Source organism: Equus asinus, chromosome 2, assembly GCF_041296235.1.
Source record: "Equus asinus isolate D_3611 breed Donkey chromosome 2, EquAss-T2T_v2, whole genome shotgun sequence".
Taxonomy (NCBI): domain Eukaryota; kingdom Metazoa; phylum Chordata; class Mammalia; order Perissodactyla; family Equidae; genus Equus; species Equus asinus.
Window position 1 is genome coordinate 193,363,930 of NC_091791.1, and position 287,108 is coordinate 193,651,037.

At 49.1% G+C, this 287,108-nt stretch overlaps 3 protein-coding genes and 1 non-coding gene across 9 annotated transcripts; 3 read left to right on the forward strand and 1 right to left on the reverse strand.

Moving 5' to 3' along the window:
• Positions 1-2,154: 2,154 nt before the first annotated feature.
• Positions 2,155-99,173, forward strand: GNG2 (G protein subunit gamma 2). 3 transcript variants are annotated; one of them, XM_014854236.3, is made up of 5 exons: positions 2,155-2,381; positions 18,075-18,115; positions 39,952-40,050; positions 75,574-75,689; positions 96,303-99,173. In XM_014854236.3, the coding sequence occupies exons 4-5, from the start codon at positions 75,603-75,605 to the stop codon at positions 96,429-96,431; spliced, it is 216 nt and encodes a 71-aa protein (XP_014709722.1). In that variant the 5' UTR covers positions 2,155-2,381; positions 18,075-18,115; positions 39,952-40,050; positions 75,574-75,602; the 3' UTR covers positions 96,432-99,173. The 3 variants fall into 3 exon arrangements, with proteins under 3 accessions (XP_014709722.1, XP_014709723.1, XP_014709721.1); XM_014854235.3 differs by lacking the exon at positions 39,952-40,050 and having other exon boundaries at positions 2,158-2,381; XM_014854237.3 differs by lacking the exons at positions 18,075-18,115; positions 39,952-40,050.
• Positions 99,174-123,042: 23,869 nt separating this feature from the next.
• RTRAF (RNA transcription, translation and transport factor) lies at positions 123,043-138,095 on the forward strand. Its single transcript, XM_044765640.2, has 8 exons — positions 123,043-123,260; positions 124,009-124,133; positions 126,464-126,563; positions 132,312-132,398; positions 133,260-133,348; positions 135,251-135,319; positions 137,639-137,687; positions 137,807-138,095. The coding sequence occupies exons 1-8, from the start codon at positions 123,200-123,202 to the stop codon at positions 137,959-137,961; spliced, it is 735 nt and encodes a 244-aa protein (XP_044621575.1). The 5' UTR covers positions 123,043-123,199; the 3' UTR covers positions 137,962-138,095.
• Positions 138,096-138,344: 249 nt separating this feature from the next.
• NID2 (nidogen 2) lies at positions 138,345-187,465 on the reverse strand. 4 transcript variants are annotated; one of them, XM_044765636.2, is made up of 21 exons: positions 187,161-187,465; positions 186,410-186,715; positions 178,596-178,828; positions 169,660-170,378; positions 164,022-164,171; positions 163,373-163,618; positions 162,126-162,326; positions 160,688-160,918; positions 156,714-156,857; positions 155,909-156,037; positions 154,406-154,546; positions 149,320-149,439; positions 148,674-148,904; positions 146,018-146,239; positions 145,315-145,484; positions 143,542-143,671; positions 142,976-143,147; positions 142,053-142,210; positions 140,326-140,449; positions 139,131-139,243; positions 138,345-138,866 (listed from the first exon to the last, which is right to left on the reverse strand). In XM_044765636.2, exons 1-21 carry the CDS (start codon positions 187,377-187,379, stop codon positions 138,856-138,858), a joined length of 4,170 nt encoding a protein of 1,389 aa, XP_044621571.2. In that variant the 5' UTR covers positions 187,380-187,465; the 3' UTR covers positions 138,345-138,855. The 4 variants fall into 4 exon arrangements, with proteins under 4 accessions (XP_044621571.2, XP_044621573.2, XP_070360464.1 ...); XM_044765638.2 differs by lacking the exon at positions 154,406-154,546; XM_070504363.1 differs by lacking the exon at positions 148,674-148,904.
• A 32,295-nt stretch (positions 187,466-219,760) lies between these two features.
• LOC123283585 (U6 spliceosomal RNA) lies at positions 219,761-219,868 on the forward strand. Its single transcript, XR_006524267.1, has one exon. It is a non-coding gene; the product is annotated as a U6 spliceosomal RNA (small nuclear RNA).
• The last annotated feature ends 67,240 nt before the right edge of the window (positions 219,869-287,108 follow it).

Genomic DNA, 287,108 nt, shown 5'->3' on the forward strand with positions numbered 1-287,108 from the left:
AAAAGAAGCTATTAGGACCAGAAAGCAACGAGGTTAATGACAGAAGAGAAAGATCTTAAAATCCAGTTTTCGGCTTTGAGGAGAGGTTGTCAGCACCTCCCAGCAATGGCCAGGTGAACCTACCGAGAGCTTTGTCAAGGCCAGAGATGGAAGAACCCATCAGAAGGCAGCAGGACAAATTCCTAGAGATTTTGTTCTCTGAAAGAGATTTTCCCACATAGACGTAAAGATAAATACCAACTGCTCTCTGATGGTTTAGAGAGAGTGTGAGGAGGGGGAGCGAGAAGGGATTTAAAAAAAAAATTATTCGATTCCAGAGTTAACGCCAGAATCCACTAGTCTAAAATTAACCACAGGTTTGTTTCCATAATCTTTCCAACCACTAACAATGGTGCTTCTCATTTTTCTTAGACTTGGTGTCATATATGTTTAAGTTTTTATTTAAAAGCTTCTGGTAACCTTTGGCACCCAGATTGCTGATTTGCAGATAACTCATGTCTGATTTTCCCTGAGTGGTAGGAGGCTGTGGGAAGCCACGTCCAATCCTCTGCCACTACTACAATTCTGTTAACTGGGAGCTCAAAAGTAGTTCCTCACTTTTCATCTTAAAACAATCCATTCTGTAATTTTCCGATGTTCCTTTTTGATAAAAGATTTCCAGGAAGAAATAAGCAAACTCTGTTCATGGAACATCAAATCAGAACAGAGGGTATCCTGGTGCCGTCTCAGAGCATTTCATGGAAACTAAATTCTGTCTGTTCCAGGCTGATGTGCTGTGGTCCCCAAGCGGGGTCAGGAAGGCACCTGCTCCCTTCCGGGACCATCCAGTTAGCCTGCGCCAGCCCTACATGCCCAGTTTCCTGCTATAGCTCACTTGCTGGGGGAGTTAGAGGTGGAGTTCGAGAGTCGATGGGGGAAGATTAGCTTTCCAGGCACGGAGTCCTGAGGGAAGGTTTCCTAGCAGCGTTGCCTGGACACCGGAAGAAGGACTCCCACCCCCAGCCCCGGTTCAGCCTGCAGCTGCCCCAAAGCAGCTTGTGCTGGCCGGGGGAGCATGACTCACTGGCTGAATAAATCGTCACCGGGAGCAGCTGGGTTTAGTCGTGGATGTGCTAACTGAGGAGAGTTGGGACCCAGATACTGGACCCGCTTTGGCTGCGGATGCCCAAGTCACTTGCCATCTCTGAGCTTCAACACCCTCTAAAAATAACAAGAGCTAATACGTATTGAACACTTGCTGCGTTCCACGAACGACCATTGTCATTTGTGTACCATCTCATTTAATCTTTGGATTTCTGCTGTGGGCTCCAACTGTAATGATCTCCATTCCAAAGACGAGGAAATCGAGGCATGAAGTTAAATAATTTGCCCGAGTTCATACAGTGGGTAACAACAGCTTAGATTCCAGCTCTGGAGAACACACCGCCTGCAGGCTCTGTGCTCACCCATTACACGGCACCACCTCCTCAAGCAGGGGCACCATCTCCCAAGCAGGGGGCGAGAGGCCCTTTCAGCCCTACGGTGTGGGGAGGGCTCTGTTCTGGGCTGGGACTGTTGGCGTCCGGCGCCACCTCGTTCCTTCCCACCACGGAGAATCTTTAGGGAATATGACTTCACTGCGAGGCCCCAGGTGGCCGCGCAGGACGCTGTGTAGCTCCTGTCCCCACAAGAATTCTTATCGGGGCCATTCTTTTCTGAGCATGTGGGTTAAGGGAGACCTCAGTGGCAGTGGGACCTTGGAGAAATTAAGCGTCTGGAATGTTGGCCACAGAAAAATGCTGCAGCCAGAAGCTCCCAGCCAGCTGTCCTGACAGGGACCCTCTGAAATCAGGAGCAGCCATCGAGGCCGGTGCCGGCTTTCAGGGCCACCACGGCCAGGGGCTGTTGACCCCCCAAAAACAGCAGCAGCAGCAGCAACAGCAAGAAGCCAAGTTGAGGCTGAGGAAGCCGACTGCATGTGGGGAAGGGGCGAGGGGGCAGCCGCTGGAAGCTGCCGTGGGGGAGAGGGAGAGAGAGGGAGGGACGCGGAATGAAGGAGCAGGCGACCCAGAGGGAACAAAGCGATGGGGGACTGCGGGCACATGTGTCAGACGCCCGGAGAGGCACAGCCCCCAGTGAGCCCTGGAAGGGCGTGGAAGGGAGAAGAGAGGGCGGCTCAGAGCCGCCAAGAGGAGGAGGAAGTGGGGGATGCGCAGCTTCCTGTGGAGAGAAGATGACTGAAGACAAAGCTGGGTGGGGACTAGTCCCTGGGCTGTGGGCGCCGCTGCTGCACGCCGTGGGCAGCTCCTACTACGCGGCCGGGCGGGCGGGGCGGCGGTGCGCGGCTGCCTGCACGGACCAGCTCACAGGAGCCACTCTCCTCCGACCGGCCCGCGGCTAAGGTAATGCTAACACTCTCTTGCTGCTCCTTTTTAAGCGAGAAATGGACCACCAGCTGTGGTTTTACAGGCAGATTTCAGAGGGGAGATGCTTCAGGGCCGGGGGGAATGATGCCGACGGCTTCTCTCAGCAGGGCTGTGAGGATGGCCAAATTTGTGACACGTTTGCTTTTTAAAAATCATCCTTAGCACCGAGCTTTGGTGACTCGTCAGGAAAACACGCTAAATGTAAGCAGCTGTTTGCACCATTCCCCGGGAAGGGAAGGCGGCTGGGCTGAAATCGGTCTGTGGAGCTGTGGGAGGATCATCTGGGCGTTTTTACGGGTGTAGGGGTGTAAAATGTTAATTGCATTATCTTTCTTACTAGTGCGCTGGGGCGGCTTCTGTTTTGAAGCGAAATGACTGTGATTTGGCTTTTTTGTTGTTGTTAAATGCTTTTGTACTCAGAACTTGCCAACAAAGGCTGGAACTGCGTATGTGAGGGGCAGCATTTACCGTTGAGAAACGGTGTTTTCCTCCCCAGCTCTGTGCAGCTGCTTTCCGATAACCTCAGGAACAGCCAGCGTTTACCAGCAAGTCTTCTCCTCGAGTTGCGTCCTTTCTCGAGGAGTGTGGCGGGTTTAACTTGTCCAGCATGAGACGCCGGTGTATGTGTGGATTTTACGTTTCTGTGGATTTTGTTCATCTTTGGGTCACGATGCATGTTAACCTCATTGAGGGATGGAAGGCAGGAGGGGCTGGACACCCCGTGGACAGACCGGAATGTAAAATCAGAAAGTGATTTGTGCTCTTTCATTTTCTTGAGTGACGGATCGTCTCCCTGAGGGTCTGTGAGTGAGGCTTGCTCGTATTTACGAATGGCACGTACAAGTGCGATACGCGGGTCTGCCGGATTAGAGACGAAGCTGTGAGTTTCCTCTGGCAGGATGTGTGGGAGAAGGAGTTTAATCCCGTAGCGTAGTGTGATTTAGAAAATGAAGCTTTGTCTCCGACAGAAAATGTGGCTGAGCCATAGTGGTCATTGACAAAAGGTTTTTTTCTTGAGTCTTTAGAAAGAAAGGAGATAAATTTTCAAAGGAAAGAAAGAAAACTGCTCATAGTGGAGTAAAAAGAATAAAAAGGTCTTGCTTAGACATTCATAAATTCTTAAAACACAGGTTTTTAGACCTGAATACGCCCTTGAGTGTCTGTGCCCCTCATCAATCACCGTTGTCCATGGTGAGAGCTACAGGGGGTTTTAGTGCCGTCCAGACCAAACTGATTTGGCTTCTCAAAATCTGAGGTGCAGCGGCACATTCTCAGAGGTGAGAATCTTTAGGTACTAAAGGAAAAAAAGTCTGCTTTTGAGAGATTACTTAAGTTAAACCTGTACTGTGTCTAGGAGGCAAAATATTGCTGGTGTTGAAACCATGGAACTCCCCTGACAGATTCACTGGATTTCGTCAAACCTGTGGGCAGCGCACGCCCTGCCACGTATGGCACAGTTCCACTTTCCCTTTGCCTCCTAAGTAAAATATGAAAGATGATCCTCCCGGACCGACGGTCCAGGGTGCATCTCGGATCCAGAAGGCCCCTAACTGGAGTCCTGCGACGGAGCTGCCTGTCACTGAATGAGCAGGAAAGCTGGGAATACGGGCTGTGGGAATGAGAACAGGCTCGCCCTCTGAGCCGCTCGTCCAAGGCTCTGCTCACGAGATAAGGCCAACACCCTGCTTTGTCTGGGGCTGTGTAGGCAACCTGTGTTCCACTGAGCGTTTCACATGAGAGCAAGAAGAGGAAGCCTGGTCCATCGGCACGGGAGAGTCGGGAGGCCCCTGCCCTCTTTCAGAAATCACCTGGGAGGGGCCTATGTTCTGCGCAGCCCAAACCTTTCCTTAATTGTTAATTCCAGCTTGCAGCAGGTTAGTGGGTAAGAGCAGATCGGTCGCTATGATGGTGGCAGGTTTGGGAAAAAGACGAACACACTCCTATACTGTGAAATGAGACCATTTCCCTCATTCAGGCCGTATGGAGCATTGACAGACACTACGCTTTTGCCCAGGGTCTTCAGCGGCTTTTGAGGGAGTCGACTGACATGGAAATTTTGATTGTGGTGTGTTTCAGCCACATGGCCAGTGGCTGGGCGGAAACATGACTCCATTATTCATAGCCAGCCCTGGCCTCAGGCGGGCGGCACACAGTGAGTGTGTTTGGTGGACCGACTTTTTTAGCCTACTTCAGAAGGCGGGCCCGACTTTGAAGTAGAAAAGCTTACAGAGCAGAAAGCCTGTTCAAAACGACAGCCGTCCATGGAGGAAAAGAACGTTGTGGGGTGAGGAGAAAACAGGCGTGGAGAGTCAGGCAGAGCTTCTCCACCCGGCCTCTGGTTCCGACCGCTTGACCCCATACATTAACCTGGAGCCTCAGTTTCCTCACTGGGCAGAGGGGTGAATAGCTCACGGTCGAGGTCTGTGGGTTCGGTTCTGTTGTGTTTGGTTTGCTGCTGCGTGCGGGTAAGCGACCTCCTGCTGGACGGCAGGGTCTCAGGTCTTCTTTCTTCCTGGGTGACAAGGAAAAGCTAGCACATTCTTGACCTCTGCCACTTCCTCAAAGGTCCCAGGGGATGGGTTTTTTTTATTGTAGTGAAATACATATAAGATAAAATTTCCCATTTTAACCAGTTTTAAGCATACCATTCTGTGACATTAAGTACATTCACGTTGTCGTGCAACCATCACCACCATCCATCTCTAGATCTTTTTTATCTTCTTGAACTGAAACTCAGTTCCCATTAAACACTAATCCCCAGCCCCTGGCACCCAGCCTCCTACCTTCTGCCCCTGTGATGTTCACGCCTCTCAGGACCTCGTGTGAGTGGAATCACCCAGTGTTGTCTTTTTGTGACTGACTTAATTCATTTAGCACAGTGACTTCAAGGTTCATCCATGTTGTAGCATGTGTCAGAATGTCCTTCCTTTTTTAGGCTGGTTAACATTCCATGGCACGTATGGACCACAGTTTGTTTATCCATTCCTCTACTGATGGGCACTTGGGCTGCTTCCACCTCTTGACTATAGTGAATAATGCTGCTATGCACATGGGTGTGCAAATATCTGTGTGAGTCCTGCTTTCACTCCTTTTTGGGTACCCAAAAGTGGAATTGCTGGATCATATGGTGATTCTATGTTTAATTTTTTGAGGAACTGCCGTACTGTTTTCCACAGCAACTGCAACATTTCACATCCCCACAGCAGTGCACAAGTGTTCCAATTTCTCCTCATCCTCACCAACGCTTGTTATTCCCTGGGGTTTTTTGTTTGTTTGTGACGGTAGCCATCCTAGTGGGTGTGAATTGCTATCTCTTTGTACTTTGAATTTGCATTTCCCTAAAGATCGGTGAAGGTGACCGTGGAGCCTCTCTTCATGAGCCTATTGGCCAATTGTCTGTCTTCTTTTTTTCCCTGATGAAGATTCGCCCTGAGTTAACATCTGTCTTCCTCTATTTTGCATGTGGGTTGCCGCCACATGGCCACTGATGAGTGGTGTAGGTCTGCGCCTGGGAACCAAAGCTGGGCCACTGAAGCAGAGCACACCGAACCTGACCACTAGGCCATGGGGCTGGCCCAGTATGTCTTCTTCAGAGAAATGTCTATTCAAGTCCTTTGCCCATTTTTTAATTGGCTTGTTTTCGAGGAGACATTTTTAAATGACTGCATCTCTTAACATAGAGTGTGATAAGGATCATGGTCATCTTTGTTTTTAATCTCCTGCATTAAACACTATTATCCCTGCCTGAGTGAAACACTTCTCTCAAAAGTTAAGAGGAGAAAATAAAATATGCATGGCTCCTGATAATTGGTGACATTGTGACCCTGATAGTGGGATTCCAACCCTCACTGCCGGCAGTCACACCAGTGACCGGGCTGGTCCGGTGTGGACCAGGCTGCTGCAAAGGAGGCACTGGGGGCTGTGTCTCTCTAGTCTTCCGTCATTATCCGCAGGAGAAAAAATGCCCATTAGGTAGCAGGGTCAGAAAAAGGGAGGAGAAACTAAAGAAGTGCTCACTTCTATTCAGACTCTTTCCTCTGAGAGGATTGGCCTGTGGAGAGGGGCTGTGGTTCAGCCACACAGATTTCTGAAAGAAGTTTCTACCAGCAAAATGTGAGTCTAATCTAAACCTCACTTTGGAAGTAAAGACTTCTTCTGCGTTTCACTTTCCATCACGGATTTCTCTCCTGACTCTGAAACCAGCGAGGCAAAGTTCGGACGGGCCGAGGAGAGCGGGGCAGGGTGATTAGGGAGGACGCTGTCTAACAGCAACAGCACCTGAGATCCGCGTCTGGTGCGGACGTTGACCTGAATGGTTTGCAGAGGCCCTGAGTGACGGTGCGATGATTTTCTGTAATGCATGCTGTGAGCGTGTTGAGGGGTTGGATAACGACCCTCGACTTTGATTAATTTGTAAATCTATTCACTCTGCGATTCCTGGGAGGACCCCTGACCTCTTTCCTAGATCCAGGTGGGAGAGGGCAGTCACAGAGCTGTGTTAAGACTTAGCTGCTGGCCTGTGACACTGTGGGATGGTAGAGCTAAGAATGACTGGGGAAAAACCTAGCCTGTATCAACCTCTCCACGACGGATAATAACATAGACTCAGGGTCTCAGTTGCCTGTCTAGAGTCGCACAGTTGACTGACACCTCATACCTCGCCTCCTTATTCAACCCCCATCTCACTCCCCTCCTAGTAGGGCAACTGGATGGAGAGTCTACATACTCTGTCACTTCTTACATTGTTGGTAAGACCAAATTATTTTGTCTAAAAAGAAGAGGGTGATGTTTAAATTTAACACCCTAGGTAAACATGGGAGTTTCTGTGTTGAAACTTGTTCAAACGTAAAGATATATATGGTTCCCCAAAACTGCTATGTTAAAGGAAACAAGTTATATTTAGTGAGTGTCAATGTTCAGACAATCTCTAGAGGATCTCATTAAACATTAAAAAGAGGAGCTCAGTTCTCAGGCTCCAGCGATAACGTGCTTCTTAGACGTGGTCCCACTACACGCGGCTGGAGATAAGGGAGGAGTGGCACTTTCATCTCTCAGCAAACACGTGTGAACAGTCAAGCTGTTCACGGAAAGGCTTGGAAAAACCAGTCATGTGCCCCCTTCCTCCCTGTCCCCTTGGCCAGCCTGGCTGTCAGGGTGGGATGTCCCCTGACCCTCTCCCCAGGCGCCACACTCAGAGCGACGGATGGCAAGGGTCTGGAGCTGGGCTGGTGGGCTCTGCCGCGGTCCATGTTCGCAGCATCAGCGGGACCGTGCTGTTCTTTGAAAATCCTTTCCTTCTTCCGGTTTTATTTCACTTTTTACCATCCCCTGTGCATTTTCAGTGAAAACCGCTCAGCTGAGTCCCCACTCCTTTTGTCTGTTACAAGTGACCTACCTTCTGTTTTTCTGAGAGACACACATTGCCGCTTCCTCAGCCCGACTCCTCGCCACCTGAAGGGCTCTGCGTCTTCACTCCCTCCCTGCTGCCTCCTTCCTGCAGAGTCACCTCAGCCTCTCCTGCAAAGCCAGGAGTAAACTCTCTCCAGGACTCTCCCTTCCCTTTCCTTTTACTTTCTAGGGACTGTGTTCTGACAACAATTCTGTCTTCTTCCTACATCTTCTTCTCTTCATTGGCCCTTTCCTCTTTGCCTGCAAATATGCTTCATTTATATACATAAACTAATGAAAACGTAAAACAAACCTGCTGCCAGCAAGGCTTCCCCTCGACTTCCGTGACCTTTGCTCACCTTATCTCCTCGCATCCGTAGGGAGGAAAAGAGTTCTCCCTCTGCCCTTGCGAGTCCTCAGCTGGGAACCCTGTCGCAGACAGATTAACGAGAAAAACACAAACGGATGCTTATTAACAGGTAGACACAAGGGAGACACCAGGGGAAAATGGGTAACTCTCAGAGGAGGTTTAGAGCCCAGGCTGAAACCCTTCTTCAGCCCAAGACACAAGGGAAGGAGAAGTGGGGAGGCCAGTTACGGGGAGGCGACCAGGAGAAGCACGGTAGATGCCAGTAGGGTCCGTGTGCAGGTGCAGGTCGGCGCCTCTCTGTTGACGAGAGTCTCTAGTGACTTGGTCCCCTGCTCTTTCTGGGATGGCGTGGGAGGCACCCTTATGATGACGGGGAGTTCCTTCGTTAACGTCCCTTGCAAAAGGGTAGCATCGTCTGTTTTCAGAATTTCTACTAAGCCTTCTGTTCCCTAAATAATCTACTTGAAACAATCTTCCCGCCAAGGAGGCGTATTTTGGGGTGGCCCGTTCTGCCACCCTCCATTCCTCTTCGAAGGCTCCCGCCTTCTCCACCAGCCCCGAGTTCTGCTCCCTGAACAGGCGTACTCTCAAGTCGATTCCTCTGCCACTCACTTCCTCCCTCTCCCTGCACGGATTTCACTTTTCTGTGATTTCGCTCATTGTCCGTGCGGGTTAGTCCCAGAGGTGGTTCTCTATCCCCATCTCGCCTGCTCTCTGAACTTGTACGTCAGCACCCCGCAGACCGGCGGGAACACCCAGCCCACAGAAACCGAAGCTCACATGCGCTCGTCGGTGCCTGCGCTGCCTTCCCTCTCAGAGCCGGCTGCCCCCGGCTCCGCCTGTTCATGGCACCCCGTTCTCTCAGCCCCTCAGTGACGAAAACACACTTTCACAGTTTTCCTCATCAAACAGCCAGGGTTGTAGTCAGTTGCAGAGCCCTTTGCACTGTCGTTGGAAACCCGTTTTGATGCTGTCCCTCTTCCGTGGTGGTAGCCGGCGTCTGGTTCACGCCCTCCTGACCTCCAGTGGCCTGGGGTGGTGTTTCTCCTTGCCTCCCCTAGAATGACTGTCCTGCTTCCCCTTCCTCACTTGCCCGCACAGCCTTGCTTCTCCGAATAGCCAAATTCTACCGTCTGTAAGTGTCATTCAAATGCTACCTCTTCCATGAAGCCTTCCTTGGTTTCTTCCCTCCTCCCTCAAAAAGCAACGATCTTCACCTCGCCTGAGATCTTCTGTTCTTTCATCACAGCGGTGAGCACATTCCTGTGTGCATAATGACAATCTGCATTTTTTTTCTTTTGCAAGCCCTTCGAGGACGGTGGCCACACCAGGTTTCATCTTTGTCTTCCTTATAACACACACATACCTTCTGGTTTGGTTTGTTTTTAATTTCCACTTTATTGAGGTCCAGTTGAGGGATAAAATGGTGAGATGTTTAAAGTGTACATCGTGGTGAGCTGATCCACTTGGACGCTGGGGAAGGATTTCTCCATCTGGTGAATCGACACACGCATCCTCTCACATGTTGTGTGTGTGTGAGATCAGTTAGGTTCACAAACACTGTTTGTTTGTCATCTGTTGACTTGATGAGCTTTCTTGGCTCCCTTATTTCTGATGCAGGGTGGCTAGATGTTCCAGGGGCTCGTAAACCACTCTGGAAGCAGACAAACACTGACGTAATTTCAGCACAGTCCGTCAGTCTGTCCACAGGCCTTAGCTGAACGTCTGCAATGTGCAGTGTGTCCTTCGAGGGGCCTGGGAGCCTTGGATGAATGAAACAGCTGGTTCTTTTTTTCCTAGAACTTACCTTCAGTGTTGGGAGAGACCTGTAAACACATCGACCTGTGGCTTTTAGATCTGCCGCACATCAGAGCTCATGGGGTGGGGGTGGGGGGGGTTACTTTGAAAAAATACCTGCATCCCAGCCTCAACCCCGACTAATCAGACCAGAATCAACCAGGACTGGACCCCGCTGACGGAAAAAAAGCCACCACACAGGAAAATGTCAGGTAGTGGTGAGCGCTGAGACGGACTCACACAGAAAGAGGCTGAAGGATGGGATTGTGTGTATGACAATGGCGGTAACGGGGGTTTACTTTTGTTGGGTAATCCCTGGAGGCCTCCCTGAGGAGGTGGCATTTGACTTGAGACCTACATTACGGTGAAGAGTCAGCCATGTGAGGACTGGGGGGGATGCCCAAGCAGAAGGTGTAACTGCTTTCTGAAGTAAGCATGTGGTGAAATTCCGGAGGAGATGTGGCCTTTTCCCGGGTACGCACACAATCTGTAAGCTACACCTTCCCGCTACGGAAAGCGGCTTTCCAGGTAAACTGGGCAGACTCCAAATGAGAACGTCGGCTGCTCCGTTGAGTGCTAGGTCTGGGCTGGATTTTGTTTAGATCGAGTCGATTTAGGGTCAGAAGACTGCTCCATCTAATTACATTTTTCTACCCTGCCACCAGCACTGCAGGGCTTGTCGTCTGAATTAAACACCAATCTTATTGTTTAAAATAGCCTTAGGTCCTTGGGATCACGCCTTAGGCGAGTAAAGGAGAGAAAGCAATGACCTCTGCCCTCAACTCTGTTTGTGGGAAGGAGAGAAAACCTCGCCTAGGAGGCTTCCAGCCACGCAGAGCCGAGCGCTCGCTCCTGTGAGGGTGGGTGGAGGTCAACATTTCGGGAATCAAGCTGAGAACCAGGGCCTGTTGAGCGTCCTCTCAGTGCTCTGTGTGTGGGTATTTATGCACAGCACTGCCTTCCATTAGTTTTTAAAATAACTCTGTGAGAACAGTATTTTCTATCATGACACTTTTGGCTGCTGGTAAAAGAGCAGCTAGCAAAATGGCTTAAACCACAGGGAATTTATCTCTAGACCCCTGGCTGAGGGCACCTCCAGAGCTGTCCAAGCTGGACCCCGTTCTTAGGGAGCTGACTTCTCTCCCTCCTCCTGTTCTGACATCCTCGGCCGGTGGGTCTCCTCATGCACGGCTCCTCTCACCGTACGAGATGGTGACCACAGTTTCAGAATTACAGGCAGATTTCAATATCGAAAGGTGCGGTGAGGTGGCTCTTTCTTCCCCTGTGCCTCTTTTTAAGGCTGCAGAGCAGCGTCTCCAGCAGAATTCCCCTCCCAGCTCACGTGCCTTGTCTGTTAGCGGCTCGGCGGATGAAGCGCTGTGATTGGCCGAGGAGCAGCCCCCTTCGGAAGAACAGGTCCTCAGACCCCAGAGGACAGGCTCCACTGGCGCGGGAGAGGGGCTGGTGGTCAGCGGGTGGGCAGTCCACAGAGTCAGCCTCAGTTATTATTCCTGTTTTATACGTGAGGACATCAAGGCTCGAAAAGTTAAGGAACTTCTCGAGTTCACACAGCTTTCAGCTGAGCAGTCTCACGCATTTCCCTTTGAGACCAACAAACACACATATATTCACAGAAAAACTTGTTTTGGTTTGTGGTGATGATCCAGGTAGATTGGAGAAAGAATCCTGGAAGAAGACACAAAACGGCTGATGTGAGGCTAAGTGAAGAATAACAGATTATTCTAAACAAACTATTCCAGGAGCAAATACATCAGGTTCTATAAAGCAATAGGGATGGCATTTAATTTAGATAACCAGCCCTGCACTTCCGCATTATAAAAAATATATAATTAAATTGAGTCTTCCTGACTGGTCAGTTAAGTCAATTTGATCTAAATAAGATCTGTCCCGGGCCAAGAAGTAATCTGGAGGGGCCAAGGGGTCTGTGCAGGCCTGTCGGGCTCAGAGGAGGACTTGTTCTCTCCAGGGAGACGAGCGCTTTGTCGGTCACAGCACCTGAAGAGAAGGAGGAACCGCACCTGGAATGTCGGGGTACGAGTTATTTCCAAAACAGGTTTCCCTTCCACCCCAGGGGACAGTGTGCACGCCAGTCGCTGCTGCGCTTTCTTCAGGGTTCCCACTTTTCGCTTCTACTGTGTTTCAGAGGCATTAGTGAAAAAGGGACGTTTCGGTGGAATCATAGCATTTTGACGGCTCGTCCTGGGTGTTTCTGGGCATTCTCGTCCGGACAGACGCAGGGGCGCCTGTTCTGTGACAAACGATCGACCGCTTCCGACTCTCGCGTTTGCGTTTTTACCAGGAAAGTAAAGTTAATTTCTAGGCTTTGCCAACAGAGCTCTTTTTAAGAAGGGTATTTATCTGATCTGTGCAGAACTACCTGAGAGAAATTGTGAAAAAATTTAAATAGGAAAAAATCTAATTGTCATGATAGAGTCTGTCCTGGAAAACTGAATTGGCGCCTTGCCACTTTTTTAACCCTCAGGAATGATAGTTGTGTTTAGGGAACATGCTGTGTGTAGACATTAAAGACGTTGTTACATTTTTCCTTTGGGAATAAAACCTTGATATTGAACAGCCCCAAGATTTTCTTTTAATTAAAATAATAAAAAAAATTTAAGTAAGAAAAGTTGAAAAATCCTAGGCAAAAAATGGCCCGACTTGTCTTTTACTATGTCTTAAAATAACCCTAAAATACTGTAGTGTAGAAAAATAATATTCTAAGACTCACTACACAGTAGAGCACAGCAGTTAAAGAGCATTGGTATGGAATCAGAATCCTCGGGGCAAGTTGCTTAAACTTTGTATGCCTCAGTTTCCTCATCTGTAAAATGGGGAATGATAATGACAATACCTACTTCACAAGAGTGTCGGGAGGAAATTACATAATGTATGTAAAATGTTTATACAGTAACTATGCAGAAGTGTAGGCATTATTAGAGTAGTTGTTACTGTTACCACAAAGCTGGAGCAGAGGATCTTCTGTTCTATCTGTGGGATCCTCACTAACTCCTGGCAGCCTCATCATGGCCCAACATGGATCACAGGCGCTCGGAACCTGGAGCAAGGGCTCACCGAGGCAGCCTATTTCCCTGGATAGCCCGCTGTCGATGTTCCGAGTGGGTTAAGCGCCGGTCTCAGGCTCTCGCTCTCTGTTCAGTGATCCCTGTACTTGGTCATAAACATCCTGATTTTCCTTCCCAGCTCACGACAGGCTGACGCTTCCCCGTCTGCTTGGTTAGTGTAACCCTGTCTCTCACACGGCCGGTGGAGCCCGAGCAGAAGTGGGGCTTATCGCTTCCAGGAGGAAGCTCATAAGAACCAGGATGTGAGTGCGCTCCTTGGCTCCTGGCAGCGGCTTATGCCACCTGGGTCTCAGGAACAGCACAGGGAGGAATCTCCACTGACCGGCACAGGACGTGTGTGAGAGTGAGAAGTCAGGTCTGCTGTCTTAAGCCACTGAGACTTGGGGTTGTTTGTTACCAAGTATAACCCAGCCTGTCCTGACTGATGCAGTCTGGTTGTCCCTTTGAGCTCTAGAGAAAAAATATATCATTGGTGACAGTACATAAGGTGTGAATATGACTTCTTTTCTTCCGCTGAGGAACATTCGCCCTGAGCTAAGATCTGTGCCAGTCTTCCTCTGTTTTGTGTGTGGGACACCACCACAGCGTGGCTGACGAATGGTGTAGATCTATGCCCAGGATCTGAACCTGCAAAGCTGGGCTGCTGAAGCGGAACATGCCAACTTAGCCACTTGGCCACAGGGCCAACCCCTGACCAGGACTATTGTATGCGTGTGTGTGTATATCTGTGTGTTATATGTAAGCACCAGGGAACTTAGAGTCTTAAGTTAAATAGATTTATATAAATAATTTCCATCTAAATTTCTTTTAAAATAGGTGTATTTCCATTTCACACAGAGGAAAGTTGGCATACCAAAATTACCAGCATATTTTTTGGAGGGACTCGATCGTGATGCCAAGGTCAGGACTCTGAACTGGAGGCCGGCTCTGACGGTTAGGAGACGGTCCCTCTGGCTGGGAGCTCGCCTGGAACGTGCCTCATGAGGCACAGGCTCTGAGAGAAGACACCACTCCGAGCCACGCCCACGGCCTTTGTCATCAAGCTAGAAACAGCCTCCCGCGATGGTCCAGTCGCAAACAGTGGAGCCTCACACAGAGGGTCTTGAATAGCACGTACTGAATAAACAAATGGAAGGCGTCCACGGTTCTTCCAATGTCTGCACTCTTTCCTGTTTGCGTTTTAAAAACAAATATCTTTATTCTGGACATTGGTTGAAGCATCTTGGTGTTAAGACTTACGTTTATTCTTTTGTAACGCTTTACGTACAGCCGACCGTGTACCCACAGATTTAGGCTATTTGATATATCTCATTACTGATTTCATTTCACTTGATTATTTCATTTGGGTCTCTAAAACTACATTATGAAATGCCTTAATTATTTAAATTAGGAACAGATTAATTATCTCCAGTGTACAAACTCAAATTAATTTCATTATTAACCAGAGTTTTAAATTGATTAATCTTGGAGTGTTAAGGAACCAAGTGAGGTTTTTTTCGTCCTCCAGGAGAAGGACATACTTGATTTGGTGACTCTCTCCCCATTGTACCAGTTGTGCTAACAGGAGCAAGAAATTTGCAAGACAACTTTGGATAGATTTCATAAACCAGCCAGAAACCTGTGTGTCTGGAGCTTCGGGGGGAACAATCTGTGAGTCATTTTAAAAAACAAACCCTCACAGTCGCGGTGCCTGTCGTTGCCATGGCGATCAGGCCTGCCGAGCCCGCTTGCTCCTGTTCCTGTAAAGGGACGGGGGAGGGAAATGGAGAATTCAGAGCTCTGACTGTCAGCCTCAACTCGCCTGGTGCGAGAGAGGGTCTGGGGCTCTCGAGGACGTGCTGGCACAGTCGCCCTGGGAGGGACGTGCAGGGAGCCTGGCGTCCCGCCTCGGTTGTTGAACGAGAGCGAGTTAGCCGTCTTACTGCTGGGGGCCTCGATTCACAGGAGGAAAGGACCATCTGGCGTTCTCTTGGGAAGAATGGGAAGGATGGATGGGTCCTTTATTGGATCTGTAATTACATACAAGTCTCTCAGGTCCACCTGGTGGGCGTCCGTGTGCCGTGCGCAGGGTGTGGCTGATCCTCTGAGAGGCTCCCAGTGCTGCTGGCACTGCGTCCCTGCAGGTCTGGAGGGTCCTCAGAGCCGCGTCCTGAGGTGGTTGGAGGCTGGTTCTACTGAGGTCTGATCCTCGAGTGCCCAGGGGCCTGTCACTACGTTATGGGTGAGGTTCGACTCCTCTCTCAGGCCGTCCTCTTGTTACGCCCACCCAGCGCTCACAGAAGGGACCAGGGAGGTCAGCGGGCTCTGCCACCCCTGTCGTTGCTCCTGGGGAGTGAGATCGAAGCGCAGGCTCGGCTGGTGGACGGTCAGCGGAGTCACTGGGCAGCGGGGTCATGAGGAGCCATTGTGACTCCATACGGGGGACAGAGAACGCCCTCAATCTAAGGGGATGCTCAGTGCACAGACAAAACCGTTTTTAAGAAAGTTTCTAAATTCACGGGAACAGGCCTGGGTGTCCTCTTAAATGGAGAATTATGATACCTCGACTAGAGTGTTACTTTCTTAGAGTTTTCCTCAAGTAAATTTTAAAGCAGATTTTATTTAGAGTTAAGCAACTTTTCCTTATTGAAACTAATTTTCAAAAGGCTTGAAGTAAAGCGTCACAGGGTGTGATTAAGGGCCGTTCAAACTCGGGGGTTCATGTCTGATCTGCGCCCGGGCACGTGATGTAATAACTACTTCTCGAAATGGTAGCTTTCGTTTTCCCCTCATATATGGGAAGAAGACACATGTTGCCCAAGCTTCATTCTGTGCCTTCTCAGTTTTCTTAACAAAAGTAGACAAAGCTTAGCTTAAATTTTTTTCTGATGATCAAAGTAATACACAATGATTATTGAAAATTGGGAAAATACTTAAATTGTAAAGAAAGAATAAGAATGACTCCTCCATTAATTCGGCTGTTGGTTGAACTTCACAGTGGCTGACGGATGCTAGAAGTCCCTTCTCTTTCACTAACAGTCCGGGGGCGGGTGCAGGGCTGGCAAGGTCACTCTGCTCCCCAAGCTCGTCCCGGGACCCAGCCTCTTCTGTGGTGGTGTTCCAACAGGCCTGGCATGTGTCCCTGGCTCGACGGTCTAAGGTGGCATGGCACAGGGACCCAGCAGGAAGGGAGAAGGTTGGGAAGCGGAGGTTGTGACCCGGAAGTCGCACCTCTCACTTTGCAGCTGTTGAACATTGGCCACACACCTGGCAGAGAGGGAGCTGGGAAGAGGCGGCACTCTTGAGCTGTGTCTGCCCGGCTTAGAATTCCGTCATCAGCCTGGAAGAAGAGCCAGCAGACACTGGGCATATCCAGCAGTTTCTGCTGCTTCCACCGTCCTCTGCCGAAGAGTAACATGCTGTTTAGGTTTTGATGGATCTTCTTCCACTCCTTTTTCCAGAAAAATATGTATCAGAAAGAGATTATGTACAATATTTACAAGAAAACATTATATGTGATGTATTAGAAGAATATTACCTAAGAAAAATGTTATAGATAATGCATTAGAAAAATATGTATCTGTAAATATATATTAGAAAATCAGCTGAGGTCACACTATATCTATAATTTTGTCTTCTCTTTTCGTATAACTTTATGTCATGTGTATTTTTCCCCATCATTTAAATTTTTTGTGTTTATTGTTTCCAAGTTCCATCATGTGAAGTTTCCCTGTTTTACTTAGTGATTCGTGTTATTGATATGCAGGCTATTTCTAACACCTTGGTAATAATTCCTTGCCTACATTTTAGATTTTTTTTTTTTTGATAAAATCGAGTGGCATCAGTAAGATGATGATTGAGAACATGTTTGAGGATCTTGATAAATAGGGCCAAGCCACTGTCCAGCAAGGTTGTGCTGACTTTCGCCGTCTCCCGTAATGTGTGCGAGCGGGGGACCCAGCGCGCCTGGGACAGGGGAGTCCCACTGATCACTGATCCCCCTGGCTGGTTCTCTGAAAAGAGGTTGTTTTTGCCCTTGGCTTGTTTTTTTCCCCTTTGCTGTCATTAATAATGAGATAATGGTTTTCTAATGACTTTGGCTCATTTAAAAACCTGTGGCCCCTTGTTGCCGTCTGGGAATATAATTGATTAGGTTGCGGTGGCAGCACGGGTGCCCATCTCAAGCTGTGTGAGGTCTACAGAGACACTGCTGTTCATTTGGTCCCGGGGCCCAGTGCGAATTTGGTTTCCGCCCTCGGTAACGCCCCAGACGTGAGGTACCTCTTTGCTCTGAGACATAACAAGAGAGGAGCGTGAAGCGGTCCTGAGACTTGGGCAGTCTCCTTCAGCCGACTGCTGGACATCTTTTCAGCAGTTGAGAAGCTCCTCTCACAGGAATGTTCTCAGACAGGAACCACACTTAGCACAACTAGGCCACCTCTGCCCGACACCCTGAGGCCACTAGTGGTGAGGGGTGCAGGTGTCTCCACTTCTAAGCAGCCTGCAGAAGCTTTGATGCTAAAGGCGCTCTTACCGCCACGAACTGGTCCCCGTCTACCCTCTTAAAGGGTGAGATACACACAAAGGGAACTGCGGGTCTGCGCCTGACACCTGAAGCCAGGGCGAGTTCTGTCTCTGCCGCTGCTTTGGTCCTGCTGGGAGCAAATGAGCTGAGGTCAGGAGGGAGCTGAGTTCTCATTCTCTCGTTGGGACACAGCCTGCCACCAAGAATTCTCCTGCCCCTGGGTCCCAAGCCAACTTTGCGTCTCATGCTTCCTTGCAGGCTAGGGACGTTCACAAAGACAGGGACTCCTGTTTTCACCAATCTGTTCCTTGGAAGAAAAAAGTTAACAAAATGTCTGTTTCTCGACTCAGAAATGTAACCCTGGGAGACCCTCTGCCCTCAGAGCTGCTCAGCTCTTACCATGAACCCTATTTACAGAAACACTCGTTTGCTTGTTCAGCTCTTATGCATCATGTTATTTCTCCTTTTTTTAAAAAAATACATTTTCCTCTCTGCTTTCTCAACAGCCAGATCTGCCAGTGAGCCTCAGGCTTCCGGACCTGAAGAGGTAAGAATTCTGAAATATTTTCTTCTAGAATCTTCTTGAATCTAACCAGAACTTCAAGCAGAAAAAAAGTATCTTAAGTGATCCTATAGATGAAAGCATTTAACACGTGATGTTTGTCAAAAAGAAACATTCATAGAGGCTTTGGCAATATTGACATGACTTCAGGATTTAAGAGAAAAAAGCGGTTCTTCTTGATGTTACTTAAAATCGATTTTCTCATCTGGGTTTTTCCATTTTCTTCGAAAAACCTGAGTTGGAGAGCCTTTGAGGTCGCTGCCTTGACAAAATGTGCCCCGATGGCACCCGATACGATGGGCCAGTTGTACCATTGAAGGCAGACATGTGCGAGGAGAGGTCAGAGCAGGTCCGATTAGAGGAGGGTAGACCCTGTTCTCAACCGATTGGCTGTCGACATTGTAAGGATTTTCCAACAGCAGCAGCTATAATGGCAAAAGGTTGGTCTATCGTTGTTGGGTTTCTTCTGGAAGAAGCCGATTGGCTTCTGAAACGGGCGAAGGCCCTTGGAATCCATGTAGACCTGGAGGGGCGACAGCCTGCCTGTTAGCCCTCCCCAGCCAACAGTCAGTGAGTCCGACTTTTCTCCCTGTTTTAAAATTTAACCTCATTAGGAAAAGTTTTAAGCATATTCCAAAATAGAATAGTATAATGAACTTCCATATCCCCATCACTCAATTTCAGCAACTACCACCACATGGCCAGTATTATTCCATTTACACCCCCACCACTTTCTTTTTTTTCCCATTGGATTCTATGGCAGTGGTTTGAATTCCGCTGTTGGATTTTTAATTGCTTATTTACGTAACTATTTAGCGACTACAGCACAATGCTAATAATAAATAAAACCTACTTACAGCCTGACTCAGTTTCCTGGAGCTGGCCTTTCATCCGTGGATTTGGTCAGCAAATATTTAGTATTTACTAGAATCAGAAACTTCTGGGGCCGGCCCCGTGGCTGAGTGGTTAAGTCCATGCGCTCCGCTGTGGCGGCCCATGGTTTCGCCAGTTCGGGTCCTGGGCGCCGGCATGGCACCACTCATCAGGCCATGTTGAGGTGGTGTCCCACATGACACAAGTAGAAGGACGTGCAACTAAGATATACAACTATGTACCGGGGGGATTTGGGGAGATAAAGCAGAAAAAAAAAAAAGATTGGCAACAATTGTTAGCTCGGGTGACAATCTTAAGAAAAAGAAAAGAAAAAGAAACTTCTTAGGACAAGAATCTCTGGTCTAGAGTTTATTGGAAGAAAGGCCTGTGTGTGTGTGTTTAAGACCAGGTACAGCTCTCACTACCCCATCGTGAGGTTGTTTTGGGGCCAAGTCCTTAGAACCTTACAGGTGAGGGCTGAGGCGTCCTCGGTTCCAGCAAACATTCCTGATAATGAGGACTGCTGGATACTGTGTGATGCTCTGTCTCAAGTTCGTGTTGACTTCTCTCACGCTGATGAATGAACTCACGTGTTTCTGACCCAGCCCAGCAGTTTCTCCGGGGGATGCTGACGTGCTGGGTGGCACAGTTCTTCACTGTCCTCTTTGGTGTCCTCGTCCTTGGCTCACAAAAGGCCAGGGCAGCTCCCGTCATTGTGACATGCAGAGCACCCTGGGGAGACGTTGAGAACTGCTGGGTCTTTGCACACAACTTTAGAGAGCTCGTTTGTCGTTTTCCACGCTCACCTGTGAGCGTGTCTGCCTCACGCTGCACTACTGGTTTCGCTTACGCTCGGGTTCCTTACAGAAGTGGTCTCTGCGCCACGAAACCAAAGAGAGAAACTAAACGAAGTAGACGTGTGAGGAAACGCCGTTCCGCCCTCTGGGAGGGATTTGGAGCGTATTTGCTTGAGGACCAAATCTATTTTTCTACTTTTTTAAGTTTATACAGAGAAGCAAATTAAACACTCGGTAAGAAATGGTCAAATATTGGTGTTGAAAGCAAAATACTGCTCAGGCTTCAAGAACAGCGGAAGTGACGAAGGGTGTGTTCCTTCCTCGTCTGCTGCTGTCACAAATTGTCACTAACCGGAGGCTTAAAACAGTGCGAGTTTGTCCTTTTACATTCTGCTGGGGTCTCACTGGGCTAAGAGCGAAGTGTCCACAGAGCTGCCTTCCTTCTGGAGGCCGGGGGTTCTAGAGGCCCCCTCGCTCCACCTTCACGCTAACAACGTTGTGACTGTGCGTCTTACTGCCCTGGTCAAGTCGCTTAACTCTGGACTCAGCTGGGCACGGTTCTCTGATTTTAAGGCCCCGTGGGATAAGATTGGGCGCCTGCACGAGCCCAGCTACTCTCCCCATCTCACGACCCTTAATTTAATCACACCTTCAAGCCTCTTTACCTCTGTCAGGTTATGTATTCATGGGTCCCAGGCACTAGGACGCGGGCCTATTTGGGGGCCGTTATTCTGCCTTCTACTGAGTAAAAGAGACTAATTGTTCAGAAAGGTGGAAATGCCTCAGGGAGCGGAGGTAGGATTTTGAGACGTTTCGTCCCGTGGGCTTGAGAAGGTCTCGGCTTCCCAGGCTGATGAAGCCAGTTCTTGTCTCCACTCTGCAAATCTGTTCTGTGGACACAGGCGCTGAAGCCCTTTTTCTTGGAGTTTTGGCACTGGATCCAGCGCACAGGTTGAAGCCCGGCGGCACCTTCCTTGGCCAGAGCTTCTGGTTCTGTTTGTGTGGCCCGGGGAGGCTGCCACGCTGGCCCTTCTCCAGGTCAGCTGAGTTTGCCTATGGGGTGCATGTTCCAAGGTCTGAATAGCGCCAAAGAAATGGGAGATTTTTACTTTATGCTGTTATATCTGCCTGTCATAATACGCTTTATTTATTAGGCTCTAAAATGTGGAAATTGGAGGAAAAAATAACAATATTTCAGAACCTCAGTGCACTGGTATTTATTATGGTTAATTTCTAAGTATGGTCTAATTTCCACCATACCTTAGGTAGGTCATCCCTGCAAAGTAAGAAACCGTATCTTGCCTTGTGAGTGACATGCATCACTGGGTTGTTTTTTGGAAGCCATCCCTGGAGTAGAATATAGCCAGAAACTTTTGGTGGAGATTTTAAATGATTTCAGCTATTTCTTTTTTTTTTAGCAAATCCCCTTTCTATCCACTTCTCGACACTTGGTCAGTAGAGAGCTGAACACCAGACCCAGGGCTGGTGGTAGCATAACAAACCATCCCATTTGCCCAAGGCCAAGGGGCGTGTAGGGCCACGGGGCTCTCCGGCAAGTCCCCACAAACTGGGGCAGCTGGTCACCCCAGACGTCCAACACTGGCCCGGCGGAACGTGGCTGTCGTGTCGATGAATTGTTGAAATAGGAATTTTGATGGAACTAAGTAATGACGACAACCCCAGGGCTTGGGTTGAAGATGGGCAGGGTCAAACTCTTGGAAAATCTGTACCCACATCTGCAGGTTTTTCCAAACCAACTGTAAAAAACACCAGAGATTCAGCACTAAGAAGAACCAGCAACAATTGTGCAACGTCACATCAGTCTCCCTGTCCCCAGCACCCTCCTCATGTGCCTCTGAGGGTCACAGTTTACTAACTTCGCTGTGCAGGTGACACACACCTCACGCGTCTTCTTCAGCACGTCAGAGTGTGGAAACTCTGAAACCCGAGTTTGCCAAAGCAGCCCGGAGCTCTCAGCGTGAATCCCGCCTTTTGTGTGACAAAACTGAACTCTCCCCCTGAGACGGCAGCCTGTGTGGGAACAGACGGGTGTGAGAAGACGGCCTTGAGTGCCCGAGGGGAGGGGCCTGGAGTGGACAATGTCCTGGACGTCCCCTCTGAGAACCAGGTGCCTCCTGACCTCAAGGGGCGGACGAGAGCTCCTGACCTGCCATCCAAAGCTGCCTCTGGGGGAGGGCCTGGCTGGGCCGTGCTCCCGGCTCCCACGGCCCGCGGCCCCCACGGCAGAGCCGGCTGCAAAAGCGGGGCCCCGAGGGGCCAGGGGCTGTGACCCTCACATCACTGTGACCTTCATTGGGAGGCTTTTGTTCTCTAAGCCACTGGGACACAGAGCACGTGAGTGTCCCAGAAAGAGCCATACATTAGCTGTCCCAGAATAGGCATTTGACTTTTAGGAGCCTGCAGTCTTTTTTTCTTTTTTTTAATGTATTTAATCATTTCCTATCTTCCAAAGTATCTCAGTTGATAGGTCCAAGGAATTCTCTTTCAGTTTTTTTTGTTGAGGAAGAACAGTCCTGAGCTAACATCTGTGCCCATCTTCCTCTACTTTATATGTAGGACGCCTACCACAGCATGGCGGGCCAAGCGGTGCCATGTCTGCACCCAGGATCTGAACCAACAAACCCCTGGCCACTGAAGTGGAACATGCAAACTTAACCGCTGCACCACCAGGCTGGCCCCTTTCAATTCTTTTTTTGTCCAAAATAAGATTGAGGCTATCAGCCCTTGAGGTAGGATCTGGGTTTCCGATGAGGGTAGGTCTCGGATAGAATTGTGAATTATTTCAAACTTCTCCCCAATTCCTTTTTTGGGTTCCTCCCTTCAGGACTCTGATTCCTGGCTTCATCTTGTTCAGACTAGGCTCACTCCAGCTGCGAGCCTCTGCTGCTTTTCTGTGAATCAAACCAGCTCCAGAAGAGATGAAAGCAGATCAAACTCTTATGCTGTTGTTTAAACCCAGATCTTGTTTTCTCTTCCAAAGACAAATTGCAGAGTAAATGTGAACGGGGTCCAAATGACTGCTCTGCGTGCGGGGTTTCTCTGGGGTGACAGAAACGCCTCAGAACCAGGTGGAGGGCACGGCTGCACAACGTCGTGAACGGGCTGAACCCCATCGAATCGGGTGCTTTAAAATGGTAATGGGGCTTTTATGTTCTGTGATAACCTCAATAAAAGGTTGATTGAACCTCAAGGGGAAAAAGCAAGGCTGCGTCTCCCTGTCTTCACGTTGTGGAAGGAGTCTCGTTCTTTGTAACCCACTCCTGCTGAACGTCTAGACCTTTCCCGGGAGGAGACGGCCTGGGAAGTGTCTGCAAAGCGGAACTAACGAGGAAGCACCTCTGAGAGTTAAGACACCTATTGTTTATCATTAAGATGTATCATTTTTGTTACCAGATTATAGACAGGCCTATACTTTACAATGTTGATCACAATAAAATTTGTTCTTTCAGTTTAACAACTTAAAACACTGCCTTCCTCCCACCTCTCGTGGATAGAGGTTGTATCAACTAGGATGACACTTTTTTTTGTTTTTGGAAGACTACCCCATAATAAAGTGACTTAAACTCCTATTTTATTTTATTTTATTTTTTGGTAAGGAAGATTGGCTCTGAGCTAACATCTGTTGCCAATCTTCCTCTTTTATTTTTTTCTCCCCAAAGCCCCAGTACATAGTCGTAAATCTTAGTTGTAAGTCCTTCTCGTTCTTCTGTGTGGGATGCCACCACAGTATGGCCTGATGAGCGGTGTGTAGGTCTGCACCCAGGATCCAAACCTGCGAATCCCAGGCAACCAAGCAGAGTGCAAGACCTTAACCACTCACCATGGGGCTGGCTCCCAGGTTGGGATGCTTTTTAATATCCTGTAGTAGCAGACTGCACTGGGATGTGATAAAATGAGAAGAGCCTGGATGTGATAACTTTAATGAAGTGTGAGCACGCTAACAATTTCACATACAGAAATGCCTTTTATCGGAAAATCTCCTTAGACCTCCCCAAGGGCTGTCACCCGACCAAAGACTGATGGGGACTTGTTTTACGGGGTGAGTATGTCGGGCTACACACACAATCCTTGGTTTAATTGTGAAACTTTAAAGTTTTTAATTCCTTCTAGATTTTCTGCAGATGTAACTAGGCAACCAGTACAGCACGTTGCTGGTACAAAGCATCCAAACTTCGTAGCTATTGCATCATTCTTAAAAATCCTATTTAAATCTGTCTTTTAGCTTTGGCATATGCCACCACGTAACATTTAGTTTCTTAGAAAATATCGCACAAACCCCCAGCTGTAGAGTAGAATGGTTCCTCGAAGCTGTGCGTCCTCTGATGACCGTAGGAAGTGTAAGGAAGCGTGCTTACAGGAGCAACTGGAACAGCGTGGGGAGGCGGCCGTGCGCTTGGTGATCGGGAAGTAAGAAAGCGGGTTTCGTTTTTGGGTGTGAACGTGTAAGAGTTTAAAACTGTACCCTCAGCAGGTGTAACGAGCAGCCCTCACAACACGATTAGTGAGCACGTCTCCACTCACAGAGATGAACGCTGGTTTTTATTTCAGCGACGCCCGTTTTACTTTGCTGGATGGCTGGTCACTAGACACCTAGTTTGATCAGTAAACGAGAGCATTTTGAAAGCTTTTTATGAGTCAGACACTCCACTACGTACGTACTGTATTCCTTTTCTGTGATAACCAGGCTTTTAATTTTTTCAGTTAATTTTTTTGTATTATGAAAGGAATATATGTGTAAGATTTTAGAAATTCAAGTAGTAGAGACAGGAATAAATGGAAAATAGAAGTTTCGTTTCAACACCAGCTTCTAGCCCCGCTCCCTGGAAGTAGCCACTGTGAGTAGTTTCTCGTGTGTCTTCCAGAACTTTCCATCCTCCAGTTAATCTGAATTGAAAAGGCAAGTATGTTAAGTGCCCTTAAACCATCTGCTCAGAAGCTTCTCTCTACACTAAATCTTTTCATTTTGAGACATACTTGAGGCTTCTTTTTGAAATGTGCCTTTAAAGCTGAAGGAGTGAAATGTCAGCACTGGGGTGGGTCTAACAGAGGCTGGGGTGGAGGACAGCCCCGGGCGTGTCTGTGTAACAGCGGCCTCGCATCATTTACAAGCAGAACTTAAGTGAGAATCCTTAAGGCAGTTCTTCTTAATTTTCAAAGTCGGCTGGGGTCGGTTATCTCCCTTTATCCTTTGATGACCCTGTGACACAGGAACTGTTGACTTGACAAAGGGGGAAGCTGTGGTTCCCAGAGGTTAAGTAACTTGCCCAAGAACACAGCTGACGAGAGACAGGATCAGGACTGGAAACCGAGGCCTTCCAAGTTTTGGTCTTGAACCAGAGCCCACCGGTAACTGCGAGGAAGACAGAGGCTCGTAACCCCTTTGTGGCTCCTGAGCGACAGGCTCTGGAGAGAAGGGAGGGCGCTGGGCTCACAGGCCTTCTGCTTTCACCCCGTGGCAGTTACTTGACACAGTCCACACAAGGTAGGCCGGCTGGCTCTCTCGCAAGTTCCTCACTGGCTGGGTCTGTTCCTGTTTCGTTTGTTTGTTTGGGTAATACTGGCCGCAGGGGTGGGGACTAGACCGAAGCTGGGGAACCCGTAGTATTTCTTCCGCAGACCACAGGAGTTAGTTCATTGTGGGGACACGCAGCCCAGCAGGGGCCAAAAGGTTCTTCCTCTGGAATTTTCCAACTCACGTTGAAGGAGGAGAGGTCCCATCCTTTCTAGTCTCAAGCAGTGAGAATCATGCAAGGTCATGCTTCAGTCTGAGAGAAGGAATCTGATGCCCAGAGGAGAAGCGAGAGACAGAGAGAGAGAGAGAGAGAGAGAGAGAGAGAAAGGAAAGGAGGAGAGAGCCCAGTCACAGCTGGAGTGCGAGGACCCAGCTCCCTGAGCCAGCACATTTCCATTTTCCAGCTCAGCGAATTCAAGTCGCTGCTAAAAGAGTTCTGACTGACATCTCCAGGCCTCGGCTTCCTCGTCTGTAACATGGGGGTCACGATATTTGCCCTGATTGTATCTGAGCTCCTGGAACAATCAGTTGAGATAATGAATCGAAGGCGCTTTGTAAATCGTAAAATGCTGCCCAAGCGCAAGCTGGTATTATTCATTGATACGTTGCATCGAGTTAGGGAAAGTCAAGAGAATGAAGTTGCCACTCATTTGGAAAATAGGAAGCGAGAGCATTATAAGAGCCATCTGGTGCCACAGAGAATCAAATGGAAGCTGCCGGAGTCCTCCACACCTTCTAATATCTGCTTTCGAATGCTCTCAAGTTCCTGTAGACAGTGAGTACCGTGAACACAAGGCGGGCCTGGGTCTTCCCTCGCTGGCTCAGGTACATGCAATGGGTTCCTCTTTTCTATCTGCGGCCCTACTCTGTGACACACACACACACACTAACTCAAACCAGCAAAAATAAACAAAGTGCTGGATTAATATTTCAACATTCTTGCTTTCTCACTTAAAAGAGCTTTACAATGCATGCTAAACGAAATTTGGCTTAATCAGAGAAAAATCAACAAAGAAAATCAGTCTTAAAGTAGCTCTTCTCGTCACACTTCGTTTGGGAATGACGCAATTGGCCGATTCCGGGCAGGCGAGCTTTGTTTGGGGCTTAGATGGGATCAAGATCCATCCTTGTCCTTAATGGGCTCATATCTTTGTTATAATCTCTAAGTAATCAAATCCACTGAAGATGGTAAGTTATGCACGACAGGAAGCGTCAATTCACTTTCCAGCACTTTTCATTCTGTGTGATAATTCCTCTCAATGAGGGAAAACAGATGGTACCTCTGAAATCTGTACTTTCTCTTAGATTTGCCATTTAGGCAGTTTTTATTGTACCAAATACCTCTTTCTTCATATTTGATAACTAGAACCCCCCCAAAAGTAGTTCAAAGTCTCAATCTAAATAGAATAACGTTTGCAAAAAGGTTGAAGGCACTGTGGAAATATGATTTGTAGGCATGAAGAAACACCATCTAGCAACCTGGAAATGTTTGACATCTCTCAGAGTCTAACAGCCTGAGAACTGGACCGCCCGCCGTCCCTGCTCCCTGGATCCTGTCTGTCCTTGCCTTACACAGTTGCCGTGCGGGGGGTGAATCGGTGCTGGTTGACCACTGAGCCCCACCCCACAACCTACCAGCCCTCGTTAGTCTTCACATGGGCTTGATATCAACCCCCCACGAACGTCAGTGTTTTCATGTAAACTGAGGACTTGGAATAAGTTCATTTCCTGAATAAGACATACTCCCAGTCCTCAGAAAGTGTCAGCAGTTTGGGGAGCAATTGGCATCCTCAAACTGATTAATTTTAGGAGAGCTTAATACAGACACTGTTTACAAGGATGTGGGCAGGGTCCAGAGAAACTGCAAGGGAAGCGCCCCTCTCCAGGGGCCCTATACCCATCGGGATGGGTGAAGGCGTGAGGGCTGGGGGCAGGGACCTCCTGATGGAGCTGTGGCCTCCAGGAAAGGGGGGTAGCCGATTACAATGACCCTGCAGGCAGGGACCCCAGGAGGCAAGCACCCTGACAGGACTCTCCTCCCTCCCTCTGATCTGCTTGTGCTCCCATGGACCAGACCCACCTGGAAGACAAAGAACAGGGAGCTGCTGTGAGACCATGCGGGTTAGACTGAGGGCGCGGAGCTGGGTGGAGCCGGGGGGCAAATGGAAGATTTCCTGAGCAGTTAACCTTTGTTATGAAAGTCTCCCATGAAAGACGTGGTGCCCCCCCACACCCAGATCCATCTGTCTTACAAAAACGTTGTTTTAACCAACTTTCACTCTTCCATTAGTCTCAGTCAATCCAGGCCACAGCCCGTGTTTGAATGGGCCCAAATACAGTGACGGCATTGGAACCGAGTCCAGTTGTTGTGTGGTGAGGGATGGTCTGGGGGAGATAGAGAGGTGCAAAACCACTGTCTCGAGTGCACAGTTCAGAGGCGGATGGGACCCTCCACTGAGAGTCCAAGGGGAGCGGGAGGGGCAGCAGAAGCAGGCCGGTTCCTCAGAGCAGCCCCGACTGGACCAGCCACACGCTCGGGCCTCCCGCAATCAGGAGGGGCTGTCGTCCCAGAGAAGCCCCACTCCCGGCCGTGGGCTGAGGCTGGTTTTCTGTTGGTCCAGCTTGCTTCTAATCCCAGAGAAAGTATTTTCACTTCTTTGACCCAGGGACCAGGACTCCTTGCCTTGGTCTAATCCAGATTAACCACTCTGACCCAGTGAAAATGAACACATCGACTGAATCGGATAAATCCCCATGATTGGAGAGATATTTGTGGCAGCGTCCAATGAGAGGCGAAAGAGAACACATCAGAATCCTACCCTAAGCATAACCCTCTTCCATGGGCCAGAAAATTCCCAGACTTGGGAAATGCTGGGCTACAGGGGTTCCAGGAAACAGAGCTGGGTCTGTAGCAGGAGCAGTGACAGGCAGTGTGAAAGGACGTGGACTCGGGGTTCAGGAGCAAGAAGAGATCCCAGATTGACCACACTGGCAAATTACTGAACTCTCTCAACCTCAAGTTTCCTCGTCTGTAAAAAAGAAAAATTTGACTTGTTACAAAATTAATTGAAACCATATATGTGAAATTAAGGCAATGTTTTCCACACAGTAATCATTCAAATACTTTTTGGGGGCGGTATACTCACTTTTTAAAAAAACATTGTTTCTTAACACCCTTATTGAGGTATAATTTCAATAAACAAAATAACTGATATATGATCAATGATACATATTTAAAGTGATGAGTTTTGACTGATACACCCATGAAACCATCGCCACAATCACAACAACGAACTTATCCGGTGTCCTCATGCCCAGCAACATTCTCTCCTTCCCGTCCCATCTTCCGGCAGCCACTGATCTGCTTCTGCGGCTTCAGAGAGTTTCCTTTTCTAGACTTTCACATCAATGCAATCATATATTATGTATTAATTTTCGCCCAGCTTCTTCTGCTCAGCATAATTACACGAGAGGCATCATGTTTGTATCAACAGTTTCTCCCTTTGTTGCTGCATAGTATCTGTTAGGTTGGCATCCATGGTTTATCTGCTCACCTTTTGGAAGATGTTATGTTTTAATTGCCATTAAACTAAAATTGCAATTATGTTTTAATTGTTTCCCTTCTTATTTTCTCATTAATAGTATAAGAAAAAATCTTCGCGTATTCCATGTTCCCACAGCTGACATTTCCACTGCCTTTCTCCAGCGGCAGCGCTGTTTACAGCAACCCGGTGTAAATGCAGACAGAGCAGTGATGGTGTTTGTTAGCTCCTGGCTCGGGCTGAGTTTAAGCACAAGTTCAGTGCCTTCTGCTTCCTGGGCTTTCTTTCATTCTTTGCCATAAATCCGCCACCTGCAGAAAACAGCCCAAATGCCCATCAACTGACAAATGGATAAAATTGTGGCATAGCTATACAACGGAGTATGATTCAACATAAAAAGGAATGAAATGTTCATTCATGCTTTCAACATAGATGAACCTTGAGGATGTGGTGCTAAGTGGAAGAAACCAGACACAACAGGCCACAGGTTGTCTGGTTCCACTTACTGAAACGTCCAGAACAGGCAAATCCATAAACACAGAAAGTGGGTTAGGGGTGGCTGGGATGCGAGAGGGGAGTGAGGAGTGACTGCTAATGGATATGGTTTTGGGGTGACAAAAGTGTTCTGGAATTTGATATGGTGATAGATGCGTGACTGAATATTCTAAAAATCACTGAATCGTAGGCTTTAAAAGAGTGAATTTTATAGTATGTGAACTATATTTCAATAAAGCTGTTGTTTTGGAAAAGCAATCTGTAAAACTTTGCCTGGGGAAAAGCATTCAAGAGCAGCAGTTAATTTATTTCCCTTTTCTCGCTTGCTAAAGGGAAGACGAGCTGTTCACCTCCGATGGTGCTGCTCCTGCATTTCCAGGCCTTGAGCACAAAGTGGAACTTGCTGGCATTAGGAAGTGAAAACGTCACACCTGCAAATAGATCTTGTTTGGGGAGGCGGTTCAGTGTCGTATCGTTTTTGTTTACTTGAGACGATAAAGGGCCTGTACCATTTTGGCTTTTTTTTCTTTTCCTTCCTTTAAAGACAACATGTCCAGATTGTCTAACCTCTACGTTCCTCTGGCTTTAGTCAGTTAATTAGCTACAGGATATCCGGTCAGTAAAGCATCTTAGCCAAGTCAGATTATTTACCAGACTCCTAACAGCAGTAGACAGAGCAGAGTGAGCAAGTGGACGTCGGAATATTCAAAACGACCCTCAGAAGCAGAGAAGCGGGCGCTCAGGACTGGCAGAGAGTCCGTGGGAGCTGCAGCCCGGGTCCAAGCAGCTGTGGAGGATGAGGCCCAGCACGACTTCCTCCCTTTCTGCTGGTCTTCCGCCACCTGGTGAAACACCGCCCTATTTAGAATGCTTTTAGCTGCCGGAGGGCCAAGGACGAAGGTCAGCACTGTGTGTCTGGAAACAGAGCGGCACCGTCCGCTCCCAGTGCATCACTGTTTCCTGGGACCTCACGATTTGTAGCTGAGAAAAACTTTCTTTTTCCTGCTCTTGAAAATGTTACCAGCCAAGGTTTGAGTTTTGGTGTCACTTAGTTTAAATCATCAAGTGAATGAAAGGTCTTAACCCAGGGTGAAAGTAAAACCTGTGGAACTCTACTCAGAAATGTTACCTTTGCTTTTTGCTGTAACTTAGCAAAGAATGTTTTCCGAGGTGACTTGGAAGGTTTTCTGTTGTATTCTCTCCAGCTTCTGGTGCACTACAAAAATTGCATGAGAGAAATTTCTGTTTACCCGGCCCCTAATTTGCAAAATTTTTAACAAGTAGAACAGTACCAAGACATGCGGAGAAGTTGTTCATTTCCCCTTTCTAACCTGTCTCTCGCTTTCCCAGAAAACCGTGTTAATGCCCTGGGGTGCCTCACTCTGCGTTGTTTCTCATGCTCACAAATATGACATAAGCGTATGTTAGGTTGAGATTTACAAGACTAACATTTTATTGGATCAAAAGCAGTTGAACATCATCAATTTCGTACGGTTCAATCACACATATAGACATTTCGTGCGTGCATGTCGTGTCTGAAGATTTTTCAGATGTGAGTGTTACTGTGTTTCCACGACAGACAGGAGACATCTGCCCAGCTCGTGGGTGTGGATCTGACCCAAGCCAGTGGTCACACAGCGCTGGTGGCCCCGTCCCCTGTGGAGGGACATTGGCGTCGTTCCCTGGCGTGTTGAGTTCCCTCTAACTTGCCTGTCCTGGTGCACAGCTCTCTGCTCCCGGGATCCCCAGAGGGGCTGCTGAGTCAGAGGGCACACACATCTCGGATTCCAAAGTGTTGCCAGATTTCTTTCCATAAACGTTGTATCGGTTCAGGCTCCTGTTGGCAAGCACGGGACTGGGACTGCTTGTTTCCTGTGTTCTGGCACCGCGGGCATTGTCACTCTACTGGGTGGAGGATGGTTTTCTGTTTTGACTCACCTCCCCTTGGGTTTTAGTGAGGTTGAGCACCTTCTCACAGGTCCTTAGAGTTCTGTGGCATTTCCTCTCCTGTGAATTGTCGTTTCTCATCCTTTGCCCTTATTTCCCTCAAGGTATTTGACTCTGTCTTCAGTTTGTCGGGAGCTCTTAGTTTGTTGGCGACAGTAACGCCTTTTCTGCTCTGCAGGTAAAGTTACTCATTTCCCAGTCAATCACTTCTCTTTGATTTTGTTTGTTGTATCTCTCGCCATACAAAAAAAACCCTCTTACATTTAGTCGCATACATCTATCTTTTCCTTTATGGTGTCTTTTCTGGCTTAGGAAGATTTCCTCTACCCAAGGTAACATAAATCTCCTCCTAACTGTCTTTCAGTACTTTCATTGATTTATTTTTATGCACACACATTAATCCATCTGGAATATATTTGGTGTATGGTGTGAGGTATGAACATAGCTTCATGCTCTTCTCAAGATACAGCCAGTCTGATGACACCTTTTATCCACAGAATTGAAATGCCACCTCATTCATAGATTGTTTCACATATCTGTATATCAATTTCTGCACCTTGCATTATATTTCCTCTATTCCTGTGTCAATATGACACTATCTTGATTGTAATAGTTTAAGGTTTTAGTATATAGAAAAGCAACTGAGTCCCATTTCACTCTTCTCTTTCAATATTTTTTGGTATTATGTGGCTTTTTTTCCCATATAAACTTTAAATTCATTTTCTTATAGTCTAAAGCAGGAAACAACCATTGGGGAATCTGATTAAAACTGCATTAAAATCATGTATTAATTTGGAAAGGATCAACTTTTTTTATATTTTGTTTTTTCCATCCAGGAAACACGTTTCTCTTCAATGTTGTTTTATATCTTTAAAAAGCATTTTATAATAGTTTTCAAATAAATACTAAGCTTTCTTTTAAAATGCATTCCTCAGTATATAAGAGTTTTGTTTCTTTTAAAATTGGAAGCTTGGTTAAATGGCTGGGTGTACAATAAACAGAACAATGAACAGCCTTCCTTCTCTTAGTGCTAGAACTTCTCAGACTAAACCGCCCAGCCATCCCACTTCCGGTCCTTGGGGTCGGCCGTGATCAGCCGGACTTGCAGAGCATTGGAGCAGAGCTTCGTGCCACTCGACCCTGTTCCAGCTTTGCTACGCGGGGCAGGTTATTACAGACAGGGGCAGCTCTGAGCCTTGAGCAGCTGGATGTGCTGATTTTTCTTTCAGTTCTGGACTAGCCAAGACTTTGTCAAAAGTGGGATCTTCACAGACGAAACTAATTACTGTATTTACATTTCAATTTCCTTTGAAACATAATTTTATCTGTTGAACAGAGGCTCATTTGAAGATAAAACCACAAGATGTAAGGTAGATGAGGACTATCATTTATTGGAAGAATTTTCTTATCAGTATGTGAGAAACCTACTGTTCTCCTATATTTACCTTCAAAGGCTAGGATTTACAAGTAGAGGTATTTCTGCCTCTTGGATCTAATGACCAGCCTTCTTCATATTAAACCCATTAAAATGCCAACAAAAATGTCTCAAACAAAAATCTTCAATTACATAACCTCAATATCCAAAAAATAAGTCAAAGAAGAATTTTCAAAAGAACCCAACTAATTTTGTGTGTGTGTGAGGGAGAGTGGCTCTGAGTCAACATCCCTGCCCACCTCCCTCCCTTTTATACTTGGGACGCCGCCTCCGCATGGCTCGATGAGCAGTGCCAAGTCTGCACCCAGGATCTGAACCGGCGAACCGTGGGCCGCCAAATCGGAACGTGCGAACTTAACCACTACGCCACGGGTTGGCCCCCAACTCAATTAATTTTTAAATGCTACAATTCCAAAGGATAAAATTATAAAGGAATAGGAAAAAAACCAATAAACTTTAAAATTGTCTGATACGGAACAACAAAAAGGTCTCCATCAGAATTCAAAAAATGACTTGAATATGCTCTAAATGAGAAGAAAGAAGATATAAAGACATGAAACAAAGGCATATCACAGTTAAGGACATTTCTAGAAGTAGTAAAGAGTTTACACTGAAAACTGGTTAACAGTTAATTGGACTGTTTGCTTATTAACCACAGAATCAAATCCAAAATTAGATGGCTCTAGTAAATGGGTGTAAATAATGGGGGACCAAAATGACTCATTTCTAGAATCGAGTACAGTGTTTTAGCTTAAAAATAATAGAGTAAGAACTTGAGTCAATAGAAGAAATAAAATTTAAAGAATCAACAATTTAAGGCGTAAAATGTTTTCAGAATGGATTAAAGACTTCATCTATGAACAGAAGTTAACATCTAGAGAAAGATGTCAAGACAGTATGTGTAACATTTTTAAACTTCAGTGAGTAAGAGATCTGAAAACATCTGGAATAAAGACCAGATAACATTCAAAACACCGATTTTAGATGCAGCCACAACGACACCAAGAGCTCCCCAAGGACATGTAGCATCTGCAGTTCTCTTTGTGGAAAAAATTGTCCAGCAAGATGTCATTCATTTGAGAAAGCTAAAGAAAGAATTTCACATGTCCCGCCAACCCCAAATAGTCACTGACCTTACACTTTGGGTCCAAAATAGGAATTTCTTCACATCATGTCTGTTTCATCAGCTCTTAGGACGGGAGACTGAAAACGCCGTGCAGGCGGATCAGTGCTCTGACCACAGGGCCCTTACAGAATGAGACTGTGATTCAAACCTGAAAAGGCAGAGGCAGGGGAGCGAGTATGCAGGGCGCATCTCCTATGTAGCCAGAGCTGTATGATACACTGTTTCACTCAGTCTTCAAAACCCTGGTGGTACAGCCCCCTTGTTTCAGATGTCAAGTAACGTGCTTTGTTAAGTAATAGAGTCCGGATTTGAGTACACGTCCTTCTGACCCCCAGGAAAAGCACAAGTTTCAGAATAACAGTCCAAAAACTGAGAATGGGATAAGACGTGGAGGGCTCAGACCCAAAGCTCAAATGTCCTTTTTTACTCATAGAAAGAAACCTCAGGATTGGGGGTTATTATCGCTGTAATCAGCAGAAGAATGAATTCGAAGACGCTCATGATGGAGTGTGTGTTGGCGTACAGATTTGTTTTAAGTAGAAGTGGTTTTATTCAATTCTTTCTTCCAAACATATTTCAAAGGAAGGAGAAAGGAGTATATATACAGCGTTTAGTGAGTATCAATGGCATGTATTAAGTGGAAATAAGAAATAGCAAAAATAAGCGGAAATAAAGAATGATAGGAGCCGGCCCGGTGGCTGAGTGGTTAAGTTTGCGCTCTCCGCTTTGGCAGCCCAGGGTTGGTGGGTTCGGATCCCCATTGCTGACCTATACACGGCTTATCAAGCCATGCTGTGGCAGGCATCCCACATACAAAATAGAGGAAGATGGGCATGGATGTTAGCTCAGGGCAAATCTTCCTCAGCAAAAAGAGGAGGATTGGCAACAGATGTTAGCTCAGGGCTAATCTTCCTCAAAATAAATAAATAAATAAATAAATAAATAAAATCTTAGAATTAATCACACAACAAAAGGGGTAAAGGGGAGAAAACTGTCAGAAACAAAAGGAACAAGCAACTGCTGCTGAAACGCACGCGTTTGATGGTGGGTGGGGCCTCGCCGTGGGAGGCGTCATTGCACGAGTGAGGGCACATCCTGAGGGCCTTCAGGGCTGAGGAGAGCTCCACCGAGTAGGGCTGGACAGGCAGGTCCGTCTGGCCTGAGGTCCAGTGGGGTCGAGCCGTCGTTCACCTATGGGAGAAGCACGTGAGTTTCCAGGCTGATGATCCTGAGAAAGAGGCTTCGCGAGGTCAGGCCGCCAGGCGAGCGCGGCTCCCAGCCGACGAGAGTGAAACGGCCGTGGGAGGCAGGGTGGCCACGCCACCCGACCCAGGGAGAGCAACTGTGACGTGAACGGACAACGTCAGAATTGAGGGGCTCAGGTGAGCAGCTTACTCGGGTGGAACTGAGTCTCCAGCTGAATCCACACTCCCGGGGTGCCTTCCGGAGGGAGAGACAGATCGAGGCTCGACCGGTGAAAGCGGTGTGAGGCGGGTGATCAGCGGTCAGCTGTGCTGTCAGGGACGTAGGCATCTGTACTGTTGCCTGTCTTTCCCTGAACCGATTGCCAGATGTTGTGGCCCCCTCTCACCTGGCAGTGAACTCCTTTGGTGAAAGGCAGACGGAGCTGAACTCAGCCAAGTACACAGAGAAGGTTATTGGCCCTGCCACGTTGAGGCCAGGGCCCCGTAAGGTTGTAACAGCAGCATGTCCCGCGGTGTCGAAGGAGAATATTTTTTTGGTTTGTTTGTTTTTGCTGAGGAAGATTGGCCCTGAGCTAACATCTGTGCCAATCTGCCTCTACTTTGTATGTAGGACACCGGCCACAGCATGGTTTGATGAGCGGTGGGTAGGTCTATGCCCAGGATCTGAACCCACAAACCCTGGGCCGCTGAAGTGGAGTGAACTTAACCAGTATGTCACTGGGCCAGGCCCTGAAGGATACTGTTTTAAAGGGAAGCTGTGGGAAATATCTGTGAAAGAGTGACTTTCCTTCCAAGGCCCGCCTTCAAGTGAGTTTGTTGTGAGGCAGCCTGTGAAAGGGGCTCTCGGCAGGAGGCCCCGACTGCGGGTTTAAGGCTCGTGCTCTTCTCTAGAAGCTTCCCCCTCCCCCCAGGATTGTTTTCCACTTATTTTGTTTTCTGTCTGTGGCTGGGCTTCTCGAGCGGGTGTCTCTGTCCTGTGGTGACCTGTGTTAGAGACCACGGGTTCCAGTTGACAGAGCCCACACTCTGGACATTTTGGAGGCATATTATTCCACCCATTTCCCAAGCTGCCTTTGAGGCTAATATCACTGCTTACAAATGATGATGAAGTATTTAAATTATACAGGAAAGGACAGGGAACTCCTTTCTGTGTCAGTGGTTCTTTTGAATGGCTTGCACGCTGAATTTTCGGGGTAGAAACCGCCCCTGCATTTGGGTTTGGCTGGGACTGACAGAGATGTGCATCGGAGCCAGGAGAGGGGGGAGCGGCATGGGCTCGTAACTCTTTCTGTCCCTCCTCATCCCATTGAAAAACAGTGAAAAATACAAGGAAGCAATGTGAAACAAAGCTGAAAAGAGCACTCGTTGAAAAAGGAAAGAAGATGGTTAAAATACTAGCTCAGCAAAAGTCCAGTGGAACAAACACAATGACACAAAGGGTGCCGGAAGGCCCTTTGTCAGAATGAAAACCGCCCAGAGAGGGAGGAGCGCGTCAAATACCTGCCTGTCATTGCGGAGCCCCCAGGCGGGCTGCCTCTGCCCCGGGAGGGCTCCTGAGGTGCTGCCAGGGCCCGGCACGTGGCCTGCCCTCCCTACAGCCCTGGGCGCTGTCAGCTGTGCCTTCCAGGCTCCTGCCGATCGATGCCCCAGGATCGGTGATGCGGTGGGGACTGGGGGCTCATCCGGATCCCTCGTCAGCAAAGGCCGGCAGGTCCCGGTGAACCTCCTCAGCTGCAGCCGGGGAGCCGGGAAAGGAAGACAGACTCTCCAGCCCCCAGCGCCCTGTCAGCCCCGGAAACCACCTCTGCTCCGGAACCGACCTTCAAGGACTGTGTCCCAGCTCCTCGGGGAGACTTTCCCCATCTTGGCAGCGTACTTCAGGTCCTCTCCTGGCCTTACCTGTGCTGAGGCCCAGTCACTCTCGGGACGAGCCCACAGACGCTGAACCCGCCCCTCCCCAGGGCTCGGGCCCTCCCAGCCCAGGCCTTAGGTGGAACTGAAGCAAGAGTGGTGCCAACGATAAGGCAGAATGATGATTCATATCAAGATTAAGGGTAGAGAAAGGAAAATTAAACATGTTGGGGTTTTTTGAGGCTTTTTCTTTTTAAATGTGGTAAGATTCACATAACACAAAATTTACCATCTTAACCCTTTTCAAGGGCACAGTTCAGTGGCATTAAGGACATTCTCGTTGTCGTCAGCCACCACCACCACCCGTCTCCAGAGCTCTCTTCATCTTCCCAAACTGAAACTCTGTCCCCAGTAAACACTAGTGTCCCATTCCTTGCTCCCCCCAGCCCCTGGCACCCCCATTCCACTTCCTGTCTCCATGAATTTGACTCCTCCAGGGACCTCATCTGAGTATTTATATACAGTATATTTACACACAGTATTTGTCTTTTTGTGACTGGCTGATTTCACTTAGATTAACGTCTTCAAGATTCATCCATCATGTAGCATGTGGCAGGATTTCCTCTCTTTTGAGGGCTGAATAATATTCCACTGTGTGTATAGACCACGTTTGTTTATTCACTCATCTATCGTTGGGCACATGGGTTGCTTCCACCTCTTGGCTATTGTGAGTGATGCTGCTCTGAACGTGGGTGTAGAAACATCTCTTTAAGATCCTGCCCTCAGTTCTTCTGGGGATATACCCAAAATGGGATTGCTGGATCACATGGTAGCTCTATTTTTAATTTCTTGGGGAACCTCCACACTGTTGTCCATAGTGGCTGCACCATTGTACATTCCCACAACAGTGCACAAGGCTCCCCTTTTCTCCACGTCCTCGCCAGCACCTGCTGTCTCTTGTCTTTTTGATCATGGCCATCCTGACAGGTGCGAGGTGATGTCTCATGGTTTTGATCTGCATTTCCCTGATGCTTTGTGACATTGAGCATCTTTTCACGTGCTTATCGACCGTTTGTATATCTTCCCTGGAGAAAAGTGTATTCAAGTCCTTTGCCCATTCTTTAATCAGGTTGTTTGTTTTTTGTTATTAAGTTATTAAGTTTATATATTCTGGATATTAACCCCTTATAGGATTTGCAGATATTAACCCCCATTCCATAGGTTACCTTTGCACTCTGTTGATTGTGTTCTTTGATGCACAGATGTTTTAAATTTTCATGTAGTCTAATTTATCTATTTTTTTCTTTTGTTGCTGTGGAAAATAAATATTTTTCTCTCAGACACATAAGAAGTCATAAAAATGTATTCTCTACTTGAATACACGGAGACTTACCATAAGAACTAAGAAATCAGGAATTATATCATCATATGTCACATTTTATGACTGAGTACAACTCACCCAAAAATCGTAGTAATAAAAATACTATCTATGAAATAATTAGGTTGTAGACAAGCAGTCCAAAGGGAAAAGGTATCACTTTCAGGACTGCTGTGTTGCTCACTTCTTTCTCTCCTGGAATAAAGAAGACTGTTAAGCAACAGAGAAGAGGAGGATCTTTAGCATTTGGGGACGGGAGGAAGGGAAAGGCAGTGACGTTTGAAGCACGTGCGAGCTCTCGGGTGACTTGCACGCATTGTTCCATTAATTCCTGAGTGGCCTGAGGGGCAGGCGTGGCTGGCACCCAATCAAGGCTGCCGCTCAGGGTCCTGCCAGAGTCACAGAGCGGGCCAGCCGAGAGCCGGGATGGGAACCCAGGGCCTGCTTTTTTCTAACTCATCACCAAGTGAAGTAATAGTTAACTAAAAGTTAACCCATAGTTAACAGTTTCAACTGAAATGTTGTTAGGACACTTTATGGAATAGAACAAAATTATTCTAAAACTAATTGGTAAGAATTAACTTTCAAATTATCAAGGAAAAAGAAATACTCAAGGATGACTAAAAATGTATTTGAACATCTCACTATTCAAAATAGAGTGATACAGAATTAAAAATGGAAGCAGATTATTGTGACAGAATAAAGACCTCAAGAATAAGCCTTCCTACTCTTAGGATTTGATATACAATGATCTGAGCTGAAACACTTGTCAGGCAAAAGTGACTCATCACTTTATCAAAGTGCAGATTACTATAAATCCACATTTAGAAAAGGTAATAGACCAGGGGTTCCCACTCGCCCGTAGAGGTTTGTTTGACCAGAGGTGTGTGTGTGTCTGGATCCGAATGCTTCCATGTGGGCCCTCCAGGCCACAGTTCGCCAGGGAACCACCCTTCCTCATGATCCTCATCTCGTCAAGACTGCGTTTCTGTAGCTGCCCAGCCCGTCTGACATCCAGGCTCACGACTTCTGACGTATCCGCTCCCCGGGTGAGGGATTCCCGTAAAATCGAGCCCGCGTCACAATCACGTGGGGGTCCTGTTAACACAGTCTGCTGGGCCCACCCCAGAGTCTCTGATTCAGGGGCCGGAGGTGAGGCCCCAGAATCCACATTTCTAACAAGCTCCCAGATGAACGGGCTCCCTGGACCTGAGACGAGCACATAAATTGGAAGCAAGCGTTTAGAAATGCTCACGCTTTTAAAAGGAACTTCTACATTGTGTATATTACAGAGTCATTTGGATTCCACTGAATCTAAGAATTAAAAAATGGGCTTGTATTTTCTATGACCTTTTTCAATTTCATTTTTCTGGATATTTTTGTTAAATTTTATAAAAGCATTGGCCATGGGGATTGGAAATTTAACAACAAATGACCAAAAACGTGTCAGAGTTCTGAGCAGCTGGCACGTGCCTTGGAGGAAGCACACGATCTGGGGTGGCCACAGCCGGTGGCCTAGAAATGTGAGCCAGTGGGAGAACCAGAGCAGATTTGACTCCCAGCACAGACACGCCCTGTCAGGTTCCATGGAGAGCCAGGATGTAAAATCACATGCCAATGACAACTTATTAATTTTCAGTGAATAAGGAAACCCCCAGCTGCGTGGGCGACGTGTGTGGGCCTGACGAGTGAACCATCTGCCCGCCTGGGAAGCCGGCTTGTAGTCCAGAACTTATAGGTGAGCATGGACATGCAAAAAGAGGAGCTCAAGGTAGGGCTTTCGTGTTAGCACATCAGGCTGGTTACCTGCTGAAGACGTAGGATACACCTTCCGAGGGACCCCACATTCCCCGGTCAGCACGCAGACGGATGGACACTTGCTTATGGAGCTTCCGTTGCTGACCCACCAGCTTCCCCTTCCTAACTGACAGGTGATCAAATTAATGCCGGCAAGTCACCACTGTCAATCTGTCAGCCGTGTCTGGAAGTCCTTCTGTCTCTTTGGTGATGTTTTTGCCCATCTCCACTGCAACCCATGAGGTTATGGGTGTCAAAGCTAATTTTGAAAAAGTTAGCAATGTGAATCTCATACACATACATAGCGAGCAGGTGTCAAATCTTTAATTAACCCATGGAAGGAAACAGGGCTGAAAAATCTGATTTAAAGAATGCAGGAATATATACAGTCAGTGAGAGAAAGAATGAAATAGTGTTGCCAAGTTACATGCAAACCTGGCTAATGCCCTACAGACAATAAAGGCATAAACTTGGGGTTATTTTTTTAATCAAATAGCTTGCATTTCTACCAGAAAAAAATCCTCTCTCATTTATCATTCTAAGTGAACACCTAGCTTCATGGAGTCTGGGCCCTAAGCAACAGTAAATCAAAAACCTGACCTTCACCTACGGTGTCAGGTGAAGCTGGGCAAGCTTTTAGATGTGCGATGGTGTGACACTCGAAGGGCACACTCATCTTTCTGCCTCATTTCTGAATTTTGGAAAATGTTTCTTCACAGACTCGACAGCTTTACTCTCAAGAAGCAATCCCATTTCCTTGTTCGCACGTTCCCTGGAAGACAGTAGAGACGGGTGGGGGGTGACGGGAGGAGGCAGAGAGAAAATTCTCCGTCACTGTCACCTTCTAGGTTCTTCCAGCCATGACTTGGCCTTCAGGGGGTTTGAATCTATCGGTCGTCTAATTGCCAGAAAGAGTAACTCAGTATTCACAGTTGAATAAACGCGATGGCATAAATTTGCCTGCAGTGTCCAAACGCTCTCGTCAGCTGACTTTGGGGTTTGTTTATTTAGTTAGATATTTAGCCCGTGTGTGCAGAGTTCCCATGGGGAGCGTGCAAGGGTGATTCCAGTGTGTTCCCACATCCTGCCAAGTTGACCATCTAGAGTATTTGGGGATGCGCAGGATCCGTCATTGAAGCAGGTGTCAGATCTGCGAGAGTCACGTTTCTGAAGAATCGTTTCACACACAGTGCTTACTACGGGGTAGCCGGGGCTGCTGGTCAGCTGGTACGCACTGGTGGAGCCGCTCTGGGTGTTCCAGTACTGAAATGTTTCATATCGGGTGGCAAAGAGAAGCTACCTCTTCACTGAGATGGTTAGCTGTCTAACGATGTCACCCACAAAGGCCACGGTGGTGGGAATGGACGAGAGGAGCGGGGCAGCAAGGGAGGCCCACCTCTGGGGGCCACGGGCATCCAGGTGGGTGCCCGCCGCAGAGCTTCCACTGCAGCACAGACCCGGGAAGTTTCGGGGGTGTCTGTAATGGTGAAGTCATCGGTGTGGTTTTTTTTTTTTTTTTTAAAGATTTTATTTTTTCCTTTTTCTCCCCAAAGCCCCCCCGGTACCTAGTTGTATATTCTTCGTTGTGGGTCCTTCTAGTTGTGGCATGTGGGACACCGCCTCAGCGTGGTTTGATGAGCAGTGTCATGTCCGAGCCCTGGACTCGAACCAACGAAACACTGGGCCGCCTGCAGGGGAGCACGCGAACTTAACCACTCGGCCACGGGGCCAGCCCCAGAATGAATATTTTGGGGCATCTTGAATTGAAATAAACCAGCCCCACAGCAACCACGAAGGGATACGAACCCATCGGTGTGGTTTTTACATGGCTTGAACAGGGTGTCACTTAGCTGGGTCACGGCGCCAGCAACCGGATCGCAGCAGCAATCTTAACAATCAACAAATGACTTGGAAATTTCTAGAATATTTTGGTGACTCTTTTTCTCCATAATATATCACTTACAAATATTTTAGGATAGAGTTAATTTGGCAAATAAAAGGAATGTTAACTATATTTTGGATAAATATTTTGGTTTACTACATTGCATATTAATATTTTATCTTGCAAATTGTTAAATATTTTGAATATGATTATTTACAACTATGTAAAAATTAAAATTATTCAATCAAAACTGAGGAAAAACTGAATTGGGAAGATATCAGCAATATGACAGGTAAAGATTTATTGTCTAAATTTAAATAAATAAGGTGCTTATTCAAAGCTAAAAAGATGACGCAAGCTTCCATTGGCAGTTGGTTGAATTTTAACAGGCATTTGTGTGAAAGTAAAGGCAGAGGTGAGGTCCCCCGAGGGCAGAGACAGTGTCTGACCTGGGCCCTAGGGGCTTGATGACTGACTAAGGAAATGACAGAATCAACGTATGAAAAAGCTCTTCATCCTCAGAGTAATAAAGTAAATGCAAACCAAGACAATCATGAGATACAATTTCACACCTTTTAATTTAGCAAATTAAAGAAATAAAACCAGCAACACAGAACCACCCGGGAGAAGCCTGCCAGCATCTCCAAAGGACCCAGCTGATGTCGTTACAGCCATCAGAGGACTCTTTCTCTCCATCCATTTTCGTTCGGGGTTTATCCTCGGAGACAATGTTAAAAGGAAAACTTTCTTTAAAAACGTTTATAGTAGAGCTATCTATAATAGCAAAAATTGGAAGCAATCAAAATATCGGACAGCTCAGTGGAATAGTATGCACTCAGTTGAGATGATGTAGGTGGATATTACAGAGAAATTTAGAAGAAACGTCAACTAATATGCACATTCTGTTTGCCGCCATGTTTGAAACACACAGCATCCACCTATTGAGTGAAAACAAGAGGGCACTGGAGAATGTCTAGAAGAAAGCTGTTGGATGTAATTTTTATTAAGTTGCTTTACTAATGACTACACAAGAAATCTTAAAGAAACATTTACCTCCCTTACTGATTGCTCATTTAGAAAGTCACCATTGATCATCACTAGCACATTAAAATTTACCCCCAAATTTATTTTCCCAAAACCGAAGATTGTTTTTTCTCTGCAATTTACCTCGCTCCTCAGATTCTTGACATGCAAGTTCAGAGCAATGGTGTGTAATTCGTAGCTTCCAGAAAGAGTTCCATGAACAAAGTACAGTCCATCCTCACTATTCATGGATTCCATATTTGTGAATTTGCCCACTTGCTAAATTTACTTGTAATCCCCGAATCAGTACCCATGGCACTTTCACAGTCGTTCGCAGACACAGGCAGACGAGTGAAGGTTGGAGGTACTCAGCGTACATGGTCCCAGCAAGGTCCCACCAAGGGTCCCCCTGCCCCTTGTGTCAGCACTCCCACTACAAACAAGCCTTCTTGTCACCATCTGTCGAGTGCCCCGTTTCCCCATTATTGTGCCTTTTTCTGTTGGTGGTGATTTTACTGTTTCCAGTGCCCCAAGCGTAGTGCTGAAGTGCGGGCCAGCGTTCCTACGTGCAGGAAGGCTGAGCTGTGCCTGACGGGGAAAATACGAATGTCAGATGCTGTGTTCAGGGGTGACAACGAGTACTGTTGGCCCCGAGTTCAACGTTTGTAAGAGATGTTCCCGGTAGGCTGTGAGAGCACTGTGCAGAGCGAGTTGTTTCTTAGCTTCCCAAAGAGCTGAAAGCAAGATGCTTTGGGGCCTATCTCTCCCTTTGGAAACAAGGCAGGACTTTGTGCCTTGCAGCTCTAGGGCAATGTAGCACACCCAGAGCAGAAGTTCTACTTCAGCCAGATCAGGCCTGCCAAGAAACTGCGTTTCACAGGCCTTGGTAAGAGATGTTCCCGGTAGGCTGTAAGAGCACTGTGCAGAGCCAGTTGTTTCTTAGCTTCCCAAAGAGCGGGAAGCAAGATGCTTTGGGGCCTATCTCCCCCTGAGCAAACAAGGCAGGACTTTGTGCCTTGCAGCTCTAGGGCAATGTAGCACACGGCAGAGCAGAAGTTCTACTTCAGCCAGATCAGGCCCGCAAAGAAACTGCGTTTCATAGGCCTTTGTAAGAGATGTTCCCGGTAGGCTGTAATGAACCAACAATCAATACAGTGTCTTAAATACAATGGCTTTAAATAGAAATACACATAAAACAAGGCTGTATGTTGATCGATTGACTGAATGTTGTGACCAGAGGCTCCCAGGAACCTGACCCTGTACTTCCCCAGACATGACGCTTCAGTATTTGCCAATCCAGTGTCTGTGGGAACTCGATAGAACGGAAGGCTGTGAATAATGAGAATTGACTGTGTGTGGTTTGAGTGGGGCAGAGACGTGTGTGTTCACATCTGGTAATATCATCGCTGATATTGAAAATCTTGGGCAAGGTTTTTAGGTTATTGTGATTTTTCTTCCTCTTCTGCAGCAGTGAACATACACAGTCCAGACCTCCATGGCTTTCAGGCTTTTGTGGAGTTTTCCAGACCCCTTATTCCTTTTCTCCTCTAAGATCAACGAGGATATTGTTATTCGAGTAGCGCAGACCTGTACTATAAATCCTAGTGGGTCAGGAACTTTATTAGATGTATCCAGTATTTTCCTTATGTCCCCACAAGATCAGAAACTGGCAACCACTACCAACTCTGTGGTTATGGGAAGAACTCAGATTAGTGACAGAGTGGCTGTGACCTAAATTCTAATCAGATAGAAACTTCAAGCCTTTTGACTCATGCATATTTCCAAAACATGCCCAAAATCCAGGCTCTAAAAGGCATCTGCCTCCACAACCACCGTGAGATTCAAATGCAATTTTCCAGGTCACATTGTGTCTCGGCAAGTTTTTGATCAGCTTCATTTCTTGAAAAAGTTATTCTTCAGAAGACACTTCGTGCCCATTGATAATACAAGATGTCTTCTAACAGTTTCTGAATCTGCCTGCTCACCCCGCTGATGGACACACAGCACACTACGGTTTGGGCACGATGGGTTTTGATAGAACTTGACGGTGAATACACCTGCATTTAAAATGTTTTTCTTTTCTGAAAGCCATCCCTCTGAGGACAGGAACAAGACAAGGATGCCCACTATCACCACTCTTATTCAACAGAGTACTGGAAACTTTGGCCAGAGCAATTAGGCAAGAAAAAGGAATAAAAGGAATCCAAATTGGCATTGAAGAAGTGAAACTCCCACTGTTTGCAGATGACATGATTTTATATATAGGAAACCCTAAGGAATCCGTTGGAAAACTATCAGAAATAATCAACAACTACAGCGAAGTTGCATGGTACAAAATCAACTTACAAAAATCAGTAGCATTTCTATACTCCAATAACGAACTAACAGAAAGAGAACTCAAGAATACAATTCCATTTGCAATAGTAACTAAAAGAATAAAGTACCTAGGAATAAATTTAAACAAGGAGGTGAAGGACTTATCCAATGAAAACTATAAGACATTATTGAAAGAAATGGATGATGACATAAAGAAATGGAAAGACATTCCATGCTCATGGATTGGAAGAATAAACACAGTTAAAATGTCCATACTACCCAAAGCAATCTACAGATTCAGCTCAATCTCAATCAGAATCCCAAAGACATTCTTCATGGAAATAGAACAAAGAATCCTAAAATTCCTATGGGGCAACAAAAGACCCCGAATTGCTAAGGCAATCCTGAGAAAAAAGAGCAAAGCTGGAGATATCACAATCCCTGACTTCAAAATGTACTACAAAGCCATAGTGACTAAAACGGCATGGTACTGGTACAAAAACAGGCACACAGATCAGTGGAACAGAACTGAAAGCCCAGAAACAACACTGCACATCTACAGACAGCTAATCTTCAGCTGGCAGCAAAGAAACAGCTCGCCTACAGTGCCTCCAGCTGGAACGGGCCGGGGGCTTGAGACACTGGAAAAGACCGTGTGGCCCGAAGGGTCAGAGCAGGAGATGGGGCCAGACACGGGCTGGAGGCAGCACACGCAGGGCCCACACATTTGCTGGACGCAGCAGTTTGAGAAAAGGAATTCAAGAGGAGGAAATGTTCAAAAGGGCAGATGTGGGAGGTGGGGAAAGTGATGGACACTGGGCTGGATGGAGACACGTCCGCTGGGGGCGAGGCGCCACCAGCTCCACAGGCCACGTGCCTCCCCCCTCATTTTCCACCTGGCTTCACAGCAACGCGCTCTCAGCCTGGGGCACGGTGGCACATGGCACACACTCTGGGCCCAGCAGCCTGGCTGGGGCTAGCTTGCCACCCTGCGGACTTAAAAAATCTGTGCCCACTTGTGGTTAGTTCGGGAGGATCTGGCAGAAGTCAGGCTGACCCGTTAACCGAGTCACGGAGGAGAGGCCCTCGTGCCTGCGGGCCTGACCCCCTGCCCGCTGCCCACGCTATCCGCACTCAGCTGCGCTCGCCTCAGGACAGGTGGGCCCGTCTGTGCAGAGGTGCTCACGGCCTCCAGAATCGCGCTTCTCCTCCAGGTCACGTTCAGCCTTCGAGCTTCTGGAAGTGCTGCTGCCGCCCGAGCCGGTCCTGAGCCATGATGTAATGGGCCGCAGCTGAGGGCACGCAGCTCAGAGCTGGGCTGCGGGGCCAGGGGCTGAGCAGGGCGTGGGGTGGACTTTGCTGTGCGCCTTCTGCTTCTGCAACTGCATGGAACAAATACAGCGTGGCTGGGGGTCGGGCTGCATCAGAACTGTGTGTGCGTGTGCGTATGTGTGTGAGCATGCACGCATATATGCATGGAAAAGAAAGGTTAGTTGTGTGGTATCTCCACTTAATCTGTTTTCTATATTTACCACCATCAACCACCACATCAAATGGAATATACTCCTTTCATCCAGGGCTAATCTTCCTCCACTTTTTATATGTGAGTCACTGCCACAGCATGGCTGATGAGTGGTGTAGGTCCATGCCCACGATCTGAACCTGCAAATCTGGGCCACCAAAGTGGAGCACACCGAACTTAACCACCGCACCATGAGGCCGGCCCATACTCATACTTTTGAATATATGAATTTTGACCACCTTAATCATTTGCCTAATTTTGAGGAGTTTTTCACGTTTGCTGACTTAGTGCTTTGGCCAGCAGTTCCACAGTTTCGCCCAGAAGTTCTTTAAAGCTCCTGAGTGCAGCCATCCTGGTCTGGAAACTTACCCGGATGCAGGCAGTCAGCCTGCGAGGTGTTATGTGCATTCACCCCTGTCTGACTTAATTGTTCAGACATTTCTCTTTTCCCAAGATTATTTTCAGATTTTCCCTGGCGGCTTCCTCAGTAAAGATCAACGCCAGTAACTCCTTCAGTTTCTTGAGAAAGACATTTTCACCCCTGGGTCCAAATTATGTCCACAAATAACCAAATGACGTTCTTTCATTTGCATGAATGAGTTTCATAAAGGACACACAAAATTCTTTCTGGCCTAATTTCACATTTTCCCTGCTTCGCTTGTTGGGTAGGCCTGTCTGACTGTGTTTGGGGAGAAGTCTCCACGTGGGTGCTCGGAACTGGGAGTCGCTGTGTCCGGCACAGAGTTCAGGCTTTCTTGTTAGTTCACTCGCCTATTTATGTGCCTTGGAGAACGTCTCAGGCTGCAGTCACCTTCTAGTTCTCGAGAAGGTAGTGGTTCCGTTTTGGTTCTTGTGTCGGTCTGTCACCACTTTTATCCCAACCAGAGGCTGCCAGACATGGTGGTGCCATCGCATAGGGGTCGGTAGGCAACATGGAATAGATGTCAAGAGGACCGCCATCTTGCTCAGCTCGGTCAGCTTGGAACGCTGACGGCAGAAACCACGGCTCTTGCCCTAGTCTCCCGCTGCATCTTCTTGAAGGGTCCTCCTCTCCAAGGGCACCCAGCGGGAGGAGGGGCTAGAACAAACGCTAACTGTTTCAGCGAGAGGTTTGGGAAATCACCTTGAGTTCTAAGCCCCGTGTAACATTACCCGGTAGTGATGAGATGTCAGCAGTTTTTATCTATTTAAAGCTTTAAATAGACCGCAGGAGTAATGTGCTTCAGGGGCTTCTCACTAATTAATTAATTCATTTGTAAGTGAAACACCTAATCAGTGCAAACCAGGGGAGCTCCTGGGTGACCCTGGCCTGGTGGGTCTAGTAACAGAGAGATCTTGGCTGATGACGCTCATTGGACTGATTCCCATGGGCTAGTTAGCTTGATCAGATTTTATTTGAAGCGTGTTTTTTTAAGTGTAATACAGGTTTGAACTGGTCTTTCTGTCTTTTTTTTTTTGAGGAAGATTAGTCCTGAGCTAACTACTGCCAGTCCTCCTCTTTTTGCTGAGGAAGACTGGCCCTGAGCTAGCATCCGTGCCATCTTCCTCTACTTTTTTTATATGTGGGACACCTACCACATCATGGCATGCCAAGTGGTGTCGTGTCCGCACCCGGGATCCGAACCGGCGAACCCTGGGCCACCAAGAAGCAGAACATAGGCACTTAACCACTGCGCCACTGAGCCGGCCCCTTGAACTGGTCTTTAATATTGACCAGAGTCACTCACATATTCACAGCTTTGGAAGAAACCTGAAGCTAATATGATCGGGGCCTCTGTGATGAAACAGGGGAGACGGACAAGAGACTCACGTGACCTTGCGTCGTGCCTCGTTGCCAACGAGCCTGCCACTTCATGACTTCTGGCTTGGGTTTAAACTTCAGGGGCGTTTCTTTCTACATGCGAGTTTGTTCTGCCTTTGCCTTATTTGAAAACTGTGTAACCCAAAGGTGCCGTTCTCCTCAGCTGTTGAGAGACTGGCTGCGTGTTGAGCTCAGTATCAACCAGTTCAAGGTCTGTCCCTGTGCTTCTCTCACCTTCTCGGTTCTTTTCCTAGAATAAGGGCATTGTCTTTAAAGGAAAAGAGCCTTGTAAAGGCGGTTAACTGGCTCATGGATAAGAATGCAAGTTTTGGTTGAGAAACTTATATTTTATCATATTGCACCTCTGCTCTGTTATGAGGGAAAAGGATGCATCTGAGTATAATAATTACGACTGACTTAGAAGGCGTTCTGTTCCTTGTAAACTGTGACTGCCTCAAATAACACAAATAGAACAAAGAGCAGAAACGAATTCACGAAAGACGCCCAAGCTGCTCTCAGGATGCCATGGGACTTAGAGAGGCTGCACAAAAACAGAGTGAACTTGGGAGAAATGGAAGATTGGGGGAAATGGGTTAATAGCGAATATTAGAGGCCACTTGTCCTCCACTGTGGTCTCCTTGTTGGTATAGGGTCTGGCTCACATCACCTTTCAAGCAAACCCCAATCCTTGCAGATGCCTTCTCCTCCAATCAGAGTTAGAGTGACTTTTTATTTTTTTAAAAAACCTTCCTCTATGAATTTTAAGCCCTTAAAATAACTTCTCTGCAATAGAAATTGATCCTTTTCTAAAATATTTTGTGACAAAATGCTGTTTGGAAAAAAATGGCATTGCTCTAAATGAGTTCTTTGAAGGGAGCACACACTTAGCATGAGGTAATCGTTTTTGTCCATATGAGTGACTCAAGGACCGTGTGGTAAACAGACGCTATAGGCTCCTCTTGACCAGAAACCCATGGCAGAGTCCCACATCCAGCCTTTTTCTTCTTCTGGAAGTGTGGCAGCAGGTGACAGATGACAACAGTATTTATTGTAAGGTAACACTGAGATTACCATCATTTCCAGAGAGAGGCATTGGAAACACAAAGGATACAGTGGGACTATAAAAGATGATTATCAAAGTCAGCCTCAAAGATAAATTCCTTGAGAACAGGCACCTCCTCCTGCTTGTTTCTTTATCTCCTGCTGTACAACGTAATGCGTAGAGCCGGCACCAAGTGAGTAAAGAGCGGTGGGCGCAGTGAGTGGAATCATGCACTGTTCCATCTACAGAATCACTTTATTTCTGTATGAAATCTCGTTGTGTTGAGCGGTAGCTAATAGTGTCTAACCACAGGCTAATTTTAGATGGAAAGCCGTATTTCAGATCTGCTACTATTTTAACCAGAAGAAAATGCAGAAATCTAGTGGCTGCTGGAACATGCCTGGTATTTGCCCCCTGCAGACAGAGTCGTTGAGGATAGAGCACCGTTGGCAGAACATGGCGGGAAAATCTGCACATTGGCTTCCGCTCTGTGCCGTTGTTTCATATTCCAGTCTCTGGGATGCCAATGTTATAACATCTTAAAGTGCTAAAATTTCACCACCAAAATAATCCTGAAAAAAAGAAATGGAGATCAATCAGATTAAACACACTCTCCTGGGAGAACAGGGTTTGTAGCTGGTGCAGCTTCAGCAATAGCCAGTGAGAGGGGAGGAAGCCAGGAGTGGAAGACAGGGCCTGGGGAGACCTGGCTGCTGTGGTGTGGGGGGGCCGTGCACGGCCGCCTGGCCCACGCCTGGTTGGTGCAGGTGTCCCGGGGCTGCAGTGGGAGGGACGGGGCTGTCAAATGGTGACGGGTGTTGGGGTTTCAGGGCCATCTGCCAGCTTTGAAGATATCGTTCAGCTAAGAGCATTTGTTAAGATTCAGGGAGCAAGTTCTGGCTGCTGGGGGCAGAAAGCCCGGCCTGATGGGTGGGTGTGGGGAACGCCACCTGGGGCCAGGTGTTCCCTGGTGCTCTGGCTATAAGGCTTAAGAAGCAGAATCTATTTTGGACCTCACTGTTGCTGGAGATCTGACTTTGTACACACGACCAGGCTTGTTCCGGGCTGACTTGGACACCAGGTGGGTAGAGCTGCCGACAGTAAGGCTCTGGCTGGAGAGGAGGAGATGGTGGCCAGGAAGGACATGGCCTTTCCCCAAGCCGTGGACAGCCCCTGGGCATGTGAGCCCCTCTCCAGCTGACCCCTCACCCTTTCAAAGCGATACCTCATTTCTGAAATTTCATCCTTCGACGTAGAAATAGTCCCCAAGTGCTCTGGAGTCACTGTACCCAGTCAGCACGCCTCCCAGAGAAACCCAGCCGCTGCGGAAGGAGGGGTGGAGAGGGAGCGACTTCTGGGGGGGGGGGGGGGCGGCGGGCCTGCTGAGCCCCAGGAGCAGACACAGGAAAGCTGTATCCTCTTTGTCAGGTGGGCAGGACATGACTGGTTCCCTTCGTACTGCGTCTCTCTGGACTCTTCCTGCGAGATGCAACCCGGTCCAGGCGGTCGAGCCAGAATGTCGGCCGGTGCTGAGTTTATCCGAACTGTGTCTCTGATTACTTGACCTCCAGCAAGTGGCAGAAATCCTGCCACGAATTTCCTCTGGTTAAAGGCATTTAGGATTAATCGAGGGAGGCTTTTTGTTCCCTGGCAGTGAAGATCAGGCTTTTTTTGAAACCACACCATTGAGCTATTTGGCCATGTTATTTCAATCACAAAAGTAAATCTGAACTTTTGACCTTGTCCTCATTAATCATCAGATACACTATAGCATATTAAAAACCAGCAAACAAGCCCCAGCTCCTTCTCCAACAAAGGACAGAAGACAGAAGCCACAGGGGAAAGAGCCGGAAGTGATGGGGAAAGCCGTGGGGCACACAGGAGAGCAGCGATCCCCAGAGCAATTTTATTTGTCAGAGGCGCCTGTCACGGCAAGATCTGGCCGCGTGGCCAAGGCGTGGTCACGCACCATCTCTGCTCCAAGCAGCCTTCCCATAACTCCACTTCTGAGTTGTTCTCATGAAGACCTGAGTCCCAACAGAGAGCGTCTTTAAAAATACACAGTTGGCTTTTATCTCCTTCATTTAAAACGGAAAGCGGATTTTGCAGTTTCCTCTTGATACGATGAGGCTAAGGGTTGACTGCAAACTTTAAAACATCCATCCATCCCAGCTCGCACAGAGGTGTTTTCTGAAAATGAAGCAGCCGCTGTTCCTCTCGTGTGCTCCCCGTCACAGACCACTTCCCTTGTCACCTGCAGGCTCTTTCCGATAATTTATGCTTCTCAAAATAAGTAAGTAAATACACTAACAGTGCAAAAATAAGACTCCTTTTACGTGGACCCAGCTGTAGACCAGAAACTGAAGCACACGGATGACTCGGGCACAGAATTAATGCTGCTGACTTGAGTCTGTTTTCTTCACTGTGAAGGGAACACAAAGTGGTATTGTTTTTGGAGAAATATCATCACCAAGGAAACAAAACTTAGAAAACTTACAATTCAGCTAGTGCCAAAGCTTCGTTAATTTGAATTCTATTAGTTCCCTTTGTTTTGTTTCAGTTAGTGATGGAACTGACACTTCATTTTACTCAACAAAACTTTTCTTTGTGGAGAATAATGCAAGTGATCATAAGGCAACAGTGTGTGGACAAGGTTGTAAGGGTGACGTTTAAAGTGTTCAAAGAATGATTTGTTCTGAACGTCCTTACAGTCTTGGAAGCAGCTCTTTGCGTGTAATAGTGATCAGGCCAAACATGGGTGATTGCGTCTAGACTTTCAAGCGGGTCCCCGTTGAAATGCTTGCAGCAAACTCTGCCCACGTCCGCTGAGTCCCCCCGAGAACCTAAAGTAATACTTTTCCCTGCTATATCCCATAATTTAGATGTTTGGGGCTGGTCTTTCCCTTTTACCGAGTCTGACAACTGAGGTTTGACCTTACAGCCAGCCCCGCCCGGTGGGTTCCTGGACCCTGAATGAAAGGGGCTTTGTCAGCCAACCAACCTTCTGCTGATGGAGACTTTGTCTGTGTGGCATGTCGCCCGCCCCCCCGACCGGGGACATGGTCAGTGTCGGGGAGAAGTAACGAGCACTGAAGACAGAGGTTTATCAGGAAACTGGAGCAGCCCGAGACCCTCTTTAACACTGTTGCCAAGTCTTGGGGGCGAGTTCACGGAACAAATGCTCACTGAGCACCTCCTATGTACCAGGCTCCAGGTGTTGATGGCGAATAAGGTGGGGACGGCCCCGTCCTCATGGAGCTCGCAGTCCAGCCGGGAGACAGGAAGTGAAGACGCACAACTGCCAATCTAATTACAAACTGTGACACAGGAGGACCGAGAAGCCCAGGAACAGGGGTGGGGACATGGGGGGAGACTCGCTCTGCACAGAGCTCACACGTGGAGCCCAGGGGAGCGCAGGGTCTTCGAGCTCTTGGAATAGTGTCGCTCGGATGTGCTTAGTGCCCCTTCCCTTCCACCCCTTGCAGACAATGGGAGGTGACAAGAGGGCCCAACCAAGGATTTGACTGTGTTCCTGGGGAAGACCCGAGTTCCTCTGGGGAGCAGAGGGGAGAAGAGCAGGGTATTCACGAGGGTTAGCGATCCGGTTCTGCTCTGACTTTGCCAAGAACTCGCGGTACGTCCTGAGGTGCGTCACCTGACTTCACTGGATCTTGTTCTTCCTCCTATAAAAGGAGAGAATTAAGACGGTTTCTGGGTCCTTTCAGATCCAAAGACTCCAAACCCAGATGGTGTGCGTTCCATCCCGGCTCTGTCACCTGCCGGCTGTGTGACCTCGGGGAAGCTTCCTAACCTCCCTGTGCATCCATTTCCAGCAGTGTAAAATGGGGGTAATATTAGTGCCCACCAACAGTGTTGTGAGAGTTCAGTGGATCAAGTGAATTAAAGTACTTACAACAGGGCCTGCCTCGTGGCGAGTACTAAAGAAAGGTGACTGTTGTTAGCGTCTTCTGAAAGGGCAGGACTCCAGCAGAGCAGAGAGCTCGGGACGCTGGGGGGACGGCTAAGCAGAGCCCAGGCTCACATCGCCTTGATTCCTACCAACCCTCCCTCGTTCGGGCGTGTTTTAAAGGGGCGGCTTTCTGTTTGTGGGAGAGCCGGGGTGCAGAATGTCCCATCTGATCCACGGGACCCTCTTCTTCCTTAGGACACAGGTGGGTGATCAGGCCGGGACACGGGGCGTGAAGGACCTTGGACCCGCGCTCGCCTCCTGATGCCGGCACATCTGCGGCCGGGACACAGAGCCACCGAGACAGACGTCACTGCCAGGGGTGCCTGGACGAGGGTTCTCCTAAGGCCGAGAGTTTGGGCCTTTTCAAGCCAAATGAGACCTTGTAAATTAAACTTGGGAAGGATTTTTCAAATCATGAAAAAACTTATTAAAAAATTAGAAGCTTTATCTTCAGCTCACTTCGGTCTCCTGCAGACACCCTGTTTTAATGATGCTGACACAGAATTGCAATAAGCAGCACCCTTTTCACTTCTTGATGCATCCGCATGTCTAAAGCCCTACCATTTTCTCTTTGTACTATTTTCCTTAACGTTTTCTTCACAAGTGGTGCTACCTGGATTCATTTATACAGCTGTCTCCCCTTATCTGCCGATTTGATTTCTGTAGTTTCCATTACCCTCCGTCAACCACGGTCCAAAAATATTAAATGGAACGTTCTAGAAATAAACAACTCGTAAGTTTTAAATTGCAAGCCCTTCTGAGTAGCGTGATGAATCTTGAGCCATCCTGCCCCATCCCGCCCGGGACGTGAATCATCCCTTTGTCCAGCGGATCCAAGCTGTGCACGCCACCGCCCGTGAGTCACTCAGCAGCCACCTGGGTTATCAGATCGACTGTTGCTGTGTCACAGGGTGCATGTTCAAGTCACCCTCATTTTACTTAATAACGGCCCCAAGGCACAAGAGTAGTGGTGCTGGCAACTCGGACACGCCACAGGGAAGCCGTAAAGTGCTTCCTGTAAGTGAGAAGGTGAAAGTTCTCGACTTAATAAGGAAAACAATGGTGGTATGCTGAGGTTGCCGAGATCTATGGTAACTTTTATGACAGTGTGTTGTTACACTTGTTCTATTTTATTATTAGTTATTTCTGTAAATCTCTTACTGTGCCTCATTTATAAATTAGCTTTATCATAGGCACGTATGTCCAGGAAAAGCATGGTGAATAGGGTTCGGTGCTATCTGCGGTTTCAGACATCCACTGGGGTCTTGGGACGATCACTGAGGAGAAAGGGGGATGACAGCGTTATAATCAAGTTTTATTGCATGTTTAATTAATAAAGAATGAATTAGTCAGACTTTATTATAATCCTTTTCCTGTGTGTACAATGTGACGGTCAACAAGTCAGACTGTAGAACCCTGGTCTTCTCCCACGGACTGCTCAGATTTGGGGACGCCTGAAATGTTGAGGACATTATGGTTCTTTCGTAAAAGAGACAAATAGGATAGGACGATGGGAAGAAAATTGCTAGCGAATCTCGTAAAATATAAAATGTGGCTTCTTAGATGAAAAGAAAAGGAGAAGACAAGGAGAGGACATTGAGTCCACACATGAAAACCTGGTTCCCTGGGGATGGAGCACCGGGATCTCTGTACGAGCTCCCTGCGTGGATGGATGGGTCCCTCGGGGAGAAGACCCCTGGCGGCTGTGACCCAGACCTGACAACCACACCCAGACACACTGCCCATCGGCCCAAAGGCTGCGAGCCCCCTCGGGGTCTCTAACCTCCCCGCCCCCTTTGTCCCCAGCGCAGCCTCCCCACGAGCCTCCTCCACTTCTTCAGCTTCTCCTCCCTCTGCAAAGACGCTCAGAAGGAGCTCAGTTTTTCCTAAAGAGTAGGAAACAAAAAAGTCTTTATGTGGGAGTCTGCTGAAGAAATAGCGGCCTCCTGCGTACAAAGGCCCCTTTCATTCTGTTTGCTGGAATGTGCTTCCTGAGCGGCCGCGGGTGGGACGGCTCGAGAGTCCAGTCAGAGGGCCTGGGGCGAGGGGAGAAGGAGCCAGCAGACGCTCCCGGAAGCCCCAGCTCTGCCCACAGCACCACACGCGTTCCTCAGCAGGGCGGTTCTTTCCACTGATAACCTTATGGTTTCCCAGGGGCAGCCGGCTTTATTTCTCACAAAATACCCTAGTTCAAGACGAGGACCGAGCAGAGAAAATGACGGGGGTTGAGTAGGAACTGGAGGGGCCCTGTCTGGGGTCTCTTTGTCATGGGCAGCAAAGGTCTCATGTGAGCCAGGGCTCGGCTTCCCGTCGAAACTGCCAGGATGGTGCCGAGTGGGGCAGCTGTCCCCGGGGTCCTGGGTCTCAAGTTAGAATTTTAGAGGGTCCTCAAGCTTCCAGGAGATCTGAGTCTGGGCTGTGGAGGTGAAGAGAGGGTTGGTTTGGTAAGTCACAGCTTTTCGTGAAGCTATGAAATCGAGCGGTTGGTCTCACTTTTCCCCATCGGTGCACAAAGACGTGCGCACACGCTGATGTGTCTCTGTTCCGCACTGACGTGTCTCTGTTCCGCACTGGCATCTGTCTGTCTACAGGACTCAGACTGTGTATGTGGATGACTTAGATGGAAATGGAAAGGCACCTGTCTGTGGGACTCCACACGGATCTCACAGCGCTGAAGTGGGGAGACGGCACCCAGGGACCAGGCGAACACGGCAAAGTTCCACTCTGTTGTAATTTTTAGAGTTTTTATAAAGTAAACCTGGAATAGAGTGCTCAGTGTATGTGCATTTAAGACAAACATGGAATGTCACCCTTGCTTGTGATGGGACGGCCCCGAGATGCCCTGGGGGCACAGTCTACTCTTCCCTCAGCCTCAGCAGACACCCTGAGACACCTCCGTCTGGGGCTGGCTGTGCAGGTTAGCAGGAACAAACCCGACCTTCATTCCACATTTATAAATTCATTAGCTTTTCCAGGTCTCTCTTCTTAAAAGTGTGTGTCTCTTGATAGGTTTAAACTATTGGTCATTCACAGCCTAGTATGAATTACTTTAAACAGCTAGCCTTCTATTCTGACTAGCTTCACAGCCCCAGTCGGAAGCGTAGGTCCCGACGTAGGCCGTGCACCAGCTCTGTGGACTAGAGCGAGCCCCAGCTTCTTCACCCGAAAACAGGAGTGGCCGCCCCATCACAGGCTGGCTGTGAACTCCGAGCGACGACATGCGTGGAAGAGCTCTGGTAGGCTGTGGAGCCACAGGTCTCTGTCACGACTGTTAATAATTCAAGCTGAGATTAATGAACGAAGAACCAAGGGAGAGGGAGAGTAATTTTGAAGCAGAAGGCGTTTGGGGGGTCAGCCTGCGTGTGTTACCCCGCGAGGGGTGTCGGTGTTTGACGGCGTCACGAGTCAGAGGAGGCGGGAGGAAGAAGAAACGCAGCTCTGCTCTGCGGTCAGCACAGGGAGCTTGAGCAGGAACAGCCCCCACGGCCCAGGTCGCGGGGAAGGCCAGGAGATCCATCCTGAACTGTTAGGCCCAAGACACAGAGGCTGGAGGGCTGAGCCTAATGTTTCCAAGGCAAGGATCTGCCGGGGTGTCAGTAATTGAAGGCACACCGATCCGCTTAGCTTCATTCGTGTAATGCTCCTGTCTCCTCCTCAAGTCGCTGCCACGCATCTCCCGCGTTCCTCGCCCTGGCAGCCGGGGGTGGGGAGGGGGGGGACGTGTGCGCTGCGTGAGGGGTGCTGTTCTAGACTGTTCTGCATGAATCATCCTACCCTCTCAGCGGCCTGAGAAGCGGGTGCTTTAATGCGCCCATTTTACAGGGGACGAAACTGAGGCTGACATGTAAGTTCTGACCGGTGGGCGAGCGCAGAGCCCCGCTGAGACCAGGCGGTGAGACGTGGAGCTGGGTGGAGTCTGCGTGCCCTCGTCATACTCCTCCCAGCCGACCGGGAAGCTGCAGCGGGAAAGGCGATGAAAATGGGCAGAGCTCGGGATGCGCTGGGGTCAGCTGCGCTCACACTCAGAGGCGGCGCCTTCCCCAGGCTGCGGCCCCGCTCTCTCATAGGACACTTGACACTGAGCCTCCGAGACCCCGGGAGGGGAGGACAGAGAGTGAGGCCGAAACGGAAAAGGCTCCGAGGAAGCCATCAGCCGTGTTCTTGTTTTGTTTTTCAGTGAATAAGGGTTTGAGAAGAACAGAGGTCTGGGGGCCTTGAGAACGAACGCGCACGTTTTTTGAAAAGGCATCTGTGGCCTGTTGGTGGTGAGCACGGTGCAGTCTGTACGGAAGCAGAAGTGTAATAACGTGCGCCTGAGACTCACATGGTGCCATCAGCCAACACAACTCGATACAATAAAGGGATCTCGGTGGCTGGTGAGCTCTCGGACCTGCCGCCGGCTGTGGGCAGCCACACTGGCCACTCTGCTGTCATCCATGCTCCTGAAATCTTCAATTTGACATCACGCTGCTTCAAGCACCAGCTTCACAAGGCGCGTTTGAGTTTATTTAGAAAAATCCATGAAGAGCAAAGCAAGATAGTGGGTTTTAGATTTTTTTTTTTGAGGAAGATTAGCCCTGAGCTAACTGCTGCCAATCTCCCTCTTTTTGCTGAGGAAGCCTGGCCCTGACCTAACATCCGTGCCCATCTTCCTCTAGTTTATACGTCGGATGCCTACCACAGCATGGCTTGCCAAGCGGCACCATGTCCGCACCCAGGATCCAAACCGGTGAACCCCGGGGCGCCAAAGGGAATGTGCGAACTTAACCACTGTGCCACCGCGCCCGCCCCTAGATCTTAACTTTTAAAAATATCCTGTCTTCCCTTCCAGACAAGTCATAGAAATTGCAGGCAAGGGGCCGGCCCGGTGGCGCAGCAGTTAAGTTCACACATTCCTCTTCTCAGCGGCCCAGGGTTTGCCAGTTCGGATCCCAGGTGCAAACATGGTACCGCTTGTCAAGCCATGCTGTGGCAGGTGTCCGACGTATAAACTAGAGGAAGATGGGGGCGGATGTCAGCTCAGGACCAGGCTTCCTGAGCAAAAAAAGAAGAGGATTGGCAGTAGTTAGCTCAGGGCTAATCTTCCTTAAAAGAAAACAAAAGAAATTATAGGCAAAAGTAGATTCCTATGTAAGAAGAAAGGCTGAGGGTTTATATCTGACTCTAGAATGAGCTTTGGGCTAATTTTTTCAGGGCTGGGGTTGCTGGGCAGAAATGTAGACCCGAGTTTGGGGCCCTGCGGCGTGACCCACAGCTGACACAGGAGAGTGGTGGCTCCACCCCATTGTCTGTCACAGATTTGTGATGTTTTAATGATTATTGTTGTTGTCCTTTACCAGCTATTGTTTTTTGTCAATAAAAAATAGACTAACATTTACAATAGGTATTAAGGTCACCAAAAGACAATAGTCTTTTTGATAAAATACGGGGATGTGGGTGCCAGATGTTTGTACTTCTCTATTTTCAGGCTCATACATGGAAAATAACGTTTCCCTCACGGCGGCATCCATGGTAGCTCAGTGGGCAGCGCACTTCCTAAGCTCTTCACTAATGGATTGGAGAGGGCGGCCCAGAGGCACACGCTCGTCAGCCACCCCTCTCCTGGGCTGTTAATCAGGAGGAGGGTCCTTCCTCCTTCTGGCCGCACTGCCTTCTGGTGTCCTGTCTCTGCTGACCGTCAGCAGCTCCGTTTGGTGGGATAATTCCACGTGAGGCGTGGTCCACCCAGCGTCGTGGCGAGTATTTCAGCCTGGGGTCCGACGTGATGCCCCTCTGGAGCCGATTCACGTGAATTAGCATCACCATGCGGCTTTTCCCCGATCTCTTTTCCCAACGTAACAGCATGAAAGTTCTTCAAACGCAGATGTTCTTTTGTAAGTCAGGGTTCAGTCAGGACCCGGCTGGTGTTGGGTGGGTGACAGTGAAGGGCGCTGGACCGCGCGTCCGTCAGGGCTGACTGCAGGTCACGGTCTCAGACTGCGCTGCCACACGTGTCCGTCTGTCCCGATCGCGTGGCCAGTGGTCAAGCATCAGTTCGTGTCCCAGGCTGGCGGCTCTTGTCCCATATTTAAGTGAGGTTAGTTGCCTTTGTTTCCATCACGTGGGACGTCCTGCTCGCCTTTAAGTCTGTGATTTGAGGAAACTGGTGCTTTGCATTGTTAGCCGGAGAGAAATTATGTGTTTGTGCCTCAGCGTCTCGTTATCCGCAACTGACTCGGAGCACCCGCAGCAAGTTCACAGCAGGGCCCGCTCGCTCTCCGGGGGCTCTTCCTGCCCCAGATTCGTCTTTCCCTCCGCTTTACTGAGACATAATTAGCATGTAACATCGTGTCAGCGTGAGGTGTTCAAAGTGACGATCCGATGCATGTGTGTATCGTGAAATAATTACCACAATCAGGTCAGGTAGCGCCTCCATCACCTCCCGTAATTACCACTGTGTGCGTGGTGGGAACGCTTCCAATCCACTCTCGAGGCCACTTCCAGGTGTGCGCTGCAGCGTTGAAGCCACAGTCCCCTTGCTGTTCGTTAGATCCCACCACTCACTCGTCCTCTCCCTGGAGGTTCGTACCCTTAGACAGCGTCTCCACATTTCCCCCAGCCCAGCGCCTGGCAACCAGCATTCTACTTAGAGAGAAATTCCTGTTAACCTAACAGATCACTATATTTCACATTAGTAACATAAACTAATTTTTCTCTCTCTCCCTGTAAAATATAAATGGGTCAGGTGCCCCTGCTAGGTGCATCCCTTATACCCTGAGCTTTCTCCTGTCTTAGCACACGAGACACCACAATGAAGCTGCCTTTATGGGTCTGTCTCCACCTTCAAGGGTGAGCTCCTTGAGAACGGGGGTGCGTCGGACTCCCTGGTCAGTCCCTGGCTCCCAGCACCGCCTGGCGCTCTGAGCAGGAAGCCCAGGATCTCTAGATGGCACTGAGGCTTAAAGGAGAGCAGCCGCAGAGGGCTGGCAGACTCCTGTTTAGTGGCCCAAGTCGATTGACTAGGGCCACCCAGGTGTTCAGGAAGAATATCTGTTAAGCAAGAAGACTGGCGTTTTTAAAACTAGGTCTTTTGGTGTTCTTTGCAAACCATGAGAAGGAAAGATGACCGATGCCCTTGTAATCAGAATCCTAAGCTTTGTCGTGGCGCCAGAACACTCACGGAAATACCGAGACTCTGCCGTGGCCCCTCGGGCGTGGACTTCGTGCTGTCCAGTGGCTGGTGGAGCTGAACCATCATCCCTCATGGGTCGTGTACCTTCTGTCCTGACAAGACCATGACCGTAGCGATTTCAAAAGACTTTTGTTAAAGATTCCGTTCTGTGATGTGTGTGTATGTGGGACTCTCAGGAGTAGGAAGCATTTCACAAGCAAGTGGGGTTACTGACATTAGGGCCGTTAGGACCAAATCCTAGGAATTTCAAATGACTCCGTCACAGCAGAGCATTACTGAGACTGTGAAGTGAATTGGGCTCATTCACTTAATCAGGAGTCACCTGATACCAGGCCCCGTAGGCTGCTTGCTTACAGGGCTGTGTGTGTGTCCGTTCTGCTATTTTAAAAGCTCCTGTAACGGGTCACCGACGGTTTCCATCCATCCCGTTCCTATCTGCCCCCAGTGTGGGTGCAGCTCGTAACCGCATGGCCCGTGGGATGCTTGCCAAGGAAACGGAAGGATGCGAGGGTGCTGAGGATGCTGAGGGCACACGGCCGCTCACACGCAGTCTTTCGAGGCACAGGGCTCCTGAGTGTGGGCACCGTGCACCCCAGAATTCTCGAGCAGCTCCGACGGCATTCGCTCCTCTAAAAAGTGCCTGGAGCTCAACTCACCGGGCGTGCGTGAGGTTAGTGGAGATCCAGGGGTTGGAATGAACGGCGTGACTGCCTCTCTTTCCCCCTCAGTTTTGGCTTGATTCTCATGGAAATGTTCTCGAGGATGAGAGAGACTGAATCTGCTTGCTGCAGGGCCTCCCTCCATCCTTCTGAGCCCGGCAGGTGGAAACCACGAGGAGGATGTGAGGAGGCCGAGAGGAGACGCTGGTGGCAGTGTGGATGGACGGGGCTCTGACGCCAGTTCGACAGATGAATGAAAATCCTTATAGGAGGTTCAGCACCTCCGGAAAACTACTTGCTGCATGGTGTTCTCTGTTCTCATCAGCCAAACAGAATGTATCACCCTAACTTCAAACTCAGAGCATCTATCGCCAGAAATTCCGGAATAAGTTTCTATACAGACTTACCAGTCACCCCGTGTCTGTGAAGTGGCCCGTTTGTCAACCTGTGTGACACTGCTCACCACCCTCAGCCGAGCCAGTGACGCTGTAACCAGGCATGGCCGCTCCTCCTCCTCTGCGTGTCCTTCCTCAGTGCGTTTGGTTGGCGCACGGTGCACACAGGGTCTGAACACGCTCATTCCTCTTGGCAGAGTCAGCTTTCCATAATCCCGGACCACAAGATGCTTGTTCAGCCCCAGCCCGCTGTGTTCCTCAGTGATGGGGGCACAGCTGCCGCGAGCCTGACTAACCCATCGCCCCCAAAAGCAAAGTGATTCTGGATGGGAGCTCCACCCGGGCCCTACTTTATGGAGGAAACTAGTCATTTTCACAGGAAAGACCTCATCAAAAAAGGCTTTCCATTTTCTGGGGTTTTCTGGTGAAAGTTTAGTTCTCAGACACAAGAATTGTCTTGTAGTCTCTGTCTGTGACCTTGGTTGGGTCACCTGACGTCTCTATTGTTTCTTTATGTGCAAATCTGTTTCTGGTTTCCCTCAGAGGTGTTTCCCCAAAACGGTGGAAAGTACAGCCCGGGTTCTCGAAGGTCACCTTCCACTGTTGAACGCGGCGTCTGTGTGGACGGCCTGTTAGATGGAGAATAAGCCTCCGGGTATCGCTCAGACATCAGATGTCAGCACCGAGTGCCCTGACCCTCAGGCAAGGGCCGTGCTGGGGGTTTCGGGCCGACTTCCTGTGAGGTCTCTTCAAGTTCCGAAGTGCAAAGCTCCCAAGCTCCGTCTGCAAATGATCAGTGGAAACAAAGCAGCTTCTGGGAAACAGCTCATAGGTGCCTCCTTCATTCATTCATTCATTCATTCTACAAGTAGTTGTCGAAAGCCTGCCACGAGCCAGGCACTGTTCGAGGCACCTGTGATTCAGCAGGGACCAAAACAGACTATTTTCTGTGCTCACGGAGCTCGTATTTTAGGGGGCAGTACAGGCAATGAGAATAAATAATTAAAGATAAAATACTTCGTGTGGTGGTAAGTGCCAAGAAGGGACATAAAGCTGGGTCAGGGGATGAGCCGTGCAAGAAGGGGTGCCTTCCTGGACAGAAGGCCAGGGTGGGTCCCTGAGGAGCCGATGTCTGTGCAGACACATGAGTGAAGTGAGGGGCGAGCTGTGAGGGGGGCCTTCCCAGCAGAGGGGCTGGGAGGTGCAAAGGCCCTGGGACAGGAGCATGCTTGCTAAGTCCAGGAAACAGCAAGGAGGCGCTTAGCTGCCTATAGCGTGAACAGGAAGGGACTGGCAGGAGAGGCGGACCCTCAGCTCTCGTGGGCCCTGCAGGGGACCGAGCTTCTGCTCTGAGTGAGGTGGGAAGCCCCGGGGAGTCGTAAGCAGAGGACCAACTTCACACCCATGTGTCTTTTATGAACAAACACAGTGGTTGCCACGTGAAGAACAGACCAAAGGGAGACGGGCAAAATCGAGAAGACGGGATGAGAGTGACAAGTCCACTCGAGAAACAAGCGTGTCTGCCCAGTACGACGGGGGTGGGGGGTGGACTCTGGGTTTATCCTGAAGGAAGAGTTCAGGGGCCTGCAGGCGGGTTGGAGGTGAGATTGCGACAGAGAGGCAGCAGGAAGGTCCTCAAAGTGTTTAATCTGAAGAACAGGCTGCGCTTGAGGGAGCCGGCCGCGAAGGAAGACTGCGGGAGCAGGTTTGGAGGGGAAGGAAGAACTTGCTTTGGGACACACGCAGCCTGAGATGCCCGTTCACGTGGGGAGGCACGTAGGGGGTTGGATAATGGGTCTAGGGTTCAGGGGCAAGACCCACCGTGAGACAGAACTTTGAGAGAGTCAGCAAAGCGCTGGCATTCACAGCCGTGGGTCTGCATGAGACGAGAGTGTCTCAGCGTCAGGTGGGCCCCTCAGGCTGGAGCGGGATGGCACTGAGACTTCCCCGGCCCCCTTCTCCTAACGGGGTCTTTCTGTGGTGACCGCAGTTCAGAGGGAGAAGAAACAACTTAGGGAGAAGCCTGAACCGTGGTAATGTTTCCCGTTTAGGGAGCCACAGAATGTTAGAAACACTCAGGAAACAGTGAAAAGGGCAGCTAACCAGGTGTCCTGGACCAGGCTGAGTCCTTGTTTCTGGTGCCGGGTTGCGGCGATGTTTTCTTCGGCAATTCATTGAGTCCCTCCGGCCCTTGAGTTCTCATCCGTGAAGTAGGGTCTGGGCTCAGAGGTTTAAGCGTCTCCTGTTCAGCCTCTTTAGGGCGAGTGGGGAACGTCTGCAGAGCAGACATTTTCCACCCTGCTTGCTCCTGGAAAGACCCTCCACGCTATCCTGGAGGGGCCTCCTCTCTGAGCCCCCGGGGCTGCCCGGGCCTGACAGACTCGTTCAGTAACCACAGTGTCATCTGGGCCCCACGCGGTTACAGGTATTTTCTAAACCAGTGTCACAAGGATGGAAGTGTATGGTCAGCGATGGTGAGAAGGATTTCCACTTAGCTGGATGGCTCTGCAAGGTGGCCTCCGGGCCCCCTCACCTCTGAGACTCAGAGACTCCATGACTCTGTGGTGTATTCAGTGAGGTCGGTCAAGGTCGCGGCCTCTGCTTTCTCAGAACATGTCTCGAAGTGTCCGTTCTCTGGGCCAGGCTGGAGAAGACGTACAGGGAGCAGCAGGGCGGTCGCACGGCTCCTGAAACGGCGCCTGCAGCTGAGCCTTCGGGCCACGCAGACAGCTGCTGCGCCTCCACCCGCTCGCTGGGCATGTGTATGAAGTGCGCCTCACAAAGCCGACTAAGGGAACGGTCTGTGAGATGCCCTCCGGGCCCATGCAGCACTCAGACAGTCTCTCTCACCCTTGGGGGAGGGAGAGGGGGCCAGTGGACAGAGGGCGGGCCTGACAGATGGCCGCCCCGCCCAGGGCGTTTCTGAGTCGTGTGGGTGATGTTCATCTGCGCCTCACTTAGGGACAAAGCGAAATAAAAGCCCCCCGACCCGCACCTTTAATTTCTTGTGTTTTCCTCTCTTCACTCCTTATAATGAGAGAGACATCCACAGTTTATTTTATGCATCTAGACCGGCAGTTTAAAAAATGATGTTGATTAAAAGAATAAAAAACAGCTCTTTACTACACATCAGAGATGTGGAATGGCCTTAAAAGATGTGACAGAAAACCTGACGCTTGAGTAATGGGTGAGAATTTGAGTAACTTCCTTTTCTTAAGGCTGTTGGGGGGTAAATCTTGCAGCACAGATAACGAGAAAACCTCTCAGAAGTTTGGCCTTTGCGCCCGGCAGACTATCATGTGTGTGTGTTAATGTTATCTTCCTTGCGTGACGTTACACACAAGAACACGGGGGCCAAGTGTGGACAGCCACTGTGGAGGTTAACTTAGTTGTCTGCTGGGGCAGGATGACAAGCTTTGTTTTCTGAATCTGTGTTTTCCATCTTTCTAGTGATGGCTTTGTATTTCTTTTCTAAGAAACAAAATTTTTAAGAGAATCAAGGAGAAATGTGCTCCTGCTGCCGGGACCATAAACTAAGAAAGAGCCGGCGAGGCCCTAGGCTGTGTTTCCGGGGCTGCGGCCTCACGCTGGGACTCGGAGACCAGAGGTCACGGGTTGGTCTGGGGACACTCCAGCCAGCGCCACGGAGGAGCCTGCCGTGCGGCCCGTGCCTGTGCCCTCAGACAGAGTGTCTGCGCCATCTCACCACTGGGAGAACTTCTTGATGGTTCAGAGGCCATGACAAACAACCGGCCTGCTTTTGCCACCGGCATCTATCCCTTCTTGGCCACAACCGGGAACCCCGGGGAGGGAACGTGGGGCTCCAGCCTAGAGCCGATCCTTGGCCCCAAGAATACCGGGAAGATCAGATGAGCTGTGATTAGAGTCAGGAGGGCCCTTCTGGGGAATATGCTCGTAAGCCAGTTTGCTACTGAACAGGAGCCGTTGTTGGCAATCTGTACCCAGGAGCATCCATGTGGTGGGCTACAGAGAGGCGTGTGGATGGTGCCAGGCACCAGGGCCTCGCCTCGGGGGGGGCAGACACTTCCTGCAGCATCTAAGGTGCAGAGAAGGCTGGGGCTGGACTTTGGTCCTTTACGCACGTGCTGTGACCGGCTCAGGCGGGGGCTGTGCTCCCAGTTTACACTCAGAGGAGGAGAGACTGACCACAGATCAGTTAGTGTAGACCTCGGATCAATGCAGCACTGAAGGACGAGCACAGGCTGATGTGCTGGAGACGGCTGGGGCTGGACCGGGCACTGGGGACAGCGAGCCAGAGGGGATGGCGTTGGACCGAAGGCCGGGGAGAAGCAGCCTCGGGCGCTGGACAGCACGGCCGGAGTGAGGCTGGCGTGGCCTGTTGAACCAGTGAAGACAGACAACCGAGCACGATTTGGGAGACAGAAGGACAGTTTAAAATTTAATGAATATCGGGGGGAGGAACGGCTGGACGAGATAACGATAATTAATAACGCCGGTCAGCATGAAGCTTTCCAAGCCGGAGACACGGCTCGGGACACAGGAGCTGAGGAGGCTTCTCAAGAAGCGAGGCCGGAGCGGGGCTGCCAGGCCTGAGCTGGGGCAGAGGACGGGCTGGGCCGGCTGCACGCTGGAGACCGCCCTGTGCGCCCTTGCACCTGGACGACGGCCAAGAGGGCAGCAGGGCCTCGCGTGCCAGGCTAGAAGCGTGTTCTCTGGCCGCAGAAACCTTCACAGACACCATGTGTGGACGTGACCCTCTCCCTCCAGAAAAGGCTGGGAGAGAAAGCAGCCCCGGGCTCCCGGGGGCGCGCAGGCTCGGCATCCACCAGGGGCCTGTGTCCTTAGAGACCCCTGGGTGATGCGCACCTGCTCCTGGGGCACAGCCACCAAGCGCTCAGAAAACCCTTGCCAACTCATTGTAAATCACAATTGATTTTCAAATGATCTCCATCTCTTTAACAGATTATCAACAAAAATGAGAAATTTCACAATTGGATGTAAAGATTTACCCACTCTCCCCCCAAAAAGACTTTTACCCCTTTGGACAGTTTGTGGAGTTCTTGCTCATTCATAGGTTCTCGCTTCACAGAGCCGCAGGTTGTCAGATCCCAGATTTTTCCCTTTGCGTCTCTTCATCCCTCCCCTCCCCTCCTCTCCTCTCCCCTCCTTTCCTCTCCCTTCCCCTTCTCTCTCTTCCTCTCCCCTCCTCTCCTCCCCTCCTCTCCCCTCCCCTCTTCAAATACCAATCAGCGCCCGTGGAGTCCAGTATGGAGCCCCACACCGTCCCACACCCTCTGTCTCCAAGCTTCCACAGACACCCCCCCACCTGACTGCTCCCTGTCCCCACTCCCTCTAGTCTCATCTCCTGTTTTACCCTCCACTTCCACCCTCTATACCTCTGCTCAAAAATGAGCAAAGGCAGGTGAGGAAACCAGGACGTTGTGACACCCGATGGATATCTTTGTGCATCTGCAGTGTTGACACATGTGACTGGGGAGAGTGAGGGTTCAGGGGGGGTCCAGCTCTGAAGCCCAGGGCTCAAAAGTGGTGCCGGAGAGCTCACAGATAAGCCCCTTATTGAGACAAAATGTCCTAGTGGCTGAAGAACCAAAAGAAATTAGTGTTTGCTGATTAGCGATCGAAATGTGCTATTTTGGTATTTTCAGGTTGGAACGGCCAACTGGTAATAGAATGAGATGCTGACAAAAAATTGCCCTGACACCTGGTAGGCTGTTGCACAGTTATCATGTGACTCACTTTGCGGCCACGACTCATAAGTTCACCGGTGTTCTGACTGTGAAAGGCCTTCACAGGAACAGGCATTGACCGTACTCCTCAGATAGACAACCTGATCAGTTTGACGAGGACGTGCTTACTCGCTGTGGAATAAATTGAAGCAGCAATCAAGACAAGATGAGAGTCAAAAAGACTGGGCTGAGCTTGGTGACCAGCTGCAGAAGCTCTGAAAACCCTAACATGGAGAAGTTTGAAATTATTCCTCTAATTCAAAAGCAGCTAACACCGCTCACCAGTGACACGGCCAGCTGACAAACGGGGGTAACAGGGATGTCACCAAGTGACTGGGAGACTGTAAACCTCTAATTTGTTTTCTAGCCCTAGAATTGTGTGTTTTATTGCTAGTGTAAGCCTAATCTGTAAATACACAAAACAAATAAATCGACCCCCCCAGCTCCTCCTGCAAATGTCTACACAGTCTGAGAAACACAGGGTTGTAATTAGCATGGAAGCCACAAGGAAGCGGCCAGGTGCACAAAAACACCATCAGGGCATGAAAGCATAAACTCCTCCACGGTTAACCTTCCCGCTCTAAGTAAGGTGTTATCAAAACATTTATTTATCTCTGTGCCACAGAAATAAGGAGCTATGTGTTACTCTCCAGCCTAAACGACAAGAAAATGTGTGGTTTCTTAACAGAAAAGTTCCTCCCGAAAGAAATTAAAATGCTGAATGTATGTTTAGAAAAAGAAAACTCATCTAATGGTTAACATTCTTCAACAAGCCCCTCTCTCACGTTGGGGCTGGGACGCTCCCTCGTCAGTTGAAAAGGATGAAACACCTTCTGCATTATTCTGGGGTGTAGAATTCAGGTGCGATCCCTGGGGCATGCTGGCAGAGGCCCACCAACCCCTCACACACGAGCTCTGTGTTTGCTCTCAGGGTCTCCTTGGTTGTGTTCTTTTTGCTCACTGGTGGATATAACCCAGCATCATCTCATTCCACCAGCACATTGCAAGAAAGAGACTGTGCTCTTTTAAGTAAGCAGGGACCATATGTCCTTGGAGTGTGACGATGCTCATGAGAATTGTGAGCACGTAACACTTACTCACCACTGGGAAGTAACAGGATCGTAAGACAAATGTAAACACCCAGTCGGTTGAGCCCCTGCTCCTGCAGCGCTGTCTCTGAGCATTTCCGTGGGGATCAGTGTCTTTCCCAGGGAGGGTGCACAGGCCTTTGAGCACACTGCATTGTTGCCTGGCACTCTGCAGGGCATCAGCATTTCTGCCTCTGCTCACTAATGCCACTAGCACTCCTGAGTTATTGCTGAAACCAAGACCACCCCCACATGTCTCCAGACACCCCCCGAGGGTTGAGAACCACCACCAATGAGTCTAGTGCGGGGCTTGGAGAATAGATTGAACCCCATTTGGAATTTCCAATTTCAAATTTAGGCAGAGATTTTGGCTGTAGAATTCTGAAAGACTTAATTTGCAGTTCTCTGATAGATTCAGAGGTGGGACCATCCATATTCCACATGAGGACCCACCTCTTGACAGGTGTGGCCACCTGCTGGGTTAAGGACAGCTTACTGGACCAAAGTATTACTCCCAACCCTTGATCATCACCCTGGCCGACTCCCGTGATGTCCTGAGATCCCAGAAGTGAGCTCAGGAACCCGGAGTTTCCCTAGAGATCCACAGTCGGAGCCTGTTTCTTTCTGTCCCACTGATTTCTGGAAGAGGTGGCGTCCACAGCTGCGCGCATCTCTGAGTGGCCCTCCGAAGTCTCCAGGGCCGGGCTGGGCCCTGCAAAGGCAGCTCCAGAGCATGGGAAGGCCGTGCAGAGACCCTGCCCGCAGACGGGGGAACGGTGCACAGAAACGAGTCACCCTCTCTTTTTAACTAAAAGGTTTTTGGGTTTTTAAAGAGGTGTGTGTGTTTTAAACCTTTGTCAACATGATCTTTTCAGCAGAATTTTACTTTTTCTTTTAGCTATTTCAGCAGTTAGTGCATTCAAATCATTTCCTTCCTTCTTAAAAAAATAATTTCTGCCCAATGTGGGTTACATGTAAAATGAAACAGGAACATTACAGAGAGTATGTGATGTGTGTCTGTGCTGCTTGCTGAGCTGCCTGAGTGGCTGACAGGACCCTGTGGCCCTTGTTTCTTGGCCCCGTTGTGTTCCCAGGCGTGACCTTCTTCTTAACAACCTCCTCATTGCATGTGATTCCTCTCAACTCAGTAGGGATGGAAGGCAAGAGATTTCCTCTTCCCCATTAGCAGCCAGTGATGTGGCATTTCTGTACACCAATAATCAACAATCTGAAAGGGAAATTAAGAAAATTCCATTTACAATAGCAGCAAAAAGAATAAAATACTTAGGAGTTAATTTAATCAAGGAGATAAAAGACTGTACAATGGAAATTACAAAACGTTGATGAAAGAAACTTAAAAGGACGTAAGTAAATGGAAAGACATCCTGTGCTCATGATTCAAAGACTTAATAGTGTTAAAATGTCAATACTACCTAAAGTGATTGACATGTGATTGCAAAACTATCAAATCCCAGCGACATCTTTTGCAGAAGTAGAAAAATTCATCCCAAAATTCATATGGAATCTCAAGGGACCCCGAATAGCCAAAAAGAACCTTGAAAAAGAACCAGCTGAGGACTCGCGCTTTATGATTTCAAACCCTACTGCAAAGTTCTAGTAATCAAAAAAGTGTGGTAGTGGTATGAATGGCACAGAACAGAAAGCCCAGAAATAAACCCTCATCTATATGGTCAATGATTTTCAACAAGGGTGACAAGAGCATTTAATAGAAAAACTACAATAGAGAAAAGACACTCTTTTCAACAAACGGTTCTGGGAAAACTGGACATCCACGTGCAAAAGAATGAACTTGGACCCTCACCCAACACTGTACACAAAAATTAACTTAAAATGGGTAAAAGACATAAATGTAAGAGCTACAACTTTAAAACTCTCAGAAGAAGAATAGGGAAAAGCTTCATGACGCTGAATTTGGCAATGATTTCTTGGATGTGACACCAAAGGCTCAGGCTGCAAAAGGAAAAATAGACAAATAGGACTTCACAAAATGTACAAATTTTGTGTATCAAAGCACGCTATCAAAAAAGTGAAAAGCCAACCCACAGAAAATATCTGCAAACCACTTATCTGATAAAGAATTAATATCCAGAATATATAGAGAATTCCTAAACTCAACAACAACAAAAAATCTGATTGAAAAATGGGCATGAGAGGGGGCCAGCTGGGTGGCATATGGTTAGGTTCACACACTCCACTTCAGTGGTCTGGGGTTCTCGGGTGTGGATCCTTGGCACAGACCTACACACCACTCATCAAGCCATGCTGTGGTGGCATCCCACATACAAAATAGAGGAAGATGGGCAAGGATGTGAGCTCAGCAACGATCTTCCTCAGCAAAAATAAATAAATAAATAAATAAATAAAAATGGACAAAAGACTTGAATAGAAATACACATGACCAATAAGCACATGTAAAGATGTTCAGTGTCACCAATCACTAGGGAAATGCAAATCAAAACCAGAATAAGATACCACCTCACATCCTTGAGGATGGCTACTATAAAAAAAACATAAAATAGGGCAGCCACATGGCCTAGTGGTTAAGCTGGCATGCTCCAATTCAGCAGCCCGGGTCAGTTCCCAAGCATGGACCTACACTGTGGCCATGCTGTGGTGATGGCTCACAGATGAAAAGAAGAGGAAGATTGGCACCGGGCGTTTGCTCAGGGCAACTCTTCCTCAGCAAAAAACCCCAGAAAATACTTAGTGTTTGTAAAGATGAGGAGAAATTGGAACCCTTCTGCACTTTTGGTGAGAACGTAAAATGGCACAGCTGCTGTGAAAAACAGTATTGCTGTTCCTCAAAAAATTAAAAATAGAAAGCCATATGATCCAGAAATTCCAATTCTGGGTATAGACCCAGAAGAATTGAAAGCAGGATCTTGAAGAGATGTTTTACACCCGGGTTCATAGCAGGGTTATTCACAGTAGCTAAAATGTGGAAGCAAGCAAAGTGTCCATCGGCAGACGGACGGATATGTAAAATGTATGTATACATACAAGGGAGTATTATTCAGCCTTAAAGAGGAAGGAAATTCTGGCACCTGCTACAACGTGGATGAACCTGGAGGACATTACACCCAGTGAATAAGCCAATCACATAAAGACAAGTGCTGTAAGACTTCCCTTCTCTGAGGTCCCTAGAGTCATCAGAATCAGACACAGAGGGGAGGATGGTGGTTTCTGGGACTAGGGGAGGAAAGAATGGGAGTTGTTGTTTAATGGGTAAAAAGTTTCAGTTTTTTAGGATGAAAAGAGTGCGTGTGTGTGTGTTTGAATGTGTGTGATGCGTTGTCCAAAAACCTCAAACTTAGAAGACAGTCTAGCTTTTTCTTATTTCCCACCATCACTTTTTAGGAAAACACCTCCCTCCTTGGAACCCTGGTCCAGGACTCCACAGTCCTCCAGCCTCCAGGAGGGGGTTTTCTTTCTTGTTTTTATGGGAAAGCAGCTCGATGCGAAGAAGAGGAAAATGCACTAAGTGATTCTAAAAGCGGCTTTAGACTGTTGGGTCCTGTGGTGAAACAAGAGCTTCAGGACGCATCTTCCTAAAACTAGGGGCACAAACCGAAGCCCGTGTTCACCTTTCCTCTGAAGTCCATTTCAGTTTCAAATGTGCTCTCTCCCCAGCTTTCTAGACCTGCACCCTGCCCCCTCTCCACTTTCCCATCAACCCCCTCCACCTCCCCACCTCCCTTCTCTGCCTGCACAGAGGTCTCCTCCATGGTGGGTAGGATAAGACCCCCAAAGATGTCTGTGTCCCCATTCCTGGCGCCTGCGAACATGCTGTGTTACATGGCAAAGGGCACTCCGCGTTGTCAATCAGCTGACCTGAAGAGAGGAGGTTGTCCTGGATCGTCTGGAGGGCCGTGTGATTACAAGGCATCTTCACAGTAGAAGACGGGCTGGGAGGGTCAGAGGGAGGCGTGACCGCCCAAGAGATCAGGATGAGGCCGTGTGAGAAGGACTCTACTCACCTTTGTTGGCTTTGAAGGTGAAGGGAAAGCCAGGAGCCAAGGTGCGCAGGCCGCCTTGAGCAGCCGGGAGAGGACAGGAAACAGGTCCTCCTCAGAGCTCCTGGAGGGGACACAGCCCTGCCAATGCCCTAGTTCAGCCAGCGGGATCCCTGCAGACTGCTGACCTCAGACGCGAGGATGATAAGTTCTGTTGTTCAAGTTAGCAACGTGTTACAGCAGCCTGTACGCTTCTCCCCAGCACAGCACAGCTTCCCCAGGGACCGTGAACCGACGCTAGGAAGTGGACCATCCTAGGTGCTTGAGGGAAAACAATGGGTCCTGTAATCAGTTAATGGCAGATCTGCTGCTCAAGGGCACAGAAACCCTTGATGCTGGTGGTGTAGACAAGATAGGTGCTTATTTCTCTTCGCATAGATGGGAGCCAGTTCACAGCTGGCGTGGTGGCTCCATGGTCTCAGCAAGGACCCAGGTGCTTCCAGCTCCCCTTTGAGAGAAGGCTAGAGCTTCAAGATGGAGCTCTGTGGTCAACACGCCGCCTGCTGAGCCAGAAGCTGGAGGCAGGTGGGGCAAATGGCACCCCCCTCCATTCGAGGACGCTCTGCTTCTATCTCATTGGTCAGAACTTAGTCGTATAATTATACTGAGCTGCCGGGAGGCTGGGGAATGCATCTTTCAGCACACTATGCCGGGCTAAAATTCAGGGTTCATGGAGTCTCTGTTAAAAAGGCAGAAGTCATCTTTACTAATGAAGAGGAGAGAAGGGGTATTTGAGGCAGGCTGTGGTCTCTGCTGCTGGTCACTACGCCACCCGGTTTAGATTCAAGGGCAGAACAGCTGGCCAGACCCCCTCCTCCCTCAGGCCCGTGAGGATTCGGTGATTCTGTGATGGTCTCTGTTCTAGTGAGAGAGGTTCCTGTTGGGAAGAAACGTTAGCGACGCAGAGCAGTGTTCAGGCGCTTGTACCTGGTGGCTGCGCCAACCTCAGCTGGAAGGGGGGTTAGGCTGCCCTGCTGGGCAAGTCGATGCTCCATCTTGGCCTTGAGGAGAGTTGTGAGGCTGGTAGATGACTGTCTGATTTGGGGAGAGGGATTTCCCTGTGGGGCTGAGATGATGGTGTCCCTACCTTGCTGGGGTTAAAGCCTCCTTTTATTTTTCGTTTGTACGTGCAAAATCCCTCTCTCATCTCTAAGGAAAGGAGAGTAGGGTTCAGAATCTTCGTGGCTTCAAATGTTCTTCAGTCTTTCTTCCCATTTTGTTGTCTCCAAACCCTTTGAAAATAAGTTGAGGGGACAGTTAATTATCTTCCAATTTATACTGTGAATGCTGGGGCGGGGGGTGGCTTATTTTGCAGTATTCTTTATAAAATAACACTCTCTATGAAGGAGCCTCTTTGTTTAGAGGAAGTCATACATAATTTCTTCTTTTGTCTTGAAGAACTAGATGCCAAGAAATAAGAGCCACACCAGATAATTTATAGACTTTACATTTTTGGTAATTGAAATAAAAGTTGTTTCCTGATTTTAGTGGGTGAGTAAAAATCTGTGTATTGAACTTACGCATTATTCTTCTTCCCCTAGTTTTCTGTGTGTCTCTTTCCTTTTTGAGATGGTGGCCTGACCCTACTTTACCCCTAGATAAAGGTATTCCGCAAAGCTGGCAGAAGTCACGGTTTTGTGTAATGTGTTCTAGTGTTGACTGAAGCAGTGTTTTAATGCTTCTTATTCGATGCTTCTTGGTCACACACTCTAGTTAAATTGTAGCTCACAGACATTGCTTCACTGCTGGGTGTCAGTGACCTCTGGGGGCATGTTGACACAGATGGCCCTGAGACAGCATATGGCACCTTGACATGGAGCGAGACCTGATCAGAATATGGGGGACGCAGGCCAAAAGTAAAGTAGGATACTGTCCAAGATGAGCAACGAGAATAAAGTGAGAGGGTGGGCCAGGAAAGAATAAGAGAGATGAAATTGGGCTAGAGCTGGAGGAGGGCGGGGCGCGGGTGGGGAGGAGCTCCGGCAGAGCCAGAGGCAGAGAGACCATCTCGCAGTCCACTCCCTAACGTTGATGCCCCATTTCTGTATTTGTAAAGCAGCGAGTCTCTTGCACTTACTCTAGAATACCACAGGTGGACTCGTTGACGTGATGAGCAATTTAGGCATGGCTATCCTCCTCCCTTGGCGTGACAGATGTGGTCCCCGAGAACTGTGAGTCAAGGGAGTAGTTGTAAACCAAACTCTACGTCAAATAGAGCAGAGAGAAATGACTGTCTGAGTGCTGGATAAACGACACTGACAAGCCACTCTCCTGTTGCAGCGTCTCTGCGGTCTAACGGGCCCCAGTTAACCAGAAAGCTGGCATCTGAGCCATCGAGAGAATGTTGTGGACCTGGCATCATGAGTCCTGAACAATTACATACTTTACCATCCCTCTGTCTGCTCCCCTTCCCTCCCATCCTCTCAAGGCACTGAGCACAGCACCTGACAGCAGTCCCACCAATAAATAACAGCAATAGTCACGCCTACTGTCGCCCTTACCATTTTGAACTTGTTTCATAAATTAAGATGAGTTTAATAACTTGCTTTCTTCTTGTGGCAGCACATCTTATTCCACCTGATTTGGTCAACAGTCCTTATTTTTCTTCCCTGAAGAAGAGATGGAAGGGCAGAGGGTGGGAGAGGTAGAAAAGCAAAGCTCACCTTCTGGTCTGCCTGCCGGCGAGATGTGGAGCTGAGTCGGGGTGTGGAGGGCTGGAGGGGCCCGGCCTGACTACAGCCACTCTTCTGAGACCCCCCCTTGTGATGAACCTGCGTGTTTGGCAGCTTGTGAGCTCTCTGACACATGCCTCTTCCTTGTTTTCTTTCCTAGGGTATCTGAAAATCTCCCCCAGCTCTCCAATGGCCAGCAACAACACTGCCAGCATAGCACAAGCCAGGAAACTGGTGGAACAGCTGAAGATGGAAGCCAACATCGACAGGATAAAGGTGAGGGCTGCACGATCCACACAGCCCGGCCAGCTGTGGGTAGGAGGAGCGTGATTCGGAGCCTCTATCATTTGACTGATCTTCTGTAGACAGTGATGCAACCGGGGACAATGGGAGAGAAACTTGATGGTTAGGCAAAAGCTCTTTTTGTTTCTTTGTCTTCTCTAGATTTCTCCAGAATAAGATGGTAGTATGAATTAAAACTGGCGTTCATGTAGAATTCAAAACGAAACACAGGCTCATGGCTTAGTTCTAGGAAACTGGAGAACACGTAAATGCAGCAGCCTACCAGCTGGCCTCTCTGACCTTGTAAAGACCCTGCTTCACTTGGGTTTTAATTTTTTCTGCCCTGATTTAGGTTCTAAGTTTAAGTGTCTGTCTTTCACATCTGGTCTTTCTATTCACCATTGCAGATTATTACTTTTTTCCTCTTTACATCGTACTGGATTTTTTATTTCAAAAGATAAAAGCCACACGTGGTCTCCCTAAGACGTCAGACAGCATGGAGGTTCCTGCTTCTTTCTTCTCTCGCTCCCCGGATCCCACCTGACGGCTTTGCCTTAAGCTGGGCCTAACTCTCATTGAACCTAGACTTTAAATCCAAACCTTTTGTTGACAGATTTTAAATGTAAAGTTGCTCTACACAGTGTCATTATTAGCAGACAGCTCCTGTTGACAAGTAAATTTTAGTCAACTATCAAAACCTCACTTTCCCAGCAGAGCCAAGCTTTTTAGGAAATGGAAGTTAGAAACATCTCTCATTTTATTAAAATAAAATTAGAACATTCCTCCAGATGCCTTTTTCAGACTTGAGTTTTTTTGCTATTTTGTCCACACCTAACCCAGCATGCTTTGGAGTGTGCTCCTAGAGAAGGGTCGACGGATCATAGCTCAGGAGCCAAATCCAGCCCACCGCCTTTTTTGTAAATAAAGCTTTATTAGAACACACTCGTTTACTTACTGTCTAAGGCACTTTCACACTACAGCATGACCATGTGGCCCAGAAAGCCTGAAATGTTCACTCTCTGGCCTTTGAGAGAAAAGCTTTGCTGACCCCTGGTCTAAAGCATGGTTCTCAGCCCATCTGTACATTCAAATCACCCAAGACATTGTACAGAAGGACCAGTTCCAAAGCACATCCTAGATCAACTAAGTGAGACTCTCGGGGAACGGGCCAGGCATCAGATTTTTCCTTAATTGTCAGTTAATTTGATGCATAGCCAACGTCAACGTGATCCTGGGGGAGAGACTTGTTCCCTCTAACTCCGGTCAGGTACGTGCTGGAGAGTGAAGGGAGAGCTGGTCATTGTCCATAAATAAGCTGAGCAAATATCCGTGGACATTTCTCCACCTGCCCTGAATCGCCTGTGTGAGATCTGAGTCCTGGTGACGGGGCTCCTGCTCTTCTGGCTACAGCTTTACTTCTTCCTTGTTCACGAATGAGACGAATAAAGGTCCTCACCATCTGCCTCGCTCCTTTATCACCTTCCTCTTCTCCTTTGTTCCCTTTTCCCTTTGCCTCTTCTTTTTTATTCCCTTGCTGAAAAAGGCAGATGGGCACAGTAACTGCTGAGAGAAGTGGGGTGGCCTGAAGACGTGGCATCAGAGAGTCACTCAGTTCTGGTTTGGTGTCGAAGAAGGTTCTGCCCATGGACCTTCTGGAAAATGCCACTTTCCCTCTCCGGGGGGCCCAACTAAGATCAAAGTGTTTATGACGCACTCTTGTGGTAGCATTTTCTGTTACAACTCAGCCTCCCCGCGCCCAGCTCCTGAGGGAGGATGTGAGGTGTTGGCGGTGGTGGGGGGAAGAGGACAGACACAGGCCTTTCCAGCCACAGGTCAGACCTTTCTCGGCCCTTCTCTGAATCAGCGACTGGAGGGCTCTGGGCTGATCTCTGAAGTCCCATCTCAACCCCGTCTCCATCCCCGCCATCAGTTACCATCCATGTTGCTGCCCAAAAGCTTTCTATAGGAAAACTTCATGTTCCTCCCTCACTGAAAATCTCGTGATTCCCACCACCTCTAACACAAAATTCAAACTCTGTAGCCGAATGCGTGAGGTCCTTCTGGCCCCTGCACCTCTTTTCAGCTTCATCCTCTTCCTCTCGCCCCATGCCATATTGAACCATTTTTAATTCCCTTGATGGGAATTTCAAATGCCTGGAACATTCAGTCTCCTCTCTCCACTTTCCTGGTTCACCAACTCCGATGACGCCTTGAAGACTCAGACCAACCCTCACGTCCTTTCAGAAGCTTTCCCAGGTCCTCCTCATGGGGTTGGGTTGTAGCTGTTTTTTTCAGTTGTTCATTTATTCATTTCTTTAGTAAATATTTTATTGAGAGCTTTCTAAATTGCCAGGCCTTGTCAGGTCCTTGAGATAGAGAGATGGACAAAGATGAAGACATGATTCTTGCCCTCCAGCACCTCCTGGTCTAGTAAGGGTTCCAAAAAAATGTGAACAAGATCCATCAGTGATGCAAATAAGATACGCGAGAAGCATAATTACCAGATATCATCAGAAAGAAGCCAACACCACACCTTACTCCCTTTGCACGCTCCTTCCAAAGAGGTAGAGTAAATGGCTGTTACAGAGAGATGAGGCCTTAACCCATCAGCCAAGCGCCGGTCCTCACATTCCAACCTCAGCATCCCACCTGACATCCTCAGACCTCGCGTCACTGGAAGTCCAACCACAGTCTGTTCCAGTGCTGTCTGCACATCGGAGCCAGGCGGGCATGCTGTGCTGGGGCGTCAGGTCATTTTTAGTTTAACTGTTGGGCAAACCGGTGGCTGCGTTGACAGGTGTCAGCTAGAGGGTTTGGGGCTTGGTCATCTCCTTACGAGTCCCTGCAAGGCTTCTGAGCTTCATGCCGCTCCACCGACTTTCCATGCTCAGTCCCGTCGGCAGGAAGGGGCTTCCCTCTGAAGATTCCAGGTTGTGACTTTCCGGTCAGAGTAGTGACCTCTTCAAGCTGTCGTTTCTGCAGCGGTGGCTTTGTGTTCATCCCGCAGAGCCCACTGCGGCTGAGGCCACAGGGAACAGGGGAGGGGGCACAGCTGGTACTGGAGTGTCGAGGTCCCGGAAGCAGGGGGTGGCCTTATCCCTCGTGCGGGCTCCAGAACAACTCGGGCTGCACAGAGGAGTCCCACCTCAATAGGGTGTGAATAGATGTCCCACCTCAATAGGGTCTGAATAGATGTCCCACCTCAATGGGGTCTGAATAGATGTCCCACCTCAATGGGGCCTGAATAGATGTTCCACCTCAATGGGGTCTGAATAGATGTTCTCGTTTCCCAGCCCCTTGCTTCACAGACCCTGGGAGGTTTGGGCTAATGAGCCCAGTATCTGTTCCTAAGCCTCAGGCATATTTAAATTATACTCTCAGCCTCCCAGTGTTTCTTTGCTAGCATTCCATTCAAGGACACAAAGTGAAGAGAAATCTAAGGAAGCTGGGAAGGGTGTCGGGGAGGGGCCAGCGGGCTTGTGGAGCCTACAACACTCAGGTGCGTGGAGCACCAACATACTCACCCTGGTGTCAGCAAAGACCAGTGAGGGAAGGCTTGTCCCTGGGGCGCACGTTGGAAGAGCGTGTTTCAAAGGAAAGGACAGCAGGACTTCAGCAAACCTGTCTACTCATCACTATGTTAGGACTCTTAGGGTTTCCAATAATAGGAACTAGCTCAAGCAGGAAGAGGAGACTGACTGCAAAGAGGCAGGTGTCTTAGGATCCAAGAGCAGGAGCACGGCTGGGTAAGCGGTGGAGGTGAGAGCAGACAGCCCTTGGGAGCAGCGAGGGCTCGTTGCACGGCTCTGCTCCTCTCTGTGTGGCTGCCCCTTCCTCTTCCTGGGAAGAACAGATGTCTCAGCTGCCGGTTCCGTATGGCAGACACAACATGGCTCCAGGATCACGTGTCAGAGTTCCTGTTCCATGAAGAATGAGATAGATTGGCTCAATCCCTTTTTGTCTTGTTGATGCAGATAATCAATCACCAATCTATAGATCAAAATTGGGGTGAGCCAAATGTGAGGACCATATAGCCCAGGGCCTTCCTTCCCCAAGGAAGGAAAGGCACCAAAGAAGTGGGGTGCACACAGTGGTTATACACCCTCAGGAACATGCATCACACATGATTGAAATGTCCCTTTTACAACAGTTACAAGGCTGCTCTGTTGGCACAGCGGTTGATGGACACAGCAGGTAGTAGGTCTGGTGTCCTGGTGGACACAACAGGGTGGCAGCAGGTCTGTTGTCTCGAGCTGGGTGGTCACAGGTGAGTGCAGCAATCAGTTCCCAGCCTAGGAAGAGATGCTTATCCTTTAGGAAATGTCAATGTGGGGGAAGCTGCACCTTTATCTTTAGGCCATTTGTTCTTGCCTTTGGGACAGAGCAAATTCTTAAAGCAGATATACAATGCATGCTCAACAGCCACCATGTCAGGCCCTTTTGGGAAAAAAAATAAGGTCAGGCCAAATCAGCTTTATACCAAATGGCTTCCTCATAAACTCCAATATATCCTATTGCTTGCCGTTTTTATCAGTCTCGATTCCGTATTCCTAGGGTGGCATCTCTGTTCTAGCAAGAACGAGCCATCCACAGCCTCAGTCGACTGACACTAGAATTGAACCGCTGCACAAACATGGCTCCCGGGAATGAACTCATCCATGTGGGTGCAAAGGGGACAGAGAGTCAGAGGGGTGAGAATCATAAGCCGGAGAGATGCTCTTTGACAGAATGCATGGTAGGCATCCTAGAGAACGACGTAGCTGTTAGAGCAGAAGGAGGCTGGGGCCAGAAGCGTGGGTGAAATGATCGCGCCCTTACTAACAGCCACTCCAGCGGTTGAGCCCAAGTGGAAATGCCAAGCTTATTTCTCATTTCTCTTTCCCACTGGCTCTCCTTCCTATCCCAAGAGTACGCTGTGCAAATTCCTGCCTCTGGTTAGCCTGGGTCCTCCCTGAGAACACCCTTCCCCAAGCCTTTTTCTGTCTTCTACAGGCCGAATGTTTGTGTCCCCCCACAATCTGTAAGTTGAAATTCTAACCCCCTGGTGATAGTATGTGGAGGTGGGCCTTGGGGGGTGATTAGGTGGTGAGCACGATCAGTGCTTTAGTGCTTTTATGGGAAACCCCAGGGAGCTCCTCGCCTGCTCCACCACGTGAGGACACAGGGAGAAGATGGCCCTCTGTGGCCCAGGAAGTGGGCCCTCACCAGACGCCAAGTTGGTCAGCCCCTCGATCTTGGACTTGCCCACCTCCAGAACAGTGAGAAGTGCATTTGTGCTGTTCATAAGCCCCCTGTCCTTGGTATTTTGTTATAGCAGCCCGAACGGACTGAGACACTATCCACATCTTACTCCTCTCTCAGGGGTTGGCTCATGTCCCCACTTGTCTATGACTTGCTTCCATTCTGACCATATTTACTAACTAATTTCACCTTCATTAGGTAAACTTTTCCAACCAGACTACACAGTCCTCAAAGTCCAAGACACGCCCTCTCCTTCCCAGCGGCCTCGTGGTCCTGAGCTGCACGGGGGTTCAGAAAACGCTTCCTCTAGTGGACAGCTGTAGGTTCAGGTGCTGAGAGGGTCACATAGCAAGACATCAGGAACTATATTCTTCACGATGTTTCCAATTACGTTTATGGTTTGGGAAATTCCAAGAATGAAGGTAATTGGCCAAATAAAACTGTGATAATAGGAGAAAATTCAAAGAAATATAAAAAAGACAGAATTGATCATTTTAAGATAAGTAAAGTGTTTCCTGTCGTGTGTATGACTATCAGTAGCCAGAATTTATAATATACCTTCTTTTTAAAACAACATAAAGAGAACAGACTGATTTTCACAACTGACAAATATGTGTAATAATTGAACCAAATATGCACATTTCTAATGATTAAATCATCTCTCTGACAATTGACTCGTAACAGATTGGAGCTGAACTTCAGGGAAAGCTGCGTGAGAAACGGGCCAGGGAGACATGGTGCTGGTTCCAGGGAGGGAACGTATGTCCTGGGGGTGGGACTTTTCAAGCATTATTCCAGCATTCAAACTGATGGTTTTAACATTTCTTCCCTAAAATGCTTGAGGTCGATTTGTTAGGAAGAATGAGAGTCAGTCTTCCTTATAGGCCTATTGGAAGCATTTTCAGGAATAATGAAATTGGTATAGTACGTCAAAACTCACAGAAGGAGGGGCTGTGTTCAAAGGGGGCCAGTCCTAATTCATTTGATTTGCTGAAAATGAAGCCAAAATTTTTTAATTGAACTTAAGCATACATTAATAATTGAGCATAAAACTTTATTTTTATGAGAGTTTATATAATTTTTAAAAATTCAATAGATATTTGAAAAGCACCAAGTAAATGCTTAGCCTTATGCATTGTACCTCAGAAGGAACACTGTTAAACTGTGATAATTTGATATTCCTGGGAAATGAATTTTCCTGAATATCCTTTTCAGGCCAGATGGGGGTCTCCCCTCTTAAAAATGTAACTATTTTGGACGACAATTTTGAATTTATTAATTTTTTTATTAAATAGAGTGAATTGAATATAATCTACTTTTTCTGATGACTGCTGTTCTGAAAATTAGTTATTCTATTTCCTTTTTTAAAAAATCCTATTGATATGTCCCATCAGTTTAATATCTCCTTGGAGGGGCAGGGAGGGGGAGACCACTTAGAGTATTCACACATTATTTTACAAATAAAAAATAGTGGATATTTATCCACATAGTTATGCTCTCTCTAATAGCACAATCAAAGTTGGATCCTGGGTGGTCTTCACAACCACAGTGGAAGATCCTTTAGACTCACTTTGGCATTAGCACTGATGTGACACCATGGTGATGTGGGCATCATGGTGATGCAGGTGCCATGGCAATGCAGGGCACCATAGTGATCTGGGCATCATGGTGACGCAGGTGCCATGGTGATGGGGGCACCATGGTGATGTGGGCATCATGGTGACGCAGGTGCCATGGTGATGTGGGCATCATGGTGATGCAGGTGCCGTGGTGATGGGGGCACCATGGTGATGCAGGTGTCATGGTGATGAGTGCACCACAGTGATGTGGGCACCACGGTGATATGGGCACCACAGTGAAGGGAGTACCGTGGTGAATAGGCTCTTCTTCTCACATCTGTCAGGACATCTACCTGGAGTAAGTTCCTATTTTTTCAGAGCCTAAAACCACAGTCCGGTGGCCTTTACTGGGACTGTCTAGAGTTCCCTCCCCTGTCTCCCCAGCTTTCAGCCCCAGTCTAGTTTGTGATGTTGCTGGATAGCTGGGTTTCAGCACTTGTCAATCTGGGATGATCCTTGCTCTCATCAGAAGAAATTCCTTCACTCGTGCATCAGACCTCATCCTCCTAATCAAGGACACGCTGTGGCAGTTCACCCCACCACCTGCCCATCACTTTGGTCCCTATTTCATCATTTCCATCAGCATATAGACATGGTGTTGTTTCTCCATCTTAAATAAAAGGTAAATTTTTTCTCTTGAATCCCCACTTCCTCTTCCATCAATTGCCTCACTTGTTTGTGCTGGTTTGCAGCATAACTCCTTGAAAAAGTTGTCTATATTCACTGTCTCTAATTTCTTTTTCTTTTGAAAAATTATTTTTACTCTGGAAATAATCTCAAAGGCACAGAAGAGTTTCAAGTACAGTGCAAAGAATTTTGTTTTTCCCTGAACCATTTGAGAATAAGTTGTCAACAGATGCCCCATCACCTCCAGGTACTTTAGTGTGTATTTTCTACAAGGAAAACATCCCTCTCCATAATCATAATGCAGTCATCAGAATCAGGAAATTAACATCCGTACATTTCTGCCTTCCAGTCCTCAGGCCCCACTGAAGGATTGCAGATCATCCCAATAGTTTCCCTTTTAGCCAAAGGACCCGCCCAGAATCATGGATTGCCTAACTCCTCAGACTACTTTGATTTTCATGACACTGACATTTTTAAAGATTACGGGTCATTTATCTTATAGAATGTCACTCAATTAGAGTTTGTCTGATATTTCTTTATGATTTAATTCAGGTAACAAAACTTTGGCATTAATATCAGAACAGATGGGGTATTCGTCTCCTGTGTTCTGTCAGTGGCACTTGATTTCAAGTTGTCTCTCACTGGGGATATTAACTTTGGTTACTTGATTAGGGTGGTATCTTCCAGGTTTCTCCATGTAAAGCTGTTCTTTTTCCCTTTGTAGCTGACAAATATTTGGAGTTTGGAGGAGCGAACTTGAGGCTATGTAACGATCCCATTCACATTGAAACATTCCATTTTTTAAATTTAATTATATTGAGATGGACTTGTGGTTTCCTCTTTTATTGAATTGGCTACAGTCTGCTACTATAACATTGATTTTTTTGTGTATAAATTAGCCTAGACTAAAAGACTGGCTACTGTGTCTTTGTGACATGTCTCCCTCATTCTTTGAGTACTTCCTTAGTTTTCGGCACAAAAAGATACTCTAGGGTCCTCTTGCCATTTCCCTGGGCCTGGAGTCATCCTTTCTCCAAAGAGCACTAGTTCCTTCGAGAATGGTATTTAGGAATCAAGATCTGGGTGCCAAGTGCTCATTGCTGAAGTGTTGCAGCTCCCAGCTCCTCTCAGTGGGCAGAGCTGGAGAATACACAGATGCGCGCACGCACACACATTTTCACATCTGCATGTCTCATCTGTATACACGCGTGGATGTAACCTGAGTTCCCTCTGACACAACCAGAGCCTGTCTGACACCACAGGGTTCCTCCCAGCTCTCCACTTTCTGCGTGTGTAACTCCCCTCAGTGACAAGGAAAAACCTGGCCGCTCTCATCCTTTTCCGGTCCGCGCCCCATAGGGAACCTCGCTCCCATTGCACAACCTTTCCTCCCGACATGGGTGCCTCCACATGCCCCCTGGGTCCCTGGGCTCCTCACCAGGCCTCACCCTGCTCCAGCTCTGACGTCCAGCTGTGGGCCCCTGGCCTGGTGTGGAAGCCTCCCTTGCTCAGTCCCACCAATGCCTTTAAGATGGAATTGTTCACAAAGGACAGGAGGCGGATTTGCTCCTAAACCCACTCGACTGCAGCTTCTCTGGTCAGGGTCACCGGGACTCCAGATGGCTACATCTGATGGTCAGTTCTCGTGTTCACCTTACCGACCTATCGTGGCGTTTGACATGGCCGATGATTCCTTGCTCCTTGAAGCACTTTCTTCTCTCAGCCCTCAGCACTCCTCACTCCCTCAGGCTGCTCCTGGATTTCCTTCGCTGTTTCCTCTTAGGCTCCCCAGCTTCATCACTGGAGATTCCAGGGTTCAGTCCTGTTTCTCTCTTCTCCGTCTGAAGGTACTCTCTTCGTGATCTTGCTAGCTCCCCAGGCTTCACGTACCATCTGTGTGGCCTCAATTCCCAGATTTATAGCTCAGTCTAGATCTCGCTCCCCAACTCCAGCACTGTACCTCTCACCAACAGACGTTTCAGTGTCAACCTGACTAAAACTAAACTCCTGATCTTGCCCCAAAAAGCTTTACTTCCTGCAGTCTTCACCAGCTGAGATGATGGCAACTCCATCTTTCCATTTGCTCAGTGCAGAAACGTAAAATTATCCTGAATTCTTTTTTATTCACGCCCTCCATCAGAGTCCTCGAAATCTACATTCGAATGCTATCTATCCAGAATTACACCACTTCACACCACGTCTGCTGCTCTTACCCTGATCTGAGCCACTGTCACCCCTCACTTGGGTCACAGTGTCTCCAGCAGTCGAGGTCTGTTCTCAACGTAGCATCCAGAGCGCGCCTTTAAAATATGTCAGTGGCTCCCCGTTTCTCTTACTGTAACCTTCATTCTCTAAGTTTTTACCCAAAGACTGATTACCTTCTCAGTTAAGCCTAACCATTGCGACCTGTTCCCCCCACACACTCTCAATCCTTGCTCTACTTCTCATTTTCTTATAAAACTTGCTACCGCCCAACATTCTCTGTAACTACCCATTATGTTTCATGTTCTGTTCTCTCCATGCTCCCACTCAAATACTGTTCTAGCAACGTGATCACACTGTGTGTTGGTGTAGTGGATTCTTGTTTCTGCATTTGGGGCTTGTGGAGTTACTTGAACCTGTGGGTTTATGGTTTTCATCAAATTTGGAAATTTTGAGCCACCATGTCTTTAAATATTCTCTCTTTCCTGTGCTTTCCTCCAGAGACCCCAGTTGTGTGCACATTCAGTCAGGCAGCTTGTCTCCCGGCTGTGCTCCGGGCACTCTTTCAGTCCGTTTTCTCTCTGTGCTTCACTTCAGAGAGTTCCCATTGCTGCCTTCAAGTTCACTAATCTTTTCTTCTGCAGTGTCTAATCTGGTGCTAATTCCATCTGATGTCGTTTTCATCTCCAAAGATTTGATTTGGGTCTTTTAATATCATCCATGCCTCTTTTCTTTGTGTTTTCCTTTCCTCTATCTTCTTGATTATGTGGACAATATTTATAATAGCTGATTTAACAGCATCCTTGTCTACCAATTTTATCTTCTCTGTCAATTTTGGGTCTTTTTCTTTGGATTAACTTTTCTCTTCACTATGGGAGAGATTTTTTCCTACTTATTTGCATGCCTGGATTTTTTTTATTGTATTCTAGACATTGTGAATTTTATTTTGTGGCATACTGGACTTTTTTATATTCCTTTAAATCTTTTGGGGTTTTGTTCTGTGGTGCAATTAAGTTACTTGGAAACATTTTGATCTATTCGAGGCTTACTTTTTACTTGATAGGCAGGTCCACAGCAGCCTTTAACTAAGTCTATTTGGCACCACTGCTGAAGCTGTACCGTTTTTAGGACTCTCCTCAATCCCCATGTGTAGTGAGGTCTTTCTACTGTGGCCAGTGGAGACAATATTCCAGCCTCGTGTGATCTCCAGGGATGTTTCTCCTGATCCTTTCTGATGTTCTGTACACAGCCTCAAGTAGTTTTCTGCCTCACCTGTGCTGAGCAGGATTCAGCTGAGACTCAAAGGGAATCCTCTGGAGGCCTCAGAGCTCGCTTGCTCTGCGTGTGGGCAGCTCTTTCTTCTCTGCTACTCTCTCCTCAACTCGCAGAGGTTCCTCGACTCCGTTTGGGGGCCCCTCCCTGTGCCCTGGCCTAGAAACCCTTGTCAAGCTGTAAGCTGGGCAATCGTGGGACTCGTCCTGTCTCCCTTCTCTCAGGGGTCACTGTCCTGTGCCGCCTGCTGTCTAACATTTAAAAACCATTTGTTCGTACATTTTTTCCAGCTTTTAAGTTAAAGCAGGATGGTTTAATTGCTCCCTGTCCTCCATCATAGTCAGAATTGGAAGTCTAGAATACTAAATAAGTTCCACAGGACAGGAAGCTTTGTGTCTCTTGTCCCCTGACTGTTCCATGCCTGTGCCTGGCATATGAGGCACTCATTAAATATTAGTTGAATGGAATATTTGTTGAATAAGATTATGTTTGAGAACTGCTTATTTAAGTGTCTGCTCTGTGCCGGGCACTGACTATACCGTGGTGAATAAAGCAGAAAGGATTCCTGACTTCAGAGAGCCTGGGGCCTAAAGGGAAACCTCAAACAGCACATAAACAAGCAATGTTGTAATTACAGATTGTGGTAAGTGTTCTTCTGTGAAGGAAAAGAGTGCAGTGCTCTGAGAGAGAATAAGGAGGAAAGTCATTATGGGGTGGAGCGGTCAGTAAGGACTCGGCCCAGTGGGGAGATTCCAGCCAACTCCTGAAGGCAGAGAAGCAGCCAGCCTGTCGAGGAGGAGAATGCCCCAGGGAACTGTACGTGCGACGCTCCAAGGCAGAAAGGAACGTGGGGCTTTCACAAAATTAGGGGAGACTGTGTGGGGAGGGAGGGGTGCCACAACGTGACGTCAGAGAGGCGGGCGGGCCGCACAGGCTGGTCTATGATGTTTCGCTTCTATGAGGCACAATGGGAAGCTATTGAAAGTTTTAAGTAGGGGAGTGATATGAGCCAATTTATATTTTAGAAACGTCTTTCTAGCTGCAGTCAAGAGAACGCTACTCCTGGCACAGTCATGAACGTCGGGAAGGCATTTGGAACTGAGGTTCTTACATTTTGTGCCCTAGATCCATTTGGCTGTCTGCTGAAGCATATGCTCCCCTTCTCAGAGTAATGTTGTTAAACTGCAAAGGAAACTAATTATACCGAAATGTAGTTCTTCAGAATATTTTTTAGAAAAAGATTTGTGATACAGTTATATATATACTTCTTTATTAACTGATTATGTAAAATCTAATAATAAGTCTGTAATTATAAAGCAAATGAACATAAATGAAACACTGATATGTCTGCAATAACTGTAATGTGGTAGAAAATATCTGATTTCTATTGGTGACTAAGTCACAGAAACTGCTGATGCCACTGGGTGTGTTGTCAGTGTCTATAATGGAAAGAAATGCTAAATTTCCATTTGAGATTAGTGAAAATGAAGATGTAATTGTTTTTATCGTTGAAGTTCACAGGCCATGCCCTGAATTCTATCCACGGACACTGTCTTAGTCCATTTGCACGGCTATAACGGAATATCATATAGTAGGTGGCTTATAAACAACAGAAACTTATTTCTCACAGTTCTGGAGGCTGGAAGTCCAGGATCAAGGCCCTGGCAGATGCGGTGTCATCCTTGGTCGTAGGAGGCCATCTTCTCACTGTGTCTTCAGATGGTGGAAGGGGCGAGGGAGCTCTCTGGGGCCTAGTAGTCTAGTGGTTAGGATTCGATGCTCTCTCTGCTGAAGCCTGGGTTCACGTCCTGCTCAGGGAACCACACCACCTTGTCTGCCAGTTGTCACGCTGTGGCGTCTCTGTGTCACTGTGAAGCTGGAGGCTGTGCCACCAGCATTTCAAATACCAGCAGGGCCATCCATGGTCGACAGGTTTCAGTGGAGCTTCCAGACTAAGACAGACTAGGAATAAGGACCTGGCCACCCACTTCTGAAAAAAACTGGCCGTGAAAACCCTATGAACAGCAGTGAATGATTGCCTGATACAGCGCTGGAAGGCGAGAGGATGGAGCAAAGAGACCAGACAGGGTTCCCCTCTGATGTCCACAGGGGCACTAGGAGTCAGAATTTACTTGATAGCACCATCAAAAACAACAAAATCCCCTTCATGAGGGCTCCACCCTCACGACATACTCGCCTCCAAAGGCCCCCGCTCCACACATCATCATGCTGGGAACTGGGTGTCCGCATGTGAATTTGAGGCGGACGCAAACATTCAGTCTGTAGCAATCCCCGGGGAATTTTTATTTAATGGGTCATTTCAGTAATCGCGGAGAAAGAAAATGGAGGCTTGAACTGGGGTAGTCGCAATAGAGGTGACAACAAGGGGGCAAATCTGAGATATTTTTGGAGGAAGAATCAATAGGACAGAAAATAGAGAAATTGCCGGAATTATTGGGGAAATCTTCCTGGAAGAGCTAGGCCTAAGGATGTGAAATGTAAGAGAAGCCGTGAGCACAATGTCAGCAGGGGCAGCGAGAAGGCAAGATTCTCCAGGCAGGCTATTGCTGTGACTCATTGTAAGGAAGGGACAAGGATGGCACTATGGGTGAGAAAGGAAGAGCGTTCATAAAGATTAAGTCAGGAACCCTGTGACTCACAACTCGGCCGCTCATGAGCTGTGAGACCCAGGGCAAAAGCTTACAGAATGAAGCCTCAGCTTCACGTAGTAAAGATGAGAATAATAACAGCTTGTGGCCCACAGTGTTGTTATAAGGATTAAATAAGATAGTGTGTGTAAAGTGGTTATCACAGTTCTGACACGTGGCCAGGGCAGGCAGAGAAATATTAGCAATTATTCTAATTGCTGCTGGGATCCCAGCATTGTGTTGGACCATCAGCCACAGGTGATTGTAATCTGGTTGAGGAAACAAGATAAAACATATAATATATTTTGAGAAGGAAACTGTTCAGAATCGAGGGTTCAATTATAAGGTATGGGCAACTCTAAGCTATTAAATTTTCCCCAGTATAGTGCTTTCTGTATCATAAAAAGATTTTGAAAATCCCTTCCAGACATTTGTGTGGGAGCATTGCGAATGAGCAGAGATGGCGCTGGGTCTCTTCTTAACAAGTGGGTTTTAGATGTTGTTGCTGTCCAGCCTCTGCTGCTTACAGCTAAGCTCCTGTTTGGTTTAGTAACGACTATGGCTCAAACAAATAAAAGGCACCAAACAAAAAAGTAATCAAGATTCTGAAAGTCTGTCCTTTGTTTTCATTTAGAGGAGCTGAGATAAGGACAGGCTGTCTCCTTTCATTCTGTCACAGTAGCGTTTCATAATGACGCACAGAGAATCTCAGTCAACCTTTGGAACCAGCCCTGCACTTGAGTAGTTTATATGGAGACAGCTGTGGCTTAATGGCAGAACATTAGGGCTCAAGTTTTTATCCTGCGGTGTGCTTTGCTGTATGACATTGAACAATTCATGCAATGTGCTGAGCCGTGTTTTCATCAATAAAAGGAGTAGTTGCCTCAAGATTATCATGTAGATCGAAAGAGAAAACTTAACTCAATGTCTGAAACAATATAGGAACACAATAAAAGTATTTTATAGGCAATGTAATGCCTATGAAAGAGTGAGACTTTAAGCCAAAAACTGTAACAAGAGACAAAGAAGGTCTTTATATAACGATGGAGTTAATCTACCAAGAGCATACAACAATCATAAATACATGTGCACCCAACATCTAAGCACCTAAATACGTTAAGCAACGCTAATATGTCTGAAAGGAGAAATAGACAACAATACAATAATAGCAGGGGACTTCAACACCCCACTTTCAACAATGAATTGATCACTCAGGCAGAAGATCAGTAAGGAAACATCAGACTTGAACCACGCGTTAGACCAAATGGACCTGATGCACGTGCATAGAGCACTCCAGCCAACAGCAACAGAACATACACTCTTCTCAAGTGCACACAGAACACTCTCCGGGATGGGTCACAAAACAAGTCTTAGCAAATTTAAGAAGGTTGAAATCATACCAAGACTCTTTTCCAACCAAAATGGTATAAAACTAGAAATCAATAACAGGAGGAAAAATGGAAAATTCAGAAATATGCAGAAATTAAAAAACGCACTCCTGAGCACCAGCCAGTGGATCAAAGAGGAAATCAAAAGTGAAATCAAAAAATATCTTGAAACAAACTACACACAAAAAAAGGAAACACAACATACCAAAACTTACGGGATGCAGCAAGAGCAGTTCTAAAAGGGAAGTTTACAGTGATAAACACTGGTAGCAAAAAAACAGAAAGATCTCAAACAACCTAACTTTGTACCTCAAGGAACTAGGAAAATAACAAATTAAGCACAAAATTAGCAGAACGAAGGAAATAACAAAGATAAGAGCAAAAGCAAATGAAATAGAGACCAGAAAAACAATAGAAAAGATCAACAAAACTAAGCTGATCTTTTACAAAGATAAGCAAAATTGACACACCTTTGCCTTGACTAAGAAAAAAAGAGAGAAGACTCAAGTAAAATCAGAAGCGAAAGAAGAGATGTCACAACTGATACCACAGAGATACAAAGGGTCATAAGAGACTTCTATGAACAATTATATGCCAACAAAGTGGATAACCCAAAAGGAATGGATAAATTCCTAGAAACATAAAAACTTACCAAGACTGAATTATGAAGAAATAGAAAATCTGAACAGATTAATTACTAGTAAGGAGATTGATCAGTAATCAAAAACCTCTCAACAAAGAAAATTCCAGGACCACACAGCTTCACCTGTGAATTTTACGAAACATTTAAAGTATTAATGCCAATCCTTCTCGAACTCTACCAAAAACTTGAAGAGGAGGGAACACTCCCAAACTCATTTTGCAAGACCAGCATTACCCTGATACCAAAGCCACATAAGGACACTACAAGAAAAGAAAACTACAGGCTAATATCCCTGATGAATACAGATGCAAAAATTCTCAATAAAATATTAGCAAACTGAATTTAGCTCACGTTAAATGATCAGACACCACAATCAAGTGAGGTTATCCCCGGGATGCAAGCACGGTGCAGCGGACACAAATCAATAGGTGTGACGTTAGTAGACCTAACCTCTACATTAGTGTCTTCACATTCGTAGAGTGAAAGATAAAGATCGTGTGATCATCTCAATAGATGCAGAAAAAGCATTTAACAAAATACAACATCCTTTCATGAAAAACCTCTCAACAAATTGGGTATAGAAAGGAATGTACCTCAACGTAATAAAGGTCATATATGACAAGCCAACAGCTAACATCATACTCAATGGTGAAAGATTGAAAGCTTTCAATGTAAGATCAGAAACGAGACAGGGTGCCCACTGTCATCACTCCTATTCAACATAGTCCTGGAAGTCCTGGCCAGAGGGATAAGACAAGAAAAAGGAAATAAAAAGTGTCCAAATCAGAAAGGGCAAAGTAAAATTGTCTTTGTTTGCAGCTGATGTGATCTTATAGGTAGAAAATCCTAAAAATTTTAAAACCACCAAAAAAATGTTATAACTAATCAACAAATTCAGTAAAGTAGAAGGAACCAAAATCAACATACAAAAATCAGTTGTGTTTCTATATACTAACAACGAAATTGCTGAAAAAGAAATGAAGATCTCATTCACAACAGCATCATAAAAAACAAAATACTTAGGAATAAACTTACCTAAGGAGGTAAAAGATCTGTACACTAAAAATTATAAGACTTTGGTGAAAGAAATTGAAGAAGACATAAAGAAATGGAAAGATATCCTCTGTTCCTAGGTCAGAAGAATTAATATTGTTAAAATGCCCATACTACCCAAAGCCATCTATAGATTCAGTGCAATCCTTATCAAAATTCCAATGGCATTTTTCACATAAATAGTAAAAACAATCATAAAATTCATATGGAACCACAAAAGACCTTGAAGAGCCAAAGCAATCCTGAGAAAGAAGAACAAAGCTGGAGGCATCACATTTCCTGACTTCAACCTACATTACAAAGTAGTAATCAAAACAATATGGCATAAAAATAGACACATGAAACAATGGAACACAATCAAGAGCCCAGAAATAAACCTTAGCATATGCTGTCAACTAATGTTTGACCAGAGAGCCAGAATACTCAATGGGGAAAGGATAGTCTCTTCGATAAATAGGGTTGAGGAAACTGAATCATCACATGCGGAAGAATGAAGTTGGAGCCCTATCTTACACCACACACAAATATTAACTTGAAATGGATCAAAGCCTTAAATGTAAGAGCTGAAACTGTAAAACTCCTAAAAGAACACATAGGCAGTAAGCCCCTTGACACTGGTCTTGGCAATGATTTCCTGGATATGACACCAAAGCACATGCAACAAAAGCAGAAATAAATAAATGGGACTACATCAAACTAAAAAGCTCTGCACAGCAAAGGAAACAACAAAACGATAAGGCAACCTGTGAAATGGGAGAAAATATTTGCAAATTATATAGCTGATAAGGAGTCAATATCCAAAAAATATAAAGAAGTCATACAACTCAATAGCAAAAACAAACAATTCATTAAAAAATGGGGAGAGGAACTAAATAGACATTTTTCCAAAGAAGACATAAAAATGAGCAGGAGATACATGAAAAGATGCTCAAGATCACTAATCAGGGAAATGAAAACTAAAACCTCAATGAGATATCGCTCCACACTTGTTAGGATGACTATCACCAAAAAGATAAGAAATAAGTCTTGGCGAGGATGTGGAGAAAAGGGAACCCTTATGCACTGTTGATGGGAATATAAATTGGTGCAGCCACTACAGAAAATAGTGTGGAAGTTCCTCAAAAAATTAAAAATAGAACTACTGTGTAATCCAACAATTACACTTCTGGCTATAGGTCCAAAGGAAATGAAATCAAGATCTTGAAGAGATATCTGCACCCCCATATTCACTGCAGCATTATTCACAACAGCCAAGACATGGAAACAACCTAAGCATCCGTCTATGGACGAATGGATAAAGAAGATGTGGTCTGTATTCACAATGGAATATTATTCAGCCGTGAGAAAGAAAGAAGTCTCGTCATCTGCAACAACATGGATGGACTTTGGAGGCATTATGCTAAGTGAGATATGTCAAACAGAGAAAGGCAAACACTGTATGATCCCATTTATGTGTGGAATCTAAAAAAGCCAAGCTCATAAAAACAGAGACTAGAATGGTGGTTGCCAGGGGCTGGGGGCTGAGGGTGAGGATATGGGGAGATGTTGGTCAAAGGGGACAAACTTCCAGTTATAAGTTGCATAAATTCTGGCGATCTAACCTACAGCAAGGTGACTGTAGTTCATAACACAGTGTGATATACTTGAAAGTTGCTAGGAGTCGATCTTAAACGTTCTCGTCACACACACAAAGGTCATTGAAGTGACAGAGGTGTTAACTAATCCTACTGTGGGAATCATTTCATAATATAGAAGTATATCAAATCATTATGTTTTATACCTTAAACTCACACGATGTTATATGTCAATTATATTGCAATAAAACTGGAAAAATATAAGATAAATAAAAAATGATTTACAATTCAAAAAAAAATGAGACTGACTTTTACACAAATATACTATACTGGGTTGAGTAGTGTCCCCTAAAATTCATGCCCACCTGGAACCTTAGAATGTGATCCTATTTGGAAGTAGGGAATTTGCAGATGTAATCAAATGAAGATGAGGTCATCCTAGATTAGGGCGGGCCCTAATCCAGTGAGCTTAGGCAGGAAATGTGGACATAGGCCAAGAGGAGGAGGCCTGAGGTCGGAGGGATGCATCCACAAGCCCAGGGACACGAGGACCGCCAGCTCCAGGCTCTAGTTGAGAAGCATGGAGCGGGTTCTCCTCAGAACCTCCAGGAGCAGCCAGCCCTGCCCACACCTTGTTCTGACTGTCTAGCCTCTGGCTCTGACTGTGAGAGAATGCATGTCTTGTTTTACACCCCCTCGTGTGTGGCAATTGTTAAGGCACACAGAGGAGACCAACAAACCAACCCCAGACCTCTTCCTAGTGGTCAAGGGAGCCCGGGTGCGCTGCAGTAACAAAAGGCCCTCCCCCCATTCTTATGGTCTTATGACAACAAAGGTATGCTCCTCACTCCCCCGCATGCCCATCACAGATTAGCTGCCCCTCCGCACCATGTCTCCTTCCTCAGGGACCCTGCAGACTGCAGCCTCTGTCTGGAATAGTGACTATCTGGTCTGTGGCTAAGGAACAGAGAGTCCAAGAATTCAAAGATTTGTGGGATTAGAATTGATTCTCATTTCCAACCAGTAAACCATAAAATTAAGTGACAAAGTTCTGATCAACTCAGTCCTGGGCAGGGAACAAATCAAGAGCATGGCCACGGTGCTTTCGTTAAATCCTCCGCATCAGTTAAGGTGGCCCCAGTCAATTATTCCAGCTGGACGAGGAGGCAGAGAGAAAAGAGCTGTGCGTCTGCCCCTGAAGCTTCTGCCCCCAAGTGCCCCCATCCCTCTGCTCACATAGTGGCCGGAGCGAGTCTGACGTGACGGCGCGGTGGGTGTGACCCGCTGCGGGGACGGTGGAGGTCTGTTTAGCAACCATACACCTGGCCCGTTCACAGCGAGGTGCTCTTTTGGGAGTCGCTCTGAGAGGCTGTCATGGTGCAGTGATGTTGAAAAGTCTGTGGAGAGCTCTCCAGGGCAAGGGCACTGTGTCATGTGAGAACTGACCCCAAATGGCAGTCCCCAGGCAGATCACCCACCCAGTCCCCAGAGGTAGTTACAAATGATTTTTAGTTTATTTCCCAAAATTAAATCCACCCTCAAATGGTGAAAATTGGCCACCACCGAGGCTGGTCAAAGGGAGGCACTCCAGGTGACTCCCAGCGAGGAGGTACAGAAATGTCGTGAGAAATGGCAGCATCCCTGAAATCGCTGGCCAGCCTCCCCGTGGGCCTCCTGAAAGGGCACAATGCTCAGCTGAAGCAATACATACGAGAAATCATAATACAACATGTAATGATATTTGAATACATGAAATATAAAGCTATGCATGTATGTGTGTGTATAGCATCCCCTGATGTGTTGGTTACAAAGGAAGTCGACATGGTGTCAGGCTCCCCAGCACAGGTCCTGAAACAGAGGCACGAGTACAGAAGGCGAATGGCCTGTGTGGGAGCTTCCCGTGTGCCAGGCACCAATGGGGATGTGGGTTATCTCACCTAATCTCTGCAGCCAGGGCTGGGACCAGGGTGAGGCAAGTGACCGCTGAGGGGCCCAGAACATGAGGAGACAGATGCCGGGTGGGCTGTGTGAGCCTGACTGCCGCCTCCTTCAGTTCTGTGTCCTGAGTGCCACGGCCACTCAGCCTAGTCTCGGACCTGCTTGCAACAGCCCTGTGAGGCCGAGACCATCAGCTCCCTCCACTGCAGAAGAGGAGACAGAGGCATAAGGGGGTTAGTAAGCAAGTAAGCAGGAAGTGGGGAGCAAGGATCTGGACACGGGCAGGAAGTGGGGAGCAAGGATCTGGATACGGGCCGTTGGACACCCGAGCCTGGGCCCTGGCTGGCTGCACCTGCCTCCATGCCCCGTCTGAAGCTTCGGTGCTTTTCTCTTCCTTTCCAGGTGTCCAAGGCAGCTGCAGACCTGATGGCCTACTGCGAGGCGCATGCCAAGGAAGATCCCCTCCTGACCCCCGTTCCGGCTTCAGAGAACCCGTTTAGGGAGAAGAAGTTTTTCTGCGCTATCCTTTAAGTCCTCACTGGGGTGTGACGAGCGCAGGGCTCCCGGGACACTGGTGTAGAGTTTTTAGCCCAGTGGGCGCCTTTCTCGTCCACGGCATTTAGAGAGAGGGAGAAGAACCATCCTGGCAACTCCAGGCCTGCATGTTTAAGGAACCGGTCCCCTTTGTGAGAGTGAAAGCTGACCCGCGTCCCGAGTTAAGAGAGCTGGCGTCCGCAGAGCTGCCTGGAGGAGGGAACATGTAAAGATAAAATCCGTGTCGTTTCTTTTCTGCTATCCCTCCCCAAACCTTATGTTTCTGCTTCATATTTAAAAAATTAAAATTAAAGCAGACAGCTGTGCTGAGCTCAGATACGTGTGACCTTTTTGGGGTGAACCTCGCCTTTAGAGTTACCTGGATGAGCTGAGTCATCCACTGTGGCCGCGGCCCATTCAATGGCGTTGATGTTTAGTCCCTGTCTTTCTTTCCTTTCTCCTCCCCCGTTAGAATAGCACAGAGATAAGGCTGGACTCGCCTGGGGGACTGAACCCCAGGATGAGCACCCCAAGTGTCGAGCGAGATGTCCCCAAGCTCTGTCCTCGTGGGAACAGCAGAGCCAGCGCCAGCTGTCTGTGTCCTTGTCACTGTCCCTAACGTTTGTACAGTAGCTTTGACCCTGAAGTAAGAGTGAACCGTGTGTTGTGATGGTGCTTTCATATCCGTGTGACAATTTGGGTAATACTGCATGAAAATGTCCCTGTGTTACATCCATTCAGAGGTTTTGCTGTTTTACCATAAAGTTTGGAAAAGGAATGAGAGAGAAAAGAAGCTGGGGAGGAAAAGCCCAGTGTCTTGACCATTGAGATTCCTTCAGAGCCTTAGCAGTGCCAGAACACGTCCTCGTGACAGCGCGTCAGCGCCTCCTGACGTGTTTCCAGACTCCAGAGCACATGGTTCCATCCAGGATCGAGCAGCACAGGTTCCCAGCAGGAGAGCGAGGGTATACCACGAGCTGGGGTGCTTGTCAGAGCAGAGCAAGCTCCCTTCCCTGAATCGCACGACTTCGAGGTTGAAAGAACGCTCTCTATGCTCCTCTCGACAGGAAAGCGTGGCCCTCTTTTGCTCCAGTATAGGAGAAATCAGGCCGTGGCTCCCGAGAAGACCACTCTCAGGAGCCCGCGGTTCGCCTGCCGGCAGGGGTGGCCCCCAGCTCCACAGGCGGGCTCTGGCCCTGCCACTGAGGGGTCTTCATTCTTCACTCGCCACATTTTCAATAGAACCTTCTCTCGGTTTTTGTCCCACCTGTTTATCGGAGTCTCTCAGCCTTTGTTTGCGCCTTCCTTGCCGAGAGCTGTCTCCTCCTTGAGACGATGCTGGAGTGATTTTTCGTCACAGCTCCGGCCTCCATGAGTGACTGGAGGCCTGGAAGCCTTTATCCCTTTTTCTGTGTCATTCCAGGCAAAAGAGGGCTTCTCTTACACCTTGTTGGCTTTGAAACCCCAAAGGACCATTTCCAAACTAATTTTGTTCTCTTTCCATTCTCTTCCTCCTGTTAAAAAAAAAAAGGAATGGAGATGCAGGAAAAGAGAAGGTAGAAAGACTTAACGTGCCCAGGAAACAGGCTTGGTAAACATTCCCTCAGCTCCTTTTACGGGCACAACGGTAAAAGAATAAATACATCAAATTAAAGCTCCCGCCCGGGCGGAAAGAAGCGAGGGCCATGTGGTTGGAGAGATGTGTGGGTGCATCTCGTGCAGCCACACTTCTGCACCAGACACTGCAATTCTGTCAGTCAGCGGCCACTGACAAGGATTCAGAGGGAAACACCCTGGCAGAGTGTTTGTTAAGCTAGAATGTTGCACCACTGGCTTAGTGACCCTGTGGAATAAGCTACAACTGTGTCACGTTCTAAAAATGAGCCGAGATACGGTTGAACACGCGGTCACCTACAACAGCTGGGAGAGGAGCCCTCTTAGGTCTTTCTTTTTAAGACCTGATGATTTTCATAATCCCCACCAATTTCGTGTCCTACAGCATGGAATTATAACACCAGAGTCTTTATACGAGTTTTGGCTTCTGGTAGTTCTACTTGTTAAGGAGAAAAACGATCTTTTTATTACTTATACCTCTAAAGTTTTAATTCTTTCAGGAACTCAACAATCCTTTTTACCAGGATAACTAACGGAAAACTTAGCTTAATTATTCCCGGCCCTAATCTGTGTATTTAATGTATTGAATAGTAATGAAAATCTACCATGGAATTAGACAGTAACAATAACCCTCAGATTTAGGGGGAAAAAAATCTTGCATTGTCCTCAATATTGACTCTGATTTCTTTCTTTCTTTTTTCAACTTTAGACCAAGTACTATTTAATTTAAGTCAGAAATTGCAAACAAGTCCTTTGAAATGAGGCTCATTTTGCTGATAACATTTGAGGGAGATTGCTTACCAAAGAAGAGGGAAAACCATTTGTCCATGTCCTCATTTCCACAGAGGGAATTGCAAGACATTGAGCACACTGGTTCAGGGGGTTTTCTACTTTTTCTCTTTTTTAATATTGCCTTTAGCTGCTCCTGGCGATGCTGAATTATTACATACATTAATGTTTTCCCAGCCCCAAATTGTTCATTTTTCCTATATAAGATCTGTGGGCGTGTCTTTCAAAGAGAGGGAAGCACAGAAATGTTAAAGCAGGAAAACCTGAATGTGATGTGCACATTTTCATCCCACAAGGACAATGTGTTCGTTTTAATAAATGGAATTTTCAGATTCATTTCACGTGCAGTCGATTTTATTGCAAAGGCCTGTGGACAATCTCGCCCGTCGATTCCATGGTGAACTTGGGTGGTTAATAAGGATGATGACACATAACATGTTGGGTTGGGCAACAGGGATCCATGGATTTTCTTTGGGGTTTTGTTAGTAGAGATACCCTAAGGAAGGAAGACCTATGTGAGACTCTTGAAAAACCTTTGTCCCTAGGTCGCTACATCTCAGGCCCAGCGCTTGAGATGAGGATGGGGGAGGGGAGGAGTCAGGCTCCAGCCGCTGGACATGAGGACGGGGGAGCTGCACTTCGCTCTGAAGCACTGTGGGTGCACCACACTGGGATTCTTCCTTTACAAAAAATAAAAAGAGGACACAGATAGTGCTGTCCTCCACCAGCTGGTCATGATTAAAAGGGGCTACTGGAGGGGCCAGCCCCGGGCATAGTGGTTAAGTTTGTCCACTCCACTTTGTCAGCCCAGGGTTCACGGGTTCAGATCCTGGGCGTGGACATACACACTGCTCATCCAGCAGAGGAAGATTGGCAACACATGTTAGCTCAGGGCCAATCTTCCTCAGCAAAAAAAAAAAAGGGACTACTGGAGAAGATAAATGGTTAGAACTCTAGATTCAGCAGTTCCTCAGAGACATTCTGAATCAAGAAACTCTTCTGTCTGTCCCTCAGAATGTGCCACGGGCAGCAATCCTGTTCATAGAGAAGGAGGCACTGGACCTCCTGGGACTCATGCCTTAAACCTCCGAGGAAGGGGCCCCTGGAGCTTGTGCATTTGTCCACGTACATCTCTGTTCCTCAGACTGTGGTCCACGGGCCACCTGCTTCAGAATCTGCTGGGATGCACCAGCCCCCACCCCAGAACTACTGCAGTGGCACTGGAGTACATGCGCTCCGTTGCTTGCCGCCGCCCGAGGACCACTCATTTAAGCACTTACAACACGCGGCTTTCCACAACGCCACGGAAAGGCACAACCCGGCGTGAACACACTCGCTCTCAGCAGCAGCAGCGAGACGCGGCTGCCCAGGCGTGAGCGTCCCCCGTGGGCGAGGATGGAGCAGCTCCTGACCGAGACGCTGAGCAGGAGGTGGGGTTGACGCTGCTCCTGTTCTCTGAGTCCCGCGGGAGCACAGCCTCCGGCTCTGGCTCCTTAATGAGCTGGTTGCATTTTAGCCTCACGATGATGACGTGGGAATTGGAGCTGGGTCAGCTCCAATCCACAAACTGCAAATAACCTGCCAAGGGGACTCCCTTTCCCTTCGGTTCTGACCCAAATCTACCTCCTCTTCTCTTTAGCACCGGGAGGCACAGGCAGGATTTATTTTTATGAAGGGGGTCACGGGCTCCCGGCCTCTCCTCAGGAAGAGCGCCTGCCGTTTCTCCGCGTCCATCGGAGGAGAAGCTGGCAGCGGTGCACCCCCAAGGTGACAAGGATGGTGCCCGGTGACCTCGGTCCCCGCCACACACAGAGCGCGGAGTGTGAGCGACAGCGCGAGATGAGGCCCTGAGCCCCCCTGTGACCTTGCAGGTCCTTGAATCTCTTGGTGAGTCACAAATGGGACAGGAATCCCTGATTCTTTTGTTTACACAGTCGTCAAACCAATGGCATCAGGCAGGTTGGGGGCCCCGGGGAGAACGGAGGTCAGCAGTCCCTGGATGCAGCTCAGGCAACTTTGAGGGAGGCGACATTGAGACGGTCCCTTCTCACCCCCACTCATGTCCTGCCCTCCCTGCCCCACGGCCCCTGTCAGACTCTCGGTGCCTCGGGCCTGCCACACGGCTGCCACACGGCTGGCATGGGCCTCTACTCTCTGCTACCCACTCACCCTGCGTCCTCCTTAACCAATCCCAGCTGCCAGCTGAAGAGCCCAGAAACAGGTGCCGGCTGCCCGGGCTCAGCCGGATCCAGGTGCTCAGACATGTTGCCGGTGTCCCTCTCGTCCCAGGGCTGTGCTGTCCTGGGCCGGCTTACCCTCAGACAGACTCTTCCCAATGGCGTCAGCTGCAGGCTCACAGCTCAGCATGCAGCAGCCACAGGGAGGTGGCCACAGCTACAGCCCCATGCCCGGCTGTGTCTTTGCAGCACCTCCTAAGGCTCCTGCGGCTGGACCTGGTGCTGGTGCCCACCACCCCTGACCCGGCGCACAGGCGGGGTCACTGTGCCTCACAGGCCAGACAGTGTGCCCAGGAGAGCCAAGTGCTCGTGCTGGAAGAGGAGACACTGAAGGCTCAAGGAAGAACAATGGGAGCCAACCACCAGCCCTCCTTGAAGCACCCCCGGTCCCCACGCCCAGGAACCGAGCTCTCTGGCCCCCGGGCTGCCCCCGCCCCTATTCCCTCCACTGCTGTAGTCAGGCCTGGGGTCAAGCCCCCGCTGGCCGTGCCTCGTTTCATAAACTCCCTCTGGTTCCTCCTGGGAGCACAGCGTGCTCAGTCCCAGCTCTACATCTTTGCCGTTGCTGAATCCTCCAGTACCAAAATCACGCTCCTTTCTCACATTCCATCTGAGTCCCATGCTGTCTGCGAAGGACTTCAGGGAACACTTCTCTCTCAATTCCTGGTGTCTCGTCTTTAGTCCTTGACAGCGTTTGAGATGGTGCTGGGCAGACGCCATGGGCCCACCTCCACGGAACCGGTGTTTCAGAGGAGGAGGTGCAGTAATGGTCAACGCCAGCCCGATGAGCCGCCCTAGGACACGGACGCTGGGGGAGGAGGGCAGGCGTGCTTCGCCAGCCAGGGGAGGTGGCACCGGCATTGATGCTCACCGTATGAGATCTAGTCTCGGGGCAAACGGAATCTCCTAGGGAGAGAGAACTCCAGCTGAACCCGCCTCTTTAACCCTCCTTGGTGCCCAGCATAGCCTGGGGGAGCACAGCCAGTGCTCGGCAGTGACTGCCGGTGGACAGGCACAGGACAAAGGCCTGCAGAGAGGTGGGCCCGGCAGAGGCACAGGAGAAAGAGCTGGTCTGCGACCTTGCCAGAGGCGCTGCCCTAAGAATGGCCAGCAGCGGGCTCCGTGCACGGAACGTGGGCCACGCTGCACAGAGTGCGGCCTCCCCTCCCCGACTGGCACCAGCTCCGGCCCCGCGACTTCACCCTCTCCAGCCAGCAGCCCCGTGGCCACGATGACACCATCGCCGTGCAGCCTGAAACTGAGATCTGTGGCCCCACGGGCCCAGGGGCAGATGCTATACATGTGGCCCCAAGGGTCTGTCGCCCCCAGGAAAGGACCCCCGCCCACTCTCCCCCAGGAACACAGCTCGTACTTACCCTCCACTGTGTCTACTTAAATTCAGGTGTAAATCAACTAGACTCGAATAAAATTAAAAATTCAGTCCCTCAGCCACACCAGCCGTATTTCAAGTGCCCAGTGGCCACGTGCAGCCAGTGTCTACTGCAGTGGACAGCAGAGACCAGACAGACCACGGCGACAGGCAGTTCAACCCGTCAGGGCTGCTCCAGAGCGATGTGAGCAACATTTTCACACCCCACGAAACTGACCAAATGCGTCTTCCCTCTGTGCCCGAACACGCACACACACGCATGTGCAGATACACACAGACACACACGGGAGAAAGGTAAGGTTCCGTGACAGTCTGTAACAATCACCACGGTTGGCCGCAGTCATGGTCAGTCGCACAGGCTGTGAACGGAGAGAGGCCATGGATTAGGCGCCATTCCTGGAGCCCTGGGAGCCATAAACGTACACCTGTCTCTCACTCAGGAAAATGCAGAGATGATAATTGTGGTGATGATGACAATAGTAATAAGACGGCGGCAGCAGCAACAATCCAGTGAACTCTTATCAAGCACTCAAGTGTGCGCCAGGCACAATAGCAAACGTTCTGAAGACATCGCTTCATGGAGTTCTCACAACAACTCTGTGACACAGAGACTGCTTCCCTCCCACCACAGAACCTTCTATGCCTCGTGTCACATCCGTGACCCACTTCTGATTCCAGCTGCAGCTGAGGTGGAGACGTCTGCAGGCCCATCCTGCCAGGAGAAACAATGCCCTGGGGCGTCCCCGCCCTGAGGGATGAGCGCCTGCATGAACCCTCAGGCCCCGCCCCTGGGAGGGTGATTCTGGGCGCAGTTTATGGGGTTTCTCAGAGGGTCCCTGGCAGGACTGAGCCCCAACCGTCCAGACGAGTGATCAGCTCAAGAACACACCACACGGGTTTTCCTCTTTGTCTGTCTCACTTTCTTTCTTCCCACGTCTCGTCTCTGCTTTCCTGGAGCACCCTCGCCGCCAGCCCCAGCAGACTCCCTGCACCCACGCCCTTGACTCAGGCTCTGCTCTGGGGGGGGCCTCAAGCTAACTCACCCCATTGTGCAGATGAGGAACTGGAGACGGAGGAAGCTGACATTCCCCCAGCTTCCCGTTGCTGGCAAGCAGGAGATCGAGGGTGGGGACTAGATCTGTCTTGATTCCAAAGATTTTCCTCGTAACTGCTCTCTCTCTCATGGTGTGAGCTGGAACGTGAGGGCGTCAGAGGGAGGCCATAAGGAAGGTTCTGAGTCTGATCCTGTTTGAGGAACAAGTAGATGGTTTGTAAACTTGGAACCTCTGAGTCTCTTCTCTGCACTGAAGATGTCCGTGAGCCCCTCCTTGTCTCACGTTTCCTTTGCTGCAGTCATTTGGTTCCTGGAAGGGTCTGCCCTGCACAGAGATTTTCCTGCTGTGAAGGAGCCCAGGGAAGGGACCAGGAGGGCGATTCTGACAGGGAATGCCTACAGTGTTTATTTCTTCAGGAACGGAAAATCCCGCCCTTTTCCAACTACTGTTCTAGCAACTTCTTCCCTTAACCTCTGAGCCGAGCGACCCTCCAAGGGTCAGGAGAGGGTCTGAGAGGCAGTGGATGTTTCCAGGGCCTTCAGCTAAGAAACGAGCAGAGCAGGAAAGAATCTCAAAGACCTCTGCAAGTGCAGTTTCGAGGTCTCACCAGAGTGTCTCTGGGAAGAGACAAGCCTGGCTCACTCCCTCTGCTGGCCCCAGCGGCCCTTCCTGGTGGTCCCCCTTGCCCACCAACCCTAACCCTGACCCTGACCCTGACCCTAACCACCCCCCCCCCCCCGCCATCCCGGCTCCAGGAACAGGCACCCGCTGGGTGTGCATCACGATGCCGCTCAGAGCCGCTGCCCTTGCAGACGCACAGCAAGGAAAAGCTCTTGTTGGTGTTGCTGCCCAGCGGGTTCCACCTCTTCCCGGACCCTGAAATGGACCAGCTGCGGCGGCAGCAGCACCAGATCCTAACCACCAGACCAGCAGGGCCAGCCGCGGAACAGCCTCCTGTCCCAGAGCGCATGCAAGAGCAAACCGTCACTCTGACGTGCTGGTGCCTCGGGTACTCAGAAACCGCCACTCCCATCTGCAGGTGCACCTGTTCGCTGGACGACAGCAGTTCTCAGAGGCCCCTGAGATGTCCCGGGGTCTGCTAGGTGAAAACTGCTGTCATAATCATACTGTAATATTTGCCTTCTACCCTCGTTCTTCACGAGTGCACAGCGGGCTTTAGAGGCCTCGTGACACTGATGTCATAGCAGATTCCACACAAACGCACAAAGGAGAATCCAGCAGGCTTCCATTAAGCCAATCGTTTAAAAAATGGCAAAAATGTGAAAGAATGCTGCTCTTCTCGCTCAATTTTTTTGTTCTGGAAAATTTAGTTACATTTCATAAAAATGTCATTTATGTTAACATGTAGTGAATTTGTTATTGTTACTTTCAATGAATTAATAAATGTATATATTCTTTAAAATTCTGTCCATTTCTAATATAAGTAGCAGTAGATGTGCCCCACACAAACCAAAACTTGAATAATTTGAGGGAGTTCTCAGTAACGTGGAAAGTGGAAAGGGGTCCTCAGACCATAGAATTTGGGATCTGCTGCCTTACAGACAGTTTTCTAGTCTGACCCCCATTTTGCAGACGGGAACACGTAAGTGTCGTTCAAAACCTCACAGCTGTTTAGTAAGAGTCACGCGCAGAACACGAGTGGACAGAAGACGATCTGAAAGCGCAGGACACAATGTTTTAGGTTGTCCCGAGGATGCCGTTCAAACGTGTTCTAGGAGAACACTCCTGAATTCAATTTCACAATTAAACAGGCTGTTAAGAGAGAATTCCCCACAAAAAGGTAGAATCCTGCCCCTCACACGGGTGTAAAATGAACGCACGTCCAAGGCTCTGTTTAACTCACTGTTAACAAGGAAACCAGGCAGATGTCACAACTGACACAAAGCAGACTTCAAGGAGCCGAGACGCTCACGACTCAGGAACACTGAAAGGAATCCGCAGCGGGTGCGAAACTGGCTTCTTTCCCGCAGAGGAGGGGGGCCAATGAACCCCGCCCTGCAGAACTCAGCTCTGCATTGGAGGACAGCAGGAACGACCCTGCAACTCACAGAATAAAAACACAGCTCGGTGGAGGTGAAGGCCCAGAGCCCCCAGAGTCAGAACCAGACGCCTTGAGGAGGGGGCTCTGAGGATGCGCAGCTTTCCCTTCAAGAACAGTTTTCCCTACCATTGAGGTCCCACCAGGTCCCAGGCACCACGCTCAGCGGAGTGAACCAGAAAAACGGCAGCTGGTGTGTCTCCTGCTCTCAGGGATCTTACAGTCCGTTCCTATTTCCATACGCTGTGGACCGAATGCTTGTGTCCCCAGAATTCACTGTTGAAATCCTAACCCCCCAGTGGGATGGTGCTTAGAGGCGGGGCCTCTGGGGGTGGTTAGGTCGTGAGGGTGGAGCCCTCCTGGACAGGACCAGCGCTTTTATGAAAGAGACTCCAGAGAGCGTCCTCACCCCCTCCACCGTGGGGGGACCCCGCGAGAAGACAGCTGCCTGTGGACCAGGAAGCAGCCACTCCCCAGACACCACATCTGCCCGAAGCTTGACCTTGAACTCCCAGCCTCCAGAAAGGTGAGAAATAAATGTCTGTTGTTTATGATCCCCCCAGCCTGTGGTGCTCAGCCAAACGGACTGCTATGTCCTATGGTAGAGCAGCCCGAATGGACGAAGACCCCAGAGAGGCTGTTACTACAGCCGGAGCGAGCCCTGGTTCTCAGGTGTAGACCTTGTGTCTCTCAGGCTCATCTCATTATCTGGGTCACAAAGCCCAGCCACTTAGTGCCTACTGTGTTTGCAGTCCTTGACCTCCGCCCTGAGCCTCGTCAGGCGGATGACTGACCCCACATCTCACAGAGGAAGGAAGAGATGCGGAAGAAGCGAAGTCACAGACTTCTGCTGGGTCACACCTGGCACGTCTGGTTCCGCTTTCCGTCTCTGGTCCAGTGAAGCATTTCTGGCAACACCTGCACTTCACAGTCAATATTCACACCAGAAAGAGCACCGTTAATGCTGACCTTTGAGAATCACAGGTCCTTATTAACACCCGAGCTCAGTCCAGAGCCGTCTACAGCTCTCTGCTCTCTCTGCTCAGTAACAGACGTGGCAGGGCCTCAAACAGACTTTTGGTTCCTTCACGTTTCTTGAGCAGGAGCTGGCAGACCACAGGCCATATCTGGCTGGTTTTTGCATAGCCTACCAGCTAAAAATGGTTTTTACATTTTTAAATGGTTGAAAAATCTCAAAAGAAGAATGATATTTTGTGACCCATGAAAATAATGTGAAATTCAAATTTCAGGGTCCATAAATGGTTTCATTAGAACACAGCCATGCCCATTAGCTTTGTATTTTCTGTGCCTGCTTTCAGGCTACAAGAGCAGATTTGAGAAGCTCTGACAGAAACTGTATGGCCTGCAAAAGTGAAAATATCTGTCATTACCAGAAAAAGTGGTCATCTCCCGGCTTAGAGTGACTTTCTACTTGAACCTTGAGAATCACTTCTCAGGAACCCCGGAGGCAGCAGCTGTGAGGGCTCGAGCTCCACATGACTAACATGCAGCCGGTTTCAGAATTATTGGGGAAAACTGTGCTCGCCGGAGCCTTGGTGAAAAGGAAACCACCCAGAGGCTCAAATCCCGCCCAAGCGGACTCTGGGGAGGGTCTCGCCGGCTCCCGCGGTCAGCACCTGCCCCTCCGTGGCGGTTCTGTTGACGTCCTGTGGAAACTCCGCTTGCATTTACCACTAGTGACGATAATTAAAATGAAACGGGGCCTTGACCGGAGGAAGCTTCCAGATAATTCTTCTTTCTCAGGAGCACCCTCTGCCGGCCAGTCCTCAGAAAGCACCACTTGGTCAGCTCACATCTGCAGACGGGCTTTGCTGCCAAAGAAGCCAAAGGCGGATTCTGGTCCAGAGACAAGCGCAGGCTGGTATGGTCCCCACGCCCGGCCCAGGTTTTCACAGTACACGGGCATCAACACCCGAAGATACAGGACCTCCTCATGGTGGAACCTGGTCAGAGAACAAAAAGCCCTTGGGTGCAGACTAGCAACCCCGGGCTGGGTGGAGAGGTCTTGTTGAGTGGCGGCTCCGAAACCACCTGCTCCCAGGGCAGAGCCGACGTATTGATTGTCACCAAGAGGAGTCCCATGGTGCCTCCAGTGGGGCTGGGGGGCTGTTCTACCAGCATCCAAGGTCTGGCTTAGGAAGACCTTTTCCTGTTGGGGTAGGGAGGCCTGCCTGGGACTGGGCGAGGGTTACGGTGAAACAGTGTGGGACTGGTGGACACAGCGAGTAAGGCAAGTCCAGGAATGTGCACTGTCTGCTGATGGCTTGATGAAACCTTCCGGAAATTTCTACAATGAAAGAAAGGTTTGCAACTTTGCTTTTGCCAAGAGTCTCTGGACTAGTAAAGTTATGCTAGTGAAGGGGACGGACTAGTAAGGATGCGTTAACTAGACAGTGAGCCGTGGGGGGTTGGTGACAGGTGGCTGGGGTTCCCGGCTTCTCAGTGGTTGTTGATGTCTGAGGCCCAGTGTGGATGGATGGATGAGGGCAGAGCGGTGCCCCGTGACTTGTGTCTCAGGTCCTCCTCCCCCCGGCTTCCACGTGTGCTAGGGGTGAACGGGGAGGGGGGGGTTATTCCTCTTCACGTTTGGGGGCTATGAGTAGCCTGCGAAGGAAACCAGAATACTCACCCCAAATTTGTATGCCTCTTTGATGTAAACGTTATTTTGAGCTGAAGGCAATAAGGAGCAGTAAGTGCAGAAAAAGCTCCCCCTTTCTGCCCAAAGGCAGGAAATGAATTCTCCTCTTACTGGAGACAGACCTACCAGCCCAGAGAGGCCCAGACGACTCTGTGCACAAAGCGTGGTAGCCTCACCTGTCCTCCTACTCAGGAAGAGGGCTCCCTAGCATTAGGGGGCCGCCCCAGCCCACCCCATGCCTCGTCAGTTCTTCATAGATTTTCGTTTCTTTGTCTAAAAGTATCAAAGCTCCTGCTATGGTCACTTCTTCAACCTCTTGCGGAGACACCTGTGTACAGGCAAAAACTCAAAAGAGTCGTATGCTTTTCTCCTTTGTCAGTGCACTTTTCAGAACCAGCCAGGGACCCTCAGAGGGTCGAGGGGAATTTTCCTCCCCTACATCTGCCAGGAAAAGGGTTGATCTCCGCAGGCTGCTGTGGTGCTGGTTTGACAGCAGCATCCGCCCCAGGCCCAGGAGCATGAGCGACGGCCCCATCCACTGTCGGAGGGAGGAGCCCTCATGCACGGGCACCAAGGACGGCACTGGGCTTGGTTAGATGTGGGGAAAGTCAGGGAGACCCGCACAGTTGACATCAGAGCTGGGATTCAAGGGGTGACGAGAACTCACCCAACTGGGCAGGAGGGGCGGCCAGGAGCCCGCCAAGCCCTGTCAGGAGAGCTCCCAGCCTCCGCGTGCTTTGGGAAGGTGCAGGAGAGGAAGTTTGCGGCCGGGTACTCATCTGGAGGTGGTAGGCGGCCCCTGCAAAAGTCCTAGCCTCGGGCTGGACGGGCTAATGATTTGATCTGCCGTTTAGAATTCCGCCGCAGCTGCAGAGCGGCAGGTGGGTGCAGGAAGGACTAGCCAGCTGGGAAGCTGTTGTTGCAGCCATAGGGCAGGGCCCACATAAGAAAGCGGCTTCGAGGACCGAGGGGGCAGAATCCGTGCACCTTGGCTACCCCTGAACGTCGGCAGGAGGAGGAGGGGCTTCCTGGCTTGGATGCTGCGGTGGATGCTGTTCAGTTAGCTGAGGGGGCAAATGCCAGAGAACAAGAGGGTTCAGTGTGGAAATAGTGGAAATACGTCCCCCCAAACACCCCCCTTTGGCATGAGGATTAGTTTGAGAAGCTGCAGACACAGGGGAAGCTCTGAAACCAGCGGAAGTTACCCGTCTGTAAGGGAGGAGCTCTCCCTCGGCCAGGGGCCTCCCTCCACACAGGTGAGAGGAGGCGTCGTCCACACCTCGGGCCTCTCATTCTAAGGCGCCGGCAGACTCAGGTCTGCACAAGAGCCTCCCTCTCCTGACTTTTCCCGTCACTTCCCCTCGACCGCCCCCCCACCCCGCCCTTTTCTGTCTTTTGCTGAAGATGGTCTTCCAGCCTGAGTCCTGAGCTCCTCCCGGAGAGTCCACATCTTCCCTTCGCGTCTCCCAGGTGCACGAAGTCACCTGTTAACTAACGTGGGCTTGCTTTCCTCTTGTTGATCTGTCTTTTGTAAGAGGGGCTCCAGCTGAGAAATTAGAAGGGTGGAGGAAAAATTTTTTGTTCCCCCATCAAAGCGGTGCGTCCCGCTTGGGATGTGCTGGCTGTGAGCGCAGAGCACGTGGCTAGCCTGGGGAGAGATGCGCGACTGAACGAGTGGGTTAGGCTTCATGAGAAGGTGTGAAATAGCTGGAGTCCCCGAAGGAGAGAGTGTGCACGGAGCACAGGGGTGGAGGGCCCTGAGGAAGTGCGGTCCCCACATGGCGCCCACGGCACAGCGGACCCAGGGGCCTCCAAGTCCAGTGCGTCTCCATCAGGGACAGCGTTCTCTCCAGGGGACCAGAGATCGACCTGGAGCGTGTGGGGGCGTCTGCCCGGCACACAGAGCCGTGGACCACAGAGAGGACTGTGCTCAGAGAAAAGGAGGAAGAGAGCTTCCCACCTCCAGGGACAGAGCAGGGAATTAGTTTTTATGGAACAGAGGATTTGACCTATTTCTTCCTCTGAATTTAATCAACTCACTGCCTGAAAGGTTGGGAAACAGTAGATGTGGGAGGAATTGTCCCACTGAAGGCGTTTCTGCAGGGGTACAGCCCTGCGAACTGCAGCAAAAGCAGGCGTGTCGACTTAAATAAAAATATTGAGAAAACAGCAGTGCAGGTAAAGTGTGAGTGCAGGAGAGTCAGAATGGCTGATCTTCAGTGAGTGTGGGGATGAAAAGGAAGCGACCTCACCTTTAGACTTACTGTGTGGTAGGGGTCAGGGCGGATGCTCAAAATTAGCAACCACAGGGGCAGGAACACTGCCCAGTCAGAACAGCTGCAGCCCAGAGCAGAACAGCGCTGGGTGGGGCTGGGGGCAGGGTCCTGTGGACAGCCCAGGAAACCACAGGGAAGAGCGGCTGTCCTCCAAGATCAGGAGCGAGTCTGTGCCTCGAACCCTCGCCCTGCGGAGATGAGAGCAGCTCGAGGTGCCCGGGACACTCTCATGGGAAGCAGGATGCACCTGTGCTCACCCTGGGCCCTCCGCCATCAGGAAACAGGGGGGCTCCTCCTGTTGTCCACGGCCTCCACCGGGCCCTCCATCCTCCCCTGAGGGCGGCCCAGTCTCCCCGGGGACGTGGCCCCCAAATATATGTACACACAGCTCTGCCTTAGACGTTTTTGGTTGTACTTCTTCAACAGATCTTTCTAGAGCGCTACTCTGTGCCCCGACGCTGAGCTGGATCCTGGGGACACAAAAGCAGTAAGACCCAGACCCCCGCCCCAGGAGTTCACCATCTAGTGGAGGGATGGACAAGAAATGACGGTGTGGAGCAGTGATGCAGGGAGGGAAGCTGCCCACGTGGAGGGACGCCGAACCCCACCACATAGATGTACACATGAATAACATGCATATGTGTGTACACACACGTCATGCGTGTATATGTGATGCACGTGGACTCATCTATACACGTGTACACCTGTATGTGCACGTATGATACACGGATTTAACGTTAATCTTCACAAGCCTGCCAGGCAAGCACGATTATTATTCTCCTTTATCAGATCAGAAACTGAGGCACAGAAAGCTTTCCTAACTTCCAGGACACACAGCCAGCCAGTGGCAGAGCCGGGGTTTGAGCCCAGGCCATACGGTTTCAGAACTCAGGTTCTTATCCACTTTGCCATCCAGGACGGACGAGCTGAGGTGGGAAGGAGTGTGGAGAGGCGTCAGAGGTGGACGGCCTCAGACACACGCTGAGGATGCGACTTCACCCCCAAGGCGGCCAACTTGAAGGGCTTCAAGCAGAGGAGAGACGATTCTTTACTCAGTCATTGGTTGCACGTGTTTATTAAGTGCCAACAACACACTGGGTCCCACACACTGGGCCCTGGGATGAGAGGGGACAGGGTGGAATCGGGCCCTGCTGTCAGTGAGCTTGTCTTTGGCAGTGGAAATACTGACGAAAGGAACGATTGATCGAAACCATTGATTAACTCCAGACCGTGGCGGTAAGTAATGGAGGGCCGAGCAGGCTCTGATGAAAGCGTGTGACCAGGGCCCAGCCTGTTTGGGGGGTCAGGGGCCGCCTTCTGAGAGGCGGCCTCAGGGCTGGGTGGACATGACCCAGGCAGAGGGCAGCGAGGAGCAGAGGTCAGAGGGAGTTCCGGGCAGAGAGAACGGGGCAGCATGACTGGTCACAGTGAGGAACTGGAGCTGGCACACGGAAGTCAGAGATTTGGGAATAGGAAAGTCAAAGAAAGAGCAAGCTTTATTCTTGGAAATGCTAAGTTGAGGTGCCAAGAGGACACACACCTGGAAATGTCCTGTGGGCACTGAGTACAAAGACTGGACAAGGATCTGGGCTTCAGGAGGGCGGCCAGCCCCGAGGGGACAGGGTGAGCATCTGCAAACTTGTGCAATTACAGCCACAGGAATGAAGGAGGTTGCCAGGGGCTGTGTGACTGTGGAGGGAAAATGGCTGTGAGTGGTTCCCGAGATAGACCTGGGGGCAAATACTCGAAATCTTGGGGCATCAGCTGTAAACCACCAGCTGTGTGGGGGACTTCCTCCCTCCCACCCAAACCCCCACGTCTTGGCTGAATCCCAAACACACAGGCTCACAAACAGACTCTTCGATTGATTTCCAGGTGAGGCTATGTATGCAGTTCGTGTGTGTGTTAAAAGTGTAATTTGGTGTATATTAAACACTTAATTAGACTGCAATGTTGACAAGGCTTGGTGTTCCTTGATTTTAAAAATTAACCTAAAGCTTCAAAAACTGGAAAGAATCTGAGCTCCCTCAGCTGCAGGGAGGCCTGAATGGGGGTCAAGACTTTCCAGCACCCTCAGTCTCCCTCCCAGCACTGCTCCCTTCGTTGCTCCAGGTCCTTTCCAAGAACAGTCTCCCACTCCGGGGGAGCTCCCCCAGCAGCCCCTAACGACACACCTTCATTCTCAGGGGGCCCTCCCGTGCCCCCTTTTTAAGCCAGAATCAGGAATTACTGAGTCTTGGGTGAAAGTGTACCAGGTGCAAGACCTTGTGGATCCTGATTCCAGGGTTTTTCTTGTGCTTCTTCAAGGAGCCCCAGCGTTCATTCAAATTCAGGGAAGATATTCAGACTAAGTTTTATTTGGCAACAATAAGTCGATCTGTGGTTTTCTTGTGTTAATCAGATTTTTCTGTGATTATATTATAGAGCTCAAGATTTTTTGGTTTTGTTTTTTAACTGCAATATAACTGATGTGTGACTCTGTGTGAGTTGATGGTGCACACGCCTTGGTTTGATGCTGTCTATTTTGCAGTACGATTCACTCACACCTCCATTGCGTCACGTGACCATCATTTCTCTTTCGTAGTGAGAACAATTAAGATCTAGTCTCCCGGCAGCTTTGACGTTTATGACTCAGTATTGTTGTCTTTAATCACTGTGCTGTCATTGGATCCCAGAACTCACTCGTCTACTAGTTGCAAGTTTGAGCCTCAGACAACATCGCCCCCAGGAACACCATCCTCCCCTCTGTTTTCATGAGTTTGGCTTTTTCAGATTCTGCATATAAATGAGATCACACAGCATCTGTCTGTCTCTGTCTGACTCACCTCGCTTTTAGGGCTAAATCTGTGAGAGCCTAGGAGAGTGAAGCGGAGAACAGGGAGCAAGTTTTGCTCCCATCTCTGCCGCTGATGCCGGTGACCAGCCCTGTGGCTTCGCTGCTTTCTTCTATCGACATCCTTACTCCGAAACTGTGTGTTGAGAGCTCACCATGCACAGGCTTTGTGTCAGCACCGTGGGAAAGAAGGTTCTTGAGCCCCGGAAGTTTGATATGGGGGGGGGGCGGCTGGAGGACACAAGCACACCGTGGTTGTAGCACTGGCCAAGAGGGTGACAGTGGAGTGCCCTCCAAGGGGGTCACAGAGCAGGAAAGATGCCTCCCGGCACAGGGGGCCTTTGAAGGGCCGTGAAGGGTGGGGATGGCTTTGCAAGATGAGCCTGACAAGGGGGAGGGAAGGAAGGAGGGTGGGCAGCCGTGGGCACAGCATTCCTGGTGGAGGGAACAGCATAAGCAAAAGCACAGAGGCAGAGCAGTCTGGGAATTGTTCAGGCCATGCTTACCCTGTTATTGATCCACAATGCATGAAGTACAGAAACCGAAAGTACGCATTTAAAAACTTACACAGAAACTTGACAGAGTAATTTTATTTCTGTTCAAACTAAGAATAAGTGGAGCTTGTATAGTGTGTATCTTTTTAATTTCATTTTCTGGTGTTACATTTTTATCGTATTTTACAGAAGTATTGGTCTGTGGTCAATGGGAAAATTTTAAACTGATCCTTGTCACAGACAGTCCGAGGGGTGCCGGGGCCCAGGGGATGCCTGGTCTCTGGCTCCACACACAGTAAGGTGCGAGCAGACCTGGAAACAGTGAGCTCAAAGTGGCACATTGAGCCATATTGCGGGGACATAGTTTTGAGGTGATATAAGACTATTTGTGGGCTCAGAGAAATAGGAGGAGGATCCAAAATATGTGAAATCTTCTGATTTATGCGTTGGCTCTAATTTTTATTTCTTTTTACTAGTTAGTATGGATCAAAGCAGACATGTTTGAGGGCCACCTGTGGGGCTCCAGTTGGCAGTCTTTGATGCAGGCACAGGGGCTGAGTCGCTCAGTGTCACAAGCTGCGGCAGAGGGTCAGGCTGTGGTCCCCGGGCCCCAGAGGCCCTGGGGATGGAGGTCTTGTCGCCGAGATGGCACAGAGCAGTGAAACGTCGTGAACAAACTGAGTGAGGCACAGCACAGAGCTGGAGACCTGGGGACATGGGGCCGGCATGGCAGTGACTCATGCACCAGCCACCAAAGACTGGACAGAAACGAGAACATGCAGCTGGTCAGCGAGGACACCGAGCTGCCCCGGCCACCCACTCCTTGGCACTGCAGAAGCTCCCCAAATTTCGGTGCAACCCCTAGAAAGAGGTCATAATGGGCTCAGAAACCATAAATTGTGGTTTGTCTCCTGCCGTGTGTGGGGGAGGTCCAGGCAGCAGTTGGGCTCATGTCTGGGTCTGCCGTCTTGCTTCCCCCAGCATCGCTCGGAATGGACTTCACTTCCCAGGCGTGCCCTCGAGGGGCCCCGTCATCAGAGCAGATCGATACTTTTCTTGAAAACCAAATTCCAAATACTTCCTGACTGTGAGGAAAGAGTGTGAAAACGGCAGTAGTCTCAGAGATGCGCGCTGCTGAGCTCTGAGGCCTACAGTAGCCGGAAAGTTGGGTTTGTTGGGGAAATAGCTCAAACCCTCATTAAGAATCTAAATTATTTATTCCTGCACAGTCATTAGCGGGACCACGAGGTCAGGTCTCCAGGTCCAGCAGTGCCACCAGGAGGCTATTGATTACAGCTGGAGAGGAAGGGACAAGAGACGGCTTGTCTTCGGCCCTGGCTAACACTGTGCCCGGCCCCAAGCATCGGGGACGGAACACCCAGTCCTGGGAGGCGGCTGCTGCCTTCGTCTGCAAGGCTGGAGTAGGAAGGCCCAGCAGGCAGGAAAAATAAGGAGAAACAAAGTGTTCGGTGGTGGTAAGTGTAAAGAGCAAAATTTTTCCTCCTTATTATGAGACCCCAACGCAGTCGCACATTCACAGTATTCTCCAGGGAGCTCTGTAAAAGGAAACGCGTGTGTGAAACTGCGTCCCCTGAGCCTGGAGAGGACCTGGGACCAGCACCTCGCTGGAAAACAGGAAGATCTGTTTGAATCAAGAGTCACAGTGCGGAGCCGGGCTGGTGTCCCGATTGAGCAACTGTGCATCCATCTCAGGCGCTCTCAGCCTCAGAGTCTCTCCATCCTAGCGGCTCTCCAGCTCTTCCGCAATGCCAGTGACAAACGGGGGCGTGAGGCGAGGCGTCCGCAGGACGACGCCCAGTGACCCACAGGGATGACTGAAAAGAGACAAGGGCAATTGGCAGCCGTGCACCCTCGTGGACCTCAGAATATGCAGATGGTGTGCACGGCTCTGACCGTCACCGTGACTGCTCGCCTTCCCGATGCTCGGCCTCCACCTCCCAGCTCCTCCCCCTGCACCAGCTGCACCTGTTCCCCACGGCAGCCAGGAGCATCTTAGATCCAAGCCACGGCTCGTCGCCTCTGTTACAACCTTCCAGGGCTCTCTCTTGCACTTGCAATAAAACCCAGGCTTCTTGCCACAGCCTGTGAGGTCTGCTGACGTGTCACAGATGAACAAAGCTGGACGCCAGCTACAACAGTGAGGACACATTTTAATCAGCTATAACTTTTGCTATAGGAAAGAGTCCATCGTGAACTGAACTGATCCCAGATTTGTAGAGGCGAATGAGGGAGTCAGGAGCGGGGCAGAGGGCCCACCGCAGTCAGGGTGGGAAAAATTACCGGGGGCCAGTCAGTGTAGATGCAATTGGGCCTGGGTTGGGCCTGCTGTGTTGCCGCTGGCAGCCATCGGTGAGGGTTCTGCCCTCTCAGAGACTCGGAGGGCCTGCGGGCCCACCCAGGTGTTGGCTGGAAGAAACAGCCAGTCTTCTTGGCAGCCTTGAATGTGCCCAGCAGGGATGGGGCTGGGGGCACCTGAGCTATCAGAGGCCAGGTTATTGTTCCTCCAGGTCTTTACAGGTTTGGTCTCGGCCAGGTCGAGGAAGGGGCTCAGAAGGGCCTGGCTAGAGTGTGGCCGAGGAGAGAATCTGGTCCCTGCCCTCCCCACCTCACTCCCTCCTCACAAGACCCTCCACCTTCCCAACACACTGGTCTGCCCTCCCTCCCCGCTAGAGGGCTTTTGTGCTCACGCTGGTTTCTCTGCCCCCTCTGTCATTTGGACGTCCCGTACCAGCGCATATTTTACGATGCAGCCTGAATGTCGCCTCCTCCCAGATACCTCTGCTGATGGCCCTACGGAAAGTAGGCCCTTGCTGTTCATCTCTGTCTCCTCTGCCTTGTTACTGTTTTCTGTCTTCCTGTTGGGCTGTAAACTCCATGAAGATGAGGATCAGGTCTCTCTTCATCATCACTATATCCCAGAGGTCTACCATCGGCCAGAACAGGTAAATAAAGACCTGCCGAATGAAACATCGACGCAGAATAACCAATAACCATTCTGTAGATAAGAGAAACAAGGTGAGTTTACTTGAGTCAGTGTGAGGATTATAACCTGGGAAGGCCTTTTCCAGAAAGGAGGAAAGCGTTCCGGAGAAGCATGGGTTTCAGCACAGTCTTACATCTTTTTAGAACAAAGAACATACAGTGAACACACCCAGGATACATTTTCAAAGAGGTATTTAGCACAAATCAGCAGGTCAACATGACCCTGATGTTGGAAAGGGACTAATCCAGGCGTCACCAACAGGGCGTAGGAGGGGAAGTCTGCATTCTTATCAGAAGGGTGCATTCTTTAATGGATAAGCAGATGGACAATGTGTGTTTGACAGGTATACGCCAGGCTTTCTAGTCCAAGCCGAATCAGTTTTGAACCCAAATACTTACCCCATATACCTCAACATGTGAAAACCTCTTAACAGAATGAATGAATGAATGAATGAATGTTCTCCACCCTCACCCAGGTCTGACTTCCTCCAAAATTGACCCATTGTGAACTGCCTGGGACTTGGCATGTCATTTGAGCACAGAATAGTTCTGCGAGACTTTGAAGCAGAAGGCAAAGAATCTTGTGTTCCTGCATCAAATCAGAATGTTACTGAAAACGTCCTCGCTCTGAGAGCCCGCATGGGATGAGGGCAAACCTGCAGGATTTCACTACCCCCGCCTCCGCACAGCTCGCAGGCCGAGCACCGGGGCTGTGGTCTGCAGGCAGGAACCCTAGGAAGTCTGGCCCCAGGGAAGCTGCACATGGAGCCCACCAGGCAGGACGACGCCTTGGACAAGACGACCAGAGGTCCCCTGAGCAACCTGACCTCCCGGCCCTGCCCGCCTGCTGGCACCCCGGAGGAGGACCCGCTCTCAGAGACGTGGACAAAGGGAAGTGGCCCAGCCTCGGCGGGCGTCTCAGACACACCAGATCGGCCTGGGGTTCATGGGGTGGGGGGGAGAGGCAGACAGGAATGGGAGTGTCCACGGAGGCCTCAAGGCAGCCTGTCTCGGCTTGACCGCATGTTGGTCTGTGAGAGTACGATGTCTGCCTCACTCCCCACTTTCACACATTCAGAGGTGGCCTTTCTAGAACGTTTCCGGGAAGCCTCACGAGCTCTACCACCCAAATGCTGATCTGTCACCCCAACCCCCACCCTGCCTCTCCTGCCCACTCCTCCCGGCCTTTTGGGACAAGAGGACGCCTCATCCTCTTTGCTCTTCCAACCACTTTTCTAATGAAAGCCGCTTTTCCACGGCTCTCCCCGCTCCCGTGTGTGTGAGACCCAGGCTTCCTGAGACTCAGTCCTCAGCCCTCTCTGCTCTTCAGGGCTTCTGGCAGCTCATCCTGACAGTTTCAGCTACAGCTCTGTGCTGACGACTCCTTGGTTGACATCTCTGGTCTGGACCAGGCGCTCAGGCTCACCCCTGAATCTCAGGAGTGTTTGTGGGTGTTGGAGAGGAACCAATCTTCCCTCTACCCTCTGAGTTCTTGGCTGAGGCCCCGTAACAAAAAGCTAGATTAACAAGAGAAAAACAGTCTGTTAGTGGCATGCAGTGCACATCATGCAGAGAACCTGAACCAACATAACTCAAAATGGAGGCCCAGAATCCAGCCTGTAGAGTGCCTTCCACAGAGAACAACACTGTGCAGAGGAGTGACAGGACAGGCAGTCTTGGTCTTCCAGGGCGGCAACCGTGGGCAGGGAGAGGCAGCGCAGGGAGCAGTGGAGAAGGTCCGTGTGCAGAGTCCTCTATCGCCCTGGGCTGATGAGAGTCTGTCTCCAGGAAAAGGAGAGTTTAAATCTTGCCTTTAGGCAGAAAAGGGGGAGATTTTCCTGGGTTTGCTGCTCCTTAATTGCCTTCAGCTCAAAATAATTTTTATGTCATAGGCACCTTTTGGGGGGACATATTCTGGCTCCCTTCATGGGCTACATCTTCCATCACCACAAACCCGGCATGTCCCAAACTTGACCCTTCGTCTTCCCAGCGGGAATGCACGCTCCTGTCTCTGTGCCCACACCATCTTCCTCAGATCCTGACACTCCTGAGGTCACCTTGAAGCCATCCGTCTCTTCATCCCATCTTGCGTCCACCACCTCTGCGGGTCGTTTCGGTGAACTCTCTCTGGACTTTGTCCTCCAGTTAGGACTATTTCCATGGTAAGTGACAAAACCTCAACCCTACCTGGCTCAGCACCAGAAGGAACGTAGGGGCTCACATGTGTGTAGAGCCAGATGCTGCCCTTGAGAGACGTCCTCAGGAGCCGCCCTTCTCCTCTGGCCCTGCTGTTTCTGTGTCACTGCCGTCAGGCAGGCTTCTCCCTGCGTGCCCAGCTGCATGCTCCCCGTGACCGAGGACATTCCGACCCAGCCCTATTCCATGTCTGCTGTGACGCAAAATAACCAAGAACCATCCATAGAGAAGAGAAATAAGGTGAGTCTATTACGAGCCAAACTGAGGATTCTAACCTGGGAAGGCCTTAGACAGCGTTCCTGAGAAGCATGGTTTTCAGAACAGTTTTGTATCTTTTTAGGACAAAGAACACACATTAAACACATCCAGGATACATTTTCATCAAAATTTCAAAGAGGTATTTAGTGCAAATTAGCAGGTCAAGATGACCCCGATGTCAGGAAAGGGACTAATATGGCGTTACCAATAGCGCTAGAAGTGGCAGTCTGCATTCTCATCTTGAGAGGGGGCATCCTTTAATGGATGAGCAGATACACAATGTGTGTTTGATAAGCTATAAGCCAGGCTTTCTAGTTCAAGCTGAATCACTTTTGAACCCAAATAGTTACCCCATATACCTCAATATGTGAAAACCTCTTGTCACTGCTATTAAAATTGATCTCTACTGGCCTTGTTATGCTTTTAATGCTAAGTCACGAAATTCCAGAGCCTGACCTAAAAAAAAAAAAAAAAAGCAAGTCTTCATAATGAACAGAAAGAGTCTGAGAAAGAGAGGAGGGAGACGTTCTCTCCCCGGGGCAGACCTCTTTACAGTTAACACTTGTTAGAAAAGATCTGATTTAATGGGGCGTTAACTTGATAACATTCACTAGAATATCAAACTTGTTTTTCTGTGCAATAGGGACTTTGGCAGATATTCCAAAGTGTTACCAATTTGTTCTGTTCACTGTCTTTGGAAGAACAAGTTGAACAGAGAGGTCTGGTAAAACTGCTAAGACTTTAAAACATGTTGCAAGTTGTGAAAATGAAACCAGAGCAGCCTGTGTCTCTGACTTGTTTTCTTATTTGAACACATTGGCTTGGTAATCACTTTGAAATTGCCACCTCTGCGTTTCTGAAACCATATAAACTCTTGCAAGCATTTTAGGCTTTGTGGGCCACGTGGTCTCTTTTGCAACTGTTGATGCAAATAATCCATAACCAATCTATAAATCAAAATTGGGGTGAGTTTATTATGACTCAGATCTAAAGACCACATAGCCCAGGAGAGTCTTTTCCCAAAGGAACAGAGCACTCCAAAGAAGTGGGGTGTACAGGGTGGTTATACACCATCAGAGAGCATGCATCACCCGTGATCGGAATGTCCCTTTTACAATAGTCACGAGATTGCTTTGTCGGCACAGCAATTCGGTGAACAGAGCAGGTCTGTGGTCTTGAGGAGAGGGGTCACAAGGTGAGCACAGCAGGTCAGTAATTAATCCTTAGTTTAGGGAGAGATGCTTGTCCTAAGGAAAGGGGGACGTTACATCCCTATCTTTAGGGGCATCATTCTTGTATTTGGGATGCAGTAAATATTTAAAGTAGATATCCAATACATGCCTGACAGGCCACATCAGGTCCTTTTGGAAAAACGAGGTCAGGCCGGATTAGTTTTACACCAAGTGGCTTCTTCAGATACTCCAATATATCCCATTGCTTGTCATTTATTTATCATAACTATTCAAATCTGCCCTCAAATCTGCACCAAAGCAGCCAGTGAGAAATGGGTGTGGCTGTGTTTGGACACCACTTTACTTACGGACATGGAAATGTGAATTTCATATAAACTCCTGTCCTGAAATAGTCATGCAGCACACGACGTTTCAGTCAATGACAGACCGTGTATACGACAGGACGACAGTCCTATAAGATTAGCACCATAAAGCCTGGCGTGTAGTGGGCTGTACCATCCAGGTCTGTGTAAGTCACCCTGTGATGTTCATACGATGATGAAATCACCTAAGGATGCATCTCTCAGAACGTGTCCCCGTCATTAAGTGACACGTGACCATATTCTTCCTTTGATTTTTCAACTCTTTTTTTTTTTAAAGATTGGCACCTGAGCTAACAACTGTTGCCAATCTTTTTTTTTCTGCTTTTTTCCTCCCCAGATCCCCCCACTATATAGCTGTATATTTTAGTTGTGGCATGTGGGAAGCCGCCTCACTGTGGCATGACGAGTGGTGCCATGTCCACACCAGGATCCGAACCAGCGAAACCCTGGGCCGCAGAAGCAGATCGCGAGAACTTAACCACTTGGCCACGGGGCCGGCCCCCGATTTTTCAACTATTTAAAAATATATAAACCGTTCTTCTCTCTCATCTGCACTGAGCACTCTGTCTAGCACTGTCTTCCCCGTTTATTCACAGGGCTAACTCTTGACCTCCTTCACGTCTCTACATTTCACCTTCCCAACGAGGCCTGACAGGCTAATCCTACACCATTTCCCACTGCCCCCACGTCCACTCCTCATTCACCTGACCTCATTATGATTTTCCCACAGGACTTATCATCTTCCAAAGTACTAAATAACTTAGTTATAATGATACTGTTTCTCTTCCCTTGCCAGATGGCAGTCTCTCCCAGGGCTTGGTTTTGCATCTAGGTTCACAGATGCGTCCAGGGCGCCTAGAAGATGGCCTCGCAGGCAGAGGACAGTTTTAACAACTTTGCTGAATAAACAGGTGGACTAATGACCCAGCAAACCTCGATCAACTATTAGACTGGAGAGCAGTTCGTTTGATGATAAAAGTTGGTTTTCCCTTCTGCAAGTGCATTCAGATACTTCATTTAAGACAGGCCAAAAGACTCCTTCAAATGTGCGCGGAAAAAGACAAAAAGACTTCCAAATAAAAAGAGGTTGAATGCTTACAACCTCCTGTACTTCTTTTCCAAAATTAGCTTCGTCCTCTGCTCAGGTCTGGTGGGTCCCTCTCCCTACTTGGGGTGGCCATGGCTGGTGACCAGACAGTCTCAAGTGGCTACACCTTAGGGCCTGAAGAAGGGAGACAAGGTCAACTTAGTTTTTTGCATTAAAGGATCAATTCCAGAAAACAAGATTTAAAAGCTGCTTTTCCAAGCTTTGGGAAGAAATGCGTGATGCGCAGTTGCATGTCCGAGTCCCTTTATCACCTCCCTTCCGTCGGCAGCTCGTTTTCTGCTTCCTTTCGGCGGGTCCTCCATCAACTGCCCGCCTACCGAGCCACCGCGTGCGGTCACGGCAGCGCCCCCAGAGCCGGGCCTCTCGTGCTCCGCGGCCTCTGGACGGGAGGCCGCAATGTGACCGCACACGCGGCCTTGTGCGACCCGGCGCCCTGGCCCCACACCACGGTCGGCCGTCGCCCCGGGACCCCCGGGCTCGCCCGCACCTGCGGGACGCGGACGCGGACACGTGCGCGGCTACACGTGGGAGCGGCCCCTGAGCACCCGCAGCCCGCCGCCCGGCCAGGCGCGCTCCGGCGCGTCCCTCCGCCCTCCCCCGCCTGTGCCCCCGGCCCAGCCCCGCGGCGCGCCCGCCCCGCCCGCACTCCGGGAGGAGGTCTTCAGCCGGCCACGCTCGCCTCCATCTAGAAGGCCCGGGACGGAGCGCCGGCCGCCGGGGCGGCGCGGGTGGAGGGGGGGGAGCGCGCGCCCGTGTCGGTGTGCGCGTGTCCGTGTCTTGCGCGCGCAGCCAGGGGAGGCCGCGGTCCCGGGACCCTCCGACTGGTCCGCGGGAGCCCCGGGCCTCGCGCCGCCAGCCAGGACCCCGTGGCCCCGGAGCCGACGACGAGCGCGCCGGAGCCCGGGACCGCGACCCCAGCCAGGCGGAGGCGCCAGCCGCGCTCAGCGCCCACGGGGAGGAGCGGCGCCCGCCCCGCCGCGTCTGTTCCTGCGCGACCAGGAAGCGCACAATAAAATTTTCTTGAGCGTCGACGTGCGCGACGTGGCCCCGCCTCCCTTGCCCGAGCCGCGATTGGTCGGCGTCCGCGGCGGCGGCCGGTCGGGAGCCACGATTGGCGGAAGCCACCGTCACTCCGGAGTGCCCCGCGCCGGCCCGCCCTTCGGCCGCGTCGCCCGCGCCTGCGCGTGTCCCGCTCGCCTCCCGGTCCCGGCGGAGCCCGGGCCCGAGCGCAGCGGCACCATGTTCCGGCGCAAGCTGACGGCCCTGGACTACCACAACCCGGCGGGCTTCAACTGCCGGGGTGAGCGCGCCCGGCCCCGGCCTCGGCCCGCCCGGCCCCCGAGCTCCGGCCTCCGGTCCCCAGCCTCTGCGGCCCCCGGCCCCCACCCACCCCGACCCCCGGCCTCCCCGGCCCCCGACCCTTCCGCCTCCGGTGCCCAGACTCTTTGGCCCCCGGCCCCGGACTCCGGCCCCGACCCTTCGGCCTCCGGTCCCTCCGCCCCTGGTCTCCGCCCGACCGCGGCGGCGCCGTCTGGGCCCGGGCTCCGTCCGCCTCGAGGTCCGCCCCGCCGTGCGCTGTGGGCGGCCCGGGAGTCGGGGTCCAGGCCGGCGGGGCGGACGGGGCGGCCCTCGGCCTCGCCCCGGAGGTGTGCTGCGTGGACGACGGCGTGTCGGTCCCCTCCGGGCCGAGCGCTGCGGGGAGTCTGGTTCGGCCAGGTGTCCGCGCGCGGACGTTCCCCCGTGCCCCCCCTCCGCCCGGGGAGCCGGGCCGCGCGGGCGCCGTTTCTCGCCGTTTCCCCGTCGCTGTCGGCCGCCCTCCCCGCAGCGCGCGGCTCCGCGGCCCCGACTGTCGCCTGGACGCGAGGCGCAGCAGGTGCCGCCCGCGCTCGCAGCCGCCGGCCGGGCCGGGGCTTGGGCTCGGGCCGCGGTGTGGACGCGGTTTCGGCTCCGCTGGGGGCCGCGCGGTCACCCGCTGTCGGGGGTTCGGTCCCGCGAAGGCGGCGTGCGGTCCCGCGCTTCGAGCGACGCGTGTCCTGTGCTTGTTGCAGATGAGACGGAGTTTAGGAACTTCATCGTGTGGCTTGAAGACCAGAAGATCAGACACTACAAAATCGAAGACAGAGGGAACTTAAGAAACATCCACAGCAGCGACTGGCCCAAGTTCTTTGAAAAGGTAACGGCACGGAGAGCTGTCCCGAAAGTCATATGGAGACGAGCTTGGAATTACTTTGTTGTTTGAAAATAAATGAAAATGGTAATGATCCGTGTCAGAAAAGCTGCATTTCAGGGATTTAACTTTTTCTTAGCGTGTTTCTCTGTTTTTAAAGCAAATTATTTACCAAACTTCCAGTACTAGATAGAAATAGTTTCGTACAGAAACACTGCGAGGTTTCAACAGTGACACACATTCTACAAATGGTAAAAATGGCCCAAATTAGAATTTTTACATTAGAATAAAAACGTAGCAGTAATACAGTTAGAGTATTATATTAACGTAGGACGTTACTGACGTGCTTGAGAATTAAGATGATGTCTTGTTGATGTCTCGTTATGCTTACGTAAGATACACAGATGTCACGTGTTGTGTACAATACAAATAATCTAAATAAAAAAAAGGTCTGTATGTGTGACTTATTGTGGCCAGAATAGTTGTCCCATTGATGTAGTTTAATTTTGGGAACATTTTTAGAATTATTTTCAAATTAGAATAAAAATCGATATTTTACAGTATCATTATTTACATTAAACATTTTCATTGCCTACGTTTGTTACTTTGATGAGTAAGGTATTTCGTTTTAAAAATATGAAAAGCAACTAAATTTTTCATTTGCTGGAGCAAAGCGATTAGGTACCTGACTTTCTCCTTAGAATCAGAGATTTTATGAATTAGAGAATTGTGTAAGTTACACACTAGCCCTGTGACCACGGGCGGGTTTACTACCCTTTCTGTGTCTCAGTGATGTTGTCAGTAAATGGGGTAATACCATACCTGTGTTGGGTGGCGTGTGCTGTTGGTGAGTGAGTGAGGCGCACCTGTTCACAGAGCTCGTGCTGTGTGCTCGTTGCTGCCATCGCCTCTACCACCACCGTTGCTACCCTGGCTTATTTTCCTTTGCTTTTAAAAAGTATCTTTGAAGTTTTTGATAGTCATCTTAAGACGAAATATATTGTTAGGATTTTATATTTGTTTATAGCAATCGTATCTTACTTATGGTTCATTCACGTGTACCAGACAGTGTAAATTTCCACGTGTGGAAGGGTATTTGAAGAATATAAACACTCTCTGATGGGAACGCCAGAAGCAAGTTGCAGGATGCTGAGAGATGTTGGCACTTGCCGTGCAGACAGGCATTCTCCTGCACGTGGGCTCTTGGAATGATGACAGAGTTGCTCAAAGCGTATTTGGAACTTCTTCTAGAGTAACTTTTAGCTCATGAGACATCTTTTGAATACCCTTGATGTTGACAGTTTTCACACTTGGAAGGTGGACTTGGGTTTTGCATCGTGACCAAATCTTGTGTATGGGGTGTTGTTTTTAAAGCAAGGGGATACAATTTTTGTTTAAAAAATTAGTTACAGCTAAAAAGTGCTGGTTCTTTAACTATTTCCAAAGAGGAGTTCCAGCAGTTTTGAGTGATAGCATTGTTGCTAGAGTCAGATTTTAAACTCCTCGGAGACTCATGTGAAGGACGGTGCTCATTTGGATATGCAGCTTCGGCTTTTATTATAACACTTGGTTGCATTCCACGCATGTGTCACGCGGCTTGCTGTGTTCAGTGGCATTCTGTGATGCAAAAGCTAAGGTTTAGGTAATAGTTGGTTTCTTTGTATGTCCTCTTTTCTAAAGTCCTTTCCATTTAATTGCTCTGCGTGCATCGAGACTTGATCAGGAAGTCTGGGTTCAGGCCCAGGTCCAGGTTGTGCTACATCGGCAGGGGTGAACCTATGGGCCCCAGTTTTCTGTGAGATGAGGAAGTTGTTCTGGGTCTGCAGTGCCCTACCTTGGAATCTGCAAAAGTAGAAATTTTAAAAAGCATGATGGAAGTGCTTAATTTTTTCTTAAGTGGTACACTGAAACGTTCCCTTCCTTTGGGTTATACACTTACATCAAAAGTTTAGTAATGTGAGGGCTGGCCTGGTGACGTAGTGGTTAAGTTCTCGTGCTCTGCTTTGGCAGCCTGGGGTTCCCTGGTTTGGATCCCTGGTGTGGACCTATGCACCGCTCATCAAGCCATGCTGTGGAGGTATCCCACATAGAAAGTAGAGGAAGATGGGCACAGATGTTAGCTCAGGGCCAGTCTTTCTCAGCAAAAACAGGAGGGTTGGCGGTGGATGTTAGCTCAGGGCTAATCTTCCTCGCCAAAAAATAAAAGTAAAAAAGTAAGTTTAGTAACGTATATGTTAAAAGAAATCCATAGAGATCCAAAGGTGTCATTCAGCTCTACCGTGTTGCGATTCTTTGTCTTTATAGTAATAATGAAACCAGATTTTCTTTCCTCACAGTACCTCAGAGATGTTAACTGTCCTTTCAAGATTCAAGATCGACAGGAAGCAATTGACTGGCTTCTTGGTTTAGCTGTTAGACTTGAATATGGAGATAACGGTATGTTTTGTGGGGAGTGTGTACTTACAGAGAGGGAGAGGAATGATGTGAAGGGGGAGTGGAAAATGGAGGAAACTAGCCAGTTTGTGTTTCTTTGTCCTGCATTTTATCCTTGTTCTCGTTAAGTTTCATACATCGTCATCTCCCTTTTCAGCATCCATTTAAAAGTTTACTTTTTGTTCATAACCGTTCTACTGTGTCCAGCTCCAAACCCCCAACGCCCGAATCGTCTAGGAAGGAATGTTCTTTTCTAAAATTAGAGTCTCTCTATTATCATCAGATGTTAATAGAAGTCCTGTCTCACCGGTGCTTCGATTGTTCTTTTAGGACTTGGAAACGGTGTCTTCTCACACAATAACCTCACTTCAGGTTTGCTGTCTCCCATAGTCTGCACCTTAGCTTTTCAGGTTAGATGTTGTTTGTGTCCCTGAACTGATAGGATTTCAGAGTGTTGGTTGCAGCAGGTAATTTTACAAGAGGCTAAAACACACATCTAACACCAATATGCACTATGGGCCAAACTGTATTTATTATGTTTAATGTTGTTTTTACAGACACTTGTACTGGAAGCTTTTGAGCATTGGTATCTTTGGTAAAAGGAATTTCCCAGTAGACTCATTGCCTCTCATTAGGCCGTTTCATTTTGAAAGGCCTGGCACCATCTGAGTGAAGATCCGACTGCCTTATCTTAGCTCCATCCCCTGCGTTTGTCCGTTCTCTTAGGGGGCTCTCAGTTCCAGTCCTCTTCATCATTTGCTTTTGAAGCCTTTTTGTTTCTTTGCTTCTGCCTGTCCCTCCCGTCCTGTCTTTTCCCATCTCTGGTGTATCTTCTCCCTTCCCACGGTCTGGCACCAGTTCAGGCTCTTGTCACTTTCTGCTCGGATTCCTGTGATGTCTTTCAGACTAGTCTCCCTGGCATCACCCTCTGTTCTTTGGCGCCTGAGCTTGTTTGAAGCGTAAATGTGTTAGAATGCTGCGCTTGTTTCCTGAGAACAGCTCCGGTTACGCGCTAGATCTGTTGCTTCCCAGTTCTCTAAAAGGAGCTGCGGGCTCCTTAGCCTGGTGTTCAAGGCCTTTGATAGCTGGTGTCCGGTGTTCCTTAACAGACATCCAGCCAGACCGGAACAACGCTGTTTCCCGTGTGCAGCCTGGTTCTGCCCTCGCTGTCTTTGCTTACGCTATTCCCTTGGCTTGTGTGCCGTCTCCGTCTGTCTCTTCATGTCTGAGTCCTGCACGTCCTTGAAGATTCAGCTCAGAGGCCACCCAGCGGCAGTAGTGGTTCTTTCTGAACTTTTTAACTCTATACCCTTTAAGTCAGCCACCACTGTCCGTTTTGCTTACGTCTTTCTTACCCCACCACATTGTAGGCTGATGCTCAGCTAGTTTCATCCATGGTACCTGTTAGTTTCCTGCTGCTGCTGTAACAACTCACGCCGCTCAAGGACTCAGAACACCAGTTACTATGTCACAGTTCTGGGGTCAGAAGTCCCACATGTGTCTTTCTGGACTAAGTCGGTTTGTCAGCGGGACTGCTTCCTTGTGGAGTTTGTAGGGGACAGTCCATTTCTTTGTCTTTTCTGCCTTCTAGAGAGGCTGCCTGCATTGTTTGCCGCTGGCCCCTTTATTTTCAGCTCTAGCAGCATACGTCTTCCAGGCTGTGTGCCTCTGCTCCATGGTCATGTCGTCTCCAACTCTGGTCCTCCTGCCTCCCCTCATAAAAACGCTGATTGTGCTGGGCCCATCTGGATAATCTACCAGCATAGTCTTCCAGGCTGTGCGCCTCTGCTCCATGGTCACGTCGTCCCCAACTCTGGTCCTCCTGCCTCCACTCGTAAAGATGCTCTGTGCTGGGCCCACCTGGATAATCTAGGGTAGCCCCTGTTTCGAGGTCTTGGGTTTAGTGCGTCTGCAGAGTCTGTTTTGCTGTGTGGGGAGCATGTGAGTAGGGTCCAGGGACTGGGATCTGGACCCCTTTGGGCGGTGGGCGGTCATGTTGCTCGTTGTCCAGTACCTGACATAGCTTCTTTTTTTTTTTTTTAAACTTTTTATTAAGATTATGATAGTTTACAATCTTGTGAAATTTCATTTGTACATTATTGTTAGTCATGTTGTAGGTGCACCACTTCATCCTTTGTGCCCTCCCCCCACTCTCCCTTTCCCCTGGCAACCGCCAATCTGACGTAGCTTCTTGATGCAGTAGACAGGCTTGTTGACTTTCATCAGTGTCTGGCAAGTGCTGGGCAGGGACGTTCACATACAGTGACGGGGAGCGTCAGCCAGCTGTTTTCTGCTGGTTCCCGCACGTAAATTTCTGAACCTTATGGCAGAAATCTTAAGGAAAGCTTGAATTTTTCTTTGCTTTCAATTTTAGTTTAAAAAGAAAATACTTGTGATTTGTTCCTTTAGAAATAACGCGTGACAGCGTTAGTTGACTTTTAGGGCCTTTAGCAAAGTTCTCTTCTGTCTGAGTTGGTGGAAACTCTCTGTTAGATGGTTTGTAGCAAAGTATTCTCCAGCTTTTCAAAAGCGTTTTTCAGCTATTCCCAGATAAAGTTTAGTCATGTCTCCATTTATTAATCTTACCTTATTTATTCCACTTGTCCCATTTTTATAATGCTTCAAGTTAGGTTCCCAGGGCACCAGGATCACTCGGTGTTGTGTGGTTGCGTGTCCCTGCGCATGGCTGAGTCTTCAGTGTGTCACTTCTCGGGGACAGCATGGTCCTTTTAGTGAATCAGAAAGACTGAGTTTGTGTCTGAAATATGGTAAATTTTTCGATATTGAAAAATTATATTTGAATTTTACTTGAAATTTTAGTTGAATTATAAGTGAAAAGTAAATGGTATCAGAAGTATATTAGAAGTGTAAACTAGAAGACAAGTTTTTATTTGGTCTCACAACTCAGAATTGCAAGGACAGGCTCCTTTGGAAGAGGGTTGAGGTGATGCTTTCCCTTCAGCAGGAGGCGCTGTCGCTCCTCTGCGGCTTTACCTTAACGCATCGCCTTCTCACCAACTTTTAAGTTACTTTAAAGTTTTATTCTTATTTGGTGAAACCGTTGTGAATTTTTATTATTTGTGCCTTTAACATTTTCTAAAGCCTTTTGCTACCTTGTCAATTAAGGTAACTAAAATCAGACTTAAATTTTTTTCCTATAACTTTTTCGGCATAATTTCAGATTTACAGAAAAATTGCAAGAATAGTACAAAGAACTTTCACATACCTAGATTCTGTAAATGTTAACGTGTGCTTCATTTACCTTACCCTTCTCTCTGTATGTACATACACTACACGGAGCTTTTTTCTAAACATGTGATGCTAAGTTGTGGGTGATTCTCTTTTGCCCTTAAGTCCTCTGTGCACATTTCCTAAAAACTACCTTGTCTTACATCCCTGCAGTACGCTACAGTACACTGTATCAGTACCCTACAGTACATCAGTACAGTACACTACAGTACAGTACACTATGTACAGTACACTACAGTACAGTGTACCAGTATACTACACTGTATCAGTACAGTACAGTACACGATGTACACTACAGTATATCAGTACACTACACTGTATCAGTACAGTACACTATGTACACTACAGTACAGTATATCAGTACACTACACTGTATCAGTACAGTACACGATGTACACTACAGTACAGTATATCAGTACACTACACTGTATCAGTACAGCACACTATGTACACTACAGTATATCAGTACACTACACTGTATCAGTGCAGTACACTACAGTACAGTATACTATAGTACAGTACACTATGTACACTACAGTATATCAGTACACTACACTGTATCAGTGCAGTACACTACAGTACAGTATACTATAGTACAGTACACTATGTACACTGCAGTACAGTATATCAGTACACTACACTGTATCAGTACAGCACACTATGTACACTACAGTATATCAGTACACTACACTGTATCAGTGCAGTACACTACAGTACAGTATACTATAGTACAGTACACTATGTACACTACAGTATATCAGTACACTACACTGTATCAGTGCAGTACACTACAGTACAGTATACTATAGTACAGTACACTATGTACACTGCAGTACAGTATATCAGTACACTACACTGTATCAGTACAGCACACTATGTACACTACAGTATATCAGTACACTACACTGTATCAGTGCAGTACACTACAGTACAGTATACTACAGTACAGTACACTACAGTACATCAGTACAGTATACTACAGTACAGTACACTATGGACAGTACACTACAGTACAGTATACTACAGTACAGTGCACAACAGTACATCAGTACAGTACACTGCAGTACAGTACAATAAATTATCAAATCAGGAAGTTCCCTGTGGGGTCAGTACTATTGCTTTAGATCTTGTTCACGTTTCACCAGTTGTCTCACTAATTTTCTTTATAGCAAAACAAACAAAAACCATAAAGCTGGCCTGGGTCGAGCGCTGCGTTCAGTTGTTAACGTCTCTTCCGTCTGCAGTTCTGGACTGGGGCTCAGTCTTTACTTTGCTTCGTGATGCTGACGTTTATTTTGTAGAGGTCCCTTCGTTTGGGTCCGTGCGGTGTTTCCCCACAGTCAGATTCAGGGCTTGTACTTCAGTCAGGAAGACACAGAAGGTACGTTGTTCCTGTGGGTGCCTCGCTGTCCCCAAAGACGGCACGTCCTTGTCACCCGGTCAAGACTTCTCCACCATGGAGTCACCACTCCCCTGCGTAGTAAACGCGTGTCTTGTGGGGAGACACCTGAGATGCTGTCAGTGAGCTCTGCCCTTGACTTGACCCCTGACTTGAGCATCCACTTGATGGTTCTCGCCTGAGTCGGCTGCTGTCTTGATGGCCGCCAGAAGGTTCTTTTGCGTCCACCATCGCTGCGTTCGCTCCTCAGCTTCTGGGTGAGGAGGAGCTGTCCCTGCTCTCCGGTGCACGTCTGTTGTGCATTTAGTCGGTGTGGGACCTGGCTCCTGCTTTACTCGGGCCACAGTCCTTCTTGTCCTCGTGTGTCATGGCGTTCACACTGTCCCGGGAGCTCCTTTAAGCTAACTCCTGTCTGACTTTTTCTGTCTAAATTTTAATGCTTTTGTTTTCCCTCTTGTTTCATTAGCAAATCATAGAAGCCCTGTAGCTAAAGATGGCATTTTGAGTATTGTTTAGTGAATTATTAAACATTTTTATTTGTAGTCTTTTTAAGTATTAAGTGTCTTTCAAGTAAAAAGAGTAAAGTCTAACCTTGGAATTCTGAATTTCAAGCCTCCATAAAATAAGGTTAGGTTTGTATATGATGGTGTATTTGAAGTGCTGATTTTTTAGAAAACAAAGTTTTTAGATTCCATATACAGCATTCAAAAGAAGATTTGGTAAGAAAGTACTTTTTAGTGAGTTTGTATTTAATCTCATGTGACCTAGACTTACACTCCTCCCATCGACCTTAACCAAGTTTCAGAGGAAGCTATAAAAGTGGACTTCCTCTCCTAAAATTTAGATAGTCTTTGAAATGGTTTACTTTTAAAAATGTTAATGAAAAGATACTTAGGTCAGGTATTCCGGTAATCATTTTAGCTTAATCAAAAAGCTACAATCACATTGTCTTCTGTTAAATTTTTTATAGCAAAGTATAATTTTGATTGGATGACTTGTCTTATGCTTATAATCAGTTTGGCTCAGTTAAACTCAGTAAATAAGCCATGTTTGTTTTATTTTAAGTTGCAGTTCTACAAATTATATTTTTGCCTATTTTACAGCTGAAAAGTACAAGGACTTAGTACCTGATAATACAAAAAATGCTGACAATGCGGCTAAAAATGCAGAGCCATTGATTAATTTGGATGGTAAGTGTATGAAAGTGATCCTCAACATCTTTGGTTCCGTAAGTGTTTTTTACTTCCTAGAATGAAGTCTGGGTTTTGGTGAATTAATGATGCTTCCTGCAGACAGCATTTGTGTTAATGTCTTTTGCTGACAGTTATGATATGCCTTCTCCTTTGTCTTGTAGTTGAATAGCTAAATATTAAAAGGTTCTTCTTTGATCTCCTCATAGCAGTTTGGGGTTTTGATTTGTATTTAATCATGGTGGTGATTGTTTGCCATCCTGAGTGTAGAAATATTTTTTTAATCTAATGACACTATGAGACGAGTGGTACAATTTTCCGTTAAGTCCCAGATGTCTTTACGTAATAATTCTTTCTCTTTTTAAAAGCATGGAGATTCTAATAGTGTAGGTGATCATATGTTAAAGCTGCTTTCACTGACGGCACCCCCATGGCCTGTAATTCACGAGCCCCTTTGAGTTGGTACGTGGCTTCGATGCTCGAGACCTGCTGCTTAGAGAAAGGTTTTGGGAAAACTGTCCATTGAAGGGTCTGTGTATTAATGTGGATAGTTTGGGGAAGAAATGTTAATTAAAAGTGCTGCATAATTGGGCATTGCAGGAAAAGGAACAGGACAAACCTGTGAGTTAATTTAGTCATTTATTGGATTGTTCCATTTGGCTGATTAATAGGAAAACCATTGATCGAATAGTTTACCTAATTGTTGGTGCCTTCTACACTCCTCTTGTAGCAGCGGTTTTAAGGTTTAAGAGATTTGTTGTTCCTGGAAAATTGAAACGTTTTTGTAAGTTTATGTGTTTACATGTATGTCTGTGTTATATGCTTGCGGGGCTGTACGTTTCCACGTTTAATCTCTCGTAGTCAACAATCCTGACTTTAAGGCTGGCGTGATGGCTCTGGCCAACCTCCTTCAGATCCAGCGTCACGACGACTACCTGGTGATGCTCAAGGTCAGCTCCACGTCCTGACCCCTGACAGAGACTGTGCATCAAACTCTCCATCTTCTGAAAAGTAACATTCATGCTTGAATGACTCACATGTGGAGGAATGTGAGGCGTGAAGTGGATTGTGTGATTCCGTGTGCCTGAGATTATCTGCTGACAGCTGATGCCAGAGTGTGCCCTCTGCGCCTGCCACTGTGCCGAGTCCTTTGGTCCTCCCAGCAGTCCTAGAGGCAGTGCACATCTGTTTTTAAAAACATGTAGATGAGGAAACTGGGACTTAACAGAGAAACAGTGCCAGGAGGACTCGGACAGTGGCGGAGCCAGGATTGTGATCTGGGTGCGTCCCTTCCTGCTACATCACCCACTTCTGTTGATCAGTCCTGTTGACATGCTCTGTGGTCATTGAGGTAGGGAGAGGTGCCAAGTCAAGTAACAGTGAATTGGTCGAGAACATACACCCCAAAATCTCCGAGGAGTGAATGTCTCTGTCCTCTGAGTCCCCGTCCTAGACAGGCCCCTCAGCTGTGCCTGCACTTCAGGGAAGCCCGTGGTCTGCGGAGCTCTCCTGTGTCTGAGAGGAAGCGTGTGCATGCAGTTGAGAAGAGGGACCACACCAAGAGCGGGTGGTCGTGCAGGGCTGGGGGCCAGTGCAGTGTCCTGGCCGGAGGGTGGTGCTTAAGATGCCAGACTGGGAAGTCACTTCAGAAGTTACTCTTGATCTTATGAGAAGTTAAAGAGCTTTCAGCTACACCCTGTGCATGTAAATCACTTTTCCGTAAACTAACTGAGTAAATAAATTTCACTCTTCTCATAAGAGATCAAGCCATGATTTATTCTCTTTTTTTGGAATTGTGTGTGTTCTGTTTCTAGCTTATTACAGCTGTCTAGGCTGAGTCTGAATGTAAACTCAGATTTTCTCAGCTCAGATTGAATACCAAGAGACAAAAGAGTTTTTAGTGAAACTTAGTTCTTTCAAAGGCTTGTTCCTTACTCAGGCGATTATATAAATTGCTTTGGAACAGTACCAGTGGTCATGTCAGCTTTAATCGTAGACTGAGTGAGAAGAGAAACAGACAGTGCTAGCATATTTAGGGTGCTCTCATTAGACTTTAAAAAGCCAATGGGAAAAGAATAAATTAGCTATGATCAAAAGCTTTATAAAATTCTATCCCAGCTCCATGTTTGTCCTTTGAGTTATTTTAAGAAGTGTTCAAATAGTACATGACAATGTGGGAAACGTCTCCATAGGTTTGCCAAGTATGAGAATCAATATATTAACTGTTTGGCAGCCGGACTATTTAATATACTTGCAATCAGTGTAAAAGGTTGGTTTAATTATTCTTTTCAAATGTAGCGTCCACTTGTGTCTGCCATGATAAAATGCCATGGTGAGGAAGAAAACAGGGTGTTCTGTGAAAGATCTGAAAACATTTTACTGTAATCAAGTGGAAAAGGGAAGGACAGTGTGTATCATATGCTGCCTTTGTGTCAAGGATCGCACGTGTGTGTGCGTGTGCATGAGCACGCTTGTGAGAGAGTGCTGGTGAGAACACGAGGACGGTGACAGTGGGGGTCGCTGGAGGGTGGCTGAGGCTTGGGTAGTACGTGGTAGGTACAGACCTACCTTGTACCATGTATCCTCCTCCTCTTTAAAATTTTTTCCATGCACACGAATCACCTATTCAAAAAATGTTTCTATTTCTTGGGACCATCATTCCACATATTAAATACTAAAAGTGAGAACTTTCATTATAATAGCATGTTTAATTTTTAACTTACTGGGGAGTTTGTTAATGAACTAGGTAATTCTAACGTCATCAGATTGGGCATCCTTATTCTCTAAACTTGGAGAGGAAAGGATGATAAACAGCCAATAAAATGTAAAAACAATATTTTTGGGTTTCCCAGGCAATTCGCATTTTGGTCCAGGAACGCCTGACACAGGATGCAGTTGCTAAAGCAAATCAGACAAAAGAGGTACGTATCATCTTAGAAACGCTGAGTTGATTATCAGTGAAAGTTTCTTCTGGTATGGTCATGTGTTTAAAGTTTGCATGTATCTGCTTAAGATACGCGTTTGATGTTAGAGCTGCCGGAGAAAGGACAGCTTACTCCAGTGGGGTTGAATTTGATTCTTAAGGAAATCGTATCTAGTTGGTTTTGAGTGAGAGAAGAACTGCATGTGTGTCTAGCTTCTTGCCTTAGAGAAGTGACCGTGAGTGCATCCAGTCTCCCACCACGAGCCACAGTGGGGGCCAGGTGAAGTCTATTTAGAAGAACTTACTCCTGAGGTTCATGGGTTATTCTGACTAATTGCTGGAAATAAGGCAAACCTTCTCTTTGTAACTGATTTTCTTTTTTGACCTAAATCCGGTCCTTGCTATTTTGTTTCTTCAGAGAAATTCCTTCTCATTTTACTCTATTTTCTAGCATAAAACATGAGAAAGTAACTTGCCTAAGGTCACCTAGTTGGTAACTGGTTGAGCTTTGGCAGTTTGATTCAAGATCGTACAACCTTAGGGTGGATGGGGACAGGGTCCTGTGTGGAGTCTGCCTGGGCAGGTTCTTGGCCAGGTGTTGGGAGGTAGAGGCTGTGTTCATGTCAGGTCCAGGACACAGGTGACTGTGCCTGTCATTCTTAGTCCTGCTCTGTAGGCTCAGAGTTGAGTACACCGTAGCTACCTTTTCCTTAACAATCTGTGGATATTTTTAGGTTCACTGTAGCAGAAATCCAATGTCCCTAAAGTCTCTTTGACTCTGCGACAGTGCAGAGCGTGTCCTTAGGGGTTCGCAGCTGCAGGTGTCTGGTAAAGCCCCCGTGGCGTGGACGTCCCTGTGAATGCCTTGGGCACAGCCACCATCCTGGGCTCTGCCCTCCTTCCCTCCCCCGCCTCCCAGTGTCTGCTGTCCTCTGACCTCATCTCCAGTGAGGCCCAGCAGTTTAAAGGTTGTGAATGCTGGGGCAGTGTAGTCCCTGAGAGACACTCGTTTCTTTTCCAGGTTCTCATTGGCTTATTAACTACGTATGAATCAGGCCACTGGACACTGGATTAAAGATCAGCTTATTTCCCCCACACTATAGAACAGACCATAATTGTTCCAGCATAATGAAGTCATTCACTCACTCAGCAAAATTGCCTTTGGTTTGAAGACAGTGCACATAAGGCATAGCCAAATCTTGTTGCTCTTGTTTGCAAGAAAAATTTGGTTTATCTTGAGTGCTCCAATCCTTCTTAATTTTAGCGTCCTCTCAAAGGCCGGCATGCTGTCATAATCCCACGGGGAAGTTTTCCAAGTGCAGGGCTCTGCCCTGTCGTCGTTCCTGACTAGCCCCTGGGCGTGCCGTCTCCTTCAGGGCAGCTGTTCCTGGGTGGTCTGCTGGCGGAAAGGAGGGCGGGGCCTCTGTGCCAGGCGGACGTGGAAAGCCACTCTGCCAGGCCTCTGCTGTTGCTCGCTGGACTTTTACGCCCACTTACTCCTCTCACCACGTGGTCGTTGCCAGCTCTTTAAGGCAGATGGCGCCAAGGGAGGTTTGTATTAATAAACAGGGCAAGAATTAAGTCGTGAGAGCCTGGCAGTGTAAAGTTGGAAGGAAGTGACGTTTTACTGGTGATGATTTTACAGTATCACCAGCAGAAATTCTTGATGCCTGTCCTTGTCTTTGTATGATAGTGTGGTGTCGTCACAGCTGCCATCTTGGTAAATCTGAATATAGGTGCTGTCTGGTTAGCTAAGTGGTTTAGATCCTGTTCATTTTCCTAGACTATTTCAGAGTAACTTCCAAATGAACTATTGACAGTTAAATTACATGTAGATAATCTGGGAAACATGCATATTTTAGTAGATTTGTGCAATTTATAAAGACAGATCAGTATGCTCAGAAGTCAACTTTCTTGAGGAAGGTAGGATTGAGTCCTAGTCCACGTGCCCTGTGCACAGCCGCCTCTGCCGGGAGGGGGCCCAGCCTGCCCGGCCCTCCCGTCCCACGTGCCCTGTGCACGGCTGCAGCCCACCTGGCCACTCCTCCGAGGCCGCCCTGATAGCACTGCTGCAGACAGGAGCCGTTCCTTTGCACACAGGTCATGGAGGACGGGCTGGGTCTGGCACTCGCTCCCCTGTGCGTCCTACTGGCCGTGGTGGGAGAGAGAGACTCCTCAGAAGGCAGGTGTAAAGAGAAGGTTCTCAGTCTCTGCGAGTGCAGCTAAGAGGGATGACACCACACACAGTTTGCTGCTTTTCAGTTTCAGAGGAGAAAAGCATGTTAACTGTGGTCTCATTTTATTCTTCTTTTTAAAGGGCCTGCCTGTTGCTTTAGACAAGCATATTCTTGGCTTTGACACAGGAGGTACGTGACTGTTTTGATTAATTCACACTAGTTTTAGAGACTCGGTGCCTGTTGGGCGGAAATGAGTAGTGGTCTTAAATAGAAAAGTTACTGATTATTGCGTGTTTCTCATGAAACAGATGCGGTTCTGAACGAAGCCGCTCAGATCCTGCGACTGCTACACATCGAGGAGCTGAGGGAGCTACAGACGAAGATCAACGAAGCCATCGTGGCCGTGCAGGCCATCATCGCCGACCCAAAGACAGACCACAGGCTGGGCAAGGTTGGGAGGTGAGCGCCACGGGGCATGGCTGCCTGCCTCGAGGGGCCGTCTGGAGCCAGGCACGCTCTGGCAGAATCCCAGAAAATCGACTGTGTGTAGACATTTACCACCATTGCTTTTTCTTTAATAAAGTTTGGGAAACTGGATTTTCCTTTTGATCGTGCGTTACGTTCACGTATCTGTATAATTAACCTGCTTCCTCCTTTGTGCTTAAGGTTCGTGCCAACCCCAGCTTTGTTACAGAGACAATACAGATCCTCAAATCGTAGGAAAACTTAAAATATTTTATTGGAGTAAACAGCTTATTGGAGAACTGTTACATCTTTGGTATTTATTTATAAATGTAGTAATTTTCTTTGGGTAATTCTAGAGAGGGATCAGAAAACACAAACTGAAACATTTTAGCACCTTTTAATATAAATAGAAATGCAGTGATGCAGAGGTAAAAAAAAAAAAAAAAGAATTTGTGTTGGGAAACCATAAATGGTCTGTTCTCTCCCGCAAGTTCTGCAGAGCCTTCTCTGACCTTGTCAGGGTTCGCATCTTTAGAGCTGTATTTCTGTACTGGTCGCATGTGCTTTAATTTCTTGGCCAGACAAAGTCCATAGCAAACATCAGAGTTAGTGTCTTAACAGTCTTAATTGGTTCTTACTTGAATGAATTTGACCTTTTAAATATCTTTATAAAAAGTTGCTTTAATAAGCAACAATTAAAATTCTACTACACTTTTTAAACTTGCAGTAACTTTGTAAAAATACAGTAGTAAAGGTTGAGGTATAAACTTTTCACAAGATACACTTAGTCGTTTGCGCTGGAAAGGTCCGTCCGCACGCTCGAAACTTGTGACGGCTGCTCCTCCTCCGCTTTCTGCAGTGACTCTGCAGTAAGGTCCTTCCGAGGCCGTGTTTACTTCCTTCCTGCGGGGAGAGGTGGGAGGGTCAGGGCTGCCGCAGCGTCTTGCAAGGGGAAACAGCCTGAGGGCTGGTCTCGGCCGTGCAGCTAAGCTAGGCAGACCTGAGGCAGTAAAGACGAGCCACTCGTGCTTGGCTATTAGCTTCCAGCTCAGTGGCTGTCACTGTGGTGTGTGGGGCCACGGCCAGGATTGGGGCGGGAGGTGGTCTGGCAGTGGACAGACCCCTCTGCTGGCTGACACGGAGCGGCAGCCTGAGTGCGCGGCCTACCTGCTGGGCAGTAGGGGTGGACTGCTGTGATCCCATAGAGGTGGGAGCGCTGCTCCGGGAGGTACTCGTCCGTGAACTGGCCGCTGTCTCTGTCGACTGAGATCACACCGTCCCTGCAAAGCAAGAGGGAGTCCGTGTGATTTCAGGTCAGGGAGAAATGTCAGTTCCAAAGAGAAACCTCTGCCAGCCTCAAGAAGACATTTTTAAATTAATTTAACCAAATGAGTTTTGACTCAGAACCAGAAGATTTGTCTCTCTGTGGTTCTCAAAGTGATCCCCAGACCAGCATCGTCCGGCAACTTATTAGAAGTGCAAATTGTTGGGCCCCACCTCACCCACTGAGTCACAAAATCTGAGACAGGGCCCAGCAGCACCTTCTACCAAGCCCTCAGTGATTGATTCCACACTCAGGTCTTAGGCCCACTGGTCCCTGTCCGCAGTTCTCAGCCCCAGCTGCACACTGGACTCAGTTGAGGGTCTCCCGAAGTACAGTGCCTGGGCCTCGTGCAGCCCAGTGAGCTCAACACATCAGGGAAACTAGTCTAAATTACCATATTTTCCATTCTCCCAGGTGGACAACTAAAATGTTCACAGAGTCATTAAAAAAAAATCAACTTATGGGGGCCGGCCCAGTAGCATAGTGGTTAAGTTCACACGCTCTGCTTCAGTGGCCCGAGGTTCATGGGTTCAGGTCCTGGGCATGGACCTACATACCTCTCATCAGCCATGCTGTGGTGGCATCCCACAGACAAAATAGAGGCAGATGGGCACTGATGTTAGCTCAGCGACAGTCTTCCTCAGGTAAAGAGAGGAAGACTGGCAACAGATGTTAGCTCAGGGCCAACCTTCCTCAACGACAACAAAAAAGTCAAATCATATAACTCACGGTAGCAGTTAAGGGTAGTTGTTTATTCTCTGAAGATCAGATTTAGATTAATTAACATGTTCCTTTTTGGATAGTTTATTACCAAATAGCTCTGCCACTTGTGAGCTACTTGTGAGCCGCAGGATTCCATTTCTGCGACTAAAAGCCTGATGTGAAAAGCAGCAACACTTGAATGATGTTATCTGCTTGTGAAGAGACAATGAAATGAAAACCTCAGCCAGGGCTACTGACTGGTCACCTATGGATGTCTGGTACCCATGGAGCGTCCCCAGGCCAGCGGCCATTCCCGCTGTCCCGCGCCTGGCTCACCTCCTCCAGTCTGTGTGGTAGAAGTGGCCCGCGTAGCTGACCAGGCTGAAGGGGTAGTTGAGGCTGCTCTGAATGACACGCCGTCCGGCTCCATCGGGGAGGGTGCACTCCAGTCTTTTGGTTCCTTTTCAAACATCAAAGAAGGAAAGTTAGATCCTTTCATACCATGAAGGAAAAAAGCTCCTCTGCCAAAAATAATAGTGTCAGGTCAGTCTCTTCCCAAAATAAACAGAGGTGGGCCAGGAAACAGGACGTTTCATTCCACCACAGGGATACAGATTACAAACTGAAGTTTTCCTGTTCTGTTACCAGTTTCAGTTGGTTTCATAGCATTCTGGTTTTTAACAGAATTTAAACTCTTAATCCTTTTTTGGAAAAAAGAATCGCATTTACAGAAATCTGGCTAAGCTCCTCCCAAAGTAGGGCATTAGAAATAAATGTTTTTATAACTGATAGATTATAAAAAATCTTATAATTTTTCTAACTTGTTTATAACTGATAGAATTTCAAGTGTTAGCTCATCAGTTGTTGTAAACGTGACATCTGGATAAATGCTTGCCCTTTGTAAACAATGGATAATAGCCAAGGCTGCCTTTTCACTAAAATCCTTAAATCTTTTTAAAGACTATTATTTTCTAGGTAGGAATACAAAGTAACTAAAACAGTGACGTGGCTCATATTTTTCAGGGAAAAGGAAGCAGTCTTGAAACTTTTGCAATAGCTAACACGTCAGGAATTTCCAAGTTTCACATTTCTCATGGAAGCCTGGTTTAAATTTCAAATACTTGTCAAAAATGTAACTTGTTTTGGAGAACTGGGCTGTAATAGTGACCATCTGTATCACAGTGCTTTATTGGATGACACAGCCTTTAAGAATAGCCTTGTCCGTGTTCTTTGGTGTATAACTCGACACAGCATCTTTTCTGTTGTGCTAGGAGTGCCATCACAGCAGGAAAACAGCCCGGGTCTTGGCCCCCAAACTCACTGCTGGGGGAGCCACCCCTCTTCAGAGAATGTCCTCCACAGAACAGCATGCTGCCTGGGAGGGCAACGGATCTTTACAATGTCATACTGATGTCAAAAAGAGAAAAGGAGTAACTGAATAACCTCTTCATTTATCTGCGTTTGTCAAGCCAGCCCTGACGGTCTGGCAGTTAAAGTTCTGTGTGCTCCGCTTTGGCGGCCCAGGTTCGTTTCCTGGTTGTGGAACCACACCACCTGTCTGTCAGTAGCCATGCTGGGGTGGTGGCTCATGTAGAAGAACTAGAAGGACTTATAACTAGGATATACAACCATGCACTGGAGCTTTGTGGAGGGAGAAGAAAAGAGGAGGAAGATTAACAACAGATGTTAGCTTAGGGCAACTCTTCCCCTGCAAAAAAAAAAAAAAAAAAAGCCACACCCATATATCTTAAGTTTGTCAGTTCCAACAGTGGGTAATACTTCTCTTTAACTCAAAAAGTATTCCGAGTGCTCATGTGGGGGAAGGGGAGGCCATACAAAAACAAGTGGGACGCAGGACTGGCCCACAAACTTAGCACCTACTTCATGTACCCACGGCCCAAACCCCAGGAAGTTCATTGTAAGAATTGTCACAAATGTTCTTTAAAAAGTCATGTGCTGTACTATTAGAAATTTAAGCCAAAGGATGGAAATGATGGGATTGGGTCTGCTGGAGAGCTCGCGCCCCGTGGCGAGGTGTTCTGTCTGCGTTCCCCTGCGGTTACCTGCGTCTGCCCAGCAGAGCAATTTGGAGAATGCGTCAAAGGTTAGGCCGTTGGGCAGTCCAATGTCTTTATTCACCAGAATCCTCCTGTTTTCGCCCTCCAAAGACGACGTCTCAATTTTAGGAGCTTCTCGGTTCCAGTCTGTCCAGTACAAGTTGCTGTGAATAAATTAAATGGAACAGAGAAATACGTCTTCCTGTGCATAGAACCAGGTTTTGGAACCATCTTTGGAGCTTTTCACTAAGTACTTCTGAGTCAAAAACTCTTTGTTGAAAATTAGAGCTGCAAGTTTTCTTTCCTGATTCGAATGGGTTCTCTGGAATTTCATGTGGTAGAAGCCCCATTAAATACGGCAGGAGTTCCTCAAGGCACTGAGACCCCTCGGCTCTAACAAGGACTGAAACACGGCCCCAGCTGGTGCCCCAGCTGATGACTGCAGCAGCTGTCACAGACACGGAACACTTTTCTCTTGATTTTTGCTACAGTGCAAACGAGGCCAGAGAACTAAGAGGTGGGTGTCTGAGTTTTGGGTACCCACCATTTGATAGAGGTGAGCCCTACCGTGGTCTCAACACTACAGTGTCCTCAAGGGCCCCCTCGCTCCAGTCTGTGCTCTGCGGGTGAGCCTGCTCCCCTGCTCTGAGCGGCCCGCCCTCCACGCTCTCTGAAGGCTCTGCACCCACACCGCACCGCAGTCCTGCTTAATCGTCAGTTCACCGTCAGCTCCTCCGGGTGGGAAGGAGGCTCCACGAGGGAGTCCATGTCCGGGAGGAGCAGCGCATGGCCCTGCAGACCCTCAGGAAATGCTGTCACACTTGTGCACCTGCGCTCCACGCTCCTGTCCTCCCCTCCCCACACTGCGTCTAAAACCCGAGGACTGCGAGTCGGGAGCTACAGGGGACAGGACAGGGAGCCCGGCTGACCCTCGGATGGGGTCCACGGCGATGGCACGGGGGTTCACCAGGTCCGTGTGGAAGAGGGCCTTGCGCTCGGAGCCATCCAGCCTGGCCCTCTCTATCTTATCCAGGCCACTGTCCGTCCAGTACATGGTTCTGCGCACGTGGTCGATGGCGAGTCCTTCGGGGCTCATCAGACCTGGAAACAGCAAAGGCAGGACTGGAGCATCTGCAGGGGTGAAGGTGGGCCTGGGGCAGAGAGGGAGGCTGTGCCTGAGCAGTGAAGTCCTGCGTCTGCGTCGCAGCACCAGGGATGGAGGGACAGATCCTCCGTCACTTCCTCTGCCACCTCAGTCTGCCCTGGACGACCAACCCCAGCCTCCGGGCACCCACAGCGTCAGCTGCGGCCACAGTATCCTGCTGGAGCCCCAGCACCCAGCAAGGCCCCAGGGGGATGGCTTCTCTCCCCTGCGTACACGAGTCCTATGCTCACGAGGACCTGCCCAGACCTCCACCTCCGAGGGTCAAAGCCAGGTTCCCTGGACGTTGCAGAACCCAGCGGGACAGGAAGCGTGCTCCGGGGAAGTGCTCACCTGAGCTGATGATGGTCTCGGGCTCTGCCCCTGGCTCCAGGCTGGCCCGGCTGATCGTCCGTCCGGCAACGTCTGTCCAGTACACCATCCTCTCCCGGCAGTCGTAGTCGATCCCCACGACGATGGAGCCCTGCGTGGACCAAACACAGAGTTAGACAAATTAGGACTTGGCATTTCCTGAGCTCACGCTCAGCTGCCTGACCCCTGGGGCACAGCGAGAACCCTGCACCGAGTCTCAGGGGTCCCTGGGGTCGAGACGTTACCGCACTCTTTGGAAGAGCCTTGTAAAACTCACCAACGCACAAGATCCACTCCCCTCTCTCCCGTGGAGACGAGGCCGCCCTGCCTGTGCAGCCCGCCTGCCTCTGCCTTGCCCCGCACGCGGCCTCGGCTGTACTCTTAGGTCCAGAAAGGCCGTGCCTGGTGGGCTGGGACCTGGGGACGGTGGTCCCCACCTTGTCTGCCCTCCTCCCTTATAGCTAAGTGACAGCCGAGTCTCCTTCCGAGTGCTAAGTCTGGACGCCCCTTCCACACCCTTAACAGCCCCTGCTTCCTTCCACTTCCAGCCAGACCCCCGACCTAGGAAGCCCACGACGTGCAGAGCCACAGCCAGGGCCACTGGCCGTCCCTGAGGCCGCCCAGCTGCCCGCTCGCCTCACAGGGCCTCGAGGGGCCACCTGATGTGACCCTGGCAGAGGGGCCAGCTCCTGTGGAAGGGGGGACGCGCACAGGCCTTGAAGGGCGAGCATGACTTTACTTGAGAACAGAGGCATGTGTGTCACGCACTCCCATGCGCCCCCACTGGCTATGCCAGATGGCAGCATCTCCTAGAGGAGAGGGTCCCGGTTCAAGCCAGCTTCCCGGAGATGTGCCCATAACCCGCTCCATTTCTCAGCCCCCCATCAGAGACAGGTTCAGGTGGGCGGGGATGCCCTCTGGGACAGTCAGCGGGAGGGAGACAGTTTCTGAGTTTCCGCCCCTCGCGGAGGAACTCACGAAGCAGCACACTCGGTTTGCCAAAGCAAAACCCATGGAAAACCTCAAATCTTGAGGAGGAAGAAAGCGCATCTTTCTCTGAACACTAGCTGCCTCGAGACTTGTCTGGAGCCAGGCAGGAGTCAGTTCCTCACAGGAGTCGGTGAAGCTCAGAGACAGATGGGCGAGCTCCCACCCAGTGTCGATGCCTCTCTGAAGCTCCCTTGTCCACTTCAGAGAGGACGTCCCTCCTCTGGGATGGAGTCCCCGACATGCGGCTGCCGGCTCAGGAAGCAGCGACAGCCCCAGGGAAAGCTGTGTCCACCCCATCCCAGCACCACCCCGCCCCATGTCTCCATCTTTGAAGGTGTCAGAGACGCTCAAAGCAGAGAACCACAGTCCACAGAGCCAGCACGGAGTGAGGGCGGCAACAAGGGGCATAGGTGACTGACTTCCACAGGGACGCGGCCGAGCATGAGCCACAGCCTGCAGCCAGCGCTCCTGCAGCTTATTCTCAGGACCTCTGGGGAGGTCAGTGGCCTCGGGTTCAGACTGTGTCACTCTCCCCGGGGTCACCAGCCTCCTTAGCATCCTGACAACTCCTGTTCCCCTTCCAGGGATCCGAGCCTGTGAACCTGGCTGGAGAAAGTGGCCCTGGCCAGTCAAACAGGGCTTGGCAGCAGAGCCATATGGTGGAGGCATCAGGCTCGGCAGATGCCCCCAGGACCCCCCAGCTCAGGCCCAGCCCACCTAGATCTGTGTCCCCCCTGCAGCCTGCCCCACGGGCATCCACATTACATGCAGCGACAGCAGGGTCCTGGCCGCGTCCTTCTGAAGCCTGGTGCCATTGAGGGGCAGGTGGCCGATCTGCTGGCCCTGGGCGTAGAGCAGGTAGGTGCCCACGGGTGGAGGGGTCACGTCAGGCCGGGGCGTGGGCTGGACCGTGGGGGGAGCGACTGTGGGGACACCTGCGGGGAAGAGGGACAGGAGCAGAGGAAGTGGAGCAGGTGGGCGGGAGAGCAAGGAAGGCCAGCTTCCCACACCCAGCACCTCCAGCACCCGGTTCTTCACCCCCCACAGCTGTGCTCCAGATCGGCCTCATGAGAAGCCCGAACCCTGAGGGTCTTCTCAGGGACCTCTTAGGGAAACCACTGCCAGTTATGAGGACGGAAGACAGAACACCCCCTTCCAACAACAGCAGGTTGGTGTTTTTCTTTTAAGGGAGGAAACCAGGGCTGGTTCTGTGTCGGCTCCCCTCTGGGCCCAGATGATGTGCGTCCCGTCACACTGGGGGGATCAACTGCACATTGAGCTGGACTCCAGATGTCCCATTACAGCGCCTGCTGCTGAGGGCACCAAACATGGATGCAAACGGGGACCTCGGGCGGGCCCAACTCAACCCAGTGGCACGTGACCGACTTCTCCGCAGGACCCACTGCCCCCACCCCCACCCCTCCACCACAGCCCCTGGCAGCTGTGGCTGGGAGGGCATCCGGCTTACAGGCGGGGGTGGTGCCTGGCTGGGAGCGGGTGCCCGGCACCTCTCTGCCATCTCGGTCCACACACCAGCAGAAGTCACTCCTGCCATGGCACTGCAGGGGGGTGAAGTGGCCCCACTCATCGCACTGGGGCACGTACTGGTCGTCCCCGGGCGCGCCCCCGTACAGCTCCAGCAGGGTTTCTCTCCAGCGCTCGCAAACGGTCCGGGGCCTCGGGGTGGGCTCTGAGCAGAGGGGGGACAAACAGCCTTCGGTTGTGAGCCAAGGACACAAGGACGCATGTAGCTCCGGATCCCCACACCCAGCCTCCTGGTCCTCCTCCCCTGTCCATCAGTGAGGCCCCAGCAGCCGGTGGATGCTGGGCCAGAGCAGCGACGGGCTCCAGGAGTCCTCCATGGGCACCAGAGGGTTCCGGGCTCCTGTCCCGGGGACAAGGGGATGGGGACGCAGGCTCCGTGCCTGGAAAGGGACCATCTTGCGCAGGCGCCAGGCCCCACAGACTGCCCCGCCCAGCCTCTGTGAGCGGTGGGGACGTTCCCTGGGGACTCGGGGTCCACGTGATCCTTCCAACACTCCTGATCCTCTCCACCTGCTCCAGCGCCAGTGCCAGGCCCTGCTCCCTGTAGGTGGCCCGAGTGCCTTGGGAGGTGCTACTGAAGGCCCACCCTGCAGCCCGCAGTCCACCCCGGAAAACCGTCCTGAGTGGACGTGCCATGACCGGTGTGAGCACCGCGGGGTGGACGTGGACACTGGCTGTTGACGCGCCAGCTCCCGCATCCTCTGCCCACCTGTTCCGGGGATCATCTCATAGCAGATCCCTTTTCTGGGCTTCCCACCACGTTGCCCTGCTCTGGCCCCACTGTTTCCAGCTCTGCCCTCCCCACTGCCCGCCAGGCCCAGCGGCCGACTGGCCCAAGCTTCTGACCCACAGGAGCCGAGGTCTCGCAAAGGCCTCACAGGGAAGGCAAGGCTGGCTCCTCTCCCAGACGCGTCCCAGAGACCTGAGAGGGAGCGCCGCCCCCTCCGACACGCGCCCCTTGTGGGGCGGGGCTCCTGCAGAAGCACCCAGCACCCCAGCCCCATGTTCCAAACCAGAGGGTCTGTTCTTGGTTCGGGGACCACCCAGCAGGGCGCCCTCTTGTCTGGAATGTGGACCTGGCACCATCAGCTTCTGGGACCCGTGGCTCCTGCACCGTCGCCTTCCTCGCTGTTTGAGGTTGTGTCTCCACCCATCTGGGGCTTATTGCCCTCCTGTTTCTGGGTGGCGGGGTTTTAAACACTTTGAAACCTCAGGCACAGTGCTCTCCCGCTTCAAGCTGCCTCCCTGTGCTGATGAGACTAGTCAGAAACAGCAGCCACGGCCACGCAGCACTGAGCGAGGTCTGGGCCACGGGTGAGTGTGCACGGAGGACGTGCTCCTCTGTCAGTCCTCGCTTCTCATCCTCTCGGTTCCTTGTGAATCACTGTCCTCAACGCACGCGCCCAATAAACTTAACAGGGTCCCCAGCCATCTGATTTCTTCCAGGCCCAGCTGGAGTTAGAGCCCACGTTTCAAAGGGCAGGCGCGTGGGAACAGAATTTCTCTGCCTTCTTTTTTGGACGCGTGAAGTCTTCTCCTGAAAACAGGGCCCGGGGAGCTGGGAGCGCCACCGCAGCACCGGGTGTGCGTCTGGACCACGCGTCTCCAGTTTACCCACGTGAGTCAGAGCTGCTAAGGTTCTGGCTGTGACGTTAACATCACTGAGAGGGTCGGCACTGGTGGCAGTTCTCCAGCCTCACACTTCTGCCTTAAAAGCCAAGCTAGGATTTACGGAATCCTTTCAACAGTAAAATGGATCTTTGAACGGCAAGCTTGTGGATTCAGGAATTATTTTGGCTAAAATGGTATCAATCCAATCCTACATTCTTCATAATGAGGTTCTTCTGTATTTTAGAAAAAAAGTTCTTCCCACCTCTGAACGATTCAGCGAGGAACAGGACCCGCCTTGGCAGCCTGCGGTTGGTGAACTGTGCGCACAGGGTCACCGTGCCCCTGGACAGGGAGGCAGCGGCATCTCTGGTCGCACGGCTCACCAACAGCTCCCTGCCCCTCTCCCGAAGGTGCCTGGGCGACAGCCATCCCACCGACACGCAGGGCCTGGCCGGGGCCGACTCACTGACTTGGAGCAAACCAGCTGGAGCCGCCCACAGGCGTCATTGTTATTTTCCCTACTGACGTTAAAACAACCTCAGACTGTTTCCTGCCATTCAGGAGGCCGAGATGAGTGACGTAAAGTAATGGGGGGCAGTTTTCCTGTTAGACAAAAGGCTGGTCAGGCAGGAGCCTGCAGCTCCCAGGCCCCCCTCCACAGCGTGACAGACCCAGGCCACCTACAGACGCAGCCTCAGCTTGCAGCCCCGCCATGGACAAGGGTCTGGGAGGCTGGGTCGAGGGGCAGCCGTGGTCGCACGTCACGTGCACGTGTCTGTGTCCCCGTAACATGAACGTGCATGCGGATGTCACTTATTGGCCGAGTCTCCTGGGAGGATGGGGCTGTGGAAGGACGGTGATCGGGCGAGTCAGCGTGATCTGGGCACAGCTCCGCCCTGCCCCCCAGTCGGCACCTGCTTCTCAAGCTGCAGGCCCGAGCTGGTAGGGGTTCCTTGCTGTGGGCTCACCTGGGGGTCCACAGTGAGGTGGGGCAGAGCCCAGGCGAGTCCGGGAGCCGGGGACTTCATGGCCGTCAGGGTCCACGCACCAGCAGGAGCCAGTGCTGCTGTCACACTGCAGGGGCACGAAGTGGCCGTGCTCGTCACACTGGGGGACGTGGAGCTGGGCGCCTGGGAGGGCAAGCTGCGCCTGGGCCTCGTGCTGCTGGCGTTCACAGGGTTTCAGTCCTGAGAGGGGGTCTTCCAGGACCAGGGCAAGGGACAGAAAGGAGGGACAAAAGGCATCATGACCCACCTGCCCTCCGCTGCCAGCCTCAGTCTCTGCCTGGTGCCAGCTGGGTCCTGGAGCTGCCACGGGGCGCCCCTCCCAGCTCAGGGGGCACCCGGCCCGCTGAGTCCACTCGTCTCAGCACGTCCCGTAACTCACACATAGCAGCAAAGCAGACCCCGGGCGGGCCCCAGAGCTGCTGTGAGTAGGACGCTGGCGGGCATCCGCGGGCCTCCCCAAACACCACCCAGCAGCTGTCCGCCACCCTGACAGCTGAAGATCCACCAGCCAGGCCTCAAGCCCCACAGCACAGGTGGGTGGAAAGGCCGCAGAGAAACAGCGCCGAGGGGCGGGGGCTTCTGAGCCCGTCTGGCCTCCCAACCTTACCAGGTGCGCACCGGAGGCCGTCCCCATGGTAGCCGGGGCGGCAGCGGCAGGAGAAGGAGCCGGGGGTGTTGTGGCAGGAGGCCGCGGGGTGGCACGGGTCCTGAGAGCACTCGTCCACATCTGTAGAGCGGAGAGGGACAGAGGAGGCATGACCTCATGGTACAGCCCCACCGTGCAGGGCCCCACGCACGCGGGTCTACCCAGAAGGCCCTGGGCCCAGGTAGCCATGCTGTCCCCGAGGTCGAGCCCGCAGAACGAGGCCAGGACTGAACGCCAGCGTGGAATCCGTGTGCCGCGTAGTCTAGAGCGTCTCATCCACCGTGCCTCTGGGAAGTCACAGCCTCAAACGAGCGTCTCGAGCGGGAACCGCGAGTCCCTCCCAGGGACACCACAGTGAGTGGACGTGACACTGGTCTCCCCTCGCTGTGGCCCACCTGCCCAGAGCTCTGACCTCAGATAGAAACCCTCACTTTCCCCTTCAGGAGAAACATAGTGTAAGAGAAACACTGTCCGCGGTTTTGGGAGAACACATGGAAGGAAACCTCACACACTCCAGGCCACGCTCCCCCACAGCCGCGAGGGTCAACCCCGCACTTCTCAGAACCACCACGTCGTGGACCTTCAGACAAAGCAACCGCATCCTTTACTTCATTTACTGACGACAGCACCTGCCGACAGCAGCCAGGCTCCCCCTCCCAGAGAAGAACGAGCCATGCGTGTGGGAGCGCGGAGCCAGACGCCCGGGCTAAGAGCACGAGGAAGGCGAGGCTGGTCCAGCCAGGCCCCACTGAAACAAGACAAACGCCACACCGAGCCACGTCCAAAACGCCTGAACGTGTACACGACAGGAGAAGTCGCGGGAAACCCAGGACACAGGGTCCCAGAGCAGGGAACCTGTCACCTCGGTGCATAAAGCCCACAGCAGACACGCGACCCGGACGCCAGAGTCACGGCCCCGATGGGACATGGATCACCCAGCCTCCCAGGTGACATCTGTGCCAGGACAGCCCAGGCGACATCATGTGTGCTGTAACCTCACTCCCCTGAGCCCCCAGGCGCCCCTCGCCCAGTGCCAGCTAGTGTCCCCTGCGCAGTGACACGGAGGGCACTCGCGCAGTCTCCTCGCGCAGTTTAGTCAACACGAGTCAGTGCCCTTAAGCCTGGACAGTCCCGGTGCTCAACACCCCCAGCAAAGGCCACCAGAGGCTCTGCCCCCGGCCCCGGGCCTCTGGCCTGTCCTTCCCACAAAGGCAGGATCCTGGGGGGAACTGTCTGCAGAGCTAGAAGCAAACAAGCGTTTCTGGTGAGCTCCTCAGCTCCCCAAATAAACCAAACAACCCGATTACAGCAGAAGCCTGGTCTCAGCCACATGGGCTTCCTGGTCACACGGGCCTCCTCGAGGTCGGCCGTCTGTCCCTCCAGCTCAGAGCCAGCCAGGAAGGGCTGGCGACTGTCCAGTCCTGGGGCCTGGGAGAAGCTGTGAGACCAAAGCTGTCAAGTGAGCATGCAGCCAAACACAGGAAACTGAAGCTATTCAGGACACATGCTAAAGCACTCCTCGCGGCCACAGGAGCCCAGCAAGGACGGAAGCAGGAATTCCTGAGACCCGGGCCAGCTTCTAGAACCATGGGTCAGCTCTCGGGATTATTTTTGAACAAACAGGGGACTCCCCTGAGCTCCCAAGTTACTTATGTTCTTAGAGCCAAGGGCCTAGGAGTCTGACCAGCCTCCTCCCCAGAGACACTGCAGTCGCGGGAGACAGCATGGTCAGGGACAAGCCTGGGAGATGTCCTGGAGAGACAAGAGCATCTGAGCAGGACGGCCCTGTCCCCAGAGAGCCAGAGGCAGCCGAGGCCCCTGCAGAGGAGGCTGGCGCCTAGCGGGCACCAGCAGCACAGCGAGGGGCCTTGTGTCAAGGGCTCTCCTCTGCATCCCAGGATGTCAGGGTCGGGAGACGGAGTGGGGCTCCCGTCGGCCCCGGACAAGGCGGGGCTGCCCTCGCAGCACTGGGGGTCGGGGCTCCGTTATGTCACAATCATAGTCAGGGTGTCTGGCTTCCAGGCCTGAGGTCCAGGCCACAAGGCCCTTGGCCACCCAGGGACGAAAGCCGGCCCAGGCTCGGCATGACTCACTCTATCGTCTGTCGAGCTGGTTAAAAACCTGTTTGAAACGCTCTGTTCTGAGCTCCCGCGTTGGTTCTTTGACATTCTTCTCTCAGCCCTAACTCTGAGCCCACGCCCAAAACCGCTCAAACACTGAAATCCGCTCAAAACCACCCAGCCGAGTGCATGTGGGCCTGCCAGTGTGGCTGGTGTGGCTGGCGAGACCCTCTCTGGGGTTTAACAGATTTCTTTCATGCCGCTCTCCTCTCCCCCCGGGGCTGCAGCAACTTCATGGTTCCTGACCCAACATCCACATCTCGGAACAGGGACCAGAGAGGACCCTGTAAGCACCTCCTACATCCCTCCTAAGCAACCACAGCTGAGCCACGGGCCCCTGCTCAGCTCACTCCTCCCTGCAGAGCTCCCCACTCGGGACGTGCCAGGGTCACCAGGATCCAAGGCACAGACCCGCCTGGGAGGCATCCGCTCACACTGATCGGGGCCGCCATCCGTCCCGAGGGAGCGAGGCCAGAGGAGACAGCTCAACCTGGATGAGGATTCCAGCTGTGACCCCATTGATCAAGGGCCCACAGCCACGGGCAGCCGCTCCAGGGAAGCCGGTTTTGAACAAACTGGCTGGAGGAAAACACACCCGTTTATTGCTGGTTTGATGGAGTAAAAAAGTGTGTGTGTGTGTCCTTCAAGAACGCACTTGCCACAAAACAGAGCCTTTGCTTCTATTTCTCTCTACTTCTCCATTTTCTCCATTTATCCCTACGGTCACTGGGACACACGCACACTGTGGCACACACATCCTACACCTACCTTGCTGCTCACCTTCGCGACTGCCCGGCCTGATGCGTGCACGGCTTAGGTCTTTAGGACGATGACCACCCTTTCTCTACCACCCAGGGCCTGATGTGTGGACGGCAGCCTCGAGAGTGCCCCAGAGCTGCCTGTCTCCTGGCATTCGCCGTCCTGTGTACCCCCTTCCCTTGAGCACCTTGTGACCACACCCTGAAGCAGCACTGAGGGGGCATCATCTCTGTGACTCTAACTCCATGTCGCTGGCAGACTTTCTGCTCCTGGCGGTGAAGTGAGCCACCCAGCTGGAGGGTCCACACAGCAGAAGAGGAGGTCACTCCAGGAACAGCCAGCAAGGTCCCGAGGTCCTCAGTCCTGGAGGACTGGTCCCTGCCAACAACCACGTGTGCATCTTTCCAGCTGGGCCATCGGATGAGACCCCAAGTCTGCCGCACCCCTGGAGGGTCCCGGAGTAGAGGATGCACTGAGCCAGCCCCGGACACTGATGTGGATCCAGAGAGAATCCCGAAAGCAGAGAACCGGAGATAAGACAGGGACAAGTGAAAATGGCAGAAATCACCAGAGGGCGGAATCACCCAGGATGGCAACACTGTGACTTCCCAATGTGGAAAAGCAGCCACTCTCAGGGTCCTAGCACGACCCCAGACAGGGGCCAGAGTCTGGCGGGACAAGCCGAAGTCAAAGGAGGGAGAGAGCAATTCCAGGAGGGAGGAGGGCCGGAGGTGGCCACCACAGCCCCATTCTGATGACTCACGTCACACACTGCTCTGCCCTCAGCCAGGGACCGAGGGAGTTAGACACACAGAAGCCGATGTGTGCCAGCCGAGCAGCCAGATATTTGACAGGAGACCCTGCGGATGGGACCATTCTCGGCGCAGTCTCACTTCCTAGAGCCCAGTCATGTGCTGAACGGAACTGAATGGAAAGTTCCACAGGTGTGGGCCTAACGGAACCATGAGGAGTCCACCCTCTGTGCCCAGCCGGCCGAGTGGACAAGTGTGTGAGCCACAGATGCACCTCCGTCTAGGCGGAGAGACGCGCTCTGTCTCAGGAAAAACCATGGCTTTGATCGTTTCAGTGTAGACCACGTCTGCAAGGAAGCCACGCAGCAGAGCTTCTGTGCAGCAGAGGGGGAGACACCACCCATCAAGGAGCCGGGTCTAGATAGCAGCCCGCCTGCACGCATGGGCCGTGCTGCCCAGCCTCTGCTGCTGGACGCTGTGGGGGCAGGACAGGACCAGACACGGGGTGAGGAGGAGGCCGGTCTGTCCAGACCCTGCGAGGCTCCCAGGGCCACAGGGCTGTTCCCAGCACACCTGCAGTGCCCCGGTGGCCGGGAGAAGACGAGCTACCTCTCGGGCCATGTGCCCCAAACCGACCATCTCTACTCCAGACCCTCTCCCAGTATCCTCTCCTCCGCGTCTCACTTTACACAATTTGTGTGCATTACTGACAGACAGATGGCATGAAATTGCGTTTCCAATCACGTGTCATTGGGTACTTTGAAAACCTTCAATGGATTATATTATGCAGATTTCCTGAAAAATCTCCACGTTAACATACGGCTAATCCCAGTTTCATGAATGTTTATACCGAGTTATGCCTGGTTTTCCAGGAACGACCTCACACATCATTTCTAATTAATTTTGAACAGCCAGCCCTGCATTCTGGTCTCGTGATTCCATGAAATTCTGTACGAAGTCTTAAAGGAGGCAGATTTCTGGGAGACAAGTGCTGAGCCACTAGGCCGGTGCTAACGTCCTGCTCTGTCTATGGAGGCTCCGCCCCAGGCAGAGCAGGCAGGGAAGGAAGTAGAAGGGTCATAACTAAGTGCAGAGACACTTAACCCATCGCTCCAGCGGGGGAGCGGCTGCCAGAAATCAGCGCAGCAAGCAGGGGATGAGGTTGGCAACCAAAGGGACCGAGGGGACCTTCCCAGGGGAGAGCCGCCTCCCCGGCCCCTGCGGCCCACGGCTTGAGCACCGGTCACCACCGGCCGCACTCTCTGGCCTGGAGCGTCTCCACAAACACCCTGCTCCACCAGCCCGGCCCCTCCCGACCCAGCAGACCCCTTCCCTCTCTGCGCAGTCAGAGGAGGTCCTTTCTGAGGGTCCCGGCCCCACAGGGCCCTCCCGAGTCGCTGGGCCATGCGTACTCACCACTGCACTGGTGCCCATCGCCGCTGTAGCCGGGCAGGCAGGCGCAGCTGAAGGCGCCACCCCCACGGGGGATGCACCGAGCCTGGCCGGGGGCGCAGGAGTGGCTGCCATCCTCGCAGGGGCTGGGGGGCGGGGCTACCACTGAAAGAGAAGGCCAGGCGTCCAGCTCAGGCCTGCACGAGCCCTGCTCCTCGCGGCTGACATGCCCGCAGCCTCGGGACATCTGGGCTCACGGGCCACCCCAGAACCGAAGGTCGGAACCTGATTCTAGAAGGATCTGGGGACTGTCTGTCTGCATATTAACCTTAGGAACGCTGCTCTGGTCTGCGGTGAGAACAGTGGATGTGAGGGTCAGCCCTCAAGACAGGGCTAGATGCAAGCTGTGCCTCCCCAGGACCAGTGCTCCACACACGCACACACACAACAAACGCACACATGCACCCACACACAAATGCACATGTGTGCACACACGCATGCATGCATACACACCCACACACCCACATGTGCACGCACACACATGCACCCCTGCACAGCAGACACACGCATATGCACACACACCTGCACACGCACACATGTGCATGCATACACACCCACACCCCCACACGTGCATGCACACACATGCACCCCTGCACAGCACACGCACACATGTGCATGCATACACACCCACACACCCACACGTGCATGCACACACATGCACCCCTGCACAGCACACAAACGCATACGCACACACACCTGCACACGCACACACACCTGCATGCATGTGCACACACCCATATACTTGCACACACACATGCACACGCATATACCCACATGCACACACAATACACTTGTGCACATGCATACACATGCACACAAATGAACGTCTGCACACACCCGCACATGCACACACCCACACACACAAATGCATGTGCAAACACACCCACACATGCACACACACCCCGCTCGCATGGTCTCTACCGTTGCTGGACTCATCCTGCTGGGTTGAGAAGGGTACTTCTCCATCACCGCCCAGCTCTCCCAATGGGATGAATCTGGAATTCTAGTCTGTTTGGGTCCACTCTCAGTCCACAGTGTGTTTCTGGGACCCTAGAAAGGGCATGTGGATTACAGCTGGAGCTCCAAGCTGGCCAAGTGGACACGCGTCTCTGGATTACAAATCCTCTTCATTCTATTAGAGAAACACCTGACTCTCCCTAGAGCTGCTAGACATTATTAGAGGTTCAGTCTCATCATGTGATTGGGCCGGACATCGAGACACACAGCAGTCCTCACTGCAGGGAACACCCTTCAGTGACAACACAGAAACACCCGCCGAGGGGGACGACACAGAACACAAACAGGGCTGAGCGGAGCCAGCGCTTCAGGTATTTCAATCCAAACCATCTGTTTTCCAGACAACCACACAGCAGAGCTTCCGTCCATCAGAGGAAGGGGAAACCCTACGGGATGGAGACCCAGGTGCGGCACCATGTGGGCCACAACGGGGGAAGCTCGGGCACTTACCACGGCAGGTGTGCCCGTCGTCTGCAAACTCATACCCAGGCCGGCACTCACACCGGTAGCTCCCGGGCAGGTTGACACACATGGCGTTGGGGCCACAGCGGTGGAAGCCAGTCGCACACTCATTTACGTCTAAGAAGAAATGAGAACAGGAAAGTGCCCCTTGGTCAAGGTTCCCACGAGTGGAAGGTCTGAAAACTCGGCGTTTCCCACGACTCGAGGCTTCAACAGACCAGCGGCGGGTGGGCTGGACTGGCGTCGAAACGCAGGCTTTCTCAGCCCCAACATGGCTGCGTGTGCAGAGCATCACACATGAGAAGCACGCATTTCAAGTCACTCAAGTATGAGCCACAGGGAGACAAATTTTGAATAAGCATTCCGAGAATTCTTTAAACATTTAAAAAATAATAAACATTTAAAAGAAAAACACAAACAATTTTTCACTTAAGATGTAAAGAAATTTCCATTGCTGCTTTTTGGGATATAATGTGTTTCTGGAAGAACACAGTGTGTGAAATCTAAAGAAAAACAGAAAATGTACCATTTAGTAAATGTAAGAAATAACGCAGACTTAAAATTACAAAACTTAAGAACCCAAAATATGCAGGAATTGCAATAAATGTCTTTTTTCACAATCCCAGCCCCAAATACCCACCCCAGACCATCCTCTCAAACCAGAATATGCTTTGGTTTTAAAATAATCCTGTTTAGATGAACAGCTGCTAAACTCATTGATCAATGGAGATCACAGAGACGACAGACACTTGTCTCACAAACACGATGCTGGAGGCCCCGAGGAAGACCTCACCTGCACAGCTCCGTCCGTCTCCCTGGTACCCGGGTGCACACTCGCAGCTGTAGTCCACACCTGCCCCCGGGCGGCACCGGGCTGTCATGGCACATGCGTGGCTCCCGTCATAGCAAGGATTCACGGGGGTGGGCTCCGAGTCCCCTGCATGGTGGAGAGGAAATAAAAACAGCACACTCTGGCTGCTGAAAGAGGACAGCGCAGAAGGAAAGAGACGGGGTCCTTGGGACTGACCGTCACCGTCTGTCTGAGGGCCCCTGTGCCCTCACATGTGGATGTCCAGTCCAGGATGGACCGTCTGTGCTGTGGTTTGACTCCAGAGCAGCTGCCTCCGCCTGCCCCACAGACAGCCAGCCTTCTGCTGACAGGTGTGCGTCCAGGGAATGGAAGCATCCGGCACACGGCATCCTTGTATCTTAAAGCACTTCTGCTCCGGCATCTCATGCAACTCTGAGGCTAATTCTGAGGGGCCTGTTATCCCTGCCATTGGTAATTTTCACAAACCAGGAAAGCAAGCGAGAGACACTGGGAAAACTGCCCGAGCTCCAAGCCAGGAAGTGGCACGGCAGGACTCACCCCCCCGAACTTCTGCCTCTAACTTGAGCGATCTCCCACTAAAATTCACTACTTTATAGGTCAAATTTTAATTAACGAGGAGACCTTGCTTTTTAAAGATTTAGGAATGACTTTCGCAGAACTTATTTTTAGGGTCAGCCTTGCCGCAGACCTATCCTCCCATAAGCAGCGATGACTTGACGTCTGAGATCCTGCCTGAGTCTCAGTGTCTCTGAGTCGGCTGGGAAGCGGGTGCCAGGCTGAGTCCCTGATGAACACCCCTGTTTCTGGCAAAGTCCCACCATCGCTTTATGAGCGCACCCCAGTGTGCTCCCGCGGCAGAGCGCCCTATTAATTCCCACGTTACAGCCTGAAAAAAGCAGGGCCGCGGGTTTACCCCTGGTTCCCCTCGATGATGCTGGCTGAAGAGACAAAATCTCTGCCAAGGACCAGGGAACGGTTCCAGTCCTTTAACCCGGTGAACTTAAACACGTCAGCATGAGCCCATCCCCAAACCACGTGGCTCCTTGGGCGTCCTTGGACTCCCTTGCCCTCCCTCCAGGCCTCTTGCAGGCAGACTGGAAGCACATTGCTGGGGTTGGGGGTACAGGCCTCGTTCCCGAGTCAGCCCAGCTCGTGTTCCCATTAAGATCAGCAGGGTCACGTCCTTACGGAGGGCCCTTGTAGACAAAACCCTGACTCCCCTGTTATTATTCTCCATTTTAGGAGAAGATCCTGTACAAATAGGCCTGGCCCCTCCAGCCACAGGGGCAGTGAGCTTCGAAATGTCTTAATTTATAAACATGAGTGCTCAGCCTTCTCGTTAAGGGCTTTCCAGGGTTAGATTCTCACCGAGGCTGCTCCAGCAAAGGCAGGCGAGTCCACACGGACACGAGGGGCTCACACCCTGCCGGGCAGTGAAAGAGGAACACAGCACAGAAGTGGACTTGCCAACTCGATGGGACACTGGCCCAGTGAACTGAGGAGAGCCGTCCATACCTACGTGACACCGACCTAACCAGAGCTCCCGACGGGACTGGCCGCATAACCTGCAGAGCCCAGGGCAACAGAGAACATGGAGCCCCTGGTTCACAGGTGACTCAGTCTCAGGACGACGATGGCAGAGCTCTCCCCAAGCAGAGCCCTCATGAGCACACAGCCCGGCACCGAATTTGGTTTTGACAAACGGCAAACAATAGGATACTGGAGTATGTGAGGAAGCCATTTGGTGTAAATCTAATTCGGCCTGACTTTGTTTTTTCCAAAAGGGCCCGACGTGGCCATTGAGTGTGGATTATATCTGCTTTAAACATTTCCTATGGCAAAAACAAATGCCCTTAAGATAAAGGTGCAACTTCCCCCTACACTGGCATTTCCTTAAGGATAAGCATCTCTCCCGAGGCTAGGAACTGACTGCTGTACTCACCTGTGACCACCCAGCTCACCTGTGACCACCCAGCTCGAGACAACAGACCTGCCACCCTGCTGTGTCCACCGAGACAGCAGACCTCCCTGCTGTGTCCATCAATCACTGTGCCGACAGAGCAGTCTCGCGACTGTTGTAAAAGGGACATTTCAATCCTATGTGAAACATCCTCTTTGGGGGTATATAACCACTCTGTACACCCCACTTCTTTGGAGTACTCCATTCCTTTGTGGAAGGACTCTCCTGGGCTACATGGACCTCATATTTGGCTCAGAATAAGCTCAGCCCAATTTCCATTTATAGATCGGTTACGGATTACTTTCCCTGACAGTTTCCAAAAGCATTACTTTGAGAACACATTTCCAAGGCCATTTAGCTACTCCTTCTCCACGGCTTGTCAGCCTTTCTATTACAGTGAGAAGCAGCACCATCCTTCCTCAGACATCCTCCACTTCAGCCTCGCCCCCTGAAGTGGCTGAGCCTCCACAGAGGATCTAGAACTAATTTACTACTCGTTTGATCAAGAGGAAAGACGGCTTCCTTAAAGGAGCCGTCCATTCCACTCCACCACATGGTGAGCCCTGGAGAGGGAGCGAGAGCGGGAGGCTCCTGGGCCCGCTCGTGACCCCACAGAGGACGGCCGGCCCTGTGCTCCAGCACTGGGGGTGTGGCCCCAACTGCTCCCGAGGGGACTGAACCCAGGAGCCCCAACCAGGGGCCACAGCTGCACGAGCTCCAGCCAGATAACTGCCCTGGAGAAGTGGAGGCTCCGGAGGCTGCCTCACAGGCCCGGGAGGGGAAGAAAAGGATGGTTTACTCTCAGCGTTTTCCTTTGTTGTTTTTCTCCCGTTCAGGGAGAACGAGCAGTCCTGCTGTTCTCTCTAAGGGCGGAGGAAGCAGGGTTAGAACACACGTTCCCTCTTGGAGAACATGTCTGAATCAGGGCAGCCGAGGCGGGGCAGTCCCTGTGGAGACGCCAGGCCCTGCTGGGCTCTGGAACTGGGGCCCCGTCCAGCTGCGACCAGGCCAATTGCTCGTCTGCAGCATGGGGAGAATCCCTCTGTCCACAGGGTGAGGCTGTCGTGGGCCTGAGCGAGGTGACTCACCAGGGCTCTTGGAACAGTGCCTGGCACCGAGCACGCCGCCCTCTGCTATTACTATTACTTCCTGTTGTTACTAACTCAGGTGGAAGGAAAATCATAAAATTCTGGAGGCACATTAGCAGCCTGGGACCTGGCGGCTTGCTGGCTTCCTCCACCCTGTGCTTCCCACCTGGCATCTCCCCCTACGATTCCAGAACCGAGGGGACCCCCGCTGGGCGCTCCTCACTATCCCCCCTTTCTACCACAGGCATCCACGCCCAGCAAAGGGCTGGACATCGAAAGGTGAAGGACGCTCTCCCCATTGTTTCTGCCTAAATCTCTCCTTGAGAAATCGCCAATAACAGTCTTTTCCCTTCATCTGATGTACGTCTTCCTCTAAAACCGACGGACATTTTCATGCCATTAATTCACTTCCTGACAGTCCCAGCTTTGGGTGCCGGGCCTGCGCCCCGACCGAGTTTCCTCACGCAAACCCCCGCCAGCCAGTGGGCGCAGGACTCTCATCCCGAGTCGAGTCCTCCGCCCCAGCCCCGTGGTCTGAAGCGATGCGCACTGGGCCTGGGGGAGGCACCCAGACTGCCTGTCGCCCTGACCCGCGCTGGGCCCGCTCGGCTCACAGGACCCACACGAGCTGTGGGGACACGTGTGGTCTTCCAGGGGACACTACTGCCGGTTTCCAGAATTGAAGCGCCCCTTCACTCCGACACCGTCATCTCCTGTCCCCTGGCTTCCCTCCCTCCGTCCGGCCCCAAGGACGGCCCTGCTTCGCTGGCCCTCACACCAGCCCCTCCCACAGCCCAGTGACCCTTGGTGACCGTGAGACCCAGAAAGGATTGAAGAGAGGAGAGGTCACAGGCAATTTTCACCCAGCAGCAAAAAGGGGGCCGAACCTCCAGCAGGGCCGATGAGGCTGGTCATGGCAAAGCGGAGCACACCCTCGTCCTCGGCGTACCAGGCGAAGACGCGGTCCACGCTCAGCTGCTGCACTGCAGGCGCCGCGCGGGGCCGGGGCGCGTGCCTGCAGGCCTGGAAGGTGATGTTCTGCAGGACGCGGTAGGACCGCGTCTGGTTCACGGCCCCGGCCGCGAGGGCGTAGTCCCTGGAGCTCGCAGAGGTCACGGCTGTAAGGGGCACAGGCAGACGGGTGGGTTTAGCAAGCACTCAGCACTGGGGCTTCCCGAGCGAGCGCAGCTCTCCACTGATTGCTGGAGCACGTCCCCGGGAGGCGCTGACCGACACGAGAAGCCTGTCGTCCTAAGAACCCGCGCCAGCGCACGGGGGAGCAGAAGCGCTGTCATTACCGGGCAGGGGGCTCTGTGGGGGCCGCCTTGTCCCCCGGCCGCGCACACAGGGCCTGCTTCCCTCGGGGCCTCGTTCCCTGGCAGCGCACACGGGGCCCACAGGGCGCGTCAGAGACGCAGGAAGGCCCGCAGCAGAGCTGGAGCTCCAGGCGCCCAGCTCCACTCCCCAGCTACAACCCGCCCATCCTCAGAGGCCACGGCCCCCACACCCTGCGCTTGAGTTTTGGGGAAGGAAGAAGGAAGCATCGTTTCTCTCCATCTCAGTGGGAGTCGGGCCCAGGCTGGTTTTCTGGCCACAGGCTATCCTGTGCACCATCCAGTCGCTGCCGCCCGTTCTCCTGCTGACTTCCAGCTCTGCCGTGGGAGAAGCCAGGGAGAGCAGCGAAGGGAAGGAGGGCAGGGAAGGGAGGGGCCAGAGGGCAGAACTCGAGGCTGGGCCGCCGGCCACCGAGGAGAGGCGGCGCCTCGCACCCGCAGCTTACAGAACATGCCGCCACTCGCACAGAGAGGGTGTCACTGGCCTCTTCTGAGACCAGGAAATAGACTCCTGGAGGAGCGAGCTTCCCTGAGCGATCTAGACGGCAAATTGGGGTATGGATTCCTGCCTCCCAACCCCGGAATAGCGTTAGTGTCACAAGGGTGGGCAGCTCCTTGCTCTGTGATTTCACAGCAGCAGAAACGGCGACAGGACAAGTACGAATTCCAGTGACGGATATTTTTCCAAGGCCCGAGAGCAGGGTGGTTAAAACTATCATTATGCCATCACTGCCCACGCCAGACAAGGCCTTGCTGATGACGCTATTATTATTTGTGCGTCCCGGGCAGGGAGCCTGAGGTTCCCGTGAAGGGCACGGGCACTCTGTTCACTTCACGGTGTATTCAATAACAACGGTAATAATAAAAACGACGGTGAGCCCCCTTCACGTGCCACGTGAGTCTAGGACGTTCCTCTAGTCACTCACTTGACCCTCCCCCCCAGCGGGCAGGCTGGTTTCCCCCCGGATCTCGTGAGAACTGGCCTCCACACCTGAGTCCGCGTAGTGGTAAAGCTCCTTGTAGGGCGCGACGTGCACTGTGAGGTTCGCGGGGATGGAGGGCGCCTGGCCTCGGATGTGGGTCCTGATGCTCAGGTAGTTCTCGGGGTCCAGCCCCTCCGCCGTCTGAGTAACGAGGAGCCGCTCCCCACCCGGGTGGAACGTCACTTCCATGTCGTGGGTGAAGGCAGCGCCTGGAGGGAGGAATCGGGGCACGAAGAGGTGGGCGCCTCCCCGGGGACCGACGGACCGCAGCGCCGCTCCCCTCCCGGGTCTCCTGCGGTGGAGCCGACCCCAGACCAGGTGTATCAGCTGCTGCTCCGGCCACCCAGACTTCTATGGGGCGCGGTTTCATCCGCCACCTCCCCACCACTTCTCCGTGCAGGAGCTCACCTTTTGTGAGAAATAAACTCCTGGAAGCATCGCTGACTTTCTCTTTCTAAGGCTGCCAGACTTGAAAGAACAAAATCCCAGGAGGCCCTCTTGCATTTCCATTTCAGATCAATAACGGATATATTTTCAGTGTAAGTATGTCCCGTGCAGTATCCGGGACCCACCAATGCTAAGTTGTTCATTGTCTACCTGAAGTTCAAACATACTGGGCGCACTGTGTGTTATCTACTTCTGACTCCAGCTTTATTCAAACCTAACTAAAAGCAAGACCCGGCACAGCTGGAGGTGGGGGACGGACGTCTCCAGGAGTGTGTGTGCAGTGAGAGGACCCCGTTAGGAGACAAGCCTTCTCAGGGGGGAAGCCAGAAGGCGTCCCCCACTTGCTATGAAGGGTGGTCCTTAGACAGCACTGGCAGCTCCTGGGAGCTCGTCAGGGAAACAGCCAGGGACCGGCCCAGCATCCTGAGCCAAAATCGCACTTTCTCAAGGGCTGGAGCTGCTGAAGTGCTGTCTGTACCATCGGAGGCCAGAGTTGGGGGGGGGTGCCCCTGCCCCGTGGAGTCCTTGGAACCCTACCAGCACATCCCCCACTAGACAGACGTGTGCACAACACTCAGAGTCTGACAAACCAGCTTCAACCAGCTGGGCTGAGACACGAATGCTCCAGATGGAGTCGTCCTTTCCCAGAACCACCTGGAGAACAGTTAGCAGAAACCACTGTCTTTCAAACACCGTCCCGCGAAGCCAAACCATCCCAGCCACCTCCAGACAGAAAACCCCATGTGTGGCCCTGGGTGCTGGACAGGCGAATCCGCTCTCACTGAATGAAGACCCAGAGCCTACTCACCTGTGAGGCTGAAGCCATTGGTCCAGCCTGGCTTTTCCAAAGCAAACAGCCAGCCAAACAGCCCTCCGATGGGCGTGAGAGGGAGGAGGGCGTGGGCCGCGGGCTGCGGGATGTGGCTGATGGCCATGTAGGCTCTGCCGTCGTTGCTCACGATGTAAGCGTGCAGGTCCACGTCTGTGAAGTGCACGGGCGTGGGGCCCACGCGGAGGTGGCCGCTCACTTTCCCATTGACGCGATGAGGGGCCCCTGAAAGACAGCAAGGCAGTCAACCCGGACGTCCTCCCACTAGGGCCAGGCATGGACGAAGCTCCGGGGGCAACTCCCAAGGCTCCACCTTTGCCGTTTTCACGATTCCCTGACTAACCAACCAACCATCCAAGTACGAAACAGACCCGTCTTCGTCTCCCTTCTCCCTCCCGCCCACTTTGACTCAATGAGCTGGCGAGGGGAGGAAACCTTCCTGGTTAACCTTCAGACTGGTAAGTCAGCCCCAACACGCGCATTCCTCAGACATCCGTGGGGCCCTGCAGGCAGCTAGAGCTTCGGCTCAAAGAGTGGAGACGCAGGGTCCACAGGCACAGACCCCAGAGCCTGCTGGAAGCCACAGCCGCAGCAAGACCCCGGAGCAGCCGGGCGCCACGCCACTCACCTTCCGGCAGACACTGCTGCCCATTTCCGTAGAACCGGGACTGGCAGTGGCAGCAGAAGCCGGTGGCGTAGTCGGTGCAGAAGGCGTGCCGGGAGCACCGCCCGTGGTTATGCTCGCAGGTCTCCTTGCCGGCGGCATTGTAGGTGAAGACTGGAAAGAGAAACAGCTGCGTCAGAGGCCGCGGCGGCCCAGCGTCATGGCTGCCGCCTCCCGGGACGCGTCTGCACCACACAGCCGCGAGGTCGCAGTAAACACACGGGCTCCGTGTCTACGAGGCGGAAATAACATTCAACCCAGGGACTGACTTGCTTTGTCTCCTGGCATGAAGGATGGCTGCCAGCTCCTGGCCGCTCTTGCGGCAAAGCTGGTGAGCAAGGATGAGCGGCCCCTCTGGGGACGAGGCCATGCTGAGGCCACCCAGGAGGCTGTTGGCCAAGCTGTCCCACTGCTGTCTCGTGGGTCACAAAGGCCACAGAGCAGCAACCTTACGTGGCTCAATCTGACAGTAAGGATTTCCTGAGAGGAAACCAGGGGCTAACAAATGGGGTCCACGTCTGACCACCCCTCCCTTCTCTCAGGTGGCCTCGAAGTGGAAGACAAGAACCTCGTCTCACACCCAGGAAGGTTCTTCTGAGAGAAGGGCACGCATGCATGCACACACACACGCACACTCACACCCTTCACGCTCTGGGCCTTTGCCAGGCCCCTCGTCCTGGGTGTGACACAGGGGCGTCCCCACAGCAGTGGGAGCCTGGCCGGTCACAGCTCCTCTGGAAGCCACGGTGTAAATGCATACTCCCCTAGTGGCTTCTTCAGCTCCCACTTACTCTGCCCATTACAAGAAGAAAGAGGGCCACCTGGGCTACCAAGACACAAAGGACCTGGAGCAGGTGCCATCGTCCCTAATGGAAATGGCCAAGGGGCCAGGGGCTGATAGACAAGAGAGGGCTCTGTCCCGACGATGGGGACGAAGCCAGTCCCAAGCACGGCCACTAGGAGGCAGAGGGGTTGTGCACACGTCCCCCAACATCCCCAGAGCCTGACAGCAAGGAGGATTCCAGCTCCAGAGCCGGACTCTGATGCTGCCGGGAGGTGCCAGCTCCTGAGGCAGACAGATGCCCTATCTCAGGAAAACCCGGTGGTGGCTGTGTTCCAGGTCCAGGTCTGAAAAGCAGGAAACCAGCAGGGAAGGAACAAATTAAAGATGTAAAGCTCGAGGCTTATGCGTGTTCCAGGGCAGAAGAGAAACGACGATGGAAGGAAGACGTGCACCGTGTAAGTAACGATGTAGCTGGAGGAGGAACTTGTAGCGGCAATAAAAACATAAGAAGTTACCACTCCAATAGGCTTCACAGACGGATACTACTCTAGGGACTCTGCACGAGAGCAGGACTGTGTCTGTCCTGCTTTGCAGACAAACAAGCTAAGGCACAGACAGAAGGGACTCTCCTGAGGTCACACGGGCAGCAGGTGGCGGAGCTGGGATTGGAACCCAGGAAGTCCACCTGCGATTATGCCACGGTGCAGTCCAGGCGCGTCTACCACGGGAGCAGGTTAGGGTCTGATCTGGTTTCGGGTTAATCAGCAAGCAGGGTTGAGCCACACTTCACAGATCAGGCTCGATGCTGGGGGATGGTGGGGAGTCCCCAGTGGTGTCACGGCTGGAAAAGACCCATGAGGAGGCGGCGGTGGCAGCAGCACTAACTCTTGGACAGAACTGGGAGCGGCTGGCAGATCCCGAGAAGTGGCAGGCCGAGGGGCTGGTGGGCGGACCGTCCGGCTCGAGTGGAACGTCTGGCTGGGCACTGGGAGGAAGAAGTCAGCGCCTAGGCATTCAGGGTGGGGCCTTGACTGTGGTGGAGAAACTCCAGTTGACAAAGAGAAAATCAGGCACGAACTGAATGTTATTTAAAACAAGACAGTGACAGAAAACTCAAGCCAGAAAAAGGCTATGGATAATGATAAAAATATTCAGATGCTGCTGGGAGGAAAACTACGTCGCTGTCTGCCATGGATTTCAGAATGAGACAAAGCTCAGTTTAAGCAAAAGGAGCTCGGGTGTATCAGTCTCAGGTCCTCCAGCTTATACGTCACACTGGGCACGAAGAAGCTGCACCTGGAGGGACCAGCACACCAGAGGTTCCTCAGAGCATTAGCCCAGTCAGGACGCTCCTTCAGACCCACGGGACTGTGGGTGCAGAGGGTCCCAAGATCCAGGATACGGCTTGCAGCCTCGGATGCGCTGTGTCTGCCTCCAGGATCAGGCGACACCCTTCTCACACTCCACGGAAGGAACCATGTGCTTCTTGATGTCCTCTGAGCACCCAGGCGAGCTGATGCAGGTCCGAGGAGAGTCATTCTCAGGAAATTCAAGTAAAAATAAAACAGAGTTCCAAATACCGTTCTCCCAAATTAGAGCAACGATGGGTTTGCATTCCCCACATCTGTTATTTTGTGAAGACGTTCTCCAGCCCGATTCCTGTTCCGAGTGGATTAGGAGATGCACAGGGATGGGCTGAGGAAGCCCACAGACGTGGAGGGTCAGGTGAATGAGCTCAGCGGCTGGGCCAGGAGGCCCGGTTTCCCATGGCCGCAGCCGCCATGCCGGAGTCCGCCACGCAGATGGCATTTTTTCCCAAATTACAGTCAGTGCCTGCGAAAGGCTTTCATGAGGCTGAAACCGTAATTGTGGCGGTTAAATTAGGTTCTGGTACACTGGCCGGGGGCCTCTAAACAGTCCGGGTGGAATGCTGCATTCTCAGGATGGAGCTCTCTGGCCCAGAACACATGCCCGGCCCTGCATGAACCACGCGCCCTGCAGCCGTCCCCATGGCCAGAGCAGGGCTGGAGGCCACAGGGACGCCCCTCCTCGGGCCACATTCCCTGCTGCCGGCCATCTGGGGAGGCAGGAGGCCCACAGCCGAGGTGAGCCTGCGGGTCCACACAGCAGGCGTCCCTCCCATTTCCAGTCGTCATGCAGACCGGGGCTCAATGAAGCTCATTGCGGCACCACCTCACCAGGTCTAACAATACCCAGGACCCTGCAGGTCAACCCCATCCCACTGCCCATGACACACGGTCCCCACCATGGCCCTGGCCGCCCGCCCTCCATCTCCACATCCACTCTTGCCCCTCCTCCTCCCCTCTGAACTCAGGGTCCGACCCCAGGCCTGGCTGGAGCCCTCGTCCTTCACACAGGCTCCCTGACCGCAACGACACCTGGGGCCCGGCTGTGTCCCCTGATGGCGGCGACAACCCTCCCTGTGGCCCTGGTTGCCCACTCAGACGTCGCTCCTCAGCCTCCCCCATCACGTGGGAAAAACTCCAGCCAGCATCCCCGCGGGCACTCACACGCGTGGCAAGGAGGCCCAGGGGCCAGGCGGGAGCAGGTCGGCGCTGCATACCCGCTTCCCGCCCGTTCTGTGGGCTCTGGAAACAGAAGGTGAGGCCAGAACCTGGTGGGGCTGGATGTTCCTGCCACCATGGACATGACTGGAGAGAATCCGGGCTTCTCCCCAAAAGGAACGTCTGTGACGGATCCCGGAGAAAAAGACGGAAATGAGAGGAGGAGAGAGCGGGGCCGGTAAGCCTCATTTCTTGGTTCAACAAGATGAGCACGAAGCTCAAGGGGGAACCAGATGCAGGAGCCGCAGTCAGAATCCCAGCGCGGACAAGGCCGATGCTCCTCCATCTCACGGCCCAGGAAACGCCCGTGCCGCGGCCCACACCGCAGAGCAGAGCTGGGACCGAGCGCCAGTCCATGCCCGTCTGGGTCAACAGGAGCCGCACAGCTGAGGCCCTGTCCCAGAGGCTTCCCCAAGGGCCCGCCTTCCCTGATGGGGCCCACGTTGGGTTGGAAAACATAGAGCTCGCTCACGAGAAAATCCAGCCCTGAACAACAGTGCAGTTCCAGCCTTCCCGACGCCAGGGGACACGGGCTCGCGCACCTGCTGCCGTGGCCGCGGCTGCCTCCTCTCCCAGGTTCAGAAGCTTGGAGGTGGATTTTCCTTCTGAACGGCTGAGGTAACTGGCTTTTCCACATGCATCTGCCATTTCCAGGAGGTCAGCTATAGACGCCCCCAACGGCTGATCAATACCCGGTTCAGCCCCGGGCGGGCACACTGCACCTCCATCCTCTGGCCAGGTCGCAGCCCTCCTCCACGGCCGCAGGCGCTCGGCCTCCAGAGCCGGCGGGGGCGGGGTGGGGGGGGCCGTGCAGCCCTCCAACAGCGGACCCCTCAATAGTCGCTCCGTGATCCGCTTTTCAATATTCCAAGCTCTTCCGAGGGTGGGAGGTCTCAACCCACCGATGAAAAGACCATTTAGGACACATCTCCACCCCAAACCTCTCTGCTCAAAGTCGTCGATACATGGCTCTGAATTCTCTTCAGATACATAGAACTTGTGCGAAAATTCAGGACACCGAGGGTCAGAGTCTGAAGGCTTCCCGTGAAATCACATCTTCACCTTGACGGGATGCGGCCCGAGGCACGAGGACCCCACATGCCCATTCTTCACCTCCACGCCTTAAATCTTCTGTAATTAGTAGCAGCTGCCACCCGCTATTAAGAACCAGCTAGTGCAGACACTGACTAAGAAATTCACTAACGCATTAATCCTCCCAACAAATTCAGGAGAAGTCGAGGCCTAGGGTGACCTCGGAGGCCTGGGACCCCCGTGAGCGTGGCGGCTGGGTTCAGACCTGCGTCTGCCCGCGCGCCTTCTTGTTGTGACTCAAGCCCCCTCCGTCACAAAGCAGTGTCTTGCGTCCTGGAAGAGGCCGTTCTCCGAGCAGCTCCCACAGGTCAGCCCCTTGGAGGGACCCGGTGGCCACAAAAGCGATGGGAAACGGAAAAGGTGAAACCCAGGAGGCCCCGAGGAAAGCTTTCACCTCTGCCCCCCTCCTCCTGTTAGGGGTCAGACAAGCAACCCTGGGCGGACAGCAGGAAGGTGTGGTCATGCGCTGACACCGACTGGGAGCAAGGAGCTGCGCGACAAGTCTTGTGGGGACGGAAGGTGACGGCTCTGAGTCCTATGAATTTGCCACCAGCCTCCTCCGGCCTCCGCGGCACTTCTCTCTGGTCGCTCGCGCTGATGACGGTGAGTCCTGAACCGAGAGCCTGGCCCCAGGGCGGCCAGGGAGGGAGTCCCAGCCGCACAGCCAGGAACTGGAAGCAACAGGACACGGATCCCCCTCTGCACACCACCAGGGGGTATGAGGGTCGTCGTCCGTCTCAGCATGAGAGTCGGGAACGGCTATCTGACCAGCATAACCAGCCAGTCAGCCAGGACCTCCAGCCTCACAGGCACAGGCAGCCCCCAAGCTGGGGCCGGGCCTTGCTGGACCCTTGAGATGCCCCATCTCCCTCGAGGGCACAGCTGCACCCGCAGCCCATGCTCCCCGCCCCTGCATGAGGCCCATTTAAAAAAAACATTATTAATGGTCAAGAGATTCCAAACAGAATTCTCCTGCCAAGATTATCTGGCAAAGGAGACACTGTCTTCTGAAACGCAGTTTAAAAGTCAGCTCCAGGCTTCTTTCCACCAACCTTTCGCCCCCTCACTTGAGAAAATGTCCCTGCCCTGCTAACTGGCCTTTTTAAAACGAAACCTCAGACCCATTTCCTGACCCACTTACCCTCGGTGTTGGAGCCGATGTCATCTTCCACCCCCACCACTTGCCTCCCGTGGCCCAGGGGCGGGTGGTGGTCCAGCACGGGCCGATGTGGGGGGACATCCAGTCCTGAAGGTGGGGTCCCTGCAGCTGGTTGGGGCTGGAGGCTTCTGGTCTCAGGATGGGGAGCGGGGCCTTCCCGGGGAGGAGCGGGCGGGTGTCCTTCCGTCCCTGGTGGAGCCAGGCCTCCCGTCTCCAGCTGTTCAGAGGACTCCGTGGGGCCTTTTGCACCTGAGGCATCTGTCTCCCCCACAGGTCTCCTCTCTTCGGTTTGGGGGTCCAGGGTGGCAGACTCTGTGGCAGAGTAGAAGGGCCCACCGCTGGGTGTGGGATGTGGCAAGGGGGAGGCCAGGTCGGAATCCAGGGGAGACCCCCCACCTCCTAAAGGCCCTGGGTCGGCTTCCACGTGGAGGGGAACGTCCACACTGCTGTGGCCTTTCGCTGCCTCTTCTGGGTCGCCCGGCGGGTATTCGACTTCCTCCTCGTTTCCATCGTAATAATCCAGGTCGTCCTCTGCATCGTCGCCCTCCAGGGCTGCAACGTGGCTGAAGGGCTGTCCTGGGGGTGCTGGAGTCTGGGCTGCGGAGAGGCCTCCCCCAGCCGCTGCCGGCCTGACGTTGTCCAGCGGGGAGGTGCTGCCAATGTGGAAGGCCCACACGCCAGGGACCCCCAGGTTGCTGTGTCTAAAGAGAGAGAAGCAGAGCGTTGTAAGGAGTCTTGTCACAAAGGCGAGCAACATAGGTGACAAGGGACAGACCGTCGGGATCAGGCTCAGGTTTCACTGGAGTGAAAACCAAATTAGGTGAGACCCACACGTGGCTGAATTTTGATGTGAACTACCCCTCATTCACCCTTCAGGGTCAGAGGCCAGAGCAAGTCAGAAACCTGCTACACAGGCCACATCGAACCCCAAATCTGGCTGTTTGAAAACAAACAAGCAATGTGGGGACATCTTATCCGTCCTCTACTTTTAGCACAATCGAGAAAACATACACTAAAGATTTCTGCCGAAGTCTTAAATAATGATGCCTGCAAGCTCCTGAGGGTCAGTTATATGCCACGTGCCCATCAGGACGATCACGCCCGATTTCACAAAAGGGCTCAGAGAGGTTACCAATTCTCTCAAGGCCACACAGCCCACAGCGGGCAGAGCTCGCACCTGAACTTAGCCCGTGCCGCCCGTGTCCACGTTACATTATGTCAGACAAATGGCACCCTGCAGTCAGTGCACGCCTGAATCACCACTTCTCATCGAACGTCATGTGGATGAATCAATTAACTAATGCACAGAGAACGCTGAGTCAACGTAAAAAATTCAAAGAAATAGAAACGCCCAATCCTGAAGAAGTGTTGAGCAAATGCAGAAGAAAGTTAAGGGGAAAATAAGAAAGCTGTTTCACCAAAATGCCACAGTTCGCAGGTGACAGGTGTTCAGAAACATCTGGAAACAGCTCAATTTCTCCACTAGAAAAGAACACAGACCCCGTCTGGTGCTCCAGATACCCCAGGGACCCACCATTTCAGAGTCAGCAACACGTAAGCTTTGTGAAACTAAGGACAAACTTGAACAAACAGGTCTGGCTGGCCCGACGGCACCAGTTTGCGTGTCCCTCTGCCGTGTGTACAAGATGTCGGGCTCCGGGTCTCCCAGCCCGGGGATTTCCACAAACGTCGGTCAGTGAGGAAGAGGGGATGACCAGTACGGTGGTCAGAATTCACTGAGTCATACAGAGACAGAGACTCCACTCAGTGGGCGGGCAGCTGTCACACCCACGTGAACTCCGACAGCAGTGATGTTTTTCAGTGCGATTCCGAGAACGTCGCCCCCTCAGAGTCCCTCTCCCCTACTCTGTGTGGTGTTGTAATTAACTGAGGAAACCGGAGTCGAGATGGCCGGCTGTGATCCCCTGTGCAACGTGCTGCACAGCCTGGCAAGTCCTGAGAATTGACCGTGGTGCTTCTCCCCATGAAAGTCAGGAACGCCCTGACGGCGAGAGAATCCTGCAGGTCTGAGGACGCTGACTTTATCATCCATCAGAGGCGGTGCAGCTGCGAAGTTTCTTCTTGATGTTAGAAAGAGAAAACTATAACAGCTTCACAGAGTAGGAAAATACAAATTATGGCAGATGAAAGCTAAATAAAATAACCTCTAATTAAATATAAATCCCTCTCCTGGCCTTCGTCATCGTGTAGGATGCGGAGGTAGCCAATGTGAGTCTGTCCTAAATCCAAGGTGATTTGGAGAGCTCAGTGACGGAAAGAACTTAGTGTGTTTCCTAGAAGGAAAACAGAGCTGCGAGATGGGAGGACAGCGCCCCTCCCGGGCTTCAGGAGGACTGTTAGGAAGTCTCGCTGAGCGCGTGGCGTGGGCCACTTCGTCAGCACCCGGTGGCCGCTGTCCTCCAGGAGACAGGCGTGTGCAGGTTCAACACAGCCCGTGAGCACTCGCGGAAGAAGAGCTATGAGACCATGAACAGTACAACGCACGACCCTTACAACGAGGAGCCGAGTCTGAGGAAGACAGAGGTTCCGCTGACTAGGAAACTTCTTCAGAGCGGCACACGGGCTGTGAGGAATGACTTTAAAATACTTAAGCAAAAAAGAAAAAAAAGATGAACATGGCGAAACGCTGACAACTTATAAATCCAGATGACGAGCCTCTGGGTGCTCATTCAGCTGTTCCCTCCCCTTTCCTGTGTATCTTTGAAAATTTAAATAATGAAAAGTAAAATAGAAGATTAAGCTGAGGAACATTTTTATAATTTGGAGGCAGAGAAGGCCTTTCTGAGAAGAACCAAAGACCTGAAATCCTAGAGGAAACGGCCAGAGACATTGACAAGCCTAAACTAACACCTTCCAGATCAAAGTGACTTTAAAGATGAAAAGCTGGATACAAATATTCACAGCATATGGGAGGATTAATATCTTTACTATTTTTTTTATTATTTATAAGAGTTCTTTGTAAACACCCCAATAGAAAATAGCAAAGAACAGGGACAAGTCGCAAAAAGAGACAGATAAATGGCTATTAAACATACAAGAAAGTGTTCAGTTTTACCAGTAATCAAAGAAGTTAGAGTGAAGATACGAGCATTTTATGCCTGTCAGATCCGCAAAGGTTAAAAAGATAGCGGCTTGTAGGGACAGACCGTGCCGCACAGCTCTGCAATGCTGGCAAGGATGCGTGCTAACATACGGCAGAACGTCAAAGTGCGTAAATTCTTTCTCAGCAATTCTACTTTTAAGAATTTATTTTTAAGAGAAACAAAAATCTGAGCAGCATGTATTATGCTGTTTACTGCAAGGATATTAGTAAGAGGAAAACCAGAAACAGGTTAAACGTTCATCAATAAACTACTGTCTTAGTAACGCAGGACACATGAGATGCCTTAAAATGATCGTACAAACGACGTGTCACTGAACGATGTCCACAAGACGGCGACAAGTGGGAAAGGGCCACGTGGATGGTGAAAGAGCCATGTTGGTTTTAAAAATTGTCTACATACACCTGAGATCCTGGAAGGACTGCTAACACTTGCAGGAGTGACACCGGGTAATTTTTACCATCATTTTACATTATTCTGTATTGTTTGTACTTTATTTTATTTTTAACATTAGGCATGGATTACACTAAAGGAAAATCCCCATTGGTTATTTGGCCGCATAACTTATTCTGCTCTCAGCAAGCAACTTGGAGGTTTCTGGGAAGCAGCAAGATAAACATGAGGGAAGGCACAGAGGGAGGGGAATAGAAGTACATGCGTGTGCGTGTGTGTGTGGCTGCATGTGTGCGTGTGTGTGCATGTGTGTGCATGTGTGCGTGTGTGTGTGCATGTGTGCGTGTGTGTGTGCATGTGTGCGTGTGTGTGCATACGCGGCTGCATGTGTGCGTGTGTGTGCATACGCGGCTGCATGTGTGCATGTGTGCATACGCGGCTGCATGTGTGCATGTGTGTGCATACGCGGCTGCATGTGTGTGTGGCTGCATGTGTGCGTGTGTGTGCATACGCGGCTGCATGTGTGCGTGTGTGTGTGTGCATGTGTGTGTGCATGTGTGTGCATGTGTGCATGTGTGTGCATACGCGGCTGCATGTGTGCGTGTGTGTGTGTGCATGTGTGTGTGCATGTGTGCGTGTGTGTGCATACGCGGCTGCATGTGTGTGTGGCTGCATGTGTGCGTGTGTGTGTGCATGTGTGCATGTGTGCATACGCGGCTGCATGTGTGTGCATGTGTGTGCATACGCGGCTGCATGTGTGCGTGTGTGTGCATACGCGGCTGCATGTGTGCGTGTGTGTGCATACGCGGCTGCATGTGTGCGTGTGTGTGCATACGCGGCTGCATGTGTGCGTGTGTGTGCATACGCGGCTGCATGTGTGTGTGGCTGCATGTGTGCGTGTGTGTGCATACGCGGCTGCATGTGTGCGTGTGTGTGCATACGCGGCTGCATGTGTGCGTGTGTGTGCATACGCGGCTGCATGTGTGCGTGTGTGTGCATACGCGGCTGCATGTGTGCGTGTGTGTGCATACGCGGCTGCATGTGTGCGTGTGTGTGCATACGCGGCTGCATGTGTGTGTGGCTGCATGTGTGCGTGTGTGTGCATACGCGGCTGCATGTGTGTGTGGCTGCATGTGTGCGTGTGTGTGCATACGCAGCTGCATGTGTGCGTGTGTGTGCATACGCGGCTGCATGTGTGCGTGTGTGTGCATACGCGGCTGCATGTGTGCGTGTGTGTGTGTGCATGTGTGTGTGCATGTGTGCGTGTGTGTGCATACGCGGCTGCATGTGTGTGTGGCTGCATGTGTGCGTGTGTGTGTGCATGTGTGCATGTGTGCATACGCGGCTGCATGTGTGTGCATGTGTGTGCATACGCGGCTGCATGTGTGCGTGTGTGTGCATACGCGGCTGCATGTGTGCGTGTGTGTGCATATGCGGCTGCATGTGTGCGTGTGTGTGCATACGCGGCTGCATGTGTGCGTGTGTGTGCATACGCGGCTGCATGTGTGTGTGGCTGCATGTGTGCGTGTGTGTGCATACGCGGCTGCATGTGTGTGTGGCTGCATGTGTGCGTGTGTGTGCATACGCGGCTGCATGTGTGCGTGTGTGTGCATACGCGGCTGCATGTGTGTGTGGCTGCATGTGTGCGTGTGTGTGCATACGCGGCTGCATGTGTGCGTGTGTGTGCATACGCGGCTGCATGTGTGCGTGTGTGTGCATACGCGGCTGCATGTGTGCGTGTGTGTGCATACGCGGCTGCATGTGTGCGTGTGTGTGCATACGCGGCTGCATGTGTGCGTGTGTGTGCATACGCGGCTGCATGTGTGCGTGTGTGTGCATACGCGGCTGCATGTGTGTGTGGCTGCATGTGTGCGTGTGTGTGCATACGCGGCTGCATGTGTGCGTGTGTGTGTGTGCATGTGTGTGTGCATGTGTGCATGTGTGTGCATGTGTGCATGTGTGTGCATACGCGGCTGCATGTGTGCGTGTGTGTGTGTGCATGTGTGTGTGCATGTGTGCGTGTGTGTGCATACGCGGCTGCATGTGTGTGTGGCTGCATGTGTGCGTGTGTGTGTGCATGTGTGCATGTGTGCATACGCGGCTGCATGTGTGTGCATGTGTGTGCATACGCGGCTGCATGTGTGCGTGTGTGTGCATACGCGGCTGCATGTGTGCGTGTGTGTGCATACGCGGCTGCATGTGTGCGTGTGTGTGCATACGCGGCTGCATGTGTGCGTGTGTGTGCATACGCGGCTGCATGTGTGTGTGGCTGCATGTGTGCGTGTGTGTGCATACGCGGCTGCATGTGTGCGTGTGTGTGCATACGCGGCTGCATGTGTGCGTGTGTGTGCATACGCGGCTGCATGTGTGCGTGTGTGTGCATACGCGGCTGCATGTGTGCGTGTGTGTGCATACGCGGCTGCATGTGTGCGTGTGTGTGCATACGCGGCTGCATGTGTGTGTGGCTGCATGTGTGCGTGTGTGTGCATACGCGGCTGCATGTGTGTGTGGCTGCATGTGTGCGTGTGTGTGCATACGCAGCTGCATGTGTGCGTGTGTGTGCATACGCGGCTGCATGTGTGCGTGTGTGTGTGTGCATGTGTGTGTGCATGTGTGCGTGTGTGTGCATACGCGGCTGCATGTGTGTGTGGCTGCATGTGTGCGTGTGTGTGTGCATGTGTGCATGTGTGCATACGCGGCTGCATGTGTGTGCATGTGTGTGCATACGCGGCTGCATGTGTGCGTGTGTGTGCATACGCGGCTGCATGTGTGCGTGTGTGTGCATATGCGGCTGCATGTGTGCGTGTGTGTGCATACGCGGCTGCATGTGTGCGTGTGTGTGCATACGCGGCTGCATGTGTGTGTGGCTGCATGTGTGCGTGTGTGTGCATACGCGGCTGCATGTGTGTGTGGCTGCATGTGTGCGTGTGTGTGCATACGCGGCTGCATGTGTGCGTGTGTGTGCATACGCGGCTGCATGTGTGTGTGGCTGCATGTGTGCGTGTGTGTGCATACGCGGCTGCATGTGTGCGTGTGTGTGCATACGCGGCTGCATGTGTGCGTGTGTGTGCATACGCGGCTGCATGTGTGCGTGTGTGTGCATACGCGGCTGCATGTGTGCGTGTGTGTGCATACGCGGCTGCATGTGTGCGTGTGTGTGCATACGCGGCTGCATGTGTGCGTGTGTGTGCATACGCGGCTGCATGTGTGTGTGGCTGCATGTGTGCGTGTGTGTGCATACGCGGCTGCATGTGTGCGTGTGTGTGCATACGCAGCTGCATGTGTGCGTGTGTGTGCATACGCGGCTGCATGTGTGCGTGTGTGTGCATACGCGGCTGCATGTGTGCATGTGTGTGCATACGCGGCTGCATGTGTGTGTGGCTGCATGTGTGCGTGTGTGTGCATACGCGGCTGCGTGTGTGTGTGGCTGCATGTGTGCATGTGTGTGCATACGCAGCTGCATGTGTGCGTGTGTGTGCATACGCGGCTGCATGTGTGTGTGGCTGCATGTGTGCATGTGTGTGCATACGCGGCTGCATGTGTGTGTGGCTGCATGTGTGCGTGTGTGTGCATACGCGGCTGCGTGTGTGTGGCTGCATGTGTGCGTGTGTGTGCATACGCGGCTGCGTGTGTGTGGCTGCATGTGTGCGTGTGTGTGCATACGCGGCTGCATGTGTGCGTGTGTGTGCATACGCGGCTGCATGTGTGTGTGGCTGCATGTGTGCGTGTGTGTGCATACGCGGCTGCATGTGTGCATGTGTGTGCATACGCGGCTGCATGTGTGTGTGGCTGCATGTGTGCATGTGTGTGCATACGCGGCTGCATGTGTGTGTGGCTGCATGTGTGCATACGCGGCTGCATGTGTGCATGTGTGTGCATACGCGGCTGCATGTGTGTGTGGCTGCATGTGTGCATGCATGCATGAACGCATGTGTGCACGTGTGTGCATGCGTGACTGCACATGCGTGTTTACATGTGCATGTGTGTTAATTCTTAGGGGTCTTTGTGGCTGTGCAGGGAGCATGGCTGGCTCTTCTGCAGGCTTTTTGGCCCCCACCGCCTTCTGCACCCTGTGCAGACGTCGACAGTTACTCTGATGCTCTGGGATTCTTGTCTGTGTGTCTGTGTCTGTCTTCCCACGGGAGTACACACTGCCTGTGCACAGGCCGTTGCCTTGCACACCTTTGTATTTCAAGTGCTTGGTCCCCGTGAGCTCTCGATATGTCTGAGGAGCAGAGACTGTGGGCTCCAGAGCAGGCGAGGACGGTGGAACCAGGGGAGAGACAAGGAGCCAAGTTTCCTCCAGAGTCGAGAGTAAAGGCAGCCCAGATGGAGACCCAAGGATGCCAGTGTGGGTCACAGAACGGGGAAGGCCGGGGTCAGCATGGAACAAGGAGTCCAGAGCTCCACCTGCACTTGGATTTTGGCTTTGCCACTCAGTAACTCTGAGATCACAGGACCCTGACTTCCCCACACTCAACTGTCAAATTGAGAAAAGAGTAGAACTCCCCTCCCAGGATTCGTGTGGCTTTTAATTGAGACGACTTCTGGAGAGCGTTACACAGAGTTTGGCAAGTACTAAGCTCTCAACAAATGTCGGCTATGAGCCACCGTATTTGGGCAGGCCTGCTTTCCGGGAGAGGACGCACGTGGTGTTCTAGCACCCAGAATGATGGGCCGGAAGCGGGAGGCAGCTGGGGGCTACGTTGCCGAGGGTTCTCTCCAGCTTCCAGACCAGTATTCAGCAAAGGGGGAAAAGCAAAGATATATTTTAAAGCCCTGAAATTAATAAATATTAGAGGTGCTGACTCATAAGCTGTGGGATGTGGAGAGACGAGAGGCATAAAGGCTTCTTCTTGCGCCAGCAGAGCAGCCTCAGGGGGACCAGGGCTGTGCCGCCGGCCTGCCTTGTGGGCATCCAGGCTGTGCGTCTCAGATAACGAAGCCACTGAGGAATCCTGAGACTTCTAAAAGCCCAATAATCTGTCTGTTTCCCAAATTACACTACTCTTAATTTAACTTTTAACTTGTGTCTGTTGAAAAGACTGAATCACAACATGTCCTCCTGTGAAATGATCCACCTGGAAAAACCTCAATCCTGGCGGTTACACTGCTGGATATTTTTAAGTGGTTCCAAGAGCAATGTTTTCCATAGCAAGCCTCAGTGGCTCTGCGTGCGCACACACACACGTGCACACACACAGAGTTTCTGGAATCCACAGCCAACAGGGCAGGAAAAATAAAGGCTCTTTTCTGTGTTGGGGACTTGCTCCCCAGGGCTGGCCCAGCCCCGGTTCTGACCCAATGCCGCGCTCAGACAGCGCCCCGGTGCCACATAAGGGTCTCATGGCCTCGCAGGCAGGTACCGTGAGGGTCCCGAGGGCTCTCCCCCGCGTCACTTACTGGTAGAGATTCTTCACGGACTGCTCGGTGCTGGTCAGGCTGAAGTACGGCGCCTCTCCCTTCAGGCCAGTGGCCTCCCCATGGCAGAAGCCCACCCGGGCTGGGAGCTCGAGCTGGACGTTGTAAGACTCTTTGGGGCGAGTTCCAAAGAACTGAAGGCCGCCGGCAGGATAAAGAAAGAGGGCGTAGGTGTCGGACTCATCAGAGGCCAGAACCGCCTGGAAAGTGTTCCGCTGGGAGGAAAGGGAAATATTCTTAATAAACAAACAGAAAACAGAACTCAAGCGAAGCACTGTGAGTGCAAAGGGCGTCCCTTCTCAGGGTTTCTTGGGCTGTTCTTAGATGTGATATTCTTACCAGTCCTCTGCACGCTACAGGTAGAGCTTTATAAGCTACATTATTGTTTCACCATCTTTTACCCGTTCAGATCAACAGGTGAAATACGCACAGGCAGAAAACACAGGCTAAAAACGTATTCTTTAAGGTTGCAAACTTCTCCCATCCAAACCTCTTCAGAGCTAAGAGCGAGCAGTGAAATAACTCGCCCTTCCCACAGCTCTGCCCATGTGGGCCCTGCGCCCCCGTCGACCCTCCTTCGCCCCCGTTGACTGAGACCCCGTGGCCAGCAGGGGCTGCGCTGGGCTTGGCACGAGGCCCCTTGCTGCCCGCACAGCCTCACTGTCCTGTCTCTTCCACCAGCACCTCCACTTCAGAGACAGGAAACACATGGGGCTACCGGCTGCCAGAGGCCGGGGAGCGGGTCTGAGTGGCCCCAGAGCCGGCGCTGCAGCCTGATGCCATCCTGGCTCCTCCTGAGCCCCGGCCCAGGTGCCCTCCCAGGTTCAGACGCGTCCTCATCGGACTCTCCAGCATTCCCAGACTGTCCTGCACGTCCACACTTCCGTCCTTCTCTCATGTTCCCAGTGCCTGGAAACCCTGCTACCCTCTCCTGCGGTCCCGCTGGGGTTCGGCAGCTCCCTGCAGACTTCTTTCTGTTCTCCGACCCCCATAACACCTCTGTGGGTTTCTCATCAGATTCACCTTCTTCTCCTGGTTAGCTGTCCATGTGTTTGCAGCCTCCGTTCAATAGTTCCTTTGGACATTAATTCAAACAACCTGCTGAGCACCAGGCCTCACGGGGGTGCCGTGGAAGCAAAGGCGGCCAGGACGGGGACTCCCAGCCTCGCGGCCAAGGAGCGAGATGCCACGGCCAGCCCGAGAGCCACTGAAGCAGGCGGCAGAGGCCGCAGAGGGCGTGTGCCGAGGTCGGTGGGAGTGTTGCAAGGTGCCTGGGAAGCTTCAGAAGCAGACGGAGCCAAAGCAGCCCAGAGAGAGACCTGGCCCGGCCGAACCAGCCTCAGACTCAGCACCCGCCCTACAGACGTACTCCTCGGAGCCCAGCTGACTCAGATTTTCAACACACCGCCTTTTCCCTCTACTTCCGCCCAGAATCTCCCACCCCCATGACCCATTAACATGCTTGATTCTCTTACACAGATGTTATGTTTAGGGCTGAGCACACCTCTCCCTAAACCCCACCCCTTCTACGACAGAGCGGGGACCTGGGAAGGATTTAAAAACTACGACTCCCCCTAAATAATGCAGCCTTCAGGAACGTTATTTACTGGTAAGTAGTGTGATTTCACCATTTTGCTGGACAAACAGAATTCATCACATTTTACTCAGTGAGGCGGCAAACAAGAGGCTCCGTCCCGTTTTGCTCGTCCTGGGTCCTCCGCGTGGCCCTCAAGCTCTCCCCTAATCTTCTTGCTTTCAGCATTTGAAGTACAGTTTTGAGGTTTTGTGTTTAAGACAAAGGAATCTGGTGTTAAAATGCTTTTCAAGAAAAAGAGGTAACACACCACCTTTCTTCTCCTTCTCTAACAGAGAAAGCCGCCTTGCTGCCTTCTCCTGGCTCAAACCTAAGACGGGGGGTGGGGGGTGGAGGGGAGGTGTCTAGTATATTGGTTATTGTTGTAGCTCTTGACTGTTTCATCAGCAGAGCTTGACTTTTCCAAAAGCAAAAGGTGAGGGTGTTTTCTAGAATTTCTCGAAGCTGGGGAGCCATAACCCCAGCCACAGAGGGAGAGAGGCTGTGTGGGTCGTGTCTGAACCTGACACCCTGCAGCATCCGTCCAGGGTGAGGCAGTAACTTCCAGCTCCCCTTTAGTGGGAATAAATAACATTCAGCTAGAGAAAGTAAAGAGCTCGAGGAAGAAGAACCTGCTTTAAAAACTGAGCTCTAGAGCTCCCGGTACCAACTGCCCACAATACACGCGAGAGAGGATGAGATCCTGGCTGCAAGTTTAGAGACCGTCTGTCAGATAAGGGGCCCTGGAGATGGAAGGAACCGAGGGGGAGGGAGGAGGAGGTAGGGGAGCAGCTCTGGGGCGAGGCTGCTTCCCTGTGCGGTCTGGGTATTCAGCTCTTTGTTGCCGTCATTCAGTCAGTCAGCAAACACATACGTTTCTGTGAGAATTCACTCAGTGCCTTTCATATGCCACCCTGAGCTGCACTTGCTATGGGAGGCATTCGCTTAAAATATTGTCTCCACTGAAGCACGAAAATAGGAGAATTTTAAACAAACTTTATGATGCCAAAGTACAGGTCGAGAGTCTGGATGTTTAAAAAGCACCCACACAGCAAATGGTCACTTTTACAGTTCTCTCTTGGGTCCATGAAGTTCTCTCAAGAGCCCACTTGGCCAAGTCTGGAGGGACCCCTCCCAGCACCCCTTGACCAGCCGGCTTCCAGACCGGAAAGGTCTTTGCATTCCTGCAGCTGAGCCTTTGCAAGAACCCCCCACGCTGTCTCTGAAGGGAAACTCTCAGATGGGCTGCCAAACCCACAGAAGGGTCACCAGTTCCTGACCCCCCAGGATCCCGGAGGAGGGGGGCCCCCACCGGAGAAGGAGCAGCAGAGAGGGTCAGGCCGGCGGCTGCCGGGCTCCGAGGTTTCCATCCCATGACCAGGAGGGGAGAAGCCAGTGCCCTCGCAGACCAGGTGGGTCCTGACCCCTCACGCAGAGGACACACCATCAGTGCTGACTGACGCCCGGCACAGCCACACAGACGGAGGCTGACCACGCCCCTGCACGAGTTTCTGGTTTCTGCAATCCATTAATTAACGTCAGCCATCTGGCAAAAAATCAGAACAGTGCCGTCCCTGTTCCCAAAGGGCTTTGCTACAGTGGCTCACAAAAGTCACCATGAGAATTAAGAAAGCCAGCTCAGACAGGGTCCCGAGCTCTCCTTCCTGTCTCCTTAGGGTCAGTGCTTGCTCTGCTGTAGCATCACTGACTCTGGTTCCAGGGACGGGTGGACACTAACCTCCCTGTTAGTGTATTTCTCCATCTCCCATGACCTCTATCTACGTGGCTGTTACAGGCTGGATTTTCCCTCATCCAATTTTCTGCTCTATATCCTACAGATCCTGCCAAAAATTCAAATGCAGATAAACGCTCTGTTGCTGTTACATCCCTAACAAGACGCCCTTCCTGACGCTCAGTCCTCAGCAGAACTTCTGCATTTCCTTAACCAACCTCCACCCTCTCTGTTCCCGATGTCTGCACAGCCGCGTCCCAGGCTCGGGGAAGCCCCTCAGGATGGACGTGGACCTCCCCTCTTCCGGACTTCAGCTCCAGAGGTCAGGAAGCCACAACAAGGGCCCACTTCTGCCGCTCATTTCTCTCTGGATCCATCCCCCTGGGCGATGACCACCATGCTCTGAACTCGTCAACAAGCCCGTCCCCACACGGGGCCTCCTTGCTCGTCCTGCGTTACTGCCCCGACGCCCTCCGTCAACTCCTCCAGCCTCAGCTCGCAGCCCTTGGCTCTGCCTCCTTCCAAGACTCATTCCTTCAAGCCCGTTCAGCCCAACAAATTCCAGGCTGGGAAAACGTCCCCAGGCCACACAGATCTGTGTACCCTGCTCCCCAAACCCACCCCCGAAACAACAACAACAAGGCTCGCGCGCCAAAAATGACCAGACTAGAGTGAGCACAGCCCTTGTCATGCGTCCCATCAACAGGTCTCTGGAGCTCACCACCGTGGCTGCTCTGCTCCGGGAGGGACCCCTGACGTTTGAGGGAGCCTCACATCCATTGAGCGATGAGCCTGGTTCCTGCTTGTTTAGACGAGTCACACCTGACGACCCAGTGTCAGGCCGACGTTCTCTCACGCCACAGCGACCATCCGGGGAAAGTGGAGCCGCTGAAACTGTTCTGGGTGGCGAAGACAGCCTTCCTCCAACATCTTCAGTTTCCAGTAACTGCACGTGAGGTTAGCATGCCAAGGCTCCAGAAAGCCGTGCAGAACCACACGGTCCCTCAAGCAGAGCACACTGCTGTCTGCAAAATCTGCCTCCAAAGAACCAGTAAAGCAAGAACTCAAGTCACAGGCTCTTAGAAGAACCGCCAATGTGGGTAATTGAAAAAACACCCTCTCTCCAAACAGAGCCCTCGCCTCCTTTCTAAATGAAACAAATCCTGCAGCCAGCACAGCATATGGCGGTGTCTGAAAATGATTTTAATTAGAAAGTAAAAGAGAGACGGAACCTACAAATATTCCTTACTCCCCCCAAAAGAGAGCAGACAGAAGCTGAAACTCAGAACACCTGTATTTACAGAGCCCTTCTGCACAGGACTTGCATCACAGCATCCCTACAAGAGGGAGAAATAGACGAACCAGGATCTGCTCCTATGAGGCCACAGCAGTGGAGCACAGACTGGCAGAGCATCCACACCCACCGGGTCTCAAGGACACAACAGCCACTTAAAAATGCCGTCGCCTTAGTTAATTCTCACAACTCCGTGAGGCGGGCGTTGCTGCCCCACTTTATAGGCCAGGAAATGAAGAGCGAGGCTGGGTCACTGCTTCCAAAGTCCCCGGATCACCTTCCAGAAACGACTTCTTTCAGAATGTTTTTCTCTCACTGCCACTGTCTTCACAACTCCTGAAAGCTAAGTAAGAAAAGCACTATTCCTGCACGACAGACGGACCTGAACCGTCACCTCGTCTGTACTGTAAATTTGGTTTCAAACAAGCCCTGGACTCTGGAGGTTCTGCTGTGACCGCGTCGCCCCGGAGCCCCTGCAGCCGCTGGTCTCTGGCTCGTCTCGCTCAACTCTGTCTTTCCTTCTTCTGTTGAAAAGCAAACAGCAGCAAACCCTCCTCAGAGCACAGGACCACTAACTTGGAATAACCAGGCATCAGGAGTGTCCTTGGCAGCCAACTGCACTCCATGTTCATTCTGCCTCTGAATGAAACGTGGTCCTGAGGACACTCTGGCACTAAGATCACATCAGGACAGTAAGACTCAGGCCTTATTTATATAATCGGAAGTCTTGGAAAAGGTGCAACTATTGCTGTGTCTACCTATATCACTTCAGCCAAGAAAATGAGTCTTGCATGAAAAGTCTGTGTAGAAGGAACAAAAAAACTAAGAATCAACATTCTGTCTGCTAACCTGCCTTTGCCTCACCAAGAGCAGCATTCTGGACAATCGCTTTTTCTTGTATTTGCCGTTATCTGTGATACGCAAACAAGACCTCCTGTACTTATCTTGTGGGATTGTTGTGGGGAGAACTTGTGATAAAATACTTACAGAATTAACAAGACAGCCTGAACAAACGGCATGTATAACAATTGTCTCAGTTGAACCTTCTCAACACAGACAAGAACTCTCCGGGAAAAATATCAGTGCCCTGCTTAGAATCCTTCAAAGGCTGTCCACTGCCGAGGACCAAGTCCAAGCTCCCGGCAGTGTGAGGCCCCTCCCCGCGGCCTCCCGCCTCCTGTCGCACACCCTTCCTCTTCAGTAATAAGGTACCACACGTGGTGCCCCCACCGCACACTTCACAGCTCACGGTCATGCGTCAGATGCACTGCCTTCTGCTGAGACAGTTCCACTCCACTCTGCTCGGCTGGGATTCAAAGCTACTGCCCGGATGGAGGCCCCTAACCAGGGAGGGCTGACTCAGTCTCCTCCAGTCTAGACGCTACACTCATCCTATTGAACACAACCGGTGTCCCTACTAAACTGCGGGGTCCCTGAAAGTAAAGAGTATGTCCCTCCCCAGTGTCTCTCTCAGTCTGGACAGACCGTGAGTGTGCCAAACGGTTTGCTGGATAATAAATCCCAACCAAGTTTAGATATAAATTACCTGCACACACACACAAATGAATATGCCACATGTAAGATAAATGTTTAGGAAAAAAGACTGGAAGAAAACACAATAAAGTGATGGCAGTAACCTTTAGTTAGTGGAATTATGATTAATGTCTATTATCGCATTTTCTAAATGTCTTATAGTTACATTACACTTAATTTTAAACAAGTTTTTAAAACTTATGAACAAAAATGAACAGATAAACGAATGCAACACAATGGTGGCCCCAGCTCTTTCCTCGTTCTCACCCTCCCAGCCCAGAGCCGACACAAAGAAGGTGTGCGACCTGTTTGCATTGAATGTGTTCTGCTGAATACCTGAGATGTCAATTCCAAGTACTTGAAAAAACTATTCAATAAACAAAACTAGATGTTGCCTGACCAAAAAAAGAACAGCAAAAATATCCTAAGGTCAAATAATTTTTATTTCTAGATCTTCTTTGCTTACTACAGGCTTTAGGAAATATTTCTCACCCAGAATGGCCGCCATCTGGACCACTCAGTGGGAGTGGGCAAGCTACTTCATCTCTCAGGACGACAGGCATCATCCTTCTATCGCTAAGAAACAGTGATGAGTTAAAACAGAGAGAAATTCTAAGAGTGTCAGCCCGTGGAGTAGGACACTTTAGCCTCAGGTGTAATTTCAAGGCAGGAAGCCCTTACCTACTGCAGGAATGAGGCAGTTCACCACGTGCCAGGCCACCCTGGCCCCACCTGACGGCCACGTGGAGTGCTTTAAATGTTGCTGCCAACCCCACAGACTGGGAGCTGGGGCACTTTTACTTGCTCAGGGAGAGACTGTAAAACAAATTGAGGACGGCCTCCTGGAAACCAGGGAGCATGTAAACCAGCAGCTGGAGAGCAATTTGGCAAAAGCTGTCAAGAACCTTATAAAAAGTGCCTCCTTTCTGGCCCAACGATTCCACCTCCTGGAAAGTCAACTAAGGACAGAGGTTTGTGCAAAGATTCAGCTTAAAAAAAGTGCTTCACAAAACTACTTATCATGATGAAAAATTGGAAAGAATCTTAATGTTCTCTGGGCACAGCGATAAACCCACTGGGTAGAATACTATGCAGACATTAAAAATGGCATTGTAGAAATGTATTTATTGACATTGAAACATGTTCACAATATGCTATTTAGTTGCGGGGGGGAGTGGGTTACAAACAGTATGTGCAGTGTGAACCCATCACTGTTAACAGATAGTGACAGACTCAGATAAGGTTAGGAAAAAACTCTGGAAGACACACAGGAAAATGTTTAAGACTGGTCATCTCTGAGTGGTAGGAAAATGAGTGGTTGTTCTTTTGTAAATTGCCTGTAGTGGCTGATGTTTTCCTTCAATGAACGTATAACCAGAAATAATGCTTGTATACTTAGAAGTGATTCTAAAAATAAACACCCAAACAGAAAACCAGCGTGGTCCGAGGGCCTCCGCATCTCACCGGGGCCCGCACCCCCCTACGCGGTCCCCCTCGCTGGAGGTGACCACTCAGACCCTCGGCGGAAGCCCCCGCTTCCTTCACTTCCAGGCCGCTTCGGCCCTGGCGCCACCAAGCGACACGAGGCTCTGCGGGGGCGAACTCAGGGACCCCAGACCTGGAACGCGCCCGCCCGCAGCCGGCTCGGCCGCCCCGTCACTCACCTCGCCCGAGGGCGGCGCCCCGCGCGCGGCCTCCTCATAGGCGCCCACCTGCGCCCACGTGGCCAGGAAGGCGTGGGTGGGCGCGAAGTGCGCGGCGCGCGGGAAGCCAGTGCGCACGTAGCGCGCGGCCAGGGCCAGCACCTCGGGGGACGTGTCCTCGCGGAACAGCACGCGGCCCCGGCCCTGGCTCGTGTCCACGTCCGCCAGGAAGGGCGCGATGGCCGGGAAGTCTGTGGGGAAACCGTCGTCCACGTACTGGGTCTCCCTGGGGAAGTCCTGGGTGGAGATGATGCCGTTGGTGCCCACCTGGGGGACGAGGGGGATAGAGGGACGGTCCGGACGTGCGCGCCACCGCGCTGCGCCAGAGGGAGGGGACCCGCGGGCCTGGGGCTGCCCCCGCCTCGGCCGGTCCCTCCCGCCCGGACCCAGCGCGCGGTCCTCCGAGCCCTGCGCCGCGCTCGCCCGTCCTCTCCTTCTCGCGCGACCGGGGACCCCGTATCCCTAGGGAGCCCCGCATCCGGACGCGCAGCCTTCCCGCTCCCTCCCAGGCCCCCGCCCCGTCCTGCTCCGGCCGGGCCGCCTGGGGGAACGGACCCGCCACCCGGAGGTGGCAGCGCGGCGGGTCGTCGGCGGGGCGGGTCCCGGGCCCCAGGACCACGGCGCGCGCCCCTCTCCAGGCAGCCCGGGGACCCGCCGCCCGACCGGGAGGACGCAGCGGGAGCTGCGGCCGCGCACCCGGGGCCGAACTCACGTAGAGGCGGCGGACCCGGGCCCCGTAGAAGCGCAGGGGCCGCGCCAGCTCCACCGCGCCCGAGCTCTCGTCGTCGCCGTCCCGCAGCAGCCGGTCCCCCCGCGCCGGGCCGTGCGGGAAGAGCTCGCCCGGGCGCAGCGCCCCCGCGCGCGGCCACAGCAGCGGCAGCCACAGCAGCAGCGGCAGCGCCGGCCGCACAGCCGCCCGGTCTCCCCGCATGCCGCCGGCCGAGGCTACGCCGCACAGCGCCCGGCGCACGCGGCTCGGCCCTCGGCCCTCGGCTCTCGGCCCCCGGGCGGCGCCGCGCGCTCGGAGCTGGCCCGCGGGGCGGGGCCGCGGGGGGCGGGGCTATGGGCCCGGGGGCGGGGCTATACGGGCGGACCTGCGGGCAAGGGGCTACGGGGGCGGGCCTATGAGGGGCGGGCCCTGGGGGCGGTGCTATAAGGGCGGACTGGCGGGGCAGGGTCTGTGATGGGCGGGGCCTGGGGGGCGGGACCACGGTGGTGGGCGGGGCTCCCCTGCGAGCGCGGACTGGCTGCGGCGCTCAGCCGGGGGCCAATCACGGCTCCAGGAGCGTCCTGCCGCGGCCTCCGTCAGGTCTGCGGACACGTGGTCCTCGTTACCCTGGCCCTGCCTGACCGCCCAGGTGGCTCCGGACCCTCGGCCCTCCGGGGGGCGGGCCCGCCCGAGACCGCACGGCCCAGGGTGTGGCGGCGGCGCACAGGAGGGCCCAGGCGCGGGACAGCCCTGTCGGGCCTGCAGGGCTGGTGCGGCGGAGCGTTTGCCGCTGCCGGGCCCCGCGCCCTCGTCCAGGGCGGGAAGCGCACCTCGTGCGAGGCGGGGGCTCCCTCCCAGGTTCCGTGCCCCCGAGGCCGCCGCCCTGGAGCACGGGCCACCCTGCCGGAACCCCCGCAGTCAGGGTGAGAGCATGTCTGCTCCCCGGGAGGGCTGTGAAAGGCGCCTGTGTGGTGGGCTCGTCTGAGGCGGGCGGGGGAGGGGGGGGCCTGGGCACCAACAGACATGGGGGGCAGGGGTGAGGTGGGGGGCACCAGCAGACATGGGGGTCTGGGGTGAGGTGGGGGGCACCAGCAGACATGGGGGGCCGGGGCAGGGGAGGCCACCAGCAGATATGGGGGGCCGGGTGGGTGGCCTGGCAGAGCCACTTTGAGGGACTGGACACCGAGACCTCGCAGCAGATGCAGGCTTGGGGAGCCTTGTCCACCATAAACATTGCTCTCCAAGCATCAGGAGCTGTTGGAGGTTTTATCACCATTCTTATTATTAAGAGCTTGACATTTCCCAGATCATCTGTTTTCTCTCCCAGACCCCCATGGGGTCCTTGGAAGCAAAGATATTTAAAAAGGAGGAAAAGAGCAAACCTTTGGAAGTGCCTTAAGGGGTGCTCAAAAGATTTTTCGTGTGAGTGTTTATTTCAGTTACACAAACCCTTTCAGGCCCACAGGCCATGCTTTGAAGATATCAGACTGTGAGACTCTCAAAATGGAAAATCGGCCCACAGCAGCTTGCTTCCTCAGCCTGGGGAGTGTGTATTTGGCGTTACAAAATGTATTTGTGCGTGCACGTAGATGTCCTCATTTCTTGGGGGGTAGGTATTGTCCCTGTACGAGGAGGAAATGCAGGCTCAAAGACACGGCTGACTTGACTTGCCCTAAAGGTGCTCTTTGTTGTGAAGTCCGTCACCAGCTCTTCTGTGGCCTTTCCTCATCTCTCAGTTGAGCATAATGCTGTAATAATGGCCAACATTTATCTAGTGGTAAGAAGCTATGGGCTAGTGGGTCAGGCAGACCCTCCGAGGCCCCCAGTGATGCCCATTTCCGGCAGTCCCTCCCCTGTGTCACCCCCTCCCCTGGAGAGGCGCTGGCCTCGTGACCTCACCCAGAGAACATGGCCCTAGTGAGGAGCAGTCACTTCAGTCAGACCACATGTCTTGCTAGCAGACTCTCTCTCCCTGGCTTGGATGGAGCAAGCTGTTAGCTGGGGAGGCCCAGCGGCCGGGAACTGAGGGCAGCCTCTGGACAACAGCCAGCAAGGCACCGGATTCTGCCAACACTGTGTAAGTGAGCTTGTAGTGGATCCTTCCGCCGTCATGACTTGAGATGACCCCTTAGCTCTGGCTGACACTTTGGCTGCAGCCTTGTGAGAGACCCTGAGACGGAAGGTCCTGGGCCCACAGGAACTGTGAGCATCTAATACATGTGTGTTGTTTCAAGCTGCACACAACTTGCTGTTGTTATGCAGCAATAGGTAAGTGACACAGCTAAGGAAACCAAGCCTTAGAGGAGTAAAAATAAAAACAGTTGTTGTTACATGCTGGTAAGTACCAGAGCTGGGTTTGAACTCAGTCTGTCTGGCTGCTAAGCCTCTGCTCCCGAGCACCAAATCGCATTGCCACGGGCCCTGTGCAGGGCAGCTCTTTGACAGGGGACCACCCTGTCAGCTGACACTTGGTTCTCTAATGCGACCTCCGGCTTCGTCATTTGGAACATCCACTGCTAGTCCCTCTACCTGTAGTGCCTTTCCCAGTCACCCTCATCGAGCCAACACTCACTCGTCCGTCAAGACTTGAGTCAAAACCCTTCTCCTTCAGGAAGCCTTCCTGGAATCCACAGGCTAATGTAGATGCCCCTTCTTGTTCGTCAGCCCTGTGCCTGCCCTTACCCTGTCTGCAATCACAGGCACCTCTGTAGTCCCCGGTTGTCACATGTCCCCTCACCACCGCCGCCACAGCAGAGGGCAGGGACTGCATCCTGTTTAGGGCCTGCCACAACCCCTGCCTGGCTCATTGAAGAAGCCTGCAGAAATGTTTGTTGAATGACTGAAGGTGAGCAAGCCAACATGGGGCCAGGATCCATGTCTGCTGGTCAAATGAAACGTCCTTCCCGCTCCGCCCATCCTCCTAGTCTGACCTGAGTCTTGTAATCCTCTTTACCAGGCCGCCCAGCAGCTCACCTACCACTGTTCTCCCATTTCCTCATTCTTTCATCCACCCAATGATTTCCTGCAAGGTCATAGGCAAACAACTCTGCAAGAAATAACAGAGCCCAAGATGTGACCCCTGACCTCGCAGAGCTTGTGGTCCGATTGGGAAAACAAAGCATAATATGAGAAAGCAGCAACGCATGGATTTAGCTGCAAAACAGGCAGAAAGGACCCTTGACCAGGACGGTATCGCTAATTTGAATCTGATGCATCTGAGCCCGAGGAACAGACCCCTAGGAAGAGGCGTCCAGGCTCCTGTCTGCATAGGTGGCCACGTTCTCCCTGAAACACGAGGTTTGGACAGCTGTGCTGGAGCAGACGCTCCTTTGAGCTCTTGTTCTAATATTACTTTTGAAAGACTCTATGGCACCAAAAGAGTGGTTTCTTCTTTGAAATGCCACTTTGTGTGCTGGGGAAAAGAAAAAATCTGTCATAGCTATTTCACTGGTCAGAGTCAACACTGAAGAAACACTTCTCTTGTAGCCACAGCTCCAGAGCAGAACTTCTGCGACCTGCGGGCTGGCCAGAGCCAGAGGCCCTTTCAGGCTGGAGGCCACAGAGCGCGTCCCCTGTGGAGTCCTGAGCCCTCTGGGACTGGGTCTTCACAGGAGAGCTGAGCACGGCTCGAGACATAAGATGCTTTGGGGGCAGGATTTTTTGCCCCAAGCCAGGGATGGTCCCAGACGCCTTGCCAACAGGCCTCAGCTAGAGTCTCCACAGTTGTATTTTTGTGTGGTTCTATTTCTGTTATAAATACCAAGACTTCAGGAATGATGATACTTCCTGTTATGTTAATCAAGAGAATGAAAACATATTTACCCCCCAGTGTGGCAGAGAGCTGTGGAGTTCAGGAGCAAGTTGCGTGTACAGTGCTGACTGGCGTGTGTACCTGCTGCTCTGGGGTGGGCTTGGCAGAGACGTCCTGGTTCCTGTTGCACATGGTGATTCTTCGCATAACTTTACGTCCATTAAATTCCAGGGCGGGTGTGCTCGCGTGCGGGAGAAAGAGATCTGTAAAAATGAGCACGTGTCCACAGACTCAGGCATGGTTGAAATTACGTCAGGCTGATGAAAACCACGCCCTCCTCAAGAATCCTGAGTAGGCCTGGGATGTCTCCGGAGGTCGCCTACATCCGAATGACCTCCACAAACAGTCCAAGCCAGGCCTTCACTCGAGGTTCTAATTTATATCCAACTCACCGTTGAACGTCCCCTTGGGATGACCCCTCAAACCCATCGGGGGAAACTAGACCCACTGCTCACATTTCCTGAGCTCTCACTTTCAGTTAATGGCAACAGTATCCACTCTTCCTTTATCACCGTTGCCCTGTTTCGGGTCCTCGTCATCTCCCACCTGCCAGCTTTTGTGGCAGAAACTATAGGTTTGCTACCCGACACTTCCCAGCCTCCTCCCCCCTTGCACAGACCTACCACAGGAGCAGGAAGATTACTGCTTTCTCAGCTGCTCCTGCTCTTGCAGGGCCTCGGGCTGTGTCCACGGATGACGCACTGCAGGGCCTCGGGCTGTGTCCATGGATGACGCACTGCAGGACCTCGAGCTGTGTCCACAGATGACACACTGCAGGGCCTCAAGCTGTGACCAGTGATGACACACTGCGGGGCTGCAGGCTGTGTCCATGTGATGACACACTGCAGGACCTTGGTGGGTGTCTATGCTTTGACACACTCTGTTTTCTTTTTTCTGACACACTCTTATCTTCTCAGTATGTTTTTTTAGGTCGTTTTTCCCACAAGCCTGAGCATAGACAGGGAGATAGGTCTGCTGCTGGGATGTGAATGCGAGCCCCCCTGCCCGGCAGGACCGTCTCTTCCTCCTGCATCTTGTGGGCCTGGTGCAGGCCCTGCTACAAACTTCTAGGCCATTTAGTGAACTGTTGTTGATCTGAATTGGGAAAAATGTTGTAAACAAGTCCTACATAACCCTGCACTCTTTCCTGCATAATCCACCCCCTGGTTCTTCACATGTTAGTTGTGTCCTGAATCGTTGCTGGAAAACGGGAACTAACAGTGCGGCTTCCATATGGGTGGACAAGAGCTCCTCACTGCTAATTGTCCCTGAGCGTGTCATGGCGAATGGCCTCGCGTTCCTCTAGAAGAATGGATGGTGCACAACGGTCCCTGCTCTCTCTCACCCTCTGTGACTCCCACCCGAGCACAGGCCGACCCACACGTGTTAGCACTTAAAGATGTAACCTCGGTCTCCACCTTCCTCACGAGGACGTCGCTCCACCCAGATTACAGGTCCTCAGAGGTTCCGCTTCTCTTCCTCTCCGCCTCCCAGAGCTGCCACTCACGACGTTGAAGCCGCAGGGCCGGCCACCTTCCAGTGAGTGGAGAGCTGGCTGGAGCAGCCTCAGCGTGTGCTCTGTGTTGGGCAGTGGCGGGGCTCTGTTCCCAAAGGCTGTTGCCCTTGGCTTCATCTGCGCTTCTTCCTAGACATCCTGTGCTTCTCACCACACTGAGTCACTTCATTTCTGCTGCTGGCCATTGTTGCTTCCTCCAGAATTAGCACATGAGTCAGAACAATGCAAATCAAGCCAAAAATAACAACATCGAGCCTTAATTGAACCTTTATAGTGTGCCAGGTTCTAGTTAAGGACCGACCATCTGTGCATGACTTCATTAATCCATTGAATGTGTCCAGTTTGCAGATAAAGAAACTGAGCTGAGAGCAGTTAAGCAACTTCATCAAGAACCCGGCCGGTGAGGGTTGAAACCAGAATTCAAACCCCAGTGGTCTGGCTCCAGGACCCCTGCTTTTAGCCTCCTAAGACTGTGGGTCTGATTCTCTGATAAATCACTCGCTTTGCTTGGCAACACTGTGCGGGACTTCTAACTCTGCAAGCCCGATAAAGGGCGTTAGTGCTGGTCTCTCCTATCACGTACGAAGCTAGATTGTGCTATCTTTAGTGAATACCGTCTCATGCATGCCTAGAGAATTATAAATATCTAAACTTGGTAGAGAGAACAGGACCTGGTCCCCTTAAGGAGTGTCCAGTCTGGATTTGGAGATGACAGAAGCTGTAATTTACTGAGTATTTGTTATGCAGTAGACACTGGAATGTGTTACTGCAATCCTTACCACACGCTACAGGAGTATTCTACAGACACTGTATAAATAGCTTACACTAGTCTCTTTGACCTAAGAAAAACCTGTTTATAAGTGAAGAATTGGTCGAACCTACTCTCGATATTTTCTCAAGATAAAGTGGCCTCTTCTACAGCTGTGGGGCACCAGCAAGGTCTAGGCAAGTCCTTGAGGAGTCTGAGCAACACGATAGACTTTTGGGGGAATCTGTGATCTCACCGTCTCTGTGGCCCCCTTCTATGAGGAGGAGAATGACCCCTGGCCTGGGAAAGAATAAAAAGTCAGGCTTCTAAATGTTCCCGGTGACGTGTCGACCCTGTTCGTGAGCACCTGCGGCCTCCGGGGCTTTCCCTGACGAGCCACACAGAGACTGCTGTGTCAGGTGTCAGGCGGAGACTCCGACCAGGAATTAACCAAAACCCAGCCGTGGCAGTGGTCTCCCAGACACAGCCGACATTTGAAACACAGCCTACAGGGCATATTCTCTGTATTCCGTGCCTATTTTAAGTTATATCATCAGAAATAAATGTACTCAGATTATTTTACCTTACTAACTCCAAAAAATACCTTGACTGAGTTAAGATTTAATTTCATGCTTTCAACTTTTATGGATGGTCTTTATGAGAAAAGTCAATTTGATATACATTTCAGTATCTTTTATAAAAGTATATTCAAAGATTGTCTATTTTACCCCCTGATGGGTTCCCAGCCCCCAGCACAATACCTGACATGTGGTTAACGTTCAGTAAATGTTTACTGGACTCATACAGCTCAAAAGGTTTACGTCCTTGCCGCCTGGTCTCTTTCGTCCCCGGCTCCTCCCCATCCTCCCTGCCTCCTCTCAAGTACAGGCTCTTAGCTCCTTTCCTTGTCATTAGACGATGTTCTAGTCTGTCCTGACCTCAGTCCACAGGCCCCCGTCTGCTCCAGTTCAGCTGCTGGAAAGCAAGCTTTCTGAAGTTCCTGCACGCGCCCCTTCCTTGCTCAAAGGCTCCCTGAGACCTGGCGTTCAGGATGAGTGTTTGATGTTATTCTTACATCTGCTTCCAACAATAACTACGCGGTATGAGGGAAGAGAAGTGGGAGCAGAGGCCGGACTGTGGCAGCTGTGAAAATTAGAACTAGGGACAGGATCGGGATGAGACACATAGCCTGCGCACCCTTCAGGTTGTGGGAATGGAAGAGTTATGGGTGAGAAAGCAGGTTAAAATGGCACAGCACAGCAGACAGGATTGTTTTATCTGTCAGTAAGAGACGCTCGTGAAGATAACCCCGGATCCTCCAACAGCTGCAGCACGTCAGAGAAATGAGCGCCTGTTTCAGAAAGACTTCTGTCACAGGTTCCTTCATCATCTCACTAGCTCACAACAATCCTTACATTTGCAGAGGAGTTTGTGGTTTACAATGATTCACATTCGTGATCTCATGCAGCCCATCCCACATCCTTGAGAGAAGCTTGGTGTCCTCGTGGGGAGACCGAGTCACCCAGCTGGTGAGCAGCCGCGTGAGCCTGTGTTCTCTGCACCATGGGCTTTGTTTCTTGGCACATTCTTCATCCCTGTTCTCTTGAACTCAAGCCCTAGGCTTCAGATGCCAGTCTGGTGCCTGAGTCACACCCCACAGCTGTCCCCTCTGTCCACCAGCATCTGGAGGTCTGGAGGTACCATTCACTGGGCACTACACGTGGTAGCAGCACCAGCAGAAGTACTGATGTTAACATGTGTCCAATGTTTCATGCCCCGGGCCGGCATGCGTTATTTCATTCAATCCTCATAGCAACTCTGAGGTGAATAGTATTATTATCTCCTTTTACATCTGATGAACCAAGGCCCAGGGAAAGAAATTTGGCTAAGGATACACAGCTACCGAGTCATGAGGCTAAAATTTGAATCTGGGCAGACTGACTCAAAACCCTGAGCATTTAACATCATCACGCCGCATGCCTGGGAAATTTACAAACATCACCATCTTTCCGAATTCTCCTCCTGTGACAGCATTGTTTGCCTCCCTCCCCACATCTTAGGTTCACTCTGTCAACTGAATGAGCCGTGTGCTGATAACAGGGAGTCAGCAATTCAGGAACAACCCCGGCTTCATGTGCCCGTCAGCCCCATTACTGATTTGATCCAGTTGGGTTTCATATATTTTTTCCCCCTCATTTCACAGATTCATGGCCTTTTAGGACTGGAAGGGGCCTGAAAAATCCTGTAATCCTCTTGTTTTAGCGTGACGTCTCTGACTCAGAAAGATTCGGTCATTCGTTCTGGCGTCGTAGAGCCAGCAGGAAGAGCATCGCATCCCCAGGTCCCCAGGCCAGTGATCACGCAGCCAAAGTGGCAGCCCTTCCGTCCCCACCGTGCAGGGGCGAACGGCGCAGGAGAGTGCACCTCCTCGTGGCTCTCCTGGTTACCTCTTCAAAGACAAAGGACACAGGAAGGGCTGATAGGCTGTGTTCATCTGACATGGATGTGGAAGGACCGCTGGACAGTTTGGGTTGAAGAGGTCTCCGTTTCACCCCCACTTGAGGCATCCAGCAGCCACAGCACACAGAATCACACACAGGGTCAAATGAGCAGCAGCCAGCTGCCCAGCGTGACTTTCGGGGGGAGGGAAGGGCTCCTGTTACAGGAGGGAAGTAAAGGACAGACACGTGGGGGGACTTCCCTCAGCACGACTCCTGCTATCCTGCCCCATGGAGGGCACCTCACTAGAGCATCTGGTGCATCTGGCCTCACCCAGGGTGCCAGGTGAAAGGCTTATGGACACAGGATGGGCTGCTTCGGCCGTTTCTATTTGTTAATAACCCTTGTGAATAGGGTGGCTACATTTCTAGGCTGAGCCAGAAAACAGACGGAGCAAGAAAAGGTCCACCTTCCAGCCTGAGGCCAGCACACGCTGTTGGCTGCGGTTTTCTCCTCCTTTCCTTCCCTCTTCTTAATGGCCCCTGCTTACGACAAGCAAACTTGAGGGAAGACATAATTGGAAACAGTGCTATTATCACGTCAAACACCACGCTGAAACCTAAAGGTCCAAGCCCACCTAAAGGTCACAGGTGCCCTCGGGAGCCCACCTGATCCATGCAGTCAGGGTCCCTAAGTGTCACAGGTGCACTCGGGAGCCCACCCGATCCACGCAGTCAGACTCCACAGAGCTGTCTGAGGAGAGAGAACCTCGCTTGCTCTTTCAAGGGCCTTCTTATTTTTTTAAATTGGCCCTGAGCTAACATCTGTTGACAATCTTTCTTTCTTCTTTTTTTCGTTCTCCCAAAATACCCCCGGTACATAGTTGTATGTTTTAGTTGTGAGTTCTTTTAGTTGTGGTATGTTGGCCGCCCCCTCAGCACTGCCTGAAGATCGGTGCCATGTCTGCACCCAGGATCTGAAGTGGTGGAACCCTGGGCCGCCGAAGCAGAGTGCGCGAACTCAACCACTGGGCCACGGGGCCAGCCCCTCAAGGGCCTCCTTCACTCACAGTTTTGGTAAAAGGAAGTAGCAGCACAGGAATTTAAGACAAACACATTCAAGCAACTTTGCATCTGATTCTCCGGTGGGGAAGACGGTGTGAAGGAGGACCTGCCTGGCATCGGAGCCTTGGCGGACCTCGTCCACGCTCTGGAGAGTCCACTCCACCACTCCAGAGGCGTGAGTGCCGACCTGCCCTCCACACCGTCTGATTTACAGACAGAGTTTGCAGACTGCAACTGTGAACCCCATCCTTCCTCAGGTAGCAGGAACATCACAGATAATTTACACTTGGCTGCTGCCTTGTCAGTTTAAAAGCACTTTCTCTTAACTCCATCCAGAAAATTTACAGGATGAATTAAGACTTGAGAAGAGACTTTTTTAAAAAAACAAAAGATGAGCTCTCCTTTCAATAATATTTTTTAGTTTTTTTTTTTTTTTTTTTGAGGAAGACCAGCCCTGAGCTAACATCTGCCACCAATCCTCCTCTTTTTGCTGAGGAAGACTGGCCCTGAGCTAACATCCGTGCCCATCTTCCTCTACTTTATATGTGGGACGCCTGCCACAGCATGGCTTGCCAAGTGGTGCCATGTTTGCACCCGGAATCCAAACCGCTGCGCCACCAGGCCGGCCCTTAAAGTTATTTTCAAATTTACATACAGTAACATCCACTTTCTTGGTGTACAGTTCTGTGAGTTTTGACAAATGCTTGGAGTTGTGTGACCACCGCCCCATTGGAGATACAGAGCAGTTCCCTCTCCCTAAACCGTCAGCTAGTGCTTCCTCTTTCCTCACCCCAACCTGGTCCCGATACCACTCATCTCTTCCCCAGCCCTGCAGCGGTGCCTTACCAGGCTGTCACCTGAATGGAGTCACCCGGCTATTCTATTCGAGCTGGGCTTCCCTCACGGAGCGCAACGCGGTGAAGTGTGTGTGTTGCTGCAATTGTCAACAGTCTCTCCTTTTTACTGTTGGGTCCCAGCCCCTTTTATGGGCATACCACAGCCTGTCCATCCTTCCACCAGCTGAGGGATGCTGAGCTGTTTCCAGACGTTGGTGATTAGAAATAAAGCAGCGACGAACATTCATGTACAGGCGCGTATGTGAAAATACATTTTCTTTCTCTTGTCTGACGACTGGAACTGCTGGTCATCTGCCAAGCGTACGTTTCACTTTATAAGAAGCTGCCCAGTTGTCTTCCAGAGCAGCTGTCCGTCTCACACCCACCAGCACTGTGTGACTGACTGGCTTCTCTGCGCCTCTCCAGCTTCCCTGTTGCCACTGTTGTTACTTAAGCCATGGTGATGGATGTGCGGGGGCAGCTCGTTGCAGTTTTAATTTGTTCTTCTCTTATTATTAATGACGTTGAGTTTATTTTCATGTGCTTATATGCTTTTCATATGCTTATCATCTCTATATGCAGATTTTTAAAATAGTCTTTGTCTGATTTCAAATGTGATACCTGCTTGTCATAAAAATATTAAAATGTTACAGAAATGTTACATTGAATACAAGTTTCCTTTAATAATTTTACTTTCTAGTTATAGTTACTGTTAACAGCTTAGTACACATGCCTCCACATATTTCCCATGTATATGTAATATACGCAGTATTTATACGAGTGCAAAAGTGGTGGCATTTTATACACACTGTTTGAAAACTTGGAGCGCCTTCCACATCATAGTATTCAATTGTCTATTATGTTACATTTCTAATAAAACAGAAATTTTTTGTTTTTTGGGTAAAAACGTCACATTTTGACAATTCCATATGTTTCAACACAATAGCAATTTATTTCTAGTATATTCAAGTACAATTTTAAAGTTGTACAAACTCCCTGATGAAATTACACATGGCTCATTTCCCAGCTTTGAACAGAGAATTATGTTACAGCAATAAGGACAGTTTTAGAAGGATAGGACCAGCTGAATTATGTGGAAATATGAAACCAGGTCCAGTTAATGCCATGCTTATGTCTTAAGAAGCTTGGCACATGGGTGGCTGCTGTATCCTAAGGAAGAGCGGGACTATGGAGAAATTTATCACACCGTATTATTGCTCACCAGGGCTTTTCATAATAAACTGACTCTGGTATGTACTTTTAAGTATTTCATTTCAAGGCAATTCCTTTCTGCGTCAATCACCCCCATGAACTCATAATATTCTCATGGGGGTTAAGTTACTATCAATGTCCTTTTCTTGGCGATCTCATAGAGAATAGATGTGCTAGCAAGAGAATGTGAATGATTTATCTCCTATGACTTAACCTCAGACCCTGCGCTTGCTTAAACTTGGGGAGGAGAATGGAAAATGCTGACAAGATGCTCATTCCTAAGTAGGAGATTCTTTTGGTCTTCTTAGCCACAGATAGGCATATTTCATGCTAGGAGGCTCTACAGAAGTAGGAAAGAGTAAGGAAACATCAGAGACCCGAGTGGGTGTTTCCTCTCCCCGTCTCCCAAGAGCACTTAATCTTTTGCTTTTCTAAGCAGATCCCTTGCAGCTGCTTAGCTCTCTGTTCGTGCCAAGAACGCTTGTTTATGCTAACTGCACCCAAAGAATTCGTCTTACACAAGCTTTCTACTCAAGCTCTTTTGCGATCTCAGACCTTAGCACATCCCCGGGGACACAGGCCACGCTTTTCTTTCTCAACAGTCCTTCTGGTCAAAGGAGAATGTAGGGGATTTAGTTCCTTAAGCGTCAAGTCCTAACTTAGCAGTGCTTGTGGTCCGTGTGTGTCCATCGTGGGGAAACCTCCCTGAGCTGTGTCCACATCACCTCGGGGCGTCGGCCCCAGGAAGGGCCTGGAAGGACAGTTCAGCGCAGCTGGATTCAGGTGGTTTTCTATCCTAACCTCAAAACCAGCAAGAACCAAGAAGTCTCAGAAACAGAACAAAACAACTTGGCCAGGTGCTCCTGGAGGAGACTGGTTTCGGATATTCATCCATAAGTTTACAATTTTTTAGTTCCATGAAAAATACTTATTTTGGACATATTATTAAAGTGCTTGAAGATCAAAAAATTATGTATCATGTTTTTATCATCAAACCCCAAATTACACAGTAATTGAGCTAATTCTCAACTTTTAAGATTCTTCCTGAAAGCTCAAAGGCTGTGAACAAAAGAAGTTCCTGTTGTTTAGCTGCGTCTGTTCAACCCCAAACTCAACATTATATAAACACTTGGATCATGAAAGCCGTTCACTTAAACTGTCTCAGCTGCTGCCACGAGGCAGTCAAAGCCAGGAAGGGCCGAGGGTCACGCAGCCGTTCGCTGGCTGAGGGTGGACTCAGTCCAGACGCTTAGATTTCTCCACGTTCTCTTCACTGAACACACTTGCTTTTCCCAGCTCATCCAGATTAAAGACATTACAAACACAGACGTTTGCTGTCACCCAGATACAAGTGACAGATACCTTTTTTGAGGCATTTATATAGATAAAACCATCTATGTCCAGTCTTACCTGGCTGACATTACTTCTCTCCAGCCTCATATTTATTTCCCAGTTTCTCCTGAAAAGCCTATCGTCTACAGGATTCAGAGTTAGGTCTAGCCTCACTTCACTCACTTGTGAGCTGTGTGACCTTCACCAAATTACTTAAACTGTCTGAGCCTCTGTTTCCTCACTTTGTGAAATAAGGAAAACAGCAGCAGTCTCCTCAAAATGGCTGCAGGGAAAATGGGGTGAGAAGATGCAGGTGAAGCCTTTACGGCAGTGCCGGGCCAGGTGAAGGACCAGCAGCAGCGCTCCGAGAAGGCGCCCTACGAGAACAAGTGACAGGAACAGGAACAACAGGGAGGCTGGGAGCTTGCCACTCATGGGCGGCAACACAAGTCCGCTCCAGGCTCCAAAGGGGGTTTGATGGACATAACATACACGGTAAGCTGTGTGCGACACCAGGGACAGTCGATCTGGACACTTTGTCCCGATTCTGTTCAGGGAGGCTGCTGGTAGCTTGCGATCAGCCACAGTGGGTCTGCACCGCAGGACACTGGCAGGAGCTGTACTGCAGGCCTCCCCGACCCCAGACGCCGGCTGTGGACCGCTCACCCACTCACCACAGGCAGAGGCCAGTCCTGAAGTCACACGAACCCGGGTTTGGGTCCCAGCCTAAAGTCGGACACGGACTCGTGTACCCCAGGCCTCAGCTTTAAGCGGGGGGACACAGCAGGTAGTGTAATGACTGATGAACAGACCGAGTGACACAAGGCTCTGAGACACTCAGCACATGGGACCCAGGACCTGACAACAAAGGGCGGGTGGCAGTGGTGTCACTGCCGCAAAGTCTGGAGTATTTTAAATCAGCCTGATGGCGGGTATTTCACTGCTTTTGCACGATACTTAATCAAGACATGAATGTGATTTTAGGGTGAACTTGTCGGCTTAGGTTAGGAAAGAATTCGTTTCATGGAAAAAATTTCTATTCAAGTTCTTTTATGTTTCTGTTTGAGAAAATATTTAAACAAATTCAAACATCTAAACAAGCCAGTTTTAGAGCCAGAATCCAAGTTCGCTGAGTCTCCTCTGAGCATTTCCAACAATGTCGGGCCCAAAGCCAGGACATGTTACCACCTTTGTGACGCCCCCCGCCTCACGGGCAGGCCTCCCCCAGAGAAAGGAATCTGAGGCAACGCCAGCCCGAGAATCTTCTCCCTTAGACTATCTTAAAGCTTTCATCTTTCTTTGTGGAAAAAGAAAGTAGCTAAAAACTTAGGATGTAACAAGCTTCAAAATATCAAAATGCACAGAGCCCAGGGAAAGAAATCTTCAAAATATAAAAGTCTGTGGCTTGGAGGGTGTGGCTGAAGGGCTGGGTCCAGGGTCCCCTTGTCCTGGCGCAGGAACAGCCCGGACAAGCACACTCCGGGCCCCAGGCCTCCCCTCAGCTCCCTCGCCATCAGGGGGAAGTTGGTCCCCCTCCTCGTGATGCCCTTGGCGCAGGCCTGCCCTCGTGGCTCAGGGCAGTCCAGCTGGGCAGCTGGATGAAGGGCCACCCGTTCATTTCTCACTCTGTTGCAGGGCCTGTGGGGGGCGGGGGGGGGCAGGAAAAGGAGACTGCAGACGAGACTTCAGGGACCGGTGGTGCCCAGGTGCCACAGCCCGTCGGCTGGTGAAGGCAGGCTGTGGAAAGGGTGGTCCCCGCAGGTCCTCCGGGATTCTGGGAAGGCCTGTCGCTTGCTCCTCATCCACACCATCTCCTCCTCCTTCTGCTGGAGAAACTGTCAGGAACACACACGGCGCTCGGTGCGCCCTGGAGCGGGGAGCCTCGAGACCTGCGTGGACAGCCGCCTCTCCACCCTTGCGTGAGGTTCCCCAGCATGGCTATGGCGCTGCTGGGACTCCAGGAGGGGAAATCCTTTTCCGAGGTTGCAGGGTTCACTGACTGACTGTTTAGAGTTCAGGGTTTTTACTTCCTTCCAGGTGCAATTCTCCCGGCCCACAGGGACTGCTGGTTTTCACCAACAAGACCTTAAACTTCGAGTCTCTTTCTCTGAACTGACTTCAGCAACTCTGCTTCTCCAGGCGATCCTGAACGGAATTCCGACAAGTGGTACCCCTCCCCTTCCAGTGTCCAGGAACACCGGCCTCCCTCTGGATCCACATCTCCCTCTGCAGACGCTGGACCCCAGGGTCTGGCTCCAGAGGCCTCCCAGCATAAAGGGTCTCGTCTGAGTGTCTCCAGCCCTTGACTCTTCCCACTCGCAGTCTCAGGCTGCAGGCCCAGCTGGGTCCTCACAGCTGCTGAGGATGCTCTGATCGTGCTTGTGCGCTCACTCCAGCGTCCACCACGCAGCCCAGGTTGGGCCTTTCCCACTCGCCGGCCTCTTGGCTCTTCTCTCCCCAACCCCACCAGCAGCACCACTCTGCAGAGCCAGACAACTCCTGAGTCCCAGCACAGGAAGAGGGTGTGGGTTCACTAAGCATGATGTCAGTCGCTGCTCCCACTCTGCAGAGAACAGATCAGGATCATTGCTGCTCAGGAACAACGAGTCCTTGAAGGCACCCGGCCCACCTCACCGTCAGGTGGGTGAACGCTCATGTCTGTGTGACACAGGTGAGGCAGTAGAGACTCAGAGACTGGACATGGTCCCCTCAAGACACAGAGCCAGCAGGCAGACTTCAGAGCAACGCCCTCTCCTCTTGACTCCCCACCTTCACAGGCTGATCACACATCCTCTCAATGGCCTTGAAATCTCCGTCGCTCTCGCCTCCTTTCATTCAACAATGGTCAGCTGAGCACCCACTAGATGGTAGTGTCTCTAAAGAGATGCCCTGTAGAGAGCACCCACTACGTACAGCACATCTATGTGGCCAGCACAAAGGAGGCGCAGGAGCCGAGAAGATGCACAGCACACACCCCTCCTCCAGGACCTCCCTCTCCTTCCCACAAGAACCCGGAAGTTAGCTTGTCCCATTTTAAACAACGAAGTCCTCTCATCCTCCCAAATTACACATTTTTATTTATTAAATGTGTTAACTGTGTTAAGTAAATGTCTCCTCTGAACTGTGTCAGTCTCTCCCACTATCAGTGATGAGCCTGGGCTGCTCAGCCCCACGTCTATACCAGGAGATTTCAGGACTGGCTACTCTCCTGGCTCCACCTGAGTCCCCAGAAAGCAGAGCCCGAAGCTGCTTTGTGTGTTTCTACTTCATCAGGGAGAGCAGACCCAGGCCAGGCACGTGAGACGAGGAGAGCGAGGCAGCGAGCGGAGGAGAGCCAACATGAGGACACTTGGCAGTCTTCCGCTGTTAAATTCAACGGACACCTTGATGTCGTTGGGACCATCCTTACAGAGCCCTGATATGAACTGCGTCTGGGGCAGGGATGAAGGTCAGAAGTTTGCCCCCAGACCTCACCGACCTCTGCACTGCCAGGTTGCACCTGTGTGAGTGCGGAATCAGGGACCGTGCCAGCCGCGGCATCCACGGGGAGCCTGGGGCCGGGAAAGCGTCAGAGGAGGGGCCGGGTCGGCGTGCACTGGCTCTGTCGTCTGAGCCCACAAGAGTGCTGGTTCCACGGCGGGCGCGAGCAAGTCCAGGCGGCCCGACGCAAGTGTCCGACATGACGTCCATCCTGCTCACCTGCCCTCATGGACACGGGGATGACACAGCTGCCTGCAGCTGACGGCCGCCCTTCTCCGCCTGAGGCTCTAAGCCGAATGAGCCCAGTGCTGAGCCTCTGGGTAACTGTGCTCAGAAAAGCCCACATCTCAACAGCTCCTGGGGGTCAGGCTCGACTGATCACACAGCTGGCTGCAGCTGTGAACGAGAGATGTTCGATGCCTTCCACTTCTGGACTTGAATTTTAATGACTAAACGCCTACTATCAGGAACTGAAACATAGATTCTCTGTGCAGAGGAGTGGTTTTACTGCAACTTAGTAGCAATGATCTTTATAGACTATTGGTCTGCTAATAAATTTTTACCAGAAAGAGTGGTTTAAGAATGAATCAATAAAAATCATCGACTTTGGCATATGTTTCCAATATTCAATTGATTATATCCATAATTCTGCACAACAGGTGTAGTTGCTCCCCTCTTCCTTGTTAGCAGAACCCTCATTTCACTTCAGCAGCCACCTCTCCCCTAGCGGCTCATTGTCAGGTCCTGATTGGCCAAAGTCTGTCGAGGTGGTCCCTTCAGCTGGCAAGTGATTCATTCATTCTGGCCAGTGAGGGATGGAGGGGAGACAGCCAAGGGGCTTTTGGGAAACATTATACTTGATGTTAAAAACATAAACAAGGAGGAGGAATGGCTTTATTGCCACTGGATGTTGTTAAGTAAGAATGGGATGCCTGGAGCTTCTACAGCCATCTTGTGACGAGAGGAGAGTCAGCCTGAAGATGAGGCTGACACACTAATGAGGCAGGGTGGAAAGCCAGAGAGACCCTGGGTTCTTGATGACGTTTTCTAGTCACTAGACTGACCGACTCTGGAACTGCCTCACCTGTGCATTTGTTACATAAAATAATAAATCCTTTATTGTCTGGGCATCTTGAGTCGGGATCCATGTTACCTGCAGTTGAAAGTGCCCTGATACAGCAAGTCAGATCAAGTGGTTTGCCTGGGTGCAGGTTACAATTAATTTATACTGGAGAGCAAAGCAGAAGGGGACACTGCTTAAGATCAGAAGTTCTACAGGAATTTTATTCAGATTTTTCCATGAGTTTGGTGGGAAATTAATATATCTTCCTTAAAAATTTTACAATCTAAAACAATCTGTTCTGTGCCACAGAGCCTTGGAATCGTGGAGTCTTGACGGCTCATGTATCTCTAGGTTAGACTAGACCCAGAATCTTTTCCTGAGGGCGAGTGTGGCTTTGGCCTTGTTCTGTCCACATGACCGTCCTGGTCAGGGTCCTTAATTTCAGTAAGAGGATCCTGATTCTTACCCTTGATTGGCTGCCAAAGCATTTGGATCTGGTTTGAATTAGCAACCCAGAATATCTCCATTCCAAGCGTTTGCTAAATATTACAACTTCCAATTCTCTATGGCCCCAGACTGATGCAAAGCTCAGCTTGGAGAAGGGAGCTCGCCAAAAGGCACAGAATCCATCATTTTGCCGGAGATCAGCAACTTCGACTTTGGCTCCAGCAGACCCTCCAGCGACCGCAGCTGTACTGACAAGACACCCATCAGTCATAAAATTACCCTTCAAGGTTATGTTTTCAGCTGAAGAATTTTAAGGAAACAGCCATCTAAGGTCTGTATTATACGTAACCCTACTGAAGCCCCACAGGCCCACCGTGCTGCCCAGCAGCCCCCTCATCTGCCTGTACCGAAACCATGACCCACACCCTCCAGTCTCAGAGTGGTGCCAGCATCCACAGAGAAAATGCCAGAAACCAGCTAAGATGTCAAAATGCAGCAATCTCTGACTAATATTTCTCAAACACTGTGCAAGACACAGCCAACAGCCATGCTTCTTGAAACATTTTTCTCCTTGTGCTTCTCTCACGCCTCATGGCTCCCCCAAAAGCTCCCCAAAGGCCCCTCCACCAACCTGAGCTCACACGCCTCTCCTCCCAATTAGTCACGAACAAAATCCAGGATAAAAAGAGTAGTCCGCAAAGGCACAATGCTCTTTAAACGGCAGAGGGGGAGAAGAAACTGAGTGAGCAAAGCCAGAACACTCTTCAGCAGCTGGGGAGTGGGAGAGGCTGGCCGCATTCACGCATTGGTACCTTTGCTCCATCAAAATCCCTGTAGGGACTCGACAGGACAGGACACGCTGTTACATCACTGTGTCCTCCTTCCGTGAACACAGGAAACTAGTCCAGCATCAGGACCACGGAAGCCTGTGCTCCTCCTAAACAGCAGATTCATTTCTCTGGATACTGAGAGTCCTCTGCTGGAACTGCTCCTGTGCTGCACACGCCTCAGGAAGCCTAGAGCCAACTTTCCCCACAAGCCCCGGAACGCGCAGTGTAAGCCCATGGTGTGCACACGCACGTGCTGACGGCACATCCGGAGTGGATATTTCCGAGGCTCACTTTTCTCATCTACCCACCCCCTCATCTATTTACGCTCCATGTAATTTTATAGATGATTGCAGATCCTCGTGGAATGAGGGGATGTGTTGAATGAATGAATGAATGAACGAGAGCACACTCTTTCCTCCGGCCCACCCTTCACAAGGTCGAGCTTGCCTTTTCCACGTTAGCCCCGTCGTACCACAAACCCACTTTGCCCGGGGCTCCCTGCTCCCTCTCAGTGCCCTGGATCGAAAGCTCCCTGGTCGTCTGTGTCCGTGCCTTCTCTTCCAGGCCTCACCAGGTCCTCCACTTCCCACTCGCTCACTGCTGCTCGTCTGCCCCTTCCCGTCCGTCCTCAGGGACGTGTTCTTGCTAGGCCCTCGTCACAGCATCCTGGACCACTGTGACATTTTGCTAACCGATTTTCTCCACCACAGACCTTCTCCATCCGGATCATCCTTCAGATGCTGCATCCTTACTCCCAAAGCACCACCTGATGCATATAAACTCCTTTTTTTGGTCTTTCCTAAATTTAAGCCCCCAAATTCAAATTTTATAAAAAAACCGTTGATTCTTTTACATCTAAACTATCTTTGAGTTTTCCAGGTGGACCCTGGGTAACCAAAACGATTTATCCCCTCACCTCAGGAAAGGAGAGATGCTGAAGTAATAAGGTATGTTTCTCACTCTTATACTGTAATTAGGTCTATCAAGCATACACGCAACCAAAATAATTGTCAAAGCCCACATTTTGGATCCAGCTGCCAGATGAGCCTTTTCATTTCTTAAGTAAAACCTAAACTAACACCCTACTTTGGACATATTCCTATGCTAACCCCTTCTCATGACTGGCACATAAAGGAGAAGGTTACATCTTAAGGGCAGTTATTCAAAATCAGGAGCTCGTCAAAAGCCCGGCGTTTATGTCTCTCTACCGTCATCTAAGGCTCGCCCACCTCCCTTATCTGCTCGAGGCAGCCCGACAACGACCAACACTTTAGGCCACTTGGTTATCACTATGAAACTCCTGCGCTGTCTGCTCCTCACACACTGCCTGAAAGCTGCTCTGATCTGAGCTTAGCAACCTGACTTTCCCTTCCTCACGTGTGAGGGTCTCGCAGCATCTACGAGCCGCTCCGAGCTCGCCCCGCTCTGACCTGACTGCGGTTCAGCCCTGATGACAAACCCCGTGTTGATATTGTTTGCTGATGGCTCCCATCAGAAGAACAGTCCACGTAAGCTCTGTGCTGTCTGAATAGATTCTACACGTTCCATTACCAGTAACCGGATCTCTGCAGATAGCTCTGCACGACTACGCCACAATCAAGACAGCGGTCCATGATTCTGACATATTAGAAAGACAAAGCATTTTTCTTTTTTTTTTTTTTTTTAGGAAGATTAGCCCTGAGCTAACTACTGCCAGTCCTCCTCTTTTTGCTGAGGAAGCCTGGCCCTGAGCTAACATCCGTGCCCATCTTCCTCTACTTTCTATGTGGGACGCCTACCACAGCATGGCTGCCAAGCAGTGCCATGTCCACACCCGAAATCCGAACCAGCAAACCCCAGGCCGCCGAGAAGCGGAACGTGCACACTTAACCGCTACGCCACCGGGCCGGCCCCACAAAGCGTTTTTCTAACTTCTTTGGACACTCCAACCAAAAATTTAAAAAGAAATTCATCTAAAGAAAACCTCAGCAACTCGGACTGAAGCCCAATTTACTATTATACAAGACAAACAGCCCTTTCGGTGTTGGTAACATTAAAGACGGTTGTTGAGTCTGATTCCTGAATAAAATGGACTTACTCAAATATAAAAATTTACTCCATAGGAAGAAAACGTAGTGAATGTTTCAAAATTTTCTCACATCCCTTAACGTCTTTCAAACCACGTCTCCAGGCTTTATACTCACGCACCAAAGATGCCCCAGCAACAGCAGCAGGCGCAAATGGGCTCAGACTTTACAAAACTTTGGGTGGGAAAAATTTACCTGAAAGACTCAACAGGTGGCCATATCTTGCCTTATCTATAATTATCATAATCCAGGAAGAAGTAGATGATTTTTCAAAAAATATCTCACTTGACAGTTAAAATCTTTAAACCATGTGATTCCTGAAAGGCCAAGAACATACAATGAGCTAATGCTATTTTATAATCAAAACTGTCCCAGTTTTCCCTCTTAATAGGATCTGTCAGAATCCCCATAAATCCTCACTGTATAAAACTACTGCTCAAGTCCTGCAAGGCTCGACTCAACTCTTCCTCTGACAGACTCCGTCTGGAGCAGATGTGAGCTGCGGTTCCAAAAGGGCCGTGGCTGAACTCACCACCACATGACACAGATTTGGGAGACCAAATATAGTCAGACAGAGTCCAGTGAGAGCCAGCCTCGGAACGACACAGAACGGGGCCATGCCGGGTACTCCTCACCAGAGGCCGTTCCCAGGTGCCCATACACACATCGGTGACACCTTTGCCAGTAAGCACACTCGGACCGTCCCTCTGGATCCTCCAGTCTGGACCACTGCGTGTCTGACCCAGGCTCACCGAAGGCCACGGGAAGCCGACTTCTCCTGGGAGTCACAGGCCCCATTCCCGACCCTTGTGCACCAGAAGGGCGACCTCGGGTACAGATGGCTCCCTTCCAGGACCTTTGGATGAACATCTAGATTGGGTCACAGGAGTTAAGATTTATTGTTTGTCTTTTTCCTTTTTTCTTCTTTCCTCTTGTGTCAATCTCTTGTGCTATCTTTTTAACTGCTTCCTTTCCTGGAAAATTCTCTAAACTCAATTTGCCTTTCTCAAAGAATTCCAGTGACCACCAAACTTTCTAAGTATTAAATTTGACATATAGTCTCAGAACTCACTAAAATATATATATTTTAACCTTGACACATGTACATGCTTTAGTGGGATTCTGGGCCCTGCCGATTAGCTGCAGTAACTGCTGTTTCTCAGAGCCTCAAAGGGATCCAAGGATGTCAGAAAATAAGGAGACGTGACTAATTATGCAAACGGGTCCAATTATTCTCCAATAAAGCTTGCAGGAATCATTGCCTGATTTTTTTAACTCTCCCAGGGATTTTGTCCTCCACAATTAGCCCAATTAAAGTCAGACTGTTATTAGTAGCTATTCCCATTAAACAGCACCACAGGAGATCCCCTTGAGTCTGTTCTTGAATAACGAAGCAGCCTTCTTGTCCACACCACACCAAGACACGATCCGCTCGTTGGACACGGTGATCTAGTCTTTCCGAGTATTCAAAGCCAGTCTTTCATTTGCTCACATTTTATTGACAGCTTTATTAACTTACCAAGAGCTGTCTAACATGGTGGGTTTCATTGGTTTACACAAGGATTCCTGACTACAAGGTAAGCTCAATAATTTATCTATGACAACGGCCCCAAGAGCAAATAAAAAACTCAAACTTGAGTTCCTCAAGAAATTCTTATAAACTTGTTGGCTAAAATCGCCCTAAATAATAAAATTGCCAGTCAACCAAGATGGAGTCTGATAATATTCAATGCATTTTATTGTGTTTGGGTAAATACATCAAAAAACACAATACAAGTAATCAATAAAAGGAATAAAGTCATCTGGTTAATCAAAACTGATCAAACCAACCCTTTGAGACTTATTCTCCTGACTAGGCCTAGGCATACTGCAAACTGAATGCGAATGGGCTCCAGCTTTTGTATTACTTGTAATTATCCTCATATGTTTGTCCTTCTGTGCCCTTTACTGATGACACTGCATCAAAAAGTGACTGAGGCCCTCACGGCAAACTGCCTCTCTCGGAGTTTAAGATTTATTGTTTGTCTCTTTCTTTTTTACTTCTTTCCTTTTTGTATTAATCTCTTGTGCCCTCTTCTTAATTGCTTCTCTTACTGTAAAATTCTCTGGACTAAATTCACCTTTCTCAAAGAATTGCAGTGACCACTAAACTTTCTAAATATTAAATTTGATATATGGCCAAAATACAAGACAAAATTCTGTTTGTCCATCGTCTCTCTCCTCTAGAAACACAAGTCCCGGGAGAAGAGGGGCTCTGCCTTGTTCACTGCTGCACCCTAAGAGCCGAGATGCAATAGTCCCTGACGTGACAGATGCTCGAGGAGCATGTGTTGAATGAACAGCTTTCCCTCCCCTGCACAGATGGAGAACTTCCAACTTGGAAGGACCAGCCCAGCTGGCCTCTTGATGGTGGCCATGTGGACGGCCCTGGCTGTGGCCACTCAGGGCAAGCAGCGCTCCACTGTCAGCAGAGACACCTCTGAGGGGCTGTCAGAACCAGAAGCTCGGAGTCCTGGCTTTGTCACCCTCTGTTGCTTCAAGAAGCAAGACTGACCAAGACCCAGTCTTGGACACAAGTGCACATCTCTCCAAAGCCAAGACTTATTTGGGGAGAAAGACTTCGGATGAGAGTGGACTTCTGACAGCCACTGCCATCGAGAGCTGGATATGTGTGTTACTGGGACCACAGCTGTTCACCAGCTTTGCACACTGGGGTCACACTTGTATTCTCCATTTTGAATAAGTACACTCAGCTCCCTGACTTGGCCGTGAATTCTCAAGGGAGTGTTTGGTATGAACTGGGAGTTTTGTTGGTTGATGATAAAAAGAAAATAGCTCCTAGAGTTTTAAATCTAGAGAAATGAAGAAGAATTAAAAGTAAGCCAAGATCTTCCTATCTGACTCTATGCTTCACTCATAAGGCCCCTGAAAATAGTTTTTAAACCGTGTGATACTGGAAAATGCATCAGCAGGGAGGCTGACTGAATCAATATCATTAAACATCTGCTGTGATCTGGTGTGGTGTCTGCTTATTCATCCTTCAGGAAAGCCAAAAATAAGCTCCTTTTTTCTGCTTGTTATTCGGAGAACAGCCAGAAAAGAACCTGACCAAGAGTAAAGGGTTGAACTGAGCCACTGACTTCTCGTCTGACCCTGATTCCAACATTTAACTTCTTTTCAACTGTTTCCTCCTCTGTTACACAAGGATCGCATTTGTCTGTGTCTCAGAGTTGTTATAAGATTGTACAATGTAGAAAGGCCCTTATGATGTAACCTGTCCTATATAAAAAGTGTGCACGCACCCCTTCAGCCACTGAATGCATTTCAAGCAGTATTTACATTGTGAGCCATTTCTTGTCACTGAAGAAAGCAGATGGGCCTCTGCGGTGCAAATTTATACAGACAACAAGGTCACTGCTTTGCAAATACATGTGGAAAGCAAAGAGTCCCCTGCACAAAGTGTTCCTGAGAGGGAAGCCCTTATTCCAGCTACAGCTCCAGAAGGATTTGCGGAAGAGAAACCACACCCTGGGGTCACTGAAAGTCAGTCTGGCTCCGGCCAGCAGCTCACCTGTTCCGTTTCGCTTCAGCGCCGGCTCACAGCAGGCAGCACTATCGCTGCTGATGCCAACAGATATCGCTCAGTTAACTCAGCTTCTGCTGATGCAGAGGACGCATCATCACGTGGGAAGCGTTTCTTACTGACTAGGCTCCTCTGAGGAGATGGAAAAGAGCTCTCTAGCATACCCCCTCCATGGTGGAATATGCAATGCTGCCGGATATCAATACAGAAACATGTGAAACCTCATGACCCCTTCACACGGACGAGTGAGGAAGCACCTCCCCGGGTAGCTGCATGTCCTGGAAAGATGATGATACCCCGGTATGAGAAGGAAGCGCTCCTCTTCCTAATGAATTCAGCCCAAGCCAGAGCACTCTGGCAAGCCCCCGTCAGCCTCCTTGGCTAACACCCCTTGTGCAGTGCACAAACCCTACAACTGCAGGGAATAATTTTTCAGCACTCGAGGACAGTCATTGTCACAGCCTGGCTTTCTAGCAATAACACTGTCCCACACGTCTGTGTTTTAGAATTTACAAAGCACTTTCAACATGATCTCATATGCTTCCTTCAAGAGTCACTTAAGGAGATAGTATTTCTATTTCACAGATAAGGAGACTTAGATAAAGAAGCTTAGGTAGGTTAAAGTATGTGGCTGGTGAGTGGCAAGGCCGGGCGCCAGCCTCCATGTCCCCTCCAGTGCTGCCTCCACAGCATCACGGCTGCTCCTTCTTTGTTCCCAGTTTAAACACAGGCTTATCTGGCTGCTTTTCATGCCTCTATCTCTCCCCACTCACATCAACTTTGTGGAGCCTCAGTCCCTGTCTTTTTAGAGCTCGGAGCTCCAAAATCCAGACACCACGACACAGGTCAAGTCATGAGTCAACAGCCTCTGCCCGAGTGCACTGCGAGGGGATGGGGAACCAGACTGCAACCCTGAGCCTGCACGGAGCTCTGCTCTCGAGCTCACAGGACGCCCTTGCACAGAAACTTGCCTGTGCTGGCTGCTCCCGAGGGTGCGGAATTACGATCCGACACCACAGTCTGACAACGTGGGGGATCAGAACTGGCCACCTCTCTTTGGCTTATTTTTAAGAACAAAAGACGCTGAAAGAAACTTTGACCTTCCCCTTAACTGCCTAAAAGAATTTAAGATGGAAGGCCTGTTCCAGGAAGGAGCTAATACCAGAAGACAACATTGTCTACAGACGGCCCAGCAAACACTTGTTAACAAACATTGCTTCTCCATCTCTGTGCAAATTGCCTTCCTCCCCTTTGGAGACCCAAACCCCCACCCCAGCCTCCTCCTTTGTCTTTAGCTGAAGATGGTATTTAAGGTGGCGGCATTGGCCATTCTGATGAGTTACTCAGTTTTCCTGGGTTTCTCCCATGTAAACATGTTGCAAAGCTTTGATTATCTCCTGTTATTCTGTCTCATGTCAATTTAATTCTTAGCTCAGCCAGAAGGACCCAGAGGATAGAGGAATTGTCTTCCTCCCCTACAACAACATTCTCTGTACTCTCAATGCCACCACACTTACCCTCAGCTTTCCTTACTTTGTACCTGCAGCATTTAATTTTAGATCCTAAATGCCCACTTCAACTTAACCATTTATCATATTAATTTTTAACTCTTTTTCTGACATTCCATTAGCAACTCTCTCCTGGTCCTGCTTGATGTAGTGGAATCTACAAATGTAGCCAAGGTAAGGTCAATGCTTGATTTCAAGTCACGTGGGGCATCTCCATTGTATCTTCTACTAGTGATGGAGCCCTCAGCAGGCACATTACACTGTGCGAGGCTACGACTGTAAACGCACGAGAGCAGGAGTCAGCAAGGGCCTGAGGGTGGATGTCTTAGGTTTTGCAACCCACACGGCCTCTGCTGCAACTACTCAACTCTGCCATTAGAGGCCCAAAGCAGCCACAGGCGCTCCACCAGCAAGCAGGCATGGCTGTGCCCATACGGCTTCATTTACTGACACTAAACTTTGAATTTCATACAATTTTCATCTCACAAAATATTATTTCCTTTTGATTTTTTTCCTGACCATTTAAACATCTAAAAACCATTCCCAGCTTGCAGACTGTACAAAAGCAGGCTACGATTTGGCAAGGTTTGCTAGCCCTGACTGACATATTGTGAGCTAGCTATATACCAGATAAGGGTTGATATCCAAAATATACAAAGAACTCATACAACTCAACTGCAAAAAGACCAAACAACCAAATTTTAAAAATGGGCAGAGGACTTGAATAGACATTTTTCTAAAGAAGACGTGCAAATGGCCAACAGGTACAAGAAAGATGCTCAGCATCACTAAGCACAGGGAAAAGCAAATCAAAACCGCAATGAGACGTCACTTCACACCTGCCAGAATGGTCATCATCAGAAAGACAAGAAATAACGAGGATGGCGAGGACGTGAGAAAAGGGGACCCTCGTGCACTGTGGGTGGGAACACAAACTGGGGCACCCACTCTGGGAACAGCATGGAGGATCCTCAAAAAGTTAAAAACAAAACTACCATGTGACCCAACAATTCCATTTCCGGGAATATATTCAAAGGAAAAGAAATCACTATGTGGAAGAAACATGTGCACCCCCATATTCTTTGAAGCTATTATCATTTACAATACCCAAGACATGGAAAAAACATAGACATGGAAATAACATCGACAGATGAATGGATAAAGAAAATGTGGTGTGTACACACACACACACACACACACACACACAGGAAAATTATTCAGCCACAAAAAAAGAAGGAAATCCTGCCATCTGCAACAGCATGATGGACCTTGAGGGCATTATGCTGAGTGAAATAAGTCATGGAAAGACAAATACTGTATGATCTCACTTATAGGTGGAATCTAAAAAAACCAAACTCATAGAAACAGAGAATAGACTGCTGATTGCCAGAGCTGGGGTGTGGTGGGGTGGGGTGGGGGGACTGGGTAAAAGCAGTCAAAAGACACAGACGCCTGTCTGAGATGCATGAGTCCCGGGATGTGAAGCGCAGCACGTTGCTAAAGTCAAGAATACTGCATCATACACTGAAAGCCAATGTAAAAGTAAATCTTAACAGCTCTCCGTCACAAAAAAGTTTGTAACTACGTGAGGTGATGGATTTTAACCCAACTTACTGTGGTGACCATTTCTCAATACACACATATCAAGTCAGCATGGTGTGCACCCAAAACCAAGACAAAGTTACATGTCAGTTACACTTCAACAAAACTGGAGAAGAAAAAACGTCTCCTCTCCTCCTTACATATTCCATTAATTCTACACACAGGTATGTATCCTAGATGATACATTTTTATGAAAAGCCATTAAAACATAAGTAAATAGGAACATTTTGTCAATTTTGGACGCCCACGTAACTGAGCCCACTCTGGGCAGCACCGTTTCTGCACTCATGAGTATCACATACAGAGATGGTCACCATTTAATGAAGAAGCGTTTGTTAAGCGTTTACTGTGAACTCAGATGAAGGGCACGTGAAAAAGGAAGATGTACCCCTTTCAGGGAACTAACACTTTGGTGGAGGATTATATGTAAAAATAAATAAAAACAAAACCATTCTCAGCTCACAGACTACAAAAGCAGGCAGGTGTGCTGGCCCTGACGTGGACATCAGTCCTTGTACTAGCACACTGAGCTCGGGACAACTGTGCCCCTACCCCGTTCCCAGGCAGTAAAACCACTAGAATCAAGTCCTAAAGCCCAGAGGGAAAACTAATAAAAATACCTTCAATGAAATACAGTTCAAAGGCTCCCTTCGTGTTTGATCACAGATTGCATTCATTTATTCACAGGAGGTTTCAGATTTTCATATTTCCCTTTTCTGTTCAAACTTCTGCTTGATGAAGCGTCACAGAAAAAGCATGAGAAGACTCTGACTCCACGTTAACAATGAGCAGCTCCAGCATGAGCAATGGCTGTCCCTTGCTGCCTTTGGCCTGATGTCTGACCGGCCACACTGACGTTGCCTTCCTGTTTCAGGTCATTTTAATTCAGGCCCCACAGTCCAGGCCCCGGGTACTTGGTTTCTAGTTTGGTTGCATGCTTCTGTGAGTTAAATGTTTCGGATTCATGGCAGAGGGTTCTGGACAAATCCCTTTTCAAGAGGAATTTCAAGCTGGTAGGATGAATTGGGGAGAAGAACAAAGAAATGGAGAGATTACTTGTGCTGGAAAACGTAAAGTCTCCTCCCACACTACTGGCCTCATCAGGACTTGGACCTGAAAAAACTACACACTAGAAGATGAGAAACCTGTATCCTGTGGATTTGCCTATTCCGGGCTTTTGCTGTAAGGCCTGGATCACAGACTGCTGCCTAAGCCCTCCTGGGTTTCACAGGGCTGACTGGTGCCTTCCTTCCTTGTCTTGCTCAGTCCACCGTCGCCTCTGCTCCTCGCTGCTTCTGCCTCAACCAGGGATCTCTCAGCTTCTGCCCCTAACAGTTGCCTCCTCCTCCGTTGTGGTGGCTGTCCCATGGCAAAGTCTCTTTTTGAACTAGAGAGACTCTTCCCTCAGCATTCTGCTCTTTTCAAAGGGCAAAGTTGGGTACTTAGGGAGGAGAAGAATGCAAATTAAAACCAGAAGGCACTATGTTTCTGTATCAGATCAATAATGAATATATAATATAACGGAATAGACACATAATATATATATTCAATGTTGTAAAGGTGTCGGGAAACATTTTCACGAATTACAGGGGCACAGGAAGCCAGAACACTGGATGGCCTGGGGTACCATCTGCACATACGTCAAGGGCCTTGAAGCTGTTTGTTCCTTTAACCGCAGAAGAATCCTCAATATAGAAAAAAGCTTTCAGCACAAAGACATTCATTATAACATAATCACGGCAGAAAAAGGAAGCCCTAAATATCCAGCCATAGGGGAAGACTCAGTTAACTGAGCCGCATACAACTGATGAGTGGTGTAAGGACTTATAATACTACAAGGAAAAGTGAAAAAGCTGGATACACAGTTGTACATACAGTATGACTCCTGCTTTTCAAAAGGATATTTGCACAGAAACAAATTGGAAGAAAATATACCAATAACTGGAAGTTTCCTCCCCTGCTCTCTGCACTTGTGTGATGAGGGCGGCGGCACAGACAGTACTCACGACGTGTGATCTGTTAGTGGTGTACTAGAGTGTTCAGAGAAAAGAGCTGAACGTAAAGTTGCAGAAACAAGATGAATGCAATGATTAAAAAAACGAAAACTCCACATTAAGGGCATCAAATTTAAACACCGACAGGAGCCAGACATGGCCCCTTCCAAGGGGACTGCCTCTCCTCAGCTCCTGCCGTCTGGAATTGCAGATTCAATTTTTTCAAGAAAAACCGTAACTCTCGATTTAATGTGAAATCTCTTCATTTTTGCATGTTAAAATCTAACTTAAATTATAAATATATTGCATGGGCCAAGTAAAATGTGCCAGATGTTTCTCTGGCCCAGAGGCTGCCTGTCTGTACCTTCTGCTGTACATTCGAGTAAATACACACATCACACGTGCACAACCTCAGACAGACTCCAGGCAAAGTGGAGATAGTCACAGTGGCTGGATGAAGGGACTCCAGTGACTCCTATTGTTTTCTACACTCCCATATGTTATAAATTTTCTTTAATATGCACTATCCTTTTATACTGGAAGCCTTAAGGCATTATTTTTTCACCAAAGTACAGAGGTTTTTTTTTCTTGGTGAGGAAGATTAGCCCTGAGCTAACATCTGTGCCAATCTTCCTCTATTTTGTATGTGGGACACCTCCACAGCACGGCTGATGAGTGGAGTAGCTCTGTGCCTGGGATCTGAACCCATGAACTTGGGCCACTGAAGTGGAGTATGCAGAACCTTAACCACTTGGCCGTGGTGCTGGACCCCAGAGTTTATCTTTTTTTGAAGATTTCTCAAGATCTGGAGCTTCTTTTTCTCTTTTTTTAAGGCAGTTCTTTTCTTTTCTTTCTTTTTTTTTCTTTGCAGGGGAAGATTCACCCTAAGCTAACATCTGTTGCCAATCTTCCTCCTTTTTTCTTCCTTTTTCCCTCAAAGCCCCAGTACAGAGTTGTGTATAGTTGTAAGTTCCTCTGGTTCTTCTCTGTGAGCTGCCACCACAGCATGGCTGCCCACAGATGAGTGACGTGGTTCCACGCCCAGGAACTGAACCCAGGCCGCCAAAGCAGAGTGCGCGGAACTCTAATGGCTAGGCCAGCAGGGCTTGCTCTGGAGCTCTTTTTCTTATTTCTCTCTACATACTATAGGCATTAAATTAAGCTTTTAATTGTTCTTAAATAGATGTTACAGAAACCACTGACAGATCATACATAGATACAAGACTTACAGACACCAGCATAAAAAATGACAACCATGAAAGTGGACAGTCAGGTGGGACGTCATTTCCACGTTGCTGCCAGTCACCCTTGCTCTCCCCAGCCCTTCATCCCTCTGAAACCCATTAGAAAGAATTGTGTCCCTTGAGCTGACTTCACTACAAGAGAGCAGCCGAGGAGGAGGAGGGGGGCAGCAGCCAAGCTTATGAGAACTTAGGATAATGCAGGAAGAGTTGATGGCTTGGAGAAAGTTGTCAAGGAAAATAATCCGTAACCAATCTATAAATGAAAATTTGGGAGAGTTTATCCTGAGCTGAAATCTGAGGACTATGGCCCGGGGCCTTTCTTCCCGAAGCAAGAAAGGGCACCAAAGAAGTGAGGTATACAGAGTGGTTATTTACCCCCAAACAGGACGTTTCACATATAATTGAAATGTCCCTCCCACAATAGTCACGAGATTGCCCTGTCGGCACAGCACTTGATGGATACAGCAGGTAGTGGGTCTGCTATCTCCAAGGGCGCAGCAGGAGGCAAGTCTGTTGTCTTGAGCTGGGCGGTCACAGGTGAGTGCAGCAATCAGTTCCTAGCCTAAGAAAAGATGCTTAATCCTTAAGGAGATGCCAACGTTGGGAGGGGGAGGGAAGTTGCACCTTTATCTCAAGGGCCTTTGTTCTTGCCATAGGGAATGTCTGAAGCAGATACGCAATGCATGCTCAACAGCCACGGTCAGGCCCTTTTGGAAAAATAAGGTCAAGCCGAATTCGGTTTACACCAAATGGCTTCCTCATATCCTCCAATATATCCTATTGCTTGCCATTTCTATTCTGTCAAAGTGAAAGATTTTACTCTTACCTTGAATTATTTTATAAAACTTTGAAAGCTGAGCTGTTTCTCCAGACATTAAAAAAAAAAGGGAGCAAAAGACCATCTGCAGTTCTACTCAGGACAGGGCTGCAGATGTCGGAGAAAAGGCAGAAGGAAGTTGCATTCGCTTTTCTGCAATTCAAGACACTAAGGGCCCTTTTAATTTCCTTTACATTTTCCTTCTAAGTTCAAAGGGATGGTTCACGTTTCACTTTGTGCTTAAAGGTGGCAGGAGTCGTATTCTCATTCATTCTTTTGCTTCTCCTTGAGAATGGCCCCTGTTTCCAGGCCTGCTCTAGAGCCTGGGGGGTGGGGGCGGGACTTCCTGCCTCAGCTGACAGAGAAGTGTTTGGAGAGGTGGGTTTCCCGGAGTCCTAGGGCACTGGGGGGCCGGGGGTGGTGAGGTGAGGTGGCTGGGGGAAGGGTTTGTACACCTCGGAACTTCTGCCAGGACTGCCTGGTGTTCCCTGGATTTGTCCCCAAACGGTTACATGGTTTGTCTCAGTGATGTGCTGGTAAACGTTTAACGACCAGTTCTCTGAGGAAAAGAACCTTGATTTACTGCATTTGCTGATTTTGGTGGTGTAAACACTCCCACTCTAGCTGATTTCCAGCCACCAACCTGCCATGCAGAGCCGGGAAGAGACGCAGTGGGCTCCTCCAGCTCACCTTAGCTCCTGTGCTGCCACACAGCCAAGCCCAGGGGTTGCTGCTTCCCAGCGAGGAGCTCAGCCCGGAAGACCTCCGTGCGGGAAGTCCAGCTCTACCCTCTGCTGCTGCTTTGACCTCTTTGTTAGAACAGTCTTACGCCATGATCTTTCTCAGCGAGTCAGATTGCTATATGTCTCTTCCTATATTTTACCTTTTTCACTGCATTGATTTTATTTCTTTACTGTTGTTTATTTCACATGGGGGACACTGAATTTGAGCCCCTCCTTCCCTCAAAAGGATAGGGAGGTCATGCCATAGTCAGCAGTAAGAGGTCCTCTAGTGCTCACTTCGCAGCATGAATACTAAAATTGGAACGACACAGAGAAGACGAGCACGGCTTCTGCACAGGAAAGGCATGGAAATTCGTGAAAAGTGTTCCACATTTATCTAGGAACCACCTATCCATCTGGTGGTTCCGGATCACTCAGACAGATGCTTAGGCTGAGGATGGCTTTTTTCTCTAACTCTGAGTTAATTGTGTCACCGTGTCACCATCCTAAGTCTTCTCAGAAATCATTGAAATGACATGGCTGGAATGTGTATTGGGTTTAAAGTCCAAGTCTGACTCCACCACTGGCTTCCTGTGTGACCTGCCACATGTCACTGAAGCCTCTCAGGAACTTTATTTTTCCTAAATTGAACCTCAAGCAAGAAAAGGTTGCTCAATCCTGACTCACACGGGCAAAATACAATGAATGGAAAATTCTCTCCGTTGGATCTGCCCTTTCCTCCCCAACCAGGGCCCTACAGTAAGAGAACCTACGGGCCCTTGGGGATGAGGAACGACCGCTGCTTCCAGCTTGTGTTGATTTGTGCTCTGTCAGGAAGCACAGATCCCAAGCTCATCAGAGACTGCTTAACTTCCATAGGAAGCGCACAGGAGGAAATTCATCTTTACCTGTGCTGGACACACCACTGCTGCGACCCTACGTTTCACGCCTTTTCTCTACACAGACATGCCTGGACCTTTGCTGTCTTCTTTGTCACTTCTTTGTGTCTTCTTCCTTGCCATCTTTGTGTTAAGCCCCTTCATTTACCACCAACCTCTAAGTATTTATGAAATGACTTAAAAATTAAGGAGAGAGAGAGAGAAAAAGAGGTCTTCTCAATTCATTTAAAACAGTTACGAGAATCAAAATAACAATATATTTGTTTAATTTTTACTATGAAAGTAAAATATGTTCTTTGCAGAATATTAAGAAATATGGTTAGCAAAAGAAGAAGAAAATAAGCAAAATGAAATAAATAAAAACCACCCATAATTCTAACAACCAGATATAACCACTGTAAATAACTGGCATATTTCTTTCTAGACATACACATAACGTTAGTGTTCACAAAATGAGTTCATACCGGACATCCTGTTTGGCAACCCTCTCCTTTCTACGTCAATAAACACTTTTTGTTTTGGGGTTTTTTTGAGGAAGATTAGCCCTGAGCTAACATCTGCTGCCAATTCTCCTCTTTTTTTTTTTTTTTTTTTTTGCTGAGGAAGACTGGCCCTGAGCTAACATCCGTGCCCACCTTCCTCTACTTTACATGTGGGACGCCTGCCACAGCATGGCTTGCCAAGCGGTGCCATATCCATACCCGGGATCCGAACCAGCAAACCACGGGCCTCAGAAGCGGAATGTGTGAACCTAAACGCTGCGTCACTGCACCAGCCCAATAAACACATTTTTATTGTATCACTGTTAATGGTTGCAGGGTGAGTATTCCATTATACTGACATACCTTGTTTAACGAATACCCTATAGTTGGGCATTGAGGCTGTTTCTTCTATTTTGCATCTTTGTACTTGCATTTTCATATATTTGTGTGATTTTTCTTCTAGGCTAAATTTCTGAAAATGTAACTGCTTGATCAAAGAGTCCCACATTTTTTTAGACTTTTGATTGGGCTGCCAAATCAAAGCTATAGATTACAAGGCTGGGGAAGTGAAGCCGGGTGCATCTGGAAGGAGTTTAACTTAACTGACAGAACGCTATTATAGAGTGGGAATAGGAAATAACTTGTACTTAAAATGACCGCTGAGGGAGGAGGGGAAAAGGAGGCCCGACCTTAACCCAGAAAAGGATTTCCTAGAAAGGTGGAAGAACGCCCGAGCAGGACCCCGGAAGGCGGTGTGTCGCGATCTGCTGTCTGAGACCTCAGAGGTTGGCGCTTCGGAACCACGCTCAGCCGCCTCCTGAGAGATCAGGAACATCAGCTCTGCGTCCAGACTTGGGCCGCGCCCTGGGTGACGGGCTCCTGCCGCAGCCCTGCTGGTCAGACGCCCCCACTCGGGGGCTCAGAACACCCGGCTCTGTCCCCCTCCTCACCGCCCTGCAGTGGTGGCAGCAGCTCCTCCAGACTGAGGCCAGACATAGGATGCAGGAAGCAGGAAGCAGGATGCAGGATGCAGGATGCGGAGCTCCCTGGGCATCCTCCTCCAGGACCACTGAAGGACCGCAGCTGCCGGGGCGGGACTAAGGCCACTGCCCTGAAGATGGCGCCGGACTGTCACGTGGACTCCTCTGTCCATACCCATTGGCTAAAGTGAGTCACGTGGCAAGCCCACCGGAAGGGCGGGGAGGGGGCATGGGCTGAACGCGGGCTGGGGGCTGCGGTGCTACCCGGGCGGGGTCCAAGGGGCGTTCGCTGGGGTCCCCTTGATGGTGGCCGGGGAGAAAAGTGCAGACGCGGACAGCGCGGAGGCGCGGAGCCGGGCAGCTGGCTGTGTACCTCCCTGGCGGAAGCCCCGCGCCACCCCTGACCACCGCCGGGTCGCCCCGAGGAAGGGGTCACAGCGCTGCCGGGCACGTGGGTCCTGGTTGGCGGGCCTGCGGTTTCTACATAGGATCTGGGAGGGCTTTCTTTAAGAAGAGAAGTGCAGAATTACAAATATAAAATTAGATTAAAAAGTGTTTAAGATGAAAAAAGAAACCACAATCACACATTTTGAAAAAATTTATATTACCAACAAAAATAACCCCAAATCCGGAAAAATGAGATCTTTTAATTAACCAACTACTTGACACACCTCTACAATCTGTTTTTCTGCATTTTTTGGCTGTAAATGTTTTGGTGATCTGTATTTGACAACAATTTTATAATATCCTTTCGATAGAGAGACGAGAGAGATTTAGTTATTCCTCTAGCATGGTGGATTCTGACTGTATATTTCAAACTTGTTTCTGCTCCACAACCCTCAGGCTTGCAGCACCGGGCACCCGGGGCCATGTTCATAGCGTGATACCACCACTGGCCCTGGACCTTCACGTTGGATGAATTAAGGCACCCATCAGGAAGAGCATTCCTGGAAACAACGCAGATGTCTGTCAAGTGGTAAATGGATGAACAAAATAAAATGTTTAGCTATAAAAAGGAATAAAGTACCGATTCATAGTACAACATGGATGAATCTTGAAAACATTATGCTAAGTGAAAGAAGCCCAGACACAAAAGGCCACGTATTTTATGATTCCATTTATATGAAATGTCCAGAATAAGCAAATTCATAGAGACAGAAAGTGGCTTAGGAGAGGATTAAGAGATTAGGAGCTGGCTGGCAGTAGGAGAAGGGAAGAGAGAGTAATGGGGTTTCTTTTGGGGGGTGGTTAAAGTGTTCTAGAATTAGATAGTAGTGATAGTTGCACAGCCTTGTGAATATACTAAAATCAGTGAATTTTATGCTTTAAGAGGGTAAATTTTATGGTATATGAATTATATCTCAATTTAAAAAAAAGGACATTCCTGAAAGTCATTCCTGTGTTCAAACAGCTGGAAATAACTGTAGCCAGAAGTGCCTGCACACTGTATAAATACATCATACGGAACCCAACTCAATGTATCTTGAACTTAATGTCCCTTTAGCCAGATACCAAAATACCCTTGGCTGCCACACGAGGTGAAAACATGGTGCTGGGGGAAGTCAGCATAGCAGGAAACATTGGTTTTACTTTTGCAAACTTTATAAAAACATACGACCAAGTGAACACAATGTCAGGGCCCTGAAAGGGGCCCGTGCAAATGAGGGCTCTGAAGTTTAAGCACCAAGTTAATCCTTTCATGCCCAGTCATTCCTCTCCCCACCCGCACCCCTGTGAGGGCCACACACATTTAAAGTTTAGAAAATGGTCAAGTGGTCTTGAATCTTTTTTTTCTCACTGAGGAAGATTTGCCCTGAGCTAACATCTGTGCCAATTTTCCTCTTTTTTTGTTTGAGGAAGATTTGCCCTGACCTAACATCCATGTCAATCTTCGCCTACTTTTTATGTGAGATGCCACAACAGCATGGCTGATGAGTGGTGTAGGTCCCCGCCTGGGATCCGGACCAGTGAACGGAGGCAGCTGAAGTGGAGCATGCCGAACTTGAATCACTACGCCACAGGGCTGTCCCCTGTGAATCTTTTTATATGGCTTCTTGAAGGAAACAAAGCAATCATTTCTTAACTAAGGTATTAAATCCTATTTACCTTGTACCTGAATAGACTGACACACTTCCCCTGGGAGGAAAAAAAGCTTATTTTCCTTGTCCAGGACTTTGCAATTTTTTCCTTCTCCATGAAATAGAGAGTAGCCTCTGATTGGGGTCTCTCTCAGTAGGGTCTGCCCCTGCCCAGAGGATCAAAGGACAAATTTCATTTCACCACCAAGGCCTGAGGAGAATTCCAGAGCCCTCTGCACTCTTTGCACTGATGACTCAGTCCCTGGGCTGGCGCTCCGGCTCCTGGAATCCCCTCTGTGTTGCCCTGATTGCCTCGTGGAGCTGGCTGGCTCTTGCTCAGCTGGGTTGGACTCAGGTGTCCATAAATTCTCCAGCTTCCTGGAACCAAACCGTTTCTCAGCCCAGAGGAAGCAGCTCTGCCAGATCCAGGGGCTTGAAATTCACTTATTTTAGGGTTATATAATTCCAAATTCCAAAGCATCAGTAAAGATATTTTTCTGACATTATGTTTCTGACTTTGAGTCACCCATTTCCCAATGACCAAAAAATATTCTTTTGCGTGCAAACTTCTAACTTTCCACTCAGGTATTAACAAAAAATCATGTTTAAGAAAAATAAATTGTCCCTGCTTCCTAACCAAATTTTCACTTCCTCTTCTCATCTCATTTTCAGCAAAGATGTGTGAGTAAACACTAGTCTCAATGCCACCAGAGGGTTGGCTCCCGGGACACCTGGCTGGTTTAGCCAAAACTGAGACTTTCTTTCAAAATGATGGACCAGGTACAAGTTGCACTGCCCTGCAGATTCCTAGAAACAGTGTGCTTAAAAACTGCGTTAAGAATTTGGTCATAAATAACTTAAAGAATAAAAGTTGAGGAGGTTGGATTGAAAAGGACATCTGTAGTGCAGACTCCTCTGAGGCCTCTGAGAAGGCAGGAGCGGACTAAGAGGAGTGTGCACCTGGAAGCTGCATAAACTCTCTGCAGGAAGGGGTCCAAGGCCACAGACAGGGGGTAGATTCTATGGCAACAGAGCCGGGCAGCGATGGTGGAGTGTCCGCCTCCAGGCTCCATCAGGGCAGAGGCAGGGCAGCAGGTGGCCGATGACCTTAGGAGGGAGTGATGAGAACAAACATCTAAGAGACTAACCACTAAGCTTCCCTGCCAGGTGATGCATCCTGTTCTTTCTCTTCCTGAAAGCACGCCAGATGCAAGTCACAAGGGCAGCTCTCGTGTCTTTCCCAGGCAGGCTATGCAAACAGATGCGACAGAGCATCTCACAGGGAATCTCAACCACAGAGACAAGCCTGCAACCAAGAAACACGGAGTAGTCTAGAAAATCAACTCCACGATTGGAGACAATGAACTAAAGAAATGGAAAACTTATGTGTGATAAATAAAGTTGGTGGAACAATCAAAACAGCGCTGAAGGACTAGAACCCCTTTTCTTCCTTCTCAGGCCACAAGTCTTTCCCTTTCTTCCATTGCAATCCATTCCTCAATTGGGCACTCCCACTATAGTAGGAACATTTTAAAGACATTTCTGTATTTTCCCAAGTAAAAGATATTTGGGGAAAAAACTTGCCTTAGGGTGAGGAGGGTTTGCACAACACCTCCTTCGTTTCCACATTTCCTGTTTTGAAGAAGGGGCTCCCCTCTATCCATAGGTGAGGCACCGTCGTCATTGCTCCCCAAGGCAACTGCTCCGGCTTGCTAACGCTTTCTGCTGTCTCCAGGCTCCACGCCGCCCGTCCTCTTGTTCATTCTCTGTGCTTGAGCCAAATTGAACTTTCTACAACGTGAAATCTGTTTACATCACTCTGTCTGCTCAAATGCTTTCAATGTCTCCTCTTAGCCCTTTGTATCCAGTTAACTTTCCTTAAAATGGCCCACAGGACCTTGCGGATCTGGGTCCGGCCTTTCTGTCCAGACTCACCTCGTGACACCTCACAGCCATTCCCCCATCCCCTTTGTCCATGACGCACCCAGAGCAAACTCCTGTCATGTGTCCTCTCTTCACCAGGCTGTTTTCTCTGCTAAAGACAGTTTTCCCTTCCCTTTTCACAAGGCCTGCTCCTATTATGCTTCATGTTTCAGCTCTGGGAGGCCTCCCTGGGCCCCTGGAGCCAGCGGTGCCTCTTCTGTGCCCCGATGGCGCTCTGTACCTCGCTCTGCATTTCCTCCTCTGGACCATGTGTTTTCTTGTCTGTATCTGCTCTGCCAGATCAGCCCCAGAGCAGAGGCTTCTTTGTCCTCTCTGTCGTCCGCACACGGAGCATGGGCTGCACACAACGGAACCGTTTGAATAGATAAGCTGTTTGACACCCATGTCTGTGCTTTTGCAGTACACAGTGAACAGATTAGAGCCCAGGAGAAGCATGGCCATTTTCTACTTCTTTTACAGAATGTATTTGCAGGCTGTTCTCAGACCTGCCTTGACTTGTAGATCATCTATATTTATTCAATGAATTTATTCAACAAGTGCTGTGGAGGGCCAGGAATACTCCACATGCTGGATACAGAAAGAAAAGGGACAGACCCACATCCTCACTCTTGTGGAGTCTAATTTTACAGGAAATTACATGGCCACCACCCTCCTCTTCCCCACCAAGACCAGTTTGCCGTTGTGCTGGAGTCCTCCCCAGCTGCTAGCTGATGAGTCCTGCTGGGATAGGACACTCTGTTTCATAGCCATATTTCTGGCTTCTATTTCATTTTTACTTTTAAACTGTTCATTATGGAAGTTTTCAAACATAGACAAAAGTAGAGAGAATAGGATAATGAAACCCCACATACCTAATACATCAACATGTGGCCAGGTCATCTCATTTCTACCTCTCACACACTGCCCCACTACCCCCTGGATTATTTTAAAGCAAAACTAGACATCCAGCCACTTCATCCATGAATCCCTTCTGAAGGAGGAGGTTTTCACATGGACTTGGAGAAAGGTTGGGCCTCGGTTGGGTGGAGGGAAGCAGCGTGGCTTCCTAAGTGGGAATGGAAGCACAAGGGAAGCCTGGGCAGGAAATGAACACTGTATACACAGAATCAGAGGAAACTATTCTGGATGGAGAGAAGGTTGGACAGATCAGGTGGAAATGATTACAAAGGGTTTCAAATGCCAGGCTGAGGATATGGCTTCTTGCAGAGAAGCTGTAGTTAGACATTCATACAAGGTTGTTAAGTGTGATGTGAGTGAAGCGGTGTTTGAGTGAGAACCATCTGGGTGGGAGTGGGCCCTGGGGACCCAAGGAACAAAATGAAAGAAGGCTCATTATTATAATCCTCCCCAGCAGGGCCAGGCCATGTGGTGATGGTAGAAATGGAGAGGAGGGATGGTCTAGGATGCATTTTAAAGGTTGAAAGGAGAGAATTCATTGCCTGGCTCCATAGAGTGGTTAAGGAAAGAATAAGAGATGGCTACAAGGCTCCACATCTGGGAAGCTGGGGGACGGGAAGTGTCATTCACAAAGTCAAAGACAATGGGAGCGAGAATCTCTTTGGGGATTATAAACTTGATTTTGGATTTAATAATGGGATATCCAAATACAAATATCTAGGAGTCTATTGACTTGTAGAACTTGGGTGAAAATGATAAGATGTCCGTTTATCCAACTCAAATGGATAGTTGAGGTCAGCTATCTTTATTAGTTTTATGCACAGAGAAGGGAAGGGAAAGAGGGAGAGAGGATGGGAAGAGAGAGGAAGGAAAAGGGAAGGGAGGAGAGAACAGGGGAAGGTGGGGCGAGGAGGAGAGAGAAAATGAGAGAAAAAGAGCAAGTCAGGAAGAAGAGAAGTCGTGGCTATGACAGAAGACTGGGTAAAAGTACCAGGATGGTGAAATAATCTCAGAAGACCAAGAGGAGCTCCTTTCTAAAAAGAGAAATTTTGGTCTTTAGTGAGACTGGCGGTTGGAAAAGCCCACTGAATATGCATGAGGTCATGTACTGCACATTCATGACATGCACAAGGCCACATTCAATCTGCTGACCCCGAGGGCAGAGCACAAGGCTCTCTTGTTCCCCCTGGTCCTGGCCTCGGAGAGAAGGAGCCGTCTGTGCTGGGAGAGTTTTAATTCTTGAATCAGGCTAGTTATTAGCTGCGTTGTGAAAATAGGCTAGTTTTCAGAAACTGAAGAATTCATTTCTGCTTATAGTCACTGTAGTAAGTAGATGGTGGGTAACAGGCTTGGGAGAAAAATGGTCCCCAATTTGGGGTCAGGGGTGAAGGGGCAAAGCCAGGACTCACCAGTGAAGAACCAGCCTGGTTCTTCCAACCACCGGGTGTGGAAGGAATGAGTTGTACCTCAACCTGCACAATTTGGGTGCCTCCTTCAGTGATGTCAGGAAAATAAGTCCCATATGTCACCATGTAAGACAAACTGAAGTCCTACAAATCCCATTAGTCATGGGAAATTTCACCATGGAGTGGATTAGGTGGCACTATGAATACAGAGAGACAGCAGGCAGTTCTTTTTTTTTTTTTTTGAGGAAGATTAGCCCTGAGCTAACTGCTGCCAATCCTCCTCTTTTTGCTGAGGAAGGCTGGCCTTAAGCTAACATCCATGCCCAACTTCCTCTGCTTTACACATGGGACACCTACCACAGCATGGCTTTTTTCCAAGTGGTGCCATGTCCGCACCCGGGATGCGAACTGGCGAACCCCGGGCTGCCGAGAAGTGGAACGTGCGAACTTAACTGCTGCACCACCGGGCTGGCCCTGGCAGGCAGTTCTAAAACGAGTGTCAGGGAATTGGGATTCACTTGCACGTTTCCAGAATCAAGTGGAAGAGAGGTGTCCAGCTTCTAGAAAGCTGGTAGCAAGAATACATAGAGAAATGGAACTACGTAGAGGACGTGGTTAGTTCATCAGATTATTTTGTTCATTTAAATTTTCTTTTGGAAATATCCAGTTCCCTTTTTTCCTTATTCTATGTTTACCAAGAGTTACTTTCCCTATTGTTTTTTAAACTATGCTTATTTAGAGATAAATTAGATTTTAACTATTAATTTAATTTATAATTATTTTATTAATTATTCCTGAAGAATTTATCTTTTTCTTTATTTTTTAAAACTTTATTGATAGAAAATGTCAAACGTAGAAGTGGAAAGAATAGTATAATGAACTCCCATGTACCTAAGCGCAAATTTATCAGTAGTTTTAAAAAACTATTCTCCTTTCTTTCTTTCTTTCTTTCTCATTCTTTTTTTATTTCTTCCTGGAGTATTTTACAGCAAATCTCAGACATCATATTAACTCACCTGGAAATACTTCAACATGCATCTATCTTTTATTGATAAGAGCTTTAAAAAATGGCAATCATGCCATTTTGATAATAATACAACTAAAATTAATTCCTTTATGTAAGTGAATACTAAGTCTATATTCAATGTATTTTTGAGCGATGAGTTGGTGCCTAGTGACCTCCAAAGATGATCAATGGCATATTTTTAAAATCCCTATAAACTCATGAGTTTTTAGATATCTGATATGTTCTAATTCTTTTTTAATGCTCAAATTGCTGCATCTTCATCCAGCGGGAGCCTCTTAAGTTGGCTTTGTGTCCTTTTGGTGTAACCCTGTTTGTTCTGAAAGATTTTCTTGCTTCTTCTTTGACATAAAACAATGTCCCAGCCTCACCTCTTAATTTCCTGCGCTAGAGGTGGAGTCAGGCCTTTTCTCAGAGCTCTGGTTCCTCTGGTGGGAATGGTGCACAGGGCCATGATGGGAACTCCCGCTGTGCTGGCTAATACTGCACTGTGGTTGCTTCCAGGCCTTTTCAAGAGACAGAGCAGCGAAATTTGTGTTTTTTAATTTACTTTAAGAGAAAAAAAATGAGTTCATACTGATATTTCCTAATCAAATGTGAGATTATGGGATTTTTACTTAACTTCTTTGATTTTATACTCTTATTTCAATAATCATACTGTTATTAGTAATACTGATGTTTTAGTATCTCTTATTTTTGAATCAACAGCCAAGGTTTACTAGATATTTAAGAAAACCTGAATAGTGAAAATGGAAACAATCAAGGGAATGAAAGAAAACATCAATGCAAAAAGGAACTATGATTAATATCCTCAAAGACGTAAGAGACGATATTGCCTCCACGGAATTACTGCTAAGAAGTTTTAACTTATGTTAAATGTGTTGTAACTGAAGCTAATAAGTAGTTATGTTGATGTCATAGAAACTGAACTATTCAGCAAAGAAGAAACAAGATACAAATGTAAAATCAAATAAGTAAAGCCCTGTAATCATGAATTTAAATTGGAAATATCAATAAGAATTCAGTTTTTCTCCTTTTCCAAAGTATATATTTTTTTACTGTTTTCGCTGAAAAATCCACAAAACAATGACAATTCAGTAGAAAGAATACCCCTCATGCCTAGATGGCTGTCTCTCAACCATTTCCCGATGAAAAGGAGCTTGGGATCCTTGGGAAAATCCCGCAAGGATGCAATAAGCCAAGTGGAGGATATGGGAACTTACACAGAAACTTATGACCAAATTTCTGCTACAAATAAATGGCATAAGCAGAGAGAGGAACTAATTCACATTGTGTGTGGATCTTGTGGTATAATAAGAAATATATTTGTTCTTTGTCCATGATTATATGATATTAAAAGTTACTAATTTTATTATATCTGATAATAGTATTATTAAAAAAAAGTCCTTACCTGCTAGCAATATATTCCGAAGTTTTTACAGTTGAAATGATATGATATTTGGGAATGCTTTAATATACTCTAGGGAAAAAGTGGAGGAGGAGTAAGTGAAAGAAATTTGGCAAAATAAATATTGAAGCTAGGTGGTGCGGGCTCAGCATACTACCCTCTCGATTTTTTTTGTACGTTTGAAAATGACCTTAATAAAAAAGATTTCTTAAAAAAAGACTATTTAGAAACACTAAAGAAGACTCAAATGGAGAGATATAAGGATGCTTAAAAAGTAATTAATTAGATTAATTAAAGGAGTAGGAGAAAGCAAGAGAGAATCCAGCCCGAATCCATGTCTCAGGGTCCAGCAAGCAGCAGGGCAGAAGGGCACCCCCGAAGTTTCCACGCTCGCCCTTCCCCCCGCCTCAGGGAGGTCGGGACCTGGCTTGGCTCCAGATGTCCCCTGGCACTCAGGCCCCCTCGCCTCTGGCCTGCTGGTGGGAACCCCTTCTGCAGCTGGCTGCACGCGCAGCCCCATAGCTCACAGAGCCCTTTTGGAGACGCGTGAGTAGCTGGTCACATTCTCCACATTTTTATGCAGATGACATTGCCAGGGTGGAGGCTGGGGGCTGGGGGTGGCGGCGGATTAGGAAATCACCAGGGCAGCTCAGGAAAAAGGCCTCCCCGAGGAGCCCCGCAGGAAACCAGCACAAACTCGTGTCCCTTCTGGTGTGTTCCCTCGCCACGATGGTGAGCTGCTGGGTCAGGCTGCAGGGTCCCCTCCTCCAGCTGCAGGTCCCCTTCTGCCACCTCCCCACAGCAGTTGTCCCCTCCCTCTGCCCCCTGCTGCAGGGTCCTCTGCCACAGGGGGACCGTCCCATCTCGAGAATTCCCGGTGTTTCCTGGCGGCCAGTAGTGATTCATTTTTATCCCCTTGAATCTTCTTCGTGGCCAGAGCATTGTTTCCCATATCCTTCCCGCCCCCAGGAAAGAACAAAAGGCTGCGTCTACTCTGGACCGTCACTGCCCATACATGGCCGGGGCCAAGGGCTCCTCCAGCTCCCGTAGCTTCCACGGAACGTTTTGAGATGGACGCTGACCGTCGGGTACATTTGCTTTCCTGCTGCAGTGAGATGTGTTGTGTGACTCATCTGTTCCCTGAGATTTCCAGTTATAGTCATGAAATCTGGCTGTACCCCCGTGCAAACGCTCATGTTTATAAGAAGTAACTAAGTGCTCTGCCACATTTTCAGAGCTAAAGCTGTGTTTCCCATCCCATGAGTTTGTAAACTCAGCAAAATAAAGCTTTCTGTTGCAAGTCAGCCATGCTTGAAAAGTCGGAATAGTTGAAATAAGTTCTAAATAAGGCAGGTTTGAGTAAGTTCTAACTCAAGAATTTCATCTTCTCACTTCTACCTCAAACTATGGCCACATCTACGGGACTTTCAGCAGTGTTTTATTTTGCCTTGTGATCTCAAACAGAGCCACACTCAAGTTTTAGCAAATCTGAAAGATGAAAAAGTGACCTAAGCCACCCAGAATTAGATTTGCAGCAGAGGGCAAATGGGACTCTCAGAATCACAGAGTTAGGGGCAGACAGACTGTGGCTGGCGTTTGCTGTCTCCGTTCACAGGCGAGAAAATTAAAGTCCAAAGAGAGTTGTGTTTTGCCTAAGGTCACAGAGATGGCAAGTGAAACCAAGTTCGAAACCAGGCTTGCCACAAAAGGCCCCAAACCCCTGCCTCACTCAAGTCCACTTCTGAAGCGTCCTCCTTCCTGGTCCCCACCTCCTCGCTGGTCTCTCTCGTCCCTTCCCCGTCCTCATACTGCCACCTGCCATGGCCCCCTCCCCTGCCGCATGCCTCCTGGCTCAGACTGCTCAGTGGTCATGGCTGTCCCCAGTGGCATTTCCGACACATCACACTGCCCTCACGCGCCCCTCCCAGACCACGCGGAAGAGTCGCTGCCCCCGAAGCAAGCTCTGTGTTTACCTGCGTCTTTTTCCACACATTTTCTCCACCCAGAAGATTATTCCTCTTTATCTTTACCAGGCAAGATCCTCCTACCTTTGAGAGGCCCAGTTCAGATGCCACTTCCTCCACAAACCCTGCATCGACTCTCCTAAGTGAACCCCATTTCTCCCCTCTTGGTCTCCCTGCACTGTATACTGTGGGCTTCTACTTTACGCTTCCATCTCGCATAATGAGATTAACCATAGTTAATTATGAGCATTCTGCTCCTTCCTCCTGGATTATAAACTGTTTTAAGCCAAAGACCAGATCTCGTTTATGGCCCCAGCAGAGTTATTTGCTCAGAGTAAACATCAAAAAAATTTTATTAAATTGGGTTAAAATCCGTTATCTTTGGAAACCCAATAGCATGCAGACATGCAATTCTAAAGAGCTGAAATTAAGTATTTTATATGTTTCTACCCTTGATGTTATTAGGATACTGAAAGACATTTCTATCTCCCACAATGTGTCATGGATAAATATAGGGAGGATTATTTTTCCTTTGTTATTTCTTTAGATCTTGCTCAATAAAAAGTTCAACTAAACGTACGTTTGTTGAACACTTAACAAGCATTGCCAATCATCCCTCTCCACGGTTAAAGAAAGTTACAGAAAGATGAACAACTTTAGGAACTAGACTTGATAGGAATCAGAAGATTGTGGGTCTAATTCAGGCTATACCAAATTTCTGTCAGAGTGACCTTGGACAAATCCTTTAATCCCTATTCATCTTCCTGTTCATTCATTCACTATCGGTAAAAAGGACTATCATAAAAGGTGGGTTCCTTTGTGGACACGATGCCACCCAGGTCCAATAGGTTTGCAGACCAATTCTGCAAATGTTTATGGTATGAATTAAAGCAGTGGTTCCCGAAGGGTAGCCCTCAGACCATAGCTTCTACTGGGAACTTGGTAGAAATGCACATTCTCGGGCCCACTCTAAAATGACTGAATCAGAAACACTGGCTCCTTGGTTTGGGGAGACCGGGTTCTGGTGCCTCCTGGTCTCCACGTGGAAGGTGGTGCTGGTCCTGTGGGAGGCTGCGCAGGGGTACTTCTGCTCCATCCTCCCAGCTCGTTTTCCAGGCACCTAGAGGGATCTCGCACATCACTTTTAAGCAATTCTGCTTTGGACCGCGCCACACGCCAATAACACCCAGCCTGCTTTCCTCACAGAGGTAGGGTCTGAGGCTCCACGGACATCTGATTATGAAACTGCTTTGACCATTTGATCATACATATGCTAACACTGTTGAAGCTGCCACGTCTTTAGGGGAGGAGTTATATAAATGAGGAAACTGAGTAAATGGAAGAGACGCTGATGACAGATGACGTCAACCACTCTCAGCCTTGAAGAAATTGCCATTTGATTGCACACACTGCTTCCTTCCTTTGATTTTTATCCTCTTGCCTGTTTATACTTGAAACAAAGATACAACAAGTGGGGAGAGTGCAGACACAGCAGCTTAAAAGGAAGCCGGGTGCCCATGACCAGGATACGGCCACTTCACTCGCCTGGCAGAGATTAAAAACAGCACCTCTGAGGTTTCCACTGGAAGAGGTGCTGCCTTTGACTCAAGCAAACATGAATCTCCTACGCCCACAACTCCCGCCACTTGAATAAGGATCTGAACCATCTGCATGTAGTTCAGAGCCCTCATCCGCCACACACGAGAATCCCCCTCTGCAGTCCTGCCTCAGCGGGACAGACGCGGTGTTTGCCAAATGCCGAATTGGTTGGCTTCTTCCATTTCTTGCCTCCCTCCTCTAACAGGCGGCCTGTGGAGAACGACGTTCCAGAAGGAGCATTTAGTAGCTCAGCAAATGGCCTTGAATCATAAAGTCCAAGTCTTAGTTAGGCTCCTGCTATTTACTATCCGCTGGTGGGTAAATCTCGTCTTGACCTCATTTTCCTCAGGGTATTTGAGTGGACCCTGTGGTATTTGTGAGCTATAAAACAGTTACAATATAAGGTGATATTGTCATACTGCTGTTAGCAAAGCATAGACAGCCGAGTAAAATTATCTTGGTCGAGATCTTTTGTTTTCTAAAGAAGAGAGTGTGCAGATGAAGGAGAAAGCATGTTTATCTGTAGTGATAGAAGGACAAGACGTCCACATCCTTGAACATCTATTCAAAACACGGTGGCGTTAGTGGTTAGCGGTTGTCGGCGTCCCGTGTCTGCTCGGCACCGTCTGTGGTGACATATTGCTTAGGTGAAAGTATGTAGAGAAAATCCATACAGAGAAGCGGTTGGAAACGGGAGTGGTGTCACAACAGCTTCTCAGATATGCTTGTGGCTGTGGATCCTTGACAGTTCACCAAATACCAAAACTAGTTTATTAGGGATTAGTGATAATATGGGATCTGAGACCAAATCAGCGAGCTCTTCGTGCTTGGGTACATTGAAACCCGTTGATCTATCTTGTGCGTTGAATAGATCTTTCAGTCAGGCGTAGGGCGAAATAGTGGTTCACTGAGTTACACAGATCTTCAAAACCTTGACGCGTTTCATTGTACAATTTCAAAAATACGAAATTCATTAATATCACCACCAAATTCATCAAAAAAGTAACAACTTCAAATATAGGGAACTTGCAAAGCTCACTGTGATAGATACAAGTTTTCCCGATTTCTAATTTTCACTTGAAAGCTCAAATTTTATCATTGGCAGAAATACTGTTAGTTGTTTTCCTTAAAGGGACAAGCTCACTTTATTTTTGAGAAAATACCTGCCAAGTACTGAAGTCTGAGAAACCATGATTCTTTTGGCCAGACTTTCTTTTTTAAACTAAAAATGGTATTCCACAAGAAGGGAATCTTGTTCAGGTTGCACAAATGTTTTCCTTCCAGTGACCGTCCTCCACCTTCTGACGCAGCAGAGCCTCACGTGGACTCCCATTTCGTCACACTGAGTGTTAAAACGAGGCGAACTCAAGGGTCGAGATTTAATAAAATGAATCACTTCACTGCTTGATTAAGGACACTCAGGTGAAACGCACATTTTTTAATTGCAGATTTTTGGTGGTGAAGAATACATCAACTGCCAACAATAGTTTGGGGCCGGCATCTTGATTCATGGTGAGATGCCAGCAGTTTTAATCTCCATCATTTCTGGGCTGTTGGTACAGATAACAACCCAGAGAAAATTTTAGGCCAATTCTGTCTTGGTAGCAGCGTGAAGATAGTTTGATTTCATGGGCTGCCTGAAAGGATCTCAGGACCCCCAGGATCTGGGAGCCACGTTTTGAGAATCATGGCTCTAGACAGCCTTCCTGCCTCAGGGATGGCCCTGTAATTCCCTCTAAGGCCCCTCGTGAAGAGCGAGCCTGAACCAGATCACACAGAGACTCTGGAAAAGAACCAGGGAGGCCAGCAGCGCTTCCACAAGGGTCCTTCAGAGGGAAACTCTTGTCCTCTCCTGCTCCCTGGCGGTCACCATCAATCCTACAGCGGGTAGCACGGCAGGACCTTCGCAGAATGGCTTCCTGGTTGATGTGGCCATGGTGTTCTTGACAGCCACGCTTCCTGCAGCCACTTTTAGATCTAAGTGTGATTCTTTAGTGACTGACACCCAGGAGAATGAACTGCTATCGTGATAAAACCCAAGGATAAAGTCTCTGGTGACAATCGCTGGTGTCACTTACATGTGAGGTGTTCCTGCCGCCAGTCTCCCAGCAGCCCCAGGGCTCAGCTGCTGGCTGACCTGTCCACTGAGGAACAAACTACAATCCCAGAGTGTTCTCTTGATTTTCTATCCAGAAAGCAATCTTTTTAAAAAACTGCTCCGAGGGTCCTCACGTATCATAAAGTAGGCAGACCGGGATTAAAGGCTGTCCCTGTGCCTCGTTCTCTTTTCACTGAGTCTCATGAAGAAAGACAAAGTCCGCATACAGAGGCTCCAAGGACGGCCTCTTCACACTTCAGACGCAGATATCGGAGATTGACCGGGAGACCAGGGTTACGGGAGGTGTCCCCATGGTGGCAAGCTGGTGCCCCAGTGGAGACCTGAGGGGAGGGGACGGGCAGGGGACAGGCGGGAGAGAAGCAGAGCCCTGCCTCTCATCCTCTCCCCTCTTAGCAAGCCACCGCATGGCGAGGTGACAGGAAAGGGCAGGGGGAGCTGTGTGCACACAGCTCGGAGAAGACAGAGAGAGAAGGGAAGAGATGCCACGGGGTCGGGTGTGGAGGGGCCGTCTCCTCATGGTCTCCCGGCCCTTCCTGCAGGCTGTCCACACAGAAGGAGCTGAAGGCCATGGGGACTGTGCCTAACAGACCACTCGGAGCCTGTGTGGCTCAGCCTGGGAGCTGGGGTGAAATAGTGGGAGCTGGGAGGCCGACAACTGGAGTCGTTTGTCACAGCCTCTGATCCAGTCTGCCCAACGTCAAAGGCAGCCAAGAGGTTAGGGGCAAAGCCAAGTCTTTCCTGGTCTCCCTCTGGGCCCTGCATGCTCTCCCAACACATCTCCAGGCTCCAGCCCACCTCGGAATGTTCTAGCAAACAGCTTGCCAGCCCGACCACCCATCAGGTCTCATCCGGACGTCTCTGACCGCCCAGGACGTGGCCACTGCTCCCGGCACCTGCGCTCACTGAGGTTTACACTCATCGCCCCTATGCTGCCACCTAGCTGCCCTGTCTCCGCCAAGCTGCACGCCTGTGTTGTATTCCTGGCTCCCCATGCGGCGTCTGCAGACGGCAGGCCAACCTCGAGACATCAGAGAGTTCTAGGGTCCAGCTTCGACTGTGAACTCTTGGGTCACCTGAACGTACTTCCTTCTGAGGAATTCTTCTCATGCCCCCAGACACAGCTCAGCATTGCCCTCTTGCAATCTTCCTTCCCTGACGCACCCATCCTGCGAACACTTGGTCCTGCCTCTGTGGCTGTGGTCCATTGTCTGTGCTGATGGTGGTGTGTATCTCACTGGCCTGCAGGAGATTCAGCTCACGGTGTGTGCGTCTTCCCCACTGGAGTTCACGCCACCTGAAGGCCCTCCCAGCCCTGTTCCCTCGTAATTACCTCACATAGAAGTCACTGTAAAAGGGGCATTAATTTCACGCCTCCCAGGAGATAAAACCAAGTTTTCCTCTTGGAAATGAAGACTTTGGTGTGACCGACAGAGGCATGGCTCAGGCAGGAATGTAATGTAAAGCACCACTTTTGACTGTAACTCTCAAAAAGGATTTGACTCAAAAAAGTCATTTAGGGGCATGCCTGGTGTACTGCTTAAGTTCACATGTTCCACTTTGGTGGCCTGGGGTTCATGGGTTCGGATCCCAGGCGCGGACCTACCCACAGCTCATCAGCCATGCTCTGGAGGCATCCCACATACAAAATAGAGGAAGATCGGCACAGATGTTAGCTCAGGGACAATCTTCCTCACCAAAGAAAGAGAAAAAAGTCATTTAAAGTGAGTTTTGCTGAAGTAACCTATTTATTCACTGACTTTCATCGTAATGCCAAAGAAGCATTCAGAGCCCAAGGGGAATTGGAGGCCTGGTGCGGTAGACACAGATATCACACACAGACAGATCCAGTGTGGATCCCACCTCTGCTCCTTATTCCTTGGACAAATTACTTAACCTAATAATTGTTGTCAGGCTGGCAGAGAGATCAGACATGAATGGAATAATTATTATTATTATTCTGTAATCAGTGAGCAGACAAAAACATTCTGTAAGAAATAAAATATGTAATTGGGGTACATCCAGAAGTTAGGGATATATTCAAATGGCATTTATGACTTATTATTCTTTACAATTATTATTTACAGTGACTATTATTTTTATTATTTTTAAGACTCTTTTAGTTGCAAAGATGAGAAGCAAGTTCGAACAGGTTAAGCACAAAAAGAACTGTTAAGTCCCAAGTCCGGGGCGTCTGGGGTGTCTAGTTTCAGGCATGTAGGGCTGCAGAGGTTCAAGTCGTCCCTCGACAGCGGGAGGCAGAGGTTCAAGTCGTCTCCTCCACAATGGGATGCAGAGGTTCAAGTCGTCCCTCCACAATGGGATGCAGAGGTTCAAGTCGTCTCCTCCACAACGGGGTGCAGAGGTTCAAGTCGTCCCTCCACAATGGGATGCAGAGGTTCAAGTCGTCCCTCCACAGCGGGAGGCAGAGGTTCAAGTCGTCTCCTCCACAATGGGATGCAGAGGTTCAAGTCGTCCCTCCACAACGGGGTGCAGAGGTTCAAGTCGTCTCCTCCACAATGGGATGCAGAGGTTCAAGTCATCCCCTCCACAATGGGATGAAGAGGTTCAAGTCGTCCCTCCACAGCGGGAGGCAGAGGTTCAAGTCGTCTCCTCCACAATGGGATGCAGAGAGGTTCAAGTCATCCCCTCCACAATGGGATGCAGAGGTTCAAGTCATCCCCTCCACAATGGGATGCAGAGTTTCAAGTCGTCCCTCGACAGCGGGAGGCAGAGGTTCAAGTCGTCCCTCCACAATGGGATGCAGAGGTTCAAGTCGTCTCCTCCACAATGGGATGCAGAGGTTCAAGTCGTCCCTCCACAACGGGGTGCAGAGGTTCAAGTCGTCTCCTCAGAGCTCTGACTCGTTTTCCACACCCGGGGCAGCCTTTCTCTGTAGCGGGTGTAAGAGGACCGTCAGCAGCCCTGCCCCTCATCCCATGAGCTTAGCAAATCCAGAGGGAAATAGAACCAAATCCTCATGACCTGGATGAGGAGAGACCAAGTGAGAACCCCATGCAATGGGGAGGGAGAAGGTCAGAACCCCAGGGATGGAGAGGGACCAGGTCAGAACAACATAGGATGGGTAGGGACCAGATCAGAACCCCAGGGATGAGGAGGACCAGGTCAGAACCCCAGAGATGGGGAGGACCAGGTCAGAACCCCAGAGATGGGGAGGACCAGGTCAGAACCCCAGAGATGGGGAGGACCAGGTCAGAACCCCAGAGATGGGGAGGACCAGGTCAGAACCCCAGGGATGGGGAGGAACCAGTTCAGAACCCCTGGGATGAGGAGCGACAAGGTCAGAACCCCAGGGATGGGGAGGAACCAGTTCAGAACTCCAGGGATGAGAAGGACCAGGTTAGAACCCTAGGGATGGGGAGGCACCAGGCCAGAGCCCTAGGGATGAGGAAGGACAAGTTTAGAACCCCAGTGTTGAGGAGGGACAGTTCAGAACTCCATGGGATGAGGAGGGATCAGCTCAGAACCCCAGAGATGAGGAGGACCAGGTTAGAACCCTAGGGATGGAGAGGGACCAGGTCAGAATCACATAGGATGGGTAGGGACCAGATCAGAACCCCAGGGATGAGGAGGACCAGGTCAGAACCCCAGAGATGGGGAGGGAACAGGTCAGAACCCCAGGGATGAGGAGGACCAGGTTAGACCCTCAGGAGATGGTGAGGGACCTCAGTTATTACCTCAGGCGATGAGAAGGGAACAGCCCAGAGCCCCAGGGATGGGGACGGACCAAAGGGAAGCTGGGCCGTTTTATCAGAGAAAGCGAGAACAATTCTTTCCAGGCAAAAACAGGAGATGCATGCTCCAACCAGTCTGAATCAATTAGGTTTCATTGTTCTTTGTTTTCAAGGCATGCCCAGGATGTGCCACCTTCTTTCCCCCAGACCTCAGAGATCCCGACTCTTGATGCCTCTCCTAACAGACACATAATTCGCTTGAATTATGGTGATAATGACTAGCATATATTGGACTTGCCGTGTGCCAGTGCTGTGTAGGCTTTACATAGATTGCCTCCTCTCACCTCCCCGCTCCTCTGTGAGGAGGGCACCATCATCTCCTTGATTCGGATGGAGACAGACAGGCACTGAGGGTTAAGTCAGTTGCACATGGGGTGCAGTCGGGACTCTCCCCGGGATTCCTACAGAAGAGGCTACATCTGAACCACGACAGCGCCTGCCCTGGACCACGAACACGTTACATCATATACAGCATATGCCTTTATGCTGCAGCCTCCAGCCCCTGCAGGGTGACTGAGCAGAGCAGATGCTGCCAGTGTAAGTTAATCTGTAGTTAATAGAAGAGATGGCAAACTATCCTTTCCCTCCCAGTGGCAAATTCCTGCTGCCCCATCCCCTCGCAGCCCCCTGGCTTCCTCCCTCACCGTCTGGCTCTTCTCCCACCACAGCAACCACTTCCCGAGGGAACCACTTTTCCCAGTCCTCCACAGCCTCACCTCTGATTTCTGCAGCGTCTGGCACGTTCAACTCTATTTCTTACAGCCCTCAGGTTCCCACAGTCAGCCTTGCTCTGGTTCACATCCTGCCTCGCTGTGGCTGCTCCATCTCCCCGTGGCTCCTCCTTCCCCTCCTGCCTGTCTGGGAGGACGTCCCGTTTCAGTTCCTGCTCCTTCGACTCATCCATCTCTGTGTCTCTGAAGCCACAGCTCTGTTCTGGGGTCCTGGCAGATGACAGTGGTGACAAAGAGGAAACTCCTAGGCCCTAGGAATGGGGCCCTCCTTCAGAGTCGCCCTCCTTGCCGAGAAGTGATGCCTGGCCCTGGGAAATGGACAGTGGCCTGGCCTGGTCAGGAAAGGCTGCAGCTCGTGGAACAGCCTGCAGACAAGCTACCCGGCTCCTGGTGGTCATTTCCACAGCAGGAAGCTGCCTGGGAGTCCTAAAGCCAGTGGGTCTTCAGGTCCTTCAAGATTTGCTGCCTCCTCACCCAGAACTGTGTGGTCCTGTGGCCTTTAGGTATGTCTGCTGCCTCCCTGCCTCTCCTCTCCACCTCTGTTTTATGGAGTGGAAAGAATAATGAAATCAAGACCAGAAATTCTGGGTCTGCTTTGGCTCTACCGCGAATGAACTCCCTCCATAGGCTTGTTTCTCATCAATGATATAAGAGGTGGGTCGTCTCGTCTCGAAGACCCTTTATCCCATGGTAAGGAGGCCTCACCACCTGTCTGCCTCAGGAATGGGGAGCCATTAGAGCAGACCTCCAGCAGCTCTTGGCCAAAGGATGAGGGAGTTTCGTGAGGTCCTCAATTGGAGGAGACGGTAAAGCTGGAACAGCATGTCTCTTTGGGGCCTAAAAGCTCTATAAGCACTTAGAGATCAAGGGTCTAAGGTCAACCAAAGAGCTATGGGGCCAGGGAAAAGCTTACCGTCAGCTCTGCCAGCAGCACACACCAGTGGAAGCAGTGGAACAGCTGAGCAAACACAATCACAACTTGCAAAGTTTGTAGGATAATGATTTATAAGAAGGAAACAGCCCACACCCCTGGGGTCTCTGTGCGTAGGATCTGTACCTGAGAATTTTATCCTGGATTATACTAAAGAACAACTGGAGTTTCAAAGTTTCTGCCAGTTCTTTGTTTCTTTCATGATAAAGTCATAAAGCAAATAATTCCTTGGTTAGTTGAGCCAAAAATGAATTCTTTTTTTTTTAAGATTGGCACCTGAGCTAACAACTGCTGCCAATCTTCTTTTTTTTCTTCTGCTTTCTCTCCTCAAAGCCCCCCAGTACATAGTTGTGTATTTCAGTTGTGGGTCCTTCTAGCTGTGCTATATGGGACGCCACCTCAGCATGGCCTGCTGAGCCGTGCCACGTCTGTGCCCAGCATCCGAACCAGTGAAACCCTGGGCCGCAGAAGGAGAGTGCACAAACTTAACCACTTGCCTACAGGGCCGGTCCCCCAAAATGAATTCTTATACATGCCAAGTCAGGAGCAAACCTCGTTCAGAAAGGCAAGAGAGAGCTGGAACGCTTTGCATGACTTTGGAAGTCATCCTCAGACACTGGGGAGAAAGATGGGGGTGGGAGGTGGGCAGTTCAAGTGACATCAGAAGAGGGTAGGTGGAGTCAAAGAGCAATTTTCTGGAGCAGGGATGGTAGATCAGTAAAAATTATCTTGCAGGGGCCGGCCCAGCGGTGTAGTGGTTAAGTTTGGTGTGCTCCACTTCTGCGGCCTGGCGTTCACGAGTTCAGATGCTGGGCGTGGACCTACATTACTCATCAAGGCAATGCTGTGGCTGTGACCCAGATACAAAAAATAGAGGAAGATGGGCACAGATGTTAGCTCAGGGTCAATCTTCCTCACCAAAAAAATTCTTGTAATAGTAATGTCTGATGTTCAATTGTTGTTTTCTTCCTTGAGCTGCAATTAACCTCCATTATCTCATTATTTTTGAAAATGGTTATAACAGGCAACAGTCAATGGAACTTTGGGGCAATGAAGAAAAACAGGTGGTGCCCACTGTGGAACAGAGTGGGTCTACAAGAAAAGACAGCAGCTGGAGAAGGGATAGTTGTGAACAAGAAGTGGTGGAGACTGGGAGAGAAAATGGAGGATGAGGTTGAAGACACAGGAGAGAGAGAAAAAGTAGTAGAGAAACAGCCCTGAGAAGCAGGGACCGGAACCCATGCCATCAAGGAAGGGCTCACCTTGCCCAGGAGGAAGGCCCTCTCTTCCTTGGCCCCTGTCTCAGCAATTGGCATCACTAATCTGAATCCGCCCTCATTTCCAGGCTTCCACGTAGGGCATCCTATCTGGGAGAACCATTTTTCAGATTTTTTCACTATTGTCTGCCCTCTGCGCCTTAGTAAAATATGCCTGTCTTGTGTCCTAGTCCCTAAAGACTTTATCTGCTTTGCTTCTCATGATGCCAACCAGCTAAAAAACATAATACCCTAGGACACACTGTCCAACACGGTAGCCACTGGCTGCACGTGGCTACTGAGCACTTGAAATGTGGCTGGTCTGAATTGAGGTGTGCCATAAATGCTTCATGCACACAGATTGTGAAGGTTTAGTGTGAAAAAAATGTAAAATATCTCAATAATATATGGATTAATGTTGAAGTGATAATGTTTTGGATATATTGGTTTCAATAAAGTATATTATTAAAATTAATTTCATTTATTTCTTTTTACTTTTTAAGATACGGCTAATAGACAATTTAAATTGTGTATGTTGCTCGCGTTAGCTTTCTCCTGGAAAGCAGCAGTCTAGACTACTGGGTAGTGGACTGGGCGCACAGCCACAGTGCCCACCAGACCACGGCCCCTCCTGTGGGAAACTGCTGGGGATATTCTTGAACCTGTGACCCCACCCCTCGCACCCCGGCCACTTCCTCCAGCAGCTTCCTGAGAAAGAGTGCATGATAGGTGACACTTTCAGTTTTTGCATAACCAGAAAATATCTTTATTTTACCCTCCACATTTGATTAATAGATAGATGAATATAACGTTTCACTCAGATTTGGAAAGCATCGCCACGTGGCTGTTCGCCAGCACCTTGAAGGTCAATGCTGTTCTAACTTCCAACCCCAGGGTGCGCTGGTTGTTTTCCGTAGCTGTTTTCCCACCTGAAAGGCCCCCTCCGCTCTTTATCAGCGTGGGCGCTGTAGCTGCTGTGGTTTCTGTGTGTCTGTGCGTGCTGAACATTTTATGGGCCATTTCAATCAGGAAACTCATGTCCTTTTGTTCTCATGTACTTTGTTGATGCTTTCCTCCCTTTCATTTTCTCTTCTTTTTTCTCTGGATGTTGAAACTCCTTGATTGAGCTTTTATTTTTGTAGTTTTTGATTCTTATTGTCCATTTCTTTAACATTTTATTTTATATTCTGAAAAAAATTTTCAGCTTTATCTTTCAATCCATCTACTGAATGTTTACTATTCAGTACATTCCCATTCTCAAACTGTTTCTTCTTACGGCATCTATTTCTTAATTCACGGATGCGGTATCTTCTTTTGTCTTTCTGAAGATAGCAATTATAGATTGCTGTCTTTTAGTTTTCGTCTGCTCTGTGCGTCTGTCTCCATGTTTCTCCTGAATTCTGAGTGGTTTGTGGCTCACATTTCTGCAGCTTGTCCCCAGCTCCCGCCCACTGTTTTCTATTCTCCAAATCTCTTCAGCAACATGTTGAAGTGGATCTTCAGTTTTACTATTTATCAAAATCTACTGTTTGGCATTGGTTTATTCCTGGCCTTTGAAAGTCCAAAAAGCTAATACTTTCCAGCATACTTTCTGTCATCTGTGAAGCTGTGTGCAATCAATCGTCAGGGAACCGAGTTATCATTATATGAGACGAGGTCAACAACGTCAGTAACATGAACAAGGCTGGTCATCAAGACATTGTCAATATCTGAACATTCACTTTAAAATATGTAGCTGTAACTTGAGGTAGAAAATTTCCTTCTGCTCATCATATATTTAAATTCTCTCAGTTTACCAAAGTATATATGTGTATTTCTTACTGCAAAAGCAAAATGCTGCAATAATTAATGATTGTGGAAATTATTCATTGTACCCACAAGACGAAGAATTTTCAAAAAGTTAAACGGGGAAATACATTAATAGTTAATATGGATATTAAGAGAAGATGCATTAGTTGGAGAATTTTATGAAGCAAAATACGTCCTTTTGAAACAACAAATATTTATGAAGATTTAAATAATAATGCAAGGCAGAATAATAGGAATTTAATCTTTAATCTCTAATCTTTGTAGAATTGTTTGTACACAGCTATTTGGAACAGATGAAATAACTTACAGAAATTATATTTTATTTTTAGTTATTTAACTCCATTTAGACCATAAATCTTCCAAAAAAAATGTTCTATTTGTGAATTGCTCACATCTTGTGAAAATGGTGACAAAGCAGAATATCAGCTCTGCAACTTAAAAATTTTATAAGAAAGAAACAATCGTGAGCTCGGAGCCGTAGCACGCATGATGACTCATCTTCTAACCAGTCATAATAAAGAGTGAAAAGCACATGAAGAAAGGAGAACTGTTTCCAATAATCAAACGTATCATTTGTGGTAATCAAATTTCGAACAGCAGAATGTTCAAGACTGCCTTAAGAAGACAATGCTTCATAATTTTGAGTCTACAGAGGCCAAAAATGTAAGTGGAAACTTATCAATTTTTGCTGTGTACTGACAACATTTTCAATAGTTGAACACAAAAGTTTTTTTGCAATTTGCCTAAGCTATGAATGATAGGTACAAATTTCCATCTAGAAAAACGAGGTGTATCGGTTCAGTGAATTTGGGGCCTGTTGGGCTGGAAATGCCACATACAAAGATAGTGTGAGACTTGCACATATTGAAACAGCTTCTTTAACACAGAAAGGCTCCCATTTCCATCTTAAATCAACAAGATGAGCATGTTCCTGGCAAGACAGCTCCTAATTCCCTGGGATGCAGCACCCTCTCCTGCTGGCTGCCAGGACATCAGTGACCGTATTCTGCGCCGTGATTGCACTCTGAAGATGGCGAACAGAACGTCACCTGCCTGTGGTTCCTGAGTCTTCTGTAGTCTCCACTGTGGCTGTAACGTTGTCAATGACGACTGCCTGGCACTTTAATTCACTGTTTTCCTTTATATAAATATTTCTTCCAGTCCGATTTCCTGTGGCTTTAATCGTGTGAGACCCAGAGTAAAGTGAGGCAGAGTCAGCAAGAGCAGCGCTCATCCACCCTGCGGTCACACAGGATGCGTCTGAGTCTGAGATGGACGCAGAAAGACTGCGTGTTGTAAAGTAACACAGCGCAGAACATAATTCAAGAGCTTCTTTTTTGGTAATCCAGCAGGACAAAAATTCCGCAGTTGCTGAGAAAGCCGTGGGCCTCCCTAGTGTGAAGAGGGCACCAGACTGCTGTGGCTGGAGAGGCAAGAGCCATCACAGGCCCCCTGCCGTAAAGAGGCTCTGCGCTTCCAGCGCAGCCGGTGCTGAAACTGGAAGGCGAGCAGCAAAGGCCGAGATGCAGACTGCAGTTCAAACCTACGCACGCATTTTTAACTTTCAGAGGCAACTGCATCGATCCATTGCCATATTTTCAGATGACGATCTAAGAACATCTTTTTTCAGGTGGCAAACCATTAAATGCCTACCTGTCCCCTAGAAAAGAAAGAAACAAAGAAGGGAAGAAAGAAAAATAAAGCCAGTAACATTGTCTATTTCTGAAAGTACTTAAGCATCTGTCTCAGGAAGCGGTCTGCTTCACCGTCGATCACCATCCGTCACATCAATGAAGGGTTATGTGCAGGCATCGAAGGGGACAGCTGCGGACTTCAGGCGGCAACTAGCAGAGAGTGAGAGAGACTTGATGACTTAGAGACAGCACCCGAGGGGCAACATCTGACACTGGTAGAGCTAGTCAGGACGCCACGACCACTCATCTTGCTGGAACTGCTGCCACACTGCAGCTCCTCCCCTCCTCTAACCAGTGCTCCTGCTGCAAGCTCGCTGCCCCCTCAAGCTCTCAGAAGCCCCCGTGAGCAGTGCAGAGACCCCAGGCCATCCACAGCTGACAGTGCCGAGAACTGCGTTTCTGCCCAATAGTGGCCAACTTCTACTGTTTGACAAATGACATTTATCATAATAAAATGGAAATAATAATTAAAATTTGGTAAACTTCAGGTTTGTTTCCATATCCCAGAAATTCAACAAACGATGGTGATATGTGGTGTTGGCCCTGGCTTTGGACAAATGCCAGTTTCAGCATTCCTCCACTCAGCATCTGTGTGCCTGTATCTCCATTTTCCTTCTGTCCTTGTGGACTTTTGAAAATTCCTTGACTGTCATCCGGTGGGATGTTGAAAGGGAGCAAAAATAAAGACACGTGATTTGGGGGGAACACTATGTTTTTAAACCTCAGCGATTTCCTTAATAACATGGTCATAATAATAGTTGACACATGAGTGCTCCTGAAGTCCCTCTGTGTGCTTCAACGTGGTGGCGTCTCTCAGACGGAACCCTCAGGCTGCTCGCCTGGCAGCTGGCCTGGGAACCACACAGCAGGACTCCACAAACGCCGGCTCTGGGTCTGTGCTCTGACCGTTGCTCTGCTGCTCCCTGACCAGCCTTCCTGTCACATTCTCTGCAACACGATCTTTAGTTACTACTTTGCACTCTGTTGTGTGGATAAATAACAACTTGTTTACTAAATCTCCCAGACTTGAACGTCTAGCCCGTTCCTAGTATTCTCCTGTAAGCAATGTTCACTGGGTCTAACTAGAGCCAAGCTTTGTGCCATCTGGCGGCTTCCTTGACTCAAGGATGTGCATTTTGACCTTGGCCACCTAGAGTGGCTGTCAAACAGGGCGGGCCTCGCGCAGCACTGCTGCCCCACGTGCCAGGACCTCGCTCTCCGACACCGACCAGCGCATCACACGTCCGTCTGCAGGTTCCACAGCTTGCTGGTTACACCCCACAGCGTGCCTCCCTGGCAGCGCTGGCTCCCCAGCAGCACGTACGTGTGCACACAGCCCGTCGTCTCGGTGGGACAATTCTAACTCAGCACGGAGGGAAGCCAGCGATCCAAAGCCTTGAGTTGCTAGCCGACGCTGTTTGGGCTTTCTCAGCTTCCAGGCACGTCTCTGCTGTCTCCTCAGAACCCTTCCTTTCCTGTTCCTGCTCAACGCTGTTCCTCCTGTTGGTGGAACCACCAGGACTGAGGTCTTCAACACTTTGACCTAAAATACGGAAAGTTCTCCTGGTTCACCCTGACAAGGCTGAGGTGTCACCCACAGAGAACATGGCAGCCACTTGCCATGCTGCGAGGCTGTTCAAAACCTGTGTAAACCCTGCCCATATCGGGGGAATCTCTGTCTTTTAAATCCTGGTCTCCCTAGTGTAACGCCAGACGCTCCCTTTCCCAGACGTCCTTGAGACTAGAACACGCGATGTGACCCGGCTTCCTCCAATCAGATACAAGTGATTTGACTCAGAAGAGAACGGCAGGAAGAGCTCGCCTGTCTGCCCTGAGGAGAGGTGGGGCGGGGGCAGGAGCAAAGTCTAGGTGCTGTGAAAGTTTTGTTTCCGGATCTGGGTGGTGGTTCCGTGGAAGTTTGCTATGGAATAATTCTTTTATGTTTGTGCAATTTTTACTTGTGTTATTCATCAGTTAAAAAAAAAAAGGTTTTAAAAACTCAGTTCTGGGCCAGCCCTGATGGCCTAGTGGTTAAAGTTTTGTGCGCTCCACTTAGGCGGCCTGAGTTCAGGTCCCGGGCGCAAAACCACACCACCCACATGTCAGTGCCCTGCTGTTGTCGCCACTTGTTCAGAACTAGAACGACTTACAACCAGGATATACAACTATGTACTGGGGCTCTGGGGAGGAAAACAAAAGAAGAGAGGAAGATTGGCAACAGATGTTAGCTCAGGGGAATGTTTCCAGCAAAAAAAAAAAAAAGAACATAATTAACAAAAACCAAACCCTCAATCCTGGCAAAGAGAGGGAGAGACGTGGAGCCTCCAGGAGGCAGACGGGTCCTGGCAGTCGCCCCGAGCCCTGTGTGAGCAGTGTGAGCTGCAGGCCTCCGTTCAGCACATTCCGTGGGAGCAATCCTGCGGGCAATTTGGGCATAGGTCTGAGCATACAGCCTCCAAGACTGTTTCTCTGGCCCTCCCAGTGTTCCGTGAGCCACCGAATATCCTTTAGCAAATGCTCTTCCTGCTCTAACCAGCTAGAGAGGGTTTTGGTGGCAACTAGGAGCTGTGGCTGATACAAGGGAATTCAGGTTCTTTTCAGGCCAGAACTTAACTTGACCCTGAAGACGCTGTCCTGGGGCCACCAGAATGCTGGCTCGGTGGTCCCACCAGCCTCTTAGAATTCCCCTGTTCTATAGTCAGAGCATGTGGGTTGAAATTACACATAGTACCCTCTCACGCTTTCAGTTGATGATTATTACTTTCTCTGAAAGGCATAAATTTTTGTACAGTGATCTCCATTGTTTTTTCTTTCCTCACTGCTCCCCAGAAAATACGTGTACGCTCCCCGCCCCAACCATGGCAACTGGGAGAGCAAGGAGTACGTGCAAGTCACGACACGCTGGTCCATCACTAGACGGTGAGCTTCACGGGCAGAGATGTCCTGTCCATTTTGTCCAGTGCTCCAGCCTGGCATCTAGGACGGTGCCCGGCACATGTCAGGCACCCAGTACACGTTGTGAGATGAAGGGACATCTGCCCTGAATGCATTCTTCCATTGGTGCATCCAGCAGAGAGCAGATGTTTACAGAGACCGACATGCTGGTGAAGGCTGGCATGCTGGTGAAGGGACCGCACTGCCTGGAAGAGGTTCAGAACGAGTGCTTACTCCAGAAACATTGTTCTCACCTCAGAGTATATTTGTTGCCCCTGGGAGCCCACTTGGAGCTTTTCTTTAATGGAGATGTGGGGCAGTGCAGGCAGGAGGTTGTTTATCAAGAAGCAATGCCTTGGGGCTGGCCCGGTGGCGCAGCAGTTAAGTGTGCACAGTCCGCTTCGGCGGCCCGGGGTTCACTGGTTCCGATCCTGGGTGTGGACATGGCACCACGTGGCAGGCCATGCTGTGGTAGGCGTCCCACATATAAAGTAGAGGAAGATGGGCATGGATGTTAGCTCAGGGCCAGGCTTCCTCAGCAAAAACAGGAGGATTGGCAGCAGATGTTAACTCAAGGCTAATTTTCCTCAGAAAACAAAAAAAATGAAGCAATGCCTTCCCTCTATCGACTCAGTTCCAGCCCAATGGGACCAAATGGGAGGGAGGCAGCGGCAATGTGGAATGGTAGATGAGATAACAGGCATGCACCCACCTCTTCTGTCCAGGCTAGTGCCCTGTTAATGCCTGTGAGCCAGCTTTGACCATGAATTCGGCAACACTGCCATGGTGGACAGCAACGAGATCCTCTTACTCCCCAATGGCTTTTCTTCAGACTTTGAATTAAGCCCACTAAATGATCTGGCCCCCATATTATCCTGACTCCTCTGTGATATGGCCTTGCCTACCTCTGGTTGCCCTGCAGCTGCCTCCTCCCCTCCGAGCCCACCGGCCTCCAGCACAAGCTTGCCCCACACTCCATCCATTCATTCTCTCTTCTAGGAACGTTCTCTCCACTGATCTTGGTCTCATTGCTTCCTTTTTCATGAAATTCAATTTAAATGTCACCTCCTCAAAGAGTCCCCCCTTGGCCACCCAAACAGAGGGAGCCCTCCCACCACGTCTTCCTCTCATGATCTTGTTCAGCTTGTAGCAGCACATGACGCTTCCACACCTGAAATTCCTCTAGTGTCTAACATTCTTCCTCCATCCTTCTTTCCTCTCCTTCTCTGCCTCCCTTTTTCCTTCTTTCCTTCCTTCTTTCTCTTTTTGTCTGCTTTCTCCACTGGGTCCTCAGCCCTAGTGAAGCAGGATCTGGTTCGCCTGTGTGTCTCCAGCGTCTGAAACAATGCTTCACATTCAACAGAGACACAACACACATGTGCTTAAAGAGTACGCTAATCTAGACCTTTGCAAGCTGAGGCTGACGTGGCCCCCTTCCGGCGTTTACTGTTACAGGCCTTAGGTTGAGCAATTTTGGCAGGATTTTCAAATTCCAGAGAAACTGTGCATAATGAAAAACCGAGCTTCCTGAGAAATTGCCTGTTGGCCTTGTGGTCTGGGATATCAGCAGCAGAAGGACTGTGAAGACGGGAAGTGGTTGGGCAAGATGACAGCTAACATTATAGTTAATGTGTCTGGGTGACGAAGAGGAAAGTCAGCATGATGCTGTCCAGAGCATCAGTGTATCCCTTGCGAATGGGAAAATTAGAAAAACTCGGTGTCTTTCCCACGAAGCTCGGGGACAACCATGCACACAGCATGCTCCCCTTCCCAGGGGCCAGCACCGCGTTCCTGCTCTTGCCCTCGCAGCGGCCCTGGGGGACAGCCTGATGGTGTCCCCACCTGAGCTCAGCGACACCAAGCAGTTTGCTGAAAGATGCAGCGCCAACTCTGCCTTCAGAGCAGCAGGGACTTTTGTCAGCCTCAGAAATGAACAGCAATAATAGTGTGTGTGGGATATGAGGGTAAGAGGCCTTAGCGACCTTTTCTTATTTGCTCTTTTTTTCTGGTTCATAGCACAACTCCGGAAAAGGGTTCCCAGCGACTCCAAGGCTGGAAGATGATGACTCCGTTCCCAGCCCTGCAGCCCACCAGCGTGGCAGTGGACAAGCCACCCAAGACCATAGACGAGAAAGGCCACAGACCATCGGGAACGTCTCTTCGGCTCAAGATAATTTTCAGCAAAATGATCAGAATACAAAGGGTCTGGGTATCTTCCTGGTTGATTGTGGAAGATCAGCCTGGTCACATGGGCGGCAGCCGAGCGAGGGACAGAGTCTGAGACATTCACCCCACGACGTGGAAGACACCTGGTGACCGTCTGGCAGAAGAATAAGCCCACAAGGAGAGTCCCAACACCAGCTGGAAGTGCGCTGTCCCCGTGGACCCAGGCGGCTGTGCCGCGACTCTGACGAGGCCCGCGCTGCAGGGCCCTCGCTACACGGGCCCCTTTCAAGGCTCTGTGCCTAATTTTGTATATTTTCTATGTTTTATCTTACAGAAAGGCCCGAAGTTACGTGAACTTCAGGCCTCCCAAAATCTGGTCAGTTCATGCATGTCCCCTATGGGCAGAAGAACTAAAAGTTAAATAGCCCTGAGAAAGCCCACAGAAAATTAGTCCTTCTGAGGATCTGTGCCTCTACACCCCAAGTCTGCTCAGCCATCTCCACTCCTGCGTAGGGTTAGGCTGGGCTGGTGTTGTTAATCAAGCATAACACAAAAATGAGAACTTAAGCACATTTTTGTTAGTCATTTAATGTGTTTTGGATTCTAACTTTTGAGGTGACAAATAGAAATGGCAAGCAATAGGATATATTGGAGTATATGAGGAAGCCATTTGGTGTAAACCTAATTTGGCCTGACCTTGTTTTTCCAAAAGGGCCTGATCGTGGCTGTTGAGCACGTGTTGCATATCTGCTTTAAACATTTCCTATGGCAAGAACAAAGGCCCTTGAGATAAAGGTGCAACTTCTCTCCCCCTCCCAACTTTGGCATTTCCTTAAAGATTAAGCGTCTTTCCTTAGGCTAGAAACTGACTGCTGCGTTCACCTGTGACCACCCAGCTCAAGACAATAGACTGCCATCCTGCTGTTTCCATCAATCGCTGTGCCGACAGAGCAGTCTCATGACTATTGTAAAACGGACATTTCAATCCTATGTAAAGCATCCTGTTTGGGGGTATAGAACCACTCTGTGCACCTCACTTCTTTGGTGCCCTGTCTTCCTTCGGGAAGAAAGGCCCCAGGCCATGGTCCTCACATTTTAGCTCAGAATAAACTCACCCAAATTTTCATTTATAGATTGGTTATGGATTATTTTTGTCAACAAAGGTTATCAAAATAGATTTCAATAAGACAAAAATGATACTGTATTTTCATTCTAGATATGAAAACAATGAACTTGAGCATGCTGTCAGTCTCAGTTCTTACCCCAGGATTTTGTGGTTTGAATTGGCTCTCACATAAAATAAATCCCATTCCTTCTTTATTTTGTGACTTGGCAATAAATAATAGAGGAGATCGAGGGGAAATGCTATGGTGTTACTAACGTTGTTCTAACTGAGCCCATTTTGCACAGAACTTTTTAAACATTAACTACTGTTCACACCTAGTTATAAAAGCAATGAGTAGGGAGCATTTGTATTCCAACTGTTCCCAAAATGATGTGTAACACTGGATGGGACACATAGAAACTGGTGGAGCAGTTGCCTTGCCAGTCAGACGTGCAGGAATCAACGTGGGAAATGGGGCATCGAGAGGTCGTCATACCTGCTGGAGTAATGTGCATTAACATCTTCAGAGTCTGTGTTTTATGAAGGCACTGCAGCAGCCAGAGTCGTCAGAGCAGTGGAACAGTGAGCTTTGCTCTCCTTCTGGCCGGTCTAAACCGGGGGTTCTCAGAATCTTAGATTCTCAAGTTACTATTGATGCGGGGTCGGTGAGCTGAGGAGTCGAAAGAAAGATTTCTTGGACTCTCAAGATCTGGCAGCAGTGCTCTTTTATTTAGAGAATAGTGTGGAATAGCATGGGGACAGGGCCCATGGGCAATCAGAGCTGCTGCGTGGGGACAGGACCCACGGGCAGGAGGAGCTGCTGCTGTAACCGCTGCTGCTGCAAACACGGGTGGAGAGTAAGGCTAAATTTAAGGCACAGGCATGTGAGTTATCTCTTTACAAGACAAAGGAAAGAATATGTAAAAAGAGTTGTTAAATGGTATCAGTGCCGCTAGGGGTCTGGTTATTGGGTGGTCCTATAACTTTTAGATAAGAATCAAACTGGATTAAGTAAATAGCAGAAGCCACCACTTAAATATTATCTTCAGCTAAAGACAAAGGAGGATGTTGGGGGGAGGGGTCAGTTACATGAGGTTGCCAGACAGTAAACAACTTAGGTCCTTGTCTTCCCCATTAAGAGTTTCCAGAGATAAGGCCATCCCACCTTCCTCCTGGTGCAGAGAGAGACAACCCCCCAAAGATGGAGACTTCCTTCACAAATGCAAATGTATCTCAAAGGGCAAGCAAATTCCACTCCTTGGAGCCTGCTTCTCATCTGCAGTCTTAAAATTAACCAGCCTAAAATCCTCATCACTATTAAGAAAGAGAAAAAAGTGGAAAACACATCCTTTGCTCCTAGTATTTTTTTTTTCACTTTTCTATTTCCTGTTAAACCTGAGTGGTGTGTGTGTGTGTAGGGCAGGTCTCTTCAAAACATAATTTTAACCACAGATCTCGGTAACAACAGCCTTATCTCCACACAATCACGAGCTACATCACTCTGCTCCCCACCCTCCACTTCCCCACAAACTCAGCACCGCCCCGTGCGCATCTCACAGTGTCTGTGGTGAATCTCTTCTGCCCAAAAGAGGGTCCTAATGCAGGAGGGGAAGAGGGAGAAACGCAAGAAACACTACCTCCAGTATCGTCACCACCCGCCAACCACTGAGGCACCTCACGGCCACCCTCCACCCAAGGAAGAAAGAGCCCAGAGGGAGAGGCAGAGACCATTATCCCTCATGAACACAGATGCAAAAACCCTTAAAAATATTAGCAAACAGAACTCCGCATATATAAAAAGAATTTACATCATGACCAAGCGGGTTCTCCCAGGGATCCAACATGGTTCAATATATGAAAATCAGTCTGTGAAACCCACCATATTAAGAGGCTAAAGAAGAAAAAGAAATCACGTAATGAGATCAGTTGATAAAGAAAAATCATCTGGCAAATTCAACACCAATTCATGACATAAAAAAACTCTCGGAAAAACAGGAGTAGAGAACTTCTACAACTTGATAACAAGCATCTGCAAAAGCCCTACAGCTCACACTACGCCTGATAGTGAAAGAATGAGCTTTTCTCCTCAGAGCAGGAGCCAGGCAAGGACGTCCACTCTCGCTCAACATAATGCTGGAAGTTCTATTTGGTGCATTAGGACAAGAAAAGGAAATGAGATGCGTACAGAACAAAAAGAAGAAATAAAACTGTCCCTACTTGCGATCACATATGCAGAAAATCCCAAGGAACCCACCAAAAACTCTCCCAGAACTAAAGGAGCATAAACACACAAAATCAACTTTATTTCTATATACTAGCAATGAACACACGAACACCACACTTATAATCCTTCAACAAAAAGGGAGTACTTAGCTGTGAATCTAACAAAACACGTGCAGGACTTGTATGCTGAAACCTACACAAAGCTGACGGAAGAAATCAGGGAAGATCCAACACGTGGAGAGACACGCTGTGCTCGTGGACTGGAAGATAACTTAGCAAAAGTGTCAGTTCTCCCAAGTGGGTGCTGAGCCTTAATGCAATTCCTGTCAAAATCTCAAGAAGGTTTTTTGTAGATATAGACAAGATTATTTTAAAATTTATATGGAGAGAAAAGTCACTAGAATAGCTAAAACAATTGTGAAAAAGAAGAATAAACTGGGAGGAATCAGTCTACCCAATTTCAGGACTTACTATGTAGCTACAGTTATCAAACTGTGTGTAATGGCGGAGGGATAGACACACAGACGATAGGACAGAGTAGGAAACTCAGAAGTGGGCCTATGCAAATATGGCCAAATGATTTCTTGACAAAGATGAACAAGTAATTCAATGGAGAAGAGGTAGCTTTCTCAACAAACGGTGCTTGAAGCAATTGCACACCCACAGACAAGAAAGGGACAGTGACAGAAACCTCACGCCGTACACCACAACTAACTCCAAGTGGTCAGGGAATTAAGGGCTAACATGAAACTATAAAACTCTCAGGTCAAAAATAGGATCACATCTTTGGGATCTAGGACTAAGCAGAGATTTCTTCGACTTGACACCAAAAGCAAGATCCATAAAAGGAAATATTGATTAAATTGAACTTGATCAAAATTGAAAACTTTTACTCCAGGAAAGTCCTGGTAAGAAAATGAAAAGACAAGCCTCATAGTGGGGAAAAATATTTACAAACCACGTATCTGACAAAGGACCAGACTAGGATTTACAATAAATAAAGAATTCTGAAAACAGTAAAAAAGCAAGCAATCCCTGGGCAAAAGACATGAAAAGACATTTCACCAGAGATGACGCACAGATGGCAAGGAAGTCCATGACAGGTGTTGAACATCAGCCAGGAGAGAAATGCAAACTAAAACCACAGTGGGACACCACTACACACTTATCAAGATGGCTAAGATAAAAAATAGCGATGGCATCCAACGCTGGAGAGGATATGAAGAAACCAAATCATTTGTGCATTGCTGGTAGGAATGCAAAAACGGTGCAACCAATGGGGGAAACAGTTTGACAGTTTCTCTGAAAACTGAACATGCAACAAATATGCAACCCAACAATTGCATTTCTGCGCATTTTATCCCAGAGAAATGAAGACTTTATTCACACAAAAATCTGCACATTAATGCTTATAGTATCTTTATTCATAGTTGCCCCAAAAATGGAAATAACCTAGATGTCCTTCAATGGGTGAATGACTAAATAAACTGTGCTACTTCCATACCATGGAATATTATTCAGCAAGGACAAGGAATGACTGATTGATATATGCAACAGCCTGAACGAACCACCAGAGAATTATGCTGAGAGGAAAAAGCCAGTCTCAAAGGCTTTTCATCCACATATAGATGTGTGATTCCATTTCTATTACGTTCTGGAAATGACAAAATCAAGAAATGGAGAACAGATTAGGGGTTTTCAGGGATTGAGGAAGAGGTGGGTGTGGAGGAAAGTGGTTGTGGTTATATATGGCAACGTGAGCAATCCTGTGTGATGCAACCGTCCCCTCTCTTGACTCCATTGATGTCAGCATCCTGGTTGTGACATTATACTATAGTTTTGCAACATGTTACCATTGAGGGCAACTGGGAAAGGGGTACAGAGGATCTCTCTGTGTTGTTCCTTACAACTGCATGTGAATCTACAATTACCCTCAAAATAAAAAGTTTAATTTAAGAAATAAAAATTAAAATCATCATTTCAACCCCAGCTCTCTGAAAGAACTGCCTTATCTCCACGGCATCCTATTGTACATCATGCCTCTCTCCACCCCACCTCATCCAACCCACAGACAAACCACACAGTATCTGTGGTTTATTTTTCTTGATCAAAATTGATCCTAACTTGATGAGGGGACAGAGAGAGAGACACACATAAAAAGTGCCTCCACCAGAACCACCCCCCACCAGTCAACCGGTTATGCTCCTCATGGCTGAGGCCCCCTCCCACTCTGGGAGGAAGGATGCTCCCGGAGGTCGAGTCAAAGGTCAGGGATCCATCCAGGCTTGGCTCATGGTCCCACGACGTGTCTGGGTGCTGGCTGACTCCCTGGCCACCTCCGATGCTGCTCGCTGCCCTGCTATCCTGCTTCCCTTTCTCCTGGCCACACCTGCTTCTTACCTTTGATGTTGGTTTTCCTGTTCTTTGTCCAACAATTGTCTTACCGTTTCTCTCCTCTCTTTTGGGAACATACAGGCCTTTTGAGATTTGATAAGAATTGCACTTACTGCTTGTGTTACTAACAAAAGGAATATAGTCGGAGAAGAAACGAAGACAGCATTGCTCCCCCATGCCTCAGTTTCCTCCCTTTGATTTAGACCAGGTAGAGGAAGACAGGGCTTGCCATTCGATGCTCCAGCAGCTGCCCACTCTGGTTGTGCGTGATGACCCCTGAAAGTGCGGGGCTTTTCAGTAAACACCGAAGACTGGCCCTGCTCCGCCTCCATCAACTCAGAACTCCGGGGCTGGGGCCAAGCAGGGGTGTCCTCATAAAGCTCCAAAGATTATTCTGATACCCAGGCACTGTTGAGAACCATAATTCCACAGAAAGCACTAAAAGAGCATTCCTCTCTAGTTCAGAGGAAAAACAGAGGCTGTGTAAATTTATACGAGGTCGCCAGGCTCCTGGGTCAGCAGGACCCTCAGGCAGGACGTCTGGGACGGGAAGAGCTGGGTACAAGGGCAGGGCTGACTCCAGGAGGTGTCGGTCTTTACGAGGAATAAAACGTTCCTGAATAAACTAGAAGGAAGGCACAGATCTATTGCGTTACAGGGGAACCTCGAGGGGCCCTGCCCTGTGGGAGCTGCCTTGCCTGCTCTGGAGTAAGCATCAGCAAACGTGTACAGAATACTGACTTGAAGGGGCCCGTGTCAGTCTGCTGGGGCTGCCGTAACACAGCTCCATAGACTGGGCGGCTTACACGGCAGGAATGAATTCTCACAGTTCCAGAGGCTGGATGTTTGAAATCAAGGGGTGGGCAGGCTTGGTTCCTTCTGAGGGCTGGGAGGGAAGGATCTGGCCCAGACCCCACCAGCTTCTGCAGCCTCAGACGTTCCCTGGCTCGTCAATGGCTATATTCTCCCTGTATCTCTTCACACGACCTCCTCCCTGTGTTCATGTCTGTCTCTGTGTCCAAATTTCTCCTTTTTTATAAGGACATCAGACGTATTGGATTAGGGGCCCATCGACTCCAGTGTGACCTCATCTTAAGTAAACACGTCTGCAATGACCCTATTTCCAAGTGGGATGACGTTATGAAGTATTGGGATTAGCACTTCAGCATATGAATTTTGAGGGGCACACTTCAACACTTAGGAGGGTCATGTTTTAGCCAGCACGGCGGTGTCCACTTGGCTGGTATGGCTTTGGGACGAAGAGAAGGATAAGAATTTGGAGTTTCAGGGAAAGGAGCTGGGGGTGTTCAAGAGGGCGGGGTGGGTGGTGATTCAGGAGGACAGAAGAGAATGAGGAGACAGACGGGAAAATGAACGTTGGTGAGAGAATTATCCAGGAAGAGGGAGGGAGGAGAGAGGTGTGGCCCCACCAGACCCCTCGTCCCTGGACGCCACTGGCACTGACCAGGGTGGAATAGTCTGCCGAAGCCGTGGATGGAGAAGGAGAGGCAGGCAATGTCCAGTCACGAGGGGACGAGAGTGGACAGGACCAGGCTCCTGACAACAATTCCCCTCAGAGGGACTGCAGGAAACTCCCTCAATTCTGCTTTTAATACCATGATATTTGGATTATTTAATTTTTTAAAAAGTTATAGACATTTAAAAACATTAATGAAATAATAAGAAGTTAACTGCTTTCTAATATCATTTACCACGGTAAATTTACCATTACAAGAGGAAAACCAATAAATCCACTTTAGCCTTTTTGTAGGGATCTGGTTAAAAGGTGCACACTGCATAATTACAGACATGGTTACTCAAGAAAGGAGGTAATATTCAATACCAGTTCCACTTTACTTTGTATTGACTAGCACATTTTCTTCTGAAAAGCTGAAATAGTCATGCATTCTTTCTTCTGGGCTGATCATACATAAAGATAGACGATATTAATATCAGGTTTTACAGGTGCCCAGAGAGATCAAGCTCCTGCCTGATGTGGCCAGTCCACATCACAGCTGCAGCTCAGACCTGTCCGGTGTCTGCGTTACCTGAATGGCTGCGTTTGTGCAAAGGGATGGGCGCCTCTGAGAGCCACATTAAAATTCTACGTAATTTAGGTCTGAGTTTTATAAGCAAATCAAGACACCAGTATAATTCTAAGTACAGAAAGACAGGAAGATCACTATATAATTGCCTGGATTGAAAATATGCAGTTGGGAAAAAAACTGAGATGCTATCAGTAAACACACGTGAGACGGCTGTGCGCTGCTCCCCTCCCTGGTTCTCGGGCCAGCTCTCCGCACAGCCCAGCTCTGCTGCTGGACGGTCCACCCAGTCTGCCTGACTCATCACCATGGTGCTGCCATGTTTATGTCTTCGACCCAGGCAGAGCCTGGCTAATACAAAATACTTTCCCTTTGTGAGCACATATTTGATACAGTGTTGTCCTTTATTAAGCTTTATGTTTTTGCACATCTCGTGATGTTTATTTATTATAAGAAATATTTGGCACTTAAAAAAACAACTATCTTTCTTAAAAGATGAATTAAATGACTAATTTTGGGCATTTTCCGCGAGTTTGATTGGATCTTGGTAAGTCTCCAAATTCCTCGATAAATAAATTAAACTTGTTAGGATGAAAGTCAATTTTACATTGCAAAAGAATTGTTCACAAGTATCTCTGAGGCACTGACTGCTCGAGAGCCCTCTGAAAATTCATCTTATGGTGCTCTGATGCTGTGAGTTTGGTTGGTCCTAAGATTGTCTTTCAGCAGGTAAATTAATTCAGACCTGGATTTTGTAACCATGTTTAAAAAAATCCCCCCCAAATTCTGTTTTTTAGGAAGTTTCTAACTTGAACGTGAGGTTCATCTTTCTTCAGGCAACTTCCACATAAGGAAAATTATTTTTAGAAGAGAGCTTGCGTTTTCACGGTTTCTAAGTTGTTAAACCTGGTTCAATATCCGGTTTCAATTCTTGTGTCAAATGTCAGAATGGCACAGACCTTTAATGTTGTGAGTAATCTGTAGACTGATGAAATAGTAGATTGAATGTTGAGTCAATAAGCAGTAAACTTTGGTTTCAGTACTATGTCTTTCACACATTTGGAGGAAAAAAATAGTTTTAGATGAAAAAGTCTAATGTAAAATATGAGATGAGTGTAGATCATCAAAGATAAGGCCTGTGCACCTGCCTCTTTTCATTAGTGTGTTTGGTGTTTTGGTGGAAACTGCCTAAAGTTATATTTTTTAGGGTCTTAAGACGGCTTTGTTTCTCACACTATGCATCTCAGACATGAACACGGCACCAGGCAAGGGTTCACTTCCTCCTGGGAACTGCAGGGAATCAAGGTGTTGAAGAGTGCAACCTGGGTCTTGTTAACAGGAGCAGCAGGGGAGAACACACAGCAGCTCACAAAGACAGCATTTACTTGGAAATGTGTCACTCTGAATTAATATGAGTTTCTCTAAAAAGTATTAAGTAATCACTTAATATCATGTTGTAAGTGTCTGTTTGATTTGTCAAATTTTCTATTTCTTTTTTTTCAAATATTTTATAGAGATCATAATGGTTTATAAACTTGTGTAATTTCAGGTGTACATTATTATTTATCAATTTCTGTATAGACTGCATTGTGCTCACTAGCAGTAGTCTAATTTTTGTCCATCACCATAGCTCTGTGCCCCTTCATCCCATTTGTCCAGCCCCCTACCCCCTTCCCCTCTGGTAATCACTAATCTGTTCTCTTTGTCCATGTGCTTGTTTACCTTCCACATATGAGAGAAATCATACGGTATTTGCCTTTCTCTGTCTGGCTTATTTTGCTTAACATAATATCCTCTAGGTCCATCCATGTTGGTGCGAATGGGACAAGTTTGTCTTTTTTATGGCTGAGTAGTATTCCATTGTATGTATATACACCACATCTTCTTTATCCATTCATCAGCTGATGGGCACTTGTGTTGCTTTGACATCTTGGCTATTGTGAATAATGCTGCAATGAACATAGGGGTGCATAAGTCTCTTTGAATTGTTGATTTCAAGTTCTTTGGATAAATACCCAGTAGTGGGGTAGCTGGAACGTATGGTATTTCTAGTCTTAACTTTTTGAGAAATATTCATACTGTTTTCCATAGTGGCTGCACTAGTTTGCATTCCCACCAGCAGTGTATGAGGGTTCCCTTTTCTCCACATCCTCTCCATCATTTGTTGTTTTTTGTCTTGGTAATTATAGCTATTCTGACAGGTGTAAGGTGGTATTTCGTTGTAGTTTTGATTTGCATTTCCCTGATGATTAGTGATATTGAACATCTTTTCATGTGTCTGTTGGCCAGCTGTATATCTTCTTTGGGAAAAATGTCTCTTCATATCCTCTGCCCATTTTTTGATTGGGTTGTTTGTTCTTTTGTTGTTGACTTGTATGAGTTCTTTATATATTTTGGAAATTAACCCTTGGCAGATATATGATTTGCAAATATTTTCTCCCAGTTGGTGTGTTGTCTTTTCATTTTGTTGCTGGTTTCCTTTGCCTTGCAGAAGCTCTTTAGTCTGATGAAGTCCCACTTGTTTATTTTTTCTTTTGTTTCCCTTGCCTGAGTAGATATGGTGTCTGAAAAGATGCTGAGAAGACCAATGTCAAATAGTGTACTGCCTATGTTTTCTTCTAGGAGTTTTATGGTTTCAGGTTTTACATTCAAGCTTTTAACCCATTTTGAGTTAATGTTTGTTTATGGTGCAAGATATTGGTCTACTTTCATTCTTTTGCAAATGTCTGTCCATTTTCCCCAACATCATTTATTGAAGAGACTTTCGTTTCTCCATTGTATGTTCTTGGCTCCTTTGTCGAAGATTAGCTCTCCACAGATGTGTGGTTTTATTTCTGGGCTTTCAATTCTGTTCCATTGTTCTGTGTGTCTGTTTTTGTGCCAGTATCATGATGTTTTGATTACTACAATTTTGTACTAATTTTGAAGTCAGGGATTGTGATGCCTCCAGCTTTGTTCTTTTTTCTCAGGATTGCTTTGGCTATTCGAAGTCTTTTGTTGTTCCATGAAAATTTTAGGATTCTTTGTTCTATTTCCATGAAGAATGTCATTGGGATTCTGATTGGGATTGCATTGAATCTGTACATTGCTTTAGGTGATATGGACATTCTAACTATGTTTGTTCTTCCAGTCTGTGAGCATGGAACATCTCTCCATTTCTTTATGTCATCTTCAATTTCTTTCAATTATGTCTTACAGTTTTCAGTGTACAGGTCTTTCACTTTTTTGGTTAAATTTATTCCTGGATATTTTAGTCTTTTTGTTGCAATTGTAAATGGGATTGTATTCTTGAATTCTCTTTTTGGTAGTTCATTCTTAGTGTATAGAAATGCAACTGATGTTTGTAAGTTGATTTTGTACCCTTCAACTTTGCTGTAGCCATTGCTTATTTCTGAGAGTCTTCTGATGGATGCTTTAGGGTTTTCTATATGAAGAATCATGTCATCTGCAAACAGCAAGAGTTTCATTTCTTCCTTTCCTATTTGGATTCCTTCTTTCTTTTGCTTGCCTAATTGCTCTGGCGCATACCTCCAGTACTATGTTGAATAGGAGTGGCAAGAGTGGGCATCCTTGTTTTGTTCCTGTTCTCAGAGGGACAGGTTTTCATTTTTCACTGTTGAGTATGATGTTGGCTGTGGGTTTGTCATATATGGCCTTTATTATGTTGAGGAACTTTCCTTCTATACTCATTTTACTAAGAGTTTTTATCATAAATGTATGTTGGATCTTGTGAAATGCTTTTTATGCATCTATTGAAATGATCCCATGGTTTTTAGTCCTCATTTTGTTGATGTGTTGTATCACATCAATTGATTTGCAGATGTTCATCCAACCCTGTGTCCATGGAATAAATCCCACTTGGTCATGATATATGATCCTTTTAATGTATTGTTGTATTTGGTTTGCCATTATTTTGTTGAGGATTTTTGCATCTATGTTCATCAGTGATATTGGCCTATAATTTTCCCTCTTTGTGTTGTCCTTGTCTAGTTTTGGTATCAGGGTTATGTCAGCCTCATAGAATGAGTTAGGAAGCATTCTGTCTTCTTCAACTCTTTGGAATAGTTTGAGAAGGATAAGTATTCAGTCTTCTTTGAATGTTTGATAGAATTCTCCAGAGAAGCCATCTTGTTTTTTTTGGAGGTTTTTGATTTCTGTTTCAATTTCATTACTTGTGATTGGTCTATTCAGAGTCTCTATTTGTTCTTGATTCAGTTTGGGAGGTTGTATTAGTCTAAGGATTCATCCGTTTCTTCTAGGTTATCCAGTTTGTTGGCATACAGTTTTTCATAGTATTCTCTTATAATCCTTTGTATTTCTGTGGTATCTGTTGTAATTTCTCCTCTTTCATCTCTAATTTTATTTATTTGAGCCTTCTCTCTTTTTTTCTTAGTGAGTCTCGCTAAGGGTTTGTCAATTTTTTTATCTTCTTGAAGAACCACCTCTTAGTTTCACTGATCCTCTCTACTGCTTTTTTAGTCTCTATTTCAGTTATTTCTGTTCTAATTTTTATTATTTCCCTCCCTCTGCTGATGTTGGGTTTTGTTTGCTCTTCTTTTTCTAGTTCTGTTAGGTGTAGTTCAAGATTGCTTAATTGAGATCTTTCTTGTTTATTAAGGTGGACCTGTATTGCTATGAATTTCCCTCTTATAACTGCTTTTGCAGCATTCTATAAAGTTAATATGTTGTATTTGCATTTTCATTTGTCTCCAGGTATTTTTTTAAATTTATCCTTTGATTTCTTCATTGATCCATTAGTTGTTTCTAATTTTCTACTTCTTATTTTAGCAATGGCTTATTTAGTACCACTAACTTATCTATACTTTATATTATGAAATCTCACTCCACTTATTCTGTGATTTCTGATGATGTCTGGTTTTGTTCCAAAAGCCCAAATGTATACTTTTGTAAGCACTTTATCTTAACCATTGCTTCCCTCCAGTAGCATCTAAGACCAATAAGCTGGCCAAATCATGTTTTTGTCCTCATTTAAAAATGAGAAATGAAGTCATGATGTTTTTCTGATCACTGTCCACTGAAAAGGCCTAGAAGCAACAGTCAATTTGCTGAAATAAGAACAACTAATGCTCTCAATATCCACTAAAGGAACCAGGGCCCCTTGGATAAATTAATGGCAGATTCCAGGTCTGAGAAAGGAAATTCACAAGATGAACTTGGACCATCTTGTCACATCAGGAAAAAAGGAAACAATTGAAGAATGTTAGAGACAAATTTAAAAGTTTCTTACTGGTTAAAGATGGACCAATTTAACCATCAGAAATAATACCACGTTTAAAATATATCATGTTAGAACCCATGAGTCCATAATAATATGTTGTTTTGAAAATCAGTGGTCACCTTTGGAGATTGCTAGAACACTAATGCGTTAATGTGCAAAATGGTAAATAAAAGGATAGAAGCAGGCATTTGCTCTGCCTTTCCTAAAATGAACTGAATTCCAGCTACTATAGACAGAAGGAATGATATCATTAAAATATCACCCATCTCCATCCCCTAATAAATAGTGGATCTTCACTGCTAAAGTTATGGGGTGAAAAGCCAGTGGGGAACATTAGAAGACATGAGTAGTCTAACAACACCTGAACCTACAGATGGATCTTCACCTCACAGAGACACCCAGGCACCATTGCCTCCCAACGTGACACAGGAGGCGGTACAAGCATACCTATGAACCTGCATGTCAAATCCAGAATGTGGGTAATTTACCAGATAAATGACCAATGGGCCAACTGGTGTGAATTAAAAGACATTTTAAGAAACTTAACAAAATGGAATGCATGGACCTTGTTTGGATCCTGACATTCATGAGACAATTGGGAAATTTGAACACTGAGTGGATATTGGACAATATTAAGTATGACAGATATTAAGGAAATTAGAATATGTTTTGATATATTTATTTTTAGAGAAAATAGCATCCTGGTTATATTAAACAAAAGGGAGCTCTTGTCTTCATATTCATACACAGTGATGTGTTGATGGAAGAAATGACGTAATACCTGAGATTTGCTTAAACTAGTCTGTTGAGGTATGGAGAGTGTGAAGTCAGTTGTTGTGTAACGTGGGCTTATTAAACTGCTTTCTCTCTTTTTTGAATATTTGAAATTTTCCATAATAAAAAGTTTTGAAGCCAGACAAAATACCCATCCATTCACTCCTTCTTTTGACAAATACTTGGGTGCGCCCCATGTGTAAGGTTCTAATCCAGGTGCTTGGCATGCCAACAAGGTAAAGACTCCTGGCATGTTCCTTTTTCTTGTGTCACTTACATTTACTCTGGTGGGGGAAGAAGAAGATTGCTAAATAATGTGATAAACACAGAGATGAAAAGAAGTGCCAGAGGGACATGGACCAAGCAAGTAATTCTGATGGGGAGCGGCCCACGTGGGTTGAAAAAAGTTTCATGAGAGAGAGAACAGTTGAACTGGGCCATGAGGAGCAGTAGTATTTGAATGGTCACATCCTGTTGGGAGACAGTTGAGGGGGCCTTCCTGGAGTTCCTCATTATCTTTCTTTTATTTGTTAACATACATTAAAATTCATTATTTTTGGTGTTCAGTTCTGTGAATTTTGACAAATGCATAAAATTATGTAACCACCATCACAATGAAGATACAGAACAGTCATCACCTCAAAAAAAACTGCCCCTTTGTGGTCAAATCCTCCCAGCGTTTGCCCGTGGCTACTGATCTGTGCATGTCACAGTGGTTTTGCCTTTTCCATGTCACACAAATGGACACATCAGTATGTAGCTGCTGAGTCTGTCTTCTTTCACTTAGCCTGGAGATTCATCCATGTTGCGGAGAATATCAACAGTTCATTCCTTCTTATTGCTGAATAATATTCCATTTTATGGATATACCACAGTTCATTTATCTGTCCTCCAGCTGATGGACACTTGGGCTGTTTCCAATTTGGGGCCGTTATAAATAAAGTGCTATAAACATTCACTTACGGGTTTTGTGTGAATGCAGGTGCTCATTTCACCTGGGTAAATACCTAGAGTGGAATTGCTGGGCTGGGTTCTAAGTATGTTTCACTTTAAGAGAAACCGCCAAACTGTCTCCAAAGCGTCTGTGGTATTTTGCAAACATCCGCGCAGGAGGGCTGCTCTGCGTCCTTGTCGCGTGGTCCCAGCAGTTTCGCTTTGTTTTGTTCATTTTAGCATTCTGACAGGAAAACTGTGGTATCTCTCTGTGGTTTTAATTAGCATTCCCCTGAGGATGTGGAGCTGGAGGGCTGGTTGATACGATCGCTTTTCTCTTGCTGGTCCCCTTTCTAACGTCTACACAGGCTGCTCCAGAGCCTCCGGCTCCTCTCCGTCTCCATTTGCTCACCTCACTCTCCAAGAACACAGGTGTGGTCAAGCACGAAGTCCTTGACTTTCCTCTCTTATGCTTCCAAACTTAAAAAAAAATTGTCCCCAAATCTGCTTTTCCAGAGAGGGCGATGTCTCTTCCTCCCAAGCCCAGCCCGTTCTCTCTGTGCCTAATGCCTCCCCAGCTCCCATCTCTAGGGTCTCAATACTGAATAGAAACAACAAACTTCTTTTCTGCCAGTCTCTCTGCTGGTTCCTCCGCTACAGCGAACTCCCCCTCTGGACAAGACCTTTTGTCCACTTGATCAGTGACTCTCAAACTTTCGCATGTTCCAGAATCACCTGGAGAGCTAATTAAAGCCCAGAGCATTGGGCGCTCTCCAGACTTCCTGATGTAGTCGGTCTGGGGTGGGGCTGAGAAGGTGCATTTTTAAGTTTGCGGTGATGCTGATGCTGCCGGGCAGGGACCACCCTCAGAGAAACCCTGCTTCATGCGAGTGACAAGGTGAGAGTTTCAGGACATCAAGAGACGAGTCTGAGGGTCCCTACTTCCCTTTTATCTCTGTGTAAGACAAGGCTATCGTCAGCTCTCTGCTAGCAAGATGAGAATGTTTGGGCTGTCTGGAAAGAAGGGATAGGCACGATGACTTTGCTTGCAACACGGTCAGACTCTAGGAGTGAAACCAAGTTGGGAGGCTTTCTGACTCTGCTCCCTCCAAGGCCACATCCAGTCATAACTCCATCAGTTCATTCGAGGCTGGGTCAACCGCAGGCTCGCTCTAAAGTACCTCAAATCAGGAAAAAGTAACACGTCTCAGGCATTTCCCAAGCTTTTGGTTTGTCTCTCCTTGTTACAATGTGTACGAGTTGTCCTCTTGGAAAGGTGCACACAGATCTGTACGTGTTCTACTGAATAATAAAAAAACACAATAGTCACATTTGCTCACCCCATCTGTTTTCCGAAAGAAAGGAGAAATAATTCATTTCATTGTGACTATTAAGGGAGTTTCCAGCCTATAAAGGGATATTTAGGCAAGCATCTCCCAAAATAAACATGCTTAAAATTTAGAAGGTATTTTTTCCATTTTTAAGGGGAAAAGAAACAATTATTTTATGCCAAGATTGCTGTCTTTACTGAAATTTACATTTGCAAATGCCATAGATATTTTTCTAGGGGAAAGTACTATCCATTGCTTCCATAACTTGTTTAGATATGGCGAGGCCCTTTCGTGGAAATAACGGGGCTTTTCTTTGACTTCAGTGGGAAATAAACAACACTCCCACATGTCCGCAGGACGGCAGCTCAGAGAGCACTGGGTTAGGCAGATCCTGTATTTGCCGTCCCGATTTGGGAACTGCCCGTGAATCATCTTTCTCATCACTGACAGCAGTGTATATATATATATATATATATATGTATATATATATATACACATACATACATATTTAAATCTATATTCAGTAAAGGCTGAATTCCTAATTATCTTCACCCAGAGGAAACCATGACTGAGCCTGACTTAGGGACTAGGAAAGCTCGAATTCCTGGGAAATCAGGCCTTTGTGAGGCTGTCTGAGATTGACCCCGCTGGGACGGGATGTGGAGTGCCCCAAGGCTGCCCAGCATCACAACCTCAGGGGGCTGGAGCAAGGAAGACCCAGCAGTCAGCTCTGGCTGACAGCCAACCTGGCAGTGGTGAGCGCATCAGGACACAGACCCGTGTTTACAGATGCAGATGCTCTGGAGTGGGATGGGGAACACAGGGTCATTCAAGGCCAGATCAGTAGAACATCTTTGAATCAGAGGAGGATGGAGAGTTCTTTGAATCAGGAACTTCCCTCCTGGATTCCTAAAAGGTGGTTATCTAATCTGAAGACCACCAACCCAAAAGAGCACAAGTAATAAACAACGGATTCTCCTTGTTTCCCTCAAGCTTTTTAAAACCCATATTTTGTAGACACGACAATCACAAACATCCAGTATCCCCAGTGTGGCGGCTAAAGACAGCTACCCATTGCACAGATTGGAGCCAGTAAAACGTGTGTCTCTACCCTCAGTCCTGCATGACCAGCCTCTTAGCTATCTCTGCTGCTCTCCACAAACCGATTTTAAACCTCATTACTCTTCTAAAGTCTGCCCCCACCACACTGTTACTCTTAACAGATGAATTCAGCTTTTTCCATTTACCATCAAATGGGATTTACCCCACATCCCCGAGCCCCAACACTCCAGTTAAACATCTCTGTTTTTGCCCTTTTCCATCAACGTGTAGCAGAAATTGGCTTTTATGAAGCTGGTTCTTCACCTCTGTCCCACTTCCACTCCCGTGCCTCCCCAGGAGTCTTCCTACAGATGTCATACTTGCATCTGAGTCTTTTCTGCTGGTGTCTCCCATCAACACTAAATGTGTGCTTTGACAGGCTCACCTTTCAATTAAAAACACCTGCCACCTACGTTCCCTTCTGTTTATCATCTGCTCTTTCCTCCAAGGTGGAGCCTCCTGAGAGCCGTATCCATACCTGTCTTCACGTCCTCAAATCCTGTTCGCCTCTTCAGTCCACTGCCATCCAGACCCGGGCATCCCTGCCCCACCCCACTCACTGCCACCAGCCGCTCTGGGAAAGGCGTTTGCTGAGGCTCCTGTGTCTCAGAGGTGTGTTTCAGCCCTGCTCCGAGGCGACCTCTCTGCAGCATCTGTCCTTGCGAATAATCCCTCCTTTTTGAAACCATCTTCCCTGGCCTTTCATGGTTCAACTCCTTCCCAATTTCTCCCATATCTTTATTGTGCTTAATAAATATTTGGATCCTGGTTCAAACCAACTGTGAAAAAGAATATGACATTCATGAGACAACTGGAAATTTAAACACTTACTCTTTTTTTAATGATGCGAGCTGTTTGAAACCAAGATCATGACTTTTAATATGAGAATACAAGATTTTTAGTTGTATGATAAGACAACTGAATAGTATTGTGATAATAGTGTTAGTATTGTGATAATAGGATTGTGGCTATACTAAAAACTCTTATTTATTAGAGGTAAATACTGAAACATTTATGATTGCTATGGGTAAAATGATGATTGCTAATATGGGCTTCAAAATAAGACAAGAGTGGATAAACTAATGAACAGGTATAGATGAAACAAGACTGGCCATGAGCCTAGGAGTCCATTGTACTCTTCTGTCTTCTTCTGCGTATGTTTGAAATTTTCTATAATAAATTTTTTTCAGAGGAAAAACCCTATAGTGGAAGTCTGTTTCTGATTGTGACAGACTAAGCAGTACCTGTGGTAAACAGCTATAAAACTGGACAAAATGTGTGAAGTGACTGTTTTTAAATGTCGGACAACAGGCAGTGCGGGATGGTGGTCTCTGACAGAAGGAGACAGATGCCGTGAGCCCCACAGTCATCTTGGCTTTCTGACGGGAGATACTTTCCCTGACCACGATGCGAGGAGGGAAAACCCAAACAGAGGCTGGCAGTCTCCCCGAGCCGAGGAGGCATAGTGTAGAGTTCAAAGTTGTGGAGGCGAGTGGAATTTTCTCTCGAGGGAGGGAGTGTCACAGAGAAGGTACTCCAGAAGTCTGCAGGAAGGTGCCCTTGCATCTTTGCTGGATTCTATGCTGTGTGTGCACAGGCTGAGACTCCTTAAGGACAGGTGGAAAACCATCAGAGAGGTTCTGGAGTTTGCACGGGGTGGGGAATACTGGGGTTCTAACCAGTCAGAGGGGAGAGAGACTTCACTGGCCTCTGGTGCTCAGCTGACACCCAAAAAAGACCACACTTTAGGACAATGAATATTCTAGCTCTACAACAAAACCAGGTTTGAAAATAAGATTCAGAGTAAGTACAAGACCCACAACAGTCCAGTCAGTGTTCTCCTCCAGGACGGCTTCAAACTGGACCAGGGGGACAATCCTCTTCTCTCTTGTGCTAAAGTGAGGATGTGGGTGTGGAAACCCTGGAAAGCACATTCCCCACCTTGTGTGGAGGAAGCTTCCCTCAACAAGTTTAAAAATAACCAAGTTTCAAAATAAGATTCAAAAGCATCTTCTCAACCCACAAGTAAACTAACTGCCATCAGAACAAAATTCAACACCATCTAAAAGAAGATGACAAAGTATAGAAATTCAGCAGTGTACTATACACAATCCAGCATGAAATTAAAAATTACCAGGGAGGTAAAGAAGCAAGAAATCATGACCCATAATAAGGAGAAAAACCAGACACTACAAACAGATGCAGAAATGACAGAGACGTTGAAACTAGCAGATGAGGCCTTTAAAACTGCTTTCATAAATATGCTCGAGATTTAAAAGAAGCTGTGAAGATAGTGAAAGGAGAGCCTGAGGAATCTCAGTAAAGAAAAGGAAACAAAAAATAGCCAAAGGAAATTGCAGAGCTAAAAATGCAAGTTTTGAATTTGAAAATTCATTGGTTAAGCTAACAGCGACGAAAACTGCTCAGTGAACCTGAGGACATGGCCATAGAAACCATCCAAATGGCAAAACCATGGAGAAAATGTGGAAAGGAGTGAATGAGGGCAAGAACACTCACACATTGCTGGTGGGGACGCAAGTAGCAGAGCCTCTTTAGAAGACAGTTTGGTGGTTTCTTACAAAACTAAGCAAACTCTCACCACATGACCAGCAGTTGTGCTCCTCGGTGTCCCCAAGATGGGTCTAAGTATACATCCACACAGAAACCTGCACCCGCATGTTTATAGCAGCTTTATTTATAATTGCCTGAGCTTGGAAGCAACCACGATGTCCTTCAGTAGGTACACAGATAAACAAACTGTGGCACCTCCAGATAGTGGAATATTATTCAATGATACAAGTAAATGAGCTATCAAGCCATGAAAAGACATGGAAGAAGCCTGAATGCCTATTACTAAGTGAAAGAAGCCAATCTGAAAAGTCTACATACCGTGATTCCAACTCTACGACTTTCTGGAAAAGGCAGAACCACAGAGACAGTAAAGAGATGAGTGGTTTTCAGGGTTCAGCAAGAAGGAGGGATGAGCAGGTGCAGCATGGAGGATCTTAGGGCAGTGAAACCACAATGGTGGACACATCACCATACGTTTGTCAAAACCTAGAACTTACAACAAAAAAGTGAACCCTAGTATAAACTGTGGACTTTAGTTAATAACAATAGTATATCAATATTGGCTCATTAATTATAACAAATGTACCACACCAGTGCAAAACGTTAATGATACTTGAAATTGTGTGCAGAGAAAGGGGGAAGCCCTCTGTACTTTCCACTCAATTTTTCTGTAAAGCTAAAACTGCTCAAAAAATTTTCTATTAATTTAAAAAAATAGACAAAGGCTCAGTGACGTTTGGGACAATATTGAGTGGTATAGTAAATGTGTAATTGGGGTTCTAGGATAGAGTGGGGAAGAAAAAATATTTGGAGAAATAATTCCTGAAATTTTTTAAAATTCAATGGAAAATATCAGTACATAGGTCTAAGAAGTTCAACAAACACCAAGAAGGACAATCACAAAGGAAATCACACCAAGATTCATTGTAATTACATTGTAGAAAAATCTTCAAAATAACCAGAGAGAAAGACACAGTCTATTCAGGAGAACTACCGTAAGAATTGACGGCCACCTTGTCATGAAAACCAATGCATGGGGGCCGGCACTGTGGCTGAGTGGTTAAATTGGCACACCCTCCTTTAGTGGCCCAGGTTTCACCGGTTGGGATCCCAGGCACGGACATGGCACCGCTCATCAGGCCATGCTGAGTCAATGTCCAAAATAGCACAACTAGAAGGACCCATGACTAGAATATACAACTATGTACTAGGGGGCTTTGGGGAGGAGAAGAAGAAGAAGAAAACCAACGCATGGAATGCATTTCTAAACCAATGGAAGGATGTTTCTAAATTGCTGGAGGGGGAGTATTGATCTCTACCAGCCTGTAATTGCATATCTAGCAAGTATATCCTTCAAAAATGAAGGTGAGGGAAGGACATTTTCTTATCAGCAAACCTTCATTGCAAGAAACATTAAAGGAAGTTCAAGATGAAGGAAAATGATACCAGATGGAAACTTAGATTTATACAAAGGAGTAAAAAGTACATGAAATGGTAATATATAATATGGAAACTCTATTCTTGATTCTGAAAACATAATATACATCTGAAAAATCCAAATATAGACGTTTTGGGAAGTCAGTATGTCAATGGCCACTGTAACTTTCCAATTTTGCGCTTTAAAAACATTACAGCATCCACCAGCTTGTATGTGAAAAAACTGGTCATGAAATATTAACAGATGGCATTTGACTAACACAATCTCTATTACCTCATGCTTCTCTTCTTCTGAGTCCTTTGGTAACTTAGGATATTGTATCAAAATGAAGCAGACATATAGTAAGTTCATGTTAGCATTTAAATAATATTTTGATAGTAATTTCTTCTTTTTTATATAATCTTAGCCTTTTGATGTACCTGCTATATCATCTTCTCTCCCTAGGCAACCTCCTGAGTTCACTCTTCTTCATGTGCACTTTCAAACCAATCAGTAAAAAGAGGATGTCAGGACATCACTACAGAAAGTCTGGAAGGGAGAGCCATGCACGTTTCTACCTCAGTTCTTTCTGCAATTTGGGTTACAAGCAAACGTGTTTTACAGTTGTAATAACACTGTACCTGTAATTTTGTGCTCCGCTGTTTTGCTTGATACCACACCGTAAATGGTTTCCATTTTTATATTTCTGTACAATATTCCCTGCTAGAGTTGCTGTTCTTCTGTTCATCCTTCTATTGCCTGTGATTAAGAGCTTTACTTCAGTTTGGACATTTGGGTTGAAGAGTAGTTGGTTTTAATAAATAATTCTGTGTTCGCATGATTTTTATTTATTTATTCTTGTGTGAATTGTCTGTTTCTGATCGAAGGATGGTTCTTATCTTATTTGCAGCTGAATGATCATTCACATCACAGAGGCTTATTTTTTCACTTTATCTCCTTTTCTCCATTTTCTCCCTCTTGCGTCCCACCCCCAAAAAATGTGTAATCTCATCCATCCTACAGGGTCCAACTCAAACTTTACCCTCTTCATTTAACTTTATCAGTAGTTCTCTAATTCCCTTTAGGACAGGATACATAGTGATGTTCAACAAATATGTAGACGTGTTGACTGAAAATTGAACAACAAGTGTGTTGACTTAAAACCAAATGGAATCTGGTATTGGTCGTTTATAACTCAATACAGATTAGTTTACTAACCTTGTTTACTGGAAATTGTGAAAGTTTAGGAAAATCATGATGATTTAACTGATTTAATTAACTTTGTTTTCCTTTTTATGTATGTGAAAGAGTATTATGTGTAAAACAATCTAAGTCTAATTCTAAACGATTTAAATTTTTAAATGGTAAAAAACCATGTGATATAATTTAAGTGGCATCCCTTTTTCATAGTAGTACAAATAATTATGGTATGTTTTATAATCAATGGCAGCTGGAATTCAATAAATACTCGAGGTCAGATGTGGTGGGAAGGAGAGGGTACACGCAGTGTACCAAGAGGTCCGAGAGGAAGACCCAGGGAGCGGGAGAGAAGCAGAGAGATAAAGACCTGGAAGGTGTCAAAGCAAACGTCAAAATTCTGTGTGGGGACAGTTCTGTATGTCCCGCAGAGCTGGCGCTGAATTGCAGGATCCCTTCTGTTCCTTGTGTGCTATTCTGTCCAGATCATCAGTGTTTTGAAGGGAAAGACAGTGTATTCTTCCCCCAAAGAGCTGCAGAGCACTTGAGCTGCAAACGTGCAGTCAGCGCTCAGCGACCGTGCTTTGTTTCATCCTGCACACGCCACAGGAGAGACATTTATGTTTTGGACTCTAACTGGAAAACTAAACTATCCTTTCATATTTCTGGTCTTGCGAGTTAATATAAACCAGAGTCTTGTTAGTATATAAATGAATTGTTCTTTTTTTTTTAAGACAATTCTTTTTTTTTGAAAGATTGGCTCTGAGCTGACATCTGTTGCCAATCTTACTCTTTGTTTTCTTCTCCCCAAAGCTCTCCAGTACATAGTTGTATATCCTAGTTGTGGGTCCTGCTAGTTCTTCTGTGTGGGGCGCCACCTCAGCGTGGCCTGATGAGCAGTGACAGGTCCGCACCCAGGATCCAAACCTGTGAACCCTGGGCCGCCGAAGTGGAGCCTTCGAACTTAACCACTTGGCCATGGCGCCAGCCCCAAGTTGTTCGTTTTTAACACCACTCTGCTAACTGGACATCCCACTGACCGTCCTCTCCTGCCCGTTTATGAATAGCTGAATATCGCAAAAAGAAACCAACAAAATTTTACTAATGGCAGCATATAAACAAGCTAACAAAGAGGATTTGAAATCTTTAAGATTACTCCAAAATTGTCTTATGGTATACTATACAGATTTATTTTTTAATTTTTTCAAATGTTTGAAAAGATTAAAGGAAACCTCAACGCATAAATAGAGAAAAATAAATAAGCAGGACACTGATGGAGGAGAAAGCAGTACAAGTCGAGAGAGCAAAGAGAGGATGTGTCCTGATCTGGTTGTGATGGATCAAGGTTGCCTGTGGATTTGCTGACTATTGACGATCGTAACCACACTAAAGCATTTTGCTCTGTACTGAATGAGATTTTGGAGGAAAAGTCAGTCCCCAGGTCTCTCATGCATTGGAAGTACCCTCATTTTTGATTAAAGCTCATAGGCATATTCTGGAAATAACACCTTTCCTTCCTCAATGTATTTTTTAAAAAGCACGTGACTCAGGAAACAGATGTCCTCAGAATTTTTATAGATATCTGTGTTAGAAGTGGCCATGCACTGGGGCCGGCCCCGGGGGCGCAGTGGTTAAGTTCACACATTCCGCTTCTCTGCCACCCGGGGTTCACCGGTTTGGATCCCGGGTGCGAACATGGCACTGCTTGGCACACCATGCTGTGGTAGGCGTCCCACATAGAAAGTAGAGGAAGATGGGCACGGATGTTAGCTAAGGCCAGGCTTCCTCAGCAAAAAGAGGAGGATTGACAGTAGTTAGCTCAGGGCTAATCTTCCTCAAAAAAAAAAAAAAAAAGAAGAAGAAATGGCCATGCACTACTGCGCCTTAGCTTTAAGCCGACATTCTTTCCATAAGAAAACATTTCCACCAATTTGTAAATATCTTCTTAATAGCGTATTCGCTTTGGAAATTTTTCAAAAGACTTTTGAGAAATCTAAATAAAGCATATCAACTAGTTCCTTTTTGTCTACATTTCCAAGTAACCCCTCCCAAGAAGGCTGATAAAATTTTCCTAAACCTTCAAAACATAAAAAAAGGAATCTGAGGTTGTAACAAGGTGATGAAACAAAGTTCCAGGTTAGAGCTCAGAAGCCCCACTGAGTCACCATCTTCCGTCTATAACCGCTGCCTCATCCCTGCAGCTGCCCGTAGATTCACCAGACAGCAGTGACAACTTAGACGGGGCTGTGGAGCGGGGGGAGAATCTACAATAATTACACCACAGGTTAATAACATGTGTGACTTTTACAGATATATGTATGTAGGTAAAAAAGACGCAAACACGCATATACATAGCAAAATGTGTATGTATGTAAGTATTTTCAACGTATTTGTATCTTCTCTGTGTGTGTGTGTAAATAATGTGTGTGTGTTCATGTGATGACTGTGAGGAGTTCACCACATCGGAAGGGCTGGAGGCAGAGTAGGGGTTGGGAAAGAGATCTGAGAGTATTCAGGGCAGAGGGGGAAATACGTGCCATGAGATGGAGAGAAGACATGAAGCTTGTTCCCGTGTGCCTCAGTTCAAAATGTCCAGAAACTTATCATCGGCAGCTACTCCCGTGGAAGGATGGACAGAGGAGGAAGTTTTGGAATACTAAATCACCAGGACTTAGAAGACAGTGTGGTACAGTGGGCAGCACGCCACCTATGAAATCACAGCTGACCTTGAAGCCCAGCTCTGCCACCAGCCTCTGTGTGATGGGGGCGACCGAACCTCTCAGAGCCTCCATTTCTCATCTGCAAAGTGTGTGCGATGGTGACAGCCATCTCACTGGGCTGCTGGGAAGACTGAAGAGTCCTAACTAGACTCTGGGGAGCACCCCTTCCTGAGACTGCAGTTCATCGTCCCTAGCCTATAAACGTGCCCAAGCTTCTCCCATCCTTTGTTGAAAAAAAAAAAAGGCTCCCATGAGCTTTGATATTTTTAGCCTCATGCCTCTCTTCATTTTACTGTCCATGCCAAACGCCGATCAGCACTTCCACAGATGATTTTCATGGAGTACAGATTCCATAAAAGGTTCGTGGACTAGGATTACTTGAGGAAAAGGGCCCCTTATGGTCAAATTTGGGTAATGCTGGGTTAGAGGAAATTTAACAAGATTCTTTTACTAGAGGATTTCTCAGAGCCTTTAACGTGCTAATGTGCATTATGTCTCCAAAAGAGGTGAATCGTGTGCAGTTTTCACACACAACTGACTTTATGACCCTTTTCCTTGAAAAATCAGATGACACTAGCATCCCCCTCAAAACATTTTTCGGGAAGGGAGATAATGGCTCAGGCTCTGACCTAGGGTTACCACATCCTTTCTTTGCCCCCCTCTCAGTCTGGGGTTTCTGACTGTCTCCAACTGCCCATGATAGTCAACGGGGCCACAACTGGCTGAGTTAAAAGAGGTCCATTTGGTATAAGCAGTCTTTAATTAATATAGGAAAGTGACATGAAGGTTGTGAATGACCATTAATAAGGACGAGAGGAAGATGGCTCAACTAGATGCGAAGGCTTTAAAAGACCAAGCCTTGTTGGTTCATGGTCTTGAGAAGCAGTAGAAAAATATGAGGACAAATGTGCCACCGTGGAGGATGTTGACAATGGGGGAGGCTACCCATGTGACAAACAGAAATGGCAAGCGATAGGATTGGAGTGTAGGAGGAAGCCATTTGGTGTAAACCTAACTCAGCCTGACCTTGTTTTTCCAAAAGGGCCTGACATGGCCGTTGAGCATGCGTCGTATATCTGCTTTAAACACTTACTATGGCAAGAACAAATGGCCATAAGATAAAGGCACAACTTCCCCCCACATTGGCATTTCCTTAAGGATAAGCATCTTTCCTTAGGCTAGGAACTGATTGCTGGGTTCACCTGTGACCACCCAGCTCGGGACAACAGATGTGCCACCTTGCTGTGTCTACTGAGACAGCAGACCTCCCCGCCATGTCCATCAATCGCTGTGCTGACAGAGCAGTCTCCTGACTGTTGTAAAAGGGACATTTTAATCATATGTGAAAGGTCCTCTTTGGGGGTATATAACCACTCTGTATACCCCACTTCTTTGGTGCTCTTTCTTCCTTCGGGAAGAAAGGCCCCGGGCCACAGTCCTCACATTTTAGCTCAGAATAAACTCACCCAAATTTTCATTTATAGATTGGTTATGGATTATTTTTGTCGACACATGTTTGGGGGTAAAGCGTTTATGGGAAACATGTGTCTTCCATTCAATTTTGCTGTAAACCTAAAATAACTCTAAAAAAAGTCTATTTTCTTAAAAAACTGAAAAAAACAAAACAAACATAAAGAGAATTCTGACATTCTGATAAACAAGGGCCATTGGCGCTAGTAAATGTTGGATAAACAAAAGCTTTTCTTTCCACTTTTTTGCTTTTTGCCTTTTGCTTTATGCTTTTATGATTATTTTTAAGTCATTTTAAGATGCCCATAATAGCCAAGAATTTACATCATTTCAGATCTCTACATCACAAGAACTTAATTATCCTAGCCACATGGCTATCAATTCCTACCAGGTCATTAGTTGGAATTTTGAACCTTGTGGTCTAAATGCTAGGGCCCTTGAGAGATGTAGCCAGTGGAACTGTTTCAAGTCTTTAAAACATGATCCTGGGATGACACGAAAGGGTAATTTTTTTTATATTTTAAGACTGATTTTACCAATCTTGATGTGATTCTATGATGAGTGATTTGTACATGTGAACGTGTCTAACATATTTTGGCTAATTCTCTTCACCAACATTTAGATGGGAGAATGGAAGAGTTGTTCAATGACTTCCTGCCCCTCTTAAGTAAATAGAATTTAACTAAGACCCAAACTCCTGACGTTCTTTACCTTTTCTCTCAATGTCCTTATTAGCATACCCTCTTGTCTCTGTCTCAGAGATTTCTGGGCTAGTTGGGGTGAGAGATCGAGCTCTACCATGTAACCATGTCTTGGCTTGAGAAGAAGCTGGGACTCACCAGGACCTGGGATGGCAGCACATCTGTTTGCACCATCCAGGCAGGGAACCAACCAAAGCTCCTCCCTTCTCCTGGCTCCTCTCCCTCTTCTCTCGCACCACACTGGGAGTGAGTATCTATCTTGTTTAGTCAGCTGTCAGGGCTCTGCTTTGACCAAATTTTTAGTGGGTACAGTCACAGGGCTTAAAAGCCAGAGGGTACAGCTCTCTTTCTTTCAACTCCTCTTCCCTCTCAGCGGAGTCCTACACCAGAGTCTATTCCCGCGTAGGAGGAAATCTAGTTGTCTTCCTGCGCCGTCCTTCCACTCAGCTGGGCAGGGCTAGGTCCAGCTGCGGCCTCGGTCAGCTCCATGCAAGCACATTCACGCCATTTCTCTCTGTGGTGTCATCTGGCCGGTGCTGGCAAGTGTGTGTCAGGTCATTCTCCATCAGAGATCAGAGTTAAGAGGTAAGGTCCAAGACACCCAAGGGTGTTATGGGGGTGGTGGAGGAGGAAGCAATGGGTAAAAGACAGAGACCTGGGCTCACAGCTTCCTTGGCCTGAGGCCGTATAAGCCTAATAGCTTTCGAAAAAGGAGAGCTCCCCAGAACACCCCACCTCACCAGAGTTCTCTGAAACAGGGCCTGGAGCCCAAGCCCCATCAAAGATGAAAGTGCGGCTGTCCTTTTCTGGCTGCTTTTCCTTGTATATACCCCTCCTTTACAGACCACAAGGAGAAGGGTGGATGTGACCAAAAGGGAGCTTTAGGTAGGTCTAGACCCTGTGGTCATAGTGACTTTAATGGAAACCTCCTTCTTGGCCATGAGGTTCTCATGTAGGGTTGAACAGGAGTCTAACCCCTCCTCTGTTTCTCTGGGGCCTAGAAACCCTACTGAATCTCTCTCTCTCCACAATGAGAATGGTGGGATTAAATGATACACAGATGCATCTGGTGCAGTGGGCTGGGGTTGGGGGGCCACAGAAGCCAAATCACAGAGGGGGGAAAACGGATGCTCCTTACGGATATGAGAAGGAAGGTCTAACATGGTGGACACTGCAGGACCTGGATGTCAGAAAGAGCAGGGTGTCCAGGAGCCAGAAGAATTTAGACTTGAAGCCTCTAGCTAATCCCCCCCAACAGAGTGCCAGTGTGTCCTGAGAAAGAAAAGGTCACACAGTAGAATGGGAAGACTGAAGACAGTGTTGTGTGGGTCCACGCTTTTTTAGAAAGGGGTCTTAATTACAAACAACTGAAAGCAACTCTGATGGGTTTAAATGAAAAGTGATTTCTTCAAGGATTTTAGTTTTCTCTGGTGGCCAGAGAAACAGGATTTGGAAGCTGTCTCTCCAGGATCCAGTCCCGGATCACACTGCAGGTTCACCGCTGATGTGCCACCGGGCACAGACACCCAGCCAGATCCCCATGACTCTGATGCTGACCTTGGGCCTGGGCCGGGCACCACCTTAGACCTTATGGAGCACAGCCTCCCCCATGCTTGCCAGGATGGACTCTTCCACTTCCTCAGGACTCAAGCTTGGCGTGTGATGGCTGGATCCCAGCTCACTGACCTGCACCCGCTTCTGTTGTGGGGATGTGCTCTCAGATGGGGACATTGTTGCCCAGATGCTAGAGGAATGTATCCAGGGTCCTGGTGGCAACAGACTGACTGGAGTTCACCCTATGCTGACATGAGAAGGGAAGAGTTTTCTGACTGGCCAGAGGGCTGCAGTTAATTGGGGCCTGAGATGAGGTTTGAACCCAGGCAGGTTGGTTCTCCAGCCTGTGTTCTAACATCCTGGAGGATGCTGACAAGATAAGCCATCTCACCCAGGATCAGCCAACTGGCGAGTCCTGCGCACACTCAACTCACAGCCGACTTTGGGTGCATCTTAGTCCTTTATTGTAGAATGCACAAAAAAGATCAGAAGTATAGCTTATTATTTCTTTTGCTCTAGAAAATGCTGTTTCATCGCTAAAGAAGAAATGGATATCAAGATGTTCATTGTAGCATTGCTTGTAATGGTGAAAAGTTGGAAAACACTTAATAAACATCATGAAGGGAATGAGCAAAGAAAATGTGGTGTGCTGCAGGATGGAGCACTACTCAGTAGTTAAAAGGAACAGCTACCAGTACATATGAAATTGGTTACAGCCAAAAGGTACGTTCAGTGACAAAAGTAAGTGGTCCAACAGTGTGCACGGTATGGCATATTTACTCTATTTAAAAACACACAAAACAGCGCATTGCATTGTCCATGGATAAATATACGTATGGTAAAACTTTTTTGAAGTGTGCACTAAAAGAATCTACGCCAAATTCAGGACAGTAGACGTGCTTGGGCAGAGGAGGAGCTGAATGGGACTGAGGAGATGGACAAGTTTATTTGTAATACTTTAGTTTTTGATTAAAAATATTTGAAGCAAATATAATAAAATATTAACAATTGTCTACTCCAGGTGGTCGGACATATATAAAATTTTCTCCAAATAAAAGAAGACAGAGGAGGGTGCCAGCGCCATGCTGAGTGGTTAAGTTCACGCACTCCGCTTTGCTGGCCCAGGGTTTCCCCAGTGTGGATCCTGGGCGCGGACATGGCACCACTCATCAGGCCTCGCTGAGGTGGCATCCCACACGCCACAACTAGAAGGACCCACAACTAGAATATACAACTATGTACCGGGCGGCTTTGGGGAGAAGAAAAAAAACAAGATTGACAACAGATATTAGCTCAGGGCCAATCTTTTTTTTTAAAAAAAAAAAACAAAAAAAAGAGGAAAGAAAGGAGAGGAGAAAAAGAAGGACAGAAAGGAAGAGAAGGGAAGGAGCTCAATTTCCTGCCAGAAGGACAGGGATTTGGTTACTTGAGAGGAAATTCCTCCCAGAGGCCCTCTCTCCACTCCTTCCAGCCTCACACCTGGGTCAGCTAAGGCAGTCTCACCTAAGCGGGACTCGAGCGCAGGCTCACCGTCAACAGCCTTGATTCGGAACAATTTAATTCTGTTCTGAGCCTTCACCCCTGTCATCCTGGACCTGGCCTGTGCTGCCCTGCCCTTAGTCTGTCATTTTCCCGGCTTCAACCTGGACCTTCTTGATGAAATCCTGTTTCCTCCCTGGCAGAGCTGTCTCTGCCACCTCTGCCCCACCGCCCCTCCCTGCCTCAGCTTCCGTCTGCCCAGGGTGGGTGTCCACCCTTCTTCCACCAGGCTATTTTGTCCCTGAGGGTAGGGGATGCAGGCATTCGCCCAGAAGTAGGGCTGACTGGGGGCTGGGTTTTCCTGATGCTTCCCTTCGGAGCCCCCACAAAGCAGTTGGAAGGTGCTGGATTTGAATTAAGAATTTCCATCACTAAGGAAAATCCATTTTAGAAAAATGCAATTATGGCATATTTGAAATTAGGATGAGTTGTATATTTACAAATGGATGAGGTTATTAAATACTATGAGAAAAGGGAAATTTAGAACACCAGCTAAGTTAGTGTTTTCCTTTTTCAATGAAAGTAGACCTCTGTTGAGGCTGGTGTTATCTTAACAGTACTGAGCAAAGAAATATATATATTGTCCACGAAAATAATCCATAACCAATCTATAAAAGAAAATTTGGGTGAGTTTTTTCTGAGCTGAAATCTGAGGACCATGGCCTGGGGCCTTTCTTCCCAAAGGAAGAAAGGGCACCGAAGAAGTGGGGTGCACAGAGTGGTTATATACCCCCAGAGAGGATGTTTCACATATGATTGAAATGTCCCTTTTACAATAGTCCCAAGACTGCTCTGTCGGCACAGCAATTGATGGAAATAGCAGGTAGGTCTGCTGTCTCAGTGAACACAGCAGGGTGGCAGTCTGCTGTCTTGAGCTGAGTGATCACAGGTGAGCTGGGTGATCAAAGGTGAGTGCAGCAATCAGTTCCTAGCCTAAGGAAAGGTGCTTAATCTTTAAGGAAATGCCAACGTTGGGAAGGGGAGGGAAGTTGCACCTTTATCTCAAGGGCCTTTGTTCTTGCCATAGGAAATGTACATACAATGCATCCTCAATGGCCACAGTCAGGCCCTTTTGGAAAGACAAGGTCAGGCCGAATTAGGTTTACACCAAATGGCTTCCTCATATTCTCCAATATATCCTATTGCTTGCCAGTTTTACTTGTCTATATATATACATATGTTTTCCTTTATTTGTTGGAATTGTCTTCAATTTAAGCAACAACATAGATTAGGTAGGATTCTGTAGGTTAGGTTGGGAACTGAATCACTCTTTTTACAATATTTCATGGAAAATTTACTTTCAATTCCAGAGAAGTGAACCAACTGATTATGTCACCCACTGCAAGTCCCCATCGTGTGTGAGAGCGTGGCAGACACAGCACAGCTGCATTTCTCAGGAAGTTTACTCTGTGCCAAAAAGGAAAAAAAAGGAATTTTTTGGTAAGTACTTTTGAAACTTGCCTTGGCCATTTTAAATGAAGGCTTCCTGGGTTCAAATTAATCACATTTCTCGGCAGCCGATGTGTAATGGGTGTGTAGGGGAGGAAGACATTTCCTCTACCGAATGTGGGTTCGTCTGGCCAGAGAATGAATTAAAGTCACATGAGACAGAATAGCAAGAGAAAATTAAACAAAGCTTTATGAGGATCATGGCCCGGGGCCTTCCTTCCCGTGGGAAGAAAGGGCACTGAAGAAGTGGGGTGCACAGAGTGGTTATATACCCCCAAACAGGACATTTCTCATATGATTGAAATGTCCCTCCCACAATAGTCACAAGATTGCCCTGTCGGCACAGCACTTGATGGACACAGCAGGTAGTGGGTCTGCTGTCTCCAAGGGCACAGGAGGAGGCAAGTCTATTGTCTTGAGCTGGGTGGTCACAGGTGAGCACAGCAATCAGTTCCCAGCCTAAGGAAAGATGCTTAATCCTTAAAGAAATCCCAATGTTGGAAGGGGAGGGAAGTCAGTTACAGGAGGTTACAAGACAAGCACAATAAACAAATGCAGATTTAAGTCCTTGCCTTCCCCATTGATTAGGAGTTTCTAGAGAGAAGGTCATCTCCTCTCTTCTTCCTGGTACAGAGAGGGAGGCACCTTTACAGATAGAGATTTCCTTTACAATGTAAATGTCTCTTACAAAGGGTAAGTAAATTCTGCTTTTCAGTTTCTTTCCTGTCTGCAAAGGAACCAGCCTCAAATAATCATCATGCCAAAGAGACATATCTTGGGGTGGCCATTTCCAGGTCCCCACAGGGGCCAGAACAGATAGACGAGAAACAGTATGATTCCAGCCAAGGCAACACTTCTACGCTGTTTTCAGGAATACAAAAACACAGATGGTAAATGAGATAAAACCCAATCTTAAACAAACGGAATATCACAGACAGTACCAAGCTCCTGCTGCCGGGCTTTGATTCCCTTTCCCTCTCTGCATCTTCAGAGGTGACCACCACCCAGAATTTGGTGTTCGTCACTCCCGTGTGTGTCTCTATGATTCCGTGACAGACATACACGTCCATAGATGCTGCATGGTATTGCTTTAACGGTTTTAAACTTCACACAGCTGGTGTCACACTGTGTATGTTCTCCTGCGACTGTCTTCTCCTTCACACTTTGTGCAGTTAGGCCGTGTTGATACATTCATTGCGCTGCTGCATACTGACAAATAAAAATGGCAAGCAATAGGATATATTGGAGTATATGAGGAAGCCGTTCAGTATTGTGGGGACTGGAATTGGCCACCCCAAGATATGTCTCTTTGGCATGATGATTATTTGAGGCTAGTTACTTTGCAGACAGGAAAGAAACTGAAAAGTAGAATTTACTTACCTTTTGTAAGAGACATTTACATTGTAAAGGAACTCTCCATCTGTAAAGATATCTCTAGAAACTCTTAATCAATGGAGAAGGCAAGGACTTAAATCTACATTTGTTCATTGTGCTTGTCTGGTAACCTCCTGTAACTGACTTCCCTCCCCCTCCCAATGTTGGCATTTCCTTCAGGATTAAGCATCTTTCCTTAGGCTGGGAACTGATTGCTGTGCTCACCTGTGACCACCCAGCTCAAGACAATAGACTTGCCTCCTCCTGTGTCCACCAAGCACTGTGCCGACAGGGCAATCTTGTGACTATTGTGGGAGGGACATTTCAATCATACGTGAAACACCCTGTTTGGGGGTATATAACCACTCTGTGCACCCCACTTCTTCGGTGCCCTTTCTTCCTTTGGGAAGAAAGGCCCCGGGCCATGGTCCTCATAAAGCTTTGTTTAATTTTCTTTTGCTATTCTGTCTCATGTGAATTTAATTTGTTCTCCAGCCAGACGAACCCACATTGGATAGAGGAAAAGTCTTCCTCCCCTACAGTATAAACCTAATTCAGCCTGACTTTGTTTTTTCCAAAAGGGCCTGACTGTGGCCATTGAGCATGCATTGTATATCTGCTTAGACATTTCCTATGACAAGAACAAAAGCCCTTGAGATAAAGGTGCAACTTCCCTCCCCCTCCAAACGTTGGCATTTCCTTAAAGATTAAGCACCTTTCCTTAGGCTAGGAACTGATTGCAGTACTCACCTGTGACCACCCAGCCGGAGACAACAGACTGGCCACCTTGCTGTGTTCACCAAGACAGCAGACCTCCCTGCTATTTCCATCAATTGCTGTGCCAACAGAGCAGTCTCGGGGCTATTGTAAAAGGGACATTTCAATCCTATGTGCAACATCCTCTCTGGGGGTATATAACCACCCTGTATACCCCCACTTCTTTGGAGTGCTCTGTTCCTTTGTGGAAAGACTCTCCCGGGTTATAATCCACACATTTTAGCTCAGAATAAACTCACCAAAATTTTCATTTATAGATTGGTTATGGATTATTTTCGTCAACAATCCTACTACTGTTGCTACACTACCATTGCTCCTACCATTACTATTACCATTACTGCTATTGCTGCTGCGGCTGCTGCTAGGGGATTTTGTGTGTGTGCTTGACTCTGTCCTAGGGAGTTTACAGTACACATTCACTTCATCCTCACAGAAGCCTTCTCTTAGCAGGTGCTACTGTGATCCTCATTATCAGGGAAAGAAGCAATGACACCGAGGGTTAGGCTCATGACCACATGGCAACAAATCAGTGTGAGGACACCACTGCTTGTTTGTCCGTCCTCCTGTTGATGGACATCCGTGTTTGGATGGACATCCAGTTATCTGCTGTTACAAATAACGCTTCAGAGAGCATCCTGCGCGTGCCTCCGTGTGCACCCGTGAAGAGTTTCGGGGGCACACATCTTGAAGCAGAATGGCAGCATTACAGGGAATGCGCATTCTCAACCTTACTGAATTTTGCCAAATCGCTCTAAGCGATGATTTCAATTCCCAGCCCTCTGCCCCGGCCCAGCAGTGATGATCCATATTGTCTCCACAGACTCAGGGGGTCAGACTCTTAACTTCTTACCAATATGGTAGGCTTGAGTTGGTACCTCGCTGTGGTTTTCATTTGCATCTCCTTGTTTACCCTCAGGGTTAAACCCTCATTGCTCCATGAATTGTCTGTCCATATCCTTTGCTACTTTTATTGTGATCTCTTTTTCTTTGTTTTCTTTTAGGAATCCTTTACGTGTTAAATACTAACCCTTTGTCCATGGTCTGCTCTGCAAACACCTTCTCCTAGTCTGTGGCTTCTCATTTCCTCCGTGCTATCTTTTGTAATACAGAACTTTAAAAAATATATAGTTAAATTTACTAATCTTTCCTTTATAATTTGGGCTTATGTTATTTTTTAAAAAAATATTTTTGTGCTCTGACATAAAGAAATTCTCTTAAAACTTTCTCCAAGAGTATTTGTCTTGCTTTGAACGTTAAGGTCTCCTTCAGCTGGAGTCAGCTTGTGTGTGTGGAGAGATGTGGAATTCTAGTTTTATTTTCCTCCACATGGTTAACTGTTTTCCCCAAGACCGTCTGTTGCATCCTCCGTCTTCTCCTGCTGACCCGTGTTGCCATCTCTTTTACTTATTTAGCAAGTTGTCTCATGTGCTCCTGGTCTCTCTAATCTGTCCTGTTATTCCGTTTGTCTATGTCTGCACTTACTTCACACTGTTTTAATTACTTAACTTCATGATAAATTTTGATATCTGATAAGGCATGTCACCCTGGTTGCTCATCTTTAAAACTTTTCTTGGGTCTTCTTGATCCTTTGCTGTTTTATATAAATTTTGGAGTCAACTTATTAACTTAAAAAACATGGAATTTTTATTG

Excerpts from the sequence above, each read along its gene's own strand:
- NID2 (XM_044765636.2), bottom strand. The coding sequence starts at position 187,379 with ATGCGGGGAGACCGGGCGGCTGTGCGGCCGGCGCTGCCGCTGCTGCTG. Across the intron at positions 163,619-164,021 it reads GCAGCAGTGTCTGCCGGAAG|GGGCCCCTCATCGCGTCAAT; the intron begins GTGAGTGGCGTG and ends GCTGTCTTTCAG. Across the intron at positions 149,440-154,405 it reads CGATGGGCACCAGTGCAGTG|ATGTGGACGAGTGCTCTCAG; the intron begins GTGAGTACGCAT and ends TCCGCTCTACAG.
- RTRAF (XM_044765640.2), top strand. The coding sequence starts at position 123,200 with ATGTTCCGGCGCAAGCTGACGGCCCTGGACTACCACAACCCGGCGGGC. Across the intron at positions 124,134-126,463 it reads GGCCCAAGTTCTTTGAAAAG|TACCTCAGAGATGTTAACTG; the intron begins GTAACGGCACGG and ends CTTTCCTCACAG. Across the intron at positions 137,688-137,806 it reads TCTTGGCTTTGACACAGGAG|ATGCGGTTCTGAACGAAGCC; the intron begins GTACGTGACTGT and ends CTCATGAAACAG.
- GNG2 (XM_014854236.3), top strand. The coding sequence starts at position 75,603 with ATGGCCAGCAACAACACTGCCAGCATAGCACAAGCCAGGAAACTGGTG. Across the intron at positions 75,690-96,302 it reads CCAACATCGACAGGATAAAG|GTGTCCAAGGCAGCTGCAGA; the intron begins GTGAGGGCTGCA and ends CTTCCTTTCCAG.